This window comes from Armigeres subalbatus, chromosome 2, assembly GCF_024139115.2.
Source record: "Armigeres subalbatus isolate Guangzhou_Male chromosome 2, GZ_Asu_2, whole genome shotgun sequence".
Classification (NCBI taxonomy): Eukaryota; Metazoa; Arthropoda; class Insecta; order Diptera; family Culicidae; genus Armigeres; species Armigeres subalbatus.
This window is the reverse complement of record NC_085140.1, coordinates 335,361,715-335,650,072: the sequence shown is the minus strand read 5'-3', so window position 1 is coordinate 335,650,072 and position 288,358 is coordinate 335,361,715. Positions and strand designations below refer to the sequence as shown.

At 39.9% G+C, this 288,358-nt stretch overlaps 1 protein-coding gene across 1 annotated transcript; it reads right to left on the bottom strand.

The window, feature by feature from the left end:
- Positions 1-110,843: 110,843 nt before the first annotated feature.
- Positions 110,844-255,280, bottom strand: LOC134216969 (protein sax-3-like). The gene is made up of 11 exons (XM_062695724.1): positions 255,195-255,280; positions 244,780-244,973; positions 243,160-243,262; positions 163,309-163,593; positions 162,980-163,252; positions 161,642-162,919; positions 161,490-161,585; positions 158,941-159,181; positions 158,662-158,822; positions 139,904-140,081; positions 110,844-112,477 (listed from the first exon to the last, which is right to left on the bottom strand). Exons 1-11 carry the CDS (start codon positions 255,235-255,237, stop codon positions 111,340-111,342), a joined length of 3,990 nt encoding a protein of 1,329 aa, XP_062551708.1. The 5' UTR covers positions 255,238-255,280; the 3' UTR covers positions 110,844-111,339.
- Between the last annotated feature and the right edge of the window lie 33,078 nt (positions 255,281-288,358).

The window sequence follows — 288,358 nt, the reverse complement described above, 5'->3', positions numbered from 1 at the left end:
GAAAGCCTTCAATGTGATTTTTAAAAGTTAAAGCAGAAGTCCTAAATATTTAGCTTCGCTAGACCAATTAATTGGAACCCCATTCATAGTGACAATATGTCTGCTAGAAGGTTTCAAATAAGAAGCTCTCGGCTTATGTGTAAAAATTATAAGCTGAGTTTTGGAAGCATTCGGGGGAATTTTCCATTTTTGCAAGTAAGTGGAGAAAATATCTAAACTATTTTGCAATCTACTACAAATGACACGAAGGCTTCGCCCTTTGGCTGAGAGACCTGTGTCATCTGCAAACAAAGATTTTTGACACCCTGGTGGTAAATCAGGTAAGTCAGAAGTAGAAATGTTATACAAAATGGGCCCCAGTATGCTGCCTTGGGGAACACCAGCAGATTTAGAATTCTGATAGTTTACCTGCAGTGAGCGATCTGATAAATAATTTTGGATCAGTTCAATAATGTACAGAGGAAAATTAAGATTCATCAATTTTACAATCAAACCTTCATGCCAAACACTGTCAAATGCTTTCTCTATGTCAAGAAGAGTAACTCCAGTCGAATATCCTTCAGATTAGTTGAGCCGAATTAAGTTCGTAACTCTTAATAACTGATGAGTGGTTGAATGCCCATGGCGAAAACCAAATTGCTCATCAGCAAAAATGGAATTGTCATTAATATGAACCATCATTCTATTTAAAATAATCTTTTCAAACAGTTTGCTTATTGAAGAAAGCAAACTGATTGGGCGATAACTAGAAGCCTCAGCTGGATTTTTGTCCGGCTTCAAAATTGGAACAACTTTGGCGTTTTTCCATTTATCTGGGAAGTATGCCAATTGAAAACATTTGTTAAATATATTAACCAAAAAGGATAAAGAGCTCTCAGGAAGTTTTTTGATAAGTATGTAGAAAATACCATCATCGCCCTGAGCTTTCATATTTTTAAATTTTCTAGTAATAGATCTCACTTCATCCAAATTAGTTCCCAACGAAGGGTCAAAAACATTATCTTGGTTGAGAATGTCTTCGAAGCTTCGTGTAACCTGATCCTCAATTGGACTAGTGAGACCTAGACTAAAATTATGGGCACTCTCGAACTGCTGAGCAAGTTTTTGAGCCTTTTCGCCATTTGTTAATAAAATTTTATTTCCCTCTTTAAGCGCTGGAATTGGCTTTTGAGGTTTTTTAAGAATTTTCGTTAATTTCCAAAAGGGTTTCGAACTGGGATCCAACTTGGAGACATTATTCTCAAAGTTGGTATTTCTCAGAATAGCGAAACGTTTTGCCTTTCTCGTACAACAAAGTTGTACCGAAAGGCTATATGATTGCTCCAAAAAAGAACTTTTGATAGAAGGCCCGGAGACCCATAGTGTTATATACCATTCGACTCAGCTCGATGAGCTGAACAAATGTCTGTCTGTCCGTGTGTGCGTGTGTGTGTATGTGTGTGTGTGTGTGTGCACAAAATGCCATAAAAAACATTAGCCAAATTTTCACATAGAAACTCTTAATCGATTTTCTTGCAACAAGTTGCATCCGACAGAGACTAAAACGCTGTTGATCACTATTGATTTTCATAATAATTGCAAATTGCAAAAAATAGATAATATTAAAATAGTGATGAGACATAGTCACATAGAACAATAATGTGTTATGAAAAATGCCTTGCATCTATGAATATTTTATCCGTGGCTTCCCATTAAGAGTTTCATCGTACTATAAAGATGCTCGTGTTGCACGCATTTAGGCGTAAGAATGCTCTTCGTTCAGTTTCATAGTACTATGTACATAGTACTAAATTGTCCGAAAGTCAAAATTCGAACATAGGAAATTCGAGAAACTTTTGGCAGCGCCATCTGTCGTCTACTAGTGTAAATTTTCTATCATAACATTAGACGGTGTAACTGTTTTGCCTTTCTTGTACATCATCGAGGTGTAAGCGTAAAGGCTACATTTATTACCTTTTTACGCGAGAAAGGCGCCATCACCGCTAGGTGGATTAATCTGGGTTTTTAATTTCATTTTGCAAATCTCGCCAAATAACTTTCAACGCGGGATCGCGAGTTCTTTGGTATTGCCTTCGCCTCACATTTTTAAGACGGATCAGTAGCTGAAGATCGTCGTCAATAATAATGGAGTTGAATTTAATTTCACATTTAGGAATTGCAATGCCTCTGGCTTCGACAATTAAATTTGTCAAAGATACGAGAGCATTATCAATATCACTTTTGGTATCGAGAGGAATATCAACATCAAAATTCCTATCAATATACGTTTTATATAAATCCCAATCAGCCCTATGATAATTAAAAGTAGAGCTGATTGGATTATAAATGGCTTCTTGTGAGATTTCAAACGTCACAGGAAGGTGATCAGAGTCAAAGTCAGCATGAGTTACCAATTGGCCACACAGCTGACTTGAATCCGTTAAAACCAAATCAATTGTCGAAGGATTTCGACTGGAAGAAAAACAAGTAGGGCCATTGGGATATTGAATAGTATAATATCCCGCAGAACAATCTTCAAATAAAATTTTGCCGTTGGAATTGCTTTGAGCATTATTCCATGAACGGTGTTTGGCATTGAAGTCACCAATTACGAAGAATATTGATTTGTTGCGAGTCAGAATTTGAAGATCAGCTTTCAACAAATTCTTTAGCTGCCCATTGCATTTGAAAAGGCAAATAGGCTGCAATCAAGGAAAATTGACCAAAATTTGTTTCAACTGAAACTCCCAAAGTTTCAAAAACTTTGGTTTCAAACGAAGGAAATAATTTATGTTTGATACGTCTATTAATGACAATGGCGACCCCACCACAGGCGCTGTCAAGACGATCATTTCTGTAGATAAAATAATTTGGATCTCTTTTAATGGAGAGTCCTGGTTTTAAATACGTTTCAGTTATAATAGCAATATGCACATTATGAACTGAAAGGAAGTTGAATAATTCATCTTCCTTACCCTTTAGAGAGCGGGCATTCCAATTTAGAACTTTCACACAATTATTTGGATCCATTGAAACGGAGTCCGATAACAATTTTTTGTGTGTACTTTATACCAACCTGAACAGCTTCAGGAATGGTATTTGCTTTGAACATTGCATCAATCATATGATGCAATTGTTCAGTTAAAAAATCAAAATCGGAAGCAGTCATGCTACCTGTATCGGCAACATGACCGTTATTTTCCGTTGGGACATGGGTATAAACCTCATTTTGAGAAGAGAAATTTTGTCTACCAGCAGCGATGTTTGCATACGTAGGTACATTCGAAAAATTGGAATTTACTGAAGTGCTTGCTACCCGTTGACGAGCGACAAAATTTGTTTGTGAATTGTGGTGGGTATGAATTGCTCGACCGGTAACTGGTTTCGAAATTTGAGCGTTTGAAAAATTTCTACCCGAATTCAAAACTTTTTTGCGTGAAGGGCATTCCCAGAAATTGGATTTATGATTGCCCCCACAATTTGCACATTTAAATTTACACATGCGTCCTTGGCCACAAATCATGCATTTAGCATCCATGTGACAATGTTTGGTTCCATGACCCCACTTTTGTCACTTACGGCACTGGGTGGGGTCTTGGAAATTTCCCCCAGGCCTGCGGAAATGTTCCCATGTAACACGGACATTAGATATAATTCTGGCCTTTTCCGAACTTTTCATCTTACTTAGTTCACTTTTGTTACTATCGATTAAATAAAATTCTTGAGAAATGCCCCTCTGGGAAGTACCATATTGGGATTTCTTTTCATTTTAATTACTTGGACTGGTAAAAATCCAAGTAATTGAGAAATTTCAATTTTAATCTCATCCAGTGATTTATCATCACTGGGGAGACCTTTCAAGACGACTTTGAACAATCGCTCAGTTTTGTCGTCGTATGTGAAGAATTTATGGCGCTTCTCAGTTAAATACTGAAGAAGACGTTTGCGATCGTCAAAGGATCCCGGCAAAACGTGGCAGTCACCCTTCCTAGCAATCTGAAATTAAACCTTGATTCCCTGAAGGTTACTCAAGATTTCATTCCGGAAGCCAGCAAACTCGGCAACAGATACCACAATTGGCGGAATCCTTTGCTTTTTCGCATGAATCGAATCACCTGGGCTAGAGGTATATTCGATTTGCTCAATTTCATCATTAATCAAATCGAACTGATTGCTCAGTTCGATTGGAGAAGAATTATTTCCGATATTAGAGTTAGAAGGAATATCTGAATTCTCCAGCTTCCTTCTATTTTTCCGCGCTTTGGCAGGACGGTCTTGAAACCTTGTTTCTTTGAAGGAAGTGGAGAATTCAGAGACTCCCCCTTCCTCTTGTTTTTATTAATGCTCATGGCTGAGCGTGGAGACGTGACCATCTAAGAGGTTTTTCCCATAACGGTGTCCCTGCAGGATTACCACCGCTTGTCGGAATTTTACTTCCGCAAACGGGTCCAACGTAAAACGAAGGCACGGGTCCTTGCAAAGATCGTAACGGGATCAGTGGGTACAAATAGCGCTAAGAAGCACCGTTGACATTAAAATAGCTTCGGGTAGTATTAAAAACTTCCTTCCGCAAAGAGAGAAAGAACCGCACAGCACGAAAGCACTTTGCGGTCTGTTGCGTTAAGCAATGTTATGACGAAGACTAAATTGTTTTCGCTTTCTTCATACGACGAGAACGACTATTGTCAGCCCGGCACCTCATGCTTGTTCGTAAGAAATTTTCCTAGTTATGTCCTTACATATGCCAGGCTGTGTCAACTTCCGTTAGCACGGTACAGTTTTTACTGGCGCTTTTTCCTCCGGAAAATCGAGGAATGTCTGCTCCGCGCCAGTTTGTCCCGAGCCTCGTTCGCTCTCGGGCGGTGTTGACGGTTCCACAGCTATGGTAGAAGGTAGCCGTTCGATGCCCGCTTTTCCACACTTTTTGTCCTATCCTATCGGAGAAGTAATTCATCGTAGATAATCCTGGGGTAAACCTGCGAAACCTAGCGACTTGCAGTTCCATAGTCCATGCCTCCAATCATAATCCTTCATTCGTCGTCTGGGTCTTTTCCGATTATATTGAGTCGTTTTATCTCACATGTCGTTCGCAATTTTTGGTTTTACATGCGGCTGCGCAAATCTTCTGTCTCGGCGGAGAACCGTCGTCTGTTTTGTGTCCACCTAACACCAGGACTTGGGCTTATACGCTTTGAGCGGTACTTAGTCACATTAGCGTTTCCTGCCTGCGGATACATACAGATTTTTATAGATCCCCATTGTAAAACCCCACCACATGCTAGGCAAGCCCTACAAAACGCAGTGGCCTGAGGAGGTATCGTCAAGTCCTTGGACGTAGTCCCTTGAAGTTTTTTCTTGGCTCCGTCAATTTCCGTTCCATCTTTCCACAGTTGGTAGTTCGGTTTTGGAATATTTTCGGGGGTAAACATTCTCGACTCCTTGGGCATTGCATTTACCATACAAATACAAAGATACAAATGCAATATCAAACTTGAAAAGCATTCAATTAAAAACTGTGGGAATGTTTGAGAAAACTCAAGTTGAAAAATAGGATAAACTGCAGTAGAAATGTATGTAGATCGTGGTCCATTTGTTCGTGTAGAAGAAGAAGAAAAAGTGATTATCATCGATATGGAAGGGAAGCATCATTACCCAAACAAAGCAATGCAATATTCAGCTAGATGGTTTAAAGCCAAACCATTGCTTTGCGTTGGAAGTCGAATCTAAAATTCCAAAACCGCACAATTAGTCTAATTCAACTATCTGACCCAAATTGATACTCATTTGTCCCCCATGACCCGATCTCGCCAGCACTAACGATCCTCATTAGGTATTCGATTTCCGCTTGTACCACGCTCGCAATAGACAGCGCATCCTCACGTGGCACATTCTGCAAAACGTATGACAGGTCATTTTAATATAATTATTCCACATCATTGATTATTTTATTACACTCGGTACCTGATGCGTGCTCCAAATAATTCATACCAACATTTATTATTAATAATGCCTATTTGAGCACATTTTCACCCACCATACTCATGCGGAGAAGCTCGCAGATTGGTTCCACCTGGTGGCACCTGATGGGATGCGTTGGACATTGGACTTGATGGTCCATATGAGTCGCGCTTCACTCGATTGCCGACCATGACGAAGACGACTGTTATGGGTATGGGGGGTGGAGGACGGACCACAATTCATTTTAAGCGACGAATTTTAAATACATCGCAATAATCGTGATGCCGGGTGTGTCGCACGCAGAGCACTGACTGGGCACTCCCGATGATAATGACGATGATGATGTTGTAGACGTGATGCTCGGAGGATTTTCAGCCCCTCATCGGGTGGTTTGCTCATCAGTGTTGTTGCGCTACTGTAGAAACAGAAAATTGATGGCTATTTATTATTGAATGAGTGCATAAATTATTGTCCGGATACAGGTGTTGCGGAAAATCTGAATGATGGATTCAAGATGTGTGTTGGAATGATAATCATATGTTGTGTATTGAAGCCAAATTCTGGTTCAAATATCATTGTTTTGAGCTGTGAAATGGTTCGATTTAGTTAGTGATCGAGAAGAGAATCCAACTTATCTTGAGGACCTCACAAGTGCCTTCGATTACACTTAGAGATGCATAAGAAACATCTGCGGCATTGGCATGTGAGTTTTGGTAACGAGGGCTATAAAAGGAACATTAGATTCTGTAAAGGAATGCTATTTTTTTATTAAAAGATTACAACAAATCAGTTAGCTATCAATATGATATTTACTCTTCTAAAAATCGTGTTTCCCTTTGGATCTCTACAAAACAAGATCAAATCACTACACAAAATAGAAGGGATATGCAGCAGCCAACGATATTTTTCTTGATGTAATCGAAGAATGTGTCAAGATTAATAGAACAAGATTCTTTCCCTATAATGGGACCTGGGTTTTAGAAATATAGCTTAGAAATATAGACAGATCCAAAAAAAAATGAAAGCTGTTTATGAAATTATTGCAGTACCCTGTAATTAATTCCAAATACGCAAATGCCACCCTACAGAATCATTTACCATTTTAAGCAAACAAACCGAAACGTTTAATGTAATTTGTTTCATGACAACACATGCGACATGCAATTCATCAAATTCAACTAGATCATAAATTTAAAAACAAACCCCCAACCCATATCCGAGGACTGGAGGGAATTCCACCATGGCAACCAGAAACAGCTCGCCTCTCATTGGCATATGCTGATGACTCGGGAGGGGGAGTGAAAAATTTTTGGGGAGCTGCAACCAAAGCAAGTAGCAAACAGCCACCCTTCAACGGCGCACGGTTAGACACCCGAACAAAATTGGGCGCTGCTGCAGCAATTTGCCAACGCTCCAACAACTCCTCTTCGCTGCTGACGTTGCTGCTGTTACCGACATCGTCATCCATCGTTGGGTGCTGTCGTTTTTGGAAGCTCAGGGGGCAGCACAGCTTTGCGGAGCTCCGTGGTAATGAAATTAATTAGAGCAATAAATTTGCCCCATACTTTCCGAAGGTGCAGCCACACAAAAAACAACACAACAATGTCACGTGGTTGAGATGAAAAATTAAAACCGACTTCCACGTTTGGGTACTGCAGTACGGTGCTGGAACGAACGACGTCTGTCGTCGGATAAAAGAGGGTGGAAACTGTAACCATCTGGTGTGAAGGTGTTTGCTCCTGTCGCGCCGAGAAAATGTTAAATGACGCTTGAAGAGATTTTTGTTTGTTCGGAGGATGCTTAAAATTTCAGGTTTTTACCGTGCTCAGCTGAACTAGTCGGACGGCAGAAATTATTTTCAAATGGGGTGCGATAAATCGTGCTTAATGGTCAACGGAAGCCAAAGAAATTTCTAGTTGATGAAGAGAAGCCACTTTAGTTTTTTTCCTTGTGCTCGCCGCACCTGCTATGAATTTTTTCAGTATCACTGCCCCAAATTGAAATTTCATGAATATAAATATCCTAGCGTCCCAGGTCCGTGCACCTGATCTAGTTTGAACCAGCAGCAAACACGCCCGAATATATGGGCCATTAGAGCAACAGCTGGGCTACGACGTTCACCTTCGACAGGTCATTAGTGTCCTGATTTTGCACGGTCTCTGCCATCACATCTCGGTCGGTCGGAGGAATTTTCTCTCGTTTGATTCACCAAAACCATCATAATCTTAGGTGATGGTGCTGTTGGAAAACCGATCCGAGCCAGCTTTAGTGGCATGCATTAAACCCATTTCCACAACATGGTTCGAGGTTTAATGCTTCGGTGTGTTTGGAGTTTGGATTCTTGGAAGGTGAGGCTCCAATATTCCAGAAAAAGCGAAAATATGGTTTGCTTATATTTGCACCGGTTCCTTGGAGAGGGGGAAGGTAACCTAAAAAGGATATAATATCGATCATAATTTATGGCTGTTGGCATCGTAGACAGGTTCGCGTGCGAACGAAAAACATATAAAAATCGAAGGTGAAAAGTCTTAGGGGAAAATGTCATAAAACGCTCTTATGTACTTATGCACTATGAAAAACTTAAAAGTACATGGCGCTGAATCGGATAATGCGTTGATATTCCGCGTACCTGTAGGAATAACATAGTCCCCATTGCGGGTCCTTTAGTTTCTTACAGATCGTATCGCAAAAAAATCATTCATGTACCATATCTATTATAGCGGCAGTGCAGAATGTGGAGTTAGCTTCATGGTGATCGGAGTTATCTGATGGAAGTCGATAAGCGACTGTATTTGCGTTTTGAAAATGAATCGCAAAATCTTCAACTATAGCCTGACCAGCATCTACACCAAAACGAACGATAATCCTGATGATGTAAACACATGTAAGAATTGTTATCGGAGAAACATATGTGCATATCGTGATGTGACCGGACGTCCCGAATTCAGCATACTTGTCCCGCATTTCCAGGCATGCCGGAAAACGTTCCACATTCCTTAATGAATCTGTAAAGTGTGGAGAATCAATTAAACCGGTAGGAAATAAGGAAGAATAAGATTTGAATAACCAGAAGCAAAAGGAGGTCTTCGACAGTCGAGGGTCTACTGATTTCCGGATTTCCGGATAAACTGATACGGTTGATCAAGGCGACGATGGATCGGGTGATGTGCGTAGTTCGAGTTTCAGGGGCATTCTCGAGTCCCTTCGAAACGCACAGAGAGTTACGGCAAGGTGATGGTCTTTTGTGTCTGCTATTCAACATCGCACTATGGGGGATCCCCATACAAGCGAGCGGTCAAAAATAAAATTGGACTTTTAAAGTGATTTTCCACTTAGTTTTAGCTGTGTATGGTCGAAATAGCATGAATATACAATTTCAACCCCCCTTTGGGGATCGTCTATGAATTACGTAATTATTTTTTCATAGGTTCGATTAACGTGACAAAGCAAACCTATTTGGGAAGTTGAAATTTCGTGCGTTTTCTTAAGGAGAAGGAAGGGGCTGTACAAAACTAAGTTCAGCAATTTATGGACATTATGGCGGCGATCATGTTAAATGACATTAATTTCATGACATTCCGTGATATTTTTTGTTCTCACTCTCATGCCTCACAATTTGTATTTAGAACAATTTGTTTGACAAAGTACTAGGATCTGAAGGATCATAAAGCATTAAATGTTAATCAAATAATCAGAATTGAAAATAACTTTTGAAAAGGGTATTAGCAAATTAGAAATCGCAATCCCATGACATTTTTACGTGTACAAGTTATTCAAAAATGAGATTAATATATTCTCAAAAATGTGGACATTCATTGTGGAATGTAAGAATGCTCCATTCTTCCGAAAAGCAAAATTCTTTTAATTTAAATAACAACACTATTTGAATTACTTTTGATTTGTTTTCATGATTTCTACAAGTTATATACAGCATCATTCTTTTCTGTGTCAAGGTTTAAGTCTTCAATGATATTTTCTTCAATTCCATCAACGATGGAAGATGAGATAAATTCATCTAAAGTATTAGAAGATAAAGAACTTTTGAAAATCTTCAAATATTACAAAATTACGCATGGCATAAGAATAACTAAGTGAAAAATTTTTTCCAACGTCTCCTCGTTATCCAAATCGAGCTTAAAATGGATCTGATTCATGTAAGGCACGAAGGAAAATGTCAACATTTGCCTCTCTTGATCATTTTCTTGCATTATGAGTTCTAAATTTCTTCAACTGTTTATATTGACTTTCCGCTGGTTGTTCAGCCAGTGAACCTCAAAGTGTAGATGAGTGAATAAATATTTCCCTACCATTAGCCAGACATTCATGAACACTAGCAGGAATTTCATACGCTCCGTTCTAACTAAGATATTGTTCGTCTTTACTTTTGCAATAAACATGTCGGGAATTATTGATTCCAGGAGATTTATAAATATTTACATATTATGAAATCTCATATTTAGTTCTCCATCAGTAGCTAATGAATAGCTCAGAAAATTAGGTTTAGAGAATGACTCAAACCACTCAAGCCCCAAACGCATTTCAGCGGAATGGCGACGGAAACGGTAAAATTTGACAGGAAATATATGAGCGAACTGTTAAATCCTTCCGTTACCGTTGTGCTGCATTGCATTGGGGGTTTTATTCATTTACTCCTTTGAAAAGTTAATTAAATGAGCTCAAATGGTTATAAATAAAGTCGAAGTTATTACCAATAAATGTATTTTGACCATACCCTTTGAGCGCATAGTTCAGTCTGACCCATTTTCAATAGGAAACGATGGGACTAGATTTCCGTCGAATGAAACTTGTTGCGAGAAAATCGGACACAAATAAGTGTCTAAATGGCGATTGCGTTCTTTTGCGCACATACATACAGACGCGCATGCACACACATACAGACATCACCTAAATTCTTCGCGCTGAGTTAGTTGATATATACCACTAGGGGTCTCCGGGCCTTCTATCAAACATTCGTTTTTGGAATGAGCATTAACCTTGGAGTACGAGAGAGAGGCAAAACACGGTAAAAAACAAATGAAAAAAATCAGAGTGACTTAACTCTGTTAATTGCAAATACTGGCAAGAAATTCTTTCGGGACATTTTAGTCGAAGCTTTGTCCTTGATGTGTATCATAAAAGAACCCGGGGATTCCTGAGGAAAAAAAGTTCTTCACTATCAAAGTTGAAAATAGCGTCGTTTTGGAAAAAATATTGCTTCCGCATTTTTTTCAATTTTTTTCACAGTGTAACCATTAGTTTTTGCACACCATTTAAAAGCTTATACAATAACCTTTGTAATGATGTATTAACATTGAAGAAAAACATTTAAAAATATTTCAATAAATAGTTGAAAATAAAATATTTTTTCAGAAAATTTGCTAACTTTTTACCCATTTCTGACTTTGCCACCTTATATCTTTGGAACTAGTGCACCTAGAGACTTCAAATTCAGAATTTCTCTTAATTAGAGTATTGACAATGGAGAGAAAATATTTTAAAATAATTCGGAAGACATGACATTTTCGATTAATGACCGCCCGAAATACTATAGTGGCAGCAGCAGCAGAGTCGAGCCGAGACCGGCCGGCATCGGTGCTGAGCGGAGACAGGCTGAAAAAAAAGCCACATGATGCAGCTTGTATGTCCAAAAAACAAACGGTTCTTCAGAGAGCCAATAATAGAGATCAATATCAATGCTTTCAATACCCTTCAGGATAGAAATTGTACTTGGGTGCCAAATCCAATATTCTAGAGATAAAGTTTTATGCGTGATTTTCATAAATAGCGTCAAAACTAACAGTGGATAATTTTCTGATTTAACCGCGAAGTGGGCGAAGGACTTCGCTTGACCATGCCTTTAAAGATGCATAAGATGTCCAAATCTCTCACATAATCTTATTTTGATAAAAAACACCGATAACAGCTCAAACATTAATAAACTATCAATCGATTTTTCATCAAATGTTGGATTTTTTGGCATTGATAAAAAAATATGTAGATAAACATAGTTTGATACTGACCGCACATAAAGCGAACGTGACTGAATGATCGTCCCATGTTACCAATTCTAAATCTTATCACCCGAAATCCCATGTCCGAGTGTTTCCTTCCTTCTACTACTAACAATGTTGTCTCAGAAAAGAACACGTACTTCCCACCTGAACTGCAATTCTAAGCTCGCTTGCCCGGCTTATTGGCCTGCACTTAGCCTTTTTTCAAGGCTCTAAGAGTTAAAAATAATGTTCTCCTTCAGTCGTTATCGCACGGATTAGAAGGCTCTTCAGTGGAAGGGCTGAGATACAGTCTACATCCCCTGCTGAGCCAAGTTGTGGTTTATTTCAGGCAGTCCTTCATTGGGAAGGTTGCCACTGTCGAGGCTAATATTTCGTGACCGGCCAGATACTTCCTGAATTTTTTTTTGATGATTCTTGTTCGAGGTAGATTTGATTTCTGTGTCGGTTTGATGAGAAGATTTTGCCAAGGAATGGTATGCAACGCCGATTATGTATCCAAAATAGTTGATGTGAGAAATTTGGACATATTATGTATCTTAAAGGCATTGTCAAGTCAAGTCCTACGTCCACTTAGCGGTTATGTCACAGACATTACCCACTGTTCGTTTTTGCATTGAACAAAGGAAAATTTTACGCGCCAGAAAATATCGATCCCGCGAAACACGGAAACAAAACGTCAACGCGTTTTTGACATCACATTCTGACGTTTAGCTGCTTTTTAATTGGGTTTCGCCCCATTTAGCGAACCCCCAACTAAAAAGCGCCCCAACTAGAAAACCCCAATTAGCGAACGTTCACTGTACTACTATTACATTGGCAATTCGTTAACCAAGACGAATCTCTGCGATAAAACATAATCCCCAGATTCCAATAAAATTCCGCATGAGCTCGTGGAAAGTGCAGAGGTGTTCTCGGCCTGCAGTGAGCGAGTGATTGCATCAACAATCCTTCCCATCCCGATGACCGTGAGGCGTGAGGCGTGACAAATTAGACTGTTACAAATATTTAATAAACATTTTGTCCTACTGGTCTCCGAATGGTCAAGAGGGGGGATAATACAAAATAAATAATCAAATTGAAAAAAATATCAAAAAACCCCTCGGGTTTGTTGAAGAATGTTTTGGAAATCCTCAAAATTATCCAAATTTTATTTTGTAGCCACCTCAAAATATTACTCTTTTGGCAAAAAAAAATTCGAAGGGGAGGCAGACAAAATTGTTTTTAAATATTTGTATCGGCCTTAGGGGTCGTACACTTATTACGTAAGCAATTTTTCTGGGGTTTTCGACCCCCCCTCTCCTCATGTAAGATTTTTTTCATACCAACGAATTTTTATTTATATGGAGCGTAAGATATTGACAGACCCCCCTCCCCCCATAAGTGCTTACGTAATATGTGTATGGCCCCTAAGTAATAAAAACAAAATCGACTTGATACACTCAAAATAATTTTCACTTAAGAGTTACATGAAAACATATGCGGATATTTTCCATCTAGTTTCGTTTGTAGAAGTTAAATGATTTATTAGTGATGGTACTCACTGGTCTCAATTCACTAAAAAATGTAATTAAATTTAAGTGAATTGAAATTTCAACAAACACATAGATTTTAAGTGAATTGGAATAATAGTTTGCGCAATACCCGTGTGAGTGATACACTCAAAATAATTGTCACTTAATTTCCACTATAAAAATCAGGTAGGCTTTAAAAATCGACATTTATGATGACCTTACTTGTGTCTAATAAAACTTACTCACATGTCATATGCATACCAAAAAGAATTGTAGTGAAATTTAAATGAAAACGTAGAAACCAATATCTATGTTCTTTTCTAGTGAATAATACTGTTCACGAATGTATGAAAAATATATGAGTGGGGTACTCAGGCAGAAGTGTATGCTTTGCATCAATCGCTAATGAAAAATTGTGCAGAAACATCATGAGAGCAATTTACAAAAATAAGTCTGAGTATGAAATAAATATTTCACTACTCTATTTTTGGTCCCGTCCGCTTCTAGTGGACGGGAATTATTATCACTAACACGGATATTTCGCAAACTATAATGCCAATTCACTTAAAATCTATGTGTTTGCTGAAATTTCAATTCACTTAAATTTAATTACATTTTTTAGTGAATTGAGAGCAGTGAGTACCATCACTAACAAATCATTTAACTTCTACAAACGAAACTAGATGGAAAATATCCGCATATGTTTTCATGTAGCTCTTAAGTGAAAATTATTTTGAGTGTAATAATCCCCGTCCACTAGAGACGGACGGGACCAAAAACAGAGTTATGAAATCATTATTTCATACTCAAGACTTATTTTTGTAAATTGCTCTCATGATGTTTCTGCACAATTTTTCATTAGCGATTGATGCAAAACATAGACTTCGGTCTGAGTACCCCACTCATATATTTTTCATACATTCGTGACAAGTAGTATTCACTAGAAAAGAATATAGATATCGTTTTCTACGTTTTCATTTAAATTTCACTACATTTCTTTTTGGTATGCATATGTCATGTGAGTAAGTTTTATTTGACACAAGTAAGGTCGTCATAAATGTAGATTTTTAAAGCCTACCTGATTTTTATAGTGGAAATTAAGTGACAATTATTTTGAGTGTACGATTTCAATAGCAGGTCAGATGATTTATCTCAATGGCCGCACATAAATATATTAAGGCAGCGATGATCTTGAACAAGTTATTGTGAAAGTTATGCTACCACATGAGTCCATCTGTCTGTGTTGCATCTATATTAGACCGCGCAGTCCCGCCGATATTTACGCTAAGCACGGTGAATCCCTTATGCGTCTGCTCGAGTTAGCTGACCCTCGTGATACCATGATAGTCATGAGCGATTACAACCTTCCTAATTTGGCCTGGGAATTCAATGATGAAGTTCATGGGTTTCTGCCTCTCAACGCCTCGTCGAAACAAAAACTTGCAGTACACTCAAAATAATTGTCACTTTAATTCCACTATAAAAAGTCATGTAGACTTTAAAATTCGAAACTTTCATCGGCTTTACTGGAATCAAATAAAACTTACTCAAATCATAAGTGCATCTTAATAAGAAATATAGTGGAATTCATTAGAAAACATTGAAAATAATATTCATATACTCTTCAAGTGAATTCTACTCAAAATGAATGTATGAAAAATATATGAGTGGGGTTCTCAGAGCGAAAAGTATGTTTATTAACAATCGCTAATGAAACATTTTGCAGAAGCATTATGAGAACGATTTGCAAAAAATGTTTATGAACAATCGCTAATGAAACATTTTGCAGAAGCATTATGAGAACGACTTGCAAAGAATTCTGTTTGGGTGTGAATTAACTTTCTACTCCTTTTTTGCGCTCGTCCGCTTCTAGTGGACGGGATACCATCTACAGGGAAACTAGAAAAAAAATTATCGAAGTTTCACTTAAAATTTAAGTATACATGGCCAAACGAAAATTCACTTAAATTTTATTTTATTTTCTAGTGAATTAAGAATAATGAGTGCCATCACTAATGAATCATTTAACTTTTACAACCGAAACTACATGGAAAATATCTGCATATGTTTACAAGTAGATTCTAAGTGAAAATTATTTTGAGTGCTGATTCTGATTGAATTAAACTGTTTGAATCACCTGCTGCCATTTTGAAAGTCGATCCTTACCATAAGCCATTTGTTTTGACGCTCGAATGTTCCTCTGAAGACTTGCAACTCCCGCAGTCGAATTCAGCTGCACGGAACGTATATAACTTCGCACGATGTGACTTTGATGTAATCAACGCTAGATTAACTGCATTGGGCTGGACGTGTTTATCAAACCTCGAAACTGTGGATGATGCTGTGACTGTTTTTTATGACAATGTTTACCAAGTAATTCGTGACAATGTCCCGCTGAAAACCCGAAGAATGTCTACAAAATGCCAACAACCATGGTGGATCCCACAGCTGCGCAGACTACGGAACCATCTACGCAAGGCCCGTAAACGTTATTTTCGTTCCAGGACAACTGAGAATAAGTATGCTGGTCAACTTGCGGAAGCTGAGTATAACAGCGTGCATGAAGTTCGTTTCCGTGAGTACATTGAACAAATGCAACGGAACCTCAAAAAGAACCCTTCATCGTCCTGGTCTTTTGTGAATACTCGCAAAAGGTCAGCTGGCATTCCGAATAACGTCTTCTTTGGTAATCATAATTCTTCCGCCGACAAAACAACACGCCGAGTTCTTTCACAGTGTGTTTGAGTCAGATTACTATTCACCGCCACAACAATATTTAGATGAGTTACGAAGCTTCAACATCCATCTACCGCAGCTAAACCTTAGTTTTGACACGGTTTTTAACGCTCTTAATGCAGTTGACGTTTCGAAGGAACCTGGTCCAGATCAGATTCCACCGTCGTTCATAAAAAAAACTGTGCAGCCTCGCTGGCTGTCGCAGCCCTGAGAATTTTCAACCAATCACTCGCGGATGGCGTGTTCTCTGATACCTGGAAGCACGCATCAATTACACCGATCTTCAAATCCGGCAACATACATAGCGTGGAAAATTACCTACCCATTTCGATCCTGAACTGTTTGGCCAAAGTACTCGAAAGACTGTTGCATGACAAACTTTATCCAGCCGTTAAATCCGTTATATCTGAATTCCAGCATGGATTCATGCAAAAACGTTCGACGATCTCTAATTTGATGAGCTTCACCAATAGTGTTATTGGATGCATCGAGAAGCGGCAACAAGCAGATGCTGTGTATATTGACTTTTCGAAAGCATTTGATAAAGTTCCGCATGATCTTGCTATTTTGAAACTGAACCGTCTTGGTCTACCGTCGTGGATCGTCAACTGGATTCATTCGTACTTGACTTCAAGAAAAGCCTTCGTCAAGGTTCGTGACGCCACTTCCGATGAATTCGGGCTTCCGTCTGGCGTTCCACAAGGGAGTCACCTAGGACCTTTAATTTTTGCGTAATTCATCAACGACGTTTGCGATCAGCTACACTCGTGCAAACTGCTTCTTGCGGATGACCTAAAATTTACCGAGTCGTGAAGTCAGCTTTAGATTGCTATGTACTTCAAGCCGACATTGTGCGCTTATCATCGTGGTGTCAGATAAACGGAATGCAAGCCAACGCCACCAAATGCAGAATCATTACTTTTTCCCGTGTTCACTCACCAATCAGATTTGATTATTCGATGGACCAGTTACCGCTTATGTGTGTGTGTGTGCGTCATCCTCAACCCCTCACCCAGCTGGGGGTGTTGGTCAAGTAGTACTACGAATAATTTGATCAGATCTCATGATCCGTAATGGTGCCCTTTTTGTTACGAAGACTAGTACTACAAAAAGGATTCACTTCTGAAGCAGAAAAGGATTCTTCAGAAAGTGTAGGGAATAGGATGTGCTAGTCGTCCATAACAGGTACAGCAGAACTTCACAAGGACGCCCTTATTCGTAATAACTACTCAGGGAACAGAAGGTCTAGAAGAGCCACCGTTGCTTACTAAAGCGTGAACCGGATATCTGGGACTCCCACAATATCCGCGGCAATAGCAGCAAACGATGCCCTGTACGTATTTAGTCAATTTATAAAAGCAATTAAACAGTTTAAAAATCAATCAATAAAATGAAGGTAATGAATTGGAACGTGCTCACCAATTTAGTTCGCCCACTTGCTCCAGTTTTGAATAGGACGTCGACCCACTAAGGATATCCAAGAAGACAACATCATTTTAATGCATTTTGCATTTCTTCTTTTCTTCTCTTTTGCTTTCATCTGCCGCAATATCCAACCGTGGCTAATTTGGCGGCTGTGAAGATTCTCTTGAGGTTCGTATCTATAGATGTTCATGCATTGTTGCTGTCGGTGGAGCAGTTGAATTGGTTCATCTCTGTAAATATTCCGGGACGTTTACATTGAGTCTAGCAATATTAATCTACTCCTCGAAAGAAAATGACTTTACTGAATGACGCTCTTTACAAGTAAACGACATTTGAAGTTTTACAGTGATTTTAAGATATGTATTTTCGATTCATAAATCAAACATGCAAATGTGAATTTTTATCCTATTAAGTTTTATCGTATTGTTCAGATGCAGAAAGTATATGTCAGAAACAACATTATGAAGTAAAATCTGTTTGTTCAAATTCCACACACTTACATACAAAAATTCCCTTTTTTTTCTAAAGGCAGATTTATACGTTAGAAAAACCTCAATTCCAAACTGCAAATACTAGTTTGTGCAACTAGTTGCAAAAAACTTTTTTTTTTCAGCACGAGGTGTACGTTTATCCTGCAAGACTTGGAAAAAGTCGTGTTTTGTAACAAGTCGCATTTTTTTTTTCATGATGGAAAAGGGAGTTTTAAATCAAAAATCGGAAACAAAACAGTCCAGTCTAATTTACTTTAGATAACTCTACTTGCCAATAATTCAAGGTTGTGCCGAAAACAATAAATATCTATATCATTAATGCACTCATTCCTTTAGTATGTAAAATAGACCATTTTATCACACTGACAAGAAACTGTAAAACCAGGTATTATGATCCGGAACTACAAAATAGTAGATTTTTTTACTTCTCTTTCTAAGGAAAAGGTTGATAGGATAATAAAAATACAAAAAGCATAGTATGAACCTTGTTAAAATATTAAATGGAGTTTCAGATAAAAATATATCTATACGGCCATTACTTTACAATTGGAGGAATCATCCTTCTGGTTTTGAAATTTAGATAGGTTATTATTCGATGCTTTTCAGGGCAAAAAGGATAAATTTTAATGTTAATGTTGTCAATATGTTTGCAATTAATCAGTATGTAAATAAAGGAAAATCATATAAATTCATACCATGCGTTAACAAAACATCAAGAACGCCTGTGGTTTTTTTTCCGAAATTGTTATTCCTATTAATAACTGTTCATTGTGTTATTCGGAAAGAAAAACATGTTAAGTATTAATCTGGCAAAATAACTGACTCATATTGGATTGTGGCCACAAAAAAAATTTTTTTTTTGCTATATAGTGCCATCAGCAATAATTGAACGAACTGGAAAAGGAAGTTAAGACGTTATACAATTGAACTTGCTATTCGCAATGGTGGAATCGTTAGGGATATATCGTGATGTGCCATAGCGCATAATTTAATAGGATTAAGCTGTTCAGCATGATCTAAAATTCCAGAAGAAAATTGGTGGCATAAAATTCGAAATATTTTCATTCATAATTTACAGTAAAATCAGCCTGTTATTACATTAGCTGGTGAATTATTAAGTGGTTAAGAAAGAGTAACTAATTAAAAAAGATGCGTGGCTACAAAGCAAAGCCATGAACACGAGTTGCGAGACGGCAATGTCCCAGTGGGGGATGTAATGCCAATAAAGAAGAAGAAGAAAGTAATTAAAGCGGGATATTTATATTCCGATCTCTGAAGACATCAAGTTATCACAAATAGAAACAGTTTAAGCTTAGTTATGCGGAATTTTTTCCTTTCTAGACTTTCGAAATCTTTGATATTCATCATAAAATAATTCAAGCCAAAACGGTAAAAGTAATTTCGTGAAATTCATTTGTTTGATGTATCATTTTCAAGAGGAGAAATAACGTCTCAAATTTATGGGATTTCATACGATAGCAACCCAAAATTTGTAACCCAAAAATTATCCCTAGTTTAACGAGGAATGTGTTTTCATTATCAAAGGGTCGAAGATTTTTTTTACGTCTGGTTAAGATTTGGCAAAGCGAGAAGAGTTTCGTTTGTAGTATTTGTATTATTTTCAGTTTTATCATTCACCGCTATTATTGAGAAAAAAAATTAGAAAGAGAAGATAAAGAAATTAGCTAATAGGAGATAACATAAAAAATAAAATTGAAATGATACTCAATGATTCCTGTAACAATTGCCAATCACGGAAGATCTTGACGAATCGATTGTTTATAATACATCAACTGCAAAATCAATGCATTGCGTTCATCCGTTCTTCTATCCCCGGCGCACATCGATTTGTCGAATGGAACTAGTTTTTGCAGGGCATTCAGCATCGGGATGTGAGAATCATGATTGCTTGACCGTCAGATTTCGAATTTTCCCCCATCTCCATCAGCGGATTGCCAACTGTTTGATTTGATGAATGGATCAAATTCAGTTTCACACATTGGCTTGGCTTGGTTTACAGCTCTGTCTCTGTGGCTTTTGATCAAACTTCCGAAAAATAGTATCAGCCGATTATCATTCGAATATTTGTAACATTTTTTTATCAGCACGAAAAAAAAACGTCAATCGCGCAGCACGGCTTACTGTGCTCTCTCGATGGACCAGTTACCGCTTATGAGAGTTAACTCCATAAAGGATCTTGACCTTACCTTGGACAGTAAGCTTCGGTTCAACGAGAACATCTCAAAGATCAGTGGACGATCACACCTCGATGTGAACAGACGCGCCGGTTCACTAGCAGGCTTTTTTCGGTGCTGTTTGTATCGTTCGCGGTATCCATACCTACCGGTCGCAATGTCAGGCAGTGTGGTGGTGAAGAACACGTTAGCGTTTCTGTTCCCCGAATGTGCCATTCAACCAACTTTGGTTGATATGGCACGTTTTGTTAAATCATTAAAAGGGGATCAGAAATTAATGGAAACTGCCTATAAAATATCGGACGAAAAGTCGGTATTTATTCGGTTTAAAACCGAGGAGGCGATGAAGTTTGTACTGCAAAACAATGCTGAATTGTTACCATTCAACTATTTGAATGGGAAGAAGGTAATAGTGCAGATGTCTGTAGCCGGAGGAAATACTCGCTACGTACGGATTTTCGACCTGCCGCCGGAGATCTCCGATTCGGATGTGTCTTCCGTGATGTCGACATACGGAAAAGTGAAGCGCACAGTACGCGAACGGTTTCCAACAGACTATCATTTGGATATGTTTACTGGAGTTCGCGGTCTATATATTGAGATCGAAAAGGTAATCCCGGAGATTCTCTACTTTTGTAATTTGAAAGGGAGAATCTACTATGATGGCGTTAAACCGAAATGTTTTGTTTGTAAATCGGACATGCACCTAAAAAAATCTTGTCCGGTGTTACATGAACGACGAAGCATCTCTATACAGCAGAAAGAAGAAAATAAAAAAGTGCCAGCTGCCGTTGCTGATAGAGTTGAGCCCGGCAGTAGTAAGCAAAGAGCAAAAAAAACGATATTGTGTGTGAAAGAAACGGACACAAAGCGAAGCCCATGTCCATCCCGTGTGGAGCCGACCAACAAAAATGCTATTTCGAATGACTCTCCATCGAGCGAGGAAGGAAGTAAAACTGTTCCGGACTCTCCACGAAGGAAGAAGAAATACAGAATTGGATAATTGGAATCGTACAAATGGATCGACGACAAGAGTGAGCGACAACTTCTGATAGCTGAGGATAAGATAAGAATTGCTAATGCAATGAATGTTAAAGTTGAAGAGATTGATTTTTAAATTGATTATTCCTAAAATGATTGTAAAATTATATTGTATAATATTGTTTGTGGCTCCGCAACTGTTTTTAACACGACTGAGCCTTGAAAATAAACGAATGAATAAAAAAAAAAACATCTCAAAGACGATCTCCAAAGCCAACACTATGCTTGGCTTCTTGCGCCGCAACTCTGCACAATTCGATGATGTTTGTGCTTTGAAAACATTATAGGGTAAGACGGTATAATGCGCCTCACCTGGCCAAAACGCCCCCCTTTGATTTCTAGAAAACTATAACTAATTAAGGGTCAAAAACAGTTGGTACCTATAAGTATTTGTAAACACATCATACTATGTGAATGTGGAAGTATTTTTGTATTACACAATGAAAATAATAGCAAAATACAAAAAGTTACAGTTTTGATGTAACTTTTCATGTTTGTTTGCTCAACATTCTGGAGCGACTCTGGCATACTGTCCACAAAACTTGCACTGGAATACTCAATTGGGCAACAAAATTACTTTTCTCAGTGGTTAATATGATATAAAATTGCTTCCATCTTCAAAAATGTAACGATTTTCGAAAACATGTTTCACTGGCCAAAACGCCCCAGTGTAGGCAGGACGATATGCCCTTACCAACTGGACACAAGCGCAGCGAGCTTGCAGCAGTTGCTTCCAAATTGTATGGAAAATATTGAAATGTAATTCACACCTGCTTGAATGGACATATGTTAGTTTTTTAATGTGAAGCGCATAAGGATTTGTAGCCTTTTTATTATGGGAATGATAAAATACTAATGAAGGGCAATTAAACGTCTTTGGTTGAGGTGGGGCGTATTGCCCAGGTACTTTTTAAAATTCATTTTTTCACGACTTTTCAAAAAAGCTTTATTACGTGTTAACTGAAATATTTTTATATGACTACTCACGGGCAATGCATTTGCGACTTCCTGGACTACCAAATAACACGAAGTTTGCCTAAATTGCGTTGAAAAGTAAAAAGTTATCAAGGAGTTGCCTTAGAGTTGCCTACCGTCTTACCCTACTGCTCATTGGTCCGAAGCATTCTTGAGTACGGAGTTCAACTATGGGCTCCTTACCATGCGATTCATGCATCACGCATAGAAAGCATCCAGAAACGTTTCGTCAGATTCGCATTACGACAGCTGCCATGGACCAATCCAAATAACCTGCCACCGTATGAGCACAGATGTACGCTCATTGGCTTGCAAACACTCTCCAAACGCCGAACGTATTTACAACGACTTTTTATTTTTGACATGATCCCTGATAACATTGACTGCAGTAGCGTGCTCCGGGAAATCAACTTCCACTAGCCGCCGATTACGCAATCCCCAATTGCTTTGGACCCCGGCGCACCGCACTGCACGGTTACAACAAACCACTTGACAGATGTTGTAGATTGTTTAATTATGTATGTGATATGTTTGATTATGTTAGTAAGCTTGTCTTCAAAAAATAGGATTAAGATACTGTAGTCTGTGTGGTTTTGAACCAAAGATGCAATAAATAAATAAATAAAAGAAACCAATAATAAATATTTCACATGCATTTAAGTTCTATTTATGCATGCACATAAAATATATGAGTAACAAAATTTCTCATTCTATGCGCAAGATTAATAAAGTTCATATACAAAGATTGATTGCAAAAAGTATTCAAAAGTATCAAAATTTTTGGCAACACTGTTTGTGACGGTTTACATACTTCATTTGAGCTCTATACTTTTTCTCATTTTAATATTACCTAAGTATTAGGTTTATTCTTTATTCTTTGTTTTTTGTGCTCTTAAGTAGTTAATGTTTGCAATAAACTATAAAAATACGGTAGGCGTGAAATATTTGTGTGTTAATAAACAACGATTAATTGTGATATTCCGACATCAAGTGAAATCATGTCCGTATGGTAGTGGCGTTTTTTGTTGTTGAAATATTTCGAGTTAGACTGTAATAAATTCTCTCAGTCTATTACTGTTGTGGCGAAAACAAATCTTTCATTGTTGGTTCCGTGGGGCGAAAGCTAAACGCTGTGTACTGTGTTGATAATCTAGTACGTCAATTTGCACACTTCTGTAGGTTCGATCGTGGCAGGCAAGGGCTTACTCCACTGTTTACGGTTGTGCTCAGACAACTTGTATGCATACAGGATAAGCTGTGGTCAGAAAAGCGATTGATTTAGCATATACCGAAAAATAGGCATAGAGATTGGCCCAAGTGTAAGTAGTGTTATGGCATCCTTGTTTGATTGATCATCTCAATAAATACGATACTCATTGGCATATATGACGTGTGTGCCCCCATACGTTCGTTGCTGCTGCTGCTGTTATTGTTGTTGCTGTTGAATCTATCTCTCATGGCTAGGTTCCGTCACGCGAAAGCTACTGTGCGGTAGATCTTATTGCTAGTCTAGTACGTCAATTTGCACACAGTTGTGGTTTGATCGTGGCAGGCAAGGGCCATCTTCGCTGTTCGCACTTGTGCTCAGACAAGCTGTGAGCATATAGAAGTGGCTGTGGTCAGAAAAGCGATCGTTTGGCATATACTGAACGATTTAACCGGGTTGGCGTCAAGAGTTAGTAGTGGTGGGATCCTTGATTGATTGATTATCATACCAGTAACTGATTGATATTGAATTGTATCTATTCATAACTATCCCACTATATAATACTTTCATTATTTCCGTGTATGTTTTCATGAAAGGAATGATTTTACAACTTGACAATAAATTTTAGTCGAACACGCATAAGCTTCTACTACCTATTATTTGTAGTTCGTCTTTTTAAGGTTTAATCTTTGTTTCAGTCTTCGTCCATATTATTGTCGACATGGATAACGAACCTGTGTGTTGCTCTGTGTGTAAGAAAACAGAAACGGATAGAAATAAGATTATCTCATGCATGTATTGTTTTTCTTCTGTTCATTTTAAATGTAAGAATATTACTGGCAGTGCCATTAGTCGAATGAAAGCCAACATGTTTTTCTGTACAACAAACTGTTCGGAAATTTACAAACGAATTGTAGAGATGCAAACCTGTCGTTCTTCAATGTTCAGTACGCTCACATCGGAGCTTAAGGAGACTATTTCGAGTGCCGTAGCAGATCAGATGAGTAACGTTAAAGCAGAGGTTAAGAGTTTAACACAAGCCATTGAGAAATCTCAAGAGTTTTTAGCGGCAAAATTTGACGACATTGTCTCTGATTTTAAAGAACTTAAAGTTGAAAATGAATGCTTAAAACAACGGGTACATGAGCTGACTAATTCGCACTCTCGATTGACAGACTTTGTTCATCAGTTAGAAGCAAATGTTGATAAATCTGATCGTAAAGCTGTTTCTAAAAATGCTGTTCTGTTAGGGCTTCCCTGTGTAGACAACGAAAACGTTTTGAATATTGTCAAGGAAACTATTGCTCATGTCGGAGTGCAATTGCAGCAAGATTCAATAGTGTCGGCCACAAGACTGTACGTGAGCAAAAAACCCAATGTAGTTGTCCCCATTTTCAAATAGAATTTGAAGACTTAGATGTGAAAGAAATGGTTTTGTCAAAGAAAAAAGGATTCGGTCAAATTTTGTCTACTACTATTGATGAGTCCTTTTTAGTGAACGGCAAACCAACTAATGTAAGCATAAAGGATGAACTGACTCCTCTTTCATTGGATATTCTCCGCAAAATGCGCGAATCTCAAGAAATGCTTAAAATCAAATTTGTATGGCCTGCAAGGGGCGGAGGCATTCTTGTTAAAAAAAATGAAAATTCGAAACCTGATTTAATCAAAACCAGAGAGGATTTGAACGGTATTATTAATCATTATTCAGAATTATTGAAACAATCGCCATCTCCAAAAAGAAAGAAGAATGTAAATTAGTGTTTATGTTATAAATATATTTGTTCGTAGTATTTTGTTCCTATTGTCAATAAATGTTAGAAATGGATACTCCAATGAATTATTTACATAACAACATTGAAGAGTTCAATATGTTTAGTGCTAATGATTTATCTAGAAGCCTGCGCATATTGCAGTGGAATGTACGTGGAATAAATGATATGAATAAATTTGATAATATTCTTTTGTCCATTGATCATTTTGCAGTACCAGTTGACGTAATAGTCTTGGGAGAAACCTGGATTAAAACTGATAATATTTCGCTATACCATATCAATGGCTATAGCAGTATATTTTCAAGCAGAGACAGTTCATCCGGTGGTTTGGCTGTCTACATAAAAGACACACTCAAATTCAAATTAATTGAGAACGTATCTACTAGTGGGTTCCATCACATTTCATTTGAATTGCTGTTAGATAATGGGTGTTTTGGAATTCATGGTGTCTACCGTCCGCCCTCATTTGATTTTAATTTGTTTAATGATTATGTTGAGCGTTGGTTGATCAATAGTAACAATAAGCGTCCTTGTTTAATATTTGGTGATGTTAATGTACCTGTAAACTTGTCCAATAATAATGTCGTGCTCAAGTACAAATACCTATTACAGTCCTACAACTTTGTATGTTCGAACACTTTCATCACAAGGCCCGCCAGCTCTAATATTTTGGATCATGTAGTTTGTAATATGGCTGATGCTTATCGTGTTTGTAACCATACTGTTTTCAATGACATTAGCGATCATTCGCTCATATTGTCTGAAATAAAACTACATTTTCGTACGGATCGTGTTGTGTTGTCTAAAAATATTGTTGACCACGAAAAATTACAGACGAATTTCAAACTCTTCGTTGACAATATTAATGTAGAAGGTGATGTTGATGCATGTCTACGCAGCATAATAACAAAATATAAAACTTTACTGAATGAGTGCACCCGTACTGTTTCAAAAACTGCCAATTTAAAGGGTACCCAATGTCCATGGATGAGTTTAGACGTTTGGGCGCTGATTAAACTGAAGAATAATTATTTGAAGAAGTGCCGTAGAAATCCTAATAATACAAACTATAGAGAGTTATTGTTACACGTATCCAGAAAGTTGGACTTAGCAAAAAAACAGGTTAAAAAAAAACGAACAGTGGGTAATGTCTGTGACATAACCGCTAAGTGGACGTAGGACTTGACTTGACAATGCCTTTAAGATACATAATATGTCCAAATTTCTCACATCAACTATTTTGGATACATAATCGGCGTTGCATACCATTCCTTGGCAAAATCTTCTCATCAAACCGACACAGAAATCAAATCTACCTCGAACAAGAATCATCAAAAAAAATTCAGGAAGTATCTGTCCGGTCACGAAATATTAGCCTCGACAGTGGCAACCTTCCCAATGAAGGACTGCCTGAAATAAACCACAAGTTGGCTCAGCAGGGGATGTAGACTGTATCTCAGCCCTTCCACTGAAGAGCCTTCTAATCCGTGCGATAACGACTGAAGGAGAACATTATTTTTAACTCTTAGAGCCTTGAAAAAGGCTGTTTGCTTCGGCTAAGTGCAAAAAGTAAGAAAACGATCTTTTCAAATAACCGCGAATTTCTAGTGGTGGTATAAAACGAACAGTGGGTAATGTCTGTGACATAACCGCTAAGTGGACGTAGGACTTGACTTGACAATGCCTTTAAGATACATAATATGTCCAAATTTCTCACATCAACTATTTTGGATACATAATCGGCGTTGCATACCATTCCTTGGCAAAATCTTCTCATCAAACCGACACAGAAATCAAATCTACCTCGAACAAGAATCATCAAAAAAAATTCAGGAAGTATCTGGCCGGTCACGAAATATTAGCCTCGACAGTGGCAACCTTCCCAATGAAGGACTGCCTGAAATAAACCACAACTTGGCTCAGCAGGGGATGTAGACTGTATCTCAGCCCTTCCACTGAAGAGCCTTCTAATCCGTGCGATAACGACTGAAGGAGAACATTATTTTTAACTCTTAGAGCCTTGAAAAAAGGCTAAGTGCAAAAAGTAAGAAAACGATCTTTTCAAATAACCGCGAATTTCTAGTGATGGTATAAAAAAGACTGAATGCTCTGCGAGCGAATGCACTTTTCTTTTATACCTTATTTTGAATCTTCTCTTCTTCTCAATTGGTGGGCTAATCAGCTAGTGTCTTGTATCCCGCTTCTTTGTCAGCCAAAGCGTCATCATCATCAACGCGTTCGAGAAGGGCTTCTTCCTTTTTACGCTTGTTGCTCGCTGCTGGCGTCTATTTCCTAACGGGACTTTTCGCTAGATACAGGCCAATAAGCCGGGCAAGCGAGCTTAGAATTGCAGTTCAGGTGGGAAGTACGTGTTCTTTTCTGAGACAACATTGTTAGTAGTAGAAGGAAGGAAACACTCGGCCATGGGATTTCGGGTGATAAGATTTAGAATTGGTAACATGGGACGATCATTCAGTCACGTTCGCTTTGTGTGCGGTCAGTATCAAACAATGTTTATCTACATATTTTTTTATCAATGCCAAAAAATCCAACATTTGATGAAAAATCGATTGAGAGTTTATTAATGTTTGAGCTGTTATCGGTGTTTTTTTTATCCAAATAAGATTATGTGAAAGATTTGGACATCTTATGAATCTTTAAAGGCATGGTCAAGCGAAGTCCTTCGCCCACTTCGCGGTTAAATCAGAAAAATTATCCACTGTTAGTTTTGACGCTATTTATGAAAATCACGCATAAAATTTTATCTCTAGAATATTGGATTTGGCACCCAAGTACAATTTCTATCCCGAAGGGTATTGAAAGCATTGATATTGATCTCTATTATTGGCTCTCTGAAGAACCGTTTGTTTTTTGGACATACATGCTGCATCATGTGGCTTTTTTTTTCAGCCTGTCTCCGCTCAGCACCGATGCCGGCCGGTCTCGGCTCGACTCTGCTGCTGCTGCCGGTATCTGCTCAGCATTGCTGCTTTGTCGGGTCTGTAGGGTGGACTGATGATGTACTGGCTAGGTTTCGGCTGATGATGATAGCTTCGATGGTGTCGAGCCAGAAAAGCGGTCGGTGCAGACTTCATTCCCTGCTAAACGGTGTGAGTGCTGTTCAATAGATGATGCGGTTGCTTCGCTTGTCCCGGTCAGAATGAAAAAAAAAAATCGCGTTGCGCTATTTTATGGCTTCTCGGCAGACCCAGCGGCTGCTCATTCGCTGGTGTCTGCACCAATCAGAACGTGGTAATGGAATGATGCAAGAATTATGCGGTACCCATATTTATAGGTTCCCTTGATCTCAATGTTTTTCATTGAAAACAGTTTCATGCCTATTGAAACAAGTTTATCGGGTCTTATCAAGCATGGACATGGAAGGCATACTTGAAATCTGTCGATTTAGGGGCTTACCGCGGAAATTCGTCCACTGAGACGAACGCTATTAACGTTTAAAATCTTTCAACATAGCGTAACGCGGTCGATTTGAATATTTTGAAATGACACCCGGTATAGTAAAGAGAGACGTAAGTCCTACGTCAAAAGGTATTACGAGAATTTATTGAATAATACACCACATTCCAAATTATGGAAATCCATAAATTCCATCTTGGGTAAATCCAAAAATCAATGTAAACCTAGCTTCATTATCAATGGTGAAGATACTTCAAACAGTAAACAGATTTGTGAGGCGTTCAATGAACACTTTTCAACTATTGGTTCAAAGCTGGCTGAGAGAATTCCTGCTACAACTGAAAATCCTTTAAGTTACATTAACCCGATACCGGAATCGTTGTATATCTACCCGGCTTCAGTTAATGAAGTAATTTTAATAATAAATGGATTAAATATGAACAAAAGTGCTGGCCCAGATTGCGTTCCAACTAAAATAGTAAAAAATAATGTTCTTTCATTTTCAAGAATTCTCACCGACTGTTTCAACTTAATCATCCAAACTGGATTATACCCTGATTGCCTAACCGCAAAAGTAGCGTCTAAATTAAAATCTGAAAATTCTAGTGAAATAGATAATAACCGGCCCATTTCAACCCTTCCAGTGTTCCAAATATTTAAAAAAAACTTCTGATTACCAGACTTGTAACTTTCCTCGACCGACATAATGTATTGTATAACAAACAATATGGTTTTCGCAATGGATGTAGTACTACAGTAGCTATCACTGAGCTCGTCGACAATATATTAGAAGAAACTGATAACAAACGGTTGATTGGTGCCTTGTTTCTTGATTTGAAAAAGGCATTCGATACTTTAGACCACAATATTTTGCTGAGAAAACTAGAAATGTATGGAGTTAGAGGAATAGCCAATGAAATATTATGCAGTTACCTAAGCAATAGGATGCAATTTGTGTCATTCGATGGTGCAACAAGTTCTCTCAGAGAAATCTGCACAGGAGTTCCCCAAGGTAGTAACATTGGACCGCTACTCTTTCTGATCTACATAAACGATATTTGTAGAATAAATTTAAAAGGCACGCCAAGGTTATTTGCTGACGATACTGCACTATTCTATGCGAATGTTAACCCAGAGCTCATTGTTCGATATATGAATGAGGACTTGCAGTTACTTAAAGCGTATTTTTCATGCAATTTACTTTCGTTAAATTTAACCAATAACTCCAATAACCAATAACTCCACCTTTAATGATTGGTAATGATACTATTGAAAGTGTAGAAGTTTTCAAGTATTTGGGCGTTTACCTTGACTGCACGTTATCATGGGATAATCATATCAAGAAAGTATCTGATAAAATTTCTAGTATGTGTGGTATTTTGAAGCGACTTAGCAGTTTCCTTCCACGTAAAGCTTTACTATTGTTTTATTTCGCTCATATCCATTCACATTTAAGTTATTTAATAATTGCATGGGGCAGAGCATGTAAATCTAAGTTGAAGAAACTTCAAACGCTACAAAATCGTTCACTAAAAGTAATTTATAATTTACCATACTTGTTTTCAACTGTTCGTTTATATACAGAGTTTCCTCATAATGTGTTACCAATATTAGGTTTGTGTGAACAGCAAACCTTGCACATGGTTCACAATATCTTACATAATCCTACTGCACTACATAATATCATTCTTAGTACAGAACCTAGGTCTTATATCACTAGACAGGCTTTTCATCTCACACAACCTCGTGCGTATTCTAATTTTGGGCAAAAACGTTTTTCCTTCATCGGACCTGCCAGATTTAATATTCTCCCTAGAAATCTTCAGCAAGTAACAAACTGTTCATCTTTCAAAACTAAAGTAAAATCTTATTTAAAACACCAAATTTCAAATTTATTAATCTAATCTTCAGCATGGTTTTTGTCTCCTTTTTTAGTAAACCGTCATCAAACAATTAGATATTTTTGTTCCTAATTCAAATTTTATTTTATAGTCATATTTATTAATTATTAATAGTAGTAAAAAAATGCTTCTTTAAAAGGATATTCGATCCACTAGAAGCATTTCTAAGATAATTTTTTCTTGTTCGTATTTCTCCTTATTTGTTGTTTATTTACTTATTTATTCTCAGCCACGTAGTAGTTTGTTAAGTTTCCTCTTTATTTTTTCATGTGTTGCCAGTGGCTGAGAATTGAGTGTCCATTACCAGGGGGCTCAATTCGAGCTCTTTGGTGTGGGGGAGAGCGGAGGGTCACTCAAAAGAAAAAAAAAATATATGTGTAGTGCACATACATTTTAGATGGAAGATCATCTTAGTGCACTTGCTGACGGCCGCCGCTCTTACCGATACTGACGTCATCAAATTTCAGTCCCAAAGTTTTGCGAGATAATTTCATTGGATGCCATGAATTTGCTACAGTCATAGTACAGCCTTTTACTTCCGAAAAGATTTATTTCCAATTATCAGTGGCGGTCATCGGTGATCGGGCCGGCAGCAATTTTTCGCATCAGTGGCGTTCGCAGAATTAAGTGGTCGCAGGATTCGAACTATTGAGTGAATGATGATAGTCACTGGAGATACAATCACTCTCAAAATTGAGCGTACAGCATGGATTAGATGAATATATTAGAAAATTCCAAAGGAAATTTAATTGTTGGCTCGTATGTTCTTAATTTATTTCAATATTTATCCCTTCCTTCAATGTATGCGTACATAAAATGGTTGAAATTTTTTCTCTAAAGTTCATTTATTTGAAAATATTCTCAAAATACGCCTATTAGATGTGACAAAATTGAGCGTACAGCTAATGTTTTTCTATAAAATTTATTTTTATAAACACGATTAATGTATTTTAATATTGTTTTTTCATGATTCTATTTATAATAATAAACATCCGCTACTTAAACATTCAATGTTTTGAAATTAAACCATTTTTTAATAAAAATGGCGAACAAGTAAGATGTATAATCAATGCTATTTAACAATTCAATGCTGCTGGGCAAAATAGATGCTTTAAGATATGGATTTCTCCGGCATCGTGTCTTATATATGATAGATAATCGAAATCGAGCGAGATATACGATTAATTTGGGAAAATTCAGTCGGTAAATGATGAAACAGATGTAAACATACCAAGAAAATGACAAATGTTGGGAACGGCATATTTCAAATTAAGTATAACTTTATTAAAAAGTCGATGTATAGGTAGCTTATAAGCTCAGGACACTCATTAATAATAATATTAGTAAAAGAGCAGCACACGGATATATTATAAGATGTCATTTTATATTTGAAGACTCAGTCACCGTAGGGACAAATTTGGTTGAATCATTTAAATTCACCAAGATATCATTAAATAAGCTGCCAAACTCTTAAAAAAGTTTATTTTTACTCGCCACATGGAAATCATCCAATTGTATCCCTTATGGTAACAGATCGTGGAGTTCAATCCAAATTTAATTATGAAATTACGATTTTAAGCTATCTTTTCAATATTCAATCAGAAATGCTCTACGGGATTTAAAAGCTGTTTTTATGTTCGGTACCTTAACATGCACCTTGTACTTTTAGAATTTGACTGGGAATGATTGGATTCAATAATATTACTCTTAATGATAGACCTGAGACAATAATCGAGCTTTAAAACAAATTTACGTTGAAGGCATATTAAATTTGAATTATGTTATTCCTAACATTTGTCGTTTTCTCTGTATGTTTACATCTGTTTTCATCATTTACCGACTGAATTTTGACAAATTAATCGTATGTCTCGCTCGATTTCGATTATCTATCATATATAAGATACGATGCCGGTGAAACATACAAATTAAAGCATTTATTTTGCCCATAGGCATTGAATTGTTAAATAGCAATGTTCTTACCTCTCACTTGTTCGCCATTTCGACCAAAACATGGATAAATTTCAAAACATTGAATGTTTAAGTAGCGGATGTTTATTATTATAAATGTAATCATGAAAAAACAATATTAAAATACATTAATCGTGTTTATAATAAGAAATTTTATAGAGAAAAAATCGCTGTACGCTCAATTTTGTCACATCTAATAGGCGTATTTTGAGATTATGTTCAAATAAATGAACTTTAGAGAAGAAATTTCAACAATTTTATGTACGCATACATTGAAGGAAGGGATGAATATTGAAATGCATTAAAAACAACCGAGCTAACCATTTAATTTCCTTTGAAATTTTCGAATGTAGTCAACTAATCCATACTGTACGCTCAATTTTGAGAGTGACTGTATGTTTGTAAATAAATCGGTTCTTGTCACGGCCACCATTATATTCTGAAGAAAGTAAAAGGCTGTACGTGGCTGTAGTGTGACTGAGTTTGGTTATGTGCTGTTGTGATTTCAAATGCGTATTATTGAGACGAGTAACAAGAGAGTTGATTCGAGACGAACTTTCTTCAAGCTACTAACACTTTCCTACAATATTCTGACTTTGGTTTTGTTTCTATTAGTGATTTAAAATTTCTGTGGCAACCACCAACAGACGGCCACAAATACTAACGCCTTTAAATTTTCTTCAGACATAATGCGAATAAATTTATTGCATCATCCTTAGACGTGCGGTAAGATGCGCGGCTGTAAAGCAACACCATGCTGAACGTGGCTGGGTTCGATTCCCTGCCCGGTCTTGGGAATTTTTGGGTTGGAATTTTTTTCGACTTCCCTGGTATAACAGTATTATCGTATTAGACTCATGATATACGAATGCAATGACGAATGACAATGTCCCAGCCTTCCCCTTAGACGTAGTTTACGTCAAAAGTTATAAAAATTCCATCAAAGCAATTCGAAAAGCGACATCCATTGCAACTAAAAGAATTCATTTTTTACGTTTAGTTTTCTTCAAAAAATCCTGACTAATGCTTTCCACCAAACAAACTGACAAAATGCCGTTCCGAGCGAATTAGAAAAGTTTTTATTTCCACTACTCACCAATGGGAATAAAGACGAAATGGCAGAGCCGAAGCTTAGCTTGCTCGAGAAAGGGACTTTACAGTTTTAACGGAAAATAACCCTCCGGCAATGGGGAGGATTGCAAACGTTATAGTTGCCGGTTTACTTTCCTGGGGCGAGGGAGTCGTTAGAAAGTAGTGCAATGCTCCAGCGAGCGCAACAGAAAGGGAAATAAATAATGAAAGTAAATCCTCAGCTTCCAGACTCTGGCTGCTCGGTTGGCTGACCGGTCGCTGGAACTGCTGCCCGTTGAAAAGAGCCAGATAACGAATAAGATATTTATGGCGATCTCTTCATGTGGACGACGCGACGGAAAGAACACAAGGTTGAGGAAAGTGCCCCCTTGATTTCCTCAGTCAGTGGCGACAACAGTCAGAACGCAATGACCATTTTTCGAGTTGAAATACTCCCTACGAAGCTTGAAAAATTGTCCCGTGTCAAAAAAGGGACGCACTTGCTCGACAGTTGTGAACTGTGCAAGATTGAAGCAAGCTGGAGATTCACTCTTTTCGCTGGCTATTCAACAATGGAAAACTCGTCGCGCAAAGGTCAATCTAGCATTCGCAAAACAAGCAATACTCCACAAAGCTTCAGTGTCATCATCAGCAACTCGCTGCTTGCAATGGGCATCTACATTGAGTGAAAGTATCCGAAGGAGAAGCAATGGTCAATTTTATTTTCCGATATTTTCCAAACCGTTTCACAGCAGATAAGCTCTGCATCGTCACATCTGGGAATGGGGCATGGATGCCACCCCTACTCGCGTCAATGCGGTACTGTCCTCGTATAAACCAGTTATCTCCACAGCACTGATGTTACCGGTCGTCCGGTAAACAGAACCAACTTCGGGCCGGATGTGTTTTTCGGAACAAACTTCTTCGATCCATTTTCGTCGTCGACAGCTTTGCCATTCGATTTTTCTTACGTTTCCACTTGTTCGTCCACCCCGTGGTCGTGGGGCTTAGTGCCATCCATCGTTGGTCGCCATAATCGCAAACTGCAAAAGGACACTCTACTGCCAGTGTACTAGCCGAATCGACCAGCCAGCGTTGATGATGCTGCGGCGATGCGATGGTCCAGTTCAGTTTCACGGACCGATGCCAACTGATCCCACTCCAGGTCCGTCCATCGTCGTCCAAGCGGATGAATGTCCGAGAAAATTTTCAATTATTACACAGTCTATTTGTTGCGATAAAGAGATTTCGGGGGTGGAAAAGTGCAAAACGAGCTTTTTGTTCGGTTGATCGGCTGGGGTAAGGGAGCGATGGAGAACTTGGGAAGGAATCAAAAACTAAACCCATCCTAAATGGATTTTGTTTATGGTTTATTGGTTACCGATATTGGTGACATAAAGCAGCTCAATCGTGGCTGCTTTGCGAGCCCGATGCGATTGGATTACGGAAAAGATTGCTCTTATTCTTGTGGCGGAGAGATTTATCGTTTCCTTCCAAGTGGACTGCGCTATTGGAATTGTCGTTCGAATCTTTATTTCTCCATTTGGAATCTGTTTGGTGTGCCTGCAACTATCAGAAGTTTTCCCAGGATTTTTGATAATAGTTTCGAACAAAGAACTGTCTTTTTAAGTTGCCTAAAAAAATCTTCTGTTTTAGAGTAAGTCATTTTCTCCCGATATAAAAAGATTCCATATTGCACAAAAATACATTTCGCATTGGTGTAGTAGGAAAAAACAAAGAATGGGGTCATTGGTTACGTGAATGACAGAATTCTGAAGTCTTTGAACTCAAATGTGATGCCTAATTATTTTGATTTGTATATTCAATGATACTTCTCGGAAGCTGGATCAGAAGTGTGAAAAGTGAATTTAGTCACAAACAAGAGATTTAGATAGATTTTTCTTTATTCTTTTATTTTGGGGAATAACCGGAGAAAAAAACCTTTGACTAATTAACAATTTCTGGATAGCCAAAGATTTGAATTTACTTCCAAATATCTCGTAATGCCTCCGCAGAGAATATAATAATCACTCTTCCATCGACTTCAGCAAACTATTGGATAACACTAAAGGCATCCGAATCCAATTACTAGTGGTATAAAATTTCCAAACGGGATGATTTATCCTCCGAATTTGCAGTAACCATAAATATCTATTCCTGCCAAGCAGCAATGCAGTAACTGTAATGGAATTTCTCTAGCAATTCTTTTCAATGCTGCTAATTTCTACATTACTGTGTGGTCCTCTTCCTTAGTGGGGGAAGTAACTGCCGGAAACAAGACGATGACTTTTCTAATTTAGCTAAAAGTGTTTCTAATTCGACCGGAAAAGGGGATGCTGACTGTCGCCCGTTCTAGTTCGCCAGAAAAACTTTAATTAATCGCAGGGGTCGATCCCTTTTATCTCTCGGGATGGCACCAAAAACATAGTCGAAATAGCTTCGCCAGCTATAGGAGACATCTTCGTTAGCACATTTTTCCCCGACATAACAGGCATAAATTCGCTTCGAAGCAGAAAATCAAGTTTTCACTTTCAGCAGCCAGTCGTGTTGGGTGCCGATGTCCATCACTCTTCTAAGCTAATCTGCTTCCGAAAAACGCATTCATCAGTTTGTTTCCCGAACTCATCAGAAGCGCCATCGGAATGGAAAAACGGAATTGATGACGAGTCATCATCATCCCTTCCGCCTTTATCCCTTTTCCGGATCGAAAGGGGTGGCCGGGTTGCTGCCGCTGTGGGGTTGTGCGATGGCCCCTTTGCCTTTCTCCCATCCGTTGCTGTGCTTCCGAAACAAGTCAGTTAGTGGCATTTAACATTTTGATTTATTCATTTATTTAACATGATTTATTTCGGTAGCAATATGTTTTTACACTTGAGAGGGTTTCTCACCCTTCGCCTGTCTCCCGCAACCCGCAACGATAGATGCTGGCAAAGTGGAAACTTTTTCCTCTCGCATCCGGTTCGGGTAGTTAACCATGGCGGGTGGGTGAGTTTCGTACAGTGTAATGAGGTTGGGTTTTTATTTAACCATGGTATGATGAGTTGGTACAGCTCTAATTTGCTGCGCTGGCCCTTCGGGTCATTCGGAACAAGACTTTTTGAGCTGAAGTTTTTTTTTGTGGCAAGGATTTCTGTTGAATCCGCAATCCTGTGTAAATTAGACCGGAATAAAGCTTCCTCTCGTATCAGCGGTTGATGTACATAGGATGCGGTTCGGATACCAGTTTCAGAAAAAGGTTTTTTTTTATTTAGCAATGCTTTTGAACTCATGAGTCTGGTCAGATAACATATTTCATGCAATGTCATAATCAGGTTCAGGCAAAATAAAAATCCTGAAAGGGATTTACCATTGTTTACGCCATTATCTATTCCTATTTTATAAGGATTTGCGCTTCATAATTCGATCGATTTTACATTAAAGACTGATTGGCAGAAGTAAGTTGTTTCAAAAATATTATGTATATAGTTGATGTACCCTCATCAAAAATGCTAAGAATATTCACCTACCTTAAACAAGTTGGATAAAGCTCAAACTTTTTTTTAAACTGGTAAACGAATTTCTTTGTATATTAAGACCAGCCTTTTCTCTAATAGATTTTGTATCTTCTTCTTCTTCTTATTGGCATTACATCCCCACACTGGGACAGAGCCGCCTCGCAGCTTAGTGTTCATTAAGCACTATTAACTGCAAGGTTTCTAAGCCAGGTTACCATTTTTGCTTTCGTATATCATGAGGCTAACACGATGATACTTTTATGCCCAGGGAAGTCGAGACAATTTCCAATCCGAAAATTGCCTAGACTGGCACCGGGAATCGAACCCTGCCACCCTCAGCATGGTCTTGCTATGTAGCCTCGCGTCTTACCGCACGGCTAAGGAGGGCCCCCCAATAGATTTTGTATCGTTTCCTTGAATCTGTAAATTTTCTAACTGCCCAGATATGAAGGTTCTATACTCTTTGCTAATACACACAACATGAAAAAACTATTAAGCTATTTAAAGCACACGACATGGTCAATATTTTGTTAATCCTTGTGGGAAAACATTTAAGAGGGAAGGAATAAAGAGAATAGTGATTGGACATCAGTCAAAAAATGATCCGAAAGAAGTCTCTGCTTGTTTTCAACCTTTTTTTTTCCTTTGTTAATATAATACAGCCGTCTATATACATTTCTTTAAAAGAAACTGTCTGTTGTCATATAATCAAGACCTCCCGATGAAATAATGTATAGGCGTTCCTCTCAATTTCTTCAATATTTTCATCAAAAATTCAAACGCTTTATCTTTTAGTAATTTAGAAAGGAATTAACGAATCACATTATTATTATTATTTATCAGATTAAGGCCGGAGTGACCTGTGCTGCACATAAAAGTTTTCTCCATTCAGCTCGGTCCATGGCTGCACTTCGCCAACCACGCAGTCTGCGGAGGGTCCGCAAATCGTCCTCCACCTGATCGATCCACCTTGCCCGCTGTGCACCTCGCCTTCTTGTTCCCATCGGATCATTGTCGAGAACCATTTTCACCGGATTACTGTCAGACATTCTGGCAACGTGCCCAGCCCACTGCAGTCTTCCGATTTTCGCAATGTGAACAGTCTTCCCAAACGAACATCGAACACGCTGAGTACAGCTGTTCGTATACTCCATCTGTACCCTTGCTTCGTGTTTGTACGCATAAGCACGAAAGTATACTTATTACCCGAACTTGCGTTCAAGTTTCATTTTGTACATATGTACTGTACATCTGTACAGTACCATGTATAATCTGGCTGTAAAATTTTGCCGCTGAATATAATTCCAGAAGCTTCTCGAACAAAACAAATGTAGACAGTAAACAAAATCATAGATGTGCGGATATGAGAAAATTTGAATTCTCAATATTTGCATGAGGTTTGGTACTTTAGAACGCTCAGTAAAGTGCTCATGCAAAAATTAGGTTTATATTTTCAAATGTTATGATTTCTCCGCTTTGAGTAAATTTATGCCTTGAATATGCCCCCTCCCTAAGTACGGTATTTAGTGCGAACTCATCAAACTGCTAATATTTGTATATTTCAAAAGCAAAACAGATGGCTATTTTTATGTCACCATATTGAAAACCAATAAATTCTTGACCGACACCGTCAGAGGCCGGTCACTTCAGCGGAAAACAATCATGTTGTCCTATTTTGTTGCATTCGGGGCCGTACACTAATTACGTAAGCAAATTTTTCGGGTTTTTGAATACCCCCTCCCCCATGTAAGATTTTTCCCATACAAATATTTTTTTATTTATGTGGAGCGTAAGAAAATGGCAGACCCCCCTTCCCCCGTAAGTGCTTACGTAATTAGTGTACGATAGCTTCCTTGGTTGTAGCCTGTACAGATTACGAATATAATCATTTGATATCATTTTAAAAGAAAATGAGGCGTGTGATCTTTGATATCAACCTATACTTTTTAATAAGTCATAGAGCTGGTAGTCTGTGAAGGCTATTACGTAATATGTTATTGAGATTCTCACGTCCGAATGTGTGAGTGGCGATAAAAGGAAAACAAACACTCCTAGATGGTGCAATTCAGCAAAGATTGGGTAAAAATGAGTATATTTCCATATATTTTTTGACTCTTTTGAAATCATTGTGATGACCCGATCATTTTTGAGGTTATGAGCAGAAGGAAAACAAACATGTTTTTACACATGACGAATTGCACATTAGTGTGCGAGCGCTAAACGTCACTCATCTCTATAAATGGCATTTTCCAACACGATGCCGGTTTTTGACATTACAATACAGTCATGCGGTGCATCCATGAGGGGTGTTCATGATTTACGTGGCGCTATAGGGGGATGAAGGGGATAGCCTCAAGCGTTATGATCCAGACAAAAGATTTAATTTGTCCATACACAATGTGCCATAAAGGAGGGTCTGCATTCGCCCAACTTTATGTTACGTAATTTGTGAGCGGCTCCATAGCGCAACGCGAAATGATTTCTCCTGATGAACAATACACAATTTGAATTGGGAAAGTTTTTTGATCACCGTACATGACTCAATCATTATTGATTTATTGGCATTTATCGGTGAGTACAACATCTAAAGCTCAAAGTAAGAGGGAGCGCAACAATGAAGAACAGTATGGATAGGTGTCACAAGCGAGCGACGAGTATGAAGCGAACAGAAATTGAAATTTTAGTAGAGGGCCATTTGTGAGGACAGCATTGTTGAAATCGCTGTTATTCTGCCTAACGTCCACCCAGGAACGGCTTGGGTAGTAGCATGGTGACTACTCTTACCAAGACAGACATTTGGTTTTATTACGAAAACATTAACGGAGAGTCAAGAAATTGTTCCGCTGATCTATAAGTATAAATAGTATTTATAATTATGCGCTTTCTATTCCTTCTCTGTGGAATGTACACGCTCAACTAAAGTTATATAGCGGCATGTGAATCGAAATCAAATTTATCAACATCTTCTGTTCTCTTAATTATTCTTACGTGATGTTGAAAACCCATATCAGTTGGTCATTAACGTCATGAAAAAGTGCTGCATCATTAGAAAATTATTCGCAAAAAAACCTTTCAGATCTACCCATCACTGCGCATCTTTAATTTCAGCGTGTATAGTTTCCGAATTCCATTTTGTTCTTTTCTCTTTGTCTCTTACTCTATCGACTCTCAGACCGCTCGGAACTGAAAGCAAGTTTGTACACGTGTTTTGTACTTAAGTACAAGTTTGTTTAGGCAGGTACTGGGTATCCCGTTGTACTCGAGTACGTCAATAATTCACGTTCTGTGTTCAACACGAGTTGATGAAAATGTACTTGTGTTGAACATCACACATGTTCGTGGGAAGACTGGATGCAACTCGTGGTTCATTCGCCTCCTCCACGTACCTTCCGCCATCTGCACTCCACCATAGATGGTACGCAACACTTTCCTTTCAAAAACTCCCAGTGCGCGTTGGTCCTCCACGAGCATCGTCCAGGTCTCGTGTCCGTAGAGAACTACCGGTCTTATAAGCGTTTTGTAGATAGTCAGTTTGGTACGGCGGCGAACTCTATTCGATCGAAGTGTCTTGCGGAGTCCAAATTACGTACGATTTCCAGCCACTATGCGCCTCCGAATTTCTCTGCTGGTATCGTTATCGGCGGTCACTTGGGCTCACTAAGTACACGAATTCTTCAACCACCCCGATTTCGTCACCACCGATAGAAACTCGTGGTGGGTGGCTTACAATGACCTCTCTGGAGCCTCTTCCTGTCATGTACTTCGTCTTCGACGTGTTGATGACTAGTCCAATCCGTTTAGCTTCGCTTTTCAGTCTGATGTAGGCTTCCTTCACCCTCTCAAAGTTACGTGCCATGATATCAATGTCGTCGGCGAAACCAAATAACTGGACGGACTTCGTGAAAATCGTACCACTCGTGTCAATCCCTGCCCTTCGTATTACTCCCTCCAAAGCGATGTTGAATAGCAGACACGAAAGACCATCACCTTGCCGTAACCCTCTACGCGTTTCGAAGGGACTCGAGAATGCCCCTGAAACTCGAACTACGCGCATCACCCGATCCATCGTCGCCTTGATCAACCGTATCAGTTTATCCGGAAATCCGTTTTCGTGCATTAGCTGCCATAGCTGGTCCCGATCGATTGTATCATATGCGGCTTTGAAGTCGATAAATAGATGATGTGAGGGCACGTTGTATTCGCGGCATTTCTGCAATACCTGACGTATGGCGAACACCTGGTCTGTGGTAGAGCGTTCACCCATAAATCCCATCTGGTACTGCCCCACGAACTCTCTTGCAATTGGTGTTAGTCGGCAGCATGAAATTTGGGAGGGCGTAGGCGGCGTTCAGAGATATGATGCGTGGTAGTTGCTGCAATCCAGCTTATCGCTATTTTTGTAGATGGGACACACGACACCTTCCATCCACTCCCGCGGCAGAACCTCATTCTCCCAAACCTTGGTAATTACCCAGTGCAGCGTGTTTAAACAGCTCTCCTGGTAGTTGGTCAACTCTCAGGGCTTTGTTGTTTTTCAGCGGGCTGATCTCCTCCTGGATTACCTGGAGATTCGGAGCCGGAAGTCGGATGTCCTACACGCGTGTTCTTAGGTTCGTCTCCATACCACCACCATTGTCTGCCACATCGCCATTCAGGTGCTCTTCGTAGTGCTGCCGCCACCTTTGGATCACCTCACGCTCGTTTGTAAGAAGGTTCCCGTTTATGTCCTTGCACATATCGGGCTGTGGCACGTGGCCCTTACGTGAACGGTTCAACTTCTCATAGAACTTTCGTGTGTTTTTAGCGCGGTACAGTTCCTCCGTCTCTTCACGGTCTCGATCTTCCTGCTGACGCTTTTTCCTCCGGAAAATCGAGTTTTGTCTGTTTCGCGCCCGTTTGTATCGTGCCTCGTTCTCCCTCGTGCGGTGTTGCAGCAATCTCGCCCATGCTGCATTCTTCTCCTCAACTTACTGCTCACATTCGCCGTCATACCAGTCGTTTCTCTGATCCGGAGCCACCGTGCCTAGTGCAGCGGTTGCGGTGCTTCCAATGGCGGATCGAATATCTCTCCAGCCATCTTCAAGAGATGCTGCGCCTAGCTGCTCTTCCGTTGGGAGTGCCACTTCCAGCTGCTGCGCGTAGTCTTGGGCTAGTCTACCGTCTTGCAGCCGCCCAATGTTTAGCCGCGGCGGATGACTCCGACGCGTGTTGATCACCGTCGAGAGTTTTGAGCGCAGACATACTGCAACGAGGTAGTGGTCGGATTCAATATTCGCACTGCGGTAAGTGCGTACGTTCGTGATGTCGGAGAAGAATTTACCGTCGATTAGAACGTGGTCGATTTGGTTTTCCGTTACTTGATTAGGTGATTTCCATGTGGCCTTGTGGATATTCTTGCGGGGGAAGAAAATGCTTCGGACTACCATTCCGCGGGAGGCTGCAAAGTTTATGCATCGTTGACCGTTGTCGTTCGATATGGTATGCAGACTATCCGGTCCGATGACCGGTCTATACATTTCCTCCCTTCCTACCTGAGCGTTCATGTCACCGATGACGATTTTGACGTCCCGCAGTGGGCATCCATCGTATGTCTGCTCCAGCTGCGCATAGAACGCTTCTTTCTCGTCGTCGGATCTCCCTTCGTGTGGGCAGTGCACGTTGATGATGCTATAGTTGAAGAAACGGCCTTTTATCCTCAGCTTGCACATCCTTGCGTTGATTGGCTGCCACCCAATCACGCGTTGGCGCATCTTTCCCAACACTATGAAGCCGGTTCCCAGCTCGTTGGTGGTGCCACAGCTTTGGTAGAAGGTAGCCGCTCGATGCCCGCTTTTCCACACTTTCTGTCCTGTCCAGCAGATTTCCTGCAGCGCTACGACATCGAAGTTGCGGGGATGTAATTCATCGTAGATTATCCTGTCGCAACCTGCGAAGCCTAGCGACTTGCAGTTCCATGTTCCAAGCTTCCAATCGTGATCCTTTATTCGTCGCCTAGGTCGTTGCCGATTGTATCGAGTCGTATTATCTTCTATGTCGTTCGTAATGGTTGTTTTTAAAGGCGGCTTATTGGGCCTGCGCAAACCTCCTGTCTCGTCGGAAGGCCGTCGTGTCAGGGCTGTTTAGCGTCCCACCTAACACCAGGACTTGAGCTTGTGCGCTTTGAGCGGCACACGGTCGCTTTGGCGGAGCCTACTTGCGGATACATGCAGCTTTTTATAGAGGCTTAACAGGGCCCACTGTCAAACCCCACCACATCCCAGGCAGGCACCACAACTCGCAGATGGCCTGGGGAGGGATCGTCAAGCCCTTGGACATAGTCCCTGCTGCCCCCGAATTTCTCTGCTGGTATCGTTATCGGCGGTCACCAGTGAGCCCAAGTAACGAATCACATGAAAACCTGTTTAATATTTTAAGCAATCGTAAAAACCAGAAATGTAAAAACTGAGATTGTACGTAGAAAGGAATTTGTAAATAGTTAAACCTACTTTTAAAAATTCTAGAATTACCTACATGGATACCTGATTGGCTACAGCATCGATACACCTATGCCTGGCATATTGTAGAGCTCCATAATCGTCGGTCTTGGGCGATGTTCCTCCAGTTTCGCCGAACGTTCAGGATCACCAGGTTAGATTCCACCGCGTGCAGCCAGCGGTCGCCGCGAAATCGTCGGCCCCTATCTGGTTCTCTGATAAACATTGTTTTCACTATTCTTTCTTCCGAACTTCGCACTAAGTGACCAGTCCACTGAAGTCTGCCGTATTTTATACGATTCACAATATTTTCTTCTTTGTATACTTACAAGCTCATGATTCATGCGCAGCACTTTTCGCTAGAAAACCCCGAAAGCTCTCCGGTCCGCCTCTTTCAACGTCCATGCTTCATGTCCATAAAAAGCCACTGGTAGAATCAGATATTTGTATAGAGCAAGTTAATGGTTAAGGCTTTCCTCGCCGTCCCCCTCATCAGTGGGGCAAAAGCCTCCACTACTGCTCGGCGATCGATTCCAATAAGGACTATGTCGTCCGCAAAGCCCAGGAGCATATGCGACCGTGTGATGATAGTGCCGTTCTTCTGCACGCCAGATCTCCGAATAGCGCCTTCGAGTGCAATGTTGAACAATAAATTCTAAAGTGCATCACCCTGCTTCAATCCGTCTAAGGTCACAAACGAGGCTGACACTTCGTCCGACCATGTTCGGACATTATCTGCCACAGCTCATATCTCTTCACTGAATCGTACGCTGCTTTGAAATTAATGAACAGATGGTGAGTCTGCAAGTTGTACTCTCGAAATATATCAAGGATCATCCGCAGGCTAAACATCCGTCGTTGATCGGCCATCATGACAGGATTTTGTACGCCGAGTTCACAACGGTGATCCCTCTGTAATTGGCACACTCTGTGTCCACACACAGACTGGCAATTGGAATTGGCACACACAGACTGTGCCCTTTCTTATAGATTGGGCATATGAGGCCATCCAACCAGCCGGCAAGCAGTTCTTCATCCTTCCATTTTGTCTGGATAATGTGGTGGATTGATTGATGCAGCTGCTCACTTCCGTGTTTGAGAAGCTTGACCGGGAGCTCGTCCTTCCCAGAAGCTTTACTGTTTTCCAGCTCGTTTAGAGCCTTTTAACCTCGTCCAGTCTTATGCCGCGCGCCATTGACAGTTGCGTAAAACCTCCGCATATCGTTTCTATCCATGCTCTCCTGCGCTTTAGCTATCTTTAGCTATGGAACGGGTACGAGCCACTAGCATTCGACTCCCAACCATATTTTCTCGTCCGTCACTCGCTGGCACACCTCATCAAACCAACCATTTCGTTAGCGTCGAACGACCGTGGATGGACTCCCTGGCCGATGGAGGAGAGAACGCTGCAACAAATTTCGATATTCGCCTCCAAATTTCGATATTGCCGAGTCTTCATTCAACATCGCGAAGGGAAGACCTCAAAAACCGTTTCAGGAATGTTCAAATAAAACAAAGAAACAACGTGTTGCAGACCTGATCAATAATAATGAACCTGAGGAGCTAGAATTTGCGATCAATATATCAAGAAGCTCAAGCGCAAATCAAGAAAAGATTATGACAGTGGCACAAGCACTGGCGGTATACATTGACTTTGGTTTATCCGAGAGAAAGTACAATCTGCTTAGAAGTACTTTACATGAGGTTCATGCAAATCTGCTTCCTAGTCTTTACGCGTTGAAACGTCCGCTGAGGTTGATTTGCAAGACCTAATGAATTGTACCTCGCTAATCATTATGCAACTTTCGGTAGAGAGCTCAAGGACGGTAAAACTTGTATGCTAATGGGCTTTTGATGGAAGCTCAAGACATAGCACCTACACTCAAAAGTTGTCGAAGGCTGAGAGCTCAGATAACAGCCAGCTTGTCGTGGCGCTAGTTCCATTAAAAATTATCGACATTAAAAACAACACTGTCTCTGGTCAAATCCGCGGCCATGTCAGACATCCTTCATTTTCTGGCCATCCGGAAGATGCTCCCAGTCGAACCATTCCTTGAACACGACGACACGCCACATCGTCCCTGATGCCAAATGCCCGGATGAGCAGCTGAAATTCCTTGATTATGATGATTCCTTGATTCCCGAATCCTGATCCCCACCCATCCTTAAACATTGTAAACTTAACCTCGAGTCACCACGAATACGCTGGCTTCTACCCCTCTGTTACTAACTTTATAAGATGATATTGATTGTACGTATCGATAACCATGGCTCCGTAAAGTGTTATACACGCCTGAGCCTACAAAATAAACGAACTTGGAAAAAAATTAACAAATTCCAATGATTTCTGATACCGTCGTTAAAACTCGTTAATTCCTCGAATCATTTCTAAGGATATCCTGATTCTATAGTATAAAACATTAGAGCTGGCGTTTACGTCACTTATGAGATGATCAATTGGAAATTGGTCAATTGTTGTAATGGAAACTGTTATCATACCTCATATTTTTCGTAAAAAGATCCTGATTCTTTGAGGCATATCGTAAAATCTGGCGTTTACGGCATTTATGCAATTATCTATTCAACATAGGTCAATTACGCAAATATTAGTTTTTATCATAAGTGACAATTTTCCCAAATGGATCTCGATTATACGAAGCATATTTTCAATTATCAATTTAACATAGGTCAGTAATACAACTAGTAGAAAAAATAGTTTACAACCATTTTCCCAAAGACACCATTGAGTTAAAACGTGTAGAATGTAAGTTATGATTTTTGTCCCGTAGCTCCATACGTTCGAAGCTCTGATATGCAGCGTAAGCTGAACGACCTGGCCGAACGCTCTTAAACGGCGAAACTCATCATCAGCGCCAATCCAACAAGGTGGCTTCACAATTGGATCTCGAATGCTGAGCTCCATCGACGAAGTCATCAAAAACCGATATCGACAGAAATTCGAGAGCGTAAATGGAGGTGGGTCGGCTACACATTACGAAAGAGCGGAGACGAAATCTACAAGCAAGCGCTGGACTGGAATCCAGCAGGACATCGCAGCAGAGGCAGACCCAGGGGCTCGTGGCGGCGTAGCCTGAACAAGGAAATAAAGGAAGTCGACAGGAATCTGACCTGGGCTCTGACCTGTAACGATATTATTAATGTGAAAAATGCTGCCTTCATATTATGGAATCTGATAAGGATGAGACGATGTCAATATAGCCCCTCCTACATCACCGTGTAACCGGAGACTAATAATGGGAAACTAGTAGCAAATCATGGATGGCATGACGTCCAGTGCAGCCGCGGATACCTTTGTATTTTTGACCGGAAACTTGATTATCGAGGCACATTGTGACCGTACTACGAATTAATCTCGTATCAATCGATCATTATCGATTATTATCAAGATTTATGAACTAACATATTTTTTTATGTTTTCGATCAAAAATAAATAAATAATAAAGAAATGAATTGAAAAAATAAAGTTTTAACAAAAATAATATTTTCTTTTATATTTTTTTATATTTATTTATATTTTTTTATATTCGCAAGTTCCTCCAGGATTTTTTCCGCAAGTTCCTCCGGGAATTTCTCCGCAAGTTCTAGCAAGTTCTAGCTATTCCAGGAATCCCTCCGCAAGGCTCTCTAGAAATGTCCTCAATGAATTCTTTCCGAAGGACCTCAAAGGGTTCCTTCTGAAGGTCTTCGAGGAATTCCTTCAGAAGTTCCTCCGGGAATTCCTCTGGAAATTCCTCCGGAAGTTCATCCGATAATTATTTTGAAAGTTCCTCCAGGAATTCTTCGGTCAGGTTCTCCAGGAATTCCTCGGAAAGTATCTTCAAGAATTCTTTCCGCAATTAGGCCGATACAAATATTAAATTTATTTTATGTCACCAAAAATATTGAGGGGGCGAAAAAAAAAATTTTCTTTTGCCGATTTTAATATTTTTTTAATTTTGCATCACTGTTTTAATCTTGATACGAAATATGTCATTTATAGACCATACATTTGTCACCAAGAATATTTCAAATGAAAATAACAGCATATATATTTATCGGAGTTCGTGGGGCAGTACCAGGCGGGTTTTATGGGCAAACGCTCCACCACGGACCAGGTGTTCGCCATTCGCCAAGTACTGCAGGAATGCCGCGAATAGGTACAACGTGCCCACGCATCATCCATTCATCGACTTCAAAATTCGCATATGATACAATCGATCGGGACCAGCTATGGCAGCTAATGCACGAACGCGGATTTCTGGATAAAATGATACGGTTGATCGAGGCGACGATGAATCGGGTGATGTGCATAGTTAGAATTTCAGGGGCAATCTCGAGTCCCTTTGAAATGCGCAGAGGGTTACGGCAAGGTGATGGTCTTTCGTGTCTGCTATTCAACATCGCTTTGGAAGGGGTATTACGAAGAGTAGGGATTAATAAGCCCGTCCAGCTACTTGGCTTCGCCGATAACATAGATATTATGGCACGTAACTTTGAGAAGATGGAGAAAGTCTACATCAGACTGAAGAGGGAAGCTAAACGGATTGGACTAGTCATCAACACGTCCAAGACGAAGTACATGAAAACAACGTGAGCCACCCAGCGCGAGTTTGCATCGATGGTGACGAAATCGAAGTGGTTGAAGAATTTGTGTACTTGGGAGACGAATGAACCACGAGTTGCATGAGCTGCTGAGAGAACCATCCATCGTTCTACCGCGAAAATCGGACGACTGCGGTGGTCCGGGCATGTAGCCAGAATGTCGGACAGTAACCCGGTGAAAATGGTTCTCGACAACGATCCGACGGGCACAAGAAGGCAAGGTGGATCGATCAGGTGGAAGATGTCTTGCGGACCCTCCGTTGGCTGCGTGGTTGGCGAGGTGTAGCCATGGCCCAAGCCGAATGGAGAAGAATCTTATATACCGCACAGACCACTTAGGCCTTTGTCTGAATAAATAAACAAATATCTATCGGCATAAATATTCTATATCCTATCAGGTCACGCTTATTATCTTACCTGCCTTGCAATATGTGGACTACCCATTTCCATCAATGTTCTCGAACATCTACATATTGTTATCGGTATTCGATGGCTTTTATGTTGCTCGGCACACGTTATCCAGCTGAAAGGTCGTCCGAATTGTAAATTTTAAACATCATCTGAGTTATCTTTGTCTATACTCAACACGTTTCAAGACCGAGTGGTACATTCGAACTTTGGTGCGTGGATCAATCCGGTTGTGTTTCCAAATATTTCGATAACTCTTATCCCCAGCTCGTGATTCCATGTCGATCCCAATTTCGCTATCTGATGATATCAGACTGTCAAGATATTGAAATCCTCCGATCGTCCGGCTACTGCAAAGTTTGCGGAGCTGTTCCCGTTGACACTCAACATCCTGGTCCTGCTGACTTTGATGGTGAGACGCCACAAAAAAGCAAACGGTCAGCTCTTTGGGCCCACTCAGCATAAATGAGCGTCGCATTGTTAAATAATATAGCGCTTCGTGATCATGAGCCAGTAGTTCCAATTGTAAACCTCGGATGGGTGCTTTTTGAAGAACGCTGGCTGAGACTTGAGGACGCTGTTCGAAGTTCTCCAAGTTCCAAGTGTTCGAAGTCCAAGTCAAAAAGTGATTGGTGCAATAACCTCCGGTTGCTGCAGCCATCCTTTCTTCATCGGTCAGGAAGTCTACCCATGCCCGCCTGTCCTGTCTTCAGCAGCGCCCGACTCCCACTTACAGGGATACATACAGGACGGACTCTACTTTACTCCTTTGATTATTCACGTTCCTCATCCTTTGCTTCTCCATGCTCCTCAATCTTCCGTCGGGTTACATCTGTGATCCACTCTTTTCAATGAGTGAGCAGCTCACCTAAGTTTTTCTCGCCGATTTCGATAAAAGCATTCTTCACTGCCCACTTATCTTCTACGCTGCCACCTTCGAGAACATCTACTACCCGAGTTCTAAGGTCTTCAACGAACGATTTATTCACAGCAGGATCTTCTGGTTGGTCTATGTTGATTCGTCGCCCGAGCCTCTCCTGACACCGCTGAATCCGAGCAATGCGTTGTCGCCAATTAGAATATGATAGTCAAACGCGATGTCAGCGCTGCGTTTATTGTGGACTCAAGAAGGCATCGTCTCCGTTTTCAGCTGATCCATTTCCAGAGGAGTCAAATACTAATCCAGCCAACTAAAAACAGGTCTGGGAAGTAAGCCAAATGTTGCTGGCTGCAGACGTTAGAAGCGCTCGCGGGTTGACTCCCCGGCCGACAATGCGATGGGGGGAAACCCGCAACAACCGGCGATATTCATTTCCTCTTCAATATTTCACAACGCCTGAATGAATCCGTGGTTGATAGATAAAGACGCGACATGTCAGTCACTCATCGATCCAGTTGATCAGCTGAAACGTTGGCTCGACCACTTACAACAACTTCTTCTAGTTTTGACAACCTCTCCTAATTCAGATATAGGGGAAGGTTGACAATTCTCCGACGGCAGCAGGCAGGATTTCGCCTCGGACGATCATGTGAGAACCATTCTGTCACGCTTTGCAGTATCCTGGAGCAGGTCATTGAGTTTCAAGAGTCCCTCCATTTGGTACTAATTGACCACGGAATCGGTGCATCGTTCATCGTAGTCGGCGAAATCATGGACCTCTCTAGCAGTCGCAGCAGCAGAACATGGAGATCCAATCTGTCCAGGCAATGCACCAAACCTCGAATATTCAACTCTTGTGAAATCTGTGATGTTTTACGCCAGTAAGACTTGGTGCATATTGGCAGAGACCACATAGATTTCAAGTATTCATCACCCGATGTCTATGATTTACAGCTCGGACCTGGTGGGCGCACAACTGGATCCCGAATGCTGAGCCCTATCGACGATGCCATCGAGATCCAATATCAACGGCAACTCCACAGTGTGAATGGGCGTAGGCCGGCCACAGACAACGTAAGAGCAGAGACGAAATCTGCAAGCCAGCGCTGGAATCCGGCAGGACATCGCAGCAGAAGCAGACTCAGGATCGCCTGGCGGCTAAACCCTAAATAAACAAAGTCGATAGGAGATAGGAGATCCTTAACGTTGGCCCCATGTACCCGAAAAGGTGCTCAGAACACAAGAGTGGGTGTGTGAGAATTGGATTTAACTTAATGAATGCCACATGTACATGGGTGCTGAGAAAGTGTAATGATTGGGAAGTGCTCAGTGCCAAAATGACCTCCTTACAACAGTCGCAGCTGATCCACGCATATTTCTTGGATGAGTAAGTTCAGCGTCCATTGCATCCTCTCTACGGGTTTATCCGAGGCCGTTAACAAATTGCATGGCATTTCAATACTTTTAGGAACGTGAGCATGATGACGAGCTGATATCACGTGCTCCACCGATTCTACTTCACACTTCACATATCTATTCCATATTGTCCGGGAAGTCTGTAATTCCGAACCTGCATAAAACATCCATGTTCAGATAACACATCTCTGATTTCAAAAGTACACCTGACCATTGCCCCAGTACAACCGATTTGAGGTTCATACTTGACTTGAGTTGACTTGATAAAAGCTTATAACTCTAGCCGTACTTTAAAAATGTTGGTGTTATGGATTCAACAGTGAGTCTATCAGCAAAAGCTATCCCATTAAGAAAAACCAAAATTTCTTCAGAATAAGTTCCAATATTTTTAATTTCACAAAGTTTGTGCTAAGTTCATTACTGGATAAATATGTAACAAATATTCATATTTTTCTCTATCATTTTCCATTAAAATTCCAAATTTTTCATGCAATTATTCGCATTTTGAACTTTTTTTTTGTTTCCTTGTTATTTTTTTTATTTCCCCCCCTCGTGTTTTTCAAGAGCTGTCGGACATAAAATAAATTTAATATTTGTATCGGCCTTATTCAAAAACTAGTTTATTTGTGGACGCAGTAGTACCTGTCTTTTTTTTTCAGTATAAACGGTTGATTAATTCATGCATTTAAAACAATCAGAATTTTCAACGTTTGTTGTTTGTGATTTTTTTTCATCAAATGCTGTGTCTGGTTGTCTATAAGGTTGTCACTGGTTTTGTTTTCTTCATCTGATAGTAAAAAAGAAATGAAGTGTCAAATATTTTATTTTTTTGTGAGAATTTCCCCGCGTGCTGCGTCTGGTTGGCTAGTCACTGGACAGACAAACAGGGATATTATATATAGGATTTCATCCAAGTTCCTCCAGCAATTCCATTTCTTCAAGAATTTCCTCTGTAGTTACCCCAGGAATTCCTCCGAAAGTTCCTCCAGGTTTTAGTTTTAAAGTTGGTTTTAAAGTTAGTTCCTAGGGGGGAGGGGGGGTACCGAGCAGCGTGACGACTCATACAAAAATTTTAGAGGTTTAATACAAAAAGTGTGACGAAGGGGGGAGGGGGGGTCGAAAATCGCCGATTTTTGCGTGACGTACTTTATGGATCTTCCCTAAAGTTGCTCCAAGATTTCATCCCGGAATTGTGTGTGTGTGTGTGTGTGTGTCATCCTCTACCCCTCACCCAGCTGGGGGTGTTGGTCAAGTAGTACTACGAATAATTTGATCATATCTCATGCTCCGTGATGGTGCCCTTATTGTTACGAAGACTAGTACTAAAAAAGGATTCACTCCTGAAGCAAAAAAGGTTTTTTCAGGAAGTGTATAGGGTACGGGATGTACTAGTTGTTCATAACAGGTACAGCAAAACTTCACAAGGACGCCCTTATTCGCACTAACTACTCAGGGAATAGAAGGTCGAGAAGAGCCACCGTTGCTAACTAAAGCGTGAACCGAATACCTGGGACTCCCACAATATTCGCGGCAATAGCAGCAAACGATGCCCTGTACGTATTTAGTGTTCCATTTTCAAGTTTTTAAATTTATAAAGCAATTCAAAAAGAAAGGAAAGAATTGAAACGTGCTCACCAGTTGAGTTTATCCACTATCAAAACAGATCCAGTCTGGCCGCAATTCCAACTTGGCTGATTTGGAGATTCTCGTGGTGTTCGTAGTTGAGTAAGTACCGGTAGCTGTTAATTTTGAGGCTGTCGCTATCGCTGCCGCAGTTATGTTTTATCCATCCTAGCAAAAAATCCAGTGCGTTCATCTTCATCTTGATTCTAGCATTTTTGATTTACTCCTTGGTGAAATTCCACCATACAAAATAACGTTCTCTATAAGTAAATGAAAATTCAAGCTTAACAGTGATTTTAAAATATATACAAATCAATAAATTTTGTGACGTAACGTTAGTTCGCACTATTCAAATGCAGGTACATTATAAACAACCGAACATTGTGTAATGATTCAGTTTATAGAAATCAAACAATAATTCCCATTAGAAACAATAATTGGCTTTTTCTCTGGAGCCAGATTTTTACTTTTGGAGAATCTCAAATAAAAACCCAAAAGTTTTCATTCACTACCGATTTTTCACAAAAAGAATGGAGGATAGAAACATTATTCGACAATTTTCGGAAATAAATCCAATACTTAACAAATAGCATAGCAAAGCATAAACCCTTGATAAATTCTGAAATAGAATTGTAGAGAGAAAATTATATGGTCATTGTAAATACCGACACAATCTATACAATTAGGCGAACAGTCCTACTGAATTTAAAATTTTGATGGGCTATTATTCAAGACTGGAAGGAATATGATAAATACAAAAAAGATTAACATAGACTCCCCAAAATTCTTGCAAGAAAAGGCTTAGCATCGTCAATTCGGAGATGATGAGTTTGTTTTGTTCTGCGGACCAGGATGATAATTTTTGACAATAATAATATGAATATCACAAAAAAGGAGCTTGATGATTAGGTAAAATCTCATTATCTTCCCCCCACCCTTAACCTTTGTGGGTAATAAATCACCACCATTACCTTCTTAAATAAGAATAAAAGTATATGCACAGCTTAAGCTGACTCATCCAAACAAAATTACTAAGATTGTGCACCAACAACTTGCTGTGAAGCGCAACTTGGTTTATTTCAACTACAAAGATTTGCAGATCAACAAAACAACAAAATAGTATTGTAACTGTGTATTGTGCATGGGTTCAATAAAATAGTATTTAAGGATTCTGTGTGTTTGGATCTCATAATCTTAAAAACGTGTACGTGCCAATCGGACCGTGGACTGCGATGAGAGGATAATACGGGTAGTCCATCACGAAACAAGTTAAAATTTCCGTCATCAAAAATAATGTTAAGAATAAAGAAATACTCACCTGTATTTCCAGAACTTCCAGAACTACTATCGTTCTACCAGTTCAAATTCACCTCACTATTTCTGCTTGCGTACCTTCGTTGAATCTCCAATGACATATAGTCAATAAAGAGACTACCAGGCCGATATAGACTCCTGAAACTTATCAAACAACATCCCTATTTTCTATGTTCAGTATCCTGTTCACTATCGCCACTATCCTGGTACTTTTTGAGGGTTTTTTGAGGTAATTTCCGGATACACTTTTCAGCATCGTTTCCCAGTGTTATATTTAGGAGTGGTACAAAAGAGGCCGACCGAAACTATATGTCGTTCGTTTTGAGCTTGAGTACTCGATCTCTTGCTTGATCCACGTATCGGCAGACTTGTAGCCAACGATTCATATTTTATTGAACCTTTTTTCATTTAAATTTTGATAAAATAATAAATTAGATTCTTCACACTTATTTGTCGTGATCATCTTCCAAGTTTCCATGAGGATTAACTACTGGTTCATTGTTGAAGCGTTTCTTAGACGAAGCATAGCATTGCGAAGCTTTGACCAGTTTTCCAATATGGTAAGGTTTGATATTTGCTCTCAGAACTTGATCTAACTTTTGAAAGTCGCTGAAATTTGGAGATTTTGCTTGATTTTTAGTTTATTCGCTCATTTTGTTTCAGCGTAAAATCAAAAAAAAAATTTTGGCGGATTTGAATTATTTTTGGAATGCGAAAAAATCGGGCGAAAGGGGGCTTGAAACGGAGCCACCCTCAGATCCAACCTATCTCGATGTGTTCTGGTAATATTTTGTTCGGAGTCTCTTCCTAGGCTACTAGATGACCAATAACAAGCACATCCAAAACAAGAAATGACAGTTCAATAATTGTTAATTGCCTATGTTCCGGGTATTAGACCACCCGACTTGGACATTAATTTGCAATGTTATGAAAACTGTGAATGTGAATATGTACATTATGTGGAAGATTATGATTTAAAAAAAAAAATATTGGAGGTAACCACTTTTCCTTGGATGGGACTTGAACCCACTGAGGGTCCAATACATTTTTCAAATCGTAATCCTCCACATTTGAGTATTCATAACAATAAATGACATTTGTTCTGTTGTCGGTTTTTCAAAGGGATGTACTTTTTTCAATCTAGTTCCCATTTCAATTTTCCTTCCATTCCTCGATCTCTCCTTATCTCGATGGTCCAATATCGAGATGTGGAGAGTCGACTGTATTTTCAAGTGGATTTCCAGAGGATATTTTTAAAGGAACTACGAAAATAAGATCTGAAGAAATTCTAAAGGAAATTCAAGAAGATATAGTATTTTAAGAAAGAGTTGAAAAATTAAGTTTTTATGTTTAATATAAATATAATATAATTTAAATATATAATAGATACTAGTTAACCCAGCAGACGTTGTCCTGCATAGTAGGCGAAAATGCGTGTTGTGATCGGGGTCTGATGTTTTGGTTGTGTTTTCGTAGTACAGATGCAGTCTCTTTTCTTCTGCTTTTCGTTTATGGAACTGTCAGTGTGGATCGCACCTATCTCTTTTCTTCCCGTGATTATCCTTATGGCTGTCAGTGCGGAATTTTCAATGTTGACTACGAAACAAACTGTGGTGAAGGTATACAAGTATCAGTCCTGTGTGTTGTGATCTGCCCATGCGAAATTTCTATACAAATACTAATTTCAGTTTTTTTACGATATACTCATATTTACTCGTGATTTCTCCTAAAAAATATATAAACCTGTCGGATACTATAACGGACGTTTCTGCTGATGGGATGATGAAAATCCATCCAACCGTTTTCAAGTTATGCGAATACGAACACAAACCATTTCATTTTTATTATATAGAAGAAGAAGAACAAGAAGAATAAGAAGAATAAGAAGAAGAAGATATGCGAAGAATAGTGACTAGTTGATAAATTAATCACATTCCTTTAATTGAAAGTGGTAATAAACACAAAAATAAAGCAGATATTGCTAAAATTGTATGCCCTGTCACAGGACAAATAATTTTTTAAATTTTCCTAGCGTGCCATTCATTCTTCGCGTTTCTATAGATATTGAAATGGGCAGATATGTAAACATCGCGTGACATCTCTCATTGAAAATGAGAAATTGCAGTACTGGTGCTAACAACCTCTTTAACAGGAACAACGGAATAAAAATCTTTAAACGTCGTCGCCCTGGACTCTTTTTTTTTGTGCTTCTGTCGCATTAGCACTGCATTAAAGCTAAAGTCCCATGGCCTTCCATCCTACCCAGATCCTACCCATATTCTGGATGACGCCATCCATTGTGACTGTATTAAAATTATGGAGGAAAATGATAAAATAAATTTATGTCTGTGCGTTTCCGGATAAGTTTATCTGCCTTCCTTTGTCATTGCAAGAATCGTGCCCCCAGCAGCAGTTGTCGGGCATCACGGGTAATGATGATGCTTTTCTCACTTTTGGGTCGTGCAACCATTTCAGTCATTATAATCGCAGTTTCCAGGACGGAGACGTCGGACGGTTGATGGCGACTATTTAGTTAAGGAAACAGACCCAAGTTTAGTGACAGCATTCGAAACAGACGATTCTTCTGTTCGGAGCACACTGACAAATACACATCAGTTAAGAATTTCATTTGAGTCCTATTTCTAATGCTTGATACTGCAGTGAACTCTTCTCTAATTTAAAATACATCGAGTAAGCAAAAATATAGAATTCAATAAAGCATTGTAACATGTTATTCGGAAATCTACATATTATTCGTTATTCGGCTAAAAAAATCTTTAAGCATAATAAATGATACTTCTTCAATAAAGTAATACTTCCATGAGAACTACGCATCGTTCTTCCGTATACAACACTTAGATAGGAAAGTAAATTTGTTTTTCAAACGTCGAATAAAAACTGATGGAATACAGTTCTAATTTTTCTATATGATTTGATTTTGATTTCCTTCCTATCCGGCCTTTTCTAAACCAAATGCAAATGAGCAAGTCGCACCTCCGATTCAGACCCGCCAATAACTCACCTCACAAATGTCTAACCGTCGACAGCTGCGTCCTTCCACTCGACTCTTCCCGTGGTGAGCTTCATCGCCATTGCCCAGTTTCCGGCGCTAGCGAAAGTCTCGTTGGCAGGCACTGTGATGGCTGCCAAGGCCCGCCGTCCATCATGGCGTCGAGCATTAGTGGCTTCAAGCTCATTTCTCATCCATGCTGTAGGTACTTGAGCGAGTCGCTTCCGAAACACAGACACGGTGAAGGCGACTCCTCTAGTTATGATTTATTCAGGTCGACATGAAGGCTTATGTCGGTTCATAAATTTGCTCCTGACCTTCGCGGCTTTGCGCTGTGCCATTTGCTTGAAAAGCGTAGGCAGGTGGATGATAAAACTTGCAATTTATAAGTGACGGAATTGGAGTATTTCACTTTCATCTCGAATGAAGCTTGATGGTTGGGGTTGCTTTAGGATGAATTGCAACCAACCTGTGAGCATAAGCAAAAACAATTATTTGACCTGAAATAGAAGGGTTTGGCTACAAAAATGTTATTGAAAGCAAATAATCATCGTAGTTTTGTTTTCATATAAGAATATTCACATTATTCATTCATTTTCTCATAAAGAAAAAAACAAAACTCGAATTATCATCACTCCAAGGCAGGCTACTGACTGATACATCGTTTATTTCATTCTTAGTCTCTGTGTACAGCGAGGTTTCACATTCTGCCCGATATTCCAATACTACTCCTTAGTAAGGGTATGCGATAACACACTTTTTCCTAACGAAACGAAACGAAACGAAATTTAAAATGTCTATGTTGATTCGGATCGAAACAAAACGAAATATAGATTTCTTTCGAGACTTCGAAACGATACGAAATCGAGGTTCATTTAATTCGAAATTTTTCGAAACGAAACGAAATTTTGATTTTTTTTTTCCGCGAAATTTTTTTTGAATTGGTTTTACATTATGTACGCAATTCTGATTTAACTTTTTTAACTTTTTCGAAGTCGAATAACTGTTTTGCGACCAAAAGAGTTATAATAACTGAAAAGGGAATCTGTGATAAATCGCCACATTCTCGCCGCATATACCATTGGCGATAAAGCAATACCCCAGCATTTGTGCCGCTTTCATAGGAATTCAGGAGGAGTGTGTGCTCCTGAATCTGATCAATTTTATATCAGTTTTATATAAGTAAGTATCTAAAAATAAAGAAATTGTGGGCGGAGACGAGCCAGCCTCGGGCTGAAAGTCTCCCTAATAAAGACATAAAAAAAAGAAATTGTGGGATTTTTCATATACGGATTCAAATTTCGTTCAAAACCTTAGTTCACTTAAGAATTATGTAATTATGCTGAAGCATACTTCATATTATCTTGTCAGCGTGGTTCTACAGTATTGACTTAGTCAAAATTTCAAAACGAATGCTTTAAATTTATTGTTTTATTTAGTGGGATACTTAACTATGTATCCACATCTGCCAGGCGTATACGCAGATATAGAATTGATATTACTAGATCAACATTTGAAAAGGGTATGTTTGCCAAAATTTATTCCTTCTTATTCCTCGTCTACATATATAGCATACATTTGCTCACAAGAAGAATCATGTGCATTTCACAGACCGATAGTCTTATATACATGTCCTTGGCAGATGAGAACAGCTGTTATGGTCACTGATCATTGGTCAGTATGTGCTAAAAGCAATCATAAGTAAAGAATTTTCAGCAATTTTAATGATCTTTCAACCCGTTCTTGATTTTTTTTTGCAAATTTCATGCGTAGATCTAGAAATGCCCACAAATCTGCAATGTTCCTCACATATTGTGCAAATAGTTGAAGAAGAGCTTAATAACGTTTCTTAACTGTACACGTCGTAGTTGCTAATCATGATTGGCCGAGAAACAGCAAATATGCATTTTTTTCTTCGTTTTCCAAAACGGCTGCGAAATTCGGTTGTGGGCACCCTTATTTTATTAACAAATCATTCAACATCATTTTAGTTGCTCCCTAACTTATTTCAAATGACGTTTTCATGCCGTTTTTTATAATAATTTAGACATAATTGATTGAAAAAAGGTACACAGTCTAGCTTTCCATTGGTATACAAATGTCGGCATGAGATCAACTAGACAAAAGACAAAAGGGTGCCCACAACCGAACCTCTTCCCCTATTCTTGGGACACAAAAAAGTTATTCTTATTGTATACTTGCTTCGGAGTTTGCAATTTATGAACAATAACGATGCTGGTCAATAACGGTGCTTATAGTCAATTTAGTATTAGGAGACGAAAATTAGTGTAACACTCTTTGTTTTAAGAGACCGAGGTATGCTCTGCATCTCCGTGAGCGCTACGGAAAAGGAATCGTTGGTTAGTTGAGAAGGTAATTCATGTGAAGCCCCTTGGTAAGCGACTAAATATTTATTGTAAACGAAGTTATTTTGAAAACAAGAAGACGAAAACTGTGTTTCAAATCAATCCAACGCAAGATCAATGTGCTTCGTTTAATAATCTTCTACAACACGATCGATTCCACACTAAATAATTTTGTGCTCTTTGTTGCAGACATTAGTTTTATCACTTCGCGTTCTCCCACACTAGCTGGCGTGACCAGCATCAACACGATCGATTGCACACTGGTTAAACAAATTTCTGCAACGCGAGGTAGATTTTTATCACTTCGCGTTCTCCCGGACTAGCTGCCGTCCCATGACCAGCAGCAACACGATCGATTCTGCATTCATATTGTGCAAATAGTAAAAAAATATCACAAAATGTTAATCATGGAAACACTGAAGACGTTTTATAGAAGAAAACTACTTACGTATTTGTCCCCTAAGAATGGGATTAGTTAGCCGTAATAGAAAAAATTGTGTAACCTAAAGTTTTGAAAACAACTTAACGATTTTGTTCAGCGGCGCAGCCAAAATTTTTTTATAATATAAAGTATGGGTTAGTTTAAATTCGTTTCGAAATTCCGCGGAATTCCGTTAAATTTCGTTAGAAGCTAGTTTTTTCTAGCGAAATTTTTGTAATTTTACGAAACGAAACGAAATCAAGAAATCAGATTTCGCCATGCTCAAATTCCGCGAAATTCCGCGGAATTTCGTTTCGAACCACCTGAAACGAAATTTTTCGAAATACCGCATATGCTTACTCCTTAGTGTGTACGCCTTGTATCTCACCTGTCTTTTCCTAACCTCAAGCCACCGACGTGAGCTTTTTACGCCTTTCGGGAGTTTTTTTTTTAATGATTCTTTAGGTCAGCAATAGGTATTGCTTCCATCTAGTGTGCAGTGAAAATAAAAGTGAAAAATTGGTAGTGAAAGCTAGTTTAAAATTTACAAAATATACATCGATTTTCATGACGATGTTGCGTGGCGTTCGCTAGAAGTGGAAAATCGTCCCGATTATCTGAATCGCAAAGTGTGCTTGAAGCGTATTACAAGAAAATAACACCGGAATGTGACTGCAATGAGTTCATATCATAGTGTACATTTTTTTCTATTTCGTCAGGTGATACATTCGTTGCTTCAAATTATCATTCGCGAGTATTTAGTGAACTAGTATTTGATACATATGACGGGAATTAGGGCCATGGACGAATAAGCACATTGAAAACAAACTGTTCCGATCAGGGTAGAAATATTTCACAGTCAATGCAGTGAAAAACATGGATCTCAGTAAAATCTGCTGTCGCCTTCATCGCCGCCGTGGTGAGTGCGTCTGGGTGCAGCCGAAAAATAATTTCCAACACCGACTATTCAATTTCGCATTCAGCCACTCACAAGTCGTTCTGAGTTCGCGCTGCTCAGTTCGCGCCTTACCGTATGACTGTGAGTGGCCCATTTAAACGCGGGGGGAATTTTTTCAATTTGCTGGGTGAATGTGTACATTTTGCTGTGGTAAATTTCATCTTCGCGGCGTAAGGGGTGATGTGAGTTCTGTTGTTTACTTTTTTGCCTCTCCGGGAATGTGAGGTTGATTTCAAAGCAGGAAGAAAATAAAAAAATGATATAAAAAACATCACCTTCATCCAGTGCTGCCGAATATTTACAACCCTGGTTCCGATAATTATAAATATACTGAATATATAGATGGCCATTTTTATTGCGTGTAATGTTTGAACCATCAAAAGCATATAAGAACAACATTTAGTCGAACTTGGTCCTGGAAGAGAAAACATCAGCATGTACTTTAACTTTGCTCTAAGCTTAGCAGATACATATTTCGACCTCAACAGAAAGGCCACAGACAAACATACACTGAGGAAAATGGACGTATAATTTTCAATCAAACGCCTTATGAAAATTTGCCATAAGGAATCGGTATGAATTTCAATATGTTGCCTTATGAACGACGATTTTCATTTAAAAAAAGTAAAGTGCGGCAGACTGGGTTCGAACTATGGACGTCGAGGTCGGGAGGCCATACGCCCATCTACGCTTGAATGCTCGAGAAGGTAACTGCGTATAAGAAGCACTGTTGGTGGAATAAACGATATAAGATTCATAATGCGCCAGTTATGAATTTCGATAGTCCAGTTCGATGAGTGTAGGTAACGGCTTCAACCTTTTGTACCACCATCTTGCGAGCATGTTACACGAAACAATGTTTCGTATGAAATTGTCACCAGAAGACGCTGCACAATGGTGCCACTCTATACAAAACACGGAGAAAAGTCTTTTCGATCACTTTTTGTCAACTGATTTTATTGCTACAAAGCTTATTTGATGCGGATTTTTTTATTCCTACCAGGTTTGGGTCAATCCTCAGTACGGTTCTAGAATTATTCTCGAATCCGTCGGGGTCAGTTGTCCCCGGAAAAAGTGGCCATTTACCAATTTAAGTCGAAACAGGTCGTGTGACACCTCAACCTTCATGATTTCACAAAACATTGATGGAAATGAAAGTTTTAGGGTCCCTGGGCCACTCGAGTTGAATCCGGCCACAATCTTTTGGAATGGCTATTTCCTAAATTGAGCCAAAATAGGTCGTGCGACAATCCAAATTTCATGATTTCACAAATCAGTGATAGGAATGATATTTTTGGGGTTCCTGGGCAACTCGGGTTCATAATTCATGATCCATAATCAGCAGTTTTAATTTTTGGAAGCCTTGGAAAACAGACGCCAGGGACGGTATTACGGAGAAAAAGAAAAATTTGGATAGCTTCGCGGAAATAACGCGCAGAGGGAAATCCCCGCATAGAACAAATCACACATAGTGTGCGTTGAATGCAGTTCAAACATAACAACAAATCAGCTGCCGTGAAGTCCAATGATTTGACGTACACAGACATGAAAAGATTGAATAATAATTAGTACCTGGCTGAAGAGTCAACTAACCCGAAACGCATTGGACTTTTTGTTTGAGGTGCCAATGTATGCTGGAGTTGATGTACGATGTACGCGGAGGATGCCCCACTTCGTATCGGTTGGTTTTACAATAGAGGTAATAAACTATAGAGGAAGATTGTCGCTGTCGTCACTGGCGTAACATCTTTTGCTGGCGAAGATAGGGCACTAAATGTCAACTAAGGAAAAATCAGAACGTTTTGACAGATAGGTACCCAACATGTTTGGGAACGATAACAAAGGGAACCGCAGCGACAATCGTCCTCTATAGTTTATTACCTCTATTGGTTTTACAGACGGCCAGGGAATCAATATTCGAGCAACGCCTAACAATATACCCTTTGTCGTCAACAGAGTTTGTTACTGACAAACGCACCTAGCGACAAACCTTTATCAGAACCCGAACACAATATGACAAGAATGATTTACCTAGCATGCTCTGATATTTTCGAAAATACGATGCTAATTTTGTAATCATTGTTCGATTCTCGAATATTTCCATAAAAGCAGAAACTATGATAGCCTAAAACCGAAATTTGCTCTAGAAATAATGAAAAGTTAGCCACAAGATTGTCTTCTTTTTTGTTAGTGACAAAAATTTTCGAATCTTTGTCATTATTATCTTCGACAAAAACAAAGCTTTGTCGTTGGTTCTTTTTTGTCGCTTGTTTCGCATGCGCATTTCAGAAAAATTGATTCCCTGCAGACGGCTTATTGAGCCTGCCACCTCTCGCCGAGGAGCTCTCGAGTCAGGTCTCACCCAACGCCAAGATTCGGGCTAGCGTACTTTAAGCGGCACTCGATCGCTTTAGTAGTGCCTAGTCGTGGATAAATGTAGGTTTTAAAAGAAGTTTAACAGAGCTCATTTTCAAACCCAATCCCATCCTAAACCATCCCAACAACTTGCATTGACCAGAGGACGGTTTGTCAAATCCTTGGGCATAGTTCCTGCGGCCCGAAAACTCGTAAACTTTAAATATAACTGATTTTTTTTTCTGTTCGGCAAGACATCGTTTTATGTGCAGTAAAATATTTTTTGGAATTGTTCATTTCGCGTTGAATGAATCAGGACGAAATGTCATAAATAAATATAAACATAACATTGCAAATTTCACAATAGCTGCCTTTGATCATTTACCAGGAAAATATTCAGTGGAGGCGCTTTGAATTATCCTGGATTCCAAATTTTTCTTGCAATGCGTAATAAGCTTAACCCGTAAATACGCAGGACGATCTTTAAATTTTACATATCTCGCGCTTAGTTTCATATGGGCGTAACTGCATAGATCGATTTCTCTTCGTCGATGTTTTCTTTTTATTATTGTACCGAATTGCGCTAGTTTCGTCGATGATTTAATGGTTTGGCGTGATAAATGATGATTGTATCTTGCACCAGAATCAATAATTACGATTGTAGCTTTTGAAACAATTGAGTTATCAACAAAATATAAAATCAATTAAGAGGAATCGATCAATACAGTTACGCCCCTGTTACGCCCAGTTACGCCGATCCTGATATAATCCCTAATGATCGAAGTTATTCAATATGATTCAATTACATATATGGGATTTGTGTCAGTATTGTACTTAAAACTACTTTAATGCCTCCAAAACATCCTAAAGGCCATTCTATAGTTGCTTTAAATACATTTTACGAAAGTTTTTTGTTATACAGATCCACAAAACACATATGGACCTACAGTATTATTATTATTGGATATTCAAGGCCATCGGTAACAACGTGGCATGATGTCCTTCTTTACTTTGGGGTCTTTGGGTCTTCGGCAGCATATATCTTCTGTACTTGATTCCTAACTAAACCTATAGCAATCCAACATGTCCATGTGAGTATCAACATCTCCCTAGAGATCTTGTGCATGTTGCACCTTTCAAATAAATTCATTTGAGATGTTACCCAAACTAATGCTCTACTTACAGGCTTGGTAGTCATATGGCTACCGTTTATGTTTTAGGCCAAAGGTCATTAAGCCCAATCAATGGGTCGAATAACCATTAAGCTAAATGAGAAGTGAGGAATGGGTAGTCAAGTGTTCCTTTTCCTTTGGCAGCATGTGTTTTTCTGTCATATGTCACTTTCAGCCAAATGACACTTTCGGCCTAATATCCGTTTCGGCCATAAGTTCAATTCAGCCAAATGGAATTCGCATAGATGACCTTTGCCCTAACTTATTCGACTAGGGCCAAATGGCTTCATGCAAGGATGTTATCGATCATTTAGTAATCTGCCTTCGATCATTTAGTAGTTTGTCAATAACCCATTCCAGAGGCCTAATTTCAAAATGTATTGTATGGTGGACTTTTAGTTCGAAGGTTTTTCTACAACTCTCCGTAACAGGTCGATGTTCGAAATCCACTATAAAAGGAGTTACGGTGCTAGTTGCTATACTTATACTAAATGATAACAAAATATGCAATCATTTAGTCTAAGTTACTGCTACTAGCACTATAGCTCCGTTATTAGTGAAATTCAAACAACGAACTGTTAGGCAGAGTTGTAGATAAACCTTTGCACTAGAAGTCCACCATACAACATATTTTGAAATTTAGTATCTGGAATGAGTTATTGACAAACTACTAAATGATCGAAGGCAGATTTACTAAATGATCGATAACATCCTTGGCTTCATGCCGAATAACTTTCGACCGAATGTAACCGGTGGTTCCAAATCTGTTACTTGTCGGCTCTACCGCAAGTACAATATTCCTGTCCCGTCAAACACGCCGTGTACTCCGACACTGAGTAGCCATCACCTTACAGCGGTTTGAGCGTGAGCAAAACAGAGAGCTCACCAGCTTCTCTCATCTGCCAACAGGTGGAACATGGAAGGTTGGCCAGACAGATAGGCAACTCCGAGTGCTCGTTGCTGTGTCGTACTTCCTTCTTGAGAGCTCGGTTTTGAGCCCGAGGAATTCAGTCCCTCTACAACCACGACAGAGAGTAGTAGTGCGCGTCGGTGTTTTCCCTATTAGTTCAAATTACAAGATTTGATTTAATTGATTAAGTACCAAGTGGTGAAGTGGCCTTAAGCAAAGTGCTAAGTAATCTGAGTAGTACATAGAAAAGAACACGGTTAGTGTTAGTGGACGAAAATCACGAGCAGCCATTGTTAATTATATTCATTGTTCTTTAGACGTTCCAAGAGGCCGAACACCGTTCGACAAAAAATTGTGAACGTGTGATATTAGTCTGAGAAAAAGGTAATTTGTGCTCAATTGTAATTAGAGGCCTGTGAGAACTTTCCACTGAGAGCACTGCCAAGCGTCGCGTTTGATTTTCTTTCTCGTGTGGTTTAAATAGCGAATAAAATTGGTTTTAGATCAAGATAAATTAAGTGTAGGATGTTTGAAGTGATTATTATAGAAGGCGTTAGTGGTGTGTCATGAAATATGTGTGATCTTTCCAGTGGAAGGTGGAGAAAATTAATCTTTTCTGCATGGTATCAGCGGCTTGCCGCAGCTTGATCAGCAGATCAGCGTTAACGTGGGTTGAGATTGAGGAAGTGTGTATGTATATGTAGGAAAAATGAGTACACGGCGCAGGCACGAGCTTCGGTGGTGTGCGGATGATAGCGGAATCGGTCGACAATTATATGGATCTATGCTTGTATTGTAGATTGGATGTGACTGGAGTATTGGCGTTTGGCGAGATTGTGGAAAGTGCATATGATGTGTATCCATAGTAGTGAATCGATATGCATTGAATGACCTTGCTTGGAAGAAACACTTTTTATGTTTGCAGTGATTCCAGTTAATAAAGTGTCCGGTTCAATAGAGATAATGTTTTAGTGCATTACTTGAAAAAAAAAAATATATATATATATATATATGCATACATCTATTCTATATTGTGCTCCGTTACGTAACTACAATATAATTTTTTTTAATTGCGATCGTATTTGATAGAACAAACAAGTTCGTACCTCCAGAATTGGATATATCGAATAATATTATCCCCTTCACCATTCCAAAAACAAGAAATTTTACCATCAATTGATGCACCTGTCAACACTGTTACATGAGTGTTCATCCCGTTCATCCGGTTTGACTTTACCGGTGTGTGTTGGTGGTGTGGTAAACGGTAGTCTTATAGGATTCTATAGAGGGTCGGTATGTATGCATAGATGCGAAGGTACGTAATAAAGTTGCATGAAAATTTTGGGAAAACGCAATTGGAGTGTATGACAACGGTGAATGTGTATGTGTAGGTAGGATGTGTATTACAAATTGCTCCATTCAAGCTGTGGGACGTGCGTGGGTTAGCTGTCGGAGCTTGAGCGACGTCGGAATGAACTCTCATTGACGTATATGGTTCATTTCAAATGTGTTATCAGGTTCTGCAGCATGACGTCACGAATGAATTCGGTCCTCGTCGAATGAACTCTTTTGACAGTTCAGTGGTACTTTCCACTGACTCCGACAAGGATCGAGTTCGTGATTGGTTGGCTGCCCCCAAGTCCAACGCGAAGTACTACTAATCAGTCATCAGTTTGAGGTTAGATACAGACGCTGCAGAACCTAATAAACAAATTTCGGCACCGCTCGAACTTTGGGTGGTGGTACTATGCGCAGCCTCATAGGTAAAGATAGGTAAGGATTTACAAGGTGAGTTTCTTGTTTGTATTTTCTTATTTAAGTGAAGTACAATGACATTATGCTGAATCGTAAGAATTGTATCAATTTGACGAATATGTAAACAAAATGGGATTGGTGGAACAAACAATACCTTATCTATTTTATTTCTTAAACATATAATCAAACAAATATCTCATATCTTAAACGCTGTTATTTCCCCCACATTCATTTACTATTTCAACGGTATGTGTTGTTCTCCCATATTCACTACGATGTGTCAGGCAAGGATTCTAGAATGAAAAAATTCACATTATGTTGGGTTTTGCTGAGTAGAACTCTCCGAACATTGAACCTATAACTTACCCCAATCACTGCAATCGGACTCATCTCGATCGTAAATGTCCAGTAATTTTTTATGAAATTTATCACGGTCATTAGCTAATTCTTTCCACTCCGCATAATTTAAATCGCCATAGTGACTGATATTTTGTTGAATGCAATCCCACCAAGTGAAACCTGGTCGACAGGGTCGAAGTTTCGTGGCTTTTAAACGAGCAGCAGCACGTGTTGGATGAGATCTCGGACGACGACGAACATGGCCCCACCACCTCATTTGGTACATGCGAACTTTCTTGGTGATCCTTCTTTTTTGCAATAACCTGTTAACGGACTGGTTGCTTATTTCAGCATCGCGACATAGGCTGGACATCCCTTTAACTATCTGTTTTTCGTACCCTCTTAGTGATTTTCTACTATATTTTGTAAGTATGGCCACTTGCGTCCCATATAACATCGCAGGTGCAATCACAGTCTCATAGATTGTTCGACCTATCTGCCAAGATGGGTTGTACTTTCTTAAAAATTGCATGATTGCTTGGGTCACTTTAACAGCATTCTTACATCTTGCTCGCACAGTTTGTGGACGCTCTAGTCTGGCCGTCAAATGTACTCCGAGGTATCGTAATGGTTCTGTGGTCTTATACGTTTTCCCACAGATTACGACTTCTGATATAGCTTCAGATCGCGGCTCCCGAATTAGTACTTTGCACTTATTCTCATTAAGCGAAAGCCCAACATAGGATAGATATTCGGTTAGCTTATTAATTATTTCCTCAATATCTTCAATAGTTTCGGCTATTATAATCAGGTCATCCGCGAATGCCAGTATCATGGGTAACGTTAAACGTCCTTCCTGATTGAGCCGCAAATTCACTTCTTCGGCCGCAGACTCTAACACAGCATCCATAATCAAATTGAAAATAAAGGGCGATAATGGGCACCCTTGCTTAATCCCCTTATTACGAAGCATCGGACGTGTCATTTGGCCCTCCCAGAGTACCTGCATATGCTCCCCTCTTAGGCATTGGAGAACACGGTTAATAAAGTTTATTGGGGCTCCTCTAACTAAAACAACAAAATAAAACGTCTTACAAAAAAGTCGGGCTTCATTTCAGTTAAAGAGATTAACAGTTTGCTTATATAATAAATTACCTCGTAATATAGCAGGCAATGACTCTAGAGAAACGGTATCAAATGCCTTCTCAATGTCCAACGACATCAAAACCAACGGCTTCCCTTCATTCCAGTACTCCTGTAAAACTCTTTGAAGAACAAAGAGGTGGTCCGTGGTAGATCTACCGTGCAAAAAAGCTGCCTGATGGGTTCCTAGTGGACCGATAATATTCTGGAGCTTCTCCAGAATCCAGCTTGCATACACTTTGTACCCTGTACAACTTAAACAGATCCGACGGAAGTCACCGACAGTTTTTGGATCCTTTGTTTTCGGAATCGGCACTACTACTACATGTTTCCACTCTTCTGGTAATTCGTTACGCTCCCAAACTCTCGACAACAGTTGATGTAACTCTCCTATAGTATTCTCATCGTAATACTTGAAAAACTCGGTATGAAGACCGTCGACTCCGGGAACTTTACCATTTTTCATCCGAATTATTATTGATTTGATTTCCTCTAGGGTAGGACCAGCATGCAACTCCTCACTTACTAATTCGGGTAAGTCACTCGGTATTTGACTTGAATTGCCCGCATCAATCAGCCAATCACTCAAGCGAATCCTTCTCCCACGCTTGGAGTTAGTTTTGCTCTTCTTATATCTTTTTAGGTACCGGAACGTTCGGTTTATCCGCTCCCCGGCTGGATACTTCTGTAAGTCTTTGAAGAATTCTTCCACTTGCTTCTCCTTGTATTCGCGTTGTGCCCTCCGTAATTCCTGCTTTGCTTCCATCAATCGGTAGCGCCATTTGGGGTTCATCGATCTGCTCACCCAAAACGAATACTTTTTAACCTTAGCGAGAGCTCTCCTACATTCCCGATTAACCAAGAAGTGCATGGGCTTTTTTAGTACGGTCTCAGCGGCGTGATGTAGTTTTTGTCGCAGCCCTTTCCACTGATCGTTTATAGATGCTGTTGAATCCACTGAAAGTCGACTTTTACCTAATTCTTTTATAAAATTTTGCTTCACAACATCATTTTTGAGGAGAGAAGGATCGACTGGAACACTTCGATGATTAAACCTCCGGCTTTGATTTGGTTGAGTGTGCATAGCTGACCGATTCGCCACAATGCTACAAAGCAAAATCTTATGGTCAGTGGATATTACGTTTGGTGTTGTACACTGAAGCCGCTTCAAAAATAATCTGGATCTGGCGTGAGTCAGAATGTGGTCAACCTGAGTTTTAGTCCGGCCATTTGTCCATGTCCACTTAAATCCAGAATTCGCCACCGCATGAGTACTCCGTACAGCAAAAGAGTATAATCCCACAAACAGCTTCATCTGTAAGCCATTTGAATTAAATTGTTCGTAGCCAGCGTATTTACCAATTAAGGCAGATTCCTCAAAACTTAGCCCATGACAGCTCTAATGGCTATTGAAATCGCCAATAATAATCACATTGTCTGTTTGGTTTAGTCCACCTACTACCCCACCTAGATCAGCAAAAAAGCTATCTGCGTTTTCGTTTGGTCCATGAACATTTATAATTTGCAGTATGAGGGAAGTGGTGTCAACCTATAAATAGTTTAATAAATTTCTGATAGCAAATATAGCAATATCATGTAATTATACCTTGTAAGTTAGCTTCAAATATTGTATACCAAATCCAAAATTCTTGGTAGTTGGTTGCTGTACATCTAAACCGATCCGTATTAGAATGGCTAGACCGCGTTTACGATTACCAGAAGTTGCTCCCATATACCATTTATAATTAGCGGTTAGGCAATACACGCAATCAAGATTAGCTTCCTGCAGGGCTGCTATATGTACACTTTTAGATAGCAAATACGCATCTATTGCATCTCGCTTGGCTTTCGCTCGACAACCATTAACATTCAGAGAAGCTAATCGGATTCCATGCGCTGTGATAGCAGGAACGTCAGAGTGAACAGTGTCCTGGGAAGATGATTCTTCTTTTCGAGCTATCTTCGCTGCAATAGCCATAGCGTCCGGCATAAACCTTCGACATGGTCGAGAGGGTACAGTGCTATGCAGATGCTCAAGAGATACTACGCTGGAGTATATACTGTGTGTATCTAGCTCTTGGTCTAGAATATGAAGTACAACCCTTCCTCCACAAGCGATAGGCTCAAGCCGATTGGTGATCTTAGATGTACTATGGATATAAACTTTAACTTTAAAGAGCGATGACATTAGAGATAAGGATACAAAGCCGCCATCATGTCGACCAATCCGCAAACGAAACAGATAGGTATCGAAATCAGACTCACATCGCGGTGGAATTCAAAAGACCTCAAGAAAGTATCTGATTGGTTTTCAAGTTCACTCGCAACTAGTCCCCGATAGATGTTTAATTCGTCCTCAGTTGGTATCTTACGTGTCAGTTGATGATGTATCGCAGTAAATATAGATTGATCTACATTGCCAACTTGTACAGCAGTTACATTGGTAGTTGAATTATAGAGCATGACGTTATATGTCTCTAGATTGTCAAGTTCAAAAGATGGCAGCTCTTGTGGTCGGAAACACAATACACTGTCGTAATGAGTGCGGATCCCATTTATGACATCCCGGAAAAAATCTTATAGGACGGCCACTCCTCGTTTTCGGATCGTGTTGGAGTAAATTCGATTTTTCCGTTGTCTTGGTATACCGTAATGGCTATTTGGGGACAATTCTAGACTAACATTTGAAAAGGGGGTAACAGCCAAAATTTATTCCTTCTGATTCTTTGTCCACATATATAGCTTTATAGGTAGCCGAAGAATCAGAAGGAATAAATTTTGGCTGTTACACCTTTTCAAATGTTGGTCTAGAATTGCAAAGTGCAACTATGGTGTCGGCACCGACCCATACACCATCACTCCACATATTTTCAAGATATTTACGAACCTTGACTTCCATTGACGAATTCTCTTGAATGGATTCTTCAGCAAATATTACAAGTTGATCGGCATATAATTCAAAATTCTCCATAATCTCATTCACTGCTGCTTCTCTCAGCTGTCGCTTATAATGCCGAAATAAATGATGGGTAGGTGTTACACCATATACCTGGTGAACTACCGATCCAAAGAGACAATCACCGTCCCCTGGAATACGCAGAACCCAGAAGCGAGTGCCTTTGTCATCCTCGATTTGATCTACAGACATAATCTATAAGATACTATTGTGTTATAATATTACAAGATTTTTTTTGATGATTTCTTACATACCTCAAATATGATGACTGTCGTACGCAAAAAGAAACTGTATATGTGACAGGAACAAGAAATAATTGCTGTGAACTAGGTAGCTGAAAAATCTTCGAAAAATTTGACCTGGCGTTGTGTGGCGAAATAAAGTATTTCTCTCCTCTCTGCTTGTGCATCCACATTGTACCTGGCTATGTATTCGTGTGAATGGAAACATGAATCAACTAATATCATGGTATGAATGAACTCGTAGAAACTGTAGAAACTGATTATTCACTCGCAATTCTTATACCTTGTGCTTCTACAGTATACCTGGCTATATATTGGTGTGAATGGAAACATGAATTAACTTATGTCATAGTATGAATGAACTCGTGAAAGCTAACTATTCATTCGCAATTCTCATACCACCTTATACGATAAGAAAACCCCTTTTTTCCAAATTCAATTACGGTCTCCATTGTTACATTAAGTCGAATATTAGGATCAAAAATTCCGATTTGCTCTACTTTCATAAAAATACATGCATATATTTATATTTATATTTATATTGTTGTAGGTGCAGAAATACGAAACAAAAATTGAAAAGGTGTAATTATTATTATTATTATATTTTTTTGTTTTTTGTTTCTTTACAGTTACTCAAGGTTGATCGGAAGCACACGCGTTTAAATATCTCATTATGGTCGCATCGCTTATCATAGTGAATCCAGATCCAACGATACCTTACCACTAACAAACCATCCTTCCTGTGTTTTTTTGTGGAGACGCAGAGGTAAACACGGTCTCCGAGCAGCAAAATTCACTTACTAGCATTCCTTCCCGCTTCCTACCTGACTGTAAGGACGTGGCCGGCGCCGTTATTGATCATTATATTGTTTGGGTCACTGAACTTGCACAGTGAGAATTTTGTAGCCACTCCCAGCTAAACATTCAATTGATTCATTGTGCAACTTCACTGATCCTGGTCAATCACGGAGTAGCAACCATAGATATGTACAGTCAGTCTAAGCTAAGCTAAGCTAAGCTAATTGTAATTAGAGGCCTGTGAGGCAAAAAAGGGGGGTACTAATGCATGGACAGGTCCTAGAGGGCCTTTTTCTCTTTTTCTCCAGTGCTTGTCGGAACAAGTGGTGGTGGTATATTCAACAGCAGACGAACCGAGGGCGAAACTACAGCACGTGGGCCATCGAAGACAAAGGGATTCCGCCATTGTGAAGAGACCGATCGACAGCACGTTATTTCTCCAGCACGGAACTCTCGTGCTTTGTTCTACCGAGAGTCGCCATTGTGAGAAGCCATCAGTTCAACGCGTCGCCGGTGTGCGACCATTTTGCCAAACCAGCACGTGCTGGCACCCAAGCCATCCGGCTAGCGTATCTCCTGTAGGCGACCATTTCTGGAGACCTGAAAGCCATTCGGCGGAAATCCGAAGCTGAATCCATCCTTCCGGCGGGACGCCGGTGTGCGAGAAGTCCGGCCAAGCCCAGCGTGCAACTGTTTCAACCAAGCCTGCTCAAGCCCACCATCCAACACTTCACCGGCTTGCGACCATTGTGTCAAGCCTGTCAAGACATCCGCGTCGCCAGTGGGGGACCATTTCGTGTATCGACCAAGCCATTTCTCCGGTGGGTCGCCTGCGTGAGACCAGATTGGGAAGAAGACAAGCCATCCGCTAGCGTGTAAAGGAAAAGCATCCGATCCAAATCAAGCCTGCTCAAGCATTTCGTCCGCGTCGCCAGTGTGCGACGGTTTTGTAAAGCCGATTCGAACCATCCAGTGTATCAAGTCTGCTCAAGTCCTTCGTCAGCGTCGCCAGCTTGCGGCGGTTTGTCCAAGCCATCTCTCAGGAGTCGCCAGCGTGCGACCACCTCGCCAAGAACTCCGTCCACCGGCGTGCGGCAATTTTCATTGAGCTAACATCCCAGCATTCGACCAGTACGTCGCTGACGAGCGGCCAGTTCCTCGACCCAACATCTAAGCCTTTCGTCGGGTGCGTCGCCAGCACGCAGCCATTTCGGAGGGCCGTCCCAATACCATCCGCCGGTAAGGGGTCCTTGTGAGGTCAACGCGTCGAATCAACAGCCCAGAGTGCAGCACCAGCGGTCAGCCAGTGGTGTACCTGCATTCCCATCGGACCTGGACCGACAAGTCGCTACCTGCTACCCGAATCCACATCCTGATGCCGTCGACGGCTATTGACAAGTACCGTTCGCAAGGACGTGGCCAGGACAAATCTAGACGATTTTTAAAATGTCTTGATTCCAGGTAGTGGTTAGCATCATCTCTATCTATGTGTTCGCTCGTACCAATATGTTCAGACCTCACTGTATATTTGATTACCTTTGTATGACATTTGGTCTTGCATGCAGACATCATACAGATTACAGACATTATAAAGACTTTTGATTGATGTTACACACTTTTATAGACATTCAGTTTTAAAAACTTTGGGCTGCCAATCAGAATCCTGTAGGGCTTTCCAATTAAACCATTTTAGGGTTTCAAACAAAATCGTTATGGGTTTTTTTGTACGGAACTCCATGAGGATTCCAACTAGTATTATTTTAGAATTCCGAGCGGAGTCTTTTAGTATTTTGAACCGGATTACTTTTGAGTTACAAACAGAATCTTTTTATAATTGCGAATGGAAAGATTCTTTGATTCCTCTCGGAAACATAAAAAGATTGCATTCAGAAGTCCAAAATTAATCCATTCTGAAACCTAAAATGATCCCGTTCGAAAGCCTAAAGAATTCCATTAGGGTGCCCAAAAGATATCCGTTCGTACGTAATATGTTCAGAATATGTACAGAATTATGTGAACTTCCGAACATAATCCTTCTGGGTTCACTAACGGGATCCCTTCGAGTTTCTGAACGAAATTATTTTAGGCTTTCGAAAGGAATCACTCTGGGCTTTTCAAGGAAACCCTTTTGGATTTCCAAAAGGAATTCTGATGGGATTCTGAACAAAATCATCGGAATACTTTTGGTCTTCCGAACGGAATCTTTTTAGACTTTCGTAAGAACTACTTACGGACTTTCGATTTGAGTGTTCTGGGCTTCTAAACGGAATCTTTGTCTGCTTCTGGACAAGAGATTCCTTTTGAAATATTTATGGGATTTCCTACCGAAGCTCTAAAAGGATTTTGTTAGGAAGCGCAAAAAGAAACGATTAAAAAAAACAGAAGAGTTCCTTCTGGAAGTCAAAAAAGCTCCGTTTAGAAAACCAAGAAATCTCGGTTCGTAAACCCAAAACAAGGCCTTTCTCTTGGTTTCTGAACGCAATTATTTGGGATTCTGGAAGGAATTCTATGAACACAATTATTTTGGGCTTCCAAAACAGAATTCTTTTGGATTTTTGAACTGAACCTTGTTGGACTTCTGAACGAAATTATTTTGGACTTAACTTTCAAACGGATTCCTTTTAGACTTTCGAAAGGAAAGGAAGATGGGAAAGCCATGTGGGCTTCTGAATGGATTATTTTTTGTTTGTTTCTGTACAAGGGATATCCTTTTGGGATTCCGAAGCCTAAAAAGATTCCGTTTGGAACTCAAAAGGTCAATCAAAAGCGCAAAAAGAAGTTCCGTTCGGAAGCCCAAAAAAGTTCGAAAGACCAAAGGTTCTCCGTTTGTAAACCCAAAAGATGTCTGTTCCGTTCCTTGGGTTTCCAAACGGATTTATTTCTTCTGTGCCTCTCCTCTTTTGGACTTCCCAATGGATTTTCAGTTAGAAAATTGCGTTAATATTATCAATGTATGCTAATGTAACAACATACATTGGAATATCTTCCCTCGTCATAAAACGAGATAGTATTATCACAGAGAACAGACGTTCATCTTCACTACATTGTTTATGTAGTATATGCCAACGCCATCACTTAGTGAGATTGAGTTTTTATGTCGGGCAGCCTGCGTTGGCGGCGCTTAGGTGCGATTGAAATCTTTACACACGTTTTTAACGATATTTTGTTCGAGCATCCATGTCTGTTCTCTGTGGTATTATCCCATTTAATTCCACCACTTGATTGTAACTTTACAGTAACTTCCAAAATGCGTATTTCGACCTCAACCTTACATATCTTCAGTACCTCGTACTTGACTTGACTGAGTCTTACACCGACTTTTTGATTATTGAAATCTTTCTATTCTACGTTGTCAAAGTTGATGATTTTTGAATAATTTTCTTTATCCTGTACCTTCTAAACTCCATACAGACAATTACAGACATTATGCTGAGATTGATACAGACTTATAAAAATCACCCCCATGAAACGGCTGTCATCCACGAACAACTTGCATGAAGCCAAAAACATGGTGCTGCAACATGGTGCTGGATGTGAACATTGCCGGTTAAGCAATAAACACACGAAGTCAGAACAGTCGGATGCGTAAGCGGCATGTGTTGCATTGACATGTTGAATTATATTCAAAGAGATGTATAGACCAATGCAAGATCTTGACTTAACCTCAATTATTTGACAGTTCACAGAGCTTGTTTACAAGGTGTTAGAATTAAAATCGATCAGCTGGAAATAAAAATCCGTAATTTTCGTTCAAAATCATTTTGATCCGAATATTCTAGTGATATGCTTTGAGTCCTACCATAAATCAATCACAGCAGACATCAATATTCTTAATTAATCGCAAAACAGTTTTTCCGGAAGCTGCTCTAGAGACTCTAGAGTCCCTGTAAACAAGCTCTGTGAACTGTCAACCTACGTCATCATGCACTGGTCTATTGCATTGTTGCGTGATTTTCGACGTGATTAATTGGCGCTTTTATGTTGCATAAAGAAGAAGAAGCAGAAAGATGATATTTAGAAATTTTCGCACGGGAAATCATACGAGGATATTTTTGAAACTTTCCTCTGAAATTCTAGAGGCAATGTAATTAAAAACGGTAAACAGTACGGGGTTGGACTTTTCTTATATTGTGTATTAAGTATGGTATCATATCACAGAATAAAAATTGAAATTGAAATATTGTGTTTATTGTGCAGTAGAAAACAAGTCTAACCCCGTACTGCTTACCGGTTTTAATTAAACTGCTTCTAGAATTTTAAAGAAGAGTTTAAAAAATTTCTTCATATGTTTTCCCGTGCGAATATTTTTGATTATCATCTTTCTGCTTCTTCTTCTTCATGCATCATCAAAGCGCCAATCGCCAATGCTTTCGTGGCGGTATGAACGGAGCTTAAAATAGGATAGGCAACACTAGCGCCACCCAATCAGTAGAAGGTTTCAAGTAGGGATCCTATAATGAGAGATATGCAAATACTTTTCCAGGCGATTTAGCAACGCTGTTACTTTTGTTTGTAAACGCTTCCAGCACTTGCCGCAGCTTGTATATGACTTTGCATTTGATAACAATTTGGAATATGTTTGTCTGTCCACTAACAGTGTTTAAATAAGCATTATCACTAAAATAAAAGTGCAATACAAATAGGCGAAACACGATACATAAACTAGATTACTTCTACTCGCGAAAGTAAAACAAATTGTTAATTCGATGAAATTTTTCTTAAAATCTATCTCAATACCTCTCAACCTCGTCTCAACTGCAACAATAACAACGTTCATTTGGCTCACGCTTTGACAGTTCTCAATGCTCGATTGGCTTACAATGGCCGCTTTCGCATATCTCTCATTATAGGATCCCTAGTTTCAAGAAGTACATCTCATTTCAGGGGGTTATAAAAATTGTATCTGGCATCCCTGTACTGACGTCTGGACGAAACCAAAAGTGTAAGTGCTTTTCCGTTGTTGTTTTTTTGAGGCACCACTGCGTCCATTGAGTTGAACTTTTGTGGTAACATTGTTGTTATATTTGTAATTAATTATTGTTAATAAATCTCGGGTACTTATTCAAAAGGACGTATGTGATTTTGTAAACAAAGATTCAAACGTCGATTTGTTCGATCTGATGGCACTCCGACGCAAACCATTACCATAGACAGATAGGGGGAGGCTTCGGCTACCTGGTGGTGGTGTTGGTTTGCATAATAAAAACGCATAATCAATCAAATTCAAATTGATCGGAGAAGTCATGATCGATGGAAATTGTTCTGATGTAACAAAAGATATTTTAGTTACTAGATAAAGATTGTCGTTGTCGTCGCTGTCCGGAACATCTTTTGCTGGCGAGGATAGGGGAGCTAAATGTCAAAGAAGGAAAATCCATACGATTTGACAGCTTGGTACCCAACATGTTTCGGACAGCAGAAGAAAGGAGACCGAAGCGACAATCTTTATCTAGTAACTAAAATATCTTTTGATGTAACGTCTGTTTGTGTGTGGAATGGACGTTTTCAGTGTTTCGTACTTGACTCGACTAGTTTATTATTGTTTATAGATGTGATTACATACTTACCATAGTCATTTAATAATTTGAAATTTAACATATTTTTTGAAAACAATAAGCAATAAAACAGATGATCGAAGTAAGCATACGAACAAGACATAATTTTCGCGTACTTATAAGATAACAGTGTTAATCCTCATTCCTCACCTTTCTGGCTACGTGCTCGGCTCATCTAATTCTTTCGGTATAAACAATGGATGCCATTGTTCCAGTTGATCTCCAGGCTTACAATTCGATTAAGTCACGCGGTGATCAAAGCTTTCCAAATTTTACAATTCGATTGTCGGGTGTTTCGGATGAAAATGAATTATTTTCAAACAACTTTCATTAATTGTTATTTAAAATACTATTTTTGTTTATTGTTACATTCGTACACTTCCTTCCCAGCTTGCTTCTTCAACCAGCTGACTCATCACAAAATTCTCCATCTCACACCATCACTGATTTCAGCTTTCTTTTCAGTTTTATATGGTACAACATTCCGAACATTACCATGCTTTACGGAGCAATCAATAACATTCCTTCCATCGACTTCGACCATTTGCCAAACGTGATATTCTCTTCCTCTCGGTTATTCAATACAAAGCATTATTGTGTTTCTTGTTTATGAGCAACATTCGTCAACTACCACTTTGTCGATTATATTTAATAAGGTCAAGTTTTAGAAAATGAGCTTCCGGTGCTTTTGTTGTTTTCTGTTTTTTTTTTTCAGATGGTTAGATAGAATAAAAAAGCATGACAGTGCCAGATAGAAGAGCACGTCATTTATTTCCTTCCTAGTGCGTTAGGCATTCGCGAATATCTATTTTCGCCGATTTACTTCAACTTTGTCTCCATTATCGTCAGATATGCTTTAATTCATGATCATTTACTATGTGCTTATCTGTTTTCGCTATTATATACTGGTAATTGTTTATTTTGTACATTCTTGTTAAGGATAAAGTATTATTCTGCATGTAAGTACAGGTTTTAAGCGCTTCGACGTAACTCCTATGTTCAAATGTATTATTTACTGCAACCGATAGATCAACCAACTGAAAGTGAAATTTTTGGATTAGATATGTTCGTTCATACTTGCATTGCGTGATTTTCTTCCATAATTCATGCTTAGATTCTTCCTACTAATCTACATGTGATGTACAAGTGTCTTCGATGTTTAACTTTTCTACAGTTAGCTGGGAGAAGAATTCCAGTTTATTACAAAGAAATGATGCTTTATTTACAAAACTTCCTTCCCACATTTTCACGAAGGAATACAAAATAAATCTTCATCTAACCTAGTTTGTCTCGCAACAAGCGGCGCAACAGTCTCTCCACATAATTGGGTACAAGTTTTCTACATCTCTATTAGCAATCGGATAAAGTATGGACGTGCCATAATAGAATAGAAATTTTCATTTCAAATTTTAAATTCGAAAATTTGGTTTGGTTTTCAGATTAATTAAAACTGAAGTTCCTTATCGACAAATAAAACATAAATTCAAACTCAATTCAATTATCTACTATTTGGGCACCTAGTTTTGGGTTAGCTTCGGAAATAACTAAGTGAGTAACATCTTGTATTAAACTTATTCTTATAAAAAATCGAATTCCTATTTACAACAAATTTCTCCTTTATTATGATGCATTCAGTATGTAACCATCACCGGATCTCAGGAAAAATGCGAATGTGTAGGGGAACTAGGTTTAAAATGCGCCAGTCAGCTAATACGAGCCATTGCATTTTCTGGGTTAATAGGCTAAATTAAGTTACAAAACCGATGGCAGCTGGCGCCTAAACATGTTTTTAGATCAACAAACTAAAAATAATAGTCAAAACATTTATAATGAAATTTTTAAAAATAAATTTGTTTTTTTCCGCTTTTTGATAAAATTTAAGCTTCCGTTCCCTTAAGGATTTTCCACTAGATAAAAACATTTTTTCAATAATCTTTGCACATGTCTGGAAAAACAAATTAGTAAAGATTGTGCCAAGTTACTAAAAGTTAACTTTACTACATTTTTCATAGAAAAACTCACATTTTATTAAAATCTCTGCATGCAGGATAAAACGCGCCCATCTAATGTGCTTGACTATGGATGTCATAGTTTGAGAAGGGCGTGTGCCGATAATAATTTATTTTTAAAATATTATCAATTAAAAAGTAAAATAGTAAAAATTGAAAAGTGATAAAATAAAAGTGAAAAGTGATGAGTGAGAAGTTATGAGTGATGAGAAGTGAGAAGTGAGAAACAACAAGTGAGAAGTAGGAATTCAGAATTCGACTAAAAAGCCCTAAATAGTTTTATAATCAATCGTGAATTGTAAGCTGGATTTGGGATATGAGAACTGAGGAGTGAGGTGGAGAAGCAAGAAAAAGAATGAGAATTGAGAAGTAGGAAGCGAGTAAAGCAGTAAAAGTGCGAAATAAGATGTGATTAGTGAAAAGCGAGAAGCAAGTAGTAGAAGGGGAGAAGTAGTAAGCGAGATACTTTGTGTGAGAAATGAGTAAAAAAGCAAGAAGAGGAATATGATAATTGATAAATGGGATGTGAGAAATGAGAAACGAGACGTGAGAGGTGCATGGTGGGAAGCAAGGAGTGAAATTGAAGAATAGAGAAAAGAGCAAGAATAGATGCAGAAGGGAGAGAAGTAAATAGTGTGTAGAGTACTCAGAATAGAGTTTTTCAGCATAGATTTTTGGGCATCCAATAAATCCTTTTGGATGTGTAGATGTAGAATATTATAAGTCAACGGCAGAGGTTCTCGGTCATCCAAGAAATCCATGGAGTTAGGGTCCTCAGATCTACAAGCGTAACTACAGATCAATCGCACAGCTTTAAATGTGGTACATGCCCTTTTGGATGTGAAGAATAGAAAAGTCAACGGCAGAGGTTTTCGGTCACCCAAGAAACCCCTGGCACATGTCCTTTGGATGGTTAGAATAGAATGAGCCATCGTAAGAGATTCTGGGTAATTCAAGAAACCCCTGGAGTTAGGCCTTAAGATCTACACCCGTCACTTTAAGATTTATCGGACCATTTTAAATCTAGTACTGCAAAACCTCTTTTTGCGCCCCAAACGGGGGAGTGTAAATTGAATCAGAGCGTAAAAAGAGGGAGCGTTATTTCGATTTTGTGCGTAAAAAGAGAGCGTTATTTGTAATTTTGAGCGTAAAAGGAGGGAGCGTTATTTCGAATTTTGAGCGTGAAAAAGTTTGCAATCTTTAAGGTAAGCAAAGTTTGATATTTAACACACTTTTAGTCTTGTGATGTGTCTTTTACCTATTTCGGTATTAGGCTCGTCCAAATTGTTTTCGTTATCATGGTCGTCCCATTGTTTGAGTGCTTGAGGCGCTAAAATGTTCTTGGTACGCCAAGAAATCAAGAAGTCATAAGTGGTAAAGATCCGTGATGACGCATAGTAAGACGTTCATTATCATTTTCAAGGCTTTAAAGTTTTTCGAGAACCTTCTGGAGCTTGGACCTTTGTTTTGTGATACATTGGATAGAATGCAACCATTGCATATGTTCATGGTCATCCAAGAAAACTCTGGAAAAGGCCTTAAGATCTACACGCGTAACCAGAGATCTTTCGTCTTGTGTAGAAAGTGGTACAACCCCTTTGTGGTACATAGAATGGAATGCGTCCATTGCATAGGTTCATGGTCATCCAAGAAAACCCTGGAATAGGCCTTAAGAGCTACACGCGTAACCAGATCTCTTTCGGCTTGTTTCAAAAGTGGTACAACTCCTTTAAGGTACATAGAATAGAATGCGTCCATTGCATAGATTCGCGGTTATCCAAGAAAACTCTGGAATAGGCCTTAAGATCTACACGCGTAACCAGAGACCTTTCGGCTTGTACAGAAAGTGGTACAACCTCTTTGTGGTACATAGAATGGAATGCGTCCATTGCATAGGTTCAAAGTCATCCAAGAAAACCCTGGAATAGGCCTTAAGAGCTACACGCGTAACCAGAGCTCTTTCGGCTTGTTTCAAAAGTGGTACAACCCCTTTGTGGTACATAGAATAGAATGCGTCCATTGCATAGGTTCACGGTGATCCAAGAAAACTCTGAAAAGGGCTTAAGATCTACACGCGTAACCAGAGATCTTCCGTCTTGTGTAGAAAGTGGTACAACCCCTTTGTGGTACATAGAATGGAATGCGTCCATTGCATAGGTTCATGGTCATCCAAGAAAACCGTGGAATAGGCCTTAAGAGCTACACGCGTAACCAGATCTCTTTCGGCTTGTTTCAAAAGTGGTACAACTCCTTAACGGTACATAGAATAGAATGCGTCCATTGCATAGATTCGCGGTGATCCAAGAAAACTCTGGAATAGACCCTAAGATCTACACGCGTAACCAGAGACCTTTCGTCTTGTTTAGAAAGTGGTACAACCCCTTTGTGGTGCATAGAATGGAATGCGTCCATTGCATAGGTTCATAGTCATCCAAGAAAACCCTGGAATAGGCCTGAAGAGCTACACGCGTAACCAGAGCTCTTTCGGCTTGTTTCAAAAGTGGTACAACCCCTTTGTGGTACATAGAATAAAATGCGTCCATTGCATAGGTTCATGGTGATCCAAGAAAACTCTGGAATAGGCCTTAAGATCTACACGCGTAACCAGAGATCTTTTGACTTGTTTCAAAAGTGGTACAACCCTTTGTGGCACATGGAACAGAATGCGTCCATTACATACGTTAATGGTCATCCAAGAAAACCCTGAAATAAGGCCTTAAGATCTACACGCGTGACCAAAGATCTTTCGGCTTTGTTTCAAAAGTAGTACAACCCTTTGCGGTACATAGAATAGAATGCGTCCATTGCATAGGTTCACGGTGATCCAAGAAAACTCTGGAATATGCCTTAAAATCTACACGCGTAACCAGAAATCTTTTGACTTGTTTCAAAAGTGGTACAACCCTTTGTGGCACATAGAATAAAATGCGTGCATTGCATAGGTTCATGACCATCCAAGAAAACCCTGGAAAAGGCCTTAAGATCTACACGCGTAACCAGAGCTATTTCGGCTTGTTTCAAAATTGATACAACCCCTTTGTGGCACATAGAATAGAATGCGTCAATTGCATAGGTTCATAGTCATCCAAGAAAACTTTGGAATATGCCTTAAGATCTACACGCGTAACCAGAGACCTTTCGTCTTGTTTCAAAAGTGGTACAACCCCTTTGTGGTACAAATAATAGAATGCGTCCAATGCATAGATTCAAGATCATCCAAGAAAACCCTGGAATAGGCCTTAAGATCTACACGCGTAACCAGAGATCTTTCGGCTTGTTTCAAAAGTGGTACAACTCCTTTGTGGTACATAGAATGGAATGCGTCCATTGCATAGGTTCACAGTGATCCAATAAAACTTTGGAATAGGCCTTGAGATCTACACGCGTAACCAGAGATCTTTCGACTTGTTTCAAAAGTGGTGCAACCCCTTTGTGGTACAAATAATAGAATGCGTCCAATGCATAGGTTCAAGATCATCCAAGAAAACCCTGGAATAGACCTTGAGATCTACACGCGTAACCAGAGCTTTTTCGGCTTGTTCCAAAATTGATACAACCCCTTTGAGGCACATAGAATAGAATGCGTCCATTGCATAGGTTCATAGTCACCCAAGAATACTTTGGAATAGGCCTTGAGATCTACACGCGTAACCAGAGATCTTTCGACTTGTTTCAAAAGTGGTACAACTCCTTTGTGGTACATAGAATGGAATGCGTCCATTGCATAGGTTCATGGTGATCCAAGAAAACTCTGGAATAGACCTTTAGATCTACACGTGTAACCAGAGCTCTTTCGGCTTGTTTAAAAATTGGTATAACCCCTTTGTGGCACATAGAATGGAATGCGTCTATTGCATAGGTTCATAGTCATCCAAGAAAACTTTGGAATACGCCTTAAGATCTACACGCGTAACCAGATATCTTTCGACTTGTTTCAAAAGTGGTACAACCTCTTTGTGGTACAAATAATATAATGTGTCCATTGCATAGTTTCATAATGATCCAAGAAAACTCTGGAATTCGTCTTAAGATCTACACGTATAACCAGAGCTCTTTCGGCTTGTTTCAAAAGTGGTACAACCCCTTTGTGGCACATAGAACAGAATACGTCCATTGCATAGGTTCATAGTCTCCCATAAAAACTCTGGAATAGACTTTAAGATCTACACGCGTAACCAGAGATCTTCCGACTTGTTTCAACAGTGGTACAACTCCTTTGTGGTACATGTGGAACCTCCTGGAGCTTGGACCTTTGTTTTGTGATACATTGGATAGAATGCAACCATTGCATATGTTCATGGTCATCCAAGAAAACTCTGGAAAAGGCCTTAAGATCTACACGCGTAACCAGAGATCTTTAGGCTTGTTTCAAAAGTGGTACAACCCCTTTGTGGTACATAGAATAGAATGCGTCCATTGCATAGGTTTACGATGATCCAAGGAAACTCTGAAAAGGACTTAAGATCTACACGCGTAACCAGAGATATTTCGTCTTGTGTAGAAAGTGGTACAACCCCTTTGTGGTACATAGAATGGAATGCGTCTGTTGCATAGGTTCATGGTCATCCAAGAAAACCCTGGAATAGGCCTTAAGAGCTACACGCGTAACCAGAGATCTTTCGGCTTGTTTCAAAAGTGGTACAACTCCTTTATGGTACATAGAATAGAATGCGTCCATTGCATAGATTCATGGTCATCCAAGAAAATTTGGGAATATTTCTTTAGATCTACACGCGTTACCAGAGATCTTTCGGATTGCTCAACAAGTGGTACAAGCCCTTTGTGGTAGGGGCCTCCTTGGCCGTGCGGTAAGACACGCGGCTACAAAGTAAAACCATGTTGAGGGTGGCTTCATCACGGAGGTTAATCAGCAGGCCCTAACTCTACGAATTTCGTAGATTACTTCGAACCCATGACAATAACATGCACCACATGGAATGCGAACATATACAGTATTTACCCGATTTTGTCATTCTCCGACTTTGTCTACCCTGATTTTGTGGACCCTGATTTTACCACGTTTTCGACCCGATTTTATCACCACAAAAGTTTTTAAACAACAACAATAAATTTCATGAAATAACTTTCACCGCCTGTGGTTTATTATGGATAATTACAGAGAATCTGTCAAGAATTTTGTAAGCCTGTTCGACAAGAAATTACGGGTTCCTTTCACGTATTTTGCCTTTTTCTATTTCATCCCCCCAAAATTTACTAGGATTGAAAAAATCGGGATATTACTGTACCAAGAAGGGGTCACAAAAAGTGTTTAATGCTCAATAACTACGTCCATTACGGAGCCCTCGACAACAAAAAGAACTACTTTAAAGACAAGCATATACCAAGAAGGGGCCACACAACTTATTTGTTTTCAAATAACTGCCTCCATTAAAGAGGTTGATCCACCGACCTTGATTCTATGGAGTAGCCTACCTGGAAATCATGACGACAACAAGAACTACTCGAAATACAAACATATATCAAGAAGAAGACACACAATTTGTTTATTCTTCAATAACTGCCTCCGTTTCGGAAGATGATCCACAGTCCTTGACTCTATGGAGTTTGAAGACTACCTGGAGCCCACGACAACAACAAGAACTACTTGGAATACTAACATAACCAAGAAGGGGTTACACAACTTGTTTATTTTTCAATAAATAACAATAAATAACTGCCTCCGTTACGGAGGTTGATCCACAGGCCTTGACTCAATGAAGTTCGTAGACTACCTGGCACCAATGACAAAAACAAGAACTACTTGGAGTACAAACATATACCAAAAAGGGGTCACACAACTTGTTTATTCTTCAATAGCTGCCTCCATTACGGAGGTTGACCCATGGACCTTGATTTTATGGAGTTCATAGACTACCTGAAGCCCACGACAACATCAAGAACTACTTGGAATACAAACATATATCAAGAAGAAGTCACACAACTTGTTTATTTTTTAATAACTGCCTGCATTACGGAGGTTGATCCACAGGCCTTGACTCTATGGAGTTCGTAGGCTACCTGGCACCAATGACAACAACAAAAACTACTTGGAGTACAAACATATACTAAAAAGGGGTCAAACAACTTGTTTATTCTCCAATAGCTGCCTCCATTACGGAGGTTGATCTACAGACCTTGACTCTATGGAGTACGTAGACTACCTGGAGCCCACGACAACACCAAGAACTACTTGGAATACAAACATTTACCAATAAGGGGTCACATAACTTGTTTATTTTTCAATAACTGCCTCCATTACGGAGGTTGATCCACAGGCCTTAACTCTATGGAGTTCGTAGACTACCTGGCACCAATGACAACAACAAAAACTACTTGGAGTACAAACATATACCAAAAAGGGGTCAAACAACTTGTTTATTCTCAAACAGCTGCCTCCATTACGGAGGTTGATCTACAGACCTTGACTCTGTGGAGTTCGTAGACTACCTGGAGCCCACGACCACAACAAAAATTACTTGGAATACAATTATATACCAAGAAGGGGTCACACAACTTGTTCATTCTCCAATAGCTGCCTCCATTTCGGAGGTTGATCTACAAACCTTGACTCTATGGAGTTCGTACACTACCTGGAGCCCACGACCACAACAAGAACTACTCGGAATACAAACATATACCAAGAAGGGGTCACACAACTTGTTTATTCTCCAATAGCTGCCTCCATTACGGAGGTTGATCTATAGACCTTAACTCTATGGAGTTCGTAGACACCTGGAGCCCACGACAACGACAAGAACAACTTGCAATACAAACATATACCAAGAAGGGTTCACACAACTTGTTTTTTTTCAATAACTGCCTCCATTACGTAGGTTGATCCCCAGGCCTTGAATCTATGGATTTCGTAGACTAGCTAGCATCAGTGACAACATCAAGAACTACTCGAAATACAAACATATACCTAGAAGGGGTCACACAACTTGTTTATTCTCCAATAGCTGCCTCCATTGCGGAGGTTGATCAACATACCTTGACTCTATGGAGCTTGTAGACTACCTGGAGCCCACGACAACAACAAGAACTACTTGAAATACAAACATATACTAACTAGGGGTCACACAACTTGTTTATTTTTCAATAACTGCCTCCATTACGGAAATTGATCCACTGGCCTTGACTCTATGGAGTTCGTCGACTACCTGGCACTAATGACAACAACAAGAACTACTTGGAATACAAACATATACCTAGAAGGGGTCACACAACTTGTTTATTCTCCAATAGCTGCCTCCATTGCGGAGGTTGATCAACATACCTTGACTCTTTGGAGCTTGTAGACCACCTGGAGCCCACGACAACAACAAGAGCTACTTGGAATACTAACATATACCATGGAGGTGTCACACAACTTGTTTATTTTTGAATAACTGCCTCCATTATGTAGGTTGATCCCCAGGCCTTGAATCTATGGTGTTCGTAGACTACCTGGCATCAGTGACAACATCAAGAACTACTTGGAATACAAACATATACCAAGTAGGGGTCACACAACTTGTTTATTCTTCAATATCTGCCTCTAATACGAAGGTTAATCAACAGACCTTGAATGTATGGAGTTCGTAGACTACCTACAAACCATGACAACAGGTAATACCACTTCGCATCCAAGTAATCTTTGGTTCCGCGTGTAGACCGAAAGGCCTATTCCAGGGATTTCTTGGATGACCAAGAACCTATGCTGGGTACGCATTCTATTCTATGTGTCGTAAAGGGCATGTACCATGTTTAAAACCGTCCGATCGATTTTTTGTTGCTTCTATAGACTTTATAGCCTTAATCCAGAGATTTCTTGGACTATCAAGAACCTATGATGTGAACACGTTCTATTCTACGTATCACAAAGGGCATATATCACATTCGAAGCAGTCCGGTAGATCGTTGGTTACTCATGTAGACCGTAAGATCTCACTTCTTGGAAGTGTGATACATGTACCATGCACAGAAAATCGTGATTTGGCTCCGTAATGCACAAGGTCACATGCGCCCACCAAATAAATTAAAGAATAAACATATCTTGTATGCACACATCAACTAGTTACACGAAAATTTAGCAAAAAAAAATTAATTAACATTTCATTGCAGTGGAAACGAGAATAGGACTTTTCATAAATTGATACTTGATTCTTCTGTCAGTTCACTGCTGTTTGTTTACATTTTTAGGCTGGCGCGTTTTAGCCTCGGGGTGGCGCGTTTCAACCCGCATGGTTTGAAATTGCACGAAAATGCAGCGCTTCAAAATAAAATCGTTTTCTCGGAATATAATTGGTTTTTCGTCCAAATTTTTATTCCGTATCATAGATGATAAGTTAAATTAGTGGTTAACACATTGGAAGTACATAATTTCGACCATTATCATCGTTAAATTCGAAGATTTGCTTAGGGGGCGCATATTGAACGTCCCTCCCTACTTTTGTTCACGCTGATGACTTATTTCCTCCCTGCCGCCGGATTGTGCTCGTTATCGTTTAGCGTAGAAAACGAGTCTTGTTGATGCGTCCCAAAGGAACAACATGGCTAAGGAAGGGGGGCGGGGTCACCCGGTAAAAAGCATAATGACAGTGCCTGCTTCTCATTACACTAATGAGTCGCAAACTAGCTGGCAGGTTGATGCTGAGTTCGCAGTGGGTCGAATCCGTGAGTCAGTAGTACAGTAATGGATGAGGAACAGTGAATTACTGACGACGAGCGGGTCGCGGCGGAAGAGGAGGCGCTCGGTTTAAGTGTGGCTTGGAAAGGCTTTTGAAAGGCACAGCACTGCGAGAAAGTGGAAATTGTTGGAAAATGGCCACACTTGCTTATTGCAATGCGATTTGTGGAAAAGAAAACTTAGGCTTTGCTTCAGCTAGTCGCAGGGTTGAAGTTAAGTGTGAAAGTTTTTTCTTTTGTTTTATTCAAAGTCAAACATTTGCGCTGTATTTTTTGGACTGGAGCATCTGTATTATGCAAGCCGTATGAAGTACCCAATATGAACGAGTCTGAAGACATGATTCGCCTAACTAATAATTCATTTAGTCGCAACGCCACAAATGAAAGGTTTTGAAATGTTTTGACAATAGTTTGTTTGGGAAGGATTTATTTTTCAGGCAGTCACTAGACTACAGTTACCACAACTGGTGTCAACGTGTTTGGGTCGGGAAAGGGTCGTTTAAACGGATGCCCTTCCGGTCGATAGCCATTAGGCCGAATACATCTAGACATAATAACACGTTAGGCTGAAAGGCAACTCGCATAGATCCAATTGGCCTTAAGAGACATACGGCCGAGCTGGTAATTTATCTGAAAAGTCGTTTGAATGAAAATATTGTTCGGTCGTTCCGATTATTTGACTTAAAAAGTTGTTTGGCCGAATAGGTAATTTGGCAGCTTAGCCGAAATAGAAGTTTAGAAGAAAAGCCATTTGACCGAATGTTTATGCAGTCGAAAAAGTCGTATACGACTAAAAATGTCAATTGTATGCAAATGTCATTTGGCCGAACAGATCAACGACCGTACATGTCGTGTGCTGCACGTATCATATGACAAACAATAATGAACAAGGTTTGTTATTCTCGTTTCGATGATGGCTTTTTCTTCAGCTTTCACTGTAAAGACCAAGGTACAGACTGATTGTACCGATTAAAACTTTAAAAAATCTCTTCTGACAGTAAAATCATAACCTCAAGCGTTGTTTTGTTCGCAGGTTGTACAGTGGCGTGCAGTCCGAAACAGCAAAGTCTGATGGAAGCGGCGAGAAGGAATAAAAATATGCACTTGCTGCAAAAGATCTGGACATGTTAAGATTATGTTCAAGGCAAACATTGTTTGCAGAAATGTGCGTCACTTTCGTGGATACTCCAATCGTGTGCGCTGGAACCGGATTTCGTAGGGGGGCAACCTCACTGGGCTTTTCCACAGCAGTCGTAGTAAAGCGAAATGGAGGAAGCAATGTTGAACTTCTTCAAGTGCGCTTCCTGATATGCTGCCGAAACTTGCTCACCATCGTACACTGCCAATCGTACCCTTCCGGCTTTTGCTACCTTCTGGATGCTGGGTTCGCCATAGAGCTGGGCGAGCTCATGGTTCATCCTTCGCTGCCACACATCGTCTTCTTGCACACCGCCAAAGATGGTCCTAAGCTCCCGTCTCTCGAGCACTCTGAGTGCTTGCAAGTTCTCCTCGAGCATGGTCCAAGTTTCATGTCCGTAGAGGACCAACGGTTTTATCAGCGTTTTGTACACGACACATTTGGTGCGGTGGTGAATCTTTTTTGACCGCAGTTTCGTCTTGAGCCCGTAGTAGGCCCGACTTCCACAGATGATGCCTTCGTATTTCTCGACTACCACTATGATTAGCCATTAGCAAGGATCCAAGGTAGACGAATTCATCGACCACCTCGGGGGTATCCCCATCTATCGTAACACTGCTTTCTAGGTGGGCCTTCCACCCGAGTATCACACCTCAACAAACATTGGAAGCTGATTGAGCGTTTATTCAACCAAAAACATTTTTCTTCAGCCAAAAAATTAGCTTATTCAGCCTAAATTGTTTGTTGGGACTTATCATAGGGGAAGGGCCATTTGGCCGAATGCCACTAGCCTAAAGATCATTTGGCCGAATGCTAATAGCCCGAAAGGTCGTTTGGCCGAAAAGGTTATTTTGCCGAAAGGTCGTTTGACCGAAAGGGTCGTTTAGTCGAAAATGTCATTTAGCCGAAAGGGTCATTTGGCCGAAAGGGTTGTTTGGCCGAAAGGGTCATTTGGCCGAAAGGGTTGTTTGGCCGAAAGGGTAATTTGGCCGAAAGGGTTATTTGGCCGAATAGGCCATTTGAAAAGTGAGAAATTAGGAGTGAGAAGAGAGACGTCTCAATTTTCATTCCACATTTCTCACTTCTCACTGTAAAAAGTGAGAACCACGAAGTGAGTAGTGAGACGTCTCCCTACTCACTTCGAACAACTCATTTTTCACAGTGAGAAGTGAGAAATGAGGAGTGAAAAGTGAGACGTCCCACTTTTCACTTCTAATTTCTCATTTTGCAAATGACCTATTCGTCCTAATGTGCTAGTCGGTTAAATGTTTTATTCGGCCAAATATCCTATTCGGTCAAATGACCCTTTTGGCCAAACGACCCTTCCGGCCAAATGACCCTTTCCGCTAAAAACCCTATTCGGCCTCATGTCTTATTTAGCCATATGTCATATTCGGCCAAATGGCCTATATGGCCGGATGACCCTTCCGGCCAAACGACATTCGGCCAGATAGGTTTAGGCCCAAAGGGTCGTTCGGCCTAGTGGTATTCGGCCAAATGGCTTTAGGCCGAATGGATTTCGGCCAAACGACCCTTCCCCCTTATTACATACCAGTCACAGTGACCTACGACTAAATCTAGTCACAGGTGTTGCTGCAACAAAATTGATAGAAATTGTGCTACTAGGGCATTTCTTTCACCTTTGCAAAAGTTCGGCCGACAATGTCCATGTCATCCGCGAAACAAATAAATTGACAGGATCTGTTGAAAATCGTACCCCGGCTGTTACACACGGCTCTCCGCATGACACCTTCTAGCGCAATATTGAACAACAGGCACGAAAGTCTGTCACCTTGTCTTAGTCCCCGGTGCGATTTGAACGAACCGTGAGTGCTTATTCCCGAGTTGAATTTAGATTTTGTTTGTTCACTTAGTTCAACAGTTTTCCCGAATCAAATTTAACATGAGCTTTTGAGTTATTTGTCCGTATCCTCACCATTTCCGTGTACCAGGTTTCACACAACTATTGCAGCAGTGAAAACCTCAGGGACAGCGTTGCCTTTTGTATGGTGCTTGGCTAACGATGATCATGCGTCCTCCTTCGTCTTTTCAGCTTGGATTAGGCCAAATTGGTAATTCTCCAATTGCACAATTATTGACCACGTACCTTTTCGTCACCTTCACCCTACTTCATCAGCCCATCTGCCGACCCTTATGCCGTTCTTGACATAACATACAAAAAATCTGTGGGATCAGCAGCGCTTCGGTAAGAAGGTTCCAAGCTTCTTAGTTGAAGTAGAAGAGCGGAATTGTACAGATCCTTCCTAGTGTCGCAGATATGGCCACAATTTTAATAAGTTTCCGGAAACTTCGCGAGAAAAAACTTGCCAATATTGGTAAAAGCCGGTAACTTGTTGGCAGAGCGAATAACCAAACTAAAAAAACAAATTTCTTGGTTTGTAAAAATGCTTTGAATAAAAAAATGAATCTTGGCTGATTTCTTCGATTGTGCAAATTCGATATCAAAACGATTTTCAAAAACTCCACTCAGAAGTTCCGAAAAATTTTATTTCGAAAGCTCTAAAACAATTCTCACAAATTACCAAAAAATTCTTATTGAGAATGCCGGATAACATCCTAAAAAAGTTCCTTTGTGACTGCCAGAGAATTTGCAGTTTTTCCCTTGAAAATTCCGTAGCTTTTATGTCTCATATCAAGGGGGCAGTTCGGTGCGTGAACCACTTTCCGAGTTAAGGAAACATGTCAGAAAATAGAAAAAAAAAGCTACTGCGCTGCAATCCACGTACTCCTCCGGGAAATAAGTTCACTCTTTTGTTCTGAGCAACTACCATTTCCCCAAAGTTGGAACAATCGTAACTACATAAAACCAACTGACTGTAGGTATGCGGTCGGTAGAGGCGAACTTCATCCTTTTCGCCGGCAGGATCCACCGAGACTCTGCTGCTAGTAGTGGCTGCCTGTAACAAACACGTCCTCGAAAAGTCTCAGTTTACCTTCGTCGTTTTCCCCCCATCGCTGAGGGCCGAGGGCAAACGGAATGGAACTTCTGGGGGAAATGAGCGATAAGTGCATGTAACACCGGTGCGCTTTGTTGGTCGTGACTTTTGCAGGTGCAATTATTATCTTTTCGCAGAAAGCAACACACCGCTGTGCTGGCAGCCAAGGGAAGACGTGCTTGTTGGGACCTACCTCTACTGACTGAGTGGTAGGTGCTTTGCGCTGGAAAATTGCAAACCGGATTCTGACGCTAATTGCACAGCTACGTGAAGGTGGTTCGGGATTGGGAACGCCGTGCTCGCTTGTCAAGCCCGGGGAGATGCGTAGCATAATTGCGATCCTCCCCCAGCTTGCTTTTAGCTGGGTTGTAATCCTCTGTGCTGCTTCCGGAAAAGTGGAAGCGCAAACGGTAATGATGCATGGAAAAAGTTTCTAAACTGACAACAATTGGGATTTTTCTGCTGACTGCAGTGAACAGCTGGCATGAGGATAGGTCCCATTTCCACTGAGTGGTAGTCAATAAATCACAGCGCTGAATAGCGCCAACGCACCATAAGCTCATTACGATTCTATACAGTGAAGCTGTTGCAAAATTTAACCAATGTGTCCCCAGCGTCCCCACGCTGGGCCAATCCTGACCAGACCGCAAACGCATAAACCAACTAATTCATCACATTTGATTCATTACCACTTCCAACTGCATAGCTGACGCATGATGCACTCCAACAAATGCAGCACTTCTTCGCAATATGATCCCACTTGCTAGACGGACGCATCCCTAATGAAAGTTCATCATATCCGTCACCACAACAGGAGTGAGTGGTAGGGCAACATCATCATTTTTCGTAATCGTCTCAATCAACCCATTTCGGGACGTGGTGGGTTCTTTCTCTAGCTTCTAAATGGAACACAAATGATGATGCCATCAGGGCAAATTCAGTACCCTCCACACCGATCGACACCGGCGCTCATCGGATGAAAAGACCGGGCGAAGTGCTCACATATTCACTTTGGTAGATAACCATCGTCATTGCTATCGTCGTGTCGTACCGTACGACAGGCATGGCTACATCAACAGGAAAACAAGGGGCGCACAGTCATCATCATCATCCTCATAGTTTGCGCTTCGATATTAGACACCGACGACTAACTGCAGCACAATGCTCGGGAGCTTAATTCGATAGTCACTCTCTGCTTAGCTTCCTGTGCAGAAGAATATCACATTGACGGGAGAAGCTGGTGCCACTATTTGCTTACCGGATCCCGTGCGTGAAATGCCCTTTTCGCTGACGAATGAGCGTTAGTTTGTTTACTTGATGTACGAGCCTATTGTAAAGTTGTTGGACTTACTTTCTAGCAAATGGTAATTAATGATTACCCAGGACGGAGAGAAAAACAGATTTAAAAATTGTGTAGGTATGTCAAGCCGAGTCGAAATCTACACAGAAAAAAAAATACGAAACATCCCAAACCCCGCTTGAAATCTAGTCCGTAAGGAATTCTGAGCTCTCAAAAAGATTCCTTGACAATCATACGATTTCTTAGCATTTCATTTCAATTGGTTCACTACATCTATAACCATTTATGGAAGTTAATAAAAAATCCTAGCAGTTAGCAATAATTGATTGAAACATTGAAGATTTATACAAAATTCTGTAATCCGTGACTGATTTTCCAATCATTCTGGTTTCTTCCATCTAGATGAATTTTGAGGATTTTCTTGCCCATTAAGGGATTATGGGGAATTATTCCACCAATAAAATAAAAAACTGCATCACAACATACAACAACCCACCCAACCCAGGTATTCCTTTTTCTAAAATTCTCTGGAAATTTCCCCTTGATATTTTGGAGAAATTCTTCTTCACGAATTCTAGGAACTCGTTATACAAAAAATGTGGAATATTCTTACATTAGTAGTTTTGGAGAATTTCTCCTTCAGACGCTTTGGCATATTTCAATTTCAACAAAGTTGATTTTGATCCATCGCCGACTGCTGTACAATGACTTTTCGCAACGAATTTTCGAGGCACCAATTAGCACAAAAACTGAAGATTGCTAAGTCCTTTTTTATTGTATTAATGTACGGAAACAAATGCATACCCACAGGCATGAATAAAAAATCATGAAATCATGAATCAGGTCAGTTCATGAAACCATGATTATAGTTCATGATTTCAGGAACATTATTCATGGTACTAGGCAATCCTCATCAGTCGCCAGTATGCATAACCCGTTATACTTCGAACACTCCATTTCCAAGAAGTAAGAACGGCTGAGAGGTAGCACGCCGGACTCTCGCTCAATGTACTCGAGTTCAAATCCCCTGTTGAGCTTTTTTTTTTATTCTGTCGATCTTAACAACCAAATTGTAACGCATTGGTTGCGTTACGCGAAAATAAATCATGAAATCATGATTTATATTCATGGTGTATTTTCATAGCATGGAAACACGACGGATTCATGGAATCATGAATTATTTTCTCATTTCTGGGAACGGATTTTTACCCGTGTAGCTTGTGTATTCTGATTGGTGAGTATATTTTACCCATGTTTGTATGATAATTATATTTAGGAGACATTTGTATCCTTATAGTCAATGAGACTTTTGATGTCAGATGACGATTATTATTAAATAAATAAAAATAAATAAATAAATAAATATTACTCCTACAAGAATGCCTTCTATAGAAATTCTCCGGAATTTTGGGGAATTGCCCCTCCAAACGATCAGGGCAATTTATATTTTGTGGAATCCGTTATTCCAAAATTAGAGTTCATTCCTCCTAAAGGAATTCGGAGGAATTTATCCTCCGAGGATCCTGGCAAATTACTCACCTTATCCTAGAAGTTCTAGATCATTCTCTCACTAATAGCTGTGAGGAATTTCTTCCTCACGAATTATTAGGAAATCTTCTCCTATGAATTATTGAAAATTTCTTCTCCTTGTATTCTGGGGAATTCCTTCGACAGGACTTCTAACAAATTCCTTCTTCAAGAATTCCTGTGAAATTGTAGGGGAAGGTGGTTTATACTCCCAGTTTTTTAATTCATTCCAAGAATTCCTTATCTATGAGCTTTAGGGATTCATATTCTCTTATCCAGAAGTTCTGAGGAATGAATAATACGTGTCCTAGAATTTCTGGATGGAAAACTCCTGGAAAATTTCCCTCATCAGTTCATGTAAATTTCTGTATGGTTTTCACATATGAACCGGTGCCAGCGAAAGTGGTACATAAACCATTTTTGTCAATTTTGAGTTTTTTTACGATCGGATTCTATTTGCAAAGATCTAGTAAGGGAATAACGAAAAAGTGATTTTTGGCAACTAAATCTGAAGATATGCACATTTTATTTTCTGGTGTATATCACAATGGTCATTTCTTTCCCAGAAAAAGTGGTACAAGTACAGTTCCACCCACTAAAATCAGTACATGTGCAATTTGCTCCAATAAACTTGAAATTTGTCATAAAGTTCGCTTATTTTTCACTACAATCTTTAGACACATCGGTCATACCATGTTGGTACAGTTTAGTTGCAAAAAATTGCAAACTATTCCAACTAACTATCCTTTCTCTCTAGCATTCGCAAGGACGTGACCAGAACAGATATCGATTGTTGGAGAGTGCCTTGATTCCATCTAAAAGATAGTGGTTAGTTCCAAATCAATATATGTGGCAATGGATGGAAGGGATGCTACTCTCATACAATAGTCCAACCTACGAATTTATGCGAATCGTCTAATGCTAATAACAACTCGGAACGTGGATGGGCCTCTGCCTGGAGAATTTCTTGAGGATCATCTTAAGAACTCTTGAGATCAGAGTGAGTGTGTTCGGTGAAGAGGCGTGTGTATGCTTATTGTACTACATATTGCATCGAACAATGCGGCAACTACTGGGTTGACATCTGAATAGATTCCAGAGTCATTGTTGGAGCTTGTTGAGCTTTACAAATCCTGATAACATCATAATTCACTAGCAGCTCCGTTGAACTTCGTCTCGCCAAAAATTGATTGTTTTCAAAATTTGTATTTGATTTGTCCTTTGAAGCATGGAGGGGCCTCAAACCAACATATGTAGATACATTTCTTGCTCCACATGCCAAATTTGGTTTCATTTGTTTAATTGCATATTATTCGGTAACTCGGTCGTACGAAAATCATTTTTTTTGTTAAATATCTTTGCTGTGCATATACACAGCACATGTTTCGAAATGGACAAATTGATATGAAATTTGCGAAAAAGAATCCACGTGTCTTGGAGGGACTCGAACCCTCAACCTCCTACTCTCTAGAACAAGACAGGCGTGATAACCCCTACACAACAAGACCACTTAAAGGTCACGTTTGCGGAAAAGCCATCAGAATCCGAGTACCAACCTCCACCGCGGTTAGCTCTTTTTTGCAAATTGAATATCTTCCGGATGCTTGATTTGTCCAATCTTCACATGTGCTTCACTGTTGTATATCCACAGTCAAGAGAGCCCACCTTGTTTATTATTCGAGAAAGTAGGAGGTTGAGGGTTCGAGTCCCTCCAAGACACATGGATTCTTTTTCGCAACTTTCATATCAATTTGTGCATTTCGAAACATGTGCTGTGCATATGTACAGCAAAGATATTTAACCTTCGGGGACTCGCGCCGTTGTAAAAAGTACAACAGGTTCGAAAAAAGCACGCTTCTTTTTCGCAACACAGGCGGGAATGCGTGAGCGGTTCAGGATGAAGCGAGTCCCGGAAGGTTCACAAAACAATTCATTTGTTTGATTAGTTCTCGAGCTATGTAGAAATGTGTGTTTCATTTCTTTGGGAGCCTTCCCCTTCTAGAGCGGAGAGGGGTCTTGAATTATCTCAAGAACCTTCCCCGGCAGCAAAACAAATTTTTACGCCGATCGATTCAGTAGTTTCCGAGTCTATACGGGTCAGACAGACATAAATTCATTTTTAATAGATTTCTTTCAGGTTTTGACCATGATTAAGTGATTCTTGGCGCGGCACCTGGTGGCCTTCGGTCAGGGGTTGGTCTTTCCGCTAAAGAAGGAAAACGAGTTTCCTTTAAGCACTAATGTATTCACTTGACTGGCAACTGGCAGAATTTAATCATTAGCCTGGTCTACTAACTAGTATAGCAAAGGCCTCGTAGATTGCTTCTATAGCCTCCCATAAGATGTTTGGAACATTCTAGAATTAACGAAAATTCAACAACTCTGTGGCGACCATGACAACGACGCTGATGCTGTTGTCATTGGTTCCAGGTAGTCTCCAAACTCCATAGACTCTAGGTCTGTGGATCAACGTCCATAATGGAGGCAGTTATTGAAGAATAATCGAGTTATTTATAAGAATAAACAAGGCATTTATTGAAGAATCAACAAGTTGTGTAACTACCTCTTAGTATGTGAATCACATATCACATTCCAAGTAGTTCTTGTTATTATCATAGGTTTCAGGTAGTCTACGAGCTCCAAGTAGTTAAGGTCATCTTATCAACCAGCGCTACGCAAGCAGTTATTCAAGAATTAACAAGTTGTGTGAACCCTTCTTGATAAATGCTTTTATTCCAAGTAGATCTTCTTGGGAAGGGTAACATGGGTTCTAAACAGCCTCCATAGAGTCAAGGTATGCGGAATAACCTCTGAAATTGATGCATTCATTGAAGAATAAACAAGTTTGTGTGACCCTATATTTGTTTATGACTCCACTCCAAGTAGTTCTTGTGGATGTTATAGATTCCAGGTAGTCTATGAAAATCATAGAGTCACGGTCGGTGGATCAACCTCCGTAGTGGAGGCATTTATGGAACATTAAACACTTTGTGTGACCGTCTCTTGGTATATGATTGCATTCCGAGTAGTTCTTATTGGTGTCATTGATTCAAGGTAGTCAACGAACCTCATAGAGTCAAGACCTGCTGATCAACCTCCGTAATGAAGCCATTAATTGAAGCAAAAGCAAGTTGTGCAGCCTCATCTGGGTGAATGTTTGCATTCCAAATAGTTCTTGTTTTTGATCTGCAGATCAACCGCCGAAAGGGAGGATATTGGAACATATGTTTGCATTACAATTAGTTCATGTTGTTGTAATTTGCTCTAGGGAGTTATTAAAGAATAAACAAGTTGTGTAATCTCACCTTGGGATATTTACATTCCAAGTAGTTCTTGTTCTCATGGGTCTCATGGTTCTCACGAGTAGTTCAACATATTTGTAGTTCACAGCCAAAACTCAGCTCAATCGGTCATTGGGGTACAAAGTTACAGTTGGTCAAACTTGGCCATTTTGTATGAAAGTCGGCCTATTATTCTGAACACAGGGGTACATTCTTTATGATCAAAAATCCTAATTCGCATCATTAGATTTCCATTTTAACTCTATCCTAGCTTGAGGGTCATACATTAAACATTTAAAAAAAAAAACTCAAAAACTCAGCCCAATTGGGTTGTACGCAAAGGTGACGTAGGACTACGTAGCTATACGAAATGGATGGTACTTGCCATAATAATTTGTATCTCTTTAATAACATTGAGCAAACTGCTCGGAGGTCAACTGAATGAAGAAGTCAAAGTGCCCCCAGTTGGATGGACTTTGAGTTTCCAACCGTGGAATTAACATGACTCATCGGCCGCATCGGCTCTGAAGCCACTCGACTGGCTTTCAGTGGAGGATATCACAATCCTAGAAGGCACCATCCTCAAAAATTTCCGAAATAAAGGAGAATTGAGCAGAATCGGAAGTAGCATGAAACCAAACGCAAATATATTTACATATTTGCATCGTTTGGTTTTCGCCCGGGACGGAGGCGTACGTGGCACAGGGAGGAGAACTTCAAGAATTAATTATACACAGTCCTTTTCAGGACCTTAACTATTTATCCAAGAAGATGTATTGGCGTCTTCATCGATTTGGGTGTCATCGGCGGAAAGTGAAAATTTCTAGCAAGATTTTTTGGTTTTGTTTGTGTTAGTCATTGGAATTGAAATCGATTTTTTTCCGGGCCACCATTTTATACAAAAGAAGGTTAATCCAAGATAAATTTTCTTGAAAGTGCAAAACTTAATCGTTTGGTGAAGGGATGATGCAATAAATTTGTTTGAATGGATGGAATCACCCACAGCAGTCCATTTTTGCAATCAATCCTGAGAAGAACCAATTGTTTTTATAAGAAAATTATTTTGAGCTTTCTAGTGGAATGTCTTCACTTGTCATAAGACGAGTTTATACAATCCCATTGAATTCCACCACTTAATTGTATCTTGACAGATACGTATTTCGACCTCAACAGTAAGGCCGTCTTCAGTGTCTCGTACTTGACTCGTTTTATGACCATTTTTTTTCCAGATGCGCCTTTCCATTAACTAACTTTATCCAAATGCTTGTCGGAAACTTGCGTTGAAATTGTCTGACAGCCACTCGATGATTTTTCGCATTGCCACTGCTACCCACGCCTTCGTGCTGCTGTGTCTGCTCCGCTGCATCAAATCTTGTTGAACCGCTCTTTGCGGAATCCCAATCAAAATGGCTCTTGTGCAACGGAAAGCAGCTTTCATGTTTTCAATAAATTAGGCCCGTTAGCCCTCACTTTTGTGATCTGATATGGGTGTAAATATAATGTGCACTCATAACGATTAATGAAGGGGCGGAGCTAATGGGATTAATTCATTTAGATACAAGAAAGCTGGTTTACGGCGCGCGCGAGTCGTTCTGATCGGGACTCCGCAGAGAGCGGACCTATTCTGAATTTAATTATGAGCTGTTAGTTAGGGTCTGTTCGAATATTACGTAACGCAGTAGGGGACTGGGGTCTTTTGATATATTATTACCCGTAACAAATTAATTGCATAGAAAAAAATTGAAATTTAAAAAAATATTTATTATCTTTCAAATAGCATAAAATATACAATACTTAATAATTTATTCTGTCGTGTTTCAAATTCTAGATTTATTTTTTCAGAAAACTGTATTTGTTACGCGTTACGCATAGGGGTGGGGGTAGTTTTTAAATTTATTACAGATTGTTACGATGAGGCGGGAAGTTCGTAAAATCAAGGTTTTACGCGTTACGTAATATTTGAACAGACCCTTATTCCCTTGGCCCAAGATGAAATTTCTTCAATTACAAAACATTATTGCTTGGCAACTGTTGGTTCGAGCGACGATCGCCGATGAGTGGTTGCTGTAAATAATTTTCACTAAGGTGGCGTCTTTATCGATTTGGCAGTCGTCGGCGGAAAATGAGCTTTCTGGCAAGATCCTTTTGTAATGTTTCTATTAGTCATTGTAAATGAAATCGATTTTTTCCGGTTCACCATTTTAAACAAAAGAAAGTTAATCCGGAACGAACTTTCTTCGAAGTGCAAAACTTAACCATTTGGCGACGACTAAAAGTTGCCTTCGGTAGCAGAAGGCGCAAGCCTTAAGGTCTGAAGCATTAACAACGTCATCTTTCTAACAATGCAGCAGTAAATTTCCAGCTTTGGAGCAGCTAGGAGCAAATCACCACACTAACCACAGGAAAGTGGACCAAAAATAGGTTTCAATATATGATCCCAGATCGTTCCGAATCGTTCCTGAAACAACTTTAGTCAAATTTTCTTTTTCCATACAAATTTGTTCGGGATGTGCTTTACAGCATTAAATTCAACAAGCCACCAAAAACTAAATTTACAAGCTACAATCATCAAATTTTGGAATCAGTTCATTTAATATCTTCTTCTTCTTATTGGCATTACATCCCCACACTGGGACAGAGCCGCCTCGCAGCTTAGTGTTCACTAAGCACTTCCACAGTTATTAACTGCGAGGATTCTAAGCCAGGTTACCATTTTTGCATTCGTATATCATGAGGCTAGCACGATGATACTTTTATGCCCAGGGATGTCGAGACAATTTCTAATCCGAAAATTGCCTAGACCGGCACCGGGAATCGAACCCAGCCACCCTCAGCATGGTCTTGCTTTGTAGCCGCGCGTCTTACCGCACGGCTAAGGAGGGCCCCCATCATTTAACATAAGTGTGAAATTAAAAAAACGAGTTTCGCAAAACTAACGAAAAAAGTTTTGAGGTTTTGTCCGGGTTTCCGTCATTGTGCAGCGCCTCCGTGCTGCTGTGTCCGCTCCGCTGCGATCGCTTTGATGCATCCGCTCTGCATGAAATCTTTTTTAAACTGAGGATTAGATCCAAACCCGCAAGTTTCTTGATTCTGATGTCTGTATTTGTGATGGATGTACGTGATTGATTGGCTTACATATTTCTAAACTGTTTATCAATTACTGATGATAAATAATCAAAAATCAGCATTTTCATATAAATACAAATTTTATTTTCCGTTCGACTGTTGTATTGAGCTTATCTGGGAAATATTTAGCCTCGCAGTCTTGCAGGGAATTGAAAACTATGTTTTTAATCGTTTCTTCGTCAAATATGTTTCTGTGTAACGTGCAATGTCATGTGAATCAAATGGTTCGAATTTGGAAGATTCGAATGGTTTTTGTTTTCTCATGATATTGAACATTTCTTCATATAATGTGACACTAGACACACTGTGACACTTTTTTACGCTGATTTTAAAATCTAAGCGTTTAAACTGAAAAAAGCCACGCGAATTTTTTAGAATTTTTTACGTCGAATTCGGGGTGTAACCAATATTTTAAGAGAATTTTAAAATTTGAGCGTTTTCCTTAAAACAAAATGTTTACGCTATTTTTTCTAATCAGTTTAGGGCTCTAACTAGTTTTTCACAAAGACTATGAGACTTTATAAAAATGTGTTGAAAATTTGTTGTCAAAATTGTTTGTTGCTAAAATCGAATGGGGTCTGCACTTTCATAAAATTGAGTTTATAAAAATGTAAAATAAAAAAAATCGATCATTTTTGAAATTGAAAAAATATAACTTCTTTGTCCATAATTTCTCTATTATGAACCATAGTGCAAGAAAATACATATAATGCTGCCATAACATATGAAAAAAAAAATCGATTTTTTTAGATAATCGATAATGAGGATTAATTTTCAATGACTGAGCATTTTTATTTTTTCAGTGTAAGGAAGGACTGCTCATTATAAAGTAAGTGGTAAGTGGTAATGTTAAAACTTAACGAAAAATTGGTAATTTTCAATCTGTGTGTAAAGACAATGTTTACTTTTGCAGCACACCTGAAAAATTTTGAAAAACCTTAGAAATTCCGAACGATAGGTCGGATCAGTTTATCAACTCGCAGATAAATTCTGCATAACTGGTACAGTGCATTTTGATGGACGACGAGATATATGTCAAATTGGGCACCAGTACACTTCCAGAGCCACATTTTTTCAACGCTGAACAGAGGAAAGATGTTCCTGATGACGTATGGTATATCCGATCTGAAAAAAATGGGGAAAAGGTTTTGGTATGGCAAGCAATTTGCTCCTGCGACTTAAAAAGTTCTCCGTATTTCACAAACAACGGTGAAAATTTAAGAAAATAATGTATCAAAAAACGACTTCTAACCATCTACCAAAAGCATATGGATCCTCTATTGTTTTGGCCGGATGTGACATCGGCTCACTACGCTTCTGCTACGTTGGAGATGCTGATGAAGGGAAAAGTCGATTTTGCCGAAAAATTCCAAAATCCATCAAACTGTCCTGAACTGCGTCCTATCGAAAAATACTGGGCAATAATTACGCGGCATCTTAAGGAAGATGGAAGAGAAGCAAGCTCTGGTAACTGCTTCAAGAAAATTTGGTCTGCGGCACAATGAAAAGTTACGGAAGAAGTTTGCAGAATCTAATAAGAGGTGTCAACAGAAAAGTCCGAGCATTCTTCAGAAATGAGAAGTAAATATTCAAAATCACGTGAATTCGTTCATATGTATGTTGATTAGGGTGGCTCAAAAAACACTTTTTCAAAAATTTTGATGGGCCGCCCTCTTATTCGGTTCTATTTGATGCCCTGATGCTCTGGACAAAATTTCAGCCAAATCGGTCAACGTTTGGGCGGTGCTAAACTCGTCGGAAGTTTATATGGAAAAATGTATGCAGAAACATCCAAAAACAGTGATTTGCAGTTGGACGGTACAATTTACGATCAAGAACAATGATACTCATTCAGTTCTTGTAGAATTAAATACAGAATGTAATGCTGAAAACCGCGAGAAGATTAGAGTTTATTAGGCAAAGATATTAGCATTTTACTGGAGTGTTGTAGGGGTGAATTTATTTCTTTTCAAAGGTAAAAGAAACGAAATTTGCTCAAACCTCACTATAGAGAAATGATAATAACTTAGCCGGGCAAACTCTAATCTTCTCGCGGTTTTCTGCATAACATTCTGTATTAAATTCTTCAAGATCTGGATGAGTATCATAGTGTTTCTTCCTAAGTTGTGCCGTTTAACTGCAATTCACTGTTTTTGGATGTTTCTGCATACATTTTTGCATATAAACTTCCAACGAGTTTAGCACCGCCCAAACGTTGACCGATTTGGCTGAAATTTTGTCCAGAGCATCAGGGCATCAAATAGAACCAAATAAGAGGGCGGCCCATCAAAAAATTGAAAAAAGTTTTTCCCATACTAATTTGAGCCACCCTAATGTTGATTGTCATTTATATGAAGTAACCACATGAATTTGTTCAAAAATAAACATGTTCCTTTGAAAAACAGGTGTCTACTTTCTTTAATGAACAGTCCTTACAATTTTTCCTCATAGTCGCAACAATTATTACCTAAAATATTGTCGAAGATACTAACACGACAAGCCGTTTTCAAGTTATAATTTTTGACAGTGTTCAAGGTTTTTGACGTAGGACTTACGTCTCTCTTCACTATACCGGGTGTCATTTCAATATTTCTAAATCGACCGCGTTACGCTGTGTTGAAAGATTTTGAATGATAATAGCGTTTGTCCCAGTGAACGGATCTCTTCGGAAAACCCCTTAATCGACAGATCTTAAGTATGCCTTTCATATTCATACTTGATATGACCCGAAAAATTTGTTTCAATAGGCCTAAAACTGTTTTCGAAGCAAAACATTGACTGCACTGAAACCTATAAATATGGGTGCTGCTTGTTCCTCGCGTCATTTGTTCGCTTGATTCTGATGGGTGCAGACACCAGCGAATGAGTTGCCGCTGGGTTTGTTGAGAAGGCATAAAATAGCGCAAAACGATTTTTTTCGTTCATTCTAACCGGGACAAACAAAGCCACAGCAGCATCGATTCGACAGCACTCGCAACTTTTCGCAAAACAGCATCGTCCGCATCATCCGCTTTTCGGCCCGCCAGCGCCGAGGCCACCATCAGCCAAAACATGCCAGTACAGCCGCAGAAAATGTTCCAGAAGCAGCCCATTCTACAGACCTGACACCGCAGCAATGCCGAAGAGATACCGGCAGCAGGAGCAGAGTCGAGCCGAAACTAGCCGGCATCAATGAAGAGCTGAGGCCGACCGGCATCAGTGATGAGCCGAGACCGGCCGGCATTGGTATCGAGCCGAAACAAGTTGAAGAAAATCAAGAGAAAGAACTGCAATGTTCTTGAAGAAATCGCGTGTGTGTGAGTTAATTTTCGGCTCTTATCAGGGCCAAGAGAGTTAATAATAATTTTCGCAATTGGGTGGCATTCTTCACTGGTTTGTCGCATGCCGAATTAATGTCGAATTCGTTTTTAAAAAGTTCCAACCTAGGTTGGAACCAGTTCCAACCTAAGTGCTGTCAAAGTGTTTTTTTATTCGCTCAGGTTGGAACTAGGTTCGCACTAGTTCCAACCCCAAAGCTGTCGGGTTCGCACTGTGTTGTTTCACGGTTTCGCACCGGGTTCACCAATACAAATGTACTTCAACTGTCAAAACCACGTGGGTGGGTGGGACTGGGCGGAATAAACAAGCAGAAGGGAGAAACGAAACTGTCTGTTTATTAAAATAAAATGCGCATTGAAAAAAATTTTTTTTGGGAATTTTGTGATATTTGTAATTGTAGTTTTAAATTAAATTATTCCAGTACTGTTGTCTAGATTCAGTTTTAAAAATAATTGTTAGGGAAGTTATGTATTCATAAGTTCATTCAGGTTTTCCTCACATTTTGTGTCCTAAATTAGGTCGGTGGATGGAATTATGTAGTTTAGGAATTCCCCTTGAAACCCGTTCACAAAATCCGCTAGGAATTGTCAGAAAAATATAATTGAGGAATACCGAATAGAATTCTTTCTTATGCAGAATTTCTTTTGAAATTCTTCCAAAAACTCTTTCGTGCGTTTCAGAATTTACTTCAGGAATTCTGCTAGAAATTACTTCAGACATTCTTTCAGTAATTCTTTCTTGAATTTTCAGGCATTCCTCCATATGTTTTCCAAGGGATCCTTTCGAGATGAATTCCTTTGGAAATTCTTCTAGGCATATCTTTGAATACTGTTCCAGGATTTTCTCTGGAAGTTGCTTCAGGAATTAATTTGGAAATTCCTAAAATAAATCCTTCGGGGAATCCTTCTGGAATACAGGAACTTACTCGAAGTTTTCTTCAGGAATTGCTCCGCAAGTTTCGTACATAAATTCCCCGGAAGTACCTTGAGCAATTCCTCCGGGAGATTCTTGAAAATTGAAAATGCACGGGGCCCGAAATCCGGCGGAAAATTTTCCTGAGGTGTGAGGCTACCTTTATCAGGAGAGGTAGCGAGGAAAAAAAATAGCGAATCCTGGAGAATTTTTATTTCATGCTTCTGAGTGTTCTCCAAAAAAGATTTTTGTAGAAATAGATGAATTTTTGTAAAATAGAAAATCTCTTTTACAAGAATTCTATACGGAATTCTTGGTATAAAAATGTGCACGGGATTATTGAATATGATTAAATGGGGGGAAATTTTTCGATCTCCATCTCACTGAACATAAATATATTCATCTCATCGGGAAACAAAGAAATACAGCACCAATTTCGTCGCCTCTTTTTGTCAACATACACAAAAATAATAAACAATCCAAATTCCTTTCCATTGCTTTGCTTTTGATGGGATGAATATCGGAGCCATGAGATGAATTCCAGGAGCAGTTCTATTTATATCCGCCCAAAAGTAAATTCCACTATCCGCAAAAATAAGTTCAAGCACTTGAACATATTTATTTATTTATCATGATCTGATTAGTCAAGGCCAACGCACTGCCAGTGCACTGGATGTCCGCGATCATCTGGATCATATGTTTCGAATCAAAACAAACACGATGCTACGCACACCAACATATCCAATGACAGATGGAACTGAAAATGTTTTTTTATTCAGGGTTCGGGTTGGCACTGACCCAGGTTTAAAACGAATTCGACATAAGGCAATTCGCATCCCGCTGGTTCCATTGAAGAAACAGCACACGTCAAGCGGATACGCTGCATGAAGACAGCTTTGGTTTTGCGCTCCACCCAGGTGCACCCAGCATCAGCCTTACCGTCCGCTGCAACATGACGCAACAGATGGAGATAGAAAATGTATTTCTTTGAAGCAAACGGTTCTTCTGAGAGCCACTGATATATATAATATGGGTGTCAAATCCAATATTCTAGAGATAAATGTTATACGCGAATAGCAGATTTTCAAGATTTTTATAACCGTGACAAAACAAGAACTGTGACAGCGAGGTGGATGAAAAACTAGACTTGACCATGCCTTTAAAGACACTTAATATGTCCAAATTTCTCACATAATCTAATTTAGATAAATAAATCAGTGATAACAGCCCAAACATTATTATATAACAGTTTTCGTGAGCAATTTAAAAAGATATCTCAAAATGAAAAACTATCAATCGATTTATATAGAAAAGCATTGTTTGATACTGTTCGCGCACAAAGCGAACGTGACTGAATGTTCTCCCAAGCTACCAATCCTAAATTTTCTGCACTTCCCAACTGAACAGCAATTCTTAGCTCGATTGCCTGGCTTGTGGCCTGTACCGTGCGAAAAGTCCCGTTAGGAAATAGACGTCAGCAGCGAGCAACAAAAGAAAGAAGAAGAAGCCCATCACGAACGCGTCGATGATGATGATGCTTTGGCTGACAAAGGAACGGGATACAAGACGCTCACTGATTGGCCGACCAATCGGGAAGCAGAGACGATTCAAAATTAAGTATAAAAGAAAAGTGCATTCGCTTACAGAACATTCAGTCGTTCTTATTAGTTGGACCAAACCGAAACAAACAGCCTTTTTCAGACTATAAGAGTTAAATAATGTCCTTATTCAGTCAATATCGCATGGACTCGGAGGCCCTTCAGTCGAAGCTGCGAATGAGCTGCTGCTGGGTCTGACGAAGAGGCATAAAATAGCGCAACGTGATTTTTTTTTCCTTTCATTCTGACCGGGACAAGCCAAGTAACAGTAATATCGATTTGACAGCATTCACACCTTTTAGCAAGGCAGCATCGTCCATACTATCAACTTTTTTCGGCCCGGCAGAGTCGAGGCCAACATCAGCCGAAGCATAGCCATCAGTACAGCAGTAGAAGAAGTTCCAGAAGCAGTCCACCCCACAGACCCGACACCGCAGCAATGCCGAGCAGATACCGGCAACAGCAGCAGAGTCGAGCCGAGGCCGGCCGGCATCAGTATCGATCCGAGACAGGCTGAAGAAAAGCAAGAGAAAGAATTGCGATGCTTTTGAAGAAACCGTGTGTGTGTTTTGGTTTCGAACAAGAAACTCTTTCGGTCAACCAGTTGTCCATAAAAAAGTCAATTTCCGGCTCTTATCAGGGCCAAGAAAGTTAATGAGAATGCTCGCAATTGGTCACCGGATCATCGGTCGGCAGTTCGTATCCCGCTGGTTCCATCTGGAGAAACAACACACGTCGGCACATATCTACACTGCATGAAGACAGCTTTGGTTTCGCGCTCCACCCGGAGCACTCAACATTAGTTTTACAATCCACTGCAACATGACGCAACAGATGGACATAGAAAATGTTTATTTTCAAAGCATACGGTTCTTCTGAGAGCCATTGATAGACTTACTAAAGAGTTCTTAAAGTTCTAAAATACTCTAGAGATAAAATGTTATACGCGAATAGGAGATTTTCAAGATTTTTTCATAACCGGTACATAACAAGAACTGTGACATATAATGAAATAAATCACAAAAAATTCCACTATTAGATGAAAAATCGATTGAGATCTTTTCTGTTTGAGAAATTTTAACCTATATTGCTCGTGATGATTGTTATAATAATGTTTGAGCTGTGATCGCCGATTGTTTATACAAATTAGGTGACGTGAGAGATTTGGATATATTATACATCTTCAAAGGCATGGTCAAGTCAAGTCCTACGTCCACTTCGCGGTTATGTCACAGACATTACCCACTGTTCGTTTTTGTTTAGATCTTTGTAAAAAGTTAGGCTGAAGTCGTAATGGCAAACCAGCAATGATGCAAATTATGTTTTTGGACAAGGGGCAAGTAACTATAAACTTTGCGATAATATCACTCATTGTATTTCGTGATATAAACTTTGCGATAATATTGCAATAGTATTTCGTGATATTTCTAGTATCCATAATTTTCGTCAAACAATGAAACGGTTGCTAGTTCGGTTGTTATGGCATTTGTCAGTTAGTTGATGAAAAACAGTGCTCCACCGTATATGAAACACCTGATTTCTACCTTCCACAGATTCTAGAAAACTTTCGAACCGCATTTTATGTTTCTAATACCATCAAACCAAAATGTGAACCGCAAAGGTTGCTCAAAAAGTAATAGTAATAAAAATAGTTGTTCAGTGGTTTTTTTTAGGAATGTAAAGAAGACCTACTGAAATCATGTGTTGCCCAAAACTGGGTGGACTGTATCGACTTGGTGGCGCTTTCCCAACCAGGGCTCTGCGATCAGTTTACCGTAGATACGACGTAGTTTTTCACTAGTATTTGTTAGTCTTTTTGAATACTGTCAAGAGTTTAGAGTTAGTATCTGTTAGTATATAGAGAATGTATATGCAAATTTTCATCTTCGATCTTCGATTTCGCAGATAATTGCTCTGCTGATACTTTCTTTGAAATTTTTTCATTGATAATCAGGTTTGAACTTGATATAACATTGAGTTTTCCATTTACCACAGAGCTAAAAAAAAACAAATCATTTCTTCATTTTTATCCTTGGGTAGCACGAGTAAAAAAATGATTGTGATTATCGTTGAACTCATGTATTTTTTTGTAATTTTTCGCTTTTTTTCGCATTATTAATTTAGATTGCAATCTGGCATATATATAAAATATCTTTTTGAAGAATGTGCATAGAATAATAAAGAGGAATCCTAAAAGGAATTCCTTTTTGCGTTCTTTAAATAAATCTTTCTGGAATTGTTGGACTGGCACTGTAATTAATTAGAAATTCAGTATGGAATCCGAATTCAACATTCAGTCATTCAGTCCAACAATTCCAGAAAGATTTATTTAAAGAACGCAAAAAGGAATTCCTTTTCGGATTCCTCTTAATTATTCTATGAACAATCTTCAAAAATATATTTGATATATTCCTAATTTAATGGGGATTTCCAGGAATTTCTTCCGAAACACAGAGCTTTTTAGATCAAAGTCGACAAGATTTTCTAAAAAGTCGGATTTGCAAGATAAAATCTAGCTGAGACTTCTTTAGAAGTTCCTGCAAGATCCATTCAAGAAGAATTTATGTATGCGGGGATTTCTACAATAGAGCAGCCCAAAATTCCACTTATTTAGAAATTTCGTGAGTCTAAATGTTTTCCGCGTGATTTTATAAATAAATAATAAATTCCATGAATTTATTTTCATTTCAAAGGGTTTCTCTGTAAAAGTTTTTTTCTGATGAAATTTGTCAATCGATGAAGTTTTCCAGCAGTTCAATCATAAAAAGTTACTCCATCCAAAATCCATAATCCAGTCCAACATTACTGAATCCAGAACCCAAAATATAGTTATTTAATTCATTCCCTTCTATCGTGTATGTGATACCAAAATTTAACTCTGCAATTATTCTTTCAACTTTAAAGACTTTGGAAAGTAAATTCTAGAACTGTACCCAATTACACAAATTTCTTATTCTTAAAGGAAATGAAAAATTTATTGAATTTGTTTTTGAAAAAATAAGAATTATCGATTACTGGAAACATCGAAGACAGAACGGAATAATAATATTTCCAATTATAAATGCCAATTGGACTTCCATGCCCACCAGAAGTTCGCATCTTTTTAACCGATATTGCTACTCATTAGAATCTACAAATACATATTTACGCCCTACAGATGAGTCTGTAACTCTAAAACTTTTTTTGTCGAAGTTAAACCTTTTTTAAACGGAAAAATAATTGAATTCAAATATGTTACTTCATATTTGTGAACCATGTATATTTTTTGCTAAACTTCTCACATGAACTTCCTAGATTCCCTTCAACTGGTCTCGATCTGCTTTTTCACGCGGTGATTATGACGTTCCCATCGGGCTGTAAATATTTCATCCATTCCAACCCAACCGATAAACAATCGAGCCTGGTGCTGCATAATCCTCCCAACTAAATCTACATCAACAGTGCATCACCCGCACCCCACATAAGGCCAGCCAACCACCAACCCCAGTCAGGTGGATTTGGTTCCAAGTGGAACGAACGAACCAACGAGCCAGCGCCACTTGCCACGGAAGAACAAAACAAGGATTAACATGACAGATCTCGGTGCGGAAACCATTCCACAGGAAAGGACCCGCTCCCAACCCAGTCCTCGTCGCGTCCTTGTCCGTGAAATTTACACATTATCCGTTTTGCCGAAGCTGGTTAAATAATTCTGTGAACTACTGCCAGCCGCATTGTTGCTTACACTATTACTGCTACTATTGGAACTGCCACTGCTGCTGCTGCTTCCGTTACTGCTGGGATTATTATTTTGTATTTGTTGATTATCTAAATTATTAGCTTGCAAGGATAAACCGGCACCGCAGCCGTTCGGCAAGGGATCCAAAATGTTGGAGCTTCCGGGACCTTTCCCAGCGAACTGATGTGACGCCGTCGTCGTCGTTGTCTGCTGATGATGATGACCCAACGACGACGATGGCAACTGGCTCTGGGATTGATGGTGATGTTGTAGCTGCTGGTGCTGCTGCTGCTGGTGATATGGCGAATTATTAATCATATTTATGTTGTTGGCTGACGAGGCCACCGTGCTGGGAACCGAGGACCATGTTCCGTCGTACTTGGACTTGATGAACAATGGCTGCTCGGTTGAGCGTCCATTATCGCCGAAATTGAGTTTATTATCCTTATTGTAGCCTATTTTGTTGTATTTTGTCGTTCGCTTGATGGTGCCGAAGAGGGGCGTGTGCGGAACGCTTACACTGGCCCCGGGCGCCGGAAGTAGATTACTGCTGCTGTTTGCATTGAGATTACTTACACTGGAGCCGCCATATGGTGACCCGGGTAGGCCGTGTCCAACAGCCGACGCCACCGAAGTCTGACTATGGCCCAGGTTGTTCATCATGTCGGCCATCCGATTTTCGATGATGTTCATCTTTTGGCTCTTCATGCTGCCCCCGTAGGAACCGCCGGGTCGTTTCGGTTCCACCCCGGCCGCTCCGCCGCCAACCTGTTGGTGCAATTGTTGCTGATGGCGCAGTTGATGTTGATTTATGAAATTATTGTAATGGCCACTCGTTGGAGCCGAGTAGACATTTTTCCCGTCGAACTGGTTTTGGGCGAACATCGGTGCACCGGGTGCCACCGATGGTGCTGGGCCCAAACCGCCGGTGTGATTGCCAGTGGACCGACCAACCAGGGTGGTGGATGCGTACGCACCATAATTGTCGTAGGACGGCGATCCGCCGAGATCGTTCTTGAAGGATGAACAACCGGCCACCTCTGCGTAATCTGGCATGTTCAGCGGAGATAATCTGTGGGAAAATATGAAAAGAGGAGAAGAATTTAGTATAGACAAGTCTGACGATATAGTCAAGGATGCTATTCTAAGGATTTTTAAACACTTTTATTGCATTATCCGAATTTATGGAATATATGGAGCATTTGGGATTTGGCATGTTCACATTTTAATTTCTGGTTGTCCGCAACAGATTTTTACAATATTTTGAAGTACAATATGATTAACTACCATTTAGAAAGATTTAAAAAATGTGCATGTACCACTTTTACCGGCAATGACTTTAGGTTTCTGTTGCATCTTGTTCCCAGTAATAGTGATACATGTGAATTTTGTTCCAATAAACCTTAGATATTTCCCACTACCGGCACTTCACTCATAACATGTTAGTCTTCCATTTTGGTCGCTTGAAATTTATGGAAATACATTTTAAAATTGGGAGTTGTTTTTCCACTTACCCTAGTGGGATGGGGTAAGTGGAAAACCCATGTTACCTTGACCTTCAATGGTGATGAGTAGTTACATATAACTAAAATCAATACGATAATTGCTCTGAGTATCGTTTGTGGAATAATTTCATTACTTTAACGGAATAGATCCTCAAGGAATTCTCGTAATAGCTAGGGGATGGCTGGTTTTGCCTTCTCGAACACTAAGTGTACGTAAAATCTATATGTTCGCCCCAAAGATGAACTTTTTAAAGGAAAAATGGGACTTATAGGGTTATAAACTAATCAACTTAGTTTACCGAATTGAGATGATGTCTTTTTTTATCCTTCCTAAACAATGGAGGGGGAATCTGCTCAACAGACATCCTGGGTTGACCAGGAAGTGCGGGGTTAGGGATCACCGAGGGAGGCAGGACTACATCCCCGACCCGCTAAACCGTTTCCATAGGGGGGGCAGCAGGGACAGCAGGGACAGCATGGACCATGTCCAAGGGCTTGACGACCCCTCCCCAGCTGTCTGTGAGTCAGGGAGAACTGCCTAGGGCGTGGTGGGATTTAGCAGTGGGCTCTGCTAAAATCCCTGCCAAAAACCACAAGTGCCCGTAAGCGGACTCTATCAAAGCGACTGTGTGCCGCTTCAAAAGCACAAGCCCAGGGAGTGCCAATTGGCATGTGGAGTGTCCCTACTTCGGTAGGGTAGTGCGTGAGCTGCTTCGGCAGGGAGTGAGTGATCTGTTTGTGCTGAGGCAGGAGTGTCATAGCGCGTCACCGCTATTGTCACCTCGAAGCGCAGCAGAAGTCTGAGTATGGACTGCACATGCTGAGGTAGGAGTCGAGGTATCCCATCGACACCTCGAGGCATTGCAGTGGAGTGTTAGAGTGAGCACCCGAAAAAGGGTCACATGGAGCGAATGGTCTTTGGAGAAGCTGCTTCGGCGGCAGGGTAGCAGTGGGTTGTACCCACACACCTACAGTTGTGCACATGTGGTGCATGGGGAGTGTCCCTTCGGCAGGGTAGCGTGTGGTCTGCTTCGGCAGTGGTGTGATTGATCTGCTCGTGCTGAGGCAGGAGTGTCGTAGCGTAATATCTGTAGGCCCAGGCAGTTACCGCTATTGACACCTCGAGGCATGGCAGCGGAGCGCCCGGGAGAGCATCCAAGTAAGACTCAAATGGAGTGAATGGTGTGCGAGCACCCGAGTCAGGCTCGCGTGGAACGAGTGCCTGTGTAAGCGATAATGAGCGAGTACGCTTAGTACTGCCGTCCCCAGAAGTAGTACTGCGAGGTAGTTCCTGGGGAAACGATGGTGGAGCCAAGGGAGTTTAGTCGGTATTACCGGTATGGTCGAGTCCGACACTCCAGTACACTTCCGTGTGGTAGTTTGGCAACTACAATGCACGTGTACTGCATTGTAAAAAAAAAAAAAAAAACCGTTTCCATTGCCGCCAAGCCCATAGTCCCTTCGGTACAACCAGAAAGCAGGCTTGCCAAAAACTCCTCGCCGAGTAGAAAATGAGCAAGAGCAGGAGTTTTTTTGAGGAGCACAAATAAGCATCAAAACTCACAGCATTGTGCATCATTAAACCCGAGCTTGTGCGTCGCAAAACAAGAGCGAGTCTATCTGTTCATCTTTTTCTTTTGGTGCGTCACTCACTTACACTCACACTCAAAACAGCCTCCAAGATTTTTTCACATACAAAGCGTCGCTCCGGAGGCTCAATGAATGCTCTTTCGCCCGACGCCTCACTCACATGTGTTTTTATTTTGCTTTTCCTCGCTCTGTTTTTTTGTACCTCTGCTTTTTTACGCTTCCACTCAATTGTGAGGATGCGAAGGCAGCATTTTGCTGATGATGATTTTGTTTGACTCTAGCGAGGGTGAGGAGTTTTGTCAAGCCTGCCAGAAAGTAATGCTTCAAAGGGGGCAGTGCATAACGCAGCCTCGAGGTTAGCTGCGTGTCCTTGCAGCATCGAACATCGTGACTCGCTTTTTTAGAAGAACACCATGGTATCGTGCCAGCGCATTGCCGGCTTTCCAGGTTGCCTTACCACGCCCTATGTCCTCGGTGGGCAGGGTCGACTTCGCGCCTGCTTCCCTCTGCACGACTGGTATCAAGAATGATGATGCCGCGTGCACCCTAAATTGACCTTTCTGCGATAGGGCCTATTCGCCAGCACACAGAGGGACTTGCCGACGCGGTGCCTACGCCTGCCCCAGCCTTGACGAGGACCCCTTTCCGTCCTCGGGCTCGGAACCCGCCCGGTTGACCAACGCCGCGAAAGCGACGATACCATGTTGTTCTTCGCGCGGCCACTTGTTCGGTAAAAGGATCGAGTTCGACCACAGAGCATGACCACCGGTATGACCCATGAAGCCGACTCCGATCCCTTGGACCACCTCTTATTTGCGCCTGAACTAGCCATCCTTGAGTCCACGCGCCACCTTCTATGTAGCTCCGAGACTATTTGGGCGATAGCCGATAAAACGGCGTTCCAGCCAACTTCATCTTTACACATCCTCCGAACTAGGTTGTCCGGGGTAGTGTCCAGACCACATGTGTCAAGCATGTGGTCACACATTGCACGAAAACGTGAGCACACGAACAACACGTGTTCCGCCGTTTCCTCTAAACCTGCGCACACCAAACACTCGGGCGAGGCCGAGCAAGCCAGCTGCGTTACCTGTGTGATTTTGCAGCACGCTTAAACGCCGGGCACATCGAACCACCCATGGGGTGCTTGCTGTTCACAGCTTTGCTGGAACAAATCAAATAATTGGGAGGGTTCGTGCAGCATTGTGCCTTATGTCCATCCAATCCGCAGCTTCGGCAGATATTGCTTCTGTCAGGGCCTTTGCAGTCCCATTGCTTGTGCCCCGGTTCCAGGCACTTGAAGCAAACTTCGGATTGCTCGTATGCACAGGGCATACCGAACATCCCACCTTGACGCTCCCTAACTTGACTACCTTGGAGGCGTCCTCTGCAGATAGCCGAACCAATGCTACCTGCGTCCCTGCCGGACCTTTCCGTAACCGAACGGCTGCGGTGGGCGTCTCCACTTCACACTGTCGCCGCAGTGCCGTGACGAGCTCTTCGACTTCGGTGATCTCGTCCAGGTCTTTAACCCTTAGATTAACCTCCGTCGTGAGTGCCCTCACCTTGACCGTCTCGCCTAGGACTTCCTCCGCCAACAAGCGCCGAGTTCACCGAGCTTGACGTCACTCCTCATCGCCTTCAAGACGTTCGAGTACTTAGCCTCGTCCGCCGTGATGACTAGGGCATCGCCCCTGGAGCGATTGGCGCCTACCCTAGACTTCTTGCTACCCTCATTCGCCTGGGCCTGCTTTTCGGCCCTTGACGTCTTCGGTATCCTCTTGTTCTTGACCAGGGTCCAGGAGACGTCATCCCCCTCTGTTCCCCTGGTCTGGTGCGGCTGAGAACTTTCAGCCTGCCGTAACCCCTTACCACCGTCTTTCCTGAGTGGACGGACCTTTCCAGGTCCTTCCTCCCCCGGTTTTGGAGGTACCTGACCGGGGTTCAGCTTCCCAGCCCCACTACTCTTGTTCGGGGTAGTAACCCTCCGCGTTTTGGAGCGAGCTCATCCCTGGAGACTGTCTCCCCGTTTTTGTGTCTGCTCCGTTGGAACATTCACTCCCGACGTACCCGCAAATACTTGAGCCTCAATCTGGGTAGACTTTGGTACCACCGTCTTCGCTGGCACGCCTTCGGTTGATTCGACCTTGCCCGAGTCCGCGAATCCTGGGGCCTCAGTCTAGGTAGACCTCGACTCCACCGATTTCACGGGTTTACACTTGGCCGTCCTGACCGCCCTCTCCAGCTTGGCGTCCAGCATCGACTTTCGAAGTTTCTGCAAGCTCCTCTTGAGGTCCTTGCTGATATTATGCTTCGATGACGCAAAGTCGATAATGGCGTCCAGCTGTTCCGTCGCCACCTCGAAGGCCGAAAGCCCATCGCGTTTGCGGTTCATCGCCTCCACAAGCCATGGGCCGTCAATAACCCCTACCGGCGTTTTTCTAGCCGAGAGGAAGGTTGAGTGACCCACGCTGGCGCTGCGCACTGAGCTGCCGACTATTGCCTCTGGCCTCCTAGGCGGAGACCTGAACAACCCTGAAGGGGTTGTCGCCTACACTACTACCACTAATTGAAGAATTGACTTGGTTTTCCATTTTGGTCCCACGAGTTGCTCGGGAAAAGAGGTCCACCACGCCAGAGCCCAGCATGACGCGGTAAGGGACAATTACTGTGGAGGGTGCCCAGGTACCCCACAGGCTCCGTTAAAGGCCTAGCTCATTATTTCACCCCCTGGCCATGCATCCCCTCGGCACGGGTCGCTTGACGCCTTGGGATTAGGGGTTAGGGACGATGGTCCCGGTCTAACTCGCAGTGGCCATGGGGAGTGGTCGTCAAGCCCTTGGACAAAGTCCCTGCTGCCCCCGAATTGAGGTGATGTCTGTATGTGTGTATGTATATGTATGTGTGTGCGTAAAGCACCTATAAAATTATCAACTATTCTTAAGCACTTGTCCTTAACCAATTTGTTCGCAAAAAAATTGCATTCAACGGTGAAACTTGTTATGAATAAAAATTAATGTAAATTATAGAATATATTTACCTATCCGTTGCCATTTTTAACTTTCTTATAATTTTTTTTCATATTTAAAACATGTGAAAGGCATCAATACCGATAGGTGGATTAATCAAGCATTTTCTCATTTATATTAGTTCAATCACCACTGGAACCACAATGATAACAAAGAAGGAACATATTAAGATTCACAGCTATCGAAATAAACCCTGGAGGGAAGAAAAAAATTGCTTAATTAGAACATTATCCACTTACCCCGTAGTGTTTGGTACCTGGGGTAAGTGTAAAATCTTTGAATAATTTGCTTTCTTGGTACAAACCACTACCAATTGAATGGGATTAGTTCAATTGTATTATAATGGTCACCTGTGATATAAATTCACTTGAAAAAAGGACAATTGGTGCAAATAAGAATTGATTTTATGAATGCAAAAATCAACTTTTCGCAAAACCTAAAATTACAGTTCAAGCGTTAACCGTGTTAGTATATGTATTATACAAATTTCAACATAGTATTAGTTTGAGCATCAAAGCGTATTCTTGCATAATGTTATGATGTGGTAAAAACTGTAAAGTATGTTCAATTCCAATTCTTCGAGTCGATTTTTACACTTACCCCCTTTTTCCACTTCCCCCAGTGCACCTTATATCGAAATTGTTAGATTTTTATACAAAAAATGTAAGAGAAGCTTAGAAAGTTGTTAGGTTCTTATACAATATTTGTATAAGAATCTAGCAATTTCGCATATGCCCAGTTCTTATACAAGAATTCCCGGGAAATCATATTTCCCGGGATTCCCGATTCCCGGGATTTATTTATCAGTTTCCCGAATTTTCCGGGAAATGAACAACATACTAAAATATTTTGAAATAATTGTCTTATTTTTTAAAAATTTGATGATAACGGATTCTCTTTATTTATTTCACTTTTGAAGTTTACGAAGTTTAAGTTACAACTGAAAATGTTACAGAATCATACGGTGCATTCCAACACGTGTTGAAGAGAGGCGAGACAAAGAACCAGTTTTTATCTATCGTTTGTTTATTCAGTAGGTTCAAACGTCGGTAAGCGTTGTGAAGTCGAATTAAAAATTTAGTGTTTGTGCCTAAATTAAAAATTTAGGCAATAGCAGTGACCGCTTTGGCAAGTTTGTCCTATCATTGTAAAAGGTTTTTTAAGACCTTCAATCCTTTTTGATTCAATTCCCGAACAGACTCATATTCCGCAGACTCGTTTGTATTTTGAGATATTTCTGAAATATTTCATTTTATAATATTGGTGGGCTAACAGATCTTGATGGAAAAACAGATTTTATGTCTTTAGTATGCGATCATTACAACTGTTTTACAACAAATACTTGCAAAACTTTTGCAACTTGATGCGTTTTAGGTGCTGTTCGGCATTTCAAGCAAAGTTTGACTGAAAAAAATGTTATAGTCAGGATCATTAAAGTACGAGAATCAAGCACTCGCCTGACAGCTCTTTTTAATTTCGAATGGAAGAATTCTCATTTCAAATATTTCATCTGCTGCATCTGCAAACGTGTTCAAGTGGACGTACATGAATAAAAATGATTTATCCTTCAAAGTTGACCAGAAGATTCTATGCACTAAAATAAGTCGTCGAGTATAAGAATAGTTCATGTTAGGTATATTTTGGCTATAATAGAAGAGAAACTCTTGAAGCCGTCGTTGTCCAAAAACTGAAAAAAATGCGGATACAACCTGAAAAAGTTTTTTAAAAATATGGAGAAGTAGCACATAGTGGAGCTCATCGGGACACTTCAGATCTTACTCTTGATCCAGAGCAGATGCTGATACTTATGACATGACGAACGTTTTGTAGCAGGAGTAAACGCTTTTCGAACTGAACAAAATTTTTCTCAGGCTTTCAACAACTCTTTCATCATTTGAGGACATGTATATTTTCAAAACCATATTTTACGACAAAATTTAAACTACGATTTTATAAAAGACAGGAAACTACGATTTTTTTTTATTTCCCGGGATCCCGGGAAATCCCGGGAAATTATTGTTTCATTTCCCGTTTCCCGGGATGTTGATTCCCGGGAAAAATGGAGCCCTAGTATTATTCGAAGTTTTTGGGAATATGCGTCTCCAGTAAAATTTACTCAATGCGACATTTAACATTAGAGAAATTAGCTATTAGATGTCATAGATTTCGAGTGTTATTTAACCCTAGTCCGAAACTAAGAAAGTTGATAATCCATTGTTTAATGTCCGTCAGGATAGTCAGTTGCAATAGTCCGTTTTAATAAGCGAGTCATAGTGAAAGCGTCAGAAATAGATAGCCATCCTTGTTAGTTGCTGTAGTGTCGCGTCGCAGTAATTCCGTTAAGTGTTACAGTCCAGCTTCCAAGCTTATGAAATACAAATCAATGTCCATATGCCATGTGCCAAGTAACTGTGAAACTAGAAATAGACGCAAGCTGTTCTCTGTAAAATCGTGTACTAGTACCGCAATTGTTAATCAATTATCATTTGTTGAACTCCAGTGATACTCAAACACCGGTAATACATCAGAGACGCTCTTATATGCGTTAACTATTGTGAATAATGTTTTGGTCTTTTTCGCATACTTAGTATACGTAAAGGCTATATAAAAGAACCGGAGACCCAAAGTGTTATATGCGGCGATCGACTCTGTTCGATGAATTGAGGTAATACTTCTGTGTGTTACTGAATAATTCAGCGTCTTCTCGATAGAAACCTCAGCTCTGGTTTATTGCAGCCGCCATCTCTCCTAGAAACCAGTCCTAGTTTTAACTGATTCTGCCAGTGCCATCGCTGTGCTACTGCAAAACGACCACGCGAGACACCGATAGATCAAGGGCATTCTCACTCACGGGTGTCAGGGAACGTCACTGTGGACAGGCCGGTTCCTCGACATCGGATCCTCCGGTTGATGTTTAAGCTTGATCCAAGGTGGGGTTCCTCCCTGACTGTACTAACATCGTTTCCTCATTTTGACACCAACCAACCAAGTCAAATGTAGCAGCAGGAATACTAAAAACAATCGCTTTCAGAGGGAGCCACGTGATCTGCGATCTTTTTTTCCTTTGATTTACTGTGGTTGTCATCGCCTACCTGTCCTTCTGATCAGTTCATTGCGAAATTCCTCCACTTCCATGCGTTTTTTCCTGAAATCTGCCACTCTGTTTCTTTTTGGTTGGTATCATGGATCGAAGTTATACGCTAAGTTTAAGTTTTCTATTTGCCAGAGATGTCTTACGCAGTTGGCAAAAAATCTGCTTTTTTATTTTTCACAATTTTCAACAATTAAATAAAATTCATTCAGTGAGTGCAACTAATAGATGAATATTTGAGTTTTCGAAATGTCACTTCGATCTGTCAAAATAATACACGCCGGAGCCACGCGGGCGAGCGTTGATGTGCACACCTGCATGTATCGTGGTCGGGAAATTGGAATCGGGATTACCAGTTCCAACATCATCATCTCGGACAGCTTTCTAAACATGTGCAAGATCTTCATAGATATAATTAACAAGAAGTTGGGATCCGAACAAATTAGTACGGTATCTTCATAGATATAATTATCTATGGTATCTTCTCCGCCGAGGCCGTTACGGCTCTCATCGTATTCACGTACCTATTGAGTAAGCCGCTTTTCAGCCAGTGCCAGTGTCAGCGCTGCAAAGCAAGAAGTCTGAGTACCCGCCATAATACACGACGTTTGCCTGAATCCCAGGACACTGCGAATCCCTCAAAAAAAGTCTTAAAAAAATTTTGCGGCTACTCCACTGCCGATCTCCTTGCAGTTGTTGAACACCGAGGCCGACGCTTCGCGACGACTGTCCCTCCTGGCAACCACAATGATATGGATAAATAAAACTTTTCCGGGAAATTTGGGATCGCAGCTGGAGGGGCATGCACTACGCCACAGCTATGCAAAATTCTTGCCGATCCGGAACCAGCTTTCAATCAGGCCAACCTTACCAGCGCTACTACGCCCCTAATCGTTAGTTCAACTGTCTCCAACAGATGGAACTATTTGCTGTAATCATCATCTCAACAAACTTCAACAGTCTTCCAAACCTGCATCACAATTCCAATTCACCGGTGGACTTCATCCGCTCGCTTCCAATTCATCTCTGGGCTGCGTGTTTCAACTCAGGGTCTGTCAGTTTTATCAATGATGAAGAGATGAATTTTATTCACCACGTTTCCTATCACCCAAACCTTGTAGCTCTACACAATGAGATGTGTAAAATGGAAACTAGGAAGTGGGAAATGAGACGTCTCACTTCATACTCCTCATTTCTCATTTCTCACTGTGAAGTGAGTGGCGAACTGAGGAGTGAGAAATGAGAAGCCAGAAATGAGCATTGAGAAATGAGACGTTAGACTGCTTACTCTCATTTCTTACTTCTCAGTTTTTGTTCCTCACCTCACCACCTCACTTAACAGTGAGAAGTGAGATACCTCACTTGTAATTTCTCACTGTTCATTTTATAACTTCTTATTTTTCACTTATTTAATACTTTTAAATTATCATTTATCATTTAACAAATGACCAAATGACGAGTTCAGCCGTATATATTTTGTCCCAAAAACATTTTCGGCCAAACAGGGTCCTCATTGCGCATTTCCTTTCGACAGCTTTTTTGTATGACAGTTTGCATGGTTTGCTCATTTCGAGTCGAGGTGCACAATGGCACCCCAGTTTTCATAAACTTGCGGCTATAATTAAGTGCTTGAGAGAGGGCTTTTCAGTCTTGAAAAAATCAAAACACTGTTTTTAATCCAGAGTCTATTATATATAGAGTTGCGCAAAGATTGAAGCCAAATCTACCTATTGAGCTGTCAAACCATCTACCTATCGAGCAAAGTAAACAAATGCTTGTTGGTAAGGCGGAAGTATTGTTATCTACTAATGATTATCATGGCTGTGAGTGACTTGGTTATCGAATTAAAAACCTTTATAAGTGAACACTCCCGTGAAATCACATGAAGGGTTGAACAAAACTGCAAGTTGCCAACATAATAACAAGAACATCATTCAGAATCAATGTAAGAAGATCATCTGTGCGCAACTTTATAATCAGAAACTTTGATTTAATCTTGTCCGACGTTTCGGTCCATTCGGGCCCTTCATCAGGAACTCTGAGGAAGGTCCCAAACGGACTGAAACGTCGCACAAAGTTAAATAACAATGTTTTGATTTTGTCAAGACTGAAAAGTCATCTCTGAAGCAAAACGTTTTAAAACTGATGAGTGTTTCGGCCAAACGTTCAATTTGGCCAAATGGAACTCGACTATAGACCATTCCAATAATTATAAATACACTTTGTATATTGAATAATTTCATTTTTTTTTCAAGTGATCTACAGTTTCATGGTTGCAAATGGCCTAGAATTTTATTTACTTTCATATAACATCGAGTATTCGAGAATGTTTTGAATATTTGGCATGTTGTATATTTTTTTTCCTCCACTATGTTTTGAGAATTTTGCACAACATGTTTTTCAGCTATTACTTACAATTTTTCATAATTTTTTCTACCTTATCCATTCGATCTGTTTTTAGCTCTCATTTAAGAAGCATTATGGATTTTAAAAATTAAATAATTGCAATCGGACGAGAATTAGAAAAATTTCAAATTAATAGCCCCAAAAAACATAAAAAAATATCTCGAACTCCCGTTTTAACTAATGCACCAAGTTTTTTACTTTTTGGAGCAATGTTGTCTTTGTCATTAGTGTCCTACCCGTAATGCTGGGTAGATACCTCTTCGTGGTGTGTTACGGGGTAAGTTCTACCATGGTCACATTGCCAGCTACAGGCACATCCTGACCCCAGAGTTGGCATAGCGCACGCACGATCCACGCAGAGTACACATCTTCCAACAATTTGTGTGTAGAGCGCAGTTTCTCACTACTGCGAACAAAGCCAGCCACTCACCCCTAAGCTCCATGACGCTGCGCGAGAAAAGGTTTGTGTGAGCAACTAAACATTTTATGTGAGAGCTGCTGCGTTGCGAGCGGCTGCCTTCGGTTCTGCGTCGTATCCGATCGGCAGCAAATGATGGCTCAGTGCCGCAGCGCTGCGCGTACACTGCTGCGTGCACTTTTCTGTGCTCTCGCAGTGTTAAACAAAATGCTAATGAATCGGCGTGCTAAGTGCAGTATATGAGCGTCGATCAATAAGTTGGTTTGCTTGTTTGGTGTCTTTGCCAATGGATTATTTTCGTGAAGATGAAAGTCCCACATATGCGGGTGCAGAAAATATGATTATTATTTTTATTTTTCATATGCACAACATATTGAAAGTTGGGGTGGTTTATGAAATGGCTTTATATTTTAATGCAGGTAAACGACATTTGCATTTTTTGTATTTTCGTTGAATAAATACCTACTTGTTGGTTAAATCGTATTTCAAGACAAGTCTTTCATCGTTTTTTCAAGGTTTAACAAAAATGTTTCTGACTTCAGTTCGTTCGTCGGTTTTGGAATTATCATTAGCCTGCTTGTAAGTATAATAAGATTACTATTTATAAAAGTTTTATTTGCTATCTGTAACAAGTTTTCGAACTTTCAGGGAAATGCATAACAAACTATCAGCGCTGTCGCCGAGGTTGTGGCTTAGCGCTAGCGCTTCTTGTGAATCGGAAACAGCGAAAATATGAGTGAAACAAGTTTGCGGCAATTATTCTTGTACAAAATTATTCGAAATAAACGACATACTGAGGTTTGCTTTATATTTACAGATCCATCCGCATTTCCATACCGAGTAATCGGTAATTTTTACAGATCTGCTCGGTAATTTTTGACAACTCTTAATCGTGAATACATGAGAGAGACACAATCGCCGCTTTGTAGATGGTTAGGGTTTTTATTAATTAGTCCCCCTTGTTACATTGAGGGCGCTCAATGTTCAGGGCGACTGGAAGCGAATGGCCCAAGATCGAATCCAGTGGAGAAGGATACTCCATTCGACGTAGGTTCATTGAAGAGCTGTAGCCCATCGAGTATCCCTCTTGTTACACGTTTCAGAAGGAGTATTCTAACTACTTAAATGATCAAAATCGTTTAGGCTGCTTGAGACAGCTAATTGAAATTATTTGTTTGCAATTCCAGATCATAATACTTGATTTTACAGTTCATGCATGAGTTATAAAACGGCCTACATTTTTACCTTTAATGAATATTATGGAACTCAAATGGGTTGCATAAAATCCATTTTAGCACTCATTTTTGTGCTATAATGGAAAACCAACATTAGAACAGTAGATGCATGACCACATTTTGTTCAATTAGCTTGAGTGAGTGTTCAAATAGTGTATTTTTTGTGTCACGTAATAAATGAAATAGTAAGATAGACACGACATCAAAATTCTGCAAAGGAATGTTTATCCACAGACAAACAGACATAACACATCGAACGTTCACTCATCAAACACATCGTCGTTGAAAGACTAACGACATCTGTTGATTTCAGCTAGTTTGGAAAATCACGAACCAGATGGCGGTAGTGAACAAACGTCAAACTCGAGCAAATCCGATGCACACGCCTCGAGTGATCGATTGGCCAACTAATGATTCTTTGAATCGACCAGTAAATCAGTGAACGATGGATATTTGACGTGTGTTATGTCTGTTTGTCTGTGGTTTATCTATCGCTTCATGGTTTGTAGAGCATGCAATGTGGTACGATAACATGGAGTCTGTTTATTTTCTGCAGTAAATTTTTTTTTTGCAAGAATGACCATGTGAAGTCAATCAGGCTGATACGTTTTGGTATAGATTTATCATGTTAAGACCCATTTTTCACCATTGCAAAAATAGCGTGTGCAACTCGTTACAACACATGATTTTTTCAAGCACTCGTAGTATTCATATATAAACGTAGGGTATCCAATCATGGTTTGAACCAAATGGCAGGGATGAGATGAGCCGTCTGAACAAAGTTCATTTATTTCATTATAAAGACATGTTACAACTGCGTCACAACTCTAGTTTATATGGAAGCTTAGTTCATTATCTTTCTAAAAACATCCTAGGTCACCTATTTAAGCTGAGTTTCATTGAAAAAAGTTAATACAGTGTTGACCCGATTTTGTCTACCCCCGATTTTGTCTCGTTTTCGACCCGATTTTATTACGTTTTCGACCCGATTTGTCACTTCTGACACTTCTTTTGACAAAATCGGGATATTACTGTAATTACATAACTTTGGTTCGTACCATGGTTTGAACTACACCGTTCATGGTTTGAACTAAATTCGTACCATGGTACTGGCAGCAACTCCTAAATACAATACTAATTACATGCATGAAACGCTATAGAAAAGCAAATTTGTTTTACTATCCATTTTCTCGCATTAGATTAGTAACTCGAAACGTGTAAAAATCGTCTAAATTATCAATATGAAAATTTCGATTATTTCATTTTGGAAATATAAACAAATGCTCCAGCTAGGCGCATGCAGTACTCCTAGCGGACAGCAGTAGAACATGGCTGCATTTACAAGTTCAAACCACGATCAGTTTTTACCTTGTATAAATGATGCTATTTTAACTACTTAAAACTAAACGTTAACACCAACCATAAAAATACTTACTTAAAACTGTTTCTCATTTGTACGATGATGTCAATCGATTACAAATAAAAATGACTTTATTTTGATATATTGATCTCACTCCTGTGTCATGAAATGCGTCTTGTTAAATTGTGCGTGAAATGCGTCTATGAGCCTTTTGAAATTGTGCCACTGGTGGGGGGATATAAGCGCAAATTCAGGACGTTTCCAAATCGCTCAATTTTCGCTAGTTCAAACCATAATTGGATACCCTACAACTCGTGCTGAAAAATTAATCCTTCTTCAACTAGTTGCACAACCTACTATTTTACGATAACATTCTCTCGAGAATTGAAAAAAATGATAAAACAAATAAACTTGTCATCATATCGAAAAATCTGTTAAAGAATTAATGCGATACTTGGTTATTTTAACCCTCTCGCGCATGTAGGGGTTTGTTAATTTTTCTATGTAACCTGTTACACTTCTCACAACCTCCCCTATTCACCAACGGCCTGACAATTATATTACTGAAGGCCACTACGCATTCGGATTTTGGAAGTACAATCGTGGCTAATAACAATATTGTTCAATCAAAGTTAATTGCCTATTTCCGGGGATTAAACCACCCGACTTGGACATTAATTTACAATGTTGTGAAAACTCATATGTGAATATGTACATTATGTGGAAGATATTGATTTGGAAAATGTATTGGAGGTAACCACTTTCCCTTCGATGGGACTCGAACCCATGACCCTACAATAATGTTATTCACACGCATGCTAAGTTTAAAAAAAAAGTTCACAGAATCAGGCAATGTCTGCTTGAATGTACTTGGATTAATGTCACCCCCTGTGAGGGGTGAGAATGGGCCAATTTTAAACAACATATAGCTTTGAAGAATTTCCCTCATTTATTATTTTTTCCCCATACAGTGGTAAATACATTGTTGAAGCTTGTATCAAACTAATTAAAACTTGATTCCAATGGTAACTACTAGAGTTGTGTAACATTTATTTGGAGCATACCACTTTTTGGCCCAATGACACCCCCGTTGGCGGTATTGTCTTATTAGCTCAAAATATCATGCGGTATTGAGCTTAATCTGGAATTTAAAAACGCAATAATAAAGTATAAAAAAAAAATCAAAAATCACGCAACGATTACTTGATTCTTTTGGGAATTATTATTCCCTAACGGAACCGCAAATCAACTAAATTCTGGGTTCCTTTCATTTGAATCTGCCTTTATAGTGGAAAAAGCCAAATTTAAGTAAAATGCACCAAATCGGAGAACCAACTTTGCCTTTATTCCATTTAAAAGTTTTAACACACCACAAGGTTTTATCAATTCAAATTTATATTAATTTACTTTCGACATGAGCTACCTCTAAGAGTTCGTTCACAAATTACGTAAGGCTAAATATAGTAATTTTTTACCAGCCCTTCCCCTTCGTAACACTTTTTATGTAGGTGGATTCATTTTTTTTATTCCCCGTTACGTAATTTGTGAACAGCTTCTAATGTGTAAAGTCTTCTAACCGATGCGACAGTCGCGACGCGATTCTAGCGCTTGGCGACAGTGATTCTGTCGCCGTTGATATAGCAGCGTAAATAGAACATTGCCTGCAGTGACCCAACGATAGAATCGCGGCGACTAGTTGTCGCCGTCGCGGCGATAAAATCACTCATGTCTGGGGGAGCCTTAACACCAAATCCACCGTTTTGTAGCTTATTTGACTTCCATACATTTCATTATCGCAGTGACTTCATTAGATCTTCCGTCTTCTGCAATGAAGGAACTCCACTCTTTATCTCAAACATATAGCTAAGCGCAGTGTGATCTGCGTACGCAGCTCTGCGCACACAGCGCTGCGCGCTTAACTGTGCTCTTATTTTATTTTATCTGCTGTGCGTGGATTTTTGGCTCCTTCTCACTTTTGCTTTCGCACACATTCGATGCGAGCTGTGTGGAATAGCCGGGATCGTGCGTATCGTTTGAGTGGAGAAACATAACAGCGCGCACTCCCTCTCTCACTGAAAGTAAATGTGTGCTGTGCGCGAAATCTCTTGCTCTTGATACGCACTGGGGAGTATGCCATCTCTGCCTGACCCAACGAATACCTTCCCAATATCCAACTCCGTGGTACTTATTCCTTCTCTCTCTAGTAACGGTACAGATAAGCGTGGCCAGGAATAGTAATTCTAATGCTTTTGTCATTTTTGTCATAGATTGAAATTAAGGACTACACCCACCTTGATTTCTGATAGCAATCTGGACAGAGATTTCAAAGGAAACATGAGTATCACTAGTTTCAAGTCCACGAAATATACCGTAGCAATGCCATGGTTTCGTATTTTCATATATGCATATTATATTTATTTTCCATATTTCATTATACTTATGTATCATATATCATTATATTTATTTATCATATTTTTACATTTTAATTTTAAAATTTCCATATTTTTATAATTTCTTATTTTTACATTTTAATATTTTTTTTATTTACGCATTTTATACTGTCCTAATTTTACATTTTCATATTTAATATTTAATGTTTTAATATTTTTGAACTATTACATTTCATATTTTTGTTATTACATTTTCATATTATAATATTTTTATATTGTCTTATTTTTCATATTTTTATATTTTGCCTATTTTTATACTTATATCACATTATATGACGGTTTTATATGTTTATATTTTCATGCTTTCACATTTTTATACCTGCATTTGTTCATATTTTTATACTTTTATATTTTTAAATTTCAAATTCCATATTTAAATCCTTTGTATTTTCATATATTTGTGTTTTCTTTCTTCATGCTATCATATTTTTATATTGTTATAATTTCTAATATGTTATTTTTTGTTTTTCTTCTATATTTATACTTTCATGTTGTTATTATATTTCTATATTTTCATGTTTCCGTTTTCATATTTTGGTATTTTTATATTTTTATTATTTAATTTTTTATACTTTCATATTTCTATGTTATATATTTTTGTGTTTTAATATTTTTATATTATCTTTTTTTCAGATCTTCATATTGCCATATTTTCAAAATTTTATACTTTAACATCAATTACAAGTTACAAAAATATGAGTGCATAGAAGCGTGGAAGCGTGCGATTGTGGAAATATTGAAAATTTTTAAATATAAAATTTTCAATATTTTCATATTCTCATGTTTCTATGCTTTTGTGTACTCATATTTTTGTATCTTCATTTTTTTATTTCATGTTCTCTTTTATTTTCATATAGCAATTTTTATTCTTATTATTTTTATTACATTATATTTTTATGTTTCTTATTTTTTTATTATAAAATTTTTATAATTACATGATTTTTTTTTATATTATAGTATTATGTACCTTCATATTTTCATGATTTAACATTTTCATAGTGCACTACAAAACATCCCAGGAATGAAAGCTTCACAACCTGCCATGTAACCTTTATGCAGACGTCGTTCTGTCACATGACCTGCTATCTGATACTCATAACATTCTAAATAATAATTAAATTCTTTACAATTTCCAGCTTCTTCTACAAGAGAGTTAACTTTGGCTCCTAGTTGATGTTATATTCTACAAATATATATAAAATTTGATATAATTTCTTATTATAATGTTATTCATTTCACTACATATTTATATACAACTACAAAAATAAGAACTTAAAAAGAACGCGGTACGTATGGTACGGCATGTCCACGCATCCTTCAACCCCTGTAGATTCGTGATATGTATCATGTTGAAGTGAATACTTGAACACGATACATCTCTAAGAATCATCTCTGCGGCAAACACAACGCAGTGGGCCTGGCCGCTTTGAAGCTCATGTCATACCTCTGGTATGCTGTGAGCCTCAATATTGACAAGAAAAATTATTGGGCGTCATCTAACTCAATGATTTTCCAGGATGCTTTCTTTGTACTGGCTGCGTTTGTGTTCGATTTGATTAGATTAGATGTTGTCTTTGTCATTTGTGTCCGAATCAAATCCCAAGAAAATCGTCTGATTCTGAAGTCATATCCGAACAAATGATGATTATTCCAATTTCGAAATTTTTTGAGGATTTTCGGAATTTTCAGGTCATTTAAATTATTTTTCAACCAGATCTCGTCGATAATGCGACAGACATTTTTATGCGTCTGTATTGAAAATTATATTAATCTAACAGTTATACGTTCTTTTCTAGGTAGTTTACCAAAAAACACGTTCCAAAAATAACCCATTATGTGCAAATAAAAATTTTTTAGCAAAAATTAAAGCTTCATATTTTCCTAACGTTGAGCAAAAAATCGGAATAATATATCACGTGGAAGAGTGGGATGATATCTATTAGAGGAGTCGACAATTTCATGAAATATCAAACGACATTCCAATTGCCAATTGTTTCTTAGTGTATTTATAATTATCGAACGGTCTATAGGGTAAAAGACCCAATAGTGGAGGAACTAAGCACGTTACACCACTATTTATTGGTTCACACCAAGCCTATACTTCATTTCACTTACCTCAAGGGTGCACATGTAACTTTATCAATTATATTTGATCCGAAAGGGGTCCTAATTGCAGTAGCATCCATCATTGTTACCTAAAATGGTACCTCCAATTATTGGTGCAGTGTTCCAATAGTTGCGGTATTTTTTAATTCATGTTCCTATAGTTGCGAATCCCATTGTTTTCATATGGGACTCGCAACTATAGGAACACTACCGCAACTATTGGTGCAAAGCAGAGAAAAGGAAAAGGTATTTTAGTGATACTTTACCAATTTTGATGCAATTCTCAACCTGTTTTCCTGTATTTCGTGTAATGACAGGTCAACAAATTGATAGACTATATGGGTTGCTGCGTTAAATACGTAGATTGTGTAAAAACAACACTACCGCAACTATAGGAACACCCACGACTATCGGAACTTTTACCCTAGATGATTTTCGGTCTGACTAATTCGGCTAAATGGCTTTCAAACGAATGAGTTTCGGCCAACCAACCCTTCCTTTTACGCTGGAAGTCCGTCAACAAGAGATGCGCAGGAGGAAGCCTCCTTGGTTTATCCAGGGTTGTAAGTTCCCCCAGTCACCAAGCTAGGCGCCAGTTATGAATTTTGATAGCCCAGTTCGCTGAGTGTAGGTCAGCTCGGGAGGGTTTCCTCGCCTAATTTCATTACGCTTCGCATACATCATTCCGTTTTCTAGCTGAAGGCCTAATCTTCTATATTATTTTATTTTATTTATATATTTAAAACTAAGTTGGCATTTGTACGACCGCGCTTCGCTCAAGAATAGACAGCCCAATTTTTGCTAATTTATATTTATTATCTTCTTCTTTTTAAGAGGAAAAATGTTATGATGAAATTGGAATGCTTTGAAAATCAAAACCCAATCTTTTCGATGAAATGATTTTTCGTACAATTTGCATGGAATTTCAAAATTTTGATCATCTATATATATTTAAAAAAAAATATGTAAAAACAAAAATGAGAGATCATTCTGAAGAACCGATTTGTTTTCTAGATAAATTGTGGACGCATGCAATTGTATCAGAAAATAATTGATCAATTTTTGGCGAGACAAAGTTCGCCGGGTCAGCTAGTTATCCTATAAAACAGATTTGAAGAGAATTCGGTTTCAGAACATACAACACGTTCTGAGACAATTAATTTGTAGACAACGTTCGGGAATTCTGTTATTGCTCCTACCTTCCATTAAAACTGACTTTCTGATTAGCGATATTACGGAAATCCTCCGCTTTGACTTGGCCGGTTTTTTTTCTTTGTGATGTCTGTTGACAGACGGCTGGGACCAATCATGGTCCATCTCGCCATGACTTGGCCGGTTTTATGGATTGATGCCATATGTTAAGCTTGGATGTCCTATTCTGGTTGCAGCGTCTTTTTCATCGTTCAGATTTCCGGATCATCCTGTAAATTCCCCTGTTGGCCAAACACCGTTAATCAACTGGGATTCTTCATCGAGGGAGGCTATTACCTCTGCTGTTATTGAATTCTAACTAATTTTTAATGTTTTAAAGTGTTTAGCTCTAAGCATTGATTGTTGACTTATTCTGAATTATTCTTCAATTTAGCTTGCGAAAGGTCCTCATGTAGGTCCAGGGAATCAATATTCGGGCAACGCCTAACAATATACTCTTTGTCATCAACAGGGTTTGTTACTGACAAACGCACCTAGCGACAAACCTTTATCCGAACCCGATCACAATATGACAAGAATCATTTGCCTCGCATGCTCTTAAATTTCCGAGAATACGATGCTAATTTTGTAATCATTGTTCGATTCTCAAATATTTCCATAAAAGCAGAAACTATGATAGCATAAAACTGAAATTTACTGTAGAAATAATGCAAAATAACGGGTTGAAAAGTTAGCAACAAGATTGTCTTCTTTTTTGTTGCTGACAAAAATTTTCGGATCTTTGTCATTATTAGGTATCTCCGACAAAAACAAAGCTTTGTCGTTGGTTCGCTTTGTCGCTTGTTTCGCACGCGCATTCCATAAAAATTGATTCCCTGTGTAGGCCATGCTTCAGCCCCTCCCCTCGCCAAGTGCTTCCTCAGCACTGGAGAAATTTACAGCAAGAATTAAAAAAAGAAGCACCCCCGCTAAAACTTTTTTACAAAAGCAAGCGTTATGTACATCACAATTTTATTATGAGGAGCTCAAATTTGCCTTAGATATTGATATGCATTATTCAGGATTTATTTTTCGACGCCAAACTTGAAACTGCTACAGTGCAGCTCGGAAAAAGAACCTTCTATGGTTTTATTGATTAGGGTAAATCGCCAAATGTTGAACGGCTAATTTCTTCGCCTATTGTTGAATGCACGTGCATTTCTTATGGGAGTTCAACAATAGGCGACAAAATTAGCCGTTCAACATTTGGCGGTTTCCTACTTAGTCTGGATCATAGTAAAACTATTGGTTGACGTTGTCTTCTGAAGATGCCGCTGCTTCAACTACTTCAACACTTAAACTCGCATGTTTTCAAATCTAGTTGTAAAAATTGAGTGATAAAATGTAATTGGCAATTTCGTGGACCATTCCTACCATTCGTCCTACACATCTGAAGCTATTTTCCCTCTTGGTAGCACACTCATTTTCCTTCGGGCAAATCCTACCAGAGCCATTAAACTGAAAAGGGTTCACCACTTGGGGAATAAAATAAAGCGGCACTCCAGACAAAAGTGTTAATTTCGTATGAGCAGAGTGGCAATTAATTTTTATGTTAAACATTTAGTGTCGGAACCGGGACTGGTGCCATACCCAAAGAAGCTCCTTCGCCACCGACGACGACGGCAATCGTGAAGAGACAGAGGCTGGTGGTTGCTAGTTGAATTAGCGAAGCAATGCGTGTCCTCGGAGGTCACCGGAGGATGCCTTGGTTCTCCGTTGAGCTTGTCAAGATTGTTGCAGGACAGGCTGCAGCTTTCAGGGGAACGCTAATTGCGCCTTAGGAGTACAATCCAATGGAGAACATCCCCCTCAGAAAGCAAACATATCAAATGTGTTTCCATATTGTCCAACTATTCAGTCTTCGAAGTCACGTGCGGCTTCGTGACAGAGCTAGGGAAAAGCACGCCTCTTCACGCTTCGACCGTTGGTTGCTGTTGTCATCGTTGAGCTACTAGCAACTCAAAGGCCAAAGAGGGCGCCTATTCTCCTAATGAGATAGTAGCTGTAATGTTGCCATCAACTATCATCAGCATGGCAGCGACCAACGCACAGGTCAGCACCAACAGGAGAAAACCAACACACCGGAGAGGTCAAATGGACAGGGGCGGCTCGGCTGGAGCGGTTGCACTGATTGCATCGCAGTTTTCCCGACATATAAAACGTTGAATGGTTGGGGTCTTGTACGTGGCTGGGTCACGTATCACTTGTTATGGCTGTACAAGAGTGTGTTTTCGGTGTTGGCCTTTGATGCTAGTTTTATTAGGTAATTTTGAGCATTGCTCCTGTGTTCATGAGTAGTAGATTGGTGTTTACATATGGTGCTAATTCACACTTACGTGACGTGACTCATTATAGGACTTGATGTTTTATTGAAGAGCATTCATCGATTAAAGCCATGTGTTGATTTTGTTCAGGTTTGATAAAGTAATTTTCTCGCATCTATATAATTATGACAATCCGACCTTTGAAAAATTGTGTTCTATATTGATAATATTTAAATTTCTTCTTTTTCTTCTTCAATGTCTCTACATTCCAACTGGAACTTGGACAGCTTTTCAACTTAGTATTCTATTAATATTTCCTCAGTTATGAATCGTAAACTTTTCTATATCCGCCATTGCAAGAGTATGTATCTTATGTGTTAAGTATAATGGATACACTATGCCCAGAGTATCAAGAAAGTCTCTAACCCGAAAACATCCTAGACCGGACCGAAAATCGAACTCGCCATCTTCTTTACTCATAAGGCTACTAGAGTCCCCAAATTTATATACTAGTATTTATGTTTAGGACTTATATGTCTATCGAAGAATCTTGAGCTGCGAAGCCTGCGGCTCAATAGTCGGCTGAATGAAAACATGATCAAACACCTCGGAATTATGTATTATTGAAATATATTTTGTGAAAATTTGTAGCCTTTTGTAACTTCCTTATTCAATTATTTTATAATAACATGTATTTATTTGACTACGATAACATTTCAAAACGCAGTTTTTCCAACCGCTTGTGTATTTAAAAAATAAAAAATAAAATAAACAGAAAAGAATGTTCAACAATTGCAAACATTATCGTCGCAATCGGTGCCGAAGAATGACAGTTGAACAAGCGGCCTAAACGTCATTGAAGATTTATGATTCCCCACATCATGATCAAATACGTCCAACACAAGTTATTTCGTACAGGATTGCGATAAAAAGAGAACAGCAGCAGCACTTCGAAATGATGGCACAAACGATAAAACCCTCACTATGACGATGCCGACGGAGGGCCAACCAACGCACGGCAGTATCCTGTCGTGGTGCGCGCTGGTTCGCTCAGTCTGGTCGGAACGAATCCAGCTGGCCGACATAAATTATGCTCCGACAGCAAAAACAACATCGGAGTACATAAAAACTGGACAAATGTGGCATGTCGTTTATCCATGCGTACACGATGGAGCTCCCGCCAGCTTCCTTTATGGGGTAACCAAGTGGAAGGATTGCCGTAGCCAAAATTTGTCCGTCCGAAGGGATGATCAGCTCCGTCGAGTGCAACGGGCTTTTTTTTCTCTGAGATATGAAGATTATTACATGTGATGGATCTACGTTGAAACCTAATGCAAGAAGCAAATTCATTATTTACATGGTAACAATTTAAAAATTTTACTTGAATTGTCTTATTGGCACGATTAGGCATATTCTGTACCCTAATTTTAAAGATGCTTGAACTCAGCGATTTGTAGATGGGACATACGACACCTGCCATCCACTCCTTTAGCAGAACCTCATCATTCCAAACATTGGTTTTGGTTATTACCCAGTTTAAACAGCGCTTCTGGTAGTTGGTCAACTTCAAGGGTTTTGTTGTTTTTCAGACGGCCGATCTTCTGGATTTTCCGGAGATCTGGAGCCGGAAGACGTATCTCAAGTATTAGAAGCGGAAAGATCGATTATCGTTCCAACTATGGTCATAACTAGTGCAGTGGCCACGACCAGCACACTTACCCTAATCAGAATAAATCTGAAAAAAAATTGACGCCGAATTTTGAAAAGTTTGTTTTGAATTTATTCAAAGTTATTTTAGTTTCTTCAAAAAAATTAAAATTAAAAAGGTGACAAATTAATAAATTTTATCAAAATTTACCGGTTGGAAAAATTTACGATTTCAAATATCGTCGTAAATTAGGAAATAAAATCATCTCAAACTTAAAAAAAATCAAAATGGTTGAAGAAAACATCTTTGCAGACTTGAAAGGAGGCTTCCGAGCCTCTTGAAAGAAGGTTTCCGAGCCTCTCGAACAGAGGCTTCCGAGCCTCTCGAACAAAGGCTTCCGAGCCTCTTGAAAGGAGGCTTCCGAGCCTCTTGAAAGGAGGCTTCCGAGCCTCTTGAAAGGAGGCTTCCGGGCCTCTTGAAAGGAGGCTGGGGAGCCTCTTGAGAGGAGGCTTCAGGCCTCTTGAAAGGAGGCTTCTGAGCCTCTTGAAAGGAGGCTTGAGAGCCTTTGAAAGGAGGCTTGAGGCCTCTTGAAAGGAGGCTTCCAGGCCTCTTGAAGGAGGCTTCAGGCCTCTTGAAAGGAGGCTTCAGGCCTCTTGAAAGGAGGCTCTGAGCCTCTTGAAAGGAGGCTTCCAGGCCTCTTGAAAGGAGGCTTCCAGGCCTCTTGAAAGGAGGCCTGAGCCTCTTGAAAGGAGGCTTGAGCCTCTTGAAAGGAGGCTTCCAGGCCTCTTGAAAGGAGGCCTGAGCCTCTTGAAAGGAGGCTTGAGCCTCTTGCAAGGAGGCTTCCAGGCCTCTTGAAAGGAGGCTTCCAGGCCTCTTGAAAGGAGGCTTCCGAGCCTCTTGAAAGGAGGCTTCCGGGCCTCTTGAAAGGAGGCTTCCGAGCCTCTTGAAAGGAGGCTTCCGAGCCTCTTGAAAGGAGGCCTCCGAGCCTCTTGAAAGGAGGCTTCCGGGCCTCTTGAAAGGAGGCTTCCGGGCCTCTTGAAAGGAGGCTTCCGGGCCTCTTGAAAGGAGGCTTCCGGGCCTCTTGAAAGGAGGCTTGCGGGCCTCTTGAAAGGAGGCTTCCGGGCCTCTTGAAAGGAGGCTTCCGGGCCTCTTGAAAGGAGGCTTCCGGGCCTCTTGAAAGGAGGCTTCCGGGCCTCTTGAAAGGAGGCTTCCGGGCCTCTTGAAAGGAGGCTTCCGGGCCTCTTGAAAGGAGGCTTCCGGGCCTCTTGAAAGGAGGCTTTCGGGGCCTCTTGAAAGGAGGCTTCCGGGCCTCTTGAAAGGAGGCTTCCGGGCCTCTTGAAGGAGGCTTGGGCCTCTTGAAAGGAGGCTTCCGGGCCTCTTGAAAGGAGGCTTCCGGGCCTCTTGAAAGGAGGCTTGAGAGCCTAGGCTTCTGAGCCTCTTGAAAGGAGGCTTCCAGGCCTCTTGAAAGGAGGCTTCGAGCCTCTTGAAAGGAGGCTTCGGGCCTCTTGAAAGGAGGCTTCCAGGCCTCTTGAAAGGAGGCTTCCAAGCCTCTTGAAAGGAGGCTTCTGAGCCTCTTGAAAGGAGGCTTCTGAGCCTCTTGAAAGGAGGCTTGAGGCCTCTTGAAAGGAGGCTTCCAGGCCTCTTGAAAGGAGGCTTGAGCCTCTTGAAAGGAGGCTTCCAGGCCTCTTGAAAGGAGGCTTCCAGGCCTCTTGAAAGGAGGCTTCAAGCCTCTTGAAAGGAGGCTTCTGAGCCTCTTGAAAGGAGGCTTGGAGCCTCTTGAAAGGAGGCTTCTGAGCCTCTTGAAAGGAGGCTTCCAGGCCTCTTGAAAGGAGGCTTCCAGGCCTCTTGAAAGGAGGCTTCTGAGCCTCTTGAAAGGAGGGTTCCAGGCCTCTTGAAGGAGGCTTCCAGGCCTCTTGAAGGAGGCCTGAGCCTCTTGAAAGGAGGCTTGAGCCTCTTGAAAGGAGGCTTCCGAGCCTCTTGAAAGGAGGCTTGAGGCCTCTTGAAGGAGGCTTGAGCCTCTTGAAAGGAGGCTTCCAGGCCTCTTGAAAGGAGGCTCTGAGCCTCTTGAAAGGAGGCTTTGAGCCTCTTGAAAGGAGGCTCTGAGCCTCTTGAAAGGAGGCTTCCAGGCCTCTTGAAAGGAGGCTTCCAGGCCTCTTGAAAGGAGGCTTCCAGGCCTCTTGAAAGGAGGCTCTGAACCTCTTGAAAGAAGGCTTCTGAGCCTCTTGAAGGAGGCTTCCAGGCCTCTTGAAAGGAGGCTCTGAGGCCTCTTGAAAGGAGGCCTGAGCCTCTTGAAAGGAGGCTTCCGAGCCTCTTGAAAGGAGGCTCTGAGCCTCTTGAAAGGAGGCCTGAGCCTCTTGAAAGGAGGGTTCCAGGCCTCTTGAAAGGAGGCTTCTGAGGCTCTTGAAAGGAGGCTTCCGAGCCTCTTGAAAGGAGGCTTCCGAGCCTCTTGAAAGGAGGCTTCCGGGCCTCTTGAAAGGAGGCTTCCGGGTCTCTTGAAAGGAGGCTTCCGGGTCTCTTGAAAGGAGGCTTCCGGGTCTCTTGAAAGGAGGCTTCGGGCCTCTTGAAAGGAGGCTTCCGGGCCTCTTGAAAGGAGGCTTCCGGGCCTCTTGAAAGGAGGCTTCCGGGCCTCTTGAAAGGAGGCTTCCGAGCCTCTTGAAAGGAGGCTTCCGGGCCTCTTGAAAGGAGGCTTCCGAGCCTCTTGCAGTGACGGTACCAAGCTTTTCAGAAAAAGAGCCTTCATGTCTCTCAATTGGTGTTTTCCGCAACATAAGATTCTAGTTTTTTGTCATTTCGTCTCGATCAGAACCATTTTCACCGGATTACTGTCCGAAATTTTGGAACTAAGCTTGGCCGAATTAGTTTCAACAGGTTCCACGTTCGACGGAGAATCTTGTCGGACTATAGACTCAGCAGTTATGGCCAAAATACTATTTCTTATGCGCAAAACACGCTAAAAAACAATCACTTGCTTTTTATTAGAATTTTTTGGCACGAAAAAGGCACCAACACCACTAGGTCGAATATTTAGGTTTTTTAGTACTGTCTTTAACTAAATAAGTATTGCTAATGGCAAACATTACGCTAATGTTTTCCACCAAATTCCCCAGACGCCTAATTTATGGATTCTAATCAATTCAGCGTCCGTGTGAACGCCCTCAATCGGTGCGTGTTCAGATTGTTTTTATTGGCCAATAAAGCGCGTCAACGGATTCACCCCCTGAAATAGAGGAGCACGAGTTCCGCCATAATTTTCGCAAACAATAGCACAAATTCCTCGATTTTCCGGCAACTGGGTCAACGAAACCCGAACGGCGCGGCACCGAGCCGAATGCGGGAAACCTCTAAGCTCATTATTCGGCATTTTACATCGTTCCTACCAGCAGCAGCAGCAGCGTGAATCGTTCGTTCATTCGTTCGCTTTCCGTACCCCGGGCAGACAACTTTTAATGACACCTCCGCAGAAACCACAATCCTATTTCATGATAGCTCTCCGTTGCCGCGCCGTCGACAACCGGAACGCCAACTAACGATTCTACCACCAGCAGTCGTCGTCGTCGCATTGCATTGTGATAGCGATAAAAGTTTTCCCACATACAAAATTTCCGCATTCCGGCATCGAAGGGTAAAAAAACAATCATTAGTAAGCATTAGTGGAGGAAGCTTTCATTACTTCAGCCGCACAGTAAGTTCCAAAGAGTTCCAATGCTTACAATTTTCACCATCATCAACTAGGTGGATCCTTTTCGGTATCGTCGCATGGGTTGACTGTCGTTTGAACTGGTGCGGGTGTGGTGAGGCCTTATTGTTGTTTTGTCGGTTGAGAAAATGTGCAAACTTTTATGTTGGGGAGTCGGGGTTGCGGAACAAGTGAGGTTGCCGGCTTCATTACTGTTTGCACAAATGGTGTCAGCTGTATTCGTTGCGCTTGAAACTTTTCTAAGGGCTTATTATGTCACTGTTGGATTTACAGCCCCCAAATTTTCTAATCTTTATGGTCTTGTAGTCTTCTAGTTCTCTAGCCTACGAGTCATTAAGACGTTTAGCCTTCTAACCTTATGCATAGTTTTCCAGTGGGCTAATTGTCAAGTCTTTTAGTTTTTTGCCACCAGCATTTGTTTAGATGGGATAAGTGATCTAAATCAACAATGAAGACGCTTTGCGTCGACGTTTTTGCTTCGTATTTTGTTGAAAAATGGTACACTCACCTCTCATAGTCGGGCAGTGGCAGCGTGGGCGCATTCGACACGGCCGCGTAGTCAGTGATGGCTTCCTTGGTGATTTCGGACGCTTGCCGCCAGACACCGCCTCCCGGATCGATCCACACGCCATTCGGATTCAGCGGAAGGGTCGGAAATTTGCGTACCGTTCCGATTGCGTGATTTCCTGTAGGAGAAAACGAGAAATAGAAAAAAAAACATTGAACGATAAAACGGCACTCGCTAGACCTTGGGGGTGGGAAGCTTTGAAAACATTTCAATCATTCATTCCGAAGTCGAAACGGTGGAGGATACCCACATGAATGCGAGTTCTTCCCGGTAATAAAACACACGGTTGCACGGTAATATTTCCTCGTCAAGTTGGGCAAATCTCGACAAAACAAGTACCGGAACTGCTTGGCTATTCGGAAGCGGAAAATTTATGCGATGTGCTTGCGTGTCTAGGCTCGGGGGACTAACCGGTTGAAATTGGAGAACGTGATGCTCCGAACGGCTTTTCAGGTAATATTTCGTCCCTATGGGGGGTTGGAGCGCAAATTTACGCACGTACTCATGGCTGAAAGCGTGGTGACATGCATATGCAAGAAATAATATGAACGCTGCACGGGTTTGACTCCACAATAGGAAAGAGTCGAATATTCTCCAGCTTTTCAATGCGATATTTGATTTGGCGAACGCCTAGCGGAAAGTGAGAGATTGGAAGGAAGTTTTCCAATTCCAGTTGACAGGCACAAAGCAATAACTCTCGAACGTTACGACAGGCGTCGAAACGGGATCATAAATTTTAACCAAACTGTTGTGAACATACCTTATGCGTATGAAAACTTTCCCTTCGAAAGAGTGAGCAGGTGCAAATATAATTCGTTGCGATGGAAAGTATGAAAAAACTGACATGTAAAAGCTGAACGCAACGTAGTTTTATTACTTCAGGGTTTACATGATTAGGAGAAAACGTAGTTTTCTGTAAAGCACACCGGTTGATCATGTTTGACGAACATTCACTTCCCAAGAGTATACAAATTGGTGCAATATTTCTTGTACATAATGTCAGTAATATGTCAATTTCTACGACTGTATTCGTTTGAAAGTACAGGGATAAACAGCATGAACATGAAAACTTAAAACCCTGATTCCACCAATCTGTATTGGTGTCTTTTTCGTGTATCATAAAAAAAACTTAAAGGTGCAGACCAATCGGATTGTACGCAAAGATGGTGTAGGACTATGTAGCTATATGGAATGGAATTTATTTATTTATTTAATTAAAATTTATCTGACAACTATTATTAAACTAAAACTAACGGTTACACTACTCGTGACCTCTTGACCCTATTTTTAAAACGTTCGGGTGCTTCGCAAAAGTCAAAAAGCTTCTCAACCATTGTAAATGTCCTGATCATTGCAGAGACAGTTTCGTTGTGTCCAAAGGACGTACGATGAAATCGATCCTGCAGCAGTGATCGTTGTCGAAGAGTTCGTTGAATGGAGAGTCGATTTCGCCGCACAGTAGTCTAGCCACGAATGTCGCTTGGTTCTGCTTTCGCCTTTGCATTTTTCGATACGAAACCCAACTGACGATTTGCCTTGGCAATTACCGTCGTATAATGGACGTTGAACGTCAGATTTGAATCCGACACAACTCCATGATCCGTAACCTCCGTAGCTCGTTGAAGTGTGGTTTCATTAACCTCCAATTCTGTGCTCTGGGGTCAATATGACCCTAGGCTACTTTGAACGGCTGTCATTTTTTATTTTTCCACCGATTTTCATAATTTTTGGTAGTTTGTTAAAACTCGCCGAGATCTTTCCGCTAGTTGCAAATTTGCTTGAAAAATTCTTGAAAATAAATTCTACAGACTAATTTTATTAAAAACCTTACGTTGTCTGTGCTCTGGGGTCATATTGACCCCAAATTGAAATTGTTATTACTTTTTGGTTGTTTGGTCTATTCCGGATTTTTTGGACTGTTTTGAAAGATAATTAGGGTACGAAAACAGTGATTTTTTATGTTTATTTTGCTTATATCTGAAAGTCAACGGGCTTGGTAGTCATATGGCTACTGCTTCTGCCTCATACGCAGGAGGTCATGGGTTCAATCCCAGGTCCGTTCCATTTTTCTACTTTGTATCTTTCTCAATATTTCTCATGTTCTAGCAATCGCTAGAACTGGTAATGGACTTCCATTCCGTTTCCATTTTCAATGCTATACTCAACTTGACTATTCTAGTAGTAGCTGCTAGAATTGGAAATGAACGAAAAAGCTCGTTTCCTACATCCAATAAGAAATTCTATCAGTTGCTTTCTCCTATCTGTCACATTGGCAGCTCGTTAACCAAGACGAACCTCTGCCTCTCGAACCTAACCCAAAAATTCCAACAAATTCCGCATGAACTCGTGGCAAGTGCAGAGGTATATTCGGCTTGCAGTGGGCGAGTGATTGCATCATCATTTCCTTCCCTTTCCCTACATTGACTTGCATTCTGACGTGGCAGGCGCCAGTGTGACCTAACAACCCAAGCAACACCTCTTGTTTCTCAGTGAGTAACAACAACTGTGATGTGACTTACTAAAGGTCTGACTTATGCACAACGCGTCGTATTTGGAACTCCTTTGTGACACAAAAAGCGCAAGAGGTGGAGCCTATTTGCAACATCTTGCGGCTACAATGAAAATAAAAACTCAAAAACCAACCGGGAATCGAACCATGGACCTTGAGATTTGCAACCTTTTACTATAACCATCACACCAACAATTCTATTTGGAGATTCTGCTACAAGTGCACTACATAAACAACAGTCATTTGTAATTCATTGTACCTTATACGGAAGATGCAGGGGACTGTCAAAAATGAAATACTGCTCAGCTAAGTTCAAAGTGTTTTGCAACATATCAGAAACATTGTCGTAACAGCAATGAACCGAAGTGTTATTAATTCTGCAACTTATCTGTTTTATTTCTGATATGAAACACATCGAATTTTAAACCTCCCAAGAAGTTAGATGGGTAGAATATTGCGACGCCACTTAAACGGAAATGAAACATTGTGATTTTCTGAAACTGGGAAGTGGCTTTAATGTGTCTCGATGTATTGCCAGTGTCTTCAATGCAATTTATTAGGAACAAACACCTATTTGAAAGATGTTGCGCGTGCTGCTTGGGAAATGAGACCACCAGTACTTCATTGAAGATGAATGCTAGTCCCAAGCAAACATCTGTTGGTTCCCTGTGCAAGAACAGCTGATCTGGTCATAATGGAGTAGCAACTACGAGCAGTCAATCAAGCTCAAGCTCAAGCTTCTTCTTCTTCTTCTTATTGGCATTACGTCCCCACACTGGGACAGAGCCGCCTCGCAGCTTAGTGTTCATTAAGCACTTCCACAGTTATTAACTGCGAGGTTTCTAAGCCAAGTTACCATTTTTGCATTCGTATATCATGAGGCTAGCACGATGATACTTTTATGCCCAGGGAAATCGAGACAATTTCCAATCCGAAAATTGCCTAGACCAGCACCGGGAATCGAACCCAGCCACCCTCAGCGTGGTTTTGCTTTGTAGCCGCGCGTCTTACCGCGTCTTACCGCACGACTAAGGAGGGCCCCAAGCTCAAGCTTATTTTGCTTATATCTGAAAGTCCTACCCATTTTGAACTGCAAAAAGGTTATGCAGGAAGGGGTGTGTTGCGATATGAGGCATTGATTAGTTTAGTATTTGGCCGCTAGGTATGAACCCATTATTCTAGACTACTCAAGATACTCCGATATAAATAATATATAAAAAAAATTATCGAACAAATTTAGATTTTGTAAAGATGATGTCTTTAGCAAAGATCGTCTAGTGGGAATGGACTGCCCTGTGATGGGAGAAGTAATTAGGAATTTGGTGGCGCTAGTGTGCTTGCAATATTCTTAGATGTGTGAAATATGGCTCTAGCTTGTGATCCTTTGTAGCTACATTCAAGTTGTATTAGGTAAAGTGGTTCAGAATGTCCATGACTACAAGCGGTGCTCAGTATTATGAGTACTTCTTCCAAAAGGCGGCGCTAGGGAGCAGTTGTATTTGAGTATATTGTTCCATGTATAGAGTGACCATATGAATTTTTTCCAAAGGAGGACAATTCATCGGAATCGTAGCTTAAAAGAAGGACATAAAAAAACATCGATCGATTTTTAGTTTTTAGTATGATGAAGAGTATCATATTTGTTTAAATTTTCCACATCAAAGCCTATTGGAAGAAGTTTTTATGAATCGAGATAAATATGACATCTTCTTCTACTTCATTAACACAACAGATGACTTTTTTAACTCAAGATGAAACATTTCCGAATCTCTAGTTCTATCAGCACCATCTTTATAATGGGGTAAAACACCCCTAATAATTAACTAACACCCCTAATAATCAACTAATAATTAAATTGGCAGTGAACAAATGTTGAATATTAATATGCTTCAGCAACATTTCACAAGATTTAAAAAAGAAAAGTTTATTGTTTACAATTCTGAACATTTAGCAATAGATAACCTAACGAACGTTAGGTTCTATTAGAACTGAACACAGGATGCATTATTGACCAGAGGATTTTTTTTCTTGAATGCCATTGAGAATCACAATTTAAGACATGTGAATGAGAATAATACCATCAACTGTATGACCACAAAGTTCTCAACAGTGAAAACTCAAAACCGAGTTCAGATTAGTTTTAGATATTTTAATTCCATCCAAGACATGGCATGGTGGCTGCTCTATATTCAAAAAACATACCATGTCTTTGCTCGTAGGAAATTTTGAGAAGCATATGCATTTTTTTCCAACCCATTTCTCTCAATTCCGATTTTTCTGATATCTTCGACACCTGATTACTGTAACTCAAGCCTTTTATTTTGGATTTTTACAATAATTCTATTCCAAAACTTGTGCAACGTTTTGTTTGTAAATGGTTCTCTGTTGTATTATTGTTAGTTGAAATAGAATTTCTTCAGAAATAGTTACTAATGCAACTGTTTTCTTTAAATTTCCAAAAAGGAGGACATTTTATCGCAAAAGAAGGACATCTGATTTTTAATGAAAAAGGAGGACATATCCTCCTTTAGGATACCATATGGTTACCCTATCCATGTAAGATCAGATGTATTTTAGGCGTAGTATTTTTGACAAACATGAATGTTGCGGTAGAGTTGGAATACTTTTTGGTTTTATGTATTTGAATTAGACTTGCTCTAGTGATGTCAACGTTTAAATGCGTTCACAGTGAATTGAGAGAAACGACAATCGAGCGCGTGAATCGCGTTAAGGATCGCGGGGTTATCCTGGATTCACAACTGACTTACAAGCAGCACATCGCATACGTCGTCGATAAGGCTTCAAGAGCTCTTGCAGTTGTGCTTCGAATCGCGAAAACTTTCTCTGACATATATTGCTTGAAATCGCTATATTGCTCTTTAGTGCGCCCCACTCTAGAGTACTATTCAGCCGTTCGGAGCCCATACTACAACAATGGTGTGGAACGATTGGAATCCGTTCAGCGTCGTTTTCTTCGGTTCGCACTTCGGAGGCTGCCCTGGAGTGACCCTTTCAAGTTACCAAGCTATGAGAGCCGCTGTCGCCTGATCAACCTTGACACTTTGCAAGTTAGAAGGAACGTCACCAGAGCATTGATCATTGCTGACGTCGTACAAGGCAGGGTTGAGTCAAAGGTTCTTCTTGAGCTTATCAACCTGAACGCCCGTCCAAGAGCTCTTCGTAACTATGTAATGTTGAGGCCAACACCATCGAACAAATTACGGTCAGGAAAGAGCTCTAGGCGGTTTGCAGCGGATATTCGATCAAGTTTCCCAAGTGTTTGATTTCCATTTGTCCCGAGAGGTTCTCCGGCGTAAATTTTATTGTTTTTTAATGACCAAGCTTATTAGCTATATTAATGTGTGTTGCCATGACTTGACTATCTGTATGTTTTTATTATGAATATTGTATTATATTGTATTATATTGTATTTCATCCATAACATCATTGGGGCAGCAACCAGCCTGTTGATGTATAATAATAAATAACTAAATAAATAAGTATACGTTCTCGGCCATCCAAGAATTCCCTGGAATTAAGGCTTTTGGGTCAACACGCATAACCAAAGGTCAGCCATTCCGTTTCAAATATGGTACATGCTCCTATTTTTTTTCTTTTTCGCTCGACTGTAGTATTCAGCTTATTTAGGAAATATTTGGCTTCGCAGTCTTGGATGGAATTGAAAACTATGTTTTTAATCATAGTTTTTAATTCCCTCCAAGACTGCGAAGCCAAATATTTCCTGAATAAGCATGCTCCTAGTGATAAAATGAATAAAATGCGTTTATAGTATAAGTTCTTGGCCATCCAAGAATTCCCTGGAGTTAAGGCCTTCGAGACATACTTTTAGTGATACCAAGATTAAAATGCGTCCACAATATATGTTCTTGGCCATCCAAGAATTGCTTGGAGTTAAGGCATTTGGGTATACACGCCTTCATGCATAACCTTGTTGGAAAAATGCAGTTCAAAATGGGTAGGATTTTCAGATATAAACAAAATAAGCATAAAGAATTACTGTTTTTGTACACTTTTTTACGAAAACCCCTTCCCGCCCAGGTACTCGCCCACCTATGGTCATTCTTAGGTAACATTCTAAAAGATGATTAAATTATCTTTCGAAATAGCCCGAAAAATCGGGAATTGACCAAACGACCAAAAAGTTATAACCATTTCAATTTGGGGTCAATATGACCCCAGAGCACAGACAACGTAAGTTTTTTTTTTGAGCACAGACAGAAGGTTAATACGGTTATCAAAGAATAATGGATGTTTTGAGCGATGGAAGGTCATAACAGAGCACTTTGGGGCACTGACAGATAATTTGTTCTGATAGCACCAGGCCCGTCTTAGCCGTGCGGTAAGACACGCGGCTACAAAGCAAAACAATCCATGCTGAGGGTGGCTGGGTTCGATTCCCGGTGCCGGTATAGGCAGTTTTCGGATTGGAAATTGTCTCGACTTCCCTGGGCATAAAATAATCATCATGTTAGTCTCATGATATACGAATGCACAAATGGTAACCTGGCTTAGAACCTCACAGTTAATAACTGTGGAAGTGCTTAATGAACACTAAGCTGCGAGGCGGCTCTGTCCCAGTGTGGGAATGTAATGCAAATAAGAAGAAGGAGAAGAAAAAGAAGCACCAAGTAATGAACACGTTAAACAAACTTTGCAGACGATGACAGTCATCGTACTATTTGATATATTTTCAGGTCGTCTTCATAGATTATTATGCAATCCAAACCCTATTTCGATGCAACGTCGTTAAAGCATAGTGTAATCAGCAGAGGTCCCAAGTTGCTTCCTTATGGCAAGCCAGATAAGTTGCAGAAAGGTGACGAAACGCATGTGTCAATTTTCACACGGAGTTTTCTGCCAGTTTGGTAAGAACCAGACCACGGAGTGAGTATGGTCGTTGCTCAGAGGCGCGATAGTTTGAACAACAAGATATTGTGGTTGATCTTGTCAAAAGCCGCCTTCAAATCGGTGTAGATAACATCGACTTGAGCCTTGTTCTCCATAGCAGTAATACAAGTGTGAGTGATGTTGAGCAGGTTCGAAGTGACTGATCTACCCGGCATAAAACCATGCTGATCGGTAGAGATGTAGTTCTTCGATTGGCTAAGAATTACATCACTGACAATTATTTCGAATAACTTTGACGCAGTCAAGATGGTTATTCCACGATAGTTCTTGACATCCTTTCTACAACCATTTTTGTAGACCGGAAACATATAGGATTGCTTCCAAATGTCAGAAAAAATGCCGTCGTCCAGTGATCGATTAAAAATGGAGGAAAGTGGCTCAGCGAAAACAGCTGGCTCGAACACTGATGCAAAAAAAATGGCGAGCATTTCACATCGTTCCACCGGTGTATTTGCTTTGTCGTTATCGTACTTCACATTGCTTGATATGAACGAATTCTTCTTTTGCTATAGACAAATTTCCAAAAAAATATTTCGGATTACGCCTAAGACTGATTTGTATCCTCATAACATGTGCCTTATACAGAGTTGAATTCAAACGACGGTATGCATTACTGGCGCGCTGGAAGTTTTTGCTCTCAGACAGTTTTGCACGATGCTTCCGTTGACTGGCATTTTGAACACGTTTTAGGTTCCGAAGAAAAAGTGTACCTCAGACGGGCGAAAAAAGACAACGTTTTGGAGGTTCGTTTAGTTGCAGCCTTTGTTGAATGATACTGCAGAAACTGTCCACCATATCATTAACATCTTGGCAATCACTCAGGTAGCCCCAATTGAAGGAACGGACATAATCAGATAATGTGGCATAATCGATCTAATGGATTAGTACCAGCAGAACGGACCATGCGTTGCTTAGGGGTTGACAGTCAATGTAATCGTAATTTTGCTTGAAAAACTATAATGTGTCATTGTAAAACAACGAGTTAGTTTCCTTAATAAAACTAAATCTGTCTTACCTATAATGGAGCAGTTGTACCAATAGTGGCAAGTCTCATAAGAAATCAGTGGATAGCACGCATATGGGAACCAAAATTAATTCTTTCCACCATTTATGGCCATTAATGGTACAAGCAGCTTATGGAAGTTTGTAGTTGTTGATGTTAAATAGTAACAATCCCATTTTTGTTAGCAAATTTAAAACTTTATACCGTGCAAATTCATAATTCGGACACTTAAGGACTTTTTTAGACAAATTAAGGATTTAATCACAAGCTTCTTACCATGTCCAAGTACAGTTTAATCCGAAAGGCAAGGGCCAAAGCATTCGATTCTCAGGTTAACATTCTCTCGTAGTCTATAACATGCACTAAAACTAGAATTCTTCGACTACTTTTAGAACCGAACTTCAGACACACGCACGCACTGTTTCATATTTCGGACAGCTAATTTCCAAAGAATGTTAAACGCAAAGATTGATTTTTCTCGTTAATTTATTCTGTTTGCCTTTCAAATAAACAATTGCTTCAAAACGACATGGCTAACTGTACTCCAAATTTTACAAAATTACTTCCAAACATGTAGCCTTCCGGACGAGAAAGTTGAAACATTTCTGTGAAATATTTCAAAAAATCCTCCATGCAAATTTGGGCACAGAGAACATGGACATGGAGGCTCATACAAAATTTGGTTGAAAACGTGTATAAAGCACCGCAGCGCCGCCAACGCAAACTGCCCGACTTACAAACTCAATCTCACCAAGCGATGGCGTTAGCTTACACTACGATGGCATAACGACATACTTCAAAATGACCAGTACAATGCCCAGACAACCAGAATGCATGCATAATAGAATAGTTTTTCTGTTATGCGATGCATATGCGCTCAAATTTCATCGTATATTAGTCGCGAAAAGGCTTTTTACGTATAAACGTGGAGGCGATATATGTGTAATTTTTATCCGACGTTGCACGGTAGTGTATGCGATGTGCACGATTTTTAAGCGAGTTTGTTCGTTATACATTGCGATGTAATTTGTGATAACAAACTCTGTTTGACAGATAATCCGATTTCATTTGAGTTTGTTTGCAGTCATATGCGATGTCAACAAATGAAACTGAAATAAACTCGTAAAATAGCCTACTGTGCGGGAAAATTTATAAATCAACTGATAAGCTTCGTACCACAATGCGATTTTGATGAAACTTGGATCGGTAAACTATTTTAATCGTGCATTCTTATGCAATGTGTAGTTGTCTGGGTGTTTTACACAACTTTGCGACTTAAGATGAACGTCTGTTCTCTGTGATTTGGGTGTCCGAAGTTTGTGCACAGAGAACAGACGTTCGTCTTATGTCGCAAAGTTGTGTAAAACATTGTACTGGTCATTTTGAAGTATGTCGTTATGCCCCCGTTGCGCGGTGCTAGTGTGCTAATAATGTTGGTGAAAATTTTGCCGTGTTTTACTTTTTAGCGCTAGTGGTGGCTAGTGTTCAGTCCGAATTGTCACTAGATGGCAGTATCACCTTGTTTACGTAGTGTAAGCTAACGCCATCGCTTGGTGAGATTGAGTTTGTATGTCGGGCAGTCTGCGTTGGCGGCGCTGCGGTGCTTTACACATGTTTTCAACAAAATTTTGTATGAGCCTCCATGTCTGGTCTCTGTGGTTTGTGTGCGTCCGAAATATGAATTTGCACGGTATATTGCCTAAGGTATTAAAGCTGAATATTCTGCTTAACGATCGATTTTTTAAAAAATGTTTTCTTTTCCGGATTTACTAATACCTCCAATATTGGTACCCTCACTCTATCCAAGTGACTGAAACCTCACGTAAAATTTTTTCAAAACATTCCGACTTTGGGTTTGTTGATGTTAGTGATAAGAAATGCGAATTATTGAAAATAATTGATTTTAACAAACTTCAGAACATCTGAGATATTAATTGGAAGACAGCAAACAAAAAGGTTGAAAATTAATCTTTCCTCACTTATTAAAATTTTACGTTTTGCGCTTTTCTCGAATTTGTCGTTTGACACATGCGCCTTTCCAAACATAAACACCAACCAAATGTCCTAATTTTGCAAGAAAATTTCACTTTCTTTCCCTGGATAGCTACCGCTTACCAACACAAGGCTAGGATTGTTATTGAGTTTTCTGTCAATTTAAACAAAATTCGCCTCAAATCAATTCCCTTCCGTTTAAAATAGTACCTACTACTGAAAAGAACCGATTTACGCTTGATGCCTCTTTGTAAACACCAACAGCAACCAAACCTGCTGTTGACAATAGCTTCTCGATGATTTATCATAATTTTCAGAATAATTTCATGATTTACAGCATCAGAGAGCGGTCCCAGCGGGGTAGGGCCATTTGGCCGAAGGCCACTATGCCAAAAGTTATTTGAATAGGTCATTTGGCCAAAAACAGGTGGTCACTAAAAAACGGGAATTTCAATACTTTAATACTTTTCTATGAGAACATTACTGCTTCCAGAGAAATATTTCCTTATGTGAATGAATCCTTAGAATATTCAGAAAATTGTCGCCCACACACTTTTACTCCAACATGTTCAGATGTTTGAAACATGCTATCAAAACAGGAAGGAAGCGAACAAAGATCGTGGGAAAAGTTCACAATTGTGAACGAGAACAATGAACATGTTTCGAAAACTGGTCAATGATTTTAAGTAGACCGAGCTCCTTTGTTTTCAAATGTGATTGGAAGGCCAAAGACACGAAGCAACTCATCAATAGGATCAGAAGCATCATCCGGAAATGGCCGTCGTCCAACGGTCATGTGATACCTGCAAGGTTAAACTACGCCACACGGTGGACCACGAACCATAAGCTATTATTCATTAATCTATGGAAAAAATATTTTAGGATCTTTTTAGTGGAATGTATTCAACCGTCTAAGACGAGTTAAGTAACTCCATTTAATTCCACCAATTCTTATAATATAATTGGTGAAATTAAATGGAGTTACTAAACTCGTCTTAGACCATTAATCTATGTTTAAAGACTAAGGCCAACTTTTTATATAACATATATCAGATTGAACTGTACTTTTTTGTAGTTTTGTTCCCAAGCCATCCTTTTAATTCCCGCTATTTAGTGGCAACCCGTTAGGCAATTTCACTTCTCAATCATCATTTCTTTTCGCTGCGCAGCACACCTAAGCTATTCTCGCCGGTTTTGATGAAAGCATTCTTCGCCGTCCACTTCTCTTCTTCGCTGCCACCTTCCGGAACATCCACTACCCGAGTTCCAATTTCTTCAACGAACGATCTCTTCACAGCTAGATCTTCTGGTCGGTCTTTGTTGATTCACCGCCCGAGCCTCCCATCCCGCCACTGAATCCGAGAAATGAGTTGTCAGATCACGCCAATTTGAAGATGATAGTCAAACGCGATGTCAGCGCTGCGATTATTACGGACTCAAAAAGGCACCGTCTCCATTTTCAGCTGATCCATTTCCAGAGGAGACAAATACTAGTCCTGTCAATGTCAACTAAAAGCGGCTCTAGAGAAGTAAGTCAAACGCTGCTTGCTGCAGACGGGAGAAGCGGGCGCGGGTGGACTCCCCGGTCGACGATGGAAAGAAAGCCCCAATAACTGGCAATAGTCGCCTCCTCTACTATATTTTACGACGCCTGATTGGAGCAAGGACAAATTCGTGGATGTCAGAGAAAGACGCAACATGTCAGACACTCACCGGTCGAACTGATCAGCTGAAACGTTGGCTTGAACACTTCTTCAAGTTTTGACGACTTATTCAAATTAGGATAAAAGGAAAATTCGGATATAGGGAAAGGTTGACAATTCTCTGAAGGCAGCAGGCAGGATTCCGCCAGGACAATCATGTGAGAACCATACTGTCACGATTACTATTATCCTGGAGCAGGTCAATGAATTTCAAAAGTCCTTCCATTTGGTACTGATTGACAACGGAAAGGCCTTCGATCGTCTGAATCACGAAAAACTGTGGGGCGTCCTTAGACGCAAGGGAGGTCTAGACGAAAACCAGAGTCCTGCACAATGGAATCGCTAGAGTGAGGCAAGAATGGATGTATTATATCTCTGTTATTGTTGCCCATCGAGATCGACGAAATCGTGGGCCGCAGCCCACCAACATACAACAATTGAACGACCTCGACCCATATTATGATACTGCTCTACCAACGCAACAGAATTCTACCATGTAGAGCGTATGACCTGATCGAACGCTCCACTCATCAACGTCAACAAGAACAAATCGTTGGATGTAAACAACTCCTACTCCACGGTAGCCGGGTAAACAGTGCAGAAGGTCGGAAAACAAAGCCAGTCTACCTTCTACAGCTCGGGCCCGGTGATCTCACAACTGAATCCCGAATGCTAAGCCCCATCGACGATGACCTTGAAATCCGATAGTAATAGCAACTCCACAGTGTGAATGGACGTAAGCTGGCCACACACCACGTATGTGCAGAGACGAAATCTGCAAGCAAACGCTGGACTGGAATCCTGCAAGGTATCGCAGCAGAAACAGACCATCTGGTGACGAAACCCTTATGGATAAATTAACGAAGTCGAGAGAAATCAGACGTGGGTCTAAGTCAAGGATGGAGATCTTGTACGTTGGCCCTATGTACAAAAATGAGTGTGTGAGAATTGAATCCAACTTAATGAATGCCACATGTACTTGGATGCAGAAAAGGAAACCAGTCTCAGTGCCATATAGCTAATGTATTGTGAGTTTTGATTATAGCTATGTTTACAAAGTAGAAATCTTTTTAGAACTTGTTTGGAAGAATATTTTTATTTTTCATAAAACTGTAACTCTCAGAAAGTAAGGTTGTTTTCAGTGTATCATACCTTTGCTTGGAGTAAGGTAAACAAAAATCTGCAAACAGACACCTGCGAAGACATCTCTGAGATCCTGATTACGGTATGCTGGTCACGGCAAGCGACACACACCCGCGCACGAAAGTAATGCAAAATAAACGACATGTAAAATGAACGTAAATTTACATTTTTATTTAACCTCAAATAGAGATAAAATAAGGGTTGCTGAATGACATTAGCTTTCCGATTAATATCAATTATTTTCAATTTTAATCCTGTTTCTTTTTTTACTTTTCTTACGTTAAAGAAATGATGACGCGGGCGCCTAATCCGTAATTCAAATGAACAATCGCTCACTTTGAGCGATTGTTTGTTTATGCTCGCGAAGAATGAACAATTGAACAAATTAAGGAAATGCCAATACTACTGTGTAGAAGTTGCATAGGTCACATCACTTTCCATGGTGAATCCCGATCTATGTTACAGATTACCCCACCCAACTAACACTACTTCCTTCCCGTGGTAATTGTGGAGATGCAGAGGTATTCTCGGTCTCTAGTAGCAACAATTACCACACACTTACATTCCCTCTCTTTCCCAACTGACTGTAAGCACTTGGCCGGCGCCGTTATTGATCAACATTTGCGAGCTGCTGAAACGTGCACTTCGATAGTTGGTAAATCCCAAACATTATTCACTTGGATCGTAGTGCAATTTGCACCAGTTCTGATCAATCACGGAGTAGCAACCATTGATATGTACAGTCAGTCTAAGCTAAGCTAAGCTAATTCACTACTAGTCAAATATATTACAAATATTCATATTCTTTGCTTTCATTTTCCATTTTTCTTATTTTTTACACCCCACCCTCTCGTACCGTCCAAGAGCTGTCGGACATAAAATAAATTCAATATTATTGTACCAGCCAAAAGCAATGAAAAAAAATAAGACGTATCGTTTCTTACTCATAATTTCTCAATTTTCCTCGCGAGTACATAGTGAAAAATGATGAGTGAGAAAGGAAGCGTGACAAATACGAAATAAGGAGTCAGTCAGTTTCTCACTTCTCATTTCTCTTCTTATTACGCATTTCTAATTTCGAGCCTCTCACTTTTCGTAATGAGAAGCAAAAAAATAAAATTGTTAGATTTTTCATTCAATTGAAATTAAAATTGTTAAGTGAAAAGTAAGACGACTCACTTCTCACATCGCTTTTCTCTCTTTCTATAGTTAGAAACAGGTGAGATGTCTCAATTCTTACTCATCATTTCACACTTTTTCTCATTTCTCACTTCGCTGAAGTGAGAACTTATTAGTGAGAAGCTAGACGTCTCTTTTCTCATTTCTCACTGATAGGGATACGTCTCACTTCTCACTTCACACTACTAACTTTTTTCATCGAGAAACGGAGAGACGTCACACTTTTCAGTTCTCCCTTCTCACTCATCATGTCTTATATCTCATTTTGCACTTCTCTGGTTTCACATTGAGAAGTGAGAAATAAGGAGTGAGAAGTGCGAAATGGGAAGTGAGAAATGAGAAGTGAGAAATTATGAGTGAGAAGTAAAACATCTCACGTATCTCTCCTTATCGTTCTCTTCTTAATTCTGACTGTGAAAAGTGAGAAATTAAAAGTGAGACGCCTTAATTATCACTCGTCATTTATCATTTCACACTTCTCATTACGAAAATTGAGAAGCTCAGAAAAAGTAATAAGAAATAATGAGTTCCTAATTTATAATTCCTCTAATTGACTCTTGTTGACCTGCTCCAGAATGAGGCGGAGCGTGACAATATTATAAACTTAGGATCTTCCGACACGAAATCCAGCCACAGGCATCGACCTCCCCCTGAATCCGGCCTAGACTAACTTTGCAGAGGACTTTAAAAACGGTACACAGCAACATAAGGCATCACCATTTATCGCATACAGTTTTGGGCACATTCATGCAGATATCCAGAAAAAATGCGGTGTCCCAGATACATACGAAATAAACGATGCATGAAGAAATAATCCTTCAATATCTAAAAAAATAGAATCTGTGAAAGTGGAGCTGCGTGCGGTTTTCAAAATTCTCCATCTACTGTTCTAAAGTCTGAGTCATACTTGGCTCACCATTATCGTCTACTTTTAAGATTGGTTCTGAAAAGTGGTTGAAGCTTATTCAATTCAAAGCTTATTTTGCCTTTTCATGAGCCGTACTCTACTTATAGATAGAATGCAAAACATTGCTTTCAAAACGATAGTTTGAATTACAAAGTTTTAGTTGATTACTAAGCGTTTTCTAGCAAAATTTTATATAGAGGGGAATCCGTTTCTATCCTAATCTTCACAACCGACTAACTGTTCCAAATTGAATCATTTACACCACTTTCTCAAACATCCTAAAAAGCTTTCCATAAAACTAACAATTCGTCAAAATGTGAAAAAAAATCCAAGCTCCACACGAAGTCGTTCGGACGGAAAATGCTTCTCGACAATCAACTAAGGGTATGCGATAAGACACTTTTTCCTAACGAAACGAAACGAAACGAAATTTAAAATGTCTGTGTTGATTCGAAACGAAACGAAACGATATATATATTTACTTTCGAGATTCGAAACGATACGAAATCAACGTCCATTCAATTCGAAATTTTTCGAAACGAAACGAAATTTAAATTTTTTTTCCGCGGAATTTTTATTGAATTGATTTTACATTAAGTACGCAATTATGAATTCATCGTGGAATGAGTGCTCCCGAATCAGATCAATTCTATATCAGTTTAGCTTTATATCAGTAAGTGTGTATATAAAAATATAGGAATTGTGGATTTTTTTTGTATTCTGAATCAAATTCTATTTAAAACCTTACTTCATTTAAGACTTATGTGATTATACTGTTTGATGGTATTGATTTTTATGGTTTTGTGGTATATTTTATGGTCAAAACAAGAATATACGAATATAGTATATGCAGATAGATAATTGTTAAGAGCATACATTTGCTCGCTAGACGAATCCTTTGCACCTTTCTAGAATGCACGAAGATATGTCTTTCAGATTGTGTTTCAGAAATGTGATTACAAAGTTTTTACGACTGCAGTTTGCCAGGTAATGCAGATTTTTTTTTGACCTTATATGTATATATGTTTGTGCATATGAGGCATGCAAAAATTGTTGTCAACTTTTCATCCTCAACCGACTTCAATTAGGTGCAAGAAACAGCTGCTATGGACAGTATGAGCCGGTCATGCCCTTACAGTCAATTTAGGATTAGGAGAGGAAAATTTGTTTGATACTTGTTATTTTAAGATTATAAGAGGAATGCTCTGCATCTCCGTGAGCGCCACGGGTAAGAAATCTTTGGTTTCTTGGAAAGGTAATTCATGTGAAGCTACCTTGGTAAGCGACTAAATATTTATTGTTAACGAAGCTATTTTGAAAATTCGAAGACGACGAAGATTCGAAGACGTGTTTCAAATCAATCTAACGCAAGATCATGTATTTCGTTTAATGTTTTCCTTAGGGTCTTCATAACTCTTAAGCGGTGCTTAGTCATGCACTAAAACCTGCTTGTCATAAGACGAGTTTATACCATCCCATTGAATTCCACCACTTAATTGTATCTTGACAGATACGTATTTCGACCTCAAAGGTAAGGCCGTCTTCAGTGTCTCGTACTTGACTCGACGAGTACGAGACACTGAAGACGGCCTTACCTTTGAGGTCGAAATACGTATCTGTCAAGATACAATTAAGTGGTGGAATTCAATGGGATGATATAAACTCGTCTTATGACAGGTGAAAACATTCCACTAAAAAGCTCAAAATAATTTTCTTATCACTAAAACCTGGTTTGAGGCATAAGAGGTGAAGAAGTTGGCCTTTAATAAAAAGGGGCGCTCTAATTCACGCCACGACGCTCTAATCCAAGGGCCTCAGGAATCCACGCCACGACTTTGCCTCTTTGACAAAGATGTACTGATCTGGCTCATATCTGATTACATTTACACTTTGAGCCTCTGAGTCTCAAATATTGAGTCGGATCACTTTAAAAAAAATGGGATAGAATAGTTAAAGATATTTATCGTTTTCTGTTGGACATTTCTAACAAAACACCGAAGACGTTTTATAGAAGAAAACTAAACACGTATTTGTCGACTCAGAATGGGATTACGTAGTAGGCGTTAATAGAGAATTTTTATAACATTAGGTTTCGAAAACAGCTTTATGATTTTTTTCAGCGGCGCAGCCAAAATTTTTGATAATACACGACCGTACGAGACTATATGGTTTAAGTCTAAATTTGTTTCGAAATTCCGTTAAATTTCGATATAATCTAGTTTTTTCTAGCGAAATTTTTGTAATTTTACGAAACGAAACGAAATCAAGAAATCAGATTTCGCCATGCTCAAATTCCGCGAAATTCCGCGGAATTTCGTTTCGAACGACCTGAAACGAAATTTTTCGAAATACCGCATATGCTTACAATCAACCAACCCAATAAAAAAGGGAACCCACCATGTTTGCATGCAACTTGGCGGCAAACGCAAATAAAAAAGCCAGGAAAAAATCCATCAAGCTCTTCCGAAAAGTAAAATTAAATAATGTTATTGATGTTGACGTGTATGTGACGTCGCTTCCGCTCCAACAAAGTTGAGAAGCTTTCGCTGCTGGTATCATTTTTTTTTTCATTCTCAAACTGGGCAGGATTTCGCCCGAAGTGAGCTGTTTGTCGGTGTCTCGTCCCTTCTTCAGCCCTCAGTGCGCTCCGGAACGTGGATTTTAATTTGGAACAGGAACAAGTGGGTGTCTTGTTGAAGTGACGACGACGGCGAGGACTCCGATGGAATCATCGGAAAGCACATGCTCATTTAAAATGAATGTGAGTGGAAACACCAGCTCTGGCGGCAGGAAGCGAGCAACCAGCACATTCAATTATTGAAACAAGAAAAGAAAACAATGTTTAAATTGAAAGAAAACAGAGTGGAATTCAATTTGGTTTCAAGTTCTGCTTGCTTTTCCCTTCGGTTCGGTGGGTTCGTATCTACACGTTCAGGGTGGTCGTATCTCGACGTAGCCTCACCAGTACTTGAGCGCTTCACATGACAGTTCGATAAAAAGAGCAAAAGTAGAGTATTCAGCATTGAATATTTCATTTGTCAAATTGAGCTGTTTTATCCAAATGATTACATTTTTACAATTCAACAATTTTACAATCTAATTTACACAAGTAGCTGATTTATTTATATTGCTCCCCATTTATCTAACAACTGGAATTTCCTTCGGAAGAAAAAACAAAAAAAAACTTTTCAATCACGTTCTTACCCACAAATTGTACAAGGTGGCCTAATTTTTGGAACATGCTGACAAGGACATAAACACCCACCGGAGCACCCGTTTCGGAGACGAATTGAATGCTAATGTGAAATGGAACGTTCGCCTCAAGAGACTTACCGTGCATGCTGTTGAGCGAGCTGTGCTTCATAAACTGTATCCGGCGGAAGATGACCGTGGCCCCGAACAGGAACACGATGATGGCAATGATCGACCCGAGCAGTATAATGAACCACGTTTGCGTCAGGATGTCGTGCGAGTAGTCGTGATTTATTGGATACCTGTTGGGTGGCGAGAAGGTGCAGAACAATAGAGTCAGTAGCGAACTAAAATTAGCGCAAATGAAATGATTGATTCGATGAAATGTTGGCTTCAATCCGATTTCAGCCACTCACTTACCGAGTATAACCTTGATCCAATCGTTTGGTGTGAGGATCTAACCGCAGAATGGAAGGTACGCTGTACGGTCCCATGCCGATTCGAGTGGAGGCGGCAATACTGACGGAATAAGTCACGCCAGCCGACAGGTTTGCTAACAGCAGTTTCGGTGAGTCTCCGTCGACGGTCATGTTGGTGAGAACTTTCGAGATGTTGTGAACGTCATAGCCTCGGATGACGATGTGGTAATTTTTTAGTTTACCTGGAAGATTGGGTGAAAAATTGATGTTCATGTTTTAAATACTAATCACATAAATTAATTTAAAAAGTTGACTAAGGATATGAAGTAAGTCTGTTTTGAAATAAGATACGGATAATGACTTTTTAGTTTGAATGAAATCCAGAACAAAAAAAAAGAAATTTTAAATGAAGAATTGATTAAAACTTAGTTAGATTTGATGTTATGAAATTTGTAAAATGGGTTTGTCTACAGCTTTGTGGTGAGTCTTTAAGGCAAACTTGCGATGCCTCATCACCCGCAAACCACTGATCGACTAGGGCGGCATTGCCATATTCAAACCTAAAGACGTGCCATGAGTTATCTATATTTTCTCGAGATGAACCGAATAGATTGCTAGAGACGCCGAAACTGATTGCGGAACTCAATCCGGTCCCATTGGAAGCGATCACGGCTTCAGGGTCTGAGATAGTGGATCCTTCAATATTCAAAGAGATGACAATATATCGACATCGATTATTCAGTAGCTTCAGAACACTAACCTTACGAGAAAGGCAAAACTTGACATGAGAATGTTAATGCGTTTATGTTTTTTGGTCCACATCATCGATGAGTTTGAGTCCAATCCTAATATGAGGATAAATTGTCCGAAAGTACGTTCCGCTTGGACGAACTGATAGTCTGGCCGAAAATGCTCTGGCCGATATTGTCGTTTGACAGAAAAATCCAATTAACCGAAAATATCATTTGGCTAAACAGGACGAAAATGTCGCTTGGCCGAATATACGCACAATAATTACTCACCTCTCACATATCGTTTCTCGTATCCTACTTTTCACTCGTTACTCTTGCAGGGAGGCTTCATGAGGCCTCTTGAAAGGAGGCTTCCGAGCCTCTTGAAAGGAGGCTTCCGAGCCTCTTGAAAGGAGGCTTCCGAGCCTCTTGAAAGGAGGCTTCCGAGCCTCTTGAAAGGAGGCTTCCGAGCCTCTTGAAAGGAGGCTTCCGAGCCTCTTGAAAGGAGGCTGAGGCCTCTTGAAAGGAGGCTTCTGAGCCTCTTGAAAGGAGGCTCTGAGGCCTCTTGAAAGGAGGCTTCTGAGCCTCTTGAAAGGAGGCTCTGAGGCCTCTTGAAGGAGGCTTCCTGAGGCCTCTTGAAAGGAGGCCTGAGGCCTCTTGAAAGGAGGCTTCTGAGCCTCTTGAAAGGAGGCTTCTGAGCCTCTTGAAAGGAGGCTTCCAGGCCTCTTGAAAGGAGGCTTGAGCCTCTTGAAAGGAGGCTCTCGAGCCTCTTGAAAGGAGGCTTCCGGGCCTCTTGAAAGGAGGCTTCTGAGCCTCTTGAAGGAGGCTTCCAGGCCTCTTGAAAGGAGGCTCTGAGCCTCTTGAAAGGAGGCTTGAGGCCTCTTGAAAGGAGGCTTCCAGGCCTCTTGAAAGGAGGCTTCCAGGCCTCTTGAAAGGAGGCTTCCAGGCCTCTTGAAAGGAGGCTTCTGAGCCTCTTGAAAGGAGGCTTGAGCCTCTTGAAAGGAGGCTTCTGAGAGCCTCTTGAAAGGAGGCTTCCAGGCCTCTTGAAAGGAGGCCTGAGCCTCTTGAAAGGAGGCTTCCGGGCCTCTTGAAAGGAGGCTTGAGCCTCTTGAAAGGAGGCTTCCAGGCCTCTTGAAAGGAGGCCTGAGCCTCTTGAAAGGAGGCTTCTGAGCCTCTTGAAGGGAGGCTTCTGAGCCTTTTGAAAGGAGGCTTCCTGAGCCTCTTGAAAGGAGGCCTGAGCCTCTTGAAAGGAGGCCTGAGCCTCTTGAAAGGCGGCCCGAGCCTCTTGAAAGGAGGCTTCCGAGCCTATTGAAAGGAGGCTTCCGAGCCTCTTGAAAGGAGGCTTCCGAGCCTCTTGAAAGGAGGCTTCCGAGCCTCTTGAAAGGAGGCTTCCGAGCCTCTTGAAAGGAGGCTTCCGAGCCTCTTGAAAGGAGGCTTCCGAGCCTCTTGAAAGGAATAAGTCACACCAGTCGACAGGTTTGCTTACAGAAGTTTCGCCGACCGTCGACGGTCATGTTGGTGAGTATACTTTCAAGATGTTGTGAACGTCATAGCCTCGGATGACGATGTGGTAATTTTTTAGTTTACCTAAAAGAGTGGATGCAAAATTATTGTTTTAAAAGCTAATAAATAGAGAATAATTTTAAAAATGATTGCCATTTCGGAGAAGGGTTTTTATGTTGTCAGTCAATTTTAAAATGAAATTCGGATTATGAGCCCAAGAATCAATTGGTGTGGGTTCTGCTTAAAACCATGATTCAGTCCCTGGATATCCAATAGCTATTCTTCCTATTCATACTAGAAAGACATAACTACTTACCATTCAAGCTATGATTCGCTGGCGGTTCCCACTTCAAGTAGACTGCCGAGGTGTTTAACAGGACTGCTTCCATATTGACGGGAGCTGCACTAGGAACTGTGAGAGAATACAATTTATAACCATTCAAAGCATTTTTCCACCACCAAACTCACCATCCTCCATAGTTCGGGCCGTTCTTGAGTTGGACGGCCTCCCTTCGATCGTCTTAAAGAACGGCACCAGAAAGAACTCGTACTCGGTGTACTTCTCCAGCCCGTTGATCGTACAGGCGGACGCCCCTCCACCGTGCAGCACCGTTAACGTTTTGTACGTCCCATTGCTGTGGATCTGACGAAAGTAGATGTAGAACCCCTCCACGTACTGACCGTTGACGATCTCCCACGCCAATCGAACGGTACTCGAATCGGACGCATTCGCTTCCAGCAGGTGGACGACACTTCCGGAAGAGAGCGTCGCTTGCGCTTCGCTCAGCTTGATGTCTTCGCCGTGGTTGAAGTCCCGACCAACGGTCACCGGATCGGACATCAGACTGGGAATGCCTAGACCTTGGTCGTTTTCCGCGCGGACGATGAAAGTGTAGGAAACATCGGCCGTAACCGGGGAGTATGTATAGCTCGTGGAAGACAATTTATATGGAATTGGGATCCAACCCTTGGCCATATCCGTAGCGAATACTTCGACAAGGTAACCGTTGATGTCGGAGGCCCCGGATTTGATGCTCGGTAGCCACGATATTGTAATGGAGCTGTTGGTTACGTTGACGACTTGCGGTTTTCCGGGAGCCGTGGGAAAGGCACTGGGCTCATGGGCTCGAAAAAAATGTATGTTCGGATTGGTTGGAGCTTCCAGGCGCAGATAGGCACTCCAAGTTGCTTTGCCGCTTCGACTACTTGCCACGCAGGTGTACAAACCTTGGTCGGTACTTTTGTCCAGGTCTTGAATGATGAGAGTTCCATTATCGGTTGTATTGATTCGGTCGGAGTTGACAACAGGGTTGCCATCCAGGTACCACGAGATGATCGGAGTTGGATTACCAACTGCCTTACAGGGTAGGGCTACGACGGACTTCAAGGGAAGCGTTTGATTTGATGGTCCCAGTATGATGATAGGTGGCGGTCGATCGTCTTGCGATGCAACTGTGAGGCGAGCTCGAACACTAATCGACCCTACCGAGTTGACTGAGCTGCAGACCACGATCAATCCGTTGTCTGCTTTGGTAACTTGAGGAATTGTGAGAACACTCAGGCCTTCAACGGTGGTAGATGTTTCAAACCGATCGAACTTGTTTCCAGGGAAGATTAGAGTGCGGTTACCCTCGATTGACCAGAATGTGGTAGGTTTCGGTCGACCTTCCGATTTGCATTCGAAAGTAGCGTCGTGGGGTGTTTCAACCACTTGTGGTACCGGACGAATTACAAGATGTGGAGGAGCTGTAAAAAGTTATTATGACGACTCAACTGTTTACAATTTACAGTAAAGAATTGACTTACAATGAACATTCAATGTTCCAGTGGCGGAAATAGTGCCAACAGCATTATCAGCTTCGCAGCTGTATTCTCCTTCATCGTCCAGCACGACATCCTCTAGGCGTAGACTTCGGTCTTCTAAGATGTGAACCCTATCCAGAGGCATATTACCACCGGATGCCGATCTTCGCCAAAGAACATCCGGCATAGGATCACCTCCCACTCGACACTGGAACGTTACCGAAGATCCCGCAACTATCGTCGAATCGTGTGGACCTCGTATCAGGAACGGTTTTACTGCAAACACCCTTCACTTAGTATTTTGTCCCTCTCCAATGATCTACCGTACTTACCGTGAACCTTCAAAAATGCCACCGCTGACTCTCGCACCCCGACCTGATTCCGTGCAATGCACTGGTACTGACCCTCATCGGTCTGGCGAACGTCCTGAATGGCCAAGTTGCCCCCATCTACCACTCGGATGCGTTTACTGCTTTCGACGTCCAGCTTCTGGCCGTTCTTCCTCCAAGCCACCGTTGGCTCCGGTATGCCCTTCGGAGGGCCGCACTCCAACAGCACTGTCTCACCTTGTGCTACCCGAGTACTCTGCGGCTCCAGTCGGAAGTCCTCCCGAAGCACTGTCCAGAGAAAAATAGAGTGAAAGCAATGACATTATTTGCATATTTTATTCGCTAGTTGTTTTTCTGATAGAACATCCTCTCGGCGCAAGAGGCACAAGAAGCGGCAGCTTCGTTCGTTCTGTTGTTCGGGGGAAATAGTTTTACTGCTCGGGCCCAAAACTGGGAAAGCTTTGTTGTTGATTTTAACCGGCACGAAAGCAAAAGCAAAAACCAAACCAGCATTCTCGGTTGGAATCAGATTTTCGGAGTCGACGGCAGCAACCACCACCATCAGCGACGAATAATACAACTTTTTTTTTGTAGTGTCGTGGCAATTCCCTGATCTGGCTGGAAGCGAATAGAAATGCGCATACAGCAACGGGCGACAACCGAAATTTCTCCTGCATCCGGTCAACTAGAGGTAGTGAGATAAAAGTACCATAAAAGAGAAGGATTTTTCGATAGAGATAAAAAAATTATGAATGAAATTGAAAGCTGTGCTTCATTCAAACGTCTTTCAAAAAATGTTAAATTTTGAAATTCAATGATTTACTAAAAATAAATTTACCAGATAATAGGAACATATGATCATGATAATTCAATCCAATTTGCTCAATTTTATGAAGCGAGCACTGCAAATACAATGACTTTGTTTTAAAATCACTAAGTTGGTTTCATTTGAAAGGCATAATTTGCTATTTTTTATTGGTGAGTTCAATTGGAAAACATAATTTGTTTCATTATACATATATTTCCACTTTTCAAAGCTCGTTCATATTTTAGCCTCACTTTTTACGACCGTCTACGATGCAAATGGATATTTTATTTGCATTTTTTTTTGGGTTCCATTTGTTGAGTTTTTTTGTTCGTCGGCGAAGCAACGTTAGTTGAAATTGGGGAATTTAGTACCAGGGATGATGGCGTTATTAGCAGGCTTTACCCGGGAATTTCGGGATGGAGACAAAATATGCTTTTATCTTTAACGCCATTTGTTAAACGGGCACTAGTTGATAGGAATTTATTCGGGTTATTTTGATTATGTCTGCACATTTCGGCTGAGTGGTTCGGAAAAGCCTAAAGGGCTGGATGTTTCAATAAATTTGATTTTTCGATGGGATGGTATAAATTGACATTGACCATTGATTGCGGGATTTCTGGGCGGTTAGCTCTGTGGGGGTTTGCCAATTCGGGTGAATTAAATTTTATTCAGGAGAGAAATGTCCGCGTTCTTTGTTTGTTTAAAAATTCATAAAATGTAAAAATTACATAGACTGGACCGGAATTTGAGGCTTCTATCAACTATTTTGCAACGTCTGCTTTTTTGTTGGCACTGATGTCATTTTAAGACAAATAATATCTAAATATTGAAATCATGATTTTTTACTTATTATTTAATGTAAAATACCAATCCGTTTAATAAAAGCAAAGACAGGTCGTCCAAACTAGCTATAGAGAAGTGCGCCAGTCAAAAAAACGCCGCTTTTTCGGCGTCACGCAAGAAGCAATTTCTCACTGCTAAACGGTAAGAATATTTCTTAACTTCCTGGAATTTTATCTGACTTCTCATGCAAAAAAATCCCACGGGAATTTTTTTCAATTTTCAAGGGAAGGAATTTTTACGAATTTCGTTGAATTTTTTATGAACTGATGGAAAATTCATTTATATTTTCACAAGAGATTCTGATTTTCCATGATAAATTCTTCAAAATGTTTACGAGGAGCTTTTCTTGGTTAACTCTGGTTCTGGAGCTTCCTTCGGCTTATTAATCATACTCATCGTCGCTACTTGACCTCTTCCTGCTTCTGCATGCACGTACAGTTTCTGATTGAGTCGCATCACCTTGCTCGATTTTGAAAGCTGCGTCGTACTGTCTACAGTCAAGTCCGAAGCCGTGATGACGAGTTCAGTCATAAACTCCCCGAATATTGCCAAGTTAACATTCTAAGGGTATGCGATAACACACTTTTTCCTAACGAAACGAAACGAAATTTGAAATGTCTATGTTGATTCGGTTCAAAACGATACGAAATATAGATTTTCTTTCGAGACTTCGAAACGATACGAAATCAAGGTTCATTTATTTCGAAATTTTTCGAAACGAAACGAAATTTTATTTTTTTTCCGCGGAATTTTTATTAAAATGGTTTTACGCAATTCTGATTTCACTTTTTGGAAGTCAAATAACTGGTTTTAGAGTTATAATGACAGAAGAGGTAGTCCGTGATAAATCGCGGCATTCTCGCCGCAAATAACATTGGCGATAAGGCAATACCCCAGCATTTGGTCCGATTTCAAAGGAATTCATCGTGAAGCGTGTTCTCCTGAATCTGATCATTTTTATATCAATTTTATATCAGTAAGTACATAAAAATATAGAAATTGTGGGATTTTTCATATACGGATTCAAAATTCGTTTAAAACCTTAGTTCACTTAAGAATTATGTAATTATGCTGAAGCATACTTCATATTCTCTTGTCAGCCTGGCTTTATAGTACCGTGGGGCACCGAAATCCGTACAGCACCGAAATCCGTCCACTCCAAGAGATATCAATAAATTGTAGGGGATTTCAAGTAATTAATTTACTAATAATTTATCTTATCCTGATGGAAAGAGATGGAAAGTAGCCTTTGAAATTAAAACAACATAAATTAAAAACAAATCGTTACCCACCGAACGCATAGTTTCTGGCGCCATTTTCATGCGTGTAGAACATAACTGCATCAAAATTAAGTGCGGTTTAATTGCAAATTGCGACTAATAAAGTAAGGTAAGTGGAATACAAACCAAAGGGATTGCTTCTCAAGGTTCGTATTTAACTATTTACAGTGGTAGTTTACTCAACTAGTCTACTACAATTTATATCTTCTTCTTCTTCTTATTGGCATTACATCCCCACACTGGGACAGAGCCGCCTCGCAGCTTAGTGTTCATTAAGCACTTCCACAGTTATTACTTGGAGGTTTCTAAGCCACGTTACCATTTTTGTATACCATGAGGCTAACACGATGATACTTTTATGCACAGGGAAGTCGAGACAATTTTCAATCCGAAAATTGTCTTGACCGGCACCTGGAATCGAACCCAGGCACCCTCAGCATGGACTGGCTTTGTAGCCGCGCGTCTTACCACACGACTAAGGAGGGCCCCAATTTATAAATTTAGTAAATAAATAGCTGTACGGATTTTGATCCTTTGATTCGAAATCCTTCCACGGTGCACGGATTTCAGTTCAAGAGGCGTAGCTTAAAATTCAACATTTTATCATATTTATTTAAATTTCTAATGCGTAAATGCGCAACACTTTGAAAATAGTGGCCTTCGTGTTCCTGTATTAACGATAAACGTTTCATTTGCATTCGTTTTTCATTTTATAGACCCTTTTTCACATACTGAGGTGCTTAAGTGTATGGATATCGATGCCCCATGGTATGGTGCTAAGTCACAATTAGGAATAGAATGCTTAGATTTATTTTTTTAGTGGGATACTCAGTTATGTATCCACATCTGCCAAGCGTGTAAATGCAGATTGAGAATTGAAATTACTAGACCAACATTTGAAAAGAGCGTAACAGCCAAAACTTATTCCTTCTTATTCTTCGTCAACATATATATAGCACACATTTTTTTTACAATCTGTTTATTTATGAGGCTCAGATGTTTAATAATAAACAATACGGAGCCGAAAACATTAGAAATAATAGAACTAATTATTCTGAAGAAGTTTCAGAAACATTTCTGCGTGAGGTTTTCTTTGGTGAGAGGATCGGTTAATTGATCCCTCAGTAATCAAACGATCCCGTCGCTGACTCATAGATTGCACTGGTTGCTTTTTATCCTCTTCCTCTCTCATTTTTCTGTAGGAGTCCGTGCAGCCCATGATTTCTTTCTTCGCGAACCAGATCCGTTCTGTATTATTCTTGAATGTCATAGTTTCTGCTAGTTTTTTGCATTCCACCATTAAATCGGGAATTTCAAAAGGTTCCATCCGTTCAGTTGAATCGGTATCCAATCCAATCACTTCTTTCTGAGCCACTTCAATTATGTCGTTCTGCGCTGCATCCAATGATGTTTGATGGGTTGCTGCATCAAATCCGATAACGACACCGGAATATGATTTCCATTTCCCACCTTGCGTTGCCATATTCACCTCTTTTTTTCGATAGATTGTTCCTTTTGATAGTTCATTTTTCCTTTTTGGATACGCATCCTTCCGGTGACCTTCCGCTCGGCACAAGAAACATTTGTTACGCAAATCCTGGTAGAATACCTTTCCTGTCCATATAGCAAACATTGGTTCACTAGAAGAATCCTGTGCACCTTTCTAAAATGCATAAAGATATGTATTTCACGGGCAGCAGGGACTATGTCCAAGGGCTTGACGATCCCTCCCCAGGCCATCTGCGAGTTGTGGGGCTTGCCTAGGATGTGGTGGGGTTTGACAGTGGGCCCTGTTGAACCTCTATAAAAAGCTGCATGTATCCGCAAGTAGGCCCCACCAAAGCGACCGTGTGCCGCTCAAAGCGCACAAGCCCAAGTCCTGGTGTTAGGTGGGACGCTAAACAGTCCTGACACGACGGCCCTCCGACGAGACAGGAGGTTTGCGCTGGCCCAATAAGCCGCCTAGAAAACCAATCATTACGAACAATATAAGAGATAATGCGACTCGATATAATCGGCAAAGACCTAGGCGACGAATACAGGATCACGATTGGAAGCTTGGAACATGGAATTGCAAGTCGCTAGGTTTCGCAGGTTGCGACAGGATGATCTACGATGAATAACATCCCCGCAACTTCGACGTCGTGGCGCTGCAGGAGATTTGCTGGACAGGACAGAAAGTGTGGAAAAGCGGGCATCGAGCGGCTACCTTCTACCAAAGCTGTGGCACCACCAACGAGCTGGGAACCGGCTTCATAGTGCTGGGTAAGATGCGCCAACGCGTGATTGGGTGGCAGCCAATCAACGCAAGGATGTGCAAGCTGAGGATTAAAGCCGTTTCTTCAACTATAGCATCATCAACGTGCACTGCCCACACGAAGGGAGACCCGACGACGAGAAAGAAGCGTTCTACGCACAGCTGGAGCAGACATACGATGGATGCCCACTGCGGGACGTCAAAATCGTCATCGGTGACATTAACGCACAGGTAGGAAGGGAGGAAATGTATAGACCGGTCATCGGACCGGATAGTCTGCACACCGTATCGAATGACAACGGCCAACGATGCATAAACTTCGCAGCCTCCCGCGGAATGGTAGTCCGAAGCACCTTCTTTCCCCGCAAAAATATCCACAAGGCCACATGGAGATCACCTAACCAAGAAACGGAAAACCAAATCGACCACGTTCTAATCGACGGTAAATTCTTCTCCGACATCACGAACGTCCGCACTTACCGCAGTGCGAATATTGAATCCGACCACTACCTCGTTGCAGTATGCCTGCGCTCAAAACTCTCGACGGTGTACAACACGCGTCGAAGTCGGACGCCGCGGCTTAACATTGGGCGGCTACAAGATGGTAGACTAGCCCAAGAATACGCGCAGCAGCTGGAAGTGGCACTTCCAACGGAAGAGCAGCTAGGCGCAGCGTCTCTTGAAGATGGGTGGAGAGATATTCGATCCGCCATTGGTAGCACCGCAACCGCTGCACTTGGCACGGTGCCCCGGAGCAGAGCAACGACTGGTATGACGGCGAATGTGAGCAGTTAGTGGAAGAGAAGAATGCAGCATGGGCGAGATTGCTGCAACACCGCACGAGGGCGAACGAGGCACGATATAAACAGGTGCGGAACAGACAAAACTCGATTTTCCGGAGGAAAAAGCGCCAGCAGGAAGATCGAGACCGTGAAGAAACGGAGCAACTGTACCACGCTAATAACACACGAAAGTTCTATGAGAAGTTAAACCGTTCACGTAAGGGCCACGTGCCACAGCCTGATATGTGTAAGGACATAAACGGGAACCTTCTTACGAACGAGCGTGAGGTGATCCAAAGGTGGCGGCAGCACTACGAAGAACACCTGAATGGCGATGTGGCAGACGAAGATGGCGGTATGGTGATGGACCTGGGAGAACGCGCGCAGGACATCATTCTACCGGCTCCGGATCTCAAGGAAATCCAGGAGGAGATTGGCCGGCTGAAGAACAACAAAGCCCCTGGGGTTGACCAACTACCAGGAGAGCTTTTTAAACACGGTGGTGAGGCACTGGCTAGAGCGCTGCACTGGGTCATTACCAAGATTTGGGAGGAGGAAGTTTTGCCGTAGGAGTGGATGGAAGGTGTCGTGTGTCCCATCTACAAAAAGGGCGATAAGCTGGATTGTAGCAACTACCGCGCAATCACATTGCTGAACGCCGCCTACAAGGTACTCTCCCAAATTTTATGCCGTCGACTAGCACCAATTGCAAGGGAGTTCGTGGGGCAGTACCAGGCGGTTTTATGGGCGAACGCTCCACCACGGACCAGGTGTTCGCCATTCGCCAAGTACTGCAGAAATGCCGCGAATACAACGTGCCCACACATCATCTATTCATCGACTTCAAAGCCGCATATGATACAATCGATCGGGACCAGCTATGGCAGCTAATGCACGAACACGGTTTTCCGGATAAACTGACACGGTTGATCAAAGCGACGATGGATCGGGTGATGTGCGTAGTTCGAGTTTCAGGGGCATTCTCGAGTCTCTTCGAAACCCGCAGAGGGTTACGGCAAGGTGATGGTCTTTCGTGTTTGCTATTCAACATCGCTTTGGAAGGGGTAATACGAAGAGCAGGGATTAACACGAGTGGTACAATTTTCAATAAGTCCGTCCAGCTATTTGGTTTCGCCGACGACATAGATATTATGGCACGTAACTTTGAGAAGATGGAGGAAGCCTACATCAGACTGAAGAGGGAAGCTAAGCGGATCGGACTAGTCATCAACACGTCGAAGACGAAGTACATGATAGGAAGAGGTTCAAGAGAAGACAATGTGAGCCACCCACCGCGAGTTTGCATCGGTGGTGACGAAATCGAGGTGGTAGAAGAATTTGTGTACTTGGGCTCACTGGTGACTGCCGAAAATGACACCAGCAGAGAAATTCGGAGACGCATAATGGCTGGAAATCGTACGTACTTTGGACTCCGCAAGACGCTCCGATCGAATAGAGTTCGCCGCCGTACCAAACTGACAATCTACAAAACGCTAATTAGACCGGTAGTCCTCTACGGACACGAGACCTGGACGATGCTCGTGGAGGACCAACGCGCACTTGGAGTTTTCGAAAGGAAAGTGCTGCGTACCATCTATGGTGGGGTGCAGATGGCGGACGGTACGTGGAGGAGGCGAATGAACCACGAATTGCATCAGCTGTTGGGAGAACCATCCATCGTTCACACCGCGAAAATCGGACGACTGAGATGGGCCGGGCACGTAGCCAGAATGTCGGACAGTAACCCGGTGAAAATGGTTCTCGACAACGATCCGACGGGCACAAGAAGGCGAGGTGCGCAGCGGGCAAGGTGGATCGATCAGGTGGAAGATGACTTGCGGACCCTCCGTAGACTGCGTGGTTGGCGACGTGTAGCCATGGACCGAGCCGAATGGAGAAGACTCTTATATACCGCACAGGCCACTTCGGCCTTAGTCTGATTAAATAAATAAATAATGTATTTCAGAATGAATTTCACAAACCCATATCTAACGCAAGATCAATGTGCTTCATTTAATAAACTTCTACAACACGATCAGAGGCGCATCCACGTTCCAAAACGTGGGTAGGACAAACAGGAGAAATGTCGATTTAGATTACATTCCTGGTGTTGAGAAATCGATGCCCATTTTACATATAAACAATTTACGCGTTTTATATGCAACTGTTACGCGTTTTTTATGCAACTTTAACTGAACGCTCCAACGGCTTGTAAAGAATCACACTTTGTTCGACAGAAATTACGCGTTCTAGAAGTGCACGACCCATAAACTTTACTGTATCGTGACTAGGGAAAAAAATAACCCACACATTACTCGCCCGGTGGGCGCTGAATATTCTCAGTATATTGGTCATAGAACTGCCCGTGAAATAAAGAAGGAGAAAGTCTGGTAAAACAATATTTTTTTTAGAAATATTTTTCTAAAACTATTGTGTTTCAGTCATCATGTATATAAAATCAAAGATTTTTAAAATTTTGTTCATTTGAACTGTTGTCCATTCTCCCTCAGAAACTTTCAGAATATTATACGGATCCACTCCCAGGAAATCGAATGATAGTCAATCAATCCTTTGGGGAACAGAACCAGAACCCCTAGTGGACCAGATTTCATGCGGGGTTGAGGATTTTTGTGATGTCTTAGATGAGTTCTTTTAGGTTTCTATAAAAAAAATCCCGCAGACTTCTATTATTCTATTTAAACGAATTCAACATTGAACTCCCTAAAATTTGATTATATTTTTGTAGAACTAGTATTATCAGACCTACCAGACAGTATTGCAACTAAAATATTTACTTAAATGATATGTTCTCATCAGAATCATGGGTAGGACTATACCTTAAATGTCCCACCCAGGAAAATTCGTGCGCATTTAGGACATGTCCTACTTGTCTTACCCACTCCCGGCGCCACTGAACACAATCGATTCCGCACTAAATAATTTTGTGCTCTTCTGTGCAGACATTAGTTTTATCACTTCGCGTTCTCCCACACTAGCTGGTGTGATCAGCATCAACACGATCGATTGCACATTGGTTAAACAAATTTCTGCTACGCGAGGTAGAATTTTTTCACTCACTGCCTTCCCACGATCGATTCCGCATTCATATTGTGCAATTAGTAAAAAATATCACAAAATTGAAATTTGAATCTTGGAAACACTGCAGACGTTTTATAGAAGAAAACTACATACGTATTTGTCGACTAAGAATGGGGTTATGTAGCAAGCGTTAAAATAAAGATTTGTATAACCAAAAGTTTTGAAAGTTGCACACGGCCATACGGAAGGATTCTCGTAACTTGGTGGGAACACATTTCGCAACTTGTTTATCAGCGTGTGAATCAAGATTTTCGCCCTACCGTATACTCTTCTAAGGGTTTCCGTCATGTGCAGCACTGATTGTGGCATCAGTAAGCGACTTATTTCACCGCATCAAGAGCGTGTCCTTTCAGTCAGCGATGAAGACGAGCTAGGTTCTTTGCGTCTGTAAACTCACAAGCAGCTAAACTATTGTAGAACGAAATGGAAAGTAACGGCCAATCTTGCGGATCTCAGGAAAATGAAGGCAGCTCACGTTGCATCACCTGTTGCGCTGCTAACTACACACTGCTTGGCATCGGTTACACGCAAAAAAAAGCGTTCCCGAATTCGTGAACCATCACAAAAACACCGTAATTTAGCTCATGGATTCGGGAACACCAGTCATGTTTTTCAGAACGTTCCAGAAAACGTGACTGTGTCCCCGAATCCATGGCTGTTGTTCACGAAAAAATACACCGTGAGCTTGTTAGTTCACGAATTCATGAACGCTTTTTTCTGCGTGTAATGCAGTCCCCCAATCGACGACGCATGGTGCCTAACTGGTGGCGCCAAATTAGGCTGATACGGGCCAGCTAGCTTCACATGAGAATTCCAACCACCAGAAGAACCAGTGACTTCATATGACGGTAAACTTGCTGCACTGTATGACACTGAACTCGCTTCTGACACTCAGCTTGGGAAACTACTGATGCTGTCTGTCCGATGTAGGATCTTTCGATCTGTGGACCAAATACTACTGATCGTTTGGGTGCAAACTACTGTGCACACTGTCTCGAAAAGGTCACATTCGTATCAGCGATTGATCAATTGACGTTATAATTCCTAAATGGCAGGTTTTGAGATGACGTATATAATGGTAGAGATTGCCCACCCACATTTTGCTGGAGAATGTGTAAGAATCTCCATCGGTATTTCCGGTGGAATTTCCTAAGGAACTCCTAAATGAATTCCTAAAAAAACAAAGAAATTTCCAAAGGAATTCCCGAATGAATCTTCCGAAAGAATTACCAAAATGTTTTCCGTAGGTGTTTTTGAAGAAGTTTTGGAAGGTATTTTGATGATTGATTTCGTACATGTATTCCTAAATGAATTATTCAAAAGAAATCGATATAATTTCAGAAGGAAGTTATGAATTCCGAAGGAACTTCTGGGGTAGATTCTAAAACAATTCGTTCTTTAAATTTTCAAAATTTTCCGAAGTTGTTTCCCGAGGATCCTTGAAGAAATCCCTGGAGGAATTTCTGAAGGAAATCTCGAAGCATGCCCCAAAAAATATCTTGAAGAAATCAAAGCATGTCGGATGTTCCTTCAGGAGTTCCATTTTTTAATTCTTCAGGAATTCATTCAGAAATTTCCCAGAAGTTTATTTGAATTTTGTTCTAGAATTTTGGGAGTAATTCCTGGGAAATTTTCCAAAAGTATTTTTCATGTAATTGCTAAAAGAATTCTTGAAGGAATTTCCGGAGGTCTTTGGATTTTCTTAAAACAAATTAAAGAAAGAAATCGATGTGAATGAATTGAACTGTCAAAGGTGTATTCTGAAGGAATTACTGGAAAATGTTCCGAAGGAAATCATGAGTTCATTTCTGGAAAATTTCCGAAGCAATTTCTGGAGTAATCTTCAAAGGAATTTTAGGAGGAATTTTAGAATAAATTACTGGTAAGATTTCTGAAAGGACAACTAGCTGGGGCTATTTTCGAAGAAATTTCAGATAGAACAATTCCAGAAGGAGTTCTGGATGGAGTCCCTGAAGGAATTTTCGAAGGAATTCCTGGAAAAAATCCTAGAAATTTTTATTTCTTCCTAAAATTATTTTTATATTTGCTTCATAAATGCGTTCAGGAGCTGCTTCGGAAATTCTTTTAGGAATTCCTTTAGAAATTCCATTGGAAATTCTTCAAAATATTCCTCCAGAAATTACTTTACGAACTCGTTTCAAAAATTTTCTCCAGTTTTTTAGAAATTCCTTAATAAAATCAAACCGTTTTTTAAAAAATTGATTCAGAAAATCTTTCTGGAACTCTTTTAGAAATTCCTACAGGAATTCCTCCACAAAATCCTCCAGAATTTCTTTCGTGAGCTCCTCCAGAAAAGTCCTATATAATTAAATTAAAAATAATCATTTCTATTTTTTTTTTTTTTGTTAAATATCTTGGCTGTGCATAGGCACAGCACATGTTTCGAAATGGGCAAATTGATATGAAAATTTGCGAAAAAGAATCTTCTCTAGATAGACGTGATAACCTCTACACAACAAGATCACTTAAAGGTCACGTTTGCGGAAAAGCCATCAGAATCCGAGTACCAACCTCCACCGCGGTTAGCTCTTTTTTGCAAGTTGAATATCTTTCGGATGCTTGATTTGTCTAATCTCACATGTGCTTTACTGTTGTACCTATATCCACAGTCAAGCGAGTACATATTGTTTATTAAACGGGCTGGGCGGATTTGTATAGAGTTCGAATCAATCACACTCTGCTGTGCCAAAGTGCTTGGATATACAGTACCAATAATTTGCTTGACATTGGCTGACTTAGGGGCCCCACACACGCTCCGACATGTTGTACAACTTTGACTCCGCCCCCAAGTTTGTGCGACCAATTCAGTTTGTACAACCGTCTGACGAACAGTTGGTACCGTTTCGACTCGAAGTCCGGACACTTAAGCACTGCTGAATTTTTAGTTCAATATTTCAAACGGAATTAAGTACTACACTGAGTGATAACACACCCTGTCAAAATTAACTTATCAAATTTGCTATAGTGTAGTGAAAATGACATTTTGTATGAACGAAATAGCTAATATAATCGAAAACATTGAGCATCGCTTGCTTCGAAATCCGGACACAGTATAAGGGATGCTTCAAATACCGGACAATTATGCTTCGAATTTCCGGACACTTCAAGTTATATATATATTGATTTTCAAATAGCCAATTTAATCCGTTCAAAGACAACTAGGATATAGCATTTATATTGCTCAATTAATATAAATCCGTAAAGTAAGGTTTCTATACACATTTGAATGGAAATCTGGCATCCCCCGGTTGTGTGTACCATCCGAAGTTTCTGTTCCGAGATTGACCAGGACTACCAAAAACAGCATTTGAAACCAAGCGGGAGCTTCAGTCGATAACAAACACTGAAGAAGTTTCCAAGTAGGAAACGAAATACGTATCTGCTTGTTGATACATAAAAAAGTTAATAGTGGAAGTAAATGGAAGAATAATAGTCTTTTAACCTTGTAGCATTTCCCCTAAGACGCTCTAAAATAATTAATCATTAATCAATTAATCAAGCGGGAGCATTTAACTGCAATATAAAACATTGGGAATCTAATAATTTCATACAATCTCCCCCCTCTCCCCTTTCAAAGTAGAACACCTCTTTGACATTTGACGTGTCTGTGGGTAATGAAATATTTTCTTCAATCTCAATCCTCTCAAATTCAACGTGGGTAAGCTGCAATTAGTGATATTTATGTGTCTTTTGAAATCCGTTTTAGTTTGCTTTTAGAAATCAAGGATTGCAAGGAGCGATTGAAATAATGAACTCATGCGGATTGATAAATCCGGGCGTGTCCGAGAAATGTTGAGTTTTTTTATTTGACGGGAGTCGTTCACAACGTGTCTTTTTATACAATTCTGTTAAAAAGCTAGTTTAACGAACTTGTTTTTTTTTCTACAAAAATTTGGATGGTTAAAAAACTACATTTGAAGACAACCTTTCACTAGAAACTGAAGTTTGGCTACTTGTGTACAATTAATAAAGTGATACCATTTACAATATGTGTATAAGTAAATATCGATAAGCTGAGAGCAAGCAATGTTCCTTCTGGGGTGTAGCAACTAAAATCTAATGAAATTGTAACTATGATTGCTTATTACGAATCGTTTGATTTCAATTAACTTAACTGATAAATAGTTGTTTAACATCATTTCAGCATGTCCGGCAATCGAAGCAATTGTAAAAACTTGCCTCGAAGTCCGGACATACAGAAAATGTAATATATCTATCTATATCTATCTATATCTATCTATATCTATATCTATATCTATCTATATCTATCTATCTATATATCTATATCTATATCTATATATATATAAAACTCAATGTTTGTATGTTTGTATGTATGTTTGTATGTATGTTCCAGCATAACTTCTGAACCCATTGACCGATTTCAACCAAATTTGGAACACACATTCTTTATCTTAAGAAGACGACGATAGGGGGTTGAGCATGCTCTTTGAAAAAGGGGGGAGGGTGTGGGGGGAGGTGTAATGTTTAGTTATCGATCAACTCAGTGTAACTTCTGAGCCCCTTGGCCGATTTCAACCAAATTTGGAACTCACACCCCTTATCTTAAAGAGACGACGATAGGGTGGTTAAGCATGCTCTTTGTAAAAGGGGGAGGGTGTGGGGGGAGGTGTATTGTTTAGTAAGTTTAGTTTCAACCAAATTTGGAACACACATTCCTTACCTTAAGGAGACGACGACAGGGGCGTTAAGCATGCTTTTTGAAAAAGGGGGAGGGTGTGGGGGTAGGTGTATTGTTTAGTTATCGATCAACTCAGTGCAACTTCTGAGCCCCTTGACCGATTTCAACCAAATTTTGAACATACATTCTTTATCTCATGGAGACGACGATAGGAGGGTTAGGGATGCTGGAAAAGGAGGAGGGTGTGAGAAAGGAGTATTGTTTAGATATCGATAATTTCAGCATAACTCCTGAACCCATTTACCGATGTCTACCAAATTTGGAGCCCATATTTTCTGTCTAAGGAAGACTATATCAGACTGGGTAGGAGTGTCATAGCTAAATGAAACAGAGGGTATATTTATTAAACGAACAGTTTAGTATACAGTTTAGTAACATGTATTCTCTACCCAAAGGAAACTATTATAGAGAGGCTGGGAGGAACTTTTGGAATGCGGGAGGTTATTGGGGTTGGGTATTGTTTAGAAAACGACTTAATTTAAAATCCCGTCTATTTAGTTCATCCGAGGTTCTTTGATATTGTAGAATGCTCCAAAAACAAATTGCCAGAATTCTTAAAAAAAAAACAAATCCTTCACAATAACATTTTCTCGGTAATAACATTTCAAAACAAAAAACGAAAACGATTTTTCCCGAAAATGATACTTCCCGATACACATATAGCAGAATATGACATTTCCCTGAAAATGACATATCCCTGAGTGAAGAAGGGCATAACACTATTTGGCCTAAGGTCATTCGACGTGAAGGGCATTTGGGATAATTATGAACAGCATCAGAAAAATGTTTCATGGGAAGCATGCATTTGCTGGGTATGAAGCAATGATAATTGTAACCCTTAATCGGAATCATGGTTTGCCAAGTGAAAAGCAATGATTAATGTTTTTCTTCTGGATGGTGGATGTGATTGCTTCTTTAAAAGTAGGCATTTGCCCGGAATAAGGCAATGGTGGGTGAGATCCCTTCTTTAAAAATATGCGTTTGCCAGGAATAAGGCATCGGTGGATGTTTTTCCAACTTAAGAAATAGACGTTTGCCAGGAATAAGGCTATTCAAACCCACGATCCCTTCTTCAAAATCAGTCAACGTTTCCAAAAGCCTTCTTTTAATAAAATGATGAAGTATCAATAAGTAAATACAATTACCCTTTTAACCAATTGATTTTATCATTTTACGATTGCGAACCAAACTGGCAATTCCGAGCAAGGCCGGGTACATAAAGCTAGTATAAATTATAAAGCTATGAATTCCCAAGCAATTTCTCTAATTCATGACAAAGAGTGCTATCATATTATGTTAATGAATTACTAATACCCTTTGCAAATGATAGAATATAGGAAATATGAGCTTATTTTCTCTAATGTTGAGTCTTAAACTGCATTCAAGAAAAACGAAATTCACCGTTGATTATGACATGCTTTCAACTTCTACCTCTAATTTTCAAGGTTTTACCACAGATCACGGATTACTTACATTTATTAAAATGGTTTCAAGTCCAAGAATTGTTCCCTGCATTGATAACCCAAGATATACTTGTTGAGATGGTAAATAAAGTCGAATAACAATTGAAGTGTCCGGCTTTCGAAGCGTCCGGCAATTCGAAGCAAAACGGTACAACCAAAACTCCAACAAACGTAACATTTCGTCATTTTCTTTATGTATATGCAGATGTGTTTGGTGCTTTTTCACGAATACTTAATTGGATGAATAGAATTGGAATGAAATAGTATTGGAGTGCAATTAGATTGGATTTGAATTGGAATGAGCTTAAAATTAGATTGGTTGTTGTTCGAATTGAATTTTATTGGAACGTGAATGGCATGGTATTGGAATTTTGGTGATCGCATTCCAATCGATTGAATTTTGCTTAGAGTTGGAATTGAATTTGATTATGATTGGAAGTTTCGAAGAGTAATCGGAAGTTTCTCCCGGAGTTCCTCCGGAAGTTCATTCTGGAAATCATCCAGAAGTTCCTTACGAAAGTTTTTTTTCCGGAATTCCTCCGGCAGCTCCTCCCTGAATTCCTCCATAAGTTCCTCCCAGTTCCAGAAGTTCCGGGAGGAGCTTCCGGAGAAATTCAAGGAGGAACTTTCGGGTGAATTCGGAAGTTCCTCCCTAAATTCCTCAGAAAGCTTCTCCCGGAATTCCTCTGAAAGTTCCTCCCGTAATTGCACCGGAAGTTCCTCCGGAAAATAGAATTGGATTGTTCCACCAGGACTTCCTCCGGAAGTTCCTACATTAATACCTCCGAAAGTTCCTCCAGGAATTCCTCCTGAAGTTCCTCCAGGAATTCCTTCCAGGAATGCCTTCACCGGAAGTCTTTTTTTGGATTCCTCCGGAAGTTCCTCCAGGAATTCCTACGGAAGTTCATCAGGAAGCTCCTCCCGGAATTCCTCCAGAAGTTCCTCCCAGAATTCCTCTGGAAGTTCCTTCGGAAGTTCCTCCCGGAATTCCACCGGAAGTTCCTCCTGGAATTCCTCCGGAGGTTCCTCCCGGAGTTCCTCCGGAAGTGCCTCCCGGAAGTTCTTGCCGGAAATCCCCTGGAAGCTCCTTCCGGAAATCCCCCGGAAGTTCCTTCCCGAATTCCTCTGGGAGTTCCTCCTGGAATTCCTCTGGAAGTTCCTCCTGGAATTCCTCCGGATGTTTCTCCTGGAATTCCTCTTCGGAAGTTCCTCTCAAAATTTCTTCAGAAATTCTTCTAGGAACTCCTCCAGAAGTTTTCCCGGAAGTTCCTCCTGGATTTCTTCCACATGTTTCTCCCGGAATTTCTCCGGAAGTTCCTCCCTGAATTTCTCCAGAAGTTCCTCCTAGAATTCTTCCGGATGTTCCTCTTGAAATTTGTCAGGAAGTTCTTTGGAAGTTCCTCTTGGAATTCCTCTGGAAGTTCCTCCCGGAATTCCTCTGGAAGTTCCTAGATTTCTTCCGGATGTTTCTCCTGAATTTCTCCGGAAGCTCCTCCAAGAATTCCGCCAGAATTTCCTCCTGGAATTCCTCTGGAAGTTCCTCCTGGAATTCTTCCGGATGTTTCTCCCGAAATTTGTCAGGAAGCTCCTCCCGGAATTTCTCTGGAAGTTCCTCTCAGAATTTCTCTGGAAGTTCCTCCCGGAATTCCTCTGGAAGTTCCTCCTAGAATTCCGCCGGATGTTTCTCCCAGAATTTCTCCGGAAGTTCCTCCAGGAATTCCGCCAGAATTTCCTCCTGGAATTCCTCTGGATGTTCCTCCCGGAGATCTTCCGGAAATTCCTCCCGAAGTTCTTCCGGAAATTCCTCACGGAGTTCTTCCAGAAATTTCTCCCGGAGTTCATTCGGAAAGTCCTCCAGGAAATCCTTCGGAAGTTCCCTTACGTGTTTCTCCGGAAGTTCCTCCGGAATTCCGAAGATCCTCCTGGAATTCCGAAGATCCTCCTGGAATTCCGAAGTTCCTCCGGAAGTTATCCTAGAGTTTCCTCCGGAAATTCTTAAAAAAAATTCTCCGGAAGTTCCTCCGAGTGAAATTTCTTATGGAGAATCTCCGGAAATTCTGCCAAGAAATCTTCCGGAAGTTCCTCCAGAAATTTCTCTGGAAGTTCCTCCAGGAATTCCTCCAGAAGTTATCCAAGGATTTCTTCCGGAAGTTCCTAAAAGAATTTCTCCGGAAGTTCCCACAGGAATTCTTCCTCAAGCTCCTCCAGGAATTCCTCCGGAGGTTTCCAAGGGATTACTCCGGAAGTTCCTCTAAATAGAAGTTTCTCCATGTATTCCTCTAGAAAGTTCTTCACTTTCATTCTGTGTATTTTTTGGAAAGTTTTTTCGCATTCGTTCTGTGGATTTTTTGGCAAGTATTTTCACTTTCATTCTGTGGATTTTCCATATGAAATACTTCCTATTTTTTTTAGGAATTTTTCTGGAAATCTGTCAATGAATTCCACTAGAAGTTGCTTTTAAAGTTCAAGCGTGAATTCTTCCGAAAATTTTCCCGGATTTTTTATATATGGTCACTCGGAAATTCTATCAGTAATTCCGCAATCAATTTCTATGAGAAGTTCTTCAAAAGTTCTCTCTGTAGTTCTCCTGAAAATTCCCTAAAACTCTTTTTAAATTACTTCTCCAACTCAACAAACATTACTTACTCATTCCCAGAATTTCCTGCCAAAAAACCCAAAAAAAATCTCCATATAGTTCCTCCAAAATTTCTCCAAGAGTTCACTAGAAAATTTTCTTCAGGTTTTATCCGATTCAAAATTTCAGAATTTTTGTGCAATATCTGAAGGAATGCTAAAAAAAATCCTTGTACAGCTATTGGAGAATATCTTGAAGATATTCACGAAGGAATTCCTCGCATGAGTCCCTGAAGAAACTTTCAGATAAATTTTGAAGGAATTTCCAAAGAAATTTCTGTAAACTTTCCTATGGAATTCCAGGAAGAATACTCAAATAAATCACTGAAAGCGTTATATAAATTCTTAAAGGGATTTCGGTTGAATTTTTAAACAACCAGAAAATTTCGCGATGGAGGCGTTCTGTAAGGAATTTCTAAAAATGTTTCCAAATTCCAAGTGTAATCTAATAACTGGAGGTATTTTTAAAAATTTTCATAAAATCTCTGAATCTGAAATTCTTGAAGGAATATCTATTGGCATTATACGAGCATTTCCATAAATTCCAGAAGATAAATATGGGTCATTTTTTGAATAATTAAATAATCAGGCGGTTTTAGAAAAAAAAATGTTTGACCGAGCATACGCTCTATAACAACCCAACTAACAATTTTGGTGCTAAAAGCTTCAACTTCTAGCCTTTGGCTGTATAATATTTGAATAAAAGCAGCCAATGCTGAATAAAAGAAAAGCCTCCGCAAATAATCCCTTAAACTTCAACTCGACTATTACCGAAATATCTATCAGCTAGTTAGTTTGTGCCGAATATATTTCATTTTTTATCGTTTATGCAGCTTTCATATAGTCATAAAACAGCTCTGTCTGAATTAGCAACAAAGCTTATCGGTTAAGAGCTCATGTATGTAACTGAGTTGCTTGTTAGCAACTTCCCATATTACGGTGAGTAGCATTCACGATGAAAACGTTTTCGCTGTTCTTATAGCACTAACAATATAGCGTACTGGCGCTATAAATGAACTAACGAAGCTTTTAGGCAACTTCGGTATCTCTGAAGATTACACAACGTTTAAGTAAACCTTATACTGCTTCTTTTAATAGCTTATTTGTATGGAACGTCAAAACCACAATGTTTACATTTGATTTTTGTTGCCGGAGCTGTGTACGAGCTATTGATTTCTGTAATGCAGCTATAAAGGTATTCACCTGCTCTTATGGCAAATGACAAAGCGTTGAGAGTAATGCTAGCAGATAGGGTTGGAAAACAAGGCATTTAGAAGCGATATTGCGGTTGACGGCGACTGTGAAGCGATTAGCAGCAGAGTAGCATCTATACAGATCGAGAAAATGTTGCCTAAAAACAATTTTTAGCGATTGATGATGCATAAAAGTTAGCCCACGGAACATGCTGATAGATGTTTGAATAATGGTTGAAATAATGCTGAAACATAATTTTTAAGCTTATGTGCTGAAAGCAGCATGTAGGCCTCTTTCTAACGTTTATACAGCATGAATCTGAAAATAGCGTTAGTGAAATAACCTATAGGGTATGCGAAGAAGCACATCCGTAATTTTCTTTGTTATTTACATATGTCAAAGTGACGGTGATGACAGAGCAGCGGCCATTGAATCAGGAGATCAGGAGTTTGAATCTAGGTAGCAACAAAATTGGTATTTGAGTTTTCACAAAAAAAAACAATAAATAAACTCCAAAATTTACTCTCCTCTCAAATAATATTTAATCAAATTGAATTCAGTGGCTGTATAAAACTTATTTAACAGATTCAAAAAATCTGAATAAGCGCCATTGAAGCGAATTATATTACTAAATGGTTTAGTAAAGATTGAGAAAAAATTGTGTAACATGCTGTAAAGTAGTTGTGCAGGCACGTCAAAACAGCTGAATAGATTCGCCAGATTTGCTGGTAAAAGCATTGAATAGAAGTTCTTGATCATATGTATAGCACACATATTCAGCTTGAAGGCGTATAGACGAGTTGTAATAACATTTACATTGACATTAAATGTTAGTTGGGAAGGGGCGTAGTGCCAAGCGGCATGGTAAATTTTCATACGGCAGCGGCGCAAAAAATTACTGTCGACGTGGCGCGACGGCACACAGGTCTAATATTATCTTATTATTATTGTATTATTCTATTATAATATTATGATTATTATTATTAACGCAAACTATCTTATTTTCCTATTATCGCAAAAATCACTTTCTGCTCCTGGATATTTCACCGGAGGAATTGAATGCAACAGTGTTGTACAACAACACCACACACAATGCAACTTGGTTGTACAACATTTGACTCCGCCCACCACAAGTCTGAGCAAAATCAAACTGTTTTGATTTCATCCGACCAACTTTGCAACTTTGAAACCGTCCGTCCGACAGTCGTACAACTTGTCCACAGACGGTCCGACTTGGTTCCGACCGAACCAAATCTCCTGGGGCGGAGTCAAAGTTGTACAACACGTCGGAGCGTGTGTGGGGCCCCTTAGACATGTACCCGATCAATAATCTATATATATAAAAATGAAATGGTCTGTGTTCGTATCCACATAACTCAAAAACGGCTGGATGGATTTTCTTCATTTCTTCAGCAGATATGTTCGTTACCGTTTCCGACGGGTTTATATGCGAAAATTACGCGTAAGGTTGTGCAAATTGTGAAAAACTAAAATTAGGATTCGTATGGGAAATTCACATGAGCATTTTTGCCACCCTACTGTCATCGCCTATCTCTCCAATGGGAAAAAATGGTGGCTAACATCTCTGGAGTTAGCGCGCGGTGGGCCCCACTGACAATTCAAAATTAGTAAACAAAAGCATCATTTCAGGACTAATTTTCTGTGATGGAGTAATTGTTGTTGAGCGATTTGAATGAATTTATTACTAATATCGTTATGTATCACGCAGAGCTTAAAATATTCATCTTCATGAAGCAACTTCGGTCCGAATTTTGACAAACATCGCATGAATATTCAAAACATAGAATGACATAGTCAGTACCGCGGATGACAGGCGATTCACCCTCCTGGTCCTGAGTGATAAATCACTTCACTCATTTGAAACGTGTTCAGATTTCAGATAATTTATCAATTTGTAAAATGTGCATAAATATTCAATGACCATCACTTAAAATAAATCACAGATTTCTGTGAAATTTCACCGAAATCTCACCGAAAGCAGAACTGTTTGGTGAATAATTTTACAGATTTTCAGTGGTTTTGACAGTTGAACAAAGGAAATATCGCCGAAAATTTTGTGAAATAATTACCGAACAAATCTGCTGTTGAGATTTCGGTGAATTGAAGCAAAATTCACCGAAATCTGTGAAATGATTTAAGTGTGCAATATTCAACTGAATATTGACTGTCCAGAGCCGACTATGAATGTGTCGGAAGTGAACTGACAAATCTCGGGTACTTATTCAAAAGGACGTATGTGATTTTGTAAACAAAGAGTCGTACGTCGATTTGTCCAAACCCTACTCATCCGTGGTGATGGTTTGCGTGGGAGTGCTATCAGAATGGAGAAAACAACGTTTGAATCTTTGTTTACAAAATCACATATGTCCTTTTGAATAAGTACCCGAGAAATAAAGAAAAATGGACTTCACCAAAACATTTCGATTATTTTACACTCTGGTACCACGTATTCCGTGCCGTAAAAAATGTGTTCGATTTTCACATTAATTGTAACAAGACCATCATTCAACACAACACGGTTAGTACGGTGCAACACAAATTTGAATATTAGGTAACAATATTGTATCAGAAAATAACGCCCACAGCAAAATAATAACGTGAATTTTATGCTGGAGCCAGAAGCATAGCCGTGTGTCATCCGGCTGATTTTCGCCTACTACGCAGGACAACGTCTGCCGGGTCGACTAGACTAGTGCATAATAAAATTATATTGCGGATCTTTTCAAAAATTTTCATTTTGCGGATTCCGCAAAGTTCTACACTGAACCAATATATAATCTCTGAAACGACTGATTCAGCTCTTCACTTTTCTAAAATACGCCTCCTCCCACTATCGTATGCACCGCTGGTGCAACAGACACGCCCGCCTCAAATCGAATGAAAATCATCCGATTTGCAAACTATGCTCATGATACTCGTTGAATGATTCACCTTTGTTTTTAAAGAAGTTGCTCGCCTGAACCAAATGTCATCTATTAACCGGATGATTATTGTTTTGGTTCTGCCCTTTTATGAAGTTAATTTGGTTTTGATATGAGATGCAACCGGAAAGCTGTGCTAGCCACAATGACATCGGCTTCATCGCCATTTGTGTAAATTTTTTCATCAAAGAAGTTCAGCAAGTGAGTTTTTTTTTGTTAAAATATAGTAGTTTTTCCTTATCATAATTTTTGAGTTGGGAACTGGTTCAATGAGAATGAGATCGGTAAGTTTGTGCAGAATTTTTCAAACAAAAGTTTTCAATAAGCAATCTTATTTTCAGCGTAAAATGGTCTGTTTTGTGATGGCAAAACATCATCCCGGAAGATGGCGGGATGGATCGGCCAAGTATGTTCTTCGTGTCGATAAGCTTCTCTGGATGTTGTCTAGAACTCCGGCGACAGCGAATCTCAGATGTAGCTCTGATATAAAATGCTAGTGCTAGTGATAAATCCCCCTACTGTAGAACAAGCAGTTAGACTATGAAGCCTCATTTTTATTATGTGTTTACTGTGTGGAAATTTCCTGGGCCGACTAATCGTCCTTATTCTGAAGTACGCATTTTCTTATTTAGAAATTGATAATCCACTTCGGAATATACTTGACATTATAGAACATGAGAAAGATGCAAACTACTTCCGAAGTAAGGTATATTCTAGTTTTTAGGCTTCGGAAGTCAGCCATTGATGATAAAATTGAATAAAATTATTTATCTAAACGAAAACTTCTTTTATTTGATACCCAAAGAAATTATTTCAGCATATAAATAAGAACCAAATTTCGTTCGAAATATGTATATTAATTGCTTCTAATTACTGTTTGAGACTGCTTCGAAAACCATCCACCATGTTATTTGAATTCCGTTTGAAAATCAGTCGGTAGTTGGATGATAAGAATATGATGTTTGCCATCTGGTACCTCATGCAATCGAATGGTTGTCATCCAGAATGTGTATGAGGTTCGTTAAGGGGCGGGAGCGAATCAACGATCAGTCGCTATGAGGCGGATGTTTTGGTTCAGTGTACCGCAGTAGTCAAAGTTCTACCGCCAGCCTGCATATCTTCAATACACTGAAACAAAAACCTGGTATTTGGCGTTGTCATCGTAGAATGCCATGCCAAATAGCAGAGAAAAAGTAGGAAGTGACAGCTGCGGTAGTTTGAAAATTGAACCAGAAAAGGGAAAGTTTTCTCTGGAACAGTAATAACAAGGGGAGTTGTTTGTTTCAGAAAAATTTTGTAACAAATTGTGTTATTGGCTGGTTTGTTGTTATAATAATTGTATCAAAAATCGCTCAAGCCGTAACACAATTAAATCAGAGATTGATACCTTCATATCAACACTGTAACAAACGTTGATATAATTATTCAGTATAAAAATACATCATGGATAAAGATCTGGTATACTACAACGATGGATTTCCATCCATAATGTAGGACATTAATTTTGTTCCTGCTATTTATTAATATCTAGAGATGTCACAAATCAATCGATTACTTCGATTAATCGATTCATCTTTGTGAAAACCGATTTTTTTTAAATCTATTACTACCCATCAATTAATGGACAAGAATCGAGAGTAATCAATTTTTCCAACATCTACATAAATGAAGGCAATTATTTTTTGAAAATATACGTAACCAATGTTGTTATAGTTTTGAAAAACTGGCCGAAGACACATTTTTATCGAATTATCTAATTATAACATACGTTGTTTTAAATAACAATCATCGAGTTATAATTTCATTATGCATTCCTGATCGGGTAAGCAACCCGACATCAGTTCTGACATTGGCAGAACTTTTGCCCAATATCGAGTAGACATTTGTCCGACAGAAAATATGCTTAAAATCTCATTAACGCAATATTCTCCAATACATCGGGAGAATTTTGAAGTCGTGTGAACTGAAGAAACAGTAACAATAATGCTTCTAGGTCATGTAATTAGACTCCAAAAGATGATGTTATCTCTACATGAATGATTATAACAATTTATTAAATTATTTCGGATTAACTATCCAAATTAAAATTATTTTTCGAAGTGCACCATATATAGAGAAAAAATGTACGCTGTATCAAGTGACGTTATATCGGGGGTACGCTATATCGAAGATTACCTTCAGTTGCACAAACTACTATACCGGAATTAGTCGTCGTGCATAAAAAGAAACCGAGAAACGTGCGAATAATTTGGGAGTCAGCGGCGAAGGTTGAAGGCGTATCATTCAACTCCATGTTGCTCAAGGGGCCGGGTTCTTACTCTTACTGTTCGTGATATTTTCGAACCAGGAGCGGCAGGTCGCATTGCCCACAGATGTCAAAGTGGAAAAAGGCTATGCCACGACTTCCCTCACGTGGCTACTGTTTAAGATTTCCATTAATTCTTAATAGTGAACAAGCTTGTACTTACTTCGTATAACCTAGTTAATCCACCATTCCAAACCAAATCCATTTACCCTCGGAAGCCCTTTCTCCAGTGGCTCCAAAATTAGTCTGTTGATTTTTCTAATTAAATTTTATTCCATTCTGCCACTTTTCTGTTGCCACGCTGTTGGACTACTCTCAACGGGATACAAAAATCGTGCCCTATCTTTGTGCCGCTCGGACTTTGCCTGCCATCCAAGAGATCCAAGTTTCATTAGCTTTCCGTGCCTTAGCAAGGAATTAATGGGTACAGTCAGTGTTCGGAAAAAATAACGAGATACAGCAAACTGTTGTTGCGATTATCTCTCACTTGGCTCACGGTAGCTGTAAAAGTACCCGCATGTGTACACAGATGGCCTCAAGCTTGCAGATCTCGTACGTACGAACCGAGATTCAGCTGTTTTCGGAAGAGCACCTATACCGCATCGGATGCAATTTTCATCAACACAATCGATATCAGACCACGGCGTCATCGAGCGAAGCATACTGGTTGCTGCTGCCAGGCATTTGAATTGGATTTTCACGTTCTCTATGTGAATGGATTCCGCTGGCAGCAACAACACTTCGATAGCGCAACAGTCCATCGGAATGAGTGTTTATTGGGAAATGTACGACGAGTTAGATTGCGACGAGCACGATGCCATTAGCTGTTGGCGATGTTCTGTCTGACTGTTTAACCTACATCGGCGAACTTTCTGATTTCAAACAGCTAACGAAGAGTGAAACCAGAAAGCAGCTGGTAACTTTGGTGTTGAGCTAAACACGAGTTTGGCAGAGTTTCTCCCCTGGAAAGTTGCACCTGGTAGCATCCTACCGAAATGACTAATCGATTATAGGTGGGTAGTTTGCATTCGCAGAAAGTTCCTTGTTCCTAAAAGTCATGCTGCGCCATAAACGGATAACCAGCAGCACTCTGCATCGAGATGCACCGAAACGTGCTCGATAAAAGTTGCATGTTTGATGTTGACGAGCGTAGCATTGCGCATCTAGAGAATCGCACCAAATTGGGAACCAATTTGGATCGAGGCTTTAATTTGAGTTTGTTGCGTGAAACACGGGAGAATGCGATCCGGGTCAGGCGAACCGGCAACAACAATGGCGCCGCGGCCGCAAAACACAAATTTATGGCCCCATTCCGGTTTGGTGTTCCACAAATGCCAAAACGCTAATGCATCCTGTCCGGGAGCTGGAGATGTGCGCCGGAAATGTGTGCGAGAGCTAATCGTGTATCATGTTCTGTTGGGGGTTTCATTTGTGATAATTTGAATGGAAAAGCACACAATTAGTTCGGAAATTGCGTGAAGCGATGCATAATGCGTTCTAGTTGTTTTGCCTACTTATTTTTGCAAGACTTAAGATGACTCGTTTTTAAATAATCTCAATAGTTCGATTATCTGAAAGAAGTTATTTTTAAAATTTGTGAATCATCGAGTTGAATTAGTTTTGTGTACCAACATCGCTCCGTAATTGTGACTATATCACTTTCACAGGCCGAACGTGTATTATTGAAAATGTCTAGTTTCATACCATCGCTTCAAGAACATTCATTAGCTAGCCTTACACTTCCCCCTACCACATAACAGCACCATTAGCAGCATCCAAACTCATGCAATACGACCTTCGAAGCTCAGACTTTCTGAACGATTCATTTACGCGATGCATCCATTTATCCGTCTGAATCGAATATTTTCCTTTCATTCCATAGGTTGAAGAATGATTCCATTTCGGATCCACCATCCATCGATGCATCATTTCCAAATATTCCCACTGAAAAGATCCTTTCGAAACGGTCAGAGTCCAATGGTGGTGGCTCTCGCACCGTAAGGCCTCCCTTCATTCTCGAGGCTTTACATTTCGGTTTCGATGAAATATATTGCCACCGCCAACCATCTGAACGCAGCCAACCGGTCACTCTCGAGCCCTTGACCAAGGCCTTTCGACATTCGTACCGTGCCGGCTGGACCGGCTTCCACTTCAAACCGTTTCGGACATTCGATCGAATTCGCACTCTTTAGCTCGTTGCTGGTCCAAAATTTATAGGCTGCCAAAATGTCCATTTGCCTCCCACATTTTCGATGGAAAATTGATAACCTTTCATTTCAGTCTTTTAACCTGTCTCGTGTCGATTCGGTTTCGATTCCGATGGTGCCTGGCATCAGGATTCGATCCACTTCGGTGAAAGGTGGAAAAGCTGACGGTCTTTCACTTTCGCTGACCGTCGGTTCTGGTCTGGCAGCGCTTTGAAATGGGTTTTCGTGCAGCTGCATCAATGGGAATGGAAAGGGAACCCGTACCGGTCCGAAACTGGATTCTTCGGTCCGTTGATTGTAGTATTGCATGAATGTGGCAATGGATGGAATGAAATGGAGGATACCATGTGATTCTATTTTCAAATTGAAAGAGCTTCGCATGATAAGGATTTTGCTGTCTGTCGGATCAAGAAAAAATGTGGAAGGTGTTGGGTCAGAGAATATTCGACATAAAACACTGATTGAAAATTAAGCATAAGCTAATCTGGTCCACTACAATCCTGTACTAATGAATCAATTCTATTCCGAAATAGATGCAAGAAGTAAAACCAAAATCACAGGTCAAGAGTAAGGTTTTCTATACCTCCTTATCAAGTAAAGTACAAAACACTTAAGAGGACCTTACTTGAATCTGTCAAAGTACAGCATAAGTTGTAAGCGATATATTTACTTATTTAATACAAACATTCTGCAAAAGTATGTTCAAATCGAATTTTTCATCTTTTATCGCGGCAGTTTTTATAATACTAGGCTGACATGAGTTAATGCTCCTCAGTATGCATCCAGTTATGATTTTGTAGTTCAGTTGTTACGTTAATCACCCACCAACACCACTAATCAACCTATATTCAGCTATCAGCTCTGAACAATAGCCTTCGTTGTTACATTTTTACTGTTAACAGTCGTGAAAGTCTATTACCTTGTGTTAGTCCCCGGCGAACCGGAGTGTTTGCCCGAAATCTTCACATAATTTTGCACACCACCCAACAAACATCGGAATAGAATGAAGCTTTTATTCGGTCAAAAATAGTCTTCCACAGCTAAAAATTTCGCTTATTCTGCCAAAATTGTTTGCATGGCATCTATCGTTGCTTTTATTAGTCTCATAAGCTTCTCGGGAAAGCTATTGCGTTGGATCCTGATGTGCACGGCATTTTTTAATGATCTGCCGGCTTGATACCTTTCCAAGAATTCATCCACTATTAGTTGCAGACTACGGAAGATGATTTGCGATATCATTACTGCATTCAATATGACGCCTACTGACGCATTAAGGATGATGATCGCTTTTACTCCAGCTTGTCGCCTTGCTTGTCATTCATTTATTCAGTGTACATCTAGACAGATAACACTGAATCAACAATTTGACGCCACAATACACGGTTCGAGGCCGCATCTCTCCATCCTCGAATACGCCCCACGCTCGCCAAGTCGTTTTCCAGGTGTATGCCGATCTGCCGATCTCGCTCGCTGCGCTCCACGCCGTCTCGTACCTGCCGGATCGGAAGCAAACACCATCTTCGCAGGATTGCTGTCCGGCATTCTTGCAACATGCCCTGCCCATCGTACCCTTCCGGCTGTAGCGACCTTCTGGATACTGGGTTCGCCGTATAGTTGGGCGATCTCGTGCTTCATTCTTCGCCGCCACACATCGTCTTCTTGCACACCACCAAAGATAGTCTATAGCACCCGTCTCTCGAATACTCCGAGTGCTTGCAAGTCCTCCTCGAGTATTGTCCATGTTTCATGTCCGTGGAGTAAAACCGGTCTTATTAGCGTCTTGTACATGACACATTTGGTGCAGTGGTGAATCTTTTTCGATCGCATTTTCTTCTGGAGCCCGTAGTAGGCCCGACTTCCACAGATGATGCGCCTTCGTATTTCACGATTAACATTGTTATCAGCCGTTAGCATGGATCCAAAGTAGAGAATTCCTCGACCACCTCGAAGGTATCCCCGTCTATCGTAACATTGCTTCCCAGACAGGCCCTGTCGCGCTCGGTTTCGCCCACAAGTATGTACTTTGTCTTTGACGCATTCACCGCCAGTTCAACTTTTGTTGCTTCACGTTTCAGGCGGGTGTACAGTTCTGCCACCTTTGCAAATGTTCGGCCGACAATGTCCATGTCATCCGCGAAGCAAATAAATTGACTGGATCTGTTGAAAATCGTACCCCTGCTGTTACATCCGGCTCTCCGAATGACACCTTCTAGCACAATGTTGAACAACAGGCACGAAAGTCCATCACCTTCTCTTAGTCCCCGGCGCGATTCGTACGAACTGGAGTGTTCTCCCGAAATCTTCAAACAGTTTTGCACACCATCCACCGTTGCTCTAATCAGTCTGGTAAGCTTCCCGGGGAAACTGTTCTGATCCATAATTTTCCGCGGTCAATACTGTTGTATGTCGCCTTGAAATCAATGAACAGATGGTGCGTTGGGACCTGGTATTCACGGCATTTTTGAAGGATTTGCCGTACAGTGATGGGAGATGAACTGGGATATCACTTTGCAGGCGGCATGAAGGATGGTGATCACTAGAAAGTTCTCACACTCCAGCTTGTCGCCTTTATTGTAGATGGGGAATATAACCCCTTTCTTCAACTCCTCCGGTAGCTGTTCAGGTTCCCAGATTCTGACTATCAGTTTGTGCAGGCAAGTGGTCAACTTTTCCGGGACCATCTTAATGAGCTCATCTCCGATACCATCCTTAGCAGCTGCTTTATTGGTTTTTAGCTGTTGGATGGCATTCTTAACTTCCCTCAAGATGGGGGCTGGTTGGCTTCCATCGTCCGCTGAACTGACGTAGTCATCTCCTCCGCTGCCTTGACTTTCACTGCCTGTACTCTCAGCGGCATTTAAATATTCCTTTTCGCGTAATGTACCTTTTCACCGAAAATCATTCTGCGGAATGCCATTTGGCGAAATTGAGTGAGAATAATTATCATTGATTTATTTATTGATTTCTGCTTAATTACATGCAATCTGCGCTAAATTCTTTTGGATTGTGATTTAAGCCAATGGTCATTCTTTGAATGACCGCATCCGGTCGTTATAATGCAAAGTGAGGGAACAATGTTTCCTTGAAATGTACACGTTTGCTCGGTATAAAGAAAAGAAGGATGTACAGTATCGACCCGATTTTGTCACTCTCCGATTTTGTCAACTCCCGATTCTATCACGTTTCCAACCCGATTTTATCAGGTCCCGATTTTGTCATCCCAAAAAAAATTGAAAATTTTAGTCGCTTATTTTTGTAAATAATACCACAGACAACAATTATTTTCATGAAATAACTTTCACCGCCTTTGGTTTATTTTAAATTATTTCTGAGTACCTGTCAAGGATTGTTTAAGCCTTTTCGACAAGAAAAACGGATTCCATTCACGCATTTAATCTTTCCAGGGCATAAACTGATTCATATTTGTAAAATGAATTAAAAAATTGAAAATAATTTTTCTTTCCGATTCTGTCTCCTTCTCTATTTTATCACCCCAAAATTCACCAAGGGGGTGATAAAATCGGGATATTACTGTAGTCCCTTCTATGAATTAACGCATCTGCCCGGTAAAGAGAAAAGATAATGCCTACTTTGAATGGATGCGTCTGCCCTAGAGATGGTCGGGTTTCACATTTAGCAAACCCGAACCCGATTTGTGAATTTCCTTCAAACCAGGTCCCGGAATATATTTTTTTATCAAACCCGAACCCGAGAATTTTTGCATTCGTAAACCTGTACTCGACCCCAACGCGCACTACAGTCTTGCCCAAAAATTCAAACTAGATATTTACGGTTTAATTTTGAAATCGAAAAAAAAATTAGGCCCATATAACAAAATTTCATCTCTAGTCTGCCCGGTATTAGGCGAAAGAATTTGATAATGTTTTTTTTTTAAGATCGCGTCCGGCCGATATAAGGCGAAGAGAGGAGTAACGCCTTCCTCAAATGGATGATTCTGCCCGGTATAAGGCGAAAGGAGTTGATTATTTTTTCTTTAAAAGGGCGTGTCTGTTCGGTATAAGACGAAGGAAGGAGTAACGCCTTTTTTTTTAATTAATGCATCTGCACAGTATAAAGCGGAAGGAGTTGATAATTCCTTCTTTTTTTTCCAAGTTCGTTTATTTGGTAGGCTCAGGCGTGTATAACACTTTACGGAGCCATATTTCTTTGTGATATATACAATCAATGTCATTTTTTTCAGTTAGTCAGAGAGGGATAGGAGCGTACTCGTGGTGACTCGAGGTTAGTTTACAATATTTAAGGATGGACGAGGCTTAGGATTCGGAATCAAGGAATTTCGGCTGCTCATCCGGGCATTTGGCGTAAGGGACGATGTGGCGTGTCGTCGTGCTCGAGGATTGGTTCTACTGGGAGCGTCTTCCGGATGGCCTGAGTAACGGAGATCTACGGAACATAGAGACAGAGACAGTACAAAAAAAAACTTTGACAGAAAAAAAATTAGATTTTGATGTCAGAATCACAAATGAAACTATAAATGGCCTGCATATAGACCGCATCACGATCCCCCAAAACACCTCGAATTTCCCTGAAGGGTTGTTTACCTCGGGCCACTAGGGTATCCAATAGTCGCTCTCTGGAGGCATCATTTTCCGAGCAGAACCAAACTACGTGATCGATGTCATCATAACCGGCTCCGCACCTACATAAGTTGCTATCGACAAGGTTTATTCTGTACAGATGTGCGTTTAGTGAATAGTGATTGGACATAAGTCTCGACATCACGCGAATGAAGCCTCGACTTAAGTCCTCACCTCTGAACCACGCTCGCCCAGAAACTTTTGGAACTATGGAAAATAGCCACCGTCCGAGTTCATTGTGTGTCCAATTCCTTTGCCAACTTTGAAGAGTACTCTGACGGACTAATGGGAAAAACTCGTTGCTCGAGAATTGTCTATCATAAACCTCACCTTCCTGTGCGCCCACCTTTGCCAGCGAGTCTGCCTTCTCATTGCCGTAGATTGAGCAGTGAGAAGGGACCCAAACAAAGGTAATCTTGAATGATCTTTCGACCAAAACACGCATCTGCTCTCTTATGTTTGTAAGAAAGTAAGATGCGTGCTTAACAGGTTTCATCGACCGGAGTGCCTCGATAGAACTAAGACTATCCGAGAAGATGAAATAATGGTCTACGGGCTGATTGGAAATTATCCCCAGAGCGAAGTTAATTGCTGCCAGCTCAGCAACATAAACCGAACACGGTTCCTGAAGTTTTCGGAAGGTGGTTGAAGTTACATTGAAAACACCGAAGCCAGTGGATCCGTTGATGCGAGAACCATCAGTGAAGTATCTGTTGTTGCAATTGACATGTTCATATTTTTCGGAAAAAAGAGAGGGAATGGATATTTTTCGAAGATGATCTGGTATTCCTTGAATGGCATGTTTCATGGATAGATCGTATTCAATGGAGGAACTGTCGATGGTGAAGTGAACTCGAGATGGATTATAACACGGAAGACAAAAGATCTGTTGATATGTAGTTGAGATAAACTCTAAGGAATCTTGAACGGCAAGTCAGTTCAAGCATTTTTTCGAAGTTATCTAGGACAAGTGTGTTACTTGTTCCACATTTGATGAGTATTCTTAGTGAGAGCTCCCAGTAACGGTGCTTTAAAGGAGTGACTCCAGCAAGCACCTCCAGGCTCATGTTATGCGTTGAATGCATGCAGCCAAGGGCAATACGCAAACAACGATACTGAATTCGTTCCAATTTGATCAGGTGGCAATTCGCTGCTGAGAGGAAGCAGAAGGAGCCGTACTCTAAAACAGAGAAAATAGTCGTTTTATAGAGTTTGATGAGGTCTTCCGGTGAGCACCCACCATGTTCCGGAGATAGAACGTAGAAAATTGATCCTTTTCCGGCATTTTTGTATCAAATACTCAATGTGGAGTTTCCAGGTACATTTGGAATCAAACACGACCCCAAGGTATTTAGAAGATAAAGATTGGTTGATGTCATCATTCAACAGCTTGAGTTTCAGTTGAGCAGGATACCGCTTCTTAGTAAACACAACCAACTGAGTTTTTGCGGTGAAAACTCGATCCCTAAATGTCTGGCCCAAACAGTCAGATTATCCAGGGTACTTTGCAATGGTCCTTGCAAGACAGCTGCACATGGACCTCTTAGAGAGACCACGGCATCATCTGCAAGTTGTCTAAGCGTGCATTGTCCTTCCAAACAATTGTCAATATCTTTAACATAGAAATTATAAAGCAAGGGACTTAAACATGAACCTTGGGGAAGGCCCATGTAACTAGTTCTGGAAGTTGTCAGAGTGCCGAGTGTGAAGTTCATTTGTTTTTCTGACAACAAATTGTACAAGAAATTATTCAAAATAACGGGTAATCCACTACTGTGCAGATTGTCTGACAGTACTTCTATGGAAACTGAATCAAAAGCGCCCTTAATGTCCAAGAATACTGAAGCCAACTGCTCCTTGTGCGCAAAGGCTAGTTGTATATCTGAAGAAAGCAACGCTAGACAATCGTTTGTTCCTTTCCTTTTCGAAATCCAAACTGGGTATTTGAAAGCAATGCATTTTCTTCGACCCAATGGTCGACTCTTGAAAGGATCATTTTCTCCAATAATTTTCTCATGCATGATAGCATGGCAATCGGTCGGGATGTATTGTGATTAGCCGCTGGTTTCCCAGGCTTTTGTTTAGATATTGCTTTGACCTGACGCCATTCAGGTGGCACAATGTTGTATTCCATGAAACAGTTGTACAGGTCAAGTAATCGTCTTTTGCGATATCTGGGAGGTTTTTAAGAAGATTGAATTTGATGTTATCGCATCCCGGAGCAGAGTTATTCGATGAAAGAAGAGACATAGAAAGTTCCAGCATTGTGAATGGTCCACCCAAAGAACCGGGATCAGTGACTGATTCTCGAAATAGCGGTTCTGCTGGTACGGAATCTGGACAGACCTTTTTGCGAAGTTGAATATCCATCGATTGGAGTATTCTTCACTCTCATTGGTGGAAATGCGGTTCCGCATGTTGCGAGCCGTTTTCCAAAGTGTTGTCATTGAGGTTTCTCGTGATAGTCCCTCGACAAAACGTCGCCAGTAGCTACGTTTTTTTGCCTTTAGAAGATTTTTGAGTTTTCTTTCGAGCCTCAAATACTCTTCAAAAAGCTCTGACCTTCCGTGTTTACGGAAGGCCTTGAAGGCATCAGATTTCTCAGAATACAACTTAGTACATTCATCATCCCATCCAGGAGTGGCTGGTCTTCTGATGACAGATGTACTTGGAACGCGTCGTTTCTGAGCTTCTAGTGCGCGTTTTTGAATCAACTGAGTAAGGAATCGATATTCAGCCAACGGGGGAAGAGTATCAGTTGAGTCAATACCAATTTCTACCGCCGATGCAAATTTTTGCCAGTCAATGTTCTTCGTGAGATCGAAAGGAACATTAACTGGCTCAGATTGTTGATAGCCACTCTTAATTGTGGTGACTATCGGCATATGGTCACTACCATGGGGATCTTGAATTACCTTCCACGTGCAATCTAATGATAGTGAATTTGAGCATAAAGACAGATCAATACGGCTTTGTTGACCATTTGGTCCTATTCGAGTTACTTCACCAGTGTTCAAAATATTCAAATTGAAATCGTCACACAAATCATAGAAAATAGGCGCTCTATAATCGTCATACGTTTCGCCCCAACCAATACCATGTGCGTTCATATCACCCAATATCAATACTGGAGATGATAGGAGGGAGACTGCGCTCCAAAAATGTCGACGATTAATAGAGGCATTTGGAGGAATGTACACTGAAGCTATGCAAAGATCTTTATTCTTCACATTTACTTGGTATGCGACAATTTCTAAGCCGGGAACAGTCGGAATAGGAATTCTGTAGAAGGAGTAGCACTTTTGATCCCCAAAAGAACGCCACCATAATGATCATCCCGATCTTGGCGAATAATGTTAAAATCGTGGAAGTTGATTTCATCTTCAGGAGAAAGCCATGTTTCACAGAGTGTAAATATATCGCAATCGGAATTGCGAATCAAAAACTTGAACACGTCTAATTTATTTTTAAGACTATGACAGTTCCACTGCAGCACAGTGATTGTATCTTGTGTAATAGCCGTATTATCCATCGAAAGATACAATTCCTGCAAGAAGGGGCCATGAAACAGTCAATTGCTTCAGATAACTTTCTACTGTTGGTATAAAGAGGTCAATGATTGGCCTCAATGAATTCGGAATATTGAACAAATTCAAAAAACGGTCCACGAGGTCCTTAAAGGAGATCAATCCTCGCTTGGACGGAATTATTTTTCTAGAAGTGCGAATTGCATTTTTTCTTTCATTGATTCTTCCTAACCGGATGTTTCTTGAAACATCGGTTTTAGGCAATGGCGGGAATGTCTTGCTGCAACTAGGATCCAAAGGAGCAGTGAAGACAGATTGCTTCGGGATTTTAAATAATCCCCATTACCTTCAGATTTTGGCAAGCTTTTATGGATAACTTTTGTTCTCTTACGGCGCGATCCCGGGGAAGACGGTTGCTTCCTCTTTTCGGGCACGTGTACCTCCGAAGAATCATCCATATCAGCTACGTCGGAGTCCATTTCATCAATGGCAATGGAATCGTGGTAATCACTTACTCGAACGGCAGCTGAAATAGCAGCCGTGGCGGTGGTTGTGGCGGCTGTATCTTGCGACTTAACCATTTCCGCATACTGCTTGGAGCGCTGTACCAACGAGCGCTTCACTTTTTGGGTGCGCTTTTTGTACACCGGGCATTCTTGCAAACCATGGGGAGGATCCATGCCACAATAAGCGCACTTTGTAGCTTGTTGTTGACAGGATTCCTCCCTATGCTTTTCAAAACATTTGCCACTACGGGGCTTGTTGTCGCAAAACTCGGCAGTGTGCCCCAACTGTTTGCAGTTGGTACAATTGAACACCCTCGGCACAAAAAGACGCACCGGAAATAACATATTTTCAATATCTACATATTTTGGGAGAATCGAACCGGCGAACGTCACCCGAAGCGAACCTGACTTAGAATACACTCTTTTACCATCTACCATGGCAGCTGAATGCAACTCCTTGCAATCCAGAATATCCACAGTAGACTCCATTGCATTCTTTAAGCGGCCTTTTCCCGCAAGTACATCCTTGCAAGTCAGGCTCGCTGCGTTGATCACACCTTCGATTTCGACCTCCCGCGAGGGTCATAAACCAAATATTCAACATTGTAGGCCTTGTCTTTAGCGATTTCGTTTGCATCCTTGTATGTAGGTGCGGTTATGCGTAGTTTGTTCCGATTTACCTGATGGAAATCAGTTTTCGGAAAACGACGCGTCAAATCTCGCTTAATGCCGAGAAAATCTAGGCTTTTCACTTTCTGCCGAAAGTAAACAACCCAAGGCCCAGGAGAAGATGCATGGTAGAATCGTGTGCGACCAACATCTTTGGGAGGCCCACTGCCCTCCGCAGTCTACGCCTGCATTATCACCTCGCAAGGTGTTGGAAGTATAGTTATTGCTAACTAAGAACTAATAACTATAAACTAATTAGAAAAAAAAATTTATAAAAAAACCAATTCAAACTAATCAGACCCACTCTGTGGGAGAACAATACAACAATTTTTGCCACTTATCTGCGGCTGCTGCTGTAGGTAGCAGCAGTAACAATAGCCTGCTACTTCCCTTGCCGACAGTGATCGCCTTGGATCCGTAAGTAGGATACGCACCACACAATAGCACCCGCACTACCGAGCACAATCCGCGATGATACACAGCACACACGTCTGGCTCGTTCAAACTATCGGCACGGAAATGAAATTCCTTCTTTAAAAGAACGAGTTTTCTCGGTATAAGGCGAAGGAAGGAGTAACGCCTTCTTTGAATGAATGCATCTGCCCAGTATAAGGCGAAAGGAGTTGATAATGCCTTCTATAAAAGAACGCGTCTGTCCGGTATAAGTCGAAGGAAAGGGTAATGCCTTCTTTAAATGGTTGAGTCTATCCGGTACAATGCGAAGGGAGGATGTAATGCCGTATTTAAATAAACTTGTTTTTTCGGTATAAGGCTAAAGGTAGAAATGAAGAATAATTCACAAAAACGTCTATCCGTAACAAGGTGAAGAGAGGAGAAAATCCCTTTTTTTCTTGTAAATGTAAATGGGTTCCCAATTCTTCTTCATTTATGAAAGCAATTCAATTTTGCTTGATGAGAGTAGAGGAAGAAGAAGATGAAGGGATACAGAAATGTACTTAAAAATTACAATATTCGCGTTGCTGGTAGAGAGATGTAACGTGAATTATAATGTTAAACTTTCCAATTTAGGTTTATGGATCCTGTACACCTCCGGTGGTGCAAAGGGCCGACTTGAAAGATCTCCATCCTGAGCGTTGCCCGGCTATCGCTTTAACCTGTTGCCAGGTTAAATTTCGGTCGACTTCTTTTATTTCTTTATTGAGGCTTCGCCGCCATGAGCCTCTGGGTCTGCCTCTGCTGCGATGTCCCGCTGGGTTCCAGTCTAATGCTTGTTTACAGATTTCGTTTCCGCCCCTACGTAGAGTGTGGCCGACCCAGCCCCACTTCCGATCCCGAATTTCAGTTGCTATCTACCTCTGGTGACAACGACGATGGAGCTCGTTGTTTGAGATCCAGTTGTGTGGCCACCAGGCCCGAATTATATACCGCAGGCATCTGTTAATGAACACCTGCAGCCGTTGGGTGTTCTCCACTGATACACACCATGTTTCGCTAGCGTATAACAGCACAGATTTCACGTTAGAGTTGAAAATTCGTATTTTGGTGCGTTCACTTATCTGCCTGTTCTTCCAGATATTTCCTAAACTTGCAAAGGCAGCCCTTGCTTTCTTGACCCGTGCGCCTATGTCGATCTTGGTACCGCCGTCTGACGCCATTTGGCTACCAAGATATTGGAAGCTATCAACATTCTCCACTAGTTGCCCGGCTACTGCGAAACTGGAAGGGGTCACCATGTTTACATCCAACGATTTGGTTTTGTTGACGTTGATGACTAAACCTGCCGAAGAGGAGCACTCGGCAAGGTCGTTGAGCTTACTCTGCATATCAGAGCGCCGTTGCGCGAGGAGTGCAACGTCATCAGCCAATTCGAAGTCGTTTAGGTGCTCCATGGTTATAGGCTGCCATAACAGCCCGCGGTTTGGTTCACGGTCAATCGCATCTACCAGAATCTCGTCGATTACGATGAGGAACAGTAACGGTGATAGAATACATCCTTGCCTCACACCAGCTACGACCCGGATAGGGTCAGACAGGACCCCATTGTGCAGCACTCTACACGAAAAGGCCTCGTACTGTGCTTCGATGAGGCCGATGATTTTCTCAGGAACCCCCTTGCGTCTCAGGGTGCCCCACATATTCGCCCCAGACGGTCGAAAGCTTTTTGTAGTCAATGAATACCAAGTGAAGGGACTCTTGGAATTCGTTGACCTGCTCCAGAATGATTGCGGAGCGTGACAATATGGTCCACACAGGATCTTCCGGCAAGGAATCCGGCTTGCTGCCGCCGGAGAGTCGCATCGATCTTCTCCTGAATCCGGGCTAGGATAATTTTGCACAGAACTTTGAGAACGGTACACAGCAACATAATGCCTCGCCAGTTATCGCATACAGTCAGGTCACCCTTTTTGGGCACCTTCACTAAGATACCTTGCATCCAGTCGACCGGGAAAGTTGCGGTGTCCCAGATATTACGAAATAAACGATGCAGTAGTTGAGCGGATGTCATGGGGTCAGCTTTGAGCATCTCGGCTGATATGCGGTCGACCCCTGGGGCTGTATTCGATTTCATGCTTTGGATGGCTGTTTAAATCTCTAGCAGTGATGGAGCTTCGGTGTTAATTTACGCGTGTTATACATCGGATCCTTGGCAGATCATGCCGAGGTGGTGATGGCCTGGCTGGCACTTGAAAAAGTTGTTCGAAGTGCTCAAACCAGCGTTTCAGCTGGTCAGTTGGGTCGGTCAATAACTGATCATTCGCGTCTTTCACAGGCATCGTTGCATTCATCTTCGCCCCGCTTAAGCGTCGTGAGATATAACTTTCCAATAGTTGGAATTAAAGTTTGCTTTTGTTTGAGTGTAACCCATTGGCGTAAATAAAGAAGCGGGGTGCAGGTGGGGTTGAGCCCTTCCCAGCCCAGGGATGGAATGCTCCTCAGAGCTAATCAGAAGAAGAAAAAAATGCTCACTGCTCTCGTCACACGAGTCTTTGCTCTTCTCTTTTGTACTTTTACGTTTCACTCTTTTCCGGGAAGCTCCGAAATAAATACATTTCTCAATGATACTGAATGATTTGATTTAATGAAGTGACGAAAAAGTTGCTCATTGAGTATCCTTCAGCCTCTTTCCGAAGGACAGAATTGGTGGTGGCTTATAAATTCATTATAATAAGTTGACTAATCTAACGGTATCCAGTAGGATATTGCATTTATCGTGTTTATTTAGAAAACAATTCAATCATTGACATAAGGCGAGTTTAGAACTGCTTCATTTAATTTTGACACGTTGTTAGCACTAAACTTCATTTATGCTAATAAAGACATTCCCTTAAAAGAGCTTAATAATTCTCATTCGAAATTCAAGCAGTCGAACACATCTTGTATTAATCAATCAAAACAATATACACTTGAGTCGCTTTTCATGCAGTTTAGTATGAGGCTTCTTTTTTATGCGGATTTTGGAGTCTCACGCGTTTTAACGCATTTCCACAATATTTTGAGAAAGGGACTGGTGCCGTTATGCCATTACCTTAATGGAGATCAAGGGATCGCTCCCTGGTCCTTCCTTTTTTCATATTAGATAATTTCGGCAATAATCTCTTTGCAAATCAAATTCTAATTGCTTTGGCTAGCTGCATAATTGCCTACATCAAGATGCATGTTTCTTAGAAGCAGTAAATAACTAATGTAATCAACCACCACGAACTGGCATCATGATAATCAAACATCACTAGCTTGCCTAGCAGCATGATAATCTCCACAAGCAATCGAGAAGGATGCTCATCAGAATCCGAGAGGAATTCTCATTGGAATCTTTAAGAATCATCGAATTATTCCAAAGGGAATCCAGAAGAATTAAAGCTAGAATCCTTTTGGTGTCGTTGAGGGCTACCATTGAGGATCTGTTGGAGATAGCCTTTTTAATGCATGGAGGATTGGCTTCAGTTGATTTTAATTGGAATTCCTCCGGAGTCGTTCGAAGATTTGCTTCGGAATCATTCGGAGATTTGCTTCGGAATTCCTTGACGATTTGTTTCAGAATACTTCGATGTTTTGCTTCGGAATCCCTTGAATATTTAATTCGGAGTCTCTCGACGTTTTGCCTCGGAATCCCTCAATGATATGCTTCGGAATCATTCGACGATTTGCTCCGAAATCCTTCGATGGTTTGCTTCGGAATCCCTCAACGATTTGCTTCAACGTCCCTGAAGAATTCCCTTTAAAATCACCGGAATTACGGAATCCCTGAAGGATTGATTCGGCGTCCCTCGACGATCTGCTTTGGGATCCCTCCACAGATTACTTCGGAATCCTTCGACGATTTGCTTCTGCATTCCTGGAACATTGGAACAATCTCTGGAACATTCCTGGGAATTCCTGGAGGATATCCTCTAGAGTATTCCCGTTGGAACTACTGGATCATTCATGTTGGAGTTCCTGGAATATTCTAATCGGAACTCCTGGAGGATTCCATTCGGATTCCACTACAGGATTCTCATCGGCATCCTTGGAGAATTCCCGTCGGAATACCTGAAGTAATGTTGCAATTATTTTTCATTTGAGATAGATAGAATAATTATAGATATATGCAAATATATTCACTGCCTCGGTGGGAACCTGACGGCGATCCATCACATATTGTCCTTTAAGTGTGTGGGATAAAGCCGAGCGCTGCACTTAGATGCAATATCCATAACGCTATCAATTTGAGTCGTTCTAGCAATCATCGGCAAGTAAACAAACACACTTCGATGCTGTGAGCTACAACAGAAAGCACGTGCTTTAGAAAAGAGATTATGGATGAGCGTGATTTATCTGCAATTGTCTTTGGTGGTTGGACCGGATTTTTCACATTACCACTAAGATAACTTAATGAGCTAGTAAAATGTTCAAGAATTTTTGGAAAAGAAGCTCAAAATAAATGAAGGGGCCTTAGCCCCCTAGAGCATCAGGGCTAGATTATGCCAATGGTATAACCATTGAACGGACATGGAACGAAAATTGTAGGGTATACCTTATAAGACGGTATAATGCGCCCCATCTGGCCAAAACGCCCCACTTTGATTCCTAGAAAACTATAACTAACTAAGGGTAAAAATCAGTTGGCTCATATACTTGAAAAACTATCATACTGCGTGAATGTGGAAGTATTTTTATATTACATAATGAAAATAATAGCAAAAAACAAAAATTCCAGTTTTGATGTAACTTCCAATGTTCGTTTGCTTAACATTCTGGATTGACGCTAGCATACTGTCCGAAAAACTTCCATGGGAACATTCAGTTGGGCAACAAAATATCTTTTTTTCAGTGGTTTATATGATATAGAATTGCTTCCATATTCAAAAATGTAACGATTTTCGAAAATATGTTTCACTGGTCAAAACATTCTTAGTGTTGTGTCCAGATGAAGGACGATATGTCCTTCATCTGGACACAAGCGCGGCGAGCTTGCAGCAGTAGTATATGACTACTCACAGGCACTGCATTTGCGACTTTTTGGATTACCAAATACGATGTTTGCATAAATTGTGTTAAAAAGTAAAAAGTTATTATAGGTATTGCCTTAGGGATTTAAAGAAAATACAATAAAAAACTCTTCGAAACTGCTTTCAAGCCGGCTGTTTACCCCCTGGTTGGCGTGATTGCCTCTTCAGTAGGATGCGGCTTATTTTTCGAATGTTTTGAAACCTGGAATTCGTGTTCTTAAACGCTTTTTTATGGCAAAAAGAATAGCCTCAGAATTTCAGGCCAAAATATTGAAGTTTAGAGGTCGCGCAAAGGTTTTTAAGGTGATTTTTAACCATCAAGTTTAGACTTTCATAAAAATAATCATAACTTTGGCAATTTTCATCCGATTTACAATGTATTGTAATAAATCTCTTCAGTATTAAATTTATGAAAACTTTGTGGAACATCATATTTCTTGAAATCTGCTCCAAATGATGGTAATATGAAGATTATGATAAAAATTTCTTCTTTGTTAAGGAAAATCAATTTTACAAACGCTCTAACTTTGTCAAATATCAGCCGAATCCGGATATTGTTATATGAAATCAAAGAAAAATTTATAATTTAATTTTCCTTAGAACATACTGAGTATCTAAAACCATTAGTTGTTAATGTTTTAGACCAAATACTGCAAAACAATTTTTCTATTGAACAAAGACGCCAATTTTTCTATTGAACCATAGTAGGCCATAATTTTATTATTTTTATAGCAGATTTTAAATTTTATAGTTTCTTTTCATATGAAATTATACCGTTGTCGTATTAAACTGTTTTAGCATAGTAAATTTACTAGAAAACTGCATTACCTGTAAGAATTTCATTATGTTTTATTATTTTGACGTATTAACAATGTTATGCTATAATGCAGCGGCTCTCAACCTTTTTAATGATAGGTAACCCTTGGAGCTTTTGCATTGATTGAGGTACCCCTATTTTTTCTGTGAATGAAAATAAGCGTAGGTCGTAAGAGATATAAAAACTCAAAGATGCAGCCCAATAGGGTTGTACGCAAAAGTGACGTAGAACTATGTAGCTGTATGTAATGTACAGGTTTTCGACTTTTATGTTCGATGAGACCAAAACAAGCGTTTTTGTTTTTGTTGTTTATCCTGTGCTCCTGGGATTGAGTGAGCATTACGAATCCTGGTGATGTATTTAATTTTTTGATCAACATTTGAAAAGGATGTAAAAATAAAATTTTCAAATAATCGAAGATGAACAACACTTTCAAGTAATCACAAATCCAAATTATCAATTGATGAAAACTCGCTAGAGAGTAAGAATCGTTCGATAACTGAAGCTCGATTCGAAGCATTGGTAAATGCTAATATTGAACTTATTTTTCTACATAACACCAAAATACAATGCCAAACATTAGATTGAACATCATTGTTGGCATTAAATTGGTATTAGTTAGGTTTACTTTAAAATGATTATTTTGTGTTTATTATCAATCGATTCTAAAATTTGAAAAGTTATCGCCGATGACAACTCGCATATACTTTTCACACCTAAGAAGTTATCAAATGATAATTCCAATGGTTATCGTATGAGAATGATTCTGCACAACCCTGGCTGATAGTGTACCGCTGCAACAATCACCGACACAAACTGGAGCACAAACTAACCTGACCAACCATTCGTCAAACTACTTCAAAGTAACTTATACAAAATTAAATCATTTTGTAGGTCTTTCTTTACCCTTAAATATTTCCAAAAACGATATAAATCTTAATGAATCGTTATCTTAATTCATGTAAAGAATGTTATCAACGGAATGACATACTTTGACAAAGCATTTCAAAGATGAACATCGCTACATCTTTATCATTAAGTTAATCGCAATAACGATATGAATATTCATGAAACGTTAACTAATATCTGTTAAAGAACGATCTTAAAGCAATGATATATTTTGACAAAGAATTTCATAGATATACACCGTTGACCCTTTTTTTTCCAATTTCGTTTATTTGGTAGGCTCAGGCGTGTATAACACTTTACGGAGCCATATTTCTTTGGGATATGTACAATCAATATCATTTTTTTTATGAAGTTAATAAGAGAAGGGAAGAAGCCAACGTACTCGTGGTGACTCGAGGTTAGGTTTACAATGTTCAGGGATGGAAGGGGATTAGGATTCGGAAATCAGGGAATCATCATAATCAAAGAATGTCAGCTGCTCATCCGGTTATTTGGTGTCAGTTACGATGTGGTGTGTCGTCGTGCTCGAAGAATGGTTCGACTGGGAGCATCTTCCGGATGGCCAGAGCTACGGAGCTCTACGGAACAGACAGGCAGAGACTTAAAAAAAAAACTTTGAAGAAAGAAAAAAACAAAGTATTAGATTTTGATGTTAGAAGAACAAAGAAAACCATAAATGGCCTGCATATAGACTACATCACGATCTCCCAAAACACCTCGAACTTCCCTGAAGGGTTGTTTACCTCGGGCCACAAGGGTATCCAATAGTCGCTCTCTGGAGGCGTCGTTTTCCGAGCAGAACCAAACTACGTGATCGATGTCATCATAATCGGCTCCGCACCTACATAAGTTGCTATCGACAAGGTTTATTCTGTACAGATGTGCGTTTAGTGAATAGTGATTGGACATAAGTCTCGACATCACGCGAATGAAGCCTCGACTTAAGTCCTCACCTCTGAACCACGCTCGCCCAGAAACTTTTGGAACTATGGAAAATAGCCACCGTCCGAGTTCATTGTGTGTCCAATTCCTTTGCCAACTTTGAAGAGTACTCTGACGGACTAATGGGAAAAACTCGTTGCTCGAGAATTGTCTATCATAAACCTCACCTTCCTGTGCGCCCACCTTTGCCAGCGAGTCTGCCTTCTCATTGCCGTAGATTGAGCAGTGAGAAGGGACCCAAACAAAGGTAATCTTGAATGATCTTTCGACCAAAACACGCATCTGCTCTCTTATGTTTGTAAGAAAGTAAGATGCGTGCTTAACAGGTTTCATCGACCGGAGTGCCTCGATAGAACTAAGACTATCCGAGAAGATGAAATAATGGTCTACGGGCTGATTGGAAATTATCCCCAGAGCGAAGTTAATTGCTGCCAGCTCAGCAACATAAACCGAACACGGTTCCTGAAGTTTTCGGAAGGTGGTTGAAGTCACATTGAAAACACCGAAGCCAGTGGATCCGTTAATGCGAGAACCATCAGTGAAGCATCTGTTGTTGCAATTGACATGTTCATATTTTTCGGAAAAAGAGAGGAATGGATATTTTTCGAAGATGATCTGGTATTCCTTGAATGGCATGTTTCATGGATAGATCGTATTCAATGGAGGAACTGTCGATGGTGAAGTGAACTCGAGATGGATTATAACACGGAAGACAAAGATCTGTTGATATGTAGTTGAGATAAACTCTAAGGAATCTTGAACGGCAAGTCAGTTCAAGCATTTTTCGAAGTTATCTAGGACAAGTGTGTTACTTGTTCCACATTTGATGAGTATTCTTAGTGAGAGCTCCCAGTAACGGTGCTTTAAAGGAGTGACTCCAGCAAGCACCTCCAGGCTCATGTTATGCGTTGAATGCATGCAGCCAAGGGCAATACGCAAACAACGATACTGAACACGTTCCAATTTGATCAGGTGGCAATCAGCTGCTGAGAGGAAGCAGAAAGAGCCATACTCTAAAACAGAGAGAATAGTCGTTCTATAGAGTTTGATGAGGTCTTCCGGGTGAGCACCCCACCATGTTCCGGAGATAGAACGTAGAAAATTGATCCTTTTCCGGCATTTTTCTATCAAATACTCAAAATGGAGTTTCCAGGTACATTTGGAATCAAACACGACCCCAAGGTATTTAGAAGATAAAGATTGGTTAATGTCATCATTCAACAGCTTGAGTTTCAGTTGAGCAGGGTACCGCTTCCTAGTAAACACAACCAACTGAGTTTTTTGCGGTGAAAACTCGATCCCTAAATGTCTGGCCCAAACAGTCAGATTATCCAGGGTACTTTGCAATGGTCCTTGCAAGACAGCTGCACATGGACCTCTTAGAGAGACCACGGCATCATCTGCAAGTTGTCTAAGCGTGCATTGTCCTTCCAAACAATTGTCAATATCTTTAACATAGAAATTATAAAGCAAGGGACTTAAACATGAACCTTGGGGAAGGCCCATGTAACTAGTTCTGGAAGTTGTCAGAGTGCCGAGTGTGAAGTTCATTTGTTTTTCTGACAACAAATTGTACAAGAAATTATTCAAAATAACGGGTAATCCATTACTGTGCAGATTGTCTGACAGTACTTCTATGGAAACTGAATCAAAAGCGCCCTTAATATCCAAGAATACTGAAGCCAATTGCTCCTTGTGCGCAAAGGCCAGCTGAATATCTGAAGAGAGCAACGCTAGACAATCGTTTGTTCCTTTCCCTTTTCTAAATCCAAACTGAATATTTGAAAGCAATGCATTTTGTTCGACCCAATGGTCGACTCTTGAAAGAATCATTTTTCCAATAACTTTCTCATGCATGATAGCATGGCAATCGGTCGGTATGAATTGTGATTAGACGCTGGTTTCCCAGGCTTTTGAATAGCTATTACTTTGACCTGTCGCCATTCAGGTGGCACAATGTTGTACTCCATGAAACAGTTGTACAGGTCAAGTAATCGTTTGCGATATCTGGGAGGTTTTTCAGAAGATTGAATTTGATGTTATCGCATCCCGGAGCAGAGTTATTCGATGAAAGAAGAGACATAGAAAGTTCCAGCATTGAGAATGGTCCACCTAAAGAACCGGGATCAGTTACTGATTCTCGAAATAGCGGTTCTGCTGGTACGGAATCTGGGCAGACCTTTTTTGCGAAGTTGAATATCCATCGATTGGAGTATTCTTCACTCTCATTGGTGGAAATGCGGTTCCGCATGTTGCGAGCCGTTTTCCAAAGTGTTGTCATTGAGGTTTCTCGTGATAGTCCCTCAACAAAACGTCGCCAGTAGCTACGTTTTTTTTGCCTTGAGAAGAATTTTGAGTTTTCTTTCGAGCCTCAAATACTCTTCAAAGCTCTGACCTTCCGTGTTTACGGAAGGCCTTGAAGGCACCAGATTTCTCAGAATACAACTTAGTACATTCATCATCCCATCCAGGAGTGGCTGGTCTTCTGATGACAGATGCACTTGGAACGGGTCGTTTCTGAGCTTCTAGTGCGCATTTTGAATCAACTCAATAAGGAATCGATATTCATCCAAAGGTGGAAGAGTATCAGTTGAGTCAATACCAATTTTTACCGCCGATGCAAATTTTTGCCAGTCAATGTTCTTCGTGAGATCGAAAGGAACATTAACTGGCTCAGATTGTTGATAGCCACTCTTAATTGTGGTGACTATCGGCATATGGTCACTACCATGGGGATCTTGAATTACCTTCCACGTGCAATCTAATGATAGTGAATTTGAACATAAAGACAGATCAATACGGCTTTGTTGACCATTTGGTCCTATTCGAGTTACTTCACCAGTGTTCAAAATATTCAAATTGAAATCGTCGCACAAATCATAGAAAATAGGCGCTCTATAATCGTCATACGTTTCGCCCCATCCAATACCATGTGCGTTCATATCACCCAATATCAATACTGGAGATGATAGGAGGGAGACTGCGCTCCAAAAATGTCGACGATTAATAGAGGCATTTGGAGGAATGTACACTGAAGCTATGCAAAGATCTTTATTCTTCACATTTACTTGGTATGCGACAATTTCTAAGCCGGGAACAGTCGGAATGGGAATTCTGTAGAAGGAGTAGCATTTTTGATCCCCAAAAGAACGCCACCATAGTGGTCATCCTGATCTTGGCGAATAATGTTAAAATCGTGGAAGTTGATTTCATCTTCAGAAGAAAGCCATGTTTCACAGAGTGCAAATATATCGCAATCGGAATTGCGAATCAAAAACTTGAACACGTCTAATTTATTTTTAAGACTATGACAGTTCCACTGCAGCACAGTGATTGTATCTTGTGTAATAGCCGTATTATCCATCGAAAGATACAATTCCTGCAAGAAGGGGCCATGAAACAGTCAATTGCTTCAGATAACTTTCCACTGTTGGTATGAAGAGGTCAATGATTGGCCTCAATGAAATCGGAATATTGAATAAAGTCAAAAAACGGTCCACAAGGTCCTTAAAGGAGATCAACCCTCGCTTGGACGGAATTCTTTTCTAGAAGTGCGAGTAACATTCTTTTTCGTTGATAGTCCTAATCGGATGTTTCTTTGAAACATCGGTTTTGGCAATGGCGGAATGTCTTGCTGCAACTAGGATCTAAAGGAGCAGTGAAGACAGGTTGCTTCGGGATTTTAAATAATCCCCCATTGCCTTCAGATTTGGGCAATCTTTTATGGATGACTTTTGATTTCTTACGGCGCAATCCCGGGGAAGACGGTTGTTTTCTCTTTTCGGGCACGTGTACCTCCGCAGAATCATCCATGTCGGCTACATCAGAGTCCAATTCGTCAATGGAAATGGAATCGTAGTAATCACTTACTTGAACGGTAGCTGAAATAGCAGCCTTTGCAGTGGTATCGGCGGATGAGTCTTGCGCTTTAACCATTTCCGCATAAGTCTGCTTGGAGCGCTGTACCAACGAGCGCTTCACTTTTTGGGTGCGCTTTTTGTACACCGGGCAATCTTGCAAACCATGGGCTGGAGCCATACCACAATAAGCACATTTTGTGGCTTGTTGCTGACAGGACTCCTCCCGATGACTTTCGAAGCATTTAGCACAACGTGGTTTGTTGTCACAAAACTCGGCAGTGTGACCAAGTTGTTTACAATTGGTACAATTAAATACCCTTGGCACAAAAAGGCGCACCGGAAACAACATATTTTCTATATCGACATATTTTGGGAGCATCGAACCGGCGAATGTCACCCGAAGAGAGCCTGACTTAGAATATACCTTTTTACCATCTACCGTGGTTGCTGAATGCAATTCCTTGCAGTCCAGAATATCCACGGTAGATTGCAGGGCATTCTTTAGGCGACCTTTCCTGCAAGCACATCCTTACAAGTCAGGCTCGCTGCGTTGATTACACCTTCTATCTCGACCTCCCGCGAGGGGACATAAACTAAATATTCAATATTGTACGCCTTGTCTTTCGCAATTTCATTCGCCACCTGGTATGTAGGTGCGGTGATGCGTAATTTGTTTCTGTTGATTTGACTGAATTCAAGCTTCGTAAAACGACGCGTCAAATCTCGTTTTATGCCCAGGAAATCTAGGCTCTTCACTTTCTGCCGAAAGTAAACAACCCAAGGCCCAGGCGAAGCCGCATGGTACAATCGTGTGCGAGTACTATCTTTTGGAGGCCCATTGCCTCCTACTGTCTCTGCCTCCATTCTCACCTCGCAAGGTGGAAGGATAATTATTGCTTATGCTAACTTACAACTAATAGCTTATTAGAAAAAAAAATATCAAGAAAAAAACTAATTCAATTTGTTTCTATTAGTTCCGCTCTGTGACGGGAGAACAATAAAGCAATCTCTTCCACTTATCTGCGCCTGCTGCTGTAGGTAGCAGCAGTAACAATAGCCTGCTTCACTGGCGTCGCCAGAAGCAGCTACTTCACTCGCCGACAGCGATCGCCTTGGATCCGTAGGTAGGAATAGCACCACACAATACTTGCACTACCGAACACAATCCGCGATGAGACACAGCACACACGTCTGGCTCGTTCAAGCTATCGGCACGGAATGACCGTTGACCCTTTATCACTTTTTAGTTCATCGATTCATATCACTGAATATCGAAAAATCGATTGTCTTTTTGGCGTTTGTTTATTTGCCCGGAAATAAAGATTTTCTAAAACAAATGGATTATGGAATGAAACGACTTTCAAAGAAAAAATATGCCGTAATGGAAAACCATTTTACTTCGAAATGACCGAAATTGATGTATGATAATATTAGCGTGGAGCTAAGTGAAAGATGATTATAAGAACGTAGAACAAACTTTTGATTTACAAACAAATTTTTAGACCAGCCATGTTGTATGCTGTGCCAATATGGACTAGTTGCTGCAATACCAGAAAGAAGGCACTTCAGAGGATTCAAAATAAAATTTTGAAAATGATTCTAAAGTTGCCTCCGTGGTGTAGTACCAATGAACTTCATAGAATTTCTAATATTGAGACATTGCAACAAATGTCCAACAAAATAATTTCCAATTTTAGACAAAAATCGTTGCAATCTTCTATTGCAACGATTAGCTCCTTGTACCTTTAGTATAAATTAGGTTAAGTTTAGTTTAAGTAGAAAACATTGTAATTCCTACATGGTTCAATTCAACCAGAGGAAAAATTCTAGCTGCCAGAGGCCATTGAAATGTATTAGGATGATAGTGTTAAGAAAACACGGAACACCTAGTCTAAGAGATGAATGCATGTATTAGATAATTAGCAAATAAAATTAGTTAAAAAAAAATATATAAGAAAGTGCTGTAGGGTGGAAAATAATTCCCCTACATATAAGTAATATTTCAAATAAATAATATGCTGTAGAATGTTAATGCAATTTAGCTACTCACAATCAGAATATAACGTGGTTTAGTGGTTAAGATCTCTGTGTGAAAATTCAACATCTTCAACAATTCTTTAGGTTCGATTCTCGAATAAGCGAATAAATGAAAAAAATGAACATGTTCTCGAAGTACCTCTGAAGTTTTTTGTTTTAGTCGAAAATTTTGACAGGTCGATAAAAAAGAACGGTGAAAAATCATATCGTTTCAACGGCATCAATTGGTATCGAAACTTTGGAAAAGATCGTTATAAATTTTCCGTGTTGTAACTTTTGAACAATTTAACATTCTTCATGAAATGGCATCGATCGCTATTGATGGTTAATCAGAAAACCTTTAAAGATCTATATGAAGATTTTTGAAGAAACTTGAAGAAATGGTTGACCGGGAAGCATCCGCCACTAAGTCAGTCTTAAACCCCAGTGGCTCATTACAGAGAAGCGCATCGTGAGATTTCACTTAAGCTGGGCTTTTAACGGCATTTGGTGGTCATTCTATGGAGGAAGTCAGAATAGACCCGACAAAGACAGTTTATTGATAATAATAATATTTTCTTTCGCATGTCGGACTTTGCGTTCACTCCGACAGACACCTAGGAATCAGCAAAAACGAGCCGAAGAAGCTCAAGTTTTCGAGAGAAAACGCGCGTGTATGTTAGCAAAAACTAACTACACCGCCTAAAAACCTGTAAGTTGCATTAATTTGGCCTGGTCTTCAGTTAGCTTTGCGAACAAAGGGGCAGAGTCCGGAGATGGCAAGATCGATTCTCGATCCGATCTAGAATGTTTCCATAGTATTTGATACATACTAATGCAATTGCGGGCATAAAAAGTTTTCAATTATTAACTAAAGAAATGCTAATTACTTGTTGAAGTTGAAAAGCAGGCCAAGTTCCAGTTGGAATGTAGTGTTATGGAAGAAGAAGGTTGCGATGCACTTACGGGATCGACTGATTCACCGAAACCGATAGCTAAGTTTAGTTTTCGAAAGTAAAGAATCATACATAAATATTGTAACTAGGGACGTTCCGATACTTCCGATATATCGGAATATCGATATTTTTGTTTCAATATGCGATATTTTTGTATCGATATTTTGTTTGCAATATATCGATCATATCGATATTTTTGCTTTCGATATCGATATATAGAATCAGAACAAAGTAACACAAACATAACAATTGCATTTTATTTTGTGAATAGAAATACTTTAAAATAGATCTAAAATAATAGTTAAGATGATATATTTTTCTGTAACGCGGATGGTGTGAGGTGTGCGCTGCCATCACACATAATTTTGGCAACTCGGACACTGTGCATTGACGTGCCAATGTGCGAGATTTGTCTTGCCACTGGTCTTTGAATCCTTACACGAATTCAATTATATATTTAAAAATAAGATAAATTAACTTTAGAAATTAGGAAGAGATTTTTTGGAAATGGGAATATAGAAGAATTGGAAACCATACGAAAATTGCCTTCCAATATTGAAAAGAATGCTCCGTAGGAATTAAAGAGATTAAAATATTTCTACGGGTTATCTGATGAAAATAAAAAAAAAATCTGGTTGTAATTTTTTAGTAAATTTTGAAGCACGCCCCTTTAAAATCGAAGAGAATTTCCTGCCGAAATTCAAGGAAAACAAAAAGATAATTTCTCGTGAAAGTTTAAGAGAGTTTCTATTTTTAGTTAAGAATATTTCAATGGATTTTCTCGTAAAAATTCTGAATTTACTTCGAAAATAAGTTTAAAAAACTTACTTAGAAATTCTGTAAAGAGTATTTTATGTTATTTATTAAGAATCAGAATAACCCGAGAAGAAATACAGAAAAATTGTCAGTGAAATTTTACTTCAGAGCGAACGGAAAATAGTGAAGTCAGTATTATGCCGAAACGCCGCCGCTACCTGTTAAAACTACGACGAACGCCGCCGCCGATGATTGTTGGAGTGGCACACTCTAGAAGCAGATTAAATGAAGTAATAAAAAAAAGTCATTTTTAATAATTATTGTACAGGGGCAATACGGTAATACAATAGTAATTGAATAACTACAACAAATATATTCTTAATAATCTCATTTCTGAAATACCATATGATTTTCCGATATATCGATATTTTCATTCCAATATATCGGTGATATCGATACTTTGATTCGATTATCGTATCGAATCAAATATCGATATTTTGAAGTATCGGAACGTCCCTAATTGTAACACACTGGAGTCGGTTTTCACGCGGAGGGTATGGGCCGCGTAAAATAAAACAACGTAAACAACTGCGAAATCCCAAAACAGGTCTGAATAAACTGCGTAAATCCCAAAATTCAAATTTAAAAAAAAATCGCATAAAAAGCGATTCGTGTAAAAAAATCGCGTGAAAAACGACTTCAGTGTACATTGGGTATGAAGCGTTGACTCTTCCTTGATCGAATGGTCCAAGAAAACTGAAAATCCATCCGTTTCTCGAGATATTAATGATCAAAGTCTATCATATTTTCGTGACGTTTTTCGATTTTTTGCAATCGTAAAGTGTACCCCAATATAGAAAAGACAGACGTAGTTCTACGTCAAAAATAGACCTTGAAATCAAAGGCTCTCCATGAAGTTGGGAACATCGTGAACGGAAACGTGAAACTTACCAAACAAATTTATTTTATACATCATGCTTTCTACATGACTTTTATGACTATTGAGGGCTTCTGAGCCACTTAAATGAAGCCCTTCGCGCATGTTGAAAGGAGGCTTCCAAACCTCTCGAAAGGAGGCTTCCGAGCCTTTTGAAAGGAGGCTTCCGAACTTCATGAGAAGAAGCTTTCGAGCGTCTTAAAAGGAGGCTTCCAGGCCTCTTGAAAGGAGGCTTCCAGGCCTCTTGAAAGGAGGCTTCCAGGCTTTTTGAAGGGAGGCTTCAAGGCTTTTTGAAGGGAGGCTTCCAGGCCTCTTGAATTGAGAGTTCTGGGACTCTCGAAAGGAGGATTTCGACCCTCTTGACAGGAGGCTTCTGAGCTACTTGAACGGAAGCTTCCAAGCCATTTAAAAGAAGGGGTCCGGACTGCTTGCAACGGGGCTTCCGAGAAGCGTCAAAATTTCAACAATAACATTGAATTATAATTGTAATACATCCGCCATTACACACTTTTGTCCGAGGTACCCCCTGTGACACGCGAAGGTACCCCCGAAGGTAGTGCAATATTTGACTTCGCTGAAAGAGCATGCGGGCATGCAATCGGCATTCAAAACGGTATTAATAATTCAACCCCCTCTCGTGGCGTTAGTTTGCTTACACTATATAATAAATAATAAATTAGCTGTTATTTAGAATGATTGGCAGGTTTCTTGTGAAGTAATTGCGTTGAATAATAGTTTTGAGTAAAAATGCAATGTCATGTAGATTTATTTTTTCTTGCTTTGATATTATGTTGGCCCTAGTTATGTATTTTTTAATGCATAATTGCAACAAGAATTCCAATCATTTTGTCTTGCATGTTGTATCCCATGTCAACAGTCGCTTAATATCTTTATGTTATATACGACTAACTGCATGCTACATACTAAATGAAAACTTCCATATACAGTGCAGCGATGACGATGATGCGTTATAATGTTTGTTCACTTTTACGCTGACGACGACACGTTTGTCGTTGGACAATGAAAAATCCTTCGCTACTGAAGGACTGCGCTGTCGCTGGTGATTTTCGTTCCTGTCAGTAGTGCTGCAGCGATGCTTACCAGAGCGTTCCGTCCGTCCCGGTGTGGTACAGCATCAACGCAGACGTCACAAAACCGCTTTGTTTTATCAAATTAAAACAATTTTCAGCAATTTAATTAAACGAAAACTTTTGCTCTCGTCTGCATCTCACTCTCCGGTTCACATCGGCGAACGATACTGACTGGTGTCATGTCTGATCTAAACGACGACGCCTGTCAGTTTTTCCGCCGTGACGTTGACTGTCGCAGACGCAGGAACGGTCAAATCATCCCAGGACGGATCAGGTTAATCATGATCAATTTATTTTGAACGGCACGAAAGTTTTGAACTGCGTGGGCGATAAAAGTGTCATCGGCAAACTTTTATAACGGCATAAACAAAGCGGCCAATTTTCACGCTTTTGGCTAAGCTTTGTTAAGCTTTCGTGGCCTAGGATGGTTAAACAATATTTTTAATAATTCACCTAATGGGGATTTCATCTATTCAAAAGATTAGGTAGATATGTCAAAAATTCACAGTTTGTAAATTGGTATAACTCCGTTAACCTGCAACTAATCAAACCATTTTAATAAACCATTACTTTTTAGTTTGATATTGTAGGTTGAAAGCAACTGAAAATGCAACTCAATCAGAACAACAAGAACAACAGTGTAGAGTTCTTTTTTTTTAATATTTTTCAAAGCCTAATATGTGGATTTTTTCTGTTTCTAAAGGTGAGGATACTACTAACAAGCAAACTTTTTCCTCCCATTCGCTCAATCACGGATACTTACCCTAACGCACGAGACAGTTTTCGCTTTATGTGCGACGTGAACATCACTTTTTGAGTGAAAAACTCCACCGACAACAACGGCGATGCAGAGTCCCCTTTTGACTATATGGTGATGATGCTGATGGTTGGTTAGACTTGATTGCTTGCTTGCACTCAGTTTCGTCGGCGGAGAGTGTGGACCAATATTTATTTTTCGGCTTAGCGGGAGACATTTTGCGCGTGTTATGAGCTTTTTGTTTGGCGCCGTTTTTGTTTTTCGAGTATAAACTTTTCGCTACGAATTTGCGGGGTGTCATGAAAAGGCAGTAATCCAAATATGGGATTCATGATGATGGGTAAATAACTTTATGAGGTGCTAAATACACTAAAAGCAGAAATATGATTGGGAACTTAGACATGAGCAGGTTCCTCGCATCGCATGGGATTCTCCTTGAAAGCGAAATATTATTAATTGAGGATGAATTATCTGATTATATCTAACTTATTCGTCACATTGACTGGAATTAGAGGCTGATCTACAGATGAAATAGGGGAGAGAATTAGCATAATTCGAATCTTTAGTGCTCGTCACAACAATGTTATCATTGAAGTGAAAAGTAATTTGAAGTTGTTTTAAGACTATTTTATCAGTTACGCCATTATTTGCAAACAGAGTTTCAGCTCTATTCAAGACGCTTGTTCTTCTGGTAGCTCTACATGATCTGATCTGAGAATTTGAATCAAACTAACATTGTTATACGCAGCCATGCTGTCTTTGCTAAGAGATGATAACGACCCCTTTTTTATAATATACGGTGTTCAATAGAAAACTTTATATGAAATACCATCTCTTCCAAAGTTTGAAACAAAGTTATGACTTTCTGTCCGATAAATTCGCCAAAAAGCACAATCATCCCATGTCTCCGGTTTAGGAAAACCTTTTCCATTATTCAAACAATCCCATCAGCGCACAACACCCCCAGCTCCGGGAATGTAATCAAATTAAAAGTCTCGTAAAATAAAAGTGCAAACAAATGAAACATGTCCCTTTCGGAAAACAGCCTTCCACGTCCACGTTAGCACCACATCCAATGATGATGGCACATGCATCGGTATCGCGAAGAGTGCCCTTTTGCCCGCTTATGTCGAAGACCCAGATACCCGCAAAGTAACGCAGAATGGTTTAGGTTGAAACCGTCCTCCATCGAGGGCTCGGCTCAGACGGCTTGTGCGACGATGATAACAGATTTGAATCCCCACATGTCACACGTCGTGTCCCTCCCTGGCGTCCGTTCTGAACGGAAACTGTGGATGGTTGGGCGATGCTGCGTTGCCGAATGGCTCGAAACAAATGAAAACTGAAGGGGTAACCGTTTAGCCGGTCGAATGGGCTCAGTCCAGCGATTTTTTACGGCACACGATGAATACACGATGGATGTTACATTTACTGGATGGATGACGTTGTACTTTTAACAAAACGATCGCTGACAAAAGCTCGGACTCCGCTGACATCAAATTTTGCCAGTTAGGCAATTTAGAGGAAGCTTGTTTGGAATGAGGAACGGGACATGCAAAGGATGCCTCTACTTGATTTATTCATTGCTGATCTGGGTATGCATGGACTGAGCTACAACTGAAATCTATAGATGAAAAGGAGTATGGAGTAATAGAAGTACCGAAATGATGGATAAATCGATAAGGAGGAATCAATAATTTAACCAGTCCTAATCAAATGATCCTAATTTCCTTGAACATGAGAAGTCCAAGGTCCTCCAAAATCATCTTGAGTTAAGATCACGGTATCTACCAAATGCACAATAACTAACGAGTAAAGAGGTGTTTGTATCGAGCAATGTCCATTCGAATGTAGCCGCAGAATCTTTTTGTTGAGGCGTAGAACCACTACTGTGTTCATAGACTTAGATGCCCACTTTGGAGAACCGAAAATGTTTGCAGTAGCTTGTATATGTAATGATTGAAGTCAAATCAGCTCAACGGAATATATACTGGTATATCATATCATACATCATTCATTAGTTGTTTCATTGAACAGATCAAATGACTTGAGCTCCAGAACGATTCATACACCCAAAAATGGTCTATAATACAGACGATGAGTCGCTAATCAGTTCGATGGACCTGCTAAGATATTTAGCGATGCACGGATATATCATTCAGGGCTTGGTTGATCGAGTAGATCACATGTTCTGAACTTTAGGGCATTTTCAAGAATCAAAACTGTCTTTAGGAGCTTGTAAAAATGACCAGTGAAACTCCATCAGATCAACGGACCAGCTGGGGTATTTAGCTCTTCATTGACGTTTTAGAGAACCAAAAACATCTGTAGAAGCTAGTGAACGTAATGATCCAGTCTCACTGATTAAGGAAAGCGTACTGTATTTTCCGAAGGATGTAGCAGCAAAAGAGGCTTCCATGCGGCAGAAAATCAACTGCACACGGTGGAAAAAAGGTAGAACACCTGCTTCAGAATAAACAGAATCTGCGGGTGTCAAGCATTCCGAACGTATTGATTGAACGTTGGGGAAAGAACTTCGACCAGGTACAGATGAGCTATGCAGGTAATCTCTATTTCGTAGAGTAATTTAATACCAATGATAGCTTGAACTCATTGACCACCTGGAGCCGTAAGGCTCGGTTACCCGTTTTGTGTGGCCTATCAAAGGTTTTTACTAGGTCGACACAATGTCCGGCAACTGACTTCGACGATAATGGCTGGTCGATCAGCACTACTACTACCTCTATAGACAGACCTGTCTTGGTATCTACAGTGATTATTACGCTCGATTTTGCAGCAATTTCAACAATGCTTGTTCTCTCGTATCGTATGGCCCACTGCTAATCTTCAATTTCTATTTATTTAACAGTGAGCGGCAACCTGGCGGTGTCAATCGAATCTGTATTGTCACTACTTTCATCTACTTGCTTTCGCTTTGAGTAGTATAATTATCACCGAAAAAAAACATTCTACTGCGAATGTAGAATTCCGTATCTTAAAACCATTTCCCTAGAAGCACAAGTCTGTCTAATTTAGTTTCTGCAACTCTAATGTAACCGAATTCAGTTACATATAGGTAATAGAAACCTTTATACCACATGTGTGCCGTTCGGGTTTGGATATACCATTGTGGAAGCCAATGCTAAATATAGAAAATCAATCTTAAAACATTCCCACAATAAAAATATATAATTTCCTATAACCTTAACTCACTTGTAATACAAATCATCACTACTACTACTACTACTACCTCTACATGTCTATTTCATTGTGTTACTGTAAATGTCAAACAAACAGTAACAAAAACTAGCAACCGTAACCGGAATATTATCGATAAACAGATTATAATCATGGGTGGATATCTATTGTCAATAAAATAACATTTTCTGAGCACTTCTGAGCTTTCAGATGCACGATAATACCAAATTTCTTGTGGGCGTTCTACTATCGTGGAGGAATAAAAATCTTGCATGCGAACGTTCCATTACGCAGAAGTTTGATTATTCTGGTCCAGTTATAAGAATACCATTTTTCTTGCGGACGTTCCATCAAGGCAACAGACGAAATGCATGAATGTAGGCGTCCCACCACGCAAAATTGTGACCATTCAGATCCACTATAAAAATCATTCTTCTTGAGGGCGTCCCACTCAAGCAGAGGAAGAACCTTTTGAGTGCGAGCGTCCCACTACGCAGAATTATGATCACTCCGATCCACAATAATATCTTTTTGCTTGCGGACGTCCCACCACCCATAATTGTGATCCACAAAAATAGTTACCACAACTTGATTGTGACTAAATCTGATCACATATGAGTTGGAGTATTCTATGTGAAACTGCTGCTAGGGCCATTCCTCTTGTGGGCTTCCCACCAGCGAAGAGGAAGAATCCATTGATTGCGGACGTCCCACCACGCAGAATTGTGATCATTCCACAGCTCTTGTTGAACTCCTCCATCTCATCTATATATTTTGCAAATGGTAGATTAAAAACATTCAAAAAGTACTTCAATTTTATCGAAGTTTAGCAACACTAGCCATCGTATAAACTCACCTAATCGAAGCGATGCGTTTTAACTACAATTCACCTAATCCACGCGGTATTCTAGAACTTTGCTGACATTCCTTTTCACTATACTTAGATACAAGGAACTGGGCGATTGCGTATTTTTTATAAAAGGTTGGGGTAAAACGGACAGGGGTCCCGGATTTCATTGCTTGTTTAAATTTATGAGTACCACATGTTTTACTACATTTATATAATGAGAACGATTCTGTTCATCTTTTTTTTAACTTATTTTATTTGCTAATTATCTAATACATGCATTCATCTCTTAGACTAGGTGTTCCGTGTTTTCTTAACACTATCATCCTTATTTGCTATGTCATATTTTTAGTTATTATTATTTTACATTTCAATTGCCTCTGGCAGTTAGGATTTTTCTCTGGTTTAATTGAACCATGTAGGAATTACAATGTTTTAAACTTAAACTAAACTTAACCTAATTTATACTAATGGTACAAGGAACTAACCGTGGCAATAGAAGATTGCAACGATTTTTGTTTAAAAGTGGAAATTATTTTGTTGGACATTTGTTGCAATGTCTCAATATTAGAAATTCTATGAACTACATTGGTACTATACCATGGAGGCAACTTCAGAATCATTTTCAAAATTTTATTTTTAATCCTCTGGAGTGCCTTCTTTCTGGTATTGCAGCAACTAGTCCATATTGGCACCGCATACAACATGGCAGGCCTAAAAATTTGCTTGTAAAATAAAAAGTTTGTTCTTAAGACAAAGTTTTGATCTTCAGTTTATAAGAGGATATAGACACCTAACCCATTTGTTACAGTTGGCTTGAAGGCCTTCAATGTGATTTTTAAAAGTTAATTTTGATCTAGCAGAGTTCCGAAATATTTGGCTTCGCTAGACCAATGAATTGGAACCCCATTCAGAGTGACAATATGTCTGCTAGAAGGTTTCAAATAAGAAGCTCTCGGCTTATTTGAGAAAATTATAAACTGAGTGTGTGAAGCATTCTTGGAAAATTTCCATTTTGCAAGTAAGTGGAGAAAATATTCAAACTTTTTGCAATCTACTACAAATGACACAAAGGCTTCGCCCTTTGGCTAAAAGGCCCGTGTCATCTGCAAACAAAGATTTTTGACACCCTGGTGGTAAATCAGGTTGGCTGGGCCCCAGTATGCTGCCTTGGGGAATACCAGCTCTTACAGGTAATCTATCAGATTTCGAATTCTGATAGTTCACCTGCAGTGAGCGATCTGATAAATCATTTTGGATCAGTTTAATAATGTACTGAGGAAAATTAAAATTCATCACTTTTACAATCAAACCTTCATGCTTTCTCTATATCAAGAAGAGCAACTGCAGTCGAATATCCTTCAGATTTGTTGAGTAGAATTAAATTCGTAACTCTTAATAACTGATGAGTGGTTGAATGCCCATGGCGAAAACCAAATTGCTCATCAGAAAAAATAGAATTGTCATTAATATGAACCATCATTCTACTTAAAATAAACTTTTCAAACAGTTTGCTTATTGAAGAAAGCAAACTGATTAGGCGATAACTAGAAGCCTCAGCTGGATGTTTGTCCGGCTTTAAAATTGGAACAACTTTGGCGTTTTTCCATTTATCTGGGAAGTATGCCAATTGAAAACATTTGTTGAATAAATTAACCAAAAAGGACAAAGAGCTCTCAAAAAGTTTTTGATAAGTATGTAGAAAAAAAACCTCATCACCCGGAGCTTTCATATTTTTATTTTTTTTTTAGTAATAGACCTTACTTTATCCAAATTAGTCCCCAACGAAGGATCTAAAACATTCTCTTGGTTGAGGATGTCTTCGAAGTTCTGCGTGACGTGATCCTCTATTGGACTAGTGAGACCTAGACTAAAATTATGGGCACTCTCGAACTGCTGAGCAAGTTTTTGAAGCCTTTTCGCCATTTGTTAATAAGATTTTATTTCCTACTTTAAGCGTTGGAATTGGCTTTTGAGCTTTTTAAATATATTTCTGTGAGGTTTATTAATATATTTTAATATAACATTTTCGTAAATTTCAAAAGGGTTTCGAACTGGGACCCAAATTCGAGACATTATTCTCAAAGTTGGTATTTCTCAGAAAAGCGAAACGTTTTTAATTTCATTTGCAAATTTCGCCAAATAACTTTCAAAGCGGGATCGCGAGTTCTTTGGTATTGCCGTCGCCTCACATTTCTAAGACGGATCAGTAGCTGAAGATCGTCGTCAATAATAATAGAGTTGAATTTTATTTCACATTAAGGAATTGTAATGCCTCTGGCTTCGACAATTAAATTTGTCAAAGATTCAAGCGCATTATCAATATCACTTTTGGTATCGAGAGGAATATCAACATCAAAATTCCTATCGATATACTGCCGCTAACCGCAAGTCGAGCACATCTGTAAAAACTTACAAATGAGAAAACTGCTTGCAAAGTTTTTGTAATTTTTCTCGTCAAAAATTGTTTATAAGTAATTTTGATCAGCTCTAAACGTCACAAATCAAATATTGTTTGAATGTTCAATGGACCATAGTGGCTACAAAGTGAAAAACTCACTTGCCGTGTTGGAAATTGCGATGTGACTGACTTTCACATTCCGTCGAGCAAAACTCAAATTTGTAAAAAAAAAATTATGCTCTAATAACAAACATAGAATCAAGCATGCAATCTGAACATTTTGAAACACTTGGATGCTTTGAAGGCCAACATCGCAGATGTTCATGATATCGTGATGGTAGTCCGTTATAAGCATAATATAATGTCGGTAATGTAGTATCGATGTCAAAACTCAACAAGTATATTTCATTTCCCGCCTAAAAAATAAGGAAAATATTAGGGACACGGCAGGTATTTCTGTCCATCGTCATAGGGGCTAAAATCAATGAAAGCAACGTCATTTTGCTAGAACTTCACTATAGCAGAACGTTTCACCTAAGCTTACGATTGGGTACGGATGAGTTTGGCAAAAAAGCATCTATTTTATTGATATTTGATACTATGACGATAAGACGAAAATGCCTGCCTTAACCCTATATGTTACACACCTTTGAACAAAAACTTTTCCACAAAGTTTTACTATTAACAAATTTATTCAACCTAATTATTTCAATTTTATATTTTTTAATTAAGGTTAAACTGATATTCGTGAAGGTATCCGGAATTTGAAAGAAAGTATTCTTTTTCAAAAGGATTTTAATCCAAGAAGTTTTCTAAGTATGGATTAATCCAAGAATGTCCAGAGGCTCAGGAATCAAGAATGTTTAGGCTCTCCAAGCAATTAAATGTTGTTGTTGTTGTTGTTGTTTTGTTGTTGTTTATTGTCGTCAATCATGTTTGTAGACCGTTTGATACAGATTTAATCTTATAATATAGTTCTCCGTTACTTAAAATTACTAAACACTTTTATCCGATATGAAAATTATACACACCAAGCATTTACTGAGTACGCAAGTATTGTTTCAATTTAGTCTTAGATGTAGTGAAATCAATAGCATTGCAATGTTTATTATAAGCAGCCATCATTTGATTTATGGGTCCGAATTTCGCATAGTTTGTACGATGACTACTACAGGCAAATAAAGTTCGATTTCGCAAAGGTCTTTGTGGGATATAAAAATTTAATTTAGATAATGTTGCCTCTGAGTCGACCTTGTTCGAGATAACATCATTAATGAAAGATATCATCGCATATTCCCGTCGTTCCTTCAATGTTTGTATACTAATTAGCATGCATCGTGCTTTATAAGACGGGAGTGGAAGTTGAGTCCACCCCAACTTGCGTAGTGCATCTAATAAAAATTGCTTTTGTACCGACTCAATTCTTGTGTCATGCGTGACTGTGTAAGGTGACCAAACTATGCTGCAATATTCAAGTATCGATCTGACATAAGCAATATATAATGTTTTTATAGTGTATGGATCGTGGAAGTTGTAGCCAAACCTTTTTATGAATCCTAACATATTATTAGCTTTGTTTATAATAGTATTATAATGATCAATGAACGTAAGCTTAGAGTCTATAATTCTGCCAAGATCCCTAACTCTATCACATCTTGTTACCTTTTGGCTACCTAAAGTGATTGTCATATTTGAAATATTTCGTTTCCTGCTTATAGTAATTAAGTTGCATTTCTTTATATTGAGCTGTAACAAACTTTTTATACACCAGCTATGAAATATCTGGATCTCGTGTTTGAATGTGTTCATGTCTTCAGCGTCTTTGATCTCAATAAAAAGTTTCATATCGTCAGCGTAAATCAATACTTTTAGATGTTTTAGAATAAAGGACAAGTCGTTTACAAACAAAATAAACAATAGCGGACCTAAATGAGAATAGCTACAGATTGCTTTCCTTTGAACCTAACTATTTGATTGCGACTGGTCAGATATGCTTCAAGGAGTCCAGGCAGGATTCCCATTTTTTGCAGTTTACAGAGGAGCATTGGTATATCAACTCTATCGAACGCTTTACTAAAATCCGTATATAAAACTTCAACGTGATTTCCTCTGACCATGGCTTTAAGAGAATAATTCACAAATTCCATTAAGTTCGTAGCTGTCGACCGACCTTTAAAGAATCCGTGCTGGCTTGTAGTGATCCTATTTTTTATTTGGTTGAATATTTTTTCATTGACAATTGCTTCGAATAATTTTGGAATGGTGGAGAGAAGAGCAATTCCGCGGTAATGGCGGATGTCGGATTTTTTGCCAGACTTGAAAATCGGCACCAGAAAGGAAGTTTTCCACAGTTTAGGAAATTCTCCAGATTTTAATGACATATTGAACAGCCAAAACAAAGGAGCAGTGAGCTCAGCTGCCATAGTTTTAAAAAATACGGGGGGAACACCATCTGGACCGGTACTCTTTGTTACGTCCAATTGTTTTAACGCGTCCAAGATGTCAAGAACATTAATTTGGTCGACGCTTATATCGTTTGAGAACTCAGGATAGAAATCAAAAAACGCGCGATCACGGACCTCCTCTGAGTGTTCAGAGTAAATTTCACGGAAAAACTCAGCAAACAAATTGCAAATCTCATCAGAATTAGTACCCACTTTGTTGTCTGTGTACATTATTGAGGGAAAATTGTCAGTCTTTAGTTTGGTGTTTACATATTGAAAAATATTTTGGGACAAGATTTAATTTCCGCTTCAGTTTTTGCATTATACTCATCAAATGCTGTGTGCATAGCCGTATTAAGTTGATCGCAAATGTTCAAATAATTTTCCATACTTCTTGAATGATTAATTTTTTGTGATTTCTATGCGCTTTTTGCTTTCGATTTTTAAGTTCTTGATTTGCCTATTGAACCAAATTGGTTCTTTTGTAGAAAAAGAGCGTCTACGTCTTTTAACTGGAACTTCTTCTTTTATTATTTTGAACAATTTACTGTAGAATAAATTAGCAGCATTTTCGATATTATCTTGATTCCTCAAAGTTGTTTGCCAATCAATAATGTTTAATTTATTTCTAATGTTTTGATGGTTTTATGGTTTTTAAGGTTTCCAGGAAGTACGCAAAGGTTTCTTCAAAAACTATTTCTGGATTCTCAAAAGAATGTTTGAAATTCTATATGACTTTTTGTAGAAAATAAAGATTGTTAAAAACTGGTTATATGATTAATTACAAGATTATAAAATTCTAATTCTACCAAGACTATAAAATTCTACCAAGTTTAGATAAATTGTTGTAAGTTCATTGTAAAACCATAATCATCCCTTATTCCACATATATTGTCCGAAATAACACCCGGAACTTTAGAGCATTCTTGAACGGTCATAAGATTTAGTCTAAGTAATTCGTAGCGATCCATATAAATTTCAAAGGATTTCTGAAAGTTAATGATCATTTCTTGAAATTAGTGGCTTTGAATTGTCTGGTTCATGATAATAGCTTGCAGGATGTACATGGGTTAGACAAAAAGGTTGAGATAGGCAAAATTTTGTCGAGGTTCAAATCACCATAGCTTTGCGTAGAAAAATCCAATTTTGATGAAATTGGGACCATCGGACGCAGAAACTCTTCTAGTGTACTATCCCAATACGAAACCTGAGATAGGTCCTTGGCCAACGGAGATGTTCCGGGTTTTCGAGGTTATGTTAAAAATGCATTTTTCTCCTGCTTCTCATTTTATATGACGTTTACTGCCATCATGTTTTATGCTTTGCCAGAAACTAGAACTAATATGCTGATCAATGCAAGCTGCAGATCCAAAATCCATTATGTATACGCAGAGATATGGCCATTTTTGTGAAAATGGTACGGAATTGGCCATACACCCTGAATAAATGTTACTTTCGCAGAACATCCGGAACCTGTTACAAATTGGCCAGGAGTTTTATAGTCCTCAGAATGTATTTTTAATAAAGATCCTATATTCATAGTCTTGGGAAAACATGAATCTTGACACCTATATATGCATGGTTCCAGACGGTGCCAAAACCGGCTCATCCTAGAAGGCCCTTGGAACTTGGTATAAGGGTGGCAGTGGACACTATCATTTTGGAAATATTTCTGTAATCATCGTCTTGCAAAGCCATGAAGTAAGATACTCATATTTGCATTATTCCGATCTGTTATCATTTCATCATGTTCCCGGGACCGTTTTTACGGAAATGACCATATCTCTGCGTAGTTTTGATGGATTCCCGATCTACAGCCACCACTGGTCGGCATATTAGTTCTAGTTTTTGGACAAAGCATAAAATATGATGAAAGTAAACGTCACATAAAATGACAAGCAGTGGAAAAAATGCATCTTGAACGTACCCTCGGAAAACCCGGAACATCTCCGGTGGCCAAGGACCAACCTCAGGTTTTGCATGGGGATAGTATACTAGAAGAGTTTTCGCGTCCGATGGTCCCAATTTTATCAAAATCGGATCATTCTACGCAAAGTTATGCTTATCTGAACTTCGACAAAATTTTGCCTATCTCAACCTTTTTGTCTAACCCCTGTATCTCATGCTTCTTAAGAATCCCGCTACGTCATTTCTGCTACTCGTCATTTTGTCCCATGGCCCACCCATATTTACGCATGTGGACGCAAGTTATTTATAGATTATGAAATGAAATTGCATTGTTCATTGGATTCTATTGTTTAGTTATGTGGACACATTAAATAGCGGATTGTGAGATTTTATCTACATAAACCATTTTTTCCTTTTCATGTGTTGTTCTTTGATGAAGAAGATTGAATGCAGTGTTGGCAGAGTCATATTTTCTATCTGCGTTTCTTTCTAAGACATATAAAAATATCCGCGTTTCTCTTATTCAGGCCTCTAGACGTGTCTGTAAGCATGACTATCATTGCTTTTTACACTCATTGGAAGCCCTGTTGAGAATACAAATAGCAGCACCGAGCAACCTAATATAATAAGCGTATGATTTTGAAGGATAGCATCGCGACTCATACAAATAACATTCGGAAATAGGTTTTTCTATTGTCTTTATTAGGGAGACTTTCAGCCCGAGGCTGGCTCGTCTCCGGGAAATAGGTTGATTACACCTTATTCTCATCATTTAATTTTATTGATTGAATGTTAAAAAAGCAAGGCATAAATGTATCAAAGCCCTGAAGTAAATCAGTTTAAAATCCAACTCATTCTCTGGGTGAGAAATTAGAATGATTTATCAATCGTAAGCTCGTTGTTTATTAAGTAAAATGGGAAGTAAAAATCACCTTAAAAAATCTTTATTATCATAAACTAACATAAAGAACTTTTGCTACACTGACCCAACATATATGGGTCACTTTGTAACAATAATTAGTCACTTAAATTTGCATGTTGATTAAATGGGGTCAGTGTATACTGCCGCTAACCGCAAGTCGAGCACATCTGTATATGGACGCCATATACAGATGTGCTCGACTTGCGGTTAGCGGCAGTATATGTAGCGTGCAAGTTTCAACACGTTATATTGGAATTTACTGATGCAACGTATATTCCTCTATGCATCAATCTTAAATTCGACATAACTTCCAACCACAACATAAACTAAAATTACAAATGTTTACACAATTTTCTTCCGTATTTTTCTTTCATTGTTTGAAATGATTTGGTTTTTGTATTTGAGAGGTGTTCTGCCCTCCTTAGCCGTGCGGTAAAATGCGCGGCTACAAAGCAAGACCATGCTGAGGGTGGCTGGGTTCGATTCCCGGTGCCGGTCTAGGCAATTTTCGGATTGGAAATTGTCTCGACTTCCCTGGGCATAAAAGTATCATCGTGCTAGCCTCATGATATACAAATGCCAAAATGGTAACTTGGCTTAGAAACCTCGCAGTTAATAACTGTGGAAGTGCTTAATGAACACTAAGCTGTGAGGCGGCTCTGTCCCAGTGTGGGGATGTAATGCCAATAAGAAGAAGAAGAAGAAGGTGTTCTGCACAGCAAAAAAATATTAATATGGCGAAACGTAATTTTCAGAAACGTACCTAAAAAAGATATGTAATAAGCTATTTGACGTGTTTTTGGATCATATCAATGCTTTATTACATCGCTTAACGTAAACTGTATTCGACAAAACTTTATTTTGAAATCTGTCAAATATACGTAAAATTACCTACACAATTAATAATTTGACTGCATTCAAAAGATGCACATAATACAGGTCGTACATTAGACGTAATTTCGCCAACAGAAGCAAATAATTTTACATCAGCAATGTAATATAACCCAGTATCAACGGTGCAAGTGTCAAACTTCGACAACGCATGAGCTCATGTATTGAACAAATATGATCAATTTGTATGCCATTCTACGAAGGGACTCGATGTGACTGACTTGCGATTTCTTTTCCATATGGGACAATTTGACTTGGTATTTTTTCCACTTTTCTAGAACAAACTTCTCGAATAGAATAGCCTAATGCATAGTATATGTAAAAATAAAGTGAAATATGATAATTACACAAAATTGCCAAAAGTTCAGATGTGCTCGACTTGCGGTTAGCGGCAGTATACGTTTTATATAAATACCAATCAGCTCTATGATAATTAAAAGTAGAGCTGATTGGATTATAAATGGCTTCTTGTGAGATTTCAAACGTCACAGGAAGGTGATCAGAGTCAAAGTCAGCATGAGTTACCAATTGGCCACACAGCTGACTTGAATCCGTTAAAACCAAATCAATTGTCGAAGGATTTCGAGTGGATGAAAAACATGTTGGGCCATTGGGATATTGAATAGTATAATATCCCGCAGAATAATCTTCAAATAAAATTTTGCCGTTGGAATTGCTTTGAGTATTATTCCATGAACGGTGTTTGGCATTGAAGTCACCAGTTACGAATTTTGATTTGTTGCGAGTCAAAATTTGAAAATCAGCTTTCAACAAATTCTTTTGCTGCCCATTGCATTGAAAAGGCAAGTAGGCTGCAATGAAGGAAAATTGTCCAAACTTTGTTTCAACAGAAACTCCCAAGGTTTCAAAAACTTTGGTTTCGAACGAAGAAAATAATTTATGTTTGATACGTCTATTAATGACAATGGCGACCCCACCACAGGCGCTGTCGAGACACCCTTCCTAGCAATCTGAAATGAAACCTTGATTCCCTGAAGGTTACTCAAAATCTCATTCCTAAAGCCAGAAAACTCGGCAACATATACCACAATCTGCGGAATCCTTTGCTTCTTCGCATGGATCGAATCACCTGGGCTCAATTTCGTCATTAATCAAATCGAACTGATTGCTCAGTTCGATAGGAGAAGAAATAATGTCAACGTTAGAGTTAGAAAGAATATCTGAAGTATCCAGTTTCCTTCTATTTTTCCGCGCTTTGACAGGACGGTCTTGAAACCTCGGGAGGATGTGGAGAATTCAGAGACTCGCCCTTCCTCTTGTTTTTATTTATGCTCATTGCTGAGCTTGGAGATGTGACCTTCTAAGAACGTTGTCCCTGCAGGATTACTACCGCTTGTCGGAATTTTACTTCCGCAAACGGGTCCAACGTAAAACGAAGGCACGGGTCCTTGCAAAAATCGTAACGGGATCAGTGGGTACAAATAGCGCTAAGAAGCACTGTTGAACTTAAAATAGCTTCGGGTAGTATTAAAAACTTCCTTCCGCAAAGAGAGAAAAGAACCGCACAGTACGAAAGCACGATGCGGTCTGTCGAAATGAATATAATTTCTTCGTTAATAGTAGGGTTATTTGTCTAGCTTTCCATTGGTATACAAATGTTGGCATAAGATCAACTAGGACCAAAGTTATAGACCAAAGACAAAGGGGTGCCCACAACAGGACCTTCTCCACTAACATATCCGTTTAACCCACACATTATGTCCAATTCACCCGCATTAATTTACTTCAAACCATCGTAGTGCTTCAGTTTAAGATTCACGTATTTTTATTTCAAAATCTTTACTCAACCTGGATCATATCGTCTTAGCTGACAACAAAGGAAAACAGAGCAACTTGTTTTGAACTTAATCAACTTTCGCCCATCACACACTTGGCATAATCCATTACCAAACAAATTAAATTGGCGAGATTGGATCCAATTAACTGCTAATCAAAAGAAAGCCTTGCAGAAACATACTCTGATGGATATAGCAAACAAAGAGTATGGACAATAAAATGCTAGAAAATAATCGTCAAAAAATTTTAAAGCGCTTCAAAGAAAAACACAAAAATAATACCCAAAAACAGTATCCCTCTGATTCACACAGATATAACAAAACCACACATCGGAACCAGAACATCAAAACAAATATTTGCAGATCTGTGAGATTTAGTACGGGTACCGGATTTAGTACGGGTGGATCGCTGTGTGGCGCAGTTGAGTCTTGCTGGTATGACATGACCACTGTACGGATCTTCGATTTTGGGAATGCTGCTTCTGATCCTGCTTATGAGTTGCTTCGTGTCTTTGGCATTACAATCACCTTTGTATACAATGGAGCTCAGTAGACAAAAAAAACGCTATGACAGTTTTTGAAACATTTTCACGCGTAAAATGTTCGACCGTGTACTTTTCTTATGATCTTTGTTTGCCTGAAAAATTTACTGTGCCCGCCGCAGTATTTCCTGCTTCCACGGCATTTTGAAAGCAATGTTGGAGTAAAAGTTTGTTTGCGACAATTCCAAGAATTCATTCTAAGGATTCATATACATAAAAACATATTTCTGTGAAAGTATTATTATTCTGATAGAAAAGTATTGAAGTCATTCCAATTTTTTAGTTGCAACCCGTTATTTCTAGATAACCATAATCCGTTACTGTTGTCGATGCCAGTTCATCTCATCGTGAGTCCGTAGTGTCCATTTGTCCATATGGTGAGAATCCTATGATGGTTGCTCTGTTCGGTTGCTATTTATTTATCAAAGTATGTTGGAGTAATGCTTCCGAGAAGAACTGTTTTGTCAGTCGTCATCAGGCAGCCATGTCGGTGAGGCGCGTTCCCCAAAACGCCACCATACGGACTGCACTTCCCGCGACTGACGAGTGTTTAGTTGAGGGTAGAGTCGAATCCATGACCACTCGTTTATAAAGCGAACGGTGCTGCCAACTACGCTACGCTCTTTTTTGAAGTGATTTGATAAGAATTCCTATCCCGTGGGAATTTATATTAATTTTCATATAGAATTAAATGAAACTTCTGCACATATGCATAAAAGCAATTTAAGGTAACGTCAAACGCCTCTGCCAACACTCGGAGAAAGGGAGAAAGCATATTTGTTTTCAAAGTATACCTAATTCTCTTTTTTTATGCGACGCAATTATTTTTTTCCTACCTTTTCTTGATTTTTTTAATTTATTGTTTTTAGCTTCGTATTCTACGTCCAATCATAGGGCTGTCTATAGTTGTTCAAAAATCAAGAAACCTCCTCGTAGCCCCATAGACATTCTTCAAGAGAGAAGCACTAGAACCATAAAAGTCAATCATTCAATCATTTCACTAGCTACATCGGTATTCATAATGGAAGTTTGTTTACTTTCCTAAAATATAAAAACCACGCTGGAAAAAAGCATAAGCATGGAAAACAGTAACACAATTTAATCCGACAAAGCGGAAGTCAACAAAAGTCAGTGCACTAACTATTAAAGAAAACTGGCCAATGACCATTCTGCTAACCACCATAAAAATCCTCACATGAAACCACTTTGCATATTTAAACGACTTCGCCAATGGAGCAAACCGAGCGGCAATACTGGTGGACTGCCCGAAAGCATATATGTGCGCAGTCGAGCAAATGTGTCACTGCATTTCGCAAATGACGGGCATTCGTCGCTCCCGCCGAGTGTCCTTATTCTGTTTTTTGTCCTGTGTTGTCTCGTTCCTGTTGTTGGTACCACGTGCTTGTTCAATCGTGAAACATTCCTGGGGATTTTATTTCCGGAATTGCATTTGCATGGACGGGAACGAAAGCGAGTAACGAGTAACATCGAAAAGTGAGCGAAAATTTCCATTTTCCCATTGAAGGAAATGTAGCGGAGGCAGTTTTGGCATTTCCCGACCGAAATCGTTTTGTTCCATTGCAATTTTTTCCTAAAAGTTTTAAACTTTGAGCTGCAGAAAGAGAATGTTATTTTAGGTTAGATCAACGACAATAATTGATCAGTTGGAATAATTTCACTGAGTGCTTTTTTACATATTCACATTTAACCAAGTTACGTGCAAAAGTTCACAGTTTCACTCACTAGTTGAATTGATCGATTTTCCTTTAGGTTTTTCGGTCGAATGCCTCGCTGTCAGGAATAAAGTGGCACACAGTTAGCGGCTATATGTAGCTGTCATGAAAATTTTGCTGGTGTCGGGAAAATGTAAAACTTGGCAAAACAGCAGAATAGCCGTCCGTTTGGGTGTCCGAGTCTTTAGAAAAAATAACTCCCATTTGCCGACGATGGACTTGTACTGCGGTCACTGCTAGGAAAATGGGATTTATTGTTGTAACGAAAGAATTATACTAGATGATGGTCAGTATTAAGTTTTAACAAGTAGTAGATAGGGATTCTTGAGTAGTTAGTGAAGTTTGACCTTAATCATATTATACTTTTTTTTCGCATGATTCCTACAAGATTGTATTTGATTAGGATATTCTGTTCTAAAATAAGTACATAGGATAATTGTGTTTATGAACATCTCTATCACACATTCCAAAACACCGGTACCTACGGACTTGTACAAACCGGAATAGCCCGAAACAACGGAAACCAAAGTGAGCCAAATTCCCGGGCGAAAATTCCCACTTAGCTTCGCCGGGTCTGAAACCGTACACGGGCCATTGAACAACGACGTAGCGCTAGTTTAGCATGACGACGACTACATCGGAAAGACCATGTACCCAAAGTAGATAGCAAAATGCAAATTGTTATCCCCAATTGGAAATCTTTTGTGTTCTGTGAAAATCTTTCCCGCTTTTTTTCCTTGCTTGCATTCTGTCGGTTTTCCACCGTTCCTGTTTTTTATACCGGCAGACTCATTGTTGGTGCGCGGGTGCATCTCTGCAACTGAGCATCCAACTAACCAACCATTCAGTTAACGGCAGTTCTGCAGCACACAATCGACACCCGTTCCGGGACGAAAATGAGGAAAATGGACTGGAACGAATGGAACTCGGAAGCACCATTGCGCTGGAGCTCGAAGCAAATCTACCGGGAAATCTGCGAGAACTGAAATTGGTCGATGATGATTATGGTGCTGATGGTGGGATGATGTTCAAGGTTCACTTGTCTTCTGAGCTCCGAATGAACGAAAATGCTGTAACGAGGGATGACTGACTTCGGTCAAAGCTATTCCACAGGAAATGTAATACAATTTCAAGAATGTTCAGTTCCTTTACTAATCAATTTGAATTTAGTAGATTCGCTTTTAAACGAGTTCAGATAACAACCTAAGCTTCGCACACTGCCTGAAATATTCTGTAATTGTCGTTCATTTTGATGAAAATGATCCAAAGCCAATGACAACAACATTATCACCTCTTGTAAAAGTCATGATGAACAAAATTCGCAACAAGCGTTTTTCCCAAAATGCAAGAGAAAAGGTCAAGATCAACCGGCGTGCGTTAACGAAAGTTGCCGGATTTTGGTGCTGCTTTCGACTAAATATTAATGAGTTGTCAACATTTATACGAAAATACAGTCTTCTGTTGACGGCATTTCAGTTTCGTTTTCGAAATATAAAAAAAATCGCAGGTAGTAAAAATCGCAACAAACGAATGAATTCCAAAATCGAATGAATTTTCGTTGGAAATTCGAATGAATTCTCTTTGGAAACTCGAATGAATTTTCTTTGGAAACTCGAATGATTTTTGTGGAAATTCAAACGAGTTTCCGTTGGAAGTTCGAATGAATTTCCATTCGAAATTCGAATGAATTTCCATTTCCATTGGAATTTCCGTTGGAAAATCGAATGAATATCCGCTGGAAAATCGGATGAATCTTCGTTGGATAATCTGATGAATTTCCGTTGCAAATTCGGATGAATTTCTGTTGGAAATTCGAATGAATTTCCGTTGGAAATTCGAATGAATTTCCGCTAGAAATTCAAATGAATTGCCGTTGGGAATTCGAATGAACTGCCGTTGGAAATTCGCATGAACTGCCGTTGGAAATTCAAATGAATTGCCGTTAGAAATTCAGATGAATTGCCGTTGGAAATTCGAATGAACTTCCGCTGGAAATTCGAATATATTTTCTTTGAAATGAAAATTGAATGAATTTCCGTTGGAAAATCGAATGAATTGCCGTTGGGAATTCGAATGAACTGCCGTTGGAAATGCGCATGAACTGCCGTTGGAAATTCGAATGAATTTCCGTTGGAAATTCGAATGAATTTCCGTTGGAAATTCGAATGAATTTCCGTTGGAAATTCGAATATATTTTCTTTTGAAATGAAAATTCGAATGAATTTCCGTTGGAAATTCGAATGAATTTCCGTTGGAAATTCGAATGAATTTCCGTTGGAAATTCGAATGAATTTCCGTTGGAAATTCGAATGAATTTCCGTTGGAAATTCGAATGAATTTCCGTTGGAATGAATTTCCGTTGGAAATTCGAATGAATTTCCGTTGGAAATTCGAATGAATTTCCGTTGGAAATTCGAATAAATTTCCGTTGGAAATTCGAATGAATTTCCGTTGGAAATTCGAATGAATTTCCGTTGGAAATTCGAATGAATTTCCGTTGGAAATTCGAATGAATTTCCGTTGGAAATTCGAATGAATTTCCGTTGGTAATGCGAATGAATTTCTGTTGGAAATCCGAATTAATTTCCGTTGAAAATTCGAATGAATTTCCGTTGGAAATTCGAATGAATTTCCGTTGGAAATTCGAATGAATTTCCGTTGGAAATTCGAATGAATTTCCGTTGGAAATTCGAATGAATTTCCGTTGGAAATTCGAATAAATTTCCGTTGAAAATTCGAATGAATTTCCGTTGGAAATTTTAATGCACTTCCGTTGGAAATTCGAATGAATTTCCGTTGGAAATTCGAATGAATTTCCGTTGGAAATTCGAATGAATTTCCGTTGGAAATTCGAATGAATTTCCGTTGGAAATTCGAATGAATTTCCGTTGGAATTTCAAATGAGTTTCCGTTGAAAATTCAAATGAATTTCCGTTGGAAATTCGAATAAATTTCCGATGGAAATTTGAATGAGTTTCCGTCGGAAGTTCGAATGAATTTCCGTTGGAAAATTGAATATATTTACGTTGGAAATTCGAATGAATTTCCTTTGGAATTTCGAATTAATTTCCGTTGAAGATTCGAATGAATTTCCGTTGAAGATTCGAATGAACTTCCGTTGGAAATTCGAATGAATTTCCGTTGGAAATTCGAATGGATTTCCGTTTGAAATGCGGATGAATTTCCGTTGGAAATTCGAATGGATTTCCGTTGGAAATTCGAATCGATTTCCTTTGGAAATTCGAATCGATTTCCATTGGAAATTCGAATCGATTTCCGTTGGAAATTTGCATGAATTTCCGTTGGAAATTCGAATGAATTCCCGTTGGAAATTCAAATGAATTTCCGTTGAAATTGAATGAATTTCCGTTGAATTCGAATGAATTTCCGTTGAAATTGAATGAATTTCCGTTGAAATTCGAATGAATTTCCGTTGAAATTGAATGAATTTCCGTTGAAATTGAATGAATTTCCGTTGAATTGAGATGAATTTCCGTTGAAATTCGAATGAATTTCCGTTGAAATTCGAATGAATTTCCGTTGAAATTTGAATAAATTTCCGTTGAAAATCGAATGAATCTCCGTTGGAAATTAGCATTAATTTCCATTGGAAATTCGAATGAATTTCCGTTGGAAATTCGAATGAATTTCCGTTGAAATTCGAATGAATTTCCGTTGAAATTCGTATAAGTTTCTGTTGAAATTCGAATGAATTTCCGTTGGAAATTGAATGAATTTCCGTTGGAAATTCGAATGAATTTCCGTTGAAATTCGAATGAATTTCCGTTGAAATTCGAATGAATTTCCGTTGGAAATTCGAATGTATTTCTGTTGGAAATTCGAATGAATTTCCAATGGAAACTCGAATGAATTTTGAATGAATTTTAGTTGGAAATTCGAATAAATTTCCGTTGGAAATTCGAATGAATTTTGAATGAATTTTCGTTGGAAATTCGAATGCATTTCCGTTGGAACTTCGGATGAATTTTCATTGGAAATTCGAATGAATTTTCATTGGAAATTCGAATAAATTTCCTTTGGAAATTTAAATGAATTTCCTTTGGAAAATCGAATGAATATCCGTTGGAAACTCGAATGAATTTCCGTTGTAAGCTCGAATGAATTTCCGAAGGGAAATTCGAATGAATTTCCGTTGGAAATTGAATGAATTTCCGTTGAAATTGAATGAATTTCCGTTGGAAATTCGAATGATTTTCCGTTGGAAATTCGAATGAATTTCCGTTGAAATTCAAATGAATTTCCGTTGGAAATTCGAATGAATTTCTGTTGAAATTCGAATGAATTTCCGTTGAATTCGAATGAATTTCCGTTGGAAATTCGAATGAATTTCCGTTGGAAATTCGAATGAATTTCCGTTGGTAATGCGAATGAATTTCTGTTGGAAATCCGAATTAATTTCCGTTGAAAATTCGAATGAATTTCCGTTGGAAATTTTATTGCACATCCGTTGGAAATTCGAATGAATTTCCGTTGGAAATTCGAATGAATTTCCGTTGGAAATTCGAATGAATATCCGTTGAAAATTCGAATGAATTTCCGTTGGAAATTCGAATGAATTTCCGTTGGAAATTTGAATGAATTTCCGTTGGAAATTTTAATGCACTTCCGTTGGATATTCGAATGAATTTCCGTTGGAAATTCGAATGAATTTCCGTTGGAAATTCGAATGAATATCCGTTGGATATTCGAAGAAATTTCCGTTGGAAATTCGAATGAATTTCAGTTGGAATTTCGAATGAATTTCCGTTGGAAATTCGAATGAATTTCCGTTGGAAATTCGAATGAATTTCCGTTGGAAATTCGAATGAATTTCCGTTGGAAATTCGAATGAATTTCCGTTGGAAATTCGAATGAATTTCCGTTGGAAATTCGAATGAATTTCGATTGAAATTTCGAATGAATTTCCGTTGGAAATTCGAATGAATTTCCGTTGGAAATTCGAATGAATTTCCGTTGGAAATTCTAATGAATTTCCGTTGCAAATTCGAATGAATTTCCGTTGGAAATTCGAATAAATTTCCGTTGGAAATTCGAATGTATTTTCGTTGTAATTTCGAATGAATTACCGCTCGAAATTCGAATGAATTTCCGTTGGAAATTCGAATGAATTTCCGTCGGAAATTCAAATGAATTCCCGTTGGAAATTCGAATGAATTTCCGTTGGAAATTAGAATGAATTTCCGTTGGAATTTTGAATGAATTTCCGTTGGAAATTTGAATGCATTTCCGTTGAAAAATGGAATGAACTTCCGTTAGAAATTCGGGTGAATTTGCGTTGCAAATTCGAATATATTTCCGTTGGAAATTCGAATGGTTTTCCGTTGGAGATTTGAATTAATTTCAGCTGGAAACTCGAATGAATTTCAGATGGAAATACGAATAAATTTCCGTTGGAAATTCGAGTGAAACTTCTTTGGAAATTCGAATGAATTTCCGTTGGAAATTCGAATGAATTTCCGTTGAAATTCGAATGAATTTCCGTTGAAATTGAATGAATTTCCGTTGGAAATTGAATGAATTTCCGTTGAAATTGAATGAATTTCCGTTGGAAATTCGAATGAATTTCCGTTGGAAATTCGAATGAATTTCCGTTGGAAATTCGAATGAATTTCCGTTGGAAATTCGAATGAATTTCCGTTGGAAATTCGAATGAATTTCCGTTGGAAAATCGAATGAATTTCCGTTGGAAAATCGAATGAATTTCCGTTGGAAATTCGAATGAATTTCCGTTGGAAATTCGAATGAATTTCCGTTGGAAATTCGAATGAATTTCCGTTGGAAATTCGAATGAATTTCCGTTGGAAATTCGAATGAATTTCCGTTGGAAATTTGAATAAATTTCCGTTGGAAATTCGAATGAATTTCCGTTGGAAATTCGAATGAATTTCCGTTGGAAATTCTAATGAATTTCCGTTGGAAATTCGAATGAATTTCCGTTGGAAATTCGAATGAATTTCCGTTGGAAATTCGAATGAATTTCCGTTGGAAATTCGAATGAATTTCCGTTGGAAGTTGGAATGAATATCCGTCGGAAATTCGAATGAATTTTCGTTAGAGCTTCGAATGAATTTCCGTTGAAATTCGAATGAATTTCCGTTGAAATTCGAATGAATTTCCGTTGGAAATTCGAATGAATTTCCGTTGGAAATTCGAATGAATTTCCGTTGAAATTGAATGAATTTCCGTTGGAAATTGAATGAATTTCCGTTGGAAATTCGAATGATTTTCCGTTGGAAATTCGAATGAATTTCCGTTGGAAATTGAATGAATTTCCGTTGGAAATTCGATTGAATTTCCGTTGGAAATTCGAATGAATTTACGTTGGAAATTCGAATGAATTTCCGTTGAAGATTCGAATGAATTTCCGATGGAATTCGAATGAACTTTCGTTGGCAATTCGGATGAATTTCCGTTCGAAATTCGTATAAATTTCCGTTGGAAATTCGAATGAATTTCCGTTGAAAACTCGAATGAATTTCTGTTGCAAATTTGAATGAATTTCCGTTGGAAACTCGAATGAATTTCCGTTGGACATTCGAATGAATTTCCGTTGGAAATTCGAATGAATTTCCGTTGGAAATTCGAATGAATTTCCGTTGGAAATTCGAATGAATTTCCGTTGGAAATTCGAATGAATTTCCGTTGGAAATTCGAATGAATTTCCGTTGGAAATTCGAATGAATTTCCGTTGGAAATTCGAATGAATTTCCGTTGAAAACTCGAATGAATTTCCGTTGAAAATTCGAATGAATTTCCGTTGGAAATTCGAATGAATTTCCGTTGGAAATTCGAATGAATTTCCGTTGGAAATTCGAATGAATTTCCGTTGGAAATTCGATTGAATTTCCGTTGGGAATTCGAATGAATTTCCGTTGGAAATTCGAATGATTTTCTTTTCGAAATTCGAATGAATTTCCCTTGGAAATTCGAATGAATTTCCCTTGGAAATTCGAATGAATTTCCCTTGGAAATTCGAATGAATTTCCGTTGGAAATTCGGATAAATTTCCCTTGGAATTTCGAACGAATTTCCGTTGGAAATTCGAATGAATTTCCGTTGGAAATTCGAATGAATTTCCGTTGGAATTGCGAATGAATTTTCGTTGAAAATTCGAATGAATATCCGTTGAAAATTCGAATGAATTTCCGTTGGAAATTCGAATGAATTTCCGTTGGAAATTCGAATGAATTTCCGTTGGAAATTCGAATGAATTTCCGTTAGAAATTCGAATGAATTTTCGTTGGAAATTCGAATGAATTTCCGTTGGAAATTCGAATGAATTTCCGTTGGAAATTCGAATGAATTTCCGTTGGAAATTCGAATGAATTTCCGTTAGAAATTCGAATGAATTCGAATGAAAATGATCAATTGAGATGTTAATTACCATGGAATTATGATATGGTATGGTACGGATGCAACTGTGCGATCGCCGCCCCCTGGTCAATTATCGTTTTCCCCATTGCGGACATAGAGGGATTATTCTAATTTGAATATTAGAATTTTCCCCGTACCGGTGTAAAGCGTGATAAAAAAAAATCAAATTATGTTTGGTTACAAAGCTGTTAGTGGATGTGTGTGCTGCAGTAAACGTCTTGGTTCCCTCCACGTTTCTGCTAACAAACTCGCTGGAATAATTTTATGGCTGTTCGATAAAATTAATTACATTGAAAGCACTTTTGAGAACGTGAAAACGACGGCGGCAGCGGAGAAGAAATACCAAATGCCTGTTACGGGCGCAATGGCTTGAAATAATGAAATGTCATCAATTTCCGCAAAATGGTGTAGCACTTTGGTGTTCTTAACGTAGGTTATTTCTCAATTCCACCCCTCGGGCATTTTTATGGGTGAAAATGGGGGATTCACTGATTGTAAAGTTTATTGTAATTGTTGTAATCACGCAGGAATCGTTAAATACTCTATTCATTGTGGGGGCACCTGAGTCTCTCATTTTATTATTATTTTTTTTAACTTTTGGGACCTATTTGCAAAACTAAATCCAAAGGCAAAATAATTGCTTTAAATAAAACGATGCGCAAAAGCCGAGAATAAGTGTCGACTTCCTATTTTAATGCTGTATAATAATTTAATCTACTGTGATGTTGTATGAAAAATCATTCAATTTCAATATAATGAGCAGCCATAAAAAAATTCTTCCTCCCTCTTCTCTTCTACGAAGAACAATATTGGAAAAACATAAAAAATAAGGCATTAATAGAAGTTAGACGTAATTTCCCAGTCTACGAACGCACAATCACCTCCTCGCTTTCTCAAAGCCGCCAGCAAAGAAAACTTTCCTTCATCTCATTTACTGCTTTTTTTACACAACGACGCACCAAGAATACTTAAAACGACTTCCTTTCGAGTGATTTACCTCCGAATCTTCCATTTTCCCCATTAACCTACAGCTTCCAGCTGTGAAAGTATCCACGTGTCCTTCCTGACAGAATAAACTGCAACTCTGAAACGACTCTTGTTTTATGAAGCGTCAAGAAATAGAAAATCAGCTCCCATTTTCTTCCTGGTCCACAGCAGAAGAAAAAAATCCATTCTTCCTCCCATCAACGACCGTCTCGGATCGTTTTAAGTAATTTATATCCTTTTCCATTCCCACTTCCCCTGTGAATCCAATCAGTATTATGTACCTCCAAATTGCACAGGGAAAACAGGAAACAATCCCAAAGCTGAAGCACCTGGTGCGCTGATCTTTATATGAAGGTACTTGTCGAGAGCCCGAACGAAGCTGCCGCATTTCACTGATGACGCGGGGTTGCACCGACGCCGGCCGCGTGCAGCAACAACTCTGCACCGATCCGACCGGTAAGAGCTTACCTGCTACTTGTAGGGTGGCGTTCCGGCTGCGAGCGACTCCATTCTCGTTGTGGGCCTCACACCAGTAGACGCCGGCATCGCTTTCCCGGCGGGAGTTGACGACCTTTTTGTGGTGGAGGAAAAAGAAAACGGAAATTGAGAGCAAATGTTAGAGAGTGCGGACAGAGCAATAAACGGATAACACTGGAGGGAAGGTAAAATTGGGCTAATGAAAGTGGAAAAGTTTGAGCGGTGCACTGCGCTGGGAGATGTTTGCAGGATGTAATTTTTTGGGATGGGACTTCGTTCGGTCTGTTCTGAAAATCACTTCTGTAGGTAATGGGTTCAATCAGGGATCGAGCCTATCATTCAGTTACACTTTACTCATTTGCCGTTTACTATAGAATTAATATTTTAAAATAGGCGAGTTGTGGTATTTTTCCCACAACTTTCGTTGTTCGAATTCCAATGGCTACGGAATAAGAGCCAAACCCGGGGTTAATGATCGGTACCATCCTTGTGTTTGACTAGCATTGATGATTGCTACAAGAAACCCATCGTAAAACCAAAATGATTACCAAAGGATGGAGTTCCAATCTGCTTAGCTTTTAATTGTCCGGCTTAGACCGGTACTTTTGACTTACCCAAAAAGATCAATACTGGCGAAGCGGAAGGTGCTCATCCGGCATGGTTTTTCCATCCCATCCTAATCAAAATTTTAAAACCCCGATATGCTCAACAAACAGGATAAAACGTAGCAGTGTGGCGGGCTAAAACTGTTTTTCTAAAAACGTAAAGAAAATATTTACGACTCCGAACCAAGCTGTCCGTCCGTCAGGAAGCCATCCCACTGCCGTCAGCCATAATTCCACGTTAAATATTTACTTTTCATAAAATTTTTAATCATCCTCCGTTGTCACCGCAAAAACATCACCCATTGAGCACGTGCGGTAGCACCCCGCCCCGTCCCAACGGAGTGTATTGTGCCGTTCGGCAGCACAGTGGCGAGGGAATGGACTAAAGTGCACTGATGAAGCAAGATGCGATAAAATCTTGTTTCGAATGGGTAAACGCTTCACAAATTGGAAACATTTTAAAAAAATATAACGCGGAAAGAAATTCTCAAGAGGCGCAATTCGGACCATCTTCACTTACAACAGTCGTGCATCGTCAGGATTTCACACTCCATTGTTGCTGTCGCCGTTCAATTTTTGATATCATTTGTTTACTTTTTTGCCGGGTGAACCAAAAATGAGTCTACGGATGGAATCCGGGGGGAGATTTGGGTCATGCCACCAGCAGCAGCCCCAGTCAGCACACTGCAGTCAGTGTGCAGCGCATAATAATAACCCCTTTTTTGTTTTCGGGCAGGCGACGACGTGTTTATTCTTGGGATGTGTAAATTTTTAAAAGCGCGAAGCCAAACGATACCAAAAACGCTGCGCCCCGAGGGGATGAGATGCTGATGATATTAATATTTTATATGAAATTTTGATTGAGGCGATTATCATATTGTTTGCTTTTGTGATGGGAGTTTTTTGTTGCGAAGTGTCATTTGGTTAAGCATACTAATTAGGTACATATCGATTTTGATCTTCCCCTTATTATGGGGAACATGATGGTAGCTTTGGGTTTACTAACCTTTAGAAAAAACAGTTCTCCGGCTGGAAGAAAAATTCTGTGCGATCCTGGGAAGATCTTGAGCAGTGATCCATCCTTGTACCACTGGATGGTGGGCGCTGGGACTCCTTCCGCTTTACAGTTGAGCGTAGCCGGATCGTGTCGAGGCACTGTTGTATCGATTGGATGTTCGATTATTCGAGGGTTTTGAAGAGCTGCAAGGAAGAAACAAAAGAATTGATTAATAAAATATGTTTAAGAAGATTTCTGAATGTTGTTTTATAAAAGCCAAGATCAACAGAATTTGCTCTCATTTGAACATAATAGACAACAAAACAGCGACTCAGACAATTTTCACCAAATAGCCTTATACGTGCAATCGAAAAACCAACCGTCATCTACGAGCTATAACAAAAGGCTTCGTTCTCGCTCTTGGCACCAAATGGTCAGAAGATTTGTTCTTAATCGAATGAAGATTTTATCCACAATAATTCGATAAAACTGCTAAACTACCGTAATTTGAAAAGTGACCATTTTCCAGAAATGATGTCAACGAGTTTAGTACTCATCTAATTATTTAACAGAAACATGGAGAACATGTGGATAGTAATGCTCAGATTATGATAGTAAATGTAACAGAATAAACGGCTGTGAACAGGATGATTCCAAAATAGTGATCAATTACTCGATCATTAGATATTTCTGTAGATTCAAAATTTCTTATTAATTCAAGTGCCATGATTTTTCGATTATCGATGAAACGCTGCACTAGGGTAATAACTTGCTGTAGTTTCATCCAATTGGAGGAGTTTTGAACCCAAATCACCGGAGCCGGAGAGGCATGGTGGACTATCCAACCTGTTAGCAGCGCGGTATTCGTTGATTCAATGCACATGCAAAAATCCGGCCATTTGTTTACGCCACCATATAGAAATCTCGGACCACGAAACCATCTGCTTTCATTGAACGATTAGCCCATGCCATTTGGTAGTTTTCTGTCACGCGAAACCCTACAAACTGTAGAGTGTAGCTCCTTCGAGGGTCCGAGTTTATCCAGCATAGGACATCTCTTCAGTCGAACCAGTACTTTTCTATGTTCCGCACGGATAGAGAGGCGAAAACAGTCTTCGATCGTTGTGTTCTTATGACTGCGGTCTATAATTCGAGTCTGTGAATGGAAATCAGCTTTACTGGAGCCACCATAGCTTTTCCGGTAACAAGCCATTTTAGCCATTTAGCTTCGTCATCCCAAGAGATATCTGATAGCCAGCCCGCGCATCCTCTGCTTAAGTGTGGATCGAGTTCTACTGATAAAAGCTTGCCAATAACGCATTACCCAAGAATTTCTATAGAAATAGACTGCTGGATGTGGCTAGTGGTGTAGTAGCGACGAAAAGGATTGCGAACGGTTCATTGTAATTTTTTAATTGGGGCCAACAGCTAGTTCGACCGGTCAGCTATCGTCGCATATTCACGTCCGTGACGTGACCCAGGACGATGATGCGCTAGCGCAGGAGTTGTAGTTGATGGACGAAAAACATGCATTAGAGAGAAAACACTTGAAAGAACCTCCGGTTCACAGGCATATTGATGAACTTTTAAAATGTATTAAAAATCACGTTGATAAAGTAAATAAAAAATCCAGACAATAGTGTTCCAGCTGGACGTAGGCAATGTTTTCGGTGTTCCTTGACATAGCCAAAGCCGTAGTTAGGGATCGAGACAGAGCTTCCAAATTTGTTTGGTATTCCCGAGGAGTGGCCATTATTCTCAGCAAGCTATGAGCATTCGACTAGGATTTTCGGGTACAGCGATGAAGAAAACATGTTGCGCCTTCATCGAATCCTCAAAGGAAAAGTAATGGAAGCAATTCGTTGTCGACTCCTATTGCGTTCAAATTTGACACGAGTGTGAGTGTTAGCAATGCTTCAAATTGGGGGAAGGGTTGTTTGGCCGAAACCCGTTTGGTCGAAAGTTGTTTGGCCGAATATACCATTTGGCCGAAAGACCATTAGGCCGAAGGTCATTTGGCCGAAAGGGTAATTTGGTCGAAAGGGTCATTTGGCCGGAAGGGTCGTTTGGCCGAAAGGGCCATGAGTCTGAAAGGGTCATTTGGCCGAAAGGGTCATTAGGCCGAAAAGGTCATTAGGCCGAAAAGGTCATTTGGCCGAGAGGGTCATTAGGCAGACAGGGTCATTTGGCCGAAAGGATCATTAGGCCGAAAGGGTTATTTGGCCGAAAGGGTCGTTGTGTCGAAAGGTTCGTTTAGTCGGATGGGTCGTTTGGTCGAAATGGTCGTTTGGCCGAAAGGGCCATTAGGCCGAAAGGGTCATTTGGCCGAGAGGGTTATTAGGCCGAAAAGATCATTAAGCAATTCGTTGTCGACTCCTATTGTGTTCAAATTTGACACGAGTGTAAGTGTTACACTCAAAATAATTGTCACTTTAATTCCACTATAAAAAGCTATGTAGACTTTAAAAATCGAAACTTTCATCGGCCTACTAAAATCAAATAAAATATACTCAAATCACAAGTGCATCCTAATAAGAAATGTAGTGGAATTCATTAGAAAACATAGAAAATAATATCTATATACTCTTCTAGTGAATTCTAATGAAAATGAATGTATGAAAAATATATGAGTGGGGTTCTCAGAGCGAAATGTATATTTATTAACAATCGCTAATGAAACATTTTGCAGAAGCATTATGAGAACTATTTGCAAAAAATACGTTTGAGTTTGAATTAATTTTCTACTCCTTCTTTGCCCTCGTCCGCTTCTAGTGGACGGGATATCAACTACAAGGATACTATATAAAACAAAGTAATCGAAATTTCACTTAAAATTTAAGTACAGGGCCAAACAAAAGTTCACTTTAATTCTATTTTATTTACTAGTGAATTGAGAATAATGAGTGCCATCACTAATGAATCATTTAACTTTTACACCCGAAACTACATGGAAAATATCTGCATATGTTTGCAAGTAGCTTCTAAGTGAAAATTATTTTGAGTGTAGCAATGCTTCAAATTGGGGGAAGGGTTGTTTGGCCGAAACCCGTTTGGCCGAATGCCACTAGGTCGAAAGTTGTTTGGCCGAATATACCATTTCGCCGAACAGACCATTAGGCCGACAGGGTCATTTGGTCGTAAGGGTCGTTTGGTCGGAAGGGTCGTTTGGCCGAAAGGGTCATTTGGCCAAGAGGGATTTGGGACAATTCGTCGAATGACATTTCGTCGAATGACGTTTAGTCGAATGACATTTAGCCGACAGTACATTTGGTCGAAGGGACATTTAGTCGAATGGACATTTAGTCGAATGGACATTTTTTCCTTGTTGGGTATTTTAATCACTGCGACCATTTGTTAGATCTATTGTGATATGAATGGAATATAATGAATATGAATGAACATTTAGTCGAATGGAAATTTAGTCAAATAGACATCTAATCGAATGGACATTTGGTCGAATGGATATTTAGTCGGAAGGACATTTAGTCGAATGTTGAAAGTGTTTAATCGGTAATAGGTAATTAGTTAAATGGATAATTCGTCAATAGATTTTTGGTTGAATTTGAATAAATGATCCACAAGATACATTGATAAACTGATTAGAGGAATTCAGTGGACGTGAGGAGCAGAAGCAGCAGCGGAAGAAACGAATACGGATGCCAATGAGGAGTTTTTAACTGAGATAACAGAAACTTCTGGAAACCCTGGCGGATTAAAGAAAAAATGAAAACCTACAGAAATAGCATAATATTAGATACTGATGGTGGAATACCCTCTAATATATTTTTCGGCACATGGTCAAAAACCAATGATATCAATGTTATTTTGCCAATACTTCATTGTAGTCGGCTTTGGAACATTTAGTCTCATGACATTTCGTCGAAAGGACGTTTAGTCGAATAGAAATGGTTTTCTTATTATTTTCATTGAAACTCTTTCTTTCACTCAATATTTATTGGTTTAAAATTCCAGCCATAATTCGTGAATTATCGGCCGAAAATTTAATTTCCACCAAATGGTTATTTGACCTAATCTTCATGTCTAATGACGAAAAATTATTCGACTGAATTTCTTTTCACCATGTGGAATAGATTCTTCGTAGTCAGTTAGAGGGGTTCGCAAAGTCAATATCCAGTCGATAGTATTTTCGGAACATTTACCGTTTTCGTATTATGTATTATTTTTTTATGAACCCATCATTCTTTGGACAATACAATAAATCAGCCATTTTTTAATTGTTATTGACTAAAGTTGTTTTTTAAATAGCTATCCGACGGAACGTCATTAGACTAAATGTACCAAGATTTCGAAAATCTGCATTTGAACAAACGTTATTCGACCAAATGTAAGAAGATTCTTCATTGTAAAATGTGATTTCGACTAAATGTTCATTCGACGTAGTGTCCTTTCGACCAAATGTCCTGCGTCTCTAGTGGATTAAAAAATCATGTTCGACTAAATGTCCCTTCGACCAAACGACTCTACGACACTACCCATAATTCCATTACCCATAATGCCATTACCCCGAAGGCCACTACCCCGAATGCCACAACCCCGAATGAGTCACTACCCCGAATGCCATTACCCCTAATGGGACACTACCCCGAATGCGCCAGTACCCCGAATTAGTCATTATTTCAAGTTAATACTTCATTTCAATGAAAAAAATGTTACTCAATAAAAGTTTATTCAAATTTCATAAGAATGAACAATAATTGGAACTCATACTGTTTTTATGCAGTTTGGAACTTTGTATGGCACTCTTCAAGATCCCTGAATGGCAGGGGAGATTATGCAGCACGTTTTCATGCACAATGCAGAGAGTTGGACGCAATTGCGGTCCACGTCAGCATGGCTACTAGGGCAACAAGGTAGAAGTTGTTCCTTGGTCACTTTAGTAAAAGCAATGGATTCTGGATGAAGCGTGGTCTAAATCTCAATATCGACGAGGGGGTGAATGGGTGAGTAAGAGTGAGTGTGTAAGTGATCGAGTAAGAGTTAGTGAGTGAGCGAGTAAGAGTAAACGAGTAAGAGTGAGTGAGTAAGAGTGAGCGAGAAAGAGAAAACGAATGATTGAAAGTAAATGAATGAGTAAAAGTGGATGAGTGAGTAAGAGTGGTTAAGTGAGTAAAAGTGGGCGAATGAATGAGAGTGGGTGAATGAGTAATAATTAGTGAGACAGAGGAAGTGAGTGAGTGAGAGTTTGTGTATGAGAGTGAGAGAGAGGGAGATCTTGTTCGTCTTCGGGAAGTTGCGTTGACTTAAAGAAGGCATCATCTCGTTTCCTCTTCTATCGAGCAGACGTTCCTTTTAAAAAGGCAGTATTTCCTCTGTGTGCCTTATCGAGGTATAAACACGTTCATTAAAAGGTGGTATCATCTCCTCTGTCTGCCTTATACCGGGCAAACACGTCCATTTAAAGAAGGCATCCTCTCCTCTGTCTGTCTTATACCGGGCAAACCAGTCCATTTAAAGAAGGCATCATCTCCTCTGTCTGCCTTATACCAGGCAAACGCGTCTATTTAAAGAAGGCATCATCTCTTCTGTCTGCCTTATGCCGGGCAAACGTGTTCATTTAAACATGCCATTATTTCCTCGGTGTGCCTTATACCGGGCTAACGCGTCCATTTAAAGAAGGCATCATCTCCTCTGTCTGCCTTATACCGGGCAAACGCGTCCATTTAAACGAGGAATACTTTCCTCTGTATGCCTTATACCGAGCAAACCCGTCCATTTAAAGAAGGCGTCATCTCCTCTGTCTGTCTTATACCAGGATAACGCGTTCATTTATACAAGGAATTATTTCCTCGGTGTGCCTTATACCGGGCAAACCCGTCCAATTAATGAAGGCATCATCTCCCCTCTCTGCCTTATACCGGGCAAACGCGTTTATTAAAACAAAAAAAGATCATATTTATCCTGTATGCCTTATACCGGGCAAACTCGTTCATTAAAACAAGGCATCATCTCCTCTGTTCGCCTTATACCGGGAAAACGCGTTCTGTTGGAAAAAAGGATCTCTTACTCCATTTCGTAGAACAGTACTTTTCCATGTCATGATGACAGGAATGACAGTTAAAGCCAATAAGAAGAAAAATCAAAACCGTTGGTTAAACTGGTAGGTTAAAAACTTTGCGATTCATCGATATCTGTTGGTGTTAAACATAATAATAGAATACTATAGATTCTAAATGTTTTCGGGGTAATTGCCATTCGGGGTAATGGATTTCGGGGTAGTATCCCATTCGGGGTAATGACTTTCGGGGCACTGTCCCATTCGGGGTAGTGGCCTTCGGGGTAATGGCATTCGGGGTACTGGGATTCGGGGTACTGGGGTGGAGCCGACCAAACGTCCATTCGACGTAATGTCCTTTCGACCAAATGTCATTCGACTAAATGTCATTCGACGAAATGTCATTCGACGAAATGTCTTTCGACGAAATGGTATAGATTCGGCCGAAAGGGCCATTAGGAAAGGATCATATGGCCGAAAATGTCGTTTGACCGAAAGGGTAATTTGGCCGAAATGGTCATTTGGCCGAAAGGGTCATTTTGTTGAATAGATCATGGGGCCGAAAGAGTTATTTGGTCGGGAGGGTCATTAGGCCGAAAGGGTAGTTAGAGTGAAAGGATTTTTTGGTCGAAAAGGTCATTAGGCCGAAAGGGTCGTTAGGCCGAAAGAGTCATTAGGCCGAAAGGGTCATTAGGCCGAAAGGGTCATTAGGCCGAAAGGGTCATTAGGCCGAAAGGGTCATATTCTCCCATTTTGTGTGCCAAAACAAATGCAGCGATCCTGAGAAGTGCCCAAGATTCCTCAATATTGACGTAGGGTAACACTAGACCGTTGTGGAAGAGAAACTGTACATAAAGTGTTTGTGAATACATTTCTGCCATTGTCACCACCTTGAAGAAGTATTAACTGCACGTTCATGCATAACTTTTTTTGTTCGATGACAAGGGGTACAGCAAGCCATCCGTAGTGAAAATATTGAAGCCGATTATCAAGACTTCAATAACCATTCTGAACGGCCAGGAAAATTTCAGCGAACGAGGTACGATACAAACTGGCGCGGAATAGACAAAACTTGAGTTTCGGGAGAAAAAAGCGCCAAAAGGAAGATCGAGACCGTAAAGAGACAGAGCAACTATACCGCGCTAGTAACCCACGGAAGTTTTATGAGAAGTTGAACCGTTCACCTAAGGGCCACGCTCCGCAGCTTCACATGTTTGAGGAAATCTTCTAGCGGACGAGCGTGAGGTGATCCTACGGAGAGCACCCGAATGGCGATGCGGTAGGAAACGAGGGCGGCATGATCACGAACCTGGGAGCACGCCCGCAAGACATACGTTTTCCAGCACCGAATCTCTAGGAAAACCAGGAGAAGATCAGCCGGCTGAAAAACAACAAAGCCTCTTGGTCTGATCAACTACCAGAAGAGTTATTTAAATACGGCGACGATGCACTGGCTAGAGCGCTGCACTGTGTAGTTACCAAGATTTGGGAGGGGAAGGTTCTGCCGCAAGAGTGGATGAAAGGTGTCGTGAGTCCCATCTACAAAAGGGTGATAAGCTGGATTGTAGCAACTACCGCGCAATCACATTGCTGAACGCCGCCAATAAGGTACTCCCAAATGTTATGCCGTCGACTAACACCAATTGCAAGAAAGTTCGTGGGGCAGTACCAGGCGGGATTTATGGGTGAAGGCTCTACACAGACCATGTGTTCGCCGTACGTCAGATATTGCAGAAATGCCGCGAATACAACGTGCCCACACATCATCTATTCATCGACTTTAAACCCGCGTATGATACAATCGATCTAGATAAGCTATGGCAACTAATCCACGAACACGGATTTCCGGATAAACTGATATGGTTGGTCAAGCCAACGATGGATCGAGTGATTTTGCTAGCTTGAGTTCCAGGGGCATTCTCGAGTCCCTTGAAAATGCGCAGAGGGTTGCTCCCCTCCTTTTTTGCCCAAAAGTAAAAATATGAGGGTGCAACAATAAATTTTCCGCAAAATTTTTAGGATTTTCAAAACATTCCTTAACAAATCCGAGGGTTTTTTTTTTATTATTTTGTTTATATTTATTTTTCATTAACACCCAACACCCAACACTTTTTATGCGGTTTTTATTTACGCGGGTAGCTTCTTACGCGACTTTTTTACGCTGATTTTGGGATTTACGTGGTTTTTTTACGCGGATTAACTTTTAAGGGATTTTTCCGATTTTTCGTTTTTTACGCGGATTTGGATTTTATTCGTTTTCAAAAAAATATATAGTTTTTTTTCAAGGGAAAACACTTAGAGTATTTGATGGAGGTATGATGCTGGGTCATTAGAGCGAAGGCCGACAGTCCCGAAGGTCATTTGGCCACAGCCGAGGAAGAAGTGAGGAAGTGAGAAGTAAGAAGCGAGATGTAAAAAGTGAGAAGCAAGAAGTGAATAGTGAGAAGTGAGATGTGAGGGGTGACAAGTGAGAATTGAGAACTGATATGTGAGAAATGAGAAGTGATAAGTGAGAAATGAGAAGTGATTTGTGAGAAGTGAGGAGCAAGAAGGGAGAAGTGAGGAGTTCGAAGTGAGAAGCGATAAGTGAGAAATAATAAGGGAGAAATGAAAAGTGACAAGTGAGAGCCGAGAAGTGACTAGTAAGATGTGAGAAGGGAGAAGTGAGAAGCGAGAAGTGATAAGTGAAAAGCGAAAAGTGAGAAGTGAGAAACGATAAGTGAGAAGTGACAAATGAGAAATTAGATACGATAAGTGAGATTTAAGATGAAAGAAGTGAGAAGCAAGAAGAGAGAAGTAGGAAGTACGAAGTGAAAAATGAGAAGTAAGTAGTGTAAAGTGAGAAGTGAGGAGTAAGAAGTGAATAGTGAGAAGTAAGAACTGAGAAGTGAGAAACGAGTGGTGTGAAACGAGAGTAAAAAGTGGATGAGAAGTAAGATGTGCGAAGTGAGAAATAGGAAGGGAGAGATGAGAAGTAAGAAAACGGTAGCGAGAAGTGAAATGTGAGATTTAGGAAGTGTGAAATAAGGAATGATATGCTAGTAGTAAGAAGTAAAAGGTGAGCAGTGGAAAGTGATTTTTGAAAAGTGAAAAGTAAGAAGTGAGATGTGAGAAATCAGAAGTGAGAAATGAGAAGTAAGAAGCAATATGTATGATGTGAGATGTAAGAAGTGAGAAACACGATGGGAGAAGTGAGAAGGTAGAAATGAGAAATTAGAAGTGTGTGTGGAATTGTTGTTGCACAAGTGGTTCGCATTGCTCTGCGGTTTTTTCAACGTTACTGCGACACAAAGCGTTTTTTATTGCTAAAATTATGTGCTATCGAGATTTTCTTCGAAAATGAATCGGATTATCAAACAGGGGTGGTCATATGGCTACCGTTTCTGCCTCATACGCAGGAGGTCGTGGGTTCAATCCCAGGCCCGTTCCATTCCTCCTACTTTGTATCTTTCATATATTTCTCATGTTCTAGCAATCGCTAGAACTGGAAATGGGCTTTCATACCGTTTCCATCTTCTATTCCTATACCTACAGCTTGATTAGTTCTAGCAGGTTACTGTTAGAATTCGAAATGAGCGAAAAAGCTCGTTTCGGCATCCAATTAGAATATACCACTCTTTCATTACTATCACATTGGCAACCCGTTAACCAAGACGAACCTCTGCCATAAAAACCTAACCCAGATGCCAATAAAATTCCGCAGGAACTCGTGGCGAGTGCAGAGGTGTTCTCGGCTTGCAGTGGGCGAGTGACTGCATCATCAATTCCTTCCCATCCCCGATGACCGTGAGGACGTGGCCAGCGCCGTTATCGACCATACAAAATACTAGAGCTCTCGGACTGTGCACATTGAGGTTGGAGAGCAAATTCCATGCTTCCATCCATTGGTTCCCTGTGCAATTGCGATTGTTCTGGTCGATCACGGAGTAGCAACTACGAAATGCACGATCATCATGCTCATGAAACTGAATCCGATTATACTTCAAACTACGGTGATACTGAGCTAATTTGTTTATCGTAAAACCAAGAATTTCTTGTTTAGTGATCATCGCAATATTGGTAACTGCAGGTTGTCACTGCAGGCTGAAGTACGCACAGCACATGGAACAGCACAAACCCGTCTATGACAGTTGACAGTCATTCTTTTCCGAATTTACATTCTTCCAACCATCATTTTCTGAAGCACACGCATTGCGAATCTACTTATCGATATCAGTTGATTGAAGCAGTTCTAAAAAACGATTATCACTATTACGATAGTCAATTATCAGCATTTAAGTCATCAAATAAACTCCTATTCAATAATCAACAAACGTTCTACATTTCAACGGGCTCAATATGATTGATTCCGACAAATTGAATTTTAAACAAATAGCAACCTAACTGCCCTATCGTGCCACTAATTACATACCAACGGTGTAGTGCAAGCAGCTTACTCCGGTAGCTACCACCATTTCGATGTTGATTACCGACCGAACGCGACATGGAAATTAAAACTATGCGTGAGATTTCCACTGGCAGTCAGCGTGCGCCGCTCCATGTTCTGGGAACTGGAAGGGCAATTAGGACTGGCCACAGTTCCATTACACCGCACCGGTTCTATAAGGTTCACTCGAATGGCCGATCGTCATCGTCCGGTCACTCGGCATTCAACTCTATGACGACGGTAGTTCGCAGTTAGTTACGTTTAATTACGATTACGAAAATCCGGCCCAACAACAACTCTGTGGCAGGCAAGAAAAATCACTTTTACTCGGCTGGAATGGTAATTACCGGCTATTATAGGGGAAATGTATAATTTTTATTTCACTTTGCATGACTCTAATTGCCCAAGACTGCCCGAAAGGCGACATTTGTGATTGCTTGAATTGCTTCACTAAAAAGCTGCTGTTTCATGCAACTCCGTATCCACTGCCAGCCATCGGTGACGTTAATTAGAAGATGAAAAACGCAGTCCGATAAATTTCCATCCCAAAAAATTGCACAATAAATTTCAAATTCCTGCGCCGTAAATTTTGCATAGAGTGTGGTTTTTCTGCCGCCCCAGCAACCGACAAAAGTGCAAAAACAGATCAATGGGGTTTCCATAGAAGTCCTGCTGCAAGTACCCACCCAGCAAGTGCCAAGTGGCAAGTTTGGCTCCTGACTCTGTAAAAGTTGTGCGAAGGCAGCGCAGCAAACGCTGGCGCTGGCCCGAAACCGCATCACTTCGGAAAGTGTCAGACAGTGGCAAAATTTATGAAGGTGAGTCGGTCGGTCCCACCTTCCCGACCAGAGCCAGCAGAGCCGCTCGACCGACAATCGTGAATGCTGCTCGGTCGAAGCGTTTTTCCCTGGGACCTGGTTTTGGGTCTATCGATCGGAACGGCTTTTTCTGGCACACTTGCCTGCAGGGCAAGAGCGGGAGGTGCCGTATCCTGAATTGAAATTTAGTAGCTCCGGCAAAGCGGAACTGAAGCTGGGGTACGGTTCTTTCTAAAGGACGATGTTTAATTTATGGGAAAGTCGATGCTAATTACATTTGCGTATGGAAGATTTCGGAGAGATTTTGAAAGCGTGAACAAGTGCTGAAATGGTGCCCATTTTTGCATGACTCTCTAGAAAAAGACCTTGTATTTCTTGTTTCCAAAACTTTCTAAGAAATGTCTTAACTCGTAAAATTTATTGATTTGGTTTAAATAATGAAAAATGCGATTATTTACTCACTAAGCACATGGCAAGATATATTCCTCACATATGAATAAATATAATCTTCAGACAGAAACCTTCTTGGTAGATATTGTCATAAGTTTTTTTTTCGTTAGAGGAGCTTATTTTGATGGATTTTTTTTTCTAGAAGCTCTCCTAGAAAATAGTTCTACAGTTCAACTGCGAACTCATTTGGTACGTTCCTCACATTAATGTTCAAAATTCTTCCAAGGGATTTGATGTCAGCACACCTGCGATGTTCCGTTTGGACAGCACGTCGTTTGACGAGTCGTTTTTTCGGACGCTTTCTTTCCAGCAGGTACGACTGCCGGTACGATTCAGGTTGGACACCCAATTCCGCATCTCGAGTCGTGCTTTCTGATAGCACAATCTAGTCTCATGCGCCAGTTCGACGGCCGCCCTCACAGTATCGACGCTGTCGAAATAGTTTTCCACGTAATTGTGATGGACGATCAACGACGATACTTCCGGAGATTGTTCTAGGAACACCTTCACGATCCGGTATTACGCAAACTGCGACAAGGGAACATCATAAATTACGTAGCGCAAAAAATGACAAAATCTGACCCCCCGTCCCTCTTGTCACAAAATGTCACATTTTCTTCGACCCCGCCTCTCAAAATTTCGTCACAAGGTCGTATCGCTTGTCAACGGTGGTGATTGAGGCAAATCACTGAGGTCCAACTCGTCTTTTTCAATCCACTCACAATCCATGTTTTCTCCACGGGATACGATAACCATTCATTCACGTTGGCGTTTTGCAGCAACTCTAGCCGGACGCGTTTTTTTCGCGGCTGCTTGGGGTGTTGGAATGGTCTTATGCGATTTTCTGTGGTTCGGAGCATTACTATTCGGAGCAAATGCTATCATTCAAAACATTTTTCACAGAAGTACAATAAAGATCGTAGGGGATCAGCCTATACACTTGCCGATTTTAGAAGAATATTCTCGTTGTGGAGAGAATTTAAGACAAACATCGAAGGAAAGTGTATTGTTTCGTCTATTGCAGATCTATCTAACTAAACCATGTGACGTTTGAGAAAGTGAAACTGGGGGCGAAAGAAATATGTTGCGCAATACATTTTGCAAGCTGCTTCAACAATTTCAGCAACAACATACGATAAGTTATCATTTCGGAAAAGGTAGACTATTACAATTACCTGTGGGAACATTTCACAATCTGAAGCAAATATTGACTAGTCCTCACGTGCTTTGCAAACCAGATCTGATCGAAACCATGAAATAATTCTGGAGCAAGCTTGTCCTCAATTGGCTATCCAGATGGAACCAAAATGGTCGTGTGGAATTATCAATCCAGCTAGCTCTTTGCTCAATGGTGCCATACGTCGTTCAACTCGGTTGAATGCATTTCGACCCGGCGCGTTTGTTGCCACAAATAGTGCATCAAGGTTGTGTTCCATGAAATGGTGAACTGCTGTTTGTATTACTTTTTGGTAGTTCGGATTCTCATCCGGACCTGTACTTGATGCTGTACTAAACCTTCCGTCAGGATGCTCTAGGTGCTTAGCATTACTTGCGCGCAGCAGCTTAACTGGTACAGTATGAATATGTTGCTTACCTTCACTGGAATCAGCTTCAGGGATCAGCCGTAGATATGTTGCCGATCGCTTGATGTTGAATCCTTCCGTTTGAAGAGCGGCAGTCAACTTGTTTGGAGTTTTTATACTCCTCACGCTTTCATCGTGATGTCTATCATGTGAAGCAGAGCCGTGTAATGCTACGTCCCAAACAGCGTTGAGCAGGTCTGGTTGATCCTCTTCCAAACGAGGCCCTCGTTGAGACGTTGGATGTTGATTTCAAGATGGACCATACCGTATGATAAATTCAATCCAAATCGGGTGAGTAGGAAGGCAATTCCTTTTTGCTCGGAAAAGCGAAAAAAAAACATTCACAAAGACTTTTTTTTATACATGAAATGACGCTCAGCGTTCTCAGAATATACATCTGTTACAGCCTGCTGAGTTTTTATGCCCATATAGCTACCGATTCAGTCCATTATTGTCTGTTTTTGCTTTGTAGAAGCAAACTATCAAAATCTGTACGGATAATTTGCAGACACCCTGTATACCTGCGTTTGGAAAATCCTTCATTAGTTGAAGCTTTGCCTGCTTAGTTTATATATTTTCTGTTGCCGAGCCTGTTGATTCACTTTAAGTTTCAAGTCCTTTTTAAGTTTAATTTTATAACTCTTGAAACTTTCAAGCTGTTTATCGTCATCTGTCAATGACTTACTCGATTACCTGTCCGACAGGAAACATCTTGTGAATTGACGTCGTTGAGTTGGGTATTCAGGCGTTTGTTAGGGCATCGATTTTGTTGAGGATACGGTTGATGAAGTAGGCTTCGCAGTTGGGGTCAACGGTTTGCCCCAGAACTTGAGCAACTTTCCCTTTTTTGTCATTACAAGCCCCTCCAATTCCTTAATTTTCTTCTCAAGTTTTTCAAATAGTCGTAACCATATTTGACCTTGAAATTTGAAACGGCTTGTTCAAATTACGTTACTACCAGATAGATTGGAAACCACTCTTTATGTTGTGCACATTAGTTAACGAAGATAGTTTAAATAAAGCGCACAACCACCGCTCCAAAAACCAAAGTCAAAATCAATTACGCCCATTTGAAAAAAAAAAATTGTCCTTACCATCTTTCTCCTTCCATTCATTCCAAAATTCAACGGCTTCGAACTGGCATTGCTGCCTTTTCTTGTTCGGAAATGCTTTCACAACGACATTGATCAAAGAGCGAAAAAGTGTGTAACTCTAATTATCGTACAACTTCTAATTTTATGGTGAGTGTGTAAAGAAATCTTTTTTTATCGTTTTGTATCATGGACAAATCTCGCTTAACTTTTCGAAAGGACCTAAGTAACATTTTTTTTATGAATTAATTTGAGTATTGCAATCAAAAGCTTTCATGTTGTTCTGTTGATTGCACTTTTCAAATTAATTCATGAAAAAAATGTTACTTAGGACCTTTTGAAAAGTTAAGCGAGAAATCCACCTTGCGGAGAATTACGAAACACTTTTGAAATATTTCGATATGAGGTGAATAATTTCAAACCAACCACGCTACGTGTTTAACGAGAAGAATGAAGCTAGGCGAGTTAACCGAACTAAATTCAAAAAGCGGTAAGTGATGAAATTTTCTTTCCAAAGATAACTACGCAATGCAGGTATATTCCAATCAATGAAAAATGGTTTTCTCCGTGAGAACTCTCTCCAAAGCTGATCATATAAATATCTTTAGTTAATAAGAACAATATCAGGTAGAAACTGCGTATTAATTTTTTAGTTCAACCATATTCGTCTCGCGTTCAATATGCTTTTTCTGGTGGAGCGTTCAAGCCGTTAAGACATTATTGTCGGAGTGAGATTTTGAAGTTATTCCAATTCAATACAGTTTACTACTAAAGTCGAATTTCCAGTAAATTTGGTGAGTTCGATAGAACCAGTTGAAAAAGTTTTGAAAATTTGGTGAATTAGAAGGAAGTAGATCAGGCTGCCGCCCATCCAACGTGGACAACTTATCCAGGGTGGATTTGTCCGATCCAATCCAAGGCAGGAACCATTGTTTTTTTGGAACGAGCAACCAGCGGTGAAACTTTTCGATATTGTGGTGAATTCGGTGGAACTCGTCGCACCAAGGCTGGTTCAACGGATATTTGAAACGCCTGTATTCAACGAACTCGACATCGTCCGACGAGGAACAGGTTTTTCGTCGAGGATGCAGGTCAGACCTATTAGATTATGGGTATGCGCAACGTATTAGGACAAATTATGAAATTAAACAAAAAAGCCTTCCGGTCCGTAGCCAATCTATCTCAAAGTTGTAATTTTGAAGTTCTGATCAATTGACTGTTTGACCTGCCCTGATCAGGAGTTCTCATACCGGAACAGATCGTTACAAGTGCACCTCAATCCATTATTCTAACTTGGAAAGTTATTCCGGAAATAAACACTTCACACTGCCTCGAAAAACTGAATGAAATGTCTGCATCAAATATCATTAGAAAATACAACAAAAGGTTGGAACGGGCGAACACTCCAGTTCAGTCGAAACGCGCCGGGTCCTGAGACAAGGTGATGGACTTTTGTACCTGTTGTTCTACATTGCGCTAGAAGGTGTCATGCGGAGAGTCGGGTGTAACAGCCAGGGTACGATTTCCAACAGATCCAGTCAATTTATTTGTTTCGCGGATGACATGGACATTGTCGGCCGAAAATTGGCAAAGGTGGCAGAACTGTACAACCGCCTGAAACGTGAAGCAACAAAAGTTGGACTGGTGGTGAATACATCGAAGACAAAGTACATGCTAGTGGGCGGAACCGAACGCGACAGGACACGCCTGGGAAGCAGTGTTACGATAGACGGAGATTCCTTCGAGGTGGTCGAGGAATTCGTCTACCTTGGATCCTTGCTAACGGCTGATAAGTGATAACAATGCAATGTTTATCGTGTAATACGAAGGCGCAGCAAATATTAACCACCGCACCAAATGTGTCATGTACAAAACGCTGATAAGACCGGTAGTCCTTTTCAGACATGAAACTCGAACAATGCTTGAGGAGGACTTGCAAGCACTCGGAGTACTCGAGAGACGGGTGCTTAGGCCCATCTTCGGCAGTGTACAAGAAGGCGGTGTGTGGCGGCGAAGTATGAACCACGAGCTCGCCCAGCTCCATGGCGAACCCAGCCATAAAGTTATTTGGCCGAAAGGGTCATTTGGCCGAAAAAGTCGAGTCAAGTACGAGACACTGAAGACGGCCTTACTGTTGAGGTCGAAATACGTATCTGTCAAAATACAATTAAGTGGTGGAATTCAATGGGATGGTATAAACTCGTCTTAGGACAAGCGAAAAGGTCATTTGGCCGAAAGGGCCGTTTGGCCGAATGGGTCATTTGACCGAAAGGGTCGTTTGGCCGAAGGGTCATTTGGCTGAAAGGGTCGTTTGGCCGAAAGGATCTTTTAGCCGAATGGATCATTTGGCCGAAAACGTCGTTTGGCCGAAAGGGTTATTTGGCCGAAAAGGTCATTTGGCCGAAAAGGTCGTTTGACCGAATAGGTCATTTGAACAGTGAGAAATTAGGAATGCGAAGAGAGACGTCTCACTTCTTACTCTTTATTTTTCTCTCCTCACTGTAAAAAGTGAGAAGCGCGAAATGAGTAGTGAGACGTCTTACTACCCAATTCGCACTACTCACTTTTTCAGTGAGAAGGGAGAAATGAGGAGTGAGAAGTGAGACGTCTCACTTCTCACTCCTCATTTCATACTTCTCGCTGTAAAAAGTGAGCAGTGAGATGTCTCACTACCCAATTCGCACTACTCTTTTTTTCACAGAGAGAAGTGAGAAATGAGGAAAGAGGAGTGAGACGTCTCACTTTTCACTCCTTATTTCTCACTTCTCACTGTCAAAAGTAAGAAGCATAAAGTGAGTAGCGAAACGTCTCACTACTCACTTTGCGCTCCTCTTTTTTTACAGTGAGAAGTGAGAAATGAGGAGTGAGAAGTAATATGTCTAACTTCTCATTCTCCATTTATCACTTCTTGCTGTAAAAACTGAGAAGCGCGAAGTGAGTAGCGAGACTTCTCCCTTCTCATTCCGAATTTCTCACTTTTCATATGAACTATTCGGCCAAATGTCCTATTCAGCCAAATGATCCTTTCGGCCAAATGATCCATTCGGCCAAACGACTCTCTCGGCCAAACGACCCATTCGGCCAAACGACTCTTTCGGCCAAATGGCCCTTTTCGGCCAAATGACTGTTTCGGCCAAACGACTCATTCGGCCAAACGACCCTTTTGGCCAAATGACCCTTTCGGCCAAATGACCCATTCGGCCAAATAACCCATTCGGCCAAACGACCCTTTCGGCCTAATGGTCTGTTCGGCCAAATGGTATATTCGGCCAAACGACTTTCGACCTAGTGGCATTCGGCCAAATGGATTTCGGCCGAATGGGTTTCGGCCAAATGACCCTTCCCCGGTACGATGGGCAGGGCATGTTGCACGAATCCTGGACAGCAACCCTGCAAAGATAGTGTTCGCTTCCGATCCGGCGTGGAGCGCTGCGACTGAGGTTGGCTGACCAGGTACAGAACGACTTGGCGAGCGAGTGGTGCATTCGAGGAAGGAGAGATACGGCCTCAAACCGTGTTTTGTGGCATCAAATTGTTGATTCAGTGCTATCTGTCTAGATGTAAACTAAATAAATGAAAATGAAATGAGTGGCAAACACCATTATTACTGATATTCCTTAAAATGTATCCTACACATCACTTTATTCATTTAAAAAATGTGACGTCACGGTAAGGTTCACCCCTCCCCTCTTTGTCACATTTGGTCACGTTTTGTTAGCCCTTCCCTCCTAAAAGCGTTACGTAATTAACGGACGCTCCCCAAGCAGGGTGGTCGATCCGAAAAACAAGTCCCGAACTCAAGGACGGTTTGGATGACCCAAAATATTCTAAAACTGTCTCACGATATCCGTTGAACCTTCCAAGCGAAGGACTGGATATTATTGAATGCATAACGAAGCTTTGAGGAACGAAAAAATATTTTTTAGCAGCTGTAAATCTCATGTCTTGAATTCAGGAACAGTTTGGATGACCCAGAGTATCTTAAAACCATCTTACGATATCTGTTGACCTCGCAGAAGATATAATCGCCTAGGCCTAGGACGTCCAAGAAAGCCAAGAAAGACGTCCAAGAAAGTTCTATACAGTTTATTGTATATCACGTTAACTTCAAGCAATTTTTCTAAAGGCAATGTTCACTTTTATTCATTGTGCGATTTTATATACCTATATATATTTTTTTGGGGTCATATACCCACCTTTGGGCCTAAAAGCGTTCATGAGTTTAAGCCAATTTGGATGTCAAAAAATGTCGGTTCACGTTTTCATGAAAATCTTGTCCAAATTTCTGTTTTGATTCAGAGATAATCTTAATGTTAAGCTTTAGAAAAATCCTGCTCAGAATTTCAACAATGCTCTGCTTATAATTTTGAGAAAATCCTACTCAGGTTTTCTAATAAAGACCCTGCACTGAATTTCCAAAAAAAAACCAGCTGGTGGTTTCAACCTTTTTACCTTTTAAGCAAATTGGGCTCACAGCCCCAAGGAAAATGTGCCCAGGATTTCTTGAATGTTTTGCGCAAGATTTAAAAAAAACTATTCAGATTTTCGAGAAATTCCTGCTCTGCATTTGAAGGACTTTCTGACCTTGATTTACAATTTACACCTATTCAGGATTTCAAGGAAGCCCAACTCAGGATTTTTGTTATATCCTCAATCTTCTTTAGAATTTGAAGTACAGGGGGAGATCACCCAGCGCCGGACACCTCCCAACACCGGACACTTTTCAAAACGATACTTGCAGAGGACCTTCCACCATCTAATGTAGTGCAAAGGATAGTTATTTCAAAGTCCTTTACCTGTGGGAAAAATTTGATCTTTAGGTTGAAAACTTTGTTTAAAATTTTGGATTGAAAAAAAATGGTCAAAATTTCTTGTTTTAGCTTAGTTTAGAAGGTTTAAATCAACAAGATAAAATTCGATCGGAAACATTCTAATCATGTGCAGATGGTCAATATCAGCCATATTTTGAATAACGATCATGATTTGTTAGATATGTTATGTAATTGTGGTGCAAAATCAATTTCGTCTATCCGGTAGCTGTCCCCCAGCTGTCCGGACGGTGAGATTCTTATGTAAGCAAATAGTCATTTTTACACCTGTTTTGTTAAACTTACTTCAATTCAATTGCTTCTTCTTACTAAAATATCAGGAAGCCACAGAAATAAGTAGAACGAAAATTTGAAGATGGCATTTAAAAAAGGTGAGAATTCGGAGTAGGATGTAAGAAATTTAGCTGGAGAGTCGAATAAGCTCTATTAACAAATTTAAATATCCACAACTCAAAGCAAGTGAAAAATATTGCTACTCTTAATGATGTCTCTACTCATATAATAGCAACTTCGTTATATTTGAACATGATGTAGAAGTGTCCGGTACTAGGGTACGCTTTTCTGAAAGGTGCAATTTTCCAACAAAATTCATCATTAAAATACATTATCGCAAAACGTGTTCAAATGTTCATGTATAGTTTATATGATTCATCAATGATCATATTTTGTGTATATGGTACACCAGTTCACATAATCCGTATAGTTACTGAGATTTTCGTTAAATGGCTTATGTGTACGCCACTAAGGGATCACCTCCTACAGACCCAATTTGATTTTAGCAACATTCAGTTTTGGCAACATCCGATGTTGATAACAAAATCAATCGATCTTGGCATCAACCTTTTTTTTAAATTGTTTATAGACCGCTTAAAGCTTGTTTTCCTCTTTAAAAATTGAATGAATAACAAAACCAGCGTAAAAAACCCAAATTTATCCACCGGTGGTGATGATGCCTTTCTCGTTTCAATATGTTGAATTCGAATTAATGTTGTAAATGCAGTGCTTATTGCCTACATTTATTTTCATTTATTTAGTTAACATCTAAACAGATAACACTGAATCAACAATTTGACGCCAGAATGCACGGTTCGAGGCCGCATCTCTCCATCCTCGGATACGCCCCACGCTCGCCAAGTCGTTCTGCACCTGGTCTGCCCATCTCGCTCGCTGCGCACCACGCCGTCTCGTACCTGCCGGATCGGAAGCGAACACCATCTTTGCAGGGTTGCTGTCCGGCATTCTTGCAACATGTCCTGCAAAGCATGTTATTGCCTACATCTCGGCAGTAAAAAGATTTGGTGCAATTCTAGTACGTTGCTTAAAAATTACTTACCGTGGGTTACCGTGGGTTGCGCCACGGCTAAAATGATTAATGATTCAATGTGCATTTGTGTTTTTATTGGTTAAAAAATAAAAATATAATCCAAACTGCTTGATTTATTAAAAAACAAATCCAATAGTGTCCAACTAGGAAATTTGCTCCGTCGAATGAAACCAGTTGCACCCGAATCTGTCAAGCCCTTCTATATGAAACGCGTTTAACTAAAAAAATATTTATGGGCTACACACATACACACTTTTGGAGTGAAATTATAGCCTTCTGGTACAACTTTATTGTACGAGAAAGGCAAAAATCAAGAAAAAAAAACCCTTAAATTTTAAAACCCACGTAGAAAAAACGTCACAATACCGTTTCGACTCAAATTACGAACAGACTTAAGCCCTCAGTACACTGTTTGTCATGATGACAAATATTTGTCAAGTCACCCTGAAATCCATGTCGATGTCTAATCAGTCTGATAGATGTCCGGATAAACTTGACAAATAGTTGTCAATATGACAAACAGTGGACTGCGGGCTTTATATTCCGATCACTAGTCACATGAAGATTTATCCCTAGTAACATTTTGGTTTTATACTGGTTTTATAACACTCTTGAAGAGTAAACTATGGCCTTCAAGAGTGTTATAAAACTTAAAATGTTGCTTTGGATCTGAACCATTTCGTTATTATTTTTAATAAAGAAGTTAAATTTCTCGACAGGTGTATAAATCAAGGACATTAGAATTGCCCAACAATGAGATAACGTTGAAACATTACATTTTAGTGCTTTAATAAAGGTGTTCGGAATTTGAATCAATATGTTTTGAATTTGAGACAAGTTTTTACTATGGGTGTTCGGCATTTGAGACAAAGCTAGGCAGAATAAAATCGTTCAGTATTCATAGTTACAATCAATACAATATTAATATCAAGTCCTTATAAGAAAGTTCAATTCTCTCGCTAGATTAATACTATTGATCTATTGAAAGATTGTAATTCATGTGCCATAAAGACCTCCGAAGTTAAAAATTCTAAATATGAATCAAAACGGTCTGTCCAGTATCATAATAAGTGAAGAAATGTGAAGAATCGCTGAAAAACAAAAACCATTCGATATTTTTTAAATTTTTTTTTGTCTGGAGCAGGCCCATTTGGATAGACCTGTTAACAAAAGCTCTTTTTCAAATGGGCGCAAAACCTCCTCCTCCTCCTTTTGGTAACACAAATGTACCGAACGCGTTATCAAAGTTGAATGGGGCTGTATTCTGGTCCTGCTTTGAATGTTGAGGAAATCCCGCTCAAAATTTAGAGGAAATACTGCCCAATATTTTTTTGGAAAATCCAGCTCAGGATTTCAAAAAAATCCTATTCAAAATGTAGACGAAATTCTTTCAGCAGTGTTTCGAGGAAATCCTTCTAAGGATGTTGAAGAAATCCTGCTCAGGATTCCAAGAAAATCTCGCTCAGTACTTCGCAAAAATCTTGCTATGTATTTTGATATCAAGGAAATCCCCTCCTGTTTAGGATTTTGAGAAAATCCGGACAAATGCAATGCAAAATAAAACAAATTCAATTCTCTTAAATTTCAAAAAACTTTTGGGAAAACTCCACCAAATACATGATTTTGTCACTCTTTAATTGTTCGCACATAGCATTTAGCCTTTGTCTATCAACTTCCCAATTTAATTGATTATAATCAGCGGAGCTATCTGCTGGTGGCACGCGAATGCTGAAATTGGAGATAATGTCATCAAGTAGCTGGTTAATTAAATTTCTCTTGAAATTGTTATCGCCTGTAGGCATTCCTTGTGCAACCCCGGACGGAATTACAAAATTAACTCAAATGCCGCCGATCTCCTGCTCAGCCCGGTATCGGGTTATCGTCCTCAATCTGTAAGCCATTCGTATACGGCAATAAAGCCGGCTCGAATTCCGTCGCATAGCAAACAGCTTTCGTGCCCATCAAGGGTAATGGGAATGCGTTAATCCTGCGAGATTAATTTCCACCACATGCGACACACGCACGACACATATTAATTGTGCAAGTCAATACCGCCGAGGAAGGATTACGCCCCAAAACAGATGTCACATTAGTGGATTGTGTATCGCGCGGTGATTTGGACAGCTGCACAATCCTGTTGGGCGTATTGTTCATGGCAAATAATTGATTATTCATCGTGTCAGTCCTCGTGGGGGACAAAATAGCTCTGATTTGAGGAGATGTGGCCGTATTTGTCACTCGTCATTCTCGCAGGACACTAATCCTTGCGGTGATAATTCAATAATCGCTGAAAGACGAGGCTTTTGCTGCTTGTCGCCTGTGTGGTGTAAGTAAACCGAGAGCTCACATAAGATTCCCCTCGACATCAACTATCGATTCATCCAGTCCCTTCAAGCCAGGATTTAAGTCATTGCGTTGGAATTATGAAGCACGGTGCGGATACATTCCGGCACTGTCACCACTCGATGCTCAATCAACCTTTCACGCTTCTATGTACATCACTGGCTGTGGAGGACGAGCGCCAGGACTAAGGAGCACTTGACTTCCAGTCAAAGCTCGGCAATGTATGCAAATTGCTTCGCATGAAATATTCATATCTTGACTTTTATTACATTGCGGTCGACGCCGTCGTTCAAGTCGGTAGCCAAGTCCTAAGGTTAAGCGTGGCTGCGAAAGTTAAATCGATTTCTGCCGAGAGGTGAAAGTTTATTTTTAGTTCACGATGCCGGTGTGTTGGCGAAACGGAGCGGCACGGCAGTTGGGCTCGGTTCTAGTCCATGATTACCATTAGCCAGCGTCTGTATCGCGATTCAACAATGTATTGTGGGTGTAATGATATCCGCCTACGGAACTGCAAGTGACAGGGTGCTGGTTGCGGTATTTGTTGGGAAAAACTTTATCCCGGAGGATGATATCCAGTTTTCTTTGGATTTAAGATTGTAGACCTGTGTTGAATTAAATTTATTGTAAACTGGTCCAAATCTTCAAAGGATGTGTTCTTAATTAAAAAAAAAAAGATTGTCAAGATGACACAGATTCTGCAAACATAAAATTCAGGCTATTTTATTATAGTGATAAAACAAGCTAAATGCCTTAATGATGGTCATGATTCATGATTTTGGCATGTAACTTCGGATTAAGGTTAGCTTAATTAGCCTCGTATTTATAACTATAAACCTGCTGATTACCGCTGTGGCCTTCAGCACTCGGTCACCCTTGTCTATATGCGCGAATGTTAATTCCATTTTCTCCATAAGTGTGTTGAATTTCCAATCTAAGAATAACACTCATATATTGGTTAGTTTAATAACACAAATCGATTCAAAATAAGTGTTCTACACAGTGCACTCTGTGCTTCGACGTCGTTGTTCAAAAATTTGTCTGAATGGACTCGCACATTTTTAGAAGTGATTTCATCGCTTTACGCAAACAACAAAAAACTAACACTCAACATGTCGTGTCGATTTGCCGCATTCGTGCTAGCAGTAACAAGCTCATTGGGAAATGCCCTGCAATTGGATCACATTCTTCCACTTGTTGGGTCATAAAATCGCTACAATGTTCATCATAAAACCCGAGAACCGGATTTAATTATCGAACAACAAATATAATCCACTTAACCGTCATCATACTTCAGCGCAGTAAACATGCAATGCTACCGAGGACCGAAAGAAAAAAACAGAAAAAGCTTTTCGTTCCTCAAAGCATATTCCGTGAGCTAATCTTTTGTTGATAACGGTAACGAGTTATTTCAATTTTAATCAACTATGCTAAGATATGCAAACTAGTTGTTCCCGTGTGCGAACGAACAGCGACAACAAGCAGTTTGTTACTCAGATTGGATACGATATCGGGTGCTGTGTGCGTTTTTGTTTCATTGGCTTGTTTCGGATTTATGATCAGATGCTCGCTACCAGAGACTAATAGGGTAAGACGGTATAATATACCCCCCCTAAGGCAACTCCTTGGTAACTTTTTACTTTTCAACGCTATTTATGCAAACTTTGTGTTATTTGGTAGTGCAAGAAGTCACAAATGCATTGCCCGTGAGTAGTCACATAAAAATATTACAGATAACACGTAATAAAGCTTTTTTGAAAAGTCGTGAAAAAATGAAATTTAAAAAGTGCCTGGGCAATACGCCCCACCTCAACCAAAATCATTTAATAGCCCTTCATTAGTATTTTATCAATCCCATAATAAAAAGGCTACAAATCCTCATGCGCTTGACATTAAAAAACCAACATAGGTCCATCCAAGCAGGTATGAATTACATTTCAATATTTTCCATACAATTTGGAAGCAACTGCTGCAGGCTCGCTGCGCTTGTGTCCAGTTGGTAAGGGCATATCGTCCTGCCTACACTAGGGCGTTTTGGCCAGTGAAACATGTTTTCGAAAATCGTTACATTTTTGAAGATGGAGGCAATTTTATATCATATTAACCACTGAGAAAAGTAATTTTGTTGCCCAACTGAGTATTCCAGTGTAAGTTTTGCGGACAGTATGCCAGAGTCGCTCCAGAATGTTCAGCAAACAAACATTAAAAGTTACATCAAAACTGTGACTTTTTGTATTTTGCAAATATTTTCATTAAGTAATACAAAAATATTCCCATATTCACATAGGATGATGGTTTTACAAATATTTATAGGTACCAACTGAATTTGACCCTTAGTTAGTTATAGTTTTCTAGAAATCAAAGTGGGGCGTTTTGGCCAGGTGGGGCGCATTATACCGTCTTACCCTAAGCTCCTGCTGAGCATTTAGTGTCCCAATTAAGGAGACCCTGAGGATCATGCAACAATATTAAAGTAGCGTGGAGTGGTAAAACACAATATCCAACCCACCTTACCTATGCGTAACGTATGTTTATTATGCTTTTTGTGACTGTGAAGTGCATGGGAACAGAAGTACATCATGCTGGAGGTAGCTTGAACCGAGTTCCGGTTCCGGTTCCGATTTGGGTCATGTTACGTTTGATTTTGAATAATGAGCATTCTGTCTTTTACATAAAAAAAAAACTCAAAAGTGAAGCCCAATCGGGTTGTACGCAAAGGTGACGTAGGACTACGTAGCTATACGAAATGGAGGGTATTTTTCATCATAATTTGTGTCAATTTATTAGCATTGTGCAAACTGCTCGGAGGTCAACCGAATCAAGAAACTGAAAGTAGCTCCCAGTTGGATGAACCAGCCGTGGAAAAGGAACGACTCATCGGCCGCATCGCCACTGAAGCCACTCGTCTATCTTTCAGTGGATATCATCAGAATCCTAGAAGACATTATGCTCAAAAATGTCCGGAATAAAGGAAAAATAAGCAATTTGCAACGTTCGACTTCCGCCCGCGATGGAAGCGTACATGCATCGTTTTCTATAGCGCTGGTGGCAAAGTGAGCGGGACTTCAAGAATAAATAACAAACAGTCCTTTTCAGGACTTAAACTATTTATCCAAGAAGAGGTTTTGACCGTTGAGAAAATTGTTTACCCAGACAAACAGACTGTTCGGCTGTTTAAACGACAATGACGATTTTGGAAAGACGACGACAGAAAGTTGCCCTTTGGTAGCACAACCACAAGCGCGCGTCGGAGGGAGATGATGCTATGAGTTTGTTCAAATGGATGGCGTCAGTAGCAGTCAAATGGAATTTTATCACAAGATTTTGATTTGTTGTTGAGGTTGAATGACGACCACCAACGCAGACTTCCACCACCAATTCGATGATATTTTTCCGAAAAACGCCCGTTCCTAGCGTAAAATCTTGATCAACCGCTCTCTGTGAAATCCCGATTAAAATGGCTCGCGCGCGCTGGAAATCAGCTTTCGTGTATTCAATAAATTAAGCCGGTTAGCTCCGCCCCTTTGTGATCTGATATAGGTGTAAATATAATGTGCACTCATAACGATTAACGAAGGGGCGGGGCTAATGGAATTACAGGCATACCTCGATAGTACGTACCCTCGATAGTGCGTACCCTCGATAGTACGTACCCTCGATTGTACGTACATTTTACCTCGATAGTACGTACACAAAAAAAAAATTTTTTTCGTTCTATTTTCTGTACGATTTTAGTTGAAATTTTAATATGTTTTGATCATGACACATGTGTGGGGTCCTTTATATGCTACGTAATCATTTTACATCTGATTTAAACACCATCGTGAACTTAACGAATTTAGTTGCAGTACTTAAAGAAGTAGCGTTTCATAAATGTTTGACAGTCTCACGTAGCACACATCATTCTTTTAAATATTTTAAACAATTCAAGGAACATCTGAAACAGCTGATTACATTCTCTAAAAATATTATCATAATTGTATGGGTATGGATGTATAGATGATTTTCTTAGAAAGCAGAATAGCTATCCACTTAATTGAACGATTATTATGTTTATGAATTATTTTATCTATCAAGAAAGTTAGTTCCAGTTCTCGAACCCGTCCCCATGTATTAATTCACCTTATAGACCAGAGAACATTTCCCCGAGGAGTAAATTAAATTCATCATGGGGATAGCGTTTCTCAAAAATGAATTTGCGGCAAGATGTTTAATTGTTTAATTCTGTTCACAGTAGGTTTAGTTCCAATCTATCCACTTGTTGGTGACAACATTTTTCTTGAGAAACAAATTAGCAGCGTTACTAAAATGGAGATATTTTTTTGGTTGAGTAGTTATTTTTATTTTATTTATTTTGTTATGTTTTTCAGTTCTTTATTTGATATAATGATTCAGTTTTTTCCCAGGAGTTCCTTAAAAATCATCCCTAGATTCCACTAGAAATTCAATCAGGAGTTCCTTCTAAGATTCCTCTAAAACGTCTCACTGGAATCCCAGAAGAAGTTATCCTGGAACCGCAGTTTCTCCCAAGGGTTCTTCCATACAATTCCATACAGGATTTCACTTGATATTCAATCAAGACCTGTGCGCTGATTGAAATTAGATTGGCGTGCCAGATCATCTTCAGCCAGAGCCAGCGGCAGTGGAGTGGCGGCGTCATGCCGCTCGTGATTTGCGGCGACGTAAATCAATTTCGTGCATTTATGTTTCTCCAGGATTTACTTCGGAAATTTCTCCAAGAATTTCTCCGCAAGTTCCCCCAGGAATCCCCCCGCAAGTTCCCCAAGGAATTCCTCTGCAAGTTCATTCAGGTCTTCCTCCGCAATTTCCTCCAGGCCTTCCTCCGCAAGTTCCTATAAGTATTTCTCTAAAAGTTCCTCCAGGAATCTCTCTGAAAGTTCCTTCAGAAATTTCTCCAGCAATTCCTTTGGAAGTTCCCGGAAGTTCTTTCAGAAGTTCCTCCGGAAGTTCTTCCAGAAGCTCCTCCGGAAGTTCTTCCATAAGTTCCTCCAAGAATTCCTCCGGAAGGTCCTCTAGAAATTTCTCCGGAAGTTTCTCCAAGAATTCGACTAGGACGCATAGGAATAACTTCAGAAATTTTTCCGTAAATCCTTTCAAAAATCTTTCAAAATTCCATCTTAAATTGTTGCGTTAAAAATTTTCACGTCTCCTTTCTCAGAACTTTCACCAGAAAATCATTAAGAAATTCCCATGTAAACTTTTCCTGGTATTCGCTCTGAAGTTACTCCAGAAATTCCACCAAGATCTCTCATTAATTACTTCGAGGTCTTCCAGAAATTCCTTATGAATTTCTTCAATTTCTTTCACGTAGAAGCCCTTGATAGACATCTCTTACACACGCCCTGGAAATTCCTCCAAAAATTGCTACAAGAACTTTCCCGAAAAATTGTTCATAATTTTTTTATCGGGAATTCTGTCGGAATTCCTTGATAAATCCGTCTGAAAATTCATCTGTCAATTTCTCCAGCTATTCTTTCGAAAATTTCGTTAAAACTCTTTTGGAGCTACCTCCCGAAATTCACCTTGAAATTCCTCTGGAAATTATTGAAGTAATTCTCCCGGAAGAAACACCCGGAATTCTCAAAATTTTTGCGGGTACCTCCTCTAAAATGTCTACAAAAATCATCTAAAAAATCCTTCATGATTTACCGAGATTTTTTTCCAGGAGTAAGAAGCAATTACCTTGGAAATTCTTCTAGAAACTCTCCCAAATTTTCTTTCAGAAACTCCTCCATGAATTCTCCCAACAATTTCATCAAGAATTTCCCGGGAAATTACTTCAAGAATTTCTCCAGAAATCCCTTTTCCCAGAAAATTTCTTCATGAATTCCCCGGGAATTTGTTTCGGAATCCCCACAGAAATTTCTCAAGCTATTCTGCATGGAATTCCTTCAAGAACTACTGTTCTTTGTTTCTTTTTTCAGGAAGAATTTCCGAAGGAATTCTTGTGGGTGTATTCAAAGGAGTTCCCAAAGGATTTCCTATTGTAAGTTCTGCAGGAGAGGATCCCAGATGGACCCTGGAGAAATTTTTAGAGGAATTCCTACACAGAAAAAAATTCCATGGTAGCAATTACTATTTTGTAGACTACGCGATGTTTTCAAAACAAACACAAGTTTTCAGTTAAATTAACCACGCATTCGGACAAATTCACCACTGATTCAGTTCATGTAACAACATTCCACCAGGACCACAGTTGATTTTTACTGCGCGCATGGTAAAATCAAACGGGTTTGTTGTCTGCTGAAAATCGTCGGTGGGTATTCTTAAATTAACCCTCGGAATGGTAGTTTCGGCGGCAAATTTTTTTTTGTGTGTAGAAAAGTATCGGAAACAAATCTAGGAGAAATTCTAAAATAAGAAGTTTTATTTAAATGAAGTTCATAAGGAATTTTCAGCGGAAAAGTAGAGTGTTTAGTAGATCGCCATCCAATAAATTAAATTTAAAAACTTTATCGACAGATATCACCTCAATTCGTCGAGCTGTCGGTATATGGAAGTCGGACTCCGAGCCTGTCATCAAAACTTCGTTTTTTGAGTGAACATCTAGCCTTTTCGTTACAGCTTGGTGTACAAAATGCGAAAACACGATTCTAAAGACGAGAATATTAAAATAGCATTGAATGTTATCCCGTTTTTACATCTTCGAAATTTTGCTTGTTGTTTTCATGGGGTCGTACACATATTACGTTAGCATTTTTTCTGGGTTTTTGCCTTTCTCGTATACTAAGTATACGGTAAAGGCTATACTGCCGTTCTACACATAATTGTCCCATGTTACCTTTGATGAAAAAATCCAAACTCGAGTCAATTTGTCCCACTAAATTTCAGGTTCGATTAGATCTTAAAATTTAACAAATATTTTTGGGATGTTATGAGCGTAGGCAGTACTTTTCCAGGACATAAAATGAATCACTACTTATTCAAACGGTTTTCAGTCTCTATTATCATCAAACAACAACTTATTTTTTTCAGTGGGACAAATTGACTCGAGTTTGAGATTTTTCATCAAAGGTAACATGGGACAATTATGCGTAGAACGGCAGTATATGATCGCTCCACAACCACACTTTTTATAGAAGGCCCGGAGACCCATAGTGTTATATACCGATCGACTCAGCTCGACGAATCGAGGTGATGTCTGAGTGTGTGTGTGTGTGTGTGTGTGTGTGTGTGTGTGTGTGTGTGTGTGTGTGTGTGTGTGTGTGCGCAAAACTACTCAAAAATGTCACTCATTTTTCGGGCACTTATCCTCAACCGATTTGCTCGCAACAAGTTGCATTCGACGCAGAATCCTGTCCCATTGTTTCCTATTTGAAATTGGCCAGATCGGACTATGGGATCGAAAGTTATGGCCAAAATACAAATTCATACGAAAAAAAATCGCGTTAGAAATGTCACTCATTTTTCGGGCACTTATCCTTAACCGATTTGCTCGCAACAAGTTGCATTCGACGCAGAATCCTGTCCCATTGTTTCCTATTTGAAATTGGTCAGATCGGACTATGGGATTAGAAGTTATGGCCAAAATACAAATTCATACGAAAAAATCGCGTAAGAAATGTCACTCATTTTTCGGGCACTTATCCTCAACCGATTTACTCGCAACAAGTTGCATTCGACGCAGAATCTTGTCCCATTGTTTCCTATTTGAAATTGGTCAGATCGGACTATGACCTTAGAAGTTATGGCCAAAATACAAATTCATACAAAAAAATCGCGTAAAAAATGTCACTCATTTTTCGGGCACTTATCCTCAACCGATTTGTTTGCAACAAGTTGCATTCGACGCAAAATCCTGTCCCATTGTTTCCTATTTGAAATTGGTCAGATCGGACTATGGGATCAGAAATTATGGCCAAAATACAAATTCATACGAAAAAATCGCGTAAGAAATGTCGCTCATTTTTCGGGCACTTATCGTCAACCGATTTGCTCGCAACAAGTTGCATTCGACGCAGAATCTTGTCCCATTGTTTCCTATTTGAAATTGGTCAGATTGGACTATGGGATCAAGTTATGGCCAAAATACAAATTCATACGAAAAATCGCGTAAAAATGTCACTCATTTTTCGGGCACTTATCCTTAACCGATTTGCTTGCAACAAGTTGCATTCGACGCAGAATCCTGTCCCATTGTTTCCTATTTGAAATTGGTCAGATCGGACTATGGGATCAGAAATTATGGCCAAAATACAAATTCATACGAAAAAATCGCGTAAGAAATGTCGCTCATTTTTCGGGCACTTATCCTCAACGGATTTGTTTGCAACAAGTTGCATTCGACGCAAAATCCTGTCCCATTGTTCCCTATTTTAAATTGGTAAGATTTGACTATGGGATCAGAAGTTATGGCCAAAATACAAATTCATACGAAAAAATGGCGTTAAAAATGTCACTCATTTTCCGGGAACTTATTCTCAACCGATTTGCTCGCAACAAGTTGCATTCGATGCAGAATCCTGTCCCATTGTTTCCTATTTGAAATTGGCCAGATCGAACTATGGGATCGAAAGTTATGGCCAAAATACAAATTCATACGAAAAAATCGCGTAAGAAATGTCGCTCATTTTTCGGGCACTTATCGTCAACCGATTTGCTCGCAACAAGTTGCATTCGACGCAGAATCTTGTCCCATTGTTTCCTATTTGAAATTGGTCAGATTGGACTATGGGATCAGAAGTTATGGCCAAAATACAAATTCATACGAAAAAATCGCGTAGAAAATGTCACTCATTTTTCGGGCACTTATCCTCAACCGATTTGTTTGCAACAAGTTGTATTCGACGCAAAATCCTGTCCCATTGTTCCCTATTTGAAATTGGCCAGATCGGACTATGGGATCGAGAGTTATGGTCAAAATAAAAATTCATACGAAAAAATCGCGTAAAAAATGTCACTCATTTTTCGGGCACTTATCCTCACCCGATTTGCTCGCAACAAGTTGCATTCGATGCAGAAATCCTGTCCCATTGTTTCCTATTTGAAATTGGCCAGATCGAACTATGGGATCGAAAGTTATGGCCAAAATACAAATTCATACGAAAAATCGCGTAACAAATGTCACTCATTTTCCGGGCACTTATCCTCAATCGATTTGCTAACAACAAGTTGCATTCGACGGAGTATACAGTCCCATTGTTTCCTATTTAAAATTGGCCATATCGGACTATGGGATCGAAAATTATACCATTTTTAATGAAAAATCGATACAAAAAATTTCCCTCATTTTTCAGGCACTTTTCCTCAACCGATTTGCTCGCATTAAATTGCATTCGACGCAGAATGTCTCATATTTTCTTATTGAAAATTAGCCAGATCGGACTATGGGCTTAGATGTTATGGTCAAATAACTATTTATTGTGAAAAAGAGTTCAAAAAAGTTTAGCTCACTTTCTTAGCATTTAGACTTCATCTATTCCCCAAGCAACACAATTTCAACAAATCTGGTTGCAGTAACCATATTGTGACTGAATCCGGTCATATATAAGTTACTGTGATTGATGTGCAATATGTGTGCTTCTCAGGTCTTTTGCAACAGATTGCATTCGACGCAGAATCTTGTCCCATTGTTTCCTATAGAAACTTGGCCGGATCGTCCCAAGCAGCACAACTTGTTTCATTACTGAACATTCCACTGTGTTGCAACTATTTGAAAGAAACAATCTTTGCGTATGTGCCATCAAATATAACTCTCTTGCAATCTAAAAAGCGCAAAAGGTGGAGCCTACGGAAACATCCTTCGATTGCAGTAAAATTGCGATAATGTTGCAAAATACTACAGCGGAAAAAAATAAAATAAAAATATAAAACTGGATTCGATTTATGGATCTTGTGATTGATAGTCCTTCACTCTACCACAGCACTATTCAACACTTCGAAGGGACTGTATGTTGACTCACCATAAAAACCATACGATTATGAAGTTTTGTACTCGGATTTTCTGTGACTCGATTGCATCATCACCGGAAAAAAATGTGAGTTGTCAAAACGTTGAACGATGCTAAATTAAACATGAGGACACACTCAAATTATATGCAACTTAATTTAAACAAACAAATAAATTTTAAAAGACGCATTGGAGTTACATGGTAAAAACATGCAACTTGATGATTTTGTTTCGTGTTTGCAACATAAAGTGCAGTATTCTTTGGTTGTTTGTTTCCAAATGTCAAACACGTACTGCATTGCAATGTTATTGAAACATTGAACACAACTCGAACGTTTTTGACATCTTGATGAAACTTTTTCGTGCTTTGATGTTTTTCCAAAGCCTTTAATGAAACTGCATAGAAACAAGGTGCTATTTGAAGATGTTGCGTGTGCTACTTGGGGTACAATTGGGTCAAAAGTTATGGCGAAAATACTAATTTTAAAACTACTAAATAAAATGCCATTTTTTGTTCTTATGCTCATCCGATTTATTTGCAACAAATTGCGTTTGGCGAGAATTTTTTTATGCATATAAACAAATATGAAAAATAAGACCAATCCACATATTGGTGTTATTTGAAATTTTTCCAAACCTTTTGAACGAACGAGAAAGGCACCATCACCGCTAGGTGGATTAATCTGGGTTTTTACCCCCATTTTTGTACAAAGACGATGATTTAGCTCAATATTATATGTAGGCACTATTTCAAGAAAAATCTGGGTTCTGTTGGTTCCTTGTGTTTTATATCAAATACAAATATGCTTAGAATACAGAGCCTTCTATCGAAATTTTGACTTCCGGATGGTTTTATGAACATTCTGCTATTCCTAAATAAACAAAAAAGCAAAAAAAAAATTTCGGTCGGATTTTTTTTTTGCTTCGATAGTACGTACGCTTCGATAGTACGTACACTAAAATTACGCAGGTGTACGTACTATCGAGGTATGCCTGTACTTCATTAGATATAAGAAAGCTGCTTTTCGACGCGCGCGAGCCGTTGATCGGGATTCTGCAGACAACGGACCATTCCGAGAATGACAAATTCTGAAAATCCTATGACATTTTTTCGCAAGATTCTTAATTTGGTTATGAGATGTTGGTTATCTAAGATGCGTATTGTTGCGAGGAATAACAACAGAAATTTGACTCAAGACGAAGTTTCTTCATATTACAAAACATTATCTCTTGGCATCTGTCTGTCCGAGCGCCGTTGACCGATGGGTGGTTGCTGTAGAAAGTTTCCACTGAGGTGGCGTCTTCATTGATTTTATACAAAAGCCACCAGACCGCATCATGCTTTCGTGCTGTGCGGTTCTATTTTCTCTCTTTGCGGAAGGAAGTTTTTAATACTACCCGAAGCTATTTTAATTTCAACAGTGCTTCTCAGCGCTATTTGTACCCACTGATCCCGTTGCGATCTTTGCAAGGACCCGTCCCGTGCCTTCGTTTTACGTTGGACCCGCTTGCGGAAGTTAAATTCCGACAAGCGGTGGTAATCCTGCAGGGACACTGTTCTGGGAAAAAAACCTCTTAGAAGGTCACGTCTCCACGCTCAGCAATGAGTATTAATAAAAATAAGAGGAAGGGGGAGTCTTTGAATTCTCCACTTCCTTCAAAGAAACAAGGTTTCAAGACCGGCCTGCCAAAGCGCGGAAAAAATAGAAGGAAGCTGGAGACTTCAGATATTCCTTCTAACTGTAATATCGGAAATAATTCTTCTCCTATCGAACTGAAATAAGTTCGATTTGATTAATGATGAAAATGAGCAAATCGAATCTACCTCTAGCCCAGGTGATTCGATTCATGCGAAAAAGCAAAGGATTCCGCCAATTGTGGTATCTGTTGCCGAGTTTTCTGGCTTTATGAATGAGATTTTGAGTAACCTTCAGGGGATCAAGGTTTCATTTCAGATTGCTAGGAAGGGTGACTGCCGCGTTTTGCCGGGATCCTTTGACGATCGCAAACGTCTTCTCCAGTATTTAACTGAGAAGCGCCATAAATTCTTCACATACGACGACGAAACTGAGCGATTGTTCAAAGTCGTTTTGAAAGGTCTCCCCAGTGACGACAAATCACTGGATGAGATTAAAATTGAAATTTCTGAATTACTTGGATTTTCACCAGTCCAAATAATTAAGATGAAAAATCTAGCTCTGGTACTTCCCAGAAAGGTAATTCTCAAGAATTTTATTTAGTTCACTTTAACAAAAATGAACTAAATAATATGAAAAGTTTGGAAAAGGCCTGTATTATGCCCCATGTCCGTGTTACATGGGAACATTTCCGCAGGCCTGGGGGAAATTTCCAAAACCCCACTCAGTGCCGTAAGTGCCAAAAGTGGGGTCATGGAACCAAACATTGTCACATGGATGCTAAATGCATGATTTGTGGTGGAACCTCTCACGCCAAGGACGCATGTCCTGTGAGAGAAGATTCCAATAAATTTAAGTGCGCAAATTGTGGGGGCAATCATAAATCCAATTTCTGGGAATGCCCTTCACGCAAAAAAGTTTTGACTTCCCGTGCAAAATTGATGACGGGAAATTCCAATAGGATCCCAGATTCGCCGGGTAAACATATTTCAAACGCTCAAAATCCGCAATCATTTGCCGGTCGAGCAATTCATACCCACCACAATCAACGAACAAATTTTGCTCCTACCTCTCAACGGGTAACGAGCAGTTCGTCGAATTCTAATTTTTCAAACACGCCCTCCTATGCAAGCATCGCTGCAGGCAGGCAAAATTTCATTTCTGAAAATTTACCGACGATGAATGACTTTCATACCCATTCTTCAACGGGAGATAACGTTCGTTCTGACGACTCAGGTAGCATGTCTGCTACCGACTTTGATTTTCTTAATGAACAATTGCATCACATGATTGATGTGTGGTGATCTACCACTACATTGTCCTTTACCAACTACCCGTCGAGGTAGTTTAGGATGATAAAAACAGGCAGCTCATCGACGGGTAAATAATTATGAATATTTACCTCTCGATAATTACCAGACAATGTATATATAGCACGTAATTAGAATTAGTAAATTAGAGTTAAGGTAGAGCTTGTTCTTCTCTCCACCGACAATACCACATTCCCTAGGAGCTGGAGATGGATGAGGCCATTCCAGAGAGGACTCGGCTCGCTTCAGATGCAATGTTCAAAGCAAATACCAAAACTGAAGCAGTTCAGGTTGGTATCAAATTTACTCAAAGAATTGTTATCGGACTTCGTTTTAATAGATCCAAATAATTCTTTGAAAATTTTAAATTGGAATGCCCGCTCTTTAAAGGGTAAGGAAGATGAATTATTCAACTTCCTATCAGTTCATAATGTGCATATTGCCATTATAACTGAAACATTTTTAAAACCTGATCTTTTCATCAAAAGAGATCCAAATTATTTTATTTACCGAAATGATCGTCTTGACAGCGCCTGTGGTGGGGTCGCCATTGTCATTAATAGCCGTATCAAACATAAATTATTTTCTTCGTTCTAAACCAAAGTTTTTGAAACCTTGGGAGTTTCTGTTGAAACAAATTTTGGACAATTTTCCTTCATTGCAGCATACTTGCCTTTTCAATGCAATGGGCAGCAAAAGAATTTGATGAAAGCTGATCTTCAAATTCTGACTCGCAACAAATCAAAATTCTTCGTAATTGGTGACTTCAATGCCAAGCACTGTTCATGGAATAATGCTCAAAGCATTTCCAACGGCAAAATTTTATTTGAAGATTATTCTGCGGGATATTATACTATTCAATATCCCAATGGCCCAACTTGTTTTCATCCCCTCGAAATCCTTCTACAATTGATTTGGTTTTAACGGATTCAAGTCAGCTGTGTGGCCAATTGGTAACTCATGCTGACTTTGACTCTGATCACCTTCCTGTGACATTTGAAATCTCACAAGAATCCAATCAGCTCTACTTTTAATTATCATAGAGCTGATTGGGATTTATATAAAATGTATGTCGATAGGAATTTTGATGTTGATATTCCTCTCGATACCAAAAGTGATATTGATAATGCTCTCGTATCTTTGACAAATTTAATTGTCGAAGCCAGAGGCATTGCAATTCCTAAATGTGAAATTAAATTCAACTCCATTATTATTGACGACGATCTGCAGCTACTGATCCGTCTACAAAATGTGAGGCGAAGGCAATACCAAAGAACTCGCGATCCCGCGTTGAAAGTTATTTGGCGAGATTTGCAAAATGAAATTAAAAAACGTTTCGCTATTCTTAGAAATACCAACTTTGAGAATAATGTCTCGAAGTTGGATCCCAGTTCGAAACCCTTCTGGAAATTAACGAAAATTCTTAAAAAAAACCTCAAAAGCCAATTCCAGCGCTTGAAGAGGGAAATCAAATTTTATTAACAAATGGCGAAAAGGCTCAACAACTTGCTCAGCAGTTCGAGAGTGCCCATAATTTCAGTCTAGTCCACTAGTCCAATTGAGGATCAGGTTACACGGAGCTTCGAAGACATTCTCAACCAAGATAATGTTTTTGACCCTTCGTTGGGAATTAATTTGGATGAAGTGAGATCTATTACTAGAAAATTTAAAAATATGAAAGCACCGGGTGATGATGGTATTTTCTACATACTTATCAAAAAACTTCCTGAGAGCTCTTTATCCTTTTTGGTTAATTTATTTAACAAATGTTTTCAATTGGCATACCTACTTTCCAGATAAATGGAAAAACGCCAAAGTTGTTCCAATTTTGAAGCCGGACAAAAATCCAGCTGAGGCTTCTAGTTATCGCCTAATAAGTTTGCTTCCTTCAATAAGCAAACTGTTTGAAAAGATTATTTTAAATAGAATGATGGTTCATATTAATGACAATTCTATTTTTGCTGATGAGCAATTTGGTTTTCGCCATGGGCATTCAACCACCCATCAGTTATTAAGAGTTACGAATTTAATTCGGCTCAACAAATCTGAAGGATATTCGACTGGAGTTGCTCTTCTTGATATAGAAAAAGCATTTGACAGTGTTTGGCATGAAGGTTTGATTGTAAAATGATGAATTTTAATTTTCCTCTGTACATTATTTAACTGATTAGGTTAGGTTTAGTTTAAGTTAAAAACATTGTAATTCCTACATGGTTCAATTCAACCAGAGTAAAAATTCTAACTGCCAGAGGCAATTGAAATGTTTTAATAATAACTAAAAAGTAACATAGCAAATAAGGATGATAGTGTTAAGAAAACACGGAACACCTAGTCTAAGAGATGAATGCATGTATTAGATAATTAGCAAATAAAATTAGTTAAAAAAAATCAAGAGCCACCATTTTATACAAAAGAAGGTTGATCCGACTATCTATCTATATATATATAAAAGTCAATGTTTGTATGCTTGTATGTATGTTTGTATGTATGTTGGTATGTATGTTCCAGCATAACTTCTGAATCCATTGACCGATTTAATCCAAATTTGGAACACAAGTTCTTTATCTTAAGGAGACGACGATCATTAACCAGGGGAGCCAGAGATGCTATTCGGAAAAGGGGGAGTGTGTAGAGGGAGAGGTATTATTTAGTTATCGATCTACTAAGTGTGACTTTTAAACCGATTTCAACCAAATTTGAAACACACATTCTTTATCTTAAGCAGACAACGATAGCATGCTTTTTGGAAAAGGGGGAGGGGTATTGCTTAGTTATCGATCAACTCAATGTAACTTCTGAACCCCTTGGCCGATTGAAAACAAATTTGAAACACACATTCTTTATCATAAGAAGACGACGATAGTGTGTTAGGAATGCTCTTTGGAAAAGGGGGAGGGTATGGAGGGATTAATATTGTTACTGTATCGATCAACTCAGTGTAACTTCTGAACCCTATGGCCGATTTCAATTAAACACACATTCTTCATGTTAAGGAGACGAGTGTGGTTAATGATGTTCTTTGGAAAAGAGGGAGGGTATGGGAGAGGGGTATTGTTTAGCAATCGATCAACTCAATATAAGTCTTGAACCCCATGGCTGATTTGAACCAAATTTGTAACAAATATTGTGTGTCCTAAGGAAACAATTTTAGTGGATGTGAACAGGTCATTGGGGAAGGTGTAAGAGAGGGGTATTGTTTAGTTATCGATCAATATAGCATAACTTTTTAACCCATTAACCGATGTCCACCAGATTTGGAACCCATATTCTCTGCCTAAGGAAGACTATATCAGACTGGGTAGAATTGTCATAGCTGAATGAGAGAGAGGGTATATTAATTAAACGACCATTTTATTATACCTTTTTATCGTATGGTTCAATACAAAATAAATTTGTAAACACGTATTCTCTACCCTATAAACTATTACAGAGAGGCTGAGAGTGGCTTTTGGAATACGGAAGGTTGTTCGGGTTGGATATTATTTAAAAAACGACTTAATTCAAAATCCTTCTTATTTAGTTCATCCGAGGTACAATGCTCCAAAAATAAATTGTTCGAATTCTTCAAAAATGGCAAATCCCCGACAATAACATTTATCCGGTACTAACATTTCCCCAAAAATGACTTTAACTAAAATGATATTTCCCAAAAATGATACTTCCCGATGCACATATCCGAGAATCTGCATTTTTCCTAGAAAATGACATATCCCTGAATAAAGCAGGCCATCAACATAACACAATTTGGCCTAAGCCCATTCGACATGAAGGGCATTTGGGATAATTATGAACAGCATAGAAAGCATGCATTTGCTGGATATATAGCAACGATAATTGATACCCTTAATCAGAATCATGGTTTGCCCAGTGAAAAGGAATTATTAACCCTTAAAATACGTTTAATGTAAATAATTCCAATGGTTATTTACGTTAAAAATATTTCCGACAATTCCTAAAAAGTCGCATTGCGCCTTTAAGGTTTTGTGTTCCCTTTGGAAGGTGGATGTGATTGCTTCTTTTAAAGTAGTTATTTGCCCGGAATACGACAATGGTGGGTATGATCCCTTCTTTAAAAATGGGCGTTCAACCGGAACAAGGCATCGTTAGATGTTTTTCCTTCTTTAGAAATAGACATTTGCCCGGAATAAGGCTATTCAAACCCACGATCCCTTCTTCGAAAACATTCAATGTTTCCAAAAGCCTTCTTTTAATCAAATGATGAAGTATCAATAAGTAAACACAATTACCCTGTTGACCAATTGGTTTTATCATTTTCTGATTGTAAAACAAAAACTGAGAACAAAACTGGCAATTCCGAGCAAGGCCGGGTACATAAAGCTAGTCCGAAATAAACTTTATTCAAAGTGCAAAACTCAATCGTAAATAGCGAATTTGATAGCGCGTCGGAGGGAGATGATGCAGTAAATTTTAATGGATGGAATCACTAACAGCAACCAAGCTACCACGCCAAACCCGATGCCACCGGAACAGTCCATTTTCGCAATTAACTCTTTCTTTTCATAAAATGTTGGTCCTGAGAAGAACCAATTTTCTTTTCCCAATTGCCATTCCAATAACTAACTGCATCCAATCGTTTGTCGACACCTTGCGTTGCAACTGTTCGACCGCCACTTGATGATTTTTCGCTAAGGCTCCAAAGTTTGAAATATTTTTTCAGCATTGCCACACTGCCACCCACTCCTTCGTGCTGCTGTGTCCGCTCCGCTGCATCGAATGTCGAACCGCTCTCTGTGGAATACCGATCAAAATGGTTCGCGCGCGCCGAACAGCAGCTTTCTGGTATTTAATAAATTAAGCACTTTAGCCCCGCCCCTTTGTGATCTGATATGGGTGTGAATATAATGTGCACTCATAACGATAATGAAGGGGCGGGACTAATGGAATTATTTCATTAGATATAAGAAAGCTGCTTTTCGGCGTGCGCGAGCCATTTTGATCGGTATTCCTGTAGGTAGGCCTGTAATGAAAATGTCATGTCCGTTGTCTAACGATAAATGTTAAGTGTTCAGTCTGTGCGACCTCTGGTAGAAGACGGCGATTCTGTTTTTTTAATTTATAACATGCGCAAATTTTTTAACCTTAAAGCCTGTTCTCCAATTCTTGGAATTCTTGGATGGCCTGGAATGGAACACATGTTTGAAAACATGCCCATGATTATTAAAGAATCTTTTGGAATATTGATATTTGGACCGTTGGGAGCATGTACCATATAAAAAATACCGATAGATGATAGTTTATGCGTGGAAACCGCAAAGCCCAAACTCCGGGGAATTCTTGCAAACATGTGATAATAACGTATCTAATTTGGGTTTTTATATTGCTATTATTATGTATTTAATATTGTCCAAAGATCAACGAACTAAGTAGAAAAACAGTAATTTAAGCAAAAAAAATTTCACGTCTCTACCAGTTTAATAAATTTATGAATAAGCCTTTGATTTTCTGCGTGTAAATCAGAATACACAATCGTCAGTCCATCTGGCTCGTCGCACAACAATAAATGTGAATAATTAATTATTATTTTCTTAAGTGCAAAATACTCTCAAGCGATTCTCATTCTTTAACTTCATAAATATTAAAAAAAAAACTCACATAAAGTGCTACTGCCACTTTCTCAGCACTTTTTCTTTCTCTCTACTTTTGAACCCACCCAAAGTAAAAATGCATCACACAACTTTTCTTCCGCTTCTACATTTCAATTTTAAATTGAATAATCAAAGTGAGAGAACCATTTCTACCCCGGTTCCGTCCCAGCGCCACGGCGCGCCGTTCCACTCCATGGAATGGCGGGGTTGATTGGAAATGGGAAACAAAACCTAGATGCACTAGCTGAGAGATCGGTGTAGAAAAAACTTTAGAAAGAATTTCCCCCCATCAAGCATTAAAAACCGGTAGTGCTATTTAAATATTTTAATTTAAAACATTTTTCCCCGTGTCGAAGCAGCATCAACGCGCAGTCGAAAGCAGTTCCTCCTGTCAGACATCGATGCAGTAGATGGTAGTTAAAGTTGCTCCAGCTCGCTCCGAAAGCTCCGATGGAAGCGGGTTGCAAAGCTGGGGAAAAACTATCAGTTGCTTTCTCCACCGCCCATCATCGCCACCATCACCGCGCCGAGGGACGAGGAACAGAACCCTGAAATTGAAACTTTGCACTGTCTTCTGAAATCAGTGCCATTTTTCACGAATTGGTATGCGCGAGGGACGATGGAACACGAGGAGGAGCGACGACGGCAGCCGGAAAACTTTTCTACATGACGATATCGTCAAAAAGTGAAACGGTTTCTGGGAGCTGAAGTGGAACCCAGGGTACATCTATTTCTCACTCGCCTCAATCGAAGTCCGCTCCGTTGGTTGGGTCAGGTGCTTTCACAAATGGAGAATAATGGGATGAGTCCCGGGGAAATAAAACTGACAAGAAAGCAAATAAGTAAAGTTTTCTAATTTCATTGATTGAATTGTGAAGTTCTTGGAAACACATTAAAACGGTTGTGAGTGACGGCGCTTCCATCGTCCGTCCGAGTGGCTGTAGAAATCATTTGATGGGAAAAGGAAACAATTGGAGCATGATTGCACCTGAATGGGAACCTTTGTTCGCTGTGTGTTTGGATCTTCGGAAAGTTCCATTTCATCTGTGATAAGGGTTAACGGTTTTGCACGCTTCTATTTCCGGTTTTGAACTATATTGCTCCCGGGTAAGGCTTCATCCATAATACAAAGTGAAATGTTGATGGAAAAGGGCTAATCGATCGTGCCATTCGTTTAACACTCGATATTTTCCTCACGAGCGCAGAAGCTCTAAACAAAAATGTGGGATGAATCCTCCATGGAACTGTTCGAAACTTTTATAGAAAACCTAACAGTAATAAAAGTGCATGGGCAAGGAACCTAGAAAACGAGGGTTAGAATCAGATATCGATTCGCAATACGCACATTTCGAAAGGTCATGCATTTTTGATCAATAACCGTGATGGCCACGTCTTAACGGTCGTATATGAATGGAAGAATTGTTAGTTATACTCTCGTTGTTTATTCTAATTTTTAATGGCATTACATCGCTCACAGGGCACACAACCAACGACATCAATACCATTCCAGCCAACAATCGTAAAACAAAGCACCGAAGTCCCGTCTTGTAAGAAAGATAACACTCCCAGATTCCGGGGAAAGCGCTCACTGGAAAGACAATAGCGCACGAGGGACGCTTCTCGCTGCGAAGCGAACGGGACCTACACCCGCGCACCACGTTTCGATATCCAGCTCCGGGGATTGGATCGGCTTACGGAACGGCAAGAAAGCAATCCGCATTTCAAATTCAAATTCCCGGTATCCGTCGCACGGCACAGCGGACGATCCGAGGTGCTGGGTGGGGGTGCGTGCCGGTCGGACGAAGGCTCAAAGTTGATACCGAATCCGTGTCCCCGTAGGCTCTTCTTTGCATAAAATTTAAAGCTTCCGCATTTGATGCCAAAGTCAGTGGAGATAGAGGGATTGACGCAAATACGATGTACTTGCAAATACTTCCTTTATCCAGCTTTGTACTTGGGCACATCGTCAGCTGTTTTGCATACAATCAGTAGTGCCAGGAAGCATTTACTTCCATCGAGCAATGGATGTTTTCTGGTTCACTTCTTGCCTGTGGGCGATGTAATGCGAGTTTGTAAAAATGAGTACCCAAAATCAAACATCCCTTGAACATGTGAAAAAAGATGTCATTTTCATACTTGTCTTGAAAATTCAAAGGAAAAATGCCGACTATTGTGTCTTTATATGAGTGTTCAACTTCAAATTGGATCCAAGATTTTATCAGTTTTCCAATTAAACAGATTTAAGCTTTGT

What these genes read in the sequence shown, in the direction of transcription:
- LOC134216969 (XM_062695724.1), bottom strand. Translation starts at nt 255,237, where the DNA reads ATGGTGGTAGCTACCGGAGTAAGCTGCTTGCACTACACCGTTG. An exon ending in CTGCTTGCACTACACCGTTG is followed by an intron (nt 244,974 to 255,194) that starts GTATGTAATTAG and finishes TCTTCCTTGCAG; the next exon opens with CTCTTCAAAACCCTCGAATA. An exon ending in TGGAACATTGAATGTTCATT is followed by an intron (nt 162,920 to 162,979) that starts GTAAGTCAATTC and finishes AACTTTTTACAG; the next exon opens with CTCCTCCACATCTTGTAATT.